Here is a 213577-nt window from a genome sequence, read left to right on the forward strand (position 1 = left end):
TGTTAAATAAAGTGTTCATGCATTCATTCATTCATTCATTCATTCATTCATTCATTCATTCATTCATTCATTCATTCATTCATTCATTCATTCATTCATGCATTCATTCATTCATTCATTCATTCATTCATTCATTATGGTCACTCTTGAGTCTCTCTCCCAGCCAGCATGACTGCGTCGCGTCAGACTTTCTGTGTGGGCCGCCTGGACATTTTTCTTACGTTACACAATGTCCCATTTCTTCTCCTACCCACACCTCTCTGGGGAATTAAAGAATCCCATGACAAACAGGAAGCAGTTGACCTACTCCATGACCTTTGGACCTCGATTTAATTCTATAAAAAGAAAACGGAGCAAGTAACCAGACGCCTCATTGTGTTATTTTTAAACCAAACAGTGGGATGATGGTGAGGTGGTCTCTTCCATTGCCTCAAGAAGCCCACTGAATATTTAGGCTAATTGAATCAAGCTGCCACTAGAGCACATAGGGATGATCGGAGGTGGGATAGAGATCACGTGGACCATAGGGATCTCCATCTGGTATGGTGACTGCAATGCCTCAGACTGGAATCCCCAACATTGCTAGGGACCCCACCCATCCCTATCATGGACTGTTTGACCTTCTTCCCTCAAGCAAGAGGCACCATAGCATACGGTACAGAACTGCCAGGTTCTGCAAACATCTCTTCCCCCAGTTCATCAGACTCCTTAACTGCCGGAACACACACACACACACGCACGCACGCACGCACGCACGCACGCACGCACGCACGCACGCACGCACGCACGCACGCACGCACGCACGCACGCACGCACGCACGCACGCACGCACGCACGCACGCACGCACGCACGCACGCACGCACGCACGCACGCACGCACGCACGCACACACACACACACACACACACACACACACACACACACACACACACACACACACACACACACACACACACACACACACACACACACACACACACACACACACACACACACACACACACACACACACACACACACACACACACACACACACACACACACACACACACACACACACACACACACACACACACACACACACACACACACACACACACACATTTTTATCTTGAATCTTGCATTAAAGCTGGTTGCATAATGATCAGCATTCTGCTCTTTACTCACCGTGAGGTACAGTCAGAATTTCTCAGGCGCTAATGTTATTAGCAGTGCTTTGGAAAGGTCAGCAGCAACCGCAGTCATAGTTGAACTAAATTGAACAACAACAATTGAGTGGTGCACAGTGCCAAGTGTAGCACTCCCATGGAGTTGGGCACAGTGGCTTTCTCCATGGAAAGAAATTGGCCCAGCCAGTGCAGAGCTATTCTACCAGTGATCACCTGCATTAAAGGGGACATATCTGAGTCATTTTCAACAAGTTAATATTGGTTTTTGAGGTCCCCTAAACTTTTCCCCTTGTAGTGAACAGTGTTTTTGGTGGTGTAGCAACACACAAATGATTTCCCTGCATACCACATGTCCAACAGTGAAAACGTTACGTAGGCAGTATTCCTGGCTCTGAAAAGCACAGCTAATTGATTAGTGATAGTTCATTCATTGTTTGTGATATCACAGATGGCAATAATTCTGAACAGCTTATTTAGGCTTATTAATTAATTATTAATTAATTAATTATTAATTAATTAATACTTGAAGCCCAGACCATATGGCCAGGAGTATAATTGCTGCTGGAAGTGTTTTATATGCGCATGTGTGAGTCGAGGAGAAATGTAGACATGCATGCAGTACATTCAGTATGACCTCATTCTCTACATGCTCAATTTAAGGTCATTGCATTCCTGCAGTGTTTGTGGCATGGACGTCACTGCTGTGGACGTCCTTCAGCGATCATGTAATGTCTGCAGTATCTTTGGAGAACTCTGCAAAGGTTCAATTTGGGGCTGGTACACAAACATGGGAGGGGACCCCTCACAGATAACTGTGCAGTGTGTGCACGACAGGCGTACCTTAATGAACTCATCCTTGCTGGCCTCGGCTGTCTGTAGCTCTGTCTTGATCACCTGAATGAACTCTCCTGTCCTGAAAGCAGCCTGCTCAATGAATTGCAGAGAGAAAGAGATAGAGAGAGGTAGATAACCAGAGGGTAACATGCAGAGAGGAAGGAACAAAAATCACACATTACACAGTTGTGGAATAATAATTGTGGAATAAGACAACAGCCTAAATCTCACTCCTTTGGGAGTGCCTACAGCCCCCACCCCTCCTCAAGAGTCACAAAAGGTCCAGACGACCATCTCTCCTTCAGTGTAATCTCTGTGGCCAGACACCACACTCTTCTTAGTCAAGCTCATTGACCTCTATTACTTGTATTTTGATCCATGTGTTTTACTAATACATTTATGTTGATCATGAACCGGTTCCACCACACAGTACACACAACCAATAACAGAATGTATGAAGGGCCTGAAGAAGAGTTGGAGAGTAGTGTCATCTACTGAAGGTCAGTGGTACTACACAAGTGTACGATTCTGCTTTTAAAGGACCATGCCAGTCTAATATTGACTTATCACCAGATATTGCCCCATCTTTAACGAATGTTGTGTTCTTGGTGTATACAGTGCGTTTTAGCTGATCTCAGCTTACCTTACTAAATGCCAGTCACACTGGAACATACTCAGTAATTAACCCCTGTGAAAACCACTGACTAGTTTATTTTAGCAAATGTTACTGTATTACTCTACTCTAAGCTGAGATCAGATAAAACACAAAAAAACCTATGAACACACAAATTTGATTGGTATGGTCCTTTGAATAAATATACTATTATAGCAAGGGAATTCCGGGGCTTCTCTTGGAATACGTCAATGTTGTGTATTATCCATTTGACTGAGGTCATTACCTTGTCATACTGTGATGGTGTGTAGAGGATGCATTGATTGATTGATTGATTGATTGATTGATTGATTGATTGATTGATTGATTGATTGATTGCTTGATTGATTGATTGATTGATTGATTGATTGATTGATTGATTGATTGATTGATTGATTGATTGATTGAACTGAACATTTTATTAACAGATTGCAGAATGGGTACAATACAGTACGGCTCAATACACACAATTGTTAAGGGGATGCAGACCAGAGAAAGACTTTCGTCTTGTTTACATCAGGGTCCCCCATTTTCAATTCATCATGACATTTATGACATACAAGATATACAAATATACAGTACTGTTTCAGAGAAAGAGATCATAAAAAATATATATATATATATAAAATAAAAATAAATATATATATACATTGGAGGGGGAAGCAACTGTAGGCTACATTGGAGGGGGTTGGTGGGGGGGGGTTTGGACATTTACCGGGGCCAGTTTCGAATTGCTCTATTAGGCCTTTCAGACCGGCCGGGCTCCGTGCCGGAGCCGGTTCCCGAACGTAATCTCGAACCGGCCGGCGCGTTCACACCGGGAATAATTGGTTCGGAACATGAAAAATCTGTGCTCAGCGTTTTCTTAGAGGGCCGAACTAAAGCCTCTGTCATGTTCCGAACCAATTATTCCCGGTGTGAAACACAACCTCACCCTATATGCTGCCTGCCCACCCCCTCTAGGCTTGCCTAGTCTTGTTGTGTCTTTAGTTTCCTCCAGCACAAGGGCAAAGACCTAACTTTCCATGACCTAATTTTGTGATGGAGGAGCGTACCATTTCTGATAAAGTATCCAGAATTTCATTCTGAATTTGGTGGCTTGTGTATTTTGTATTGTGAGTCCCTGTCAATTTATTTCAATTGGGTCATCGTTACCAATCACATCCAATATAGAGGTTTCCCCTGTTGTCTCTTGTCTCCCTAAGACCCCTCTGGGATATATTTAGGGTTGCAGTTATATACAGGTAAAATCTTCCTGTATCTGCTTACTGTGTTCTTTAGTTCATTACCGTTTTCTCCTCTCTCAAATTCCTCTCTATGGGATCTCTCTATGCCTCTCCCTTTACATGTACAGCAAACCCTCCATCTCTGAATGTTTTCCACTTCTTATATATGTAAATGGCTGCATTTATATAGCACTTTTATCCAAAGCGCTTTACAATTTGTTCCTCACATTTTACCCATTCACTCACACATTCACACACCAATGGCGGAGGCAGCCAAGCTGCTCATCAGGAGCAATTAGGGGCTAAGAGTCTTGTTCAAGGACACTTCGACACGCTACCCGGGAGGAGCGAGAATCGAACCGGGAACCTTCGGATTACCAGACGACGGCTCTGCCTACTGAGCCACTGTCACCCCCAATGCTGAAGTAAACACTGACCTTGTGTTTTGGGAGGCCAAAGTGCCTGCATGTGTAACAGTCAGGGGTGTAAAAAGTACCCAGAAATTATACTTAAGTGAAAGTATGGGTACCGTCTCAAAATCTGACTCAAGTAAAAGTCAAAGTATCTGGCTAAAAACACACTTGAGTAAAAGTCAAAAAGTCCTACTTTTAAATGTACTTAAGTACTAAAAAGTAAAAGTAAATTTTTTTTTGAAAGGGATAGACCAGGGGTCTCAAATTCATTCCATCGTGGGCCAAGTTTTCATTTTAACTATACATTGCACCAGGTGAGTTAGTTGAAGAGGTGAGCCAATTAGTGAAATCATCAGCTGGTGTTTAGGCAAGGCTGGAATGAAACCAAGCATACACTCTGCCCACAATGGAATGTGTTCTGCGATAGACAATGCTGAAGACAGACAGAAGACAGAATACTGGAGTACCCTGAATAATATCACAATATTAACCACAGCATAATGCGGATCTGACTGTCTATTCTTCTGATAGCAGGTGTTTAATCAAAGATCCCTGCTTTCTAGTGTTGCACAAGGACCAATCAGCATGGGTATGGGCGGGTTCATTTTCCATTGATGGGGATTTGATTGGCTGTTTACCTGCGGTCGCAGGATTAATAACGTTAACGTTAGTTCGGCCAGATAAACAATTAAAATATACTAATTAAATGGTTGGACCTGTGAGATTTGTACTTTGTACTTTGTAGGTCTGCATTTTAAATGTAAGGAGTAAAAAGTATGTATTTTTTCTCTGAAATGTAATGGAGTAAAAGTACAAAGTATACAAACCTAATAATACTCGAGTAAAGTACAAATCCCCCAAAACAGTACTTAAGTATTGTAACGAAGTACAATTACTCAAGTACTTTACACCCCTGGTAACAGTACACAGAGTCCTGGCTCTGTGAGTATTCTAGTCAGTGTACAGTATACCATGAGGCTTGAAGGTTTCTTTGCCTGTTGACCTGGAGTGTCCTGGGAAAGAGTTTCAGGTGCGGCTGAACTGGTCCATCAGCTCTTGATTTGGACATTTCTGTTAAAAAGAAAAAAAATAGGGAGAAAAATAAGCAACTTCAATTATGCAACATAACCTAGATGAATAACAATCACGATCAGCCATTAGGTTGAATGGATGATCCAGGCCCTTCAATCTGCTTAGAAAATACTTACTCTACTCTGATAGAGGTGTGCTATCAGAGTGGTGTGAATCAGTCCTATACATGAATTATTAGGCTACATGTAAACATTACTGTATCAAAGTGGCAAAACTGAAGTACATGAATGTGTGAAAGAGTTGGTATACTGTACCTGGAGGCCTCTGGCTAGTGATCAGTAGGAGCTCTTGTGAAAGAGTTGGTATACTGTACCTGGAGGCCTCGGGCTAGTGATCAGTAGGAGCTCTTGTGAAAGAGTTGGTATACTGTACCTGGAGGCCTCAGGCTAGTGATCAGTAGGAGCTCTTGTGAAAGAGTTGGTATACTGTACCTGGAGGCCTCGGGCTAGTGATCAGTTGCTTGTAACAACAGGGGGCAGACTGGATTATGACGTTTATACTGTTGTACTCCTGATCTCAAGTTCACGGAATCAACAATAATGTGCCAACAGCATGTGCTTTTCTCCCGGTCTTACTGTATAATTACCCAGTAAAAACAAATGATCATAGTAAACACTGTCAAACATTACAGGACCTATGCCCATCTGATATTACAATGAGGGACCCAAGACTAGCTGTTTGGTTAGTGTTATATACCTCAGGCTACCTTCAACAACTTTGAAGTCTATTCAGTATAATTCCTCCATACCCTGCTGCTCTGTGCTCTCAGGTGAAACCATGCGTAGGGCAGAGGAGACAGACAACAAACTTCAATCAAATTCCTTTCAGTGACAAGGTACTTTGTTTTGTCTGCAAAGGTTTTCCAACGAACACCTACAGTAAGTATCAGTGAGTAATATCTTGACAGGCCCCCGCCCCCCCTCAGGGTTCCTCAGGGAGAAAGGACAGATGAGTGTGTGAGTCATAGGAGATGGTGGTGAAAGGCAGCCAGCATCAAACGCCCCCACTCCCTCCACTGCAGCATGTTAGAGCGTGCTGGACATGCCGCACATTACCTGCATGTTTTTGTCCGGCGTTCATTTTACTACACTCAGTGCACCTCATGAGAGGGGTTTACCTGAATTTCCCCAAGGAAATCAATAAAGGAATATCTTATCTTATGTTATCTTATCTAATATAAGGACTTGTGAGTCTTGACAGCATCACCAATTTACTGGGCCAAACTGCCGGTAGATGGAATTGGAAATGTAGTTTTATCAAAGATTAAGAACGTTGGCTAAAGGGAGCCAACTTCGCTCCACCCACCTGGTGCACCAGGTTAATCAAAACTGAACACAATTTATTTTCGTAACTCAGTCACTCTTGAGTCTCTCTCCCAGCCAGCATGACTGTCAGACTTTCTGTGTGGGCCGCCTGGACATTTTTCTTATGTTACACAATGTCCCATCCTTCTCATACCCACACCTCTCTGGGGAATTAAAGAATCCCACGACAATCAGGAGGCAGTTGACCTACTCCATGACCTTTGAGGCTTTGAACCTAATTCTATGAACAGCCTGGAGCAAGTAACCAGACCCCTCATTCTGTTATGTAAAAAGTACGTAATGCAGAGTGTGGGATATGTGATTTCAGGGTTATTTAATTGGAAAATGAGAAACAGGGATGATGGTGAGGTGGTCTCTTCTATTGCCTCAAGAAGCCCACTGGATATTTAGGCTAATCTAATCAAGCTGTACAGCCACTAGAAAACATAGGGATGATAGAGGTGGGATAGGGATCATAGGGACAATAGGGGTACAGACTTCTCAGATGTACTAGATATGAATCAAAGAACTGTGCTGCACTTCACAATTTTGAGCTTTTAGATATAAACTGACAGCAGACAGGAGGATGATCGGTTTGTGGAATGACGTTATGAAGGCTGGTTTGGCATGTGTACGACAGGGCATCTTCAATGTATATTCGGCTGATCCGCCCTGCAGGTGGCACCGGCCCAAAGCCACCGGGCCTGTGTTGGCTGGCGCACCCTGAGGGTGGTGCCAGTGTGATGCCCACTAGAAGTGGTATCACGTTAATATCATTAGATTATGTGTCAAAACGGTGTGAACATACTGGTACAGGATTACCTCCATCAGAAACCAGGTAGAACAGTCATGTCATACTTAATGGACAACATTAATATAATTTGGTCAATAGGTGGCAGTATAGGACTTGTGTTCAGTAACTTCGCCTTCCAGGGAGCCTATAACTGTTCCGCAACTGTAAGTTACTTCCGGGGTAGGCCTGATTGGCCCCGACAGGCACGTGACGCGCAACTTTCTCTGCCGCGCGGCACGCTCCGCGGAGCGGAGCGGCAGAGCTTGCGGAATTATGTAACCGTCCTAATCCGCCATGATTTTCATTCGGCGCTTCTGCTCACCTGGCAGAGCAACGGTCCTGCGATCCTGCGGTCCGTTGTTGACGAGTTCAAATCCCATAAATTTTTTTTTTTTTAACGTGATTTTTTTTTTAACATGTATTCTTTCGCCGGTTAAGGTTAGGCATGGTTAAGGTTAAGGTTAAGGTTAGGCATTGTTTCGGAGTTGGTTAAGGTTAGAGCGGTTAAGTTTAGGCGCTGTTAAGGAGCTGGTTAAGGTTAGAGTTTGTCTTAGAGAATGGCAATATTCTTTCTATGGTTAAGGTTAGGCATGGTTAAGGTTAAGGTTAAGGTTAGGCATTGTTTCGGAGTTGGTTAAGGTTAGAGCGGTTAAGTTTAGGCGCTGTTAAGGAGCTGGTTAAGGTTAGAGTTTGTGTTAGAGAATGGCAATAGACAGCCTATTTCCGCGCGACAGCTCTCAGCAGCCTCGTTGCGCGTCCTGAGTTTGCCGCGTCACGTGCCTGTCGGGGCCAATCAGGCCTACCCCGGAAGTAACTTACAGTTGCGGAACAGTAACACGCTTCCAGGGAACCCTACTTTGCTATCTACAGGCGCACGAGGCGAGCTGATCCTCACAACTGAGAGGATTCAGAACCAGTAACATCATGTCGGCGCCTCCTTTTGTCCATGACTAACTACAACCTGTTTCATAGGTGGGTAATACATTACAAAACACACATAAAGGTGAACAATGATACATGCAATGTCGAGAGCCCAATGAGGTGATGTTTGAGTCAAGTTTAAGAAGTTTAAGACGACAAGTAAAGTGATTTAGAAGTTGACCGTCCGTTGATGGTGCCGTGTCTCGTGGTACATTAAAATAGTGTTGAAATACAATTCCCCATTAATCATTAAAGTGTCCGAGCTAAGTATCTCCAAGGGGATTATAAAGGTTATGTTTGGGAAATATGTACTGTTTGAGTTGAAATGTTGTTTGGTAAATGAATATTGACATATTTGGTACAAGTGTTAAAAGGTGGTTTAGAGGACTAGAATTAGGCCACACTAGCTAGAAGTTAGCTAGGCACTGGAGCTGTCCCACATGCTCTCTCTCTCTCTCTCTCTCTCTCTCTCTCTCTCTCTCTCTCTCTCTCTCTCTCTCTCTCTCTCTCTCTCTCTCTCTCTCTTCTATCCCGCTCTCCATTAAATGTAAATATAAATCTATTCCTTTGGGTTTCACCATGGCCACGGTTTAGCAAATTCCTAGTAAGGCTGAGATCGGCCATATATATATATATATAAATGCACTTTCGATGCACATTTGATTAAAGGTTCAAACGAACTTGAGCTGGAACACAAATATGATGAGTGACACAGAGGTGTTGAGGTATTCCATGTGCAGTATAGAATAGTGGATATGACTGATGATAAACGAATGATGATAAAGGTAACAGCTATTGATGATGTAAGGAATTGTTTGACAGACAATTAAAATGACAGTGTTATTAAAAGAAGACAGATACGATGTTCTCTTCCAATATGCCTAGACAGAGGTTAACAGGAGAATGCTCCCTTTTCACGTGCTTATATTTAAGACACCAAATATGCATAAAGACATAATTAATTACAATGTACAGTATATAATGCTGGATAACTACATTTGAAAGGAAAATGCTATTGAAGTGAACCAGGGTATCCTAAAAGGGTAGAATGTATACTGTAATGATGAATATGCTTTTGAATTGATGACAAGAACGGAACTATAATGGAATGTATTAAAAGTAATGTAAAATAATTGAACTAAGTGATGGTATAATGTTATAATGATTGATTGAAGATTCTCATGAATAAATGAGTGCTGTTGTAATAAACAACTGAGAGGATTCAGAACCAGTAACATCATGTCCGCGCCTCCTTTTGTCCATGACTAACTACAACCTGTTTCATAGGTTGAACATATTTCTGCTATCAGGTGCCATATCCTGGTACCTGTAACACCAGCCTGAGGTTGTTAGCCAAGGTGCTTGTGGAGACCTGTGGCCGTGGATCTGGACGAGTGACACACCCGGAGGGTGGTATCAACCCTAGGTTGAGCTGAAACCCCCTTCCAATTCTAATTAGTAAATTACTCCCTAGATGTATGGCGGAGATTTGGACATTTACCGGTGCCAGTTTCTAATTGCATCCACCCGTAGGTGCTCTTTGAGAGTGGTTTTGAAGGAGGGTAGGGATTCACATTATTTTACGGCTGTGGTTGGGCGTTCCACATTATTGTGGCATAATTGCTAAACGTGTTAGTCCCTTGTTTGAGCCGAATCTGGGTTGAACATGATTTGTGGAACTCCCTCTGGTGTTGTGGTCGTGGACTTCACTGACCTTTAAGTATTTCGACATGTACATCTTAGTGATGTAGTGTATCTTGTAGACCAGGCCCATTGCAAGTTGCTGTACTCTGTTGTCTACTCTAAGCCATCCTAGGTTGTCAAATGGGTAGGGGTAAGGTGGGTTTTAGGAGTAAGGCCAAGCAGTAGTGTGACCAGTTTGTTGTGTGATGTTTGTAGCCTTGTTTTTAGGGCCTTTGAGGTGCGTTGGTACTATGAGGTGCAAGCATAGTCGTAGTACCCTTGAATGAGTGCTCCTGTTAGAGTATTCAAGGTATTCTTGTTTACCAGAGAGGAGATCCGGTACAGGAATCTTGTTCATTGGTTGACTTTTTTTTATTACATTGGTTGCCATTTTGTCACAGGAAATATTTGCCTCTAGGATGGAACCCAGGTATCAATGGTAGTTTGTGTTGAATCACACAACCTTGTGGGTTGGGTGATTAGCTGGCTGACACTGTGCAGATCACAAAACCTACTGAAGGATTTGAAGATGGCCCGGTGCTTCTTTCCGTTGCATACTGTGTTCCAGTCCCCAATAAGATTCTTTTCTACATATCCTCCCCCCCCCAGCTAAGCAACCATTAAGTGTATCATAAAAGCCACTCTGCTCTGGAGGTCTGTAGATGGTGCCGACTAGTACAGCTTTAGCCCTTTCGAACATAATTTCGATTGGTTGTTTAGACATGAATGGAGGCAGGCTGCTGGGCTCAACCTGCAGAGGGGTGTGTGTTTAACTGTTCATTTGAATACGACAGCTCTTCCCCCTCAATGTGCGAGAGTCAGTGCCAAACAAGGATCATAACCGAGTCAGTACCAAACAAGGATCATAACAGCTCTTCCCCCTCAATGTGCCAGAGTCAGTACCAAACAAGGATCATAACTCAATGTGCCAGATTCAGTACCAAACAAGGATCATAACCAGTGGTGCAGTCGCGGTCACACCCGGTTACACGCCGTGTTACCAGATCACTGAGGCAGAAGTACGCGCGATCGCGCACGGATGTGTACTCGCGTGTACGCGCACACAAAAATGCGCTGTATCCATTCGTTGTGACTAGTACCCGGCCACCGTTTTACATAACAAAAAGCGCAGGTAGACTAAGTGTCTGGGTGTTGGCTATCTGAATGCATCTCCCCCTTCATTCTGTGTGACACAGGCAGTGGAGGTGAATACTAATGTGGCTCGGAATTCGTGATGGGGGTCTACCTGCTTATGATATTGAATCAAGCGTCTGTGCTGCGCGCCAGCTTTCCACGCGCACATTCACACAAATAGAGAGCAAGAAGAGCTTGTATGATAGAAAGATTGCACTTGCGTATATGCGCTTGTGTGTGCGTGTGCGTGCGTGTGTGTGTGTATAAATCAGTTATGTGCGCATGTACGTACCCGCGCGTGCGCGTGCACGTGGCGTGGCGTGTTACCAGTTCCCATATTAGGACTGCACCACTGATCATAACTCAATGTGCCAGAGTCAGTAGTCTCAGTACCAAACAAGGATCATAACTCAATGTGCCAGAGTCAGTACCAAACAAGGATCATAACTCAATGTGCCAGAGTCAGTACCAAACAAGGATCATAACAGAGTCAGTACCAAACAAGGATCATAACAGAGTCAGTACCAAACAAGGATCATAACAGAGTCAGTACCAAACAAGGATCATAACTCAATGTGCCACAGTCAGTACCAAACAAGGATCATAAATCAAATCAAATCAAATTTATTTATAAGGCCCGACAACACACGTTAATGTCCCCATGGGCCGTACAGGTCTTCTTTAAACAAGTCAAGAAGAAAACATAACAATAAGTCAAGAACAGAACAAGAACACCATAAGGTCCAAACATTTTTAGATGAATGCAAAAAATTTAAATAAAAAATTAAAGAATGCAAGCACTCCCAGACATACCCCACGCGAAGGTAAGGAAAAACTCACTAAAACCTAACAATAGGGAAAAAAGCTCCACAGGCAGTGTGGAGGAGAGAAACCTTAGAAGGGCCATTCAAGGGGGGATCTCCCTTCTTAGATGTTGGTGATAGTAGTGTTGCAGACGGCCAGTTGGTAAGCATGCACTCATGTGTGTAGTGAAACACAGATGAGTGCATGCAATAGCAACTGAACATTTTGAAAGATTAAAGATAAAGCAAATAGCGATAGCAACTGAACATTTTGAAAGATAGAGCTGATAGCGGATCTATTTGAGGCACAGGGGCGGCGCAAAGAGGGTCACGTCCTCCCCGTCTTAGTCACGGGACATTCAACACTCCGGTCATTGCTCAGGGACAGCCGGAGACAGGGAGATAGGGGGCGGCGCAGAGAGGGTCGCGAACTCCCCGACATCATCGCGGGACGTCCGGCACTCCGGTCACCACTACGAGACCTCCGGAGACAGGGGGGCACGCAGAGGGGGTCGCAACTTCCCGGCCTTCATCACGGGATGTCCGACACTCCGGTCAGCACTCCAGGTCAGCAAGTCATAGGGGGACAGGGAGACGGGACAGGCGTTAGACAGCTCATGTGATTGTAGTGGGCGGACATAGCAATAGATACAAGTGGTAAGCATATATGTGAATGGAGTAGATATATGAAGTGAGCATATTATGTGAATAGAATAGAAGTACTTAACCCAGCAATGAAACCGCGTTGACTGTTAATCTGTTAACAGTCTGTTAATGCTGTTAATCAGTTGACAGGACCACGGACAGACGACGGTAAATAACTGATCCAAGGCCTCGGAGGTGCATGTAGAGCAGTCACTACGATCTTGGCCAAGACCCCGAGGCATCCATCACCTTAGTCAGCGCCAGGAGACGGGCACTCAGAGAGATGGGGGAGGGAGGGGGGGAGGGAAGGGGGGAGGGAGTGGGGGGGGGGGGGAAGAGTTAGAGAGTTCCCATGTTTGTGGTGCTGCAATAGAGCAGACATGTAGTACCCTGTAGTGCCATGTAGTACCCCGTAGTGCCATGTAATACCCTGTAGTGCCCTGTAGTACCCTGTAGTGCCATGTAGTACCCCGTAGTGCCCTGTAGTACCATGTAGTACCATGTAGTACCCCGTAGTGCCATGTAGTGCCATGTAGTGCCACGCAGTACCATGTAGAGCCATGTAGTACCCCGTAGTGCCATGTAGTACCATGCAGTACCCCGTAGTACCATGCAGCACCCTGTACCCTAACTAAACTACCCTGTAGTAAACTACCCAGTAGTACCATGTAGTACCCTGTACCCTAACTAAACTAGACAGATTAATCTAAAGGTCAGTCCCCGACCAGGTGAGATCAGGGTAGGTTGAAGGAGAGAGAGAAAAGATGAGTCTTAAGCAGGGATTTAAAAGCTTCGACAGAGCAGGCGCACCTGATGACGGCAGGTAATTTGTTCCACAGGTAGGGAGCGCGGTAGACAAAGGCTCTGTGGCCTGCAGATTTCTTTTTAACCCTAGGGATCGATAGAAGCCCCGCATTTTGTGAGCGCAGGGCACGAGCGGGCGAGTATCGGGAGATGAGATCAGATAGATAGAGCGGTGCAAGCCCATTTAAAATTTTGTAGGTGAGGAGTAGCACTTTAAAGTCAGATCGGGCTTGGATAGGAAGCCAGTGTAGGGCGGACAAAACTGGTGTGATGTGATCACATTTTCTAGTTCTAGTTAGTATCCGTGCAGCCGCATTTTGCACAAGTTGAAGATTTTTGATGCTTGAATTAGGTAGGCCTGAAAAAAGTGCATTACAGTAATCCAGACGTGATGAGACAAAAGCATGAATCAGGGTTTCAGCATCAGCCAGAGTTAAAATGGGGCGAATTTTTGCGATATTACGAAGATGGAAGAATGCAATTTTGGTGACATTTTTTATATGTGCATTAAATGAGAGGGAGGAATCAAAAATGACTCAGAGGTTTTTTATGGTGGAGCTCTGGGATACATGACAGGTATCAAAGTTGAGGGAGATGTCCTGAAACAGGCCTCTGTGGTTTGGGGGGCCAACAATTAACATCTCAGTTTTATCTGCATTAAGGAGTAGAAAGTTTTGCGACATCCATTTTTTGACGGCAAGCAAGCAGGCCTCAAGGTTTTGTAGTTGGGAGGAATCATTTGGCTTAATAGGTATATATAATTGGGTGTCATCAGCGTAAAAATGAAAGTTTATGCCAAATTTGCGTATGATATCGCCGAGGGGTAGCATGTAAATCGAAAATAGCAAAGGGCCCAGGACAGAGCCTTGTGGGACACCACATTGCACTGGGAGGGTCTCAGATGTTAAATCATTATAGACCACGCAGTGTGTTCTATCAGTTAAATAGGATTTAAACCAAGCTAGTGCGAGACCCCGAATGCCAACATGATTCTCAAGCCGACCTAGAAGAATCGAGTGATCGATAGTGTCAAAGGCTGCACTGAGATCAAGCAATAAGAGCACAGAAGTGAGGTTTGAGTCAAGAGAGAGCAGTAAGTCATTTGTGACTTTGGTAACCGCCGTTTCGGTGGAGTGTAAGGCTCTAAAGCCAGATTGAAATGATTCATTAAGATTATTGTTTGATAAATGGTCAGTAAGTTGCGTTGCGACGATCCGTTCTAACACTTTGGATAGGAATGGAAGATTGGAGATAGGTCTCTAATTTTTCAAGATTAGAGGGTCGAGGTTCGGTTTTTTAAGTAGTGGTTTAATGACGGCTGATTTAAAGGCCAGGGGCACCACGCCAGTAGACAAGGAGGTGTTGAAGATATTGAGTAGGGCAGGGCCTAGAGTTGGGAAGAGTTTTTTGATGAGAGTTGCTGGGAGAGGGTCAAACAGACAGGTTGAGGGTTTAGCCGCGCCAACCAGTTTAGAGAGGGCACTAAGTGAGACGTTTTCAAGGCAGCATAGCGTATGGCTGGAATCAAAGTCAGGGGGAATGCCCGTCAGAGGTTGGGAGGGACTCTGATTGTTGAGTAAAGCAACAATTTCATCTCTAATGAGGTAAATTTTCTTGGTAAAAAATGTCATGAATTCGTTAGCCGAGAACGCATGGTTTAGGGCACTTGGTTGTTTCTGCGTAAGTTTTGCAACTGTGTCAAACAGAAACTTTGAGTTGTTTTTGTTTTCATTTATGAGCCTGGAAAAATATGAGGTTTTGGCAAGTGAGAGTGCCTTTTTGTAGTTACGTAAACTATCATTCCAGGCGAGGCGGAATACTTCGAGTTTGGTCGAACGTCATTTATGTTCAAGTTTGCGACAAGCCTTTTTAAAGGAGCGCGTTTCCTCTGTAAACCAGGGAGTTAGTTTTTGCGGAGCACGTTTAATTTTAGGTTTAAGGGGAGCGACAATGTCGAGCGTGCTACGAAGAGCGGCATTAAGTTTGTCTGTAAAGAGATCAAGGGGGCCAGAGTAAGAGAGGACGGGAGAGAGGGTGTCTGGTAGGCAGTTAACGGTAGGTTATGTAGATAACCTAGTTATATTAGTATTGGCTGAGCGTTCCGCTCTGAGCCTTATGAGATATACTATCTCCTATGATACCTAATGTATCTCCCACGAACAAAAAATACATGCACCACACCTGTATGGGGCTCTGCCCCCATGGTGGCACCGCCCATATAGCAGTGACTCTGGTCACCACACATCCTTCCTCGCCAAAAAAACCCGTCCCAGGAAAAGATTCCTCAAGAGGGAACTCAGGGCCGCGCAGAGCGGAACGCTCAGCCAATACTAATATAACTAGGTTATCTACATAACCTACCGTTATATGCCGTATTTGCTATCGCGTTCCGCTCTGAGCCTTATGAGATATGGGGAAGAGCGGACGCGAAGCCCGACAAATGTACCCCCTGAGGACCCGTAAGCCCACATCAAGGGGTGCGGGGAGCCCTGTCACCCCATCCTCCCTAATGAAGGGGGGGCGCATTCAACTCCACCTGAATGCGAACAAGAGGGAAACTAGAACCCCTTGAACACACCGTACAGGCGGAACCACGTGTGACTCAACACACTGTGGCCCATACCCATACACTCCTGCTACCCAACCAAAGGACGGGAAGCAGGAAAGGCCACAGACCCCAGAACCGCCTGGGAGACAGAACCCCCGGTCATGTCCATGAGGAAAAACCTTACAAAGGAGCCCGGGGAGGACCATGAAGCTGCAGCACAGATGGCCTCCACCGAGGCCCCACCCAGGAGAGCGGCAGAGGCAGCCACCCCACGAGTGGAGTGCGCCCTGACGCCCCCAGGGGGATCCTGCCCAGCCAACGTGTAGCAGAGGGTAACACCCTCGCACAACCAATGGGACAGGCGCTGCTCCGACAGTGCCTTACCAGTACGAGCCCCACCGTAACAGACAAAAAGCTGGTCGGTAACCCTGAAATCCTGAGTACGGCTGAGGTAAATCCCCAAGCACGGACTGGACATGACAGGTGAAGGCCCGCATCTAACTCACTAGTGTGAGGAGGAGGACGAAACGCCTGAACCACAATATCCCGGGAGCGGAAGGAACTCCGGATATTCTTAGGCACGAAAGCAGGATTAGGTCGCAGAGTGACACCGCAATCGGTCCGAAAAGACAGGCACTCTGGACGTACCGAGAGAGCACAGAGCTCACCTACGCGTTTAGCGGAAGTGACAGCCAGAAAGAACGTGGTCTTGAAGGACAGCTGTCCCAACGGCGCCTGCTCGAGCGGCTCAAACGGGGCCAAGGACAACCGACCGAGGACCAATTGAAGATCCCAAGTCGGAGCCAAGGAGCGTTGCACCGGCTTAACGCGTCGAGCGCCAAGCAGGAAACGCTTCACAAGAGGGTGGCTGAACAAGACATCCCCTCAAACCCCTCATGATAGGAGGATATAGCTGCTGCATATACCCTCACCGTCGAAGCCGACAGTCTATCAAGGAGAGACTGGAGGTAACTAAGGACAGCATCCAGGGGGCAGGAGACTGAGTCCCGGCCCCCCGCCTTACACCACACTTGGAACATACGTCATCTGCCCGCGTAAGCGCGACAGTGGAGGGAGCATGCGCATTCCAGATGGTAACACCATCAGGATCAAGAACCTGCGCCCCTCAACGTACCCGTCCCAACAACTGACCTAACAGATGTATGGGGAAGAATCCCTGGCGGCACGGCATCGGTCCCAGACCTGCCTGGCCATGTCCAGATGTAACCCTCACCCGTCAGGATGAGGGCCGCCCCGCGACAGTACACCTGCACCCACATTCTCCCTGCCGGGGATGTGGGGAGCCCTCAGGCCGCGCAGATGGAGGACGCCCATAGCCAGCCGCCCGCTGCCTGGTGCAGACAGGGGGAGCGTACTCCTCCCTGTCTGTCGATACACGACACGTCCTGATCAACACCATTTGTGGACCAGAAGGACCGCCTTCAACACCAACACATTGAACGTAGCGCAGACCGGGCAGCATGGTTTGCCAGCTGCCCCCTACTGCGTTGGCCCGACGCGTCACCAGCGAGGGAGGCGTCGGTGAAAACGTGACGTGAGACAGCGCCGTAACCGTCCTAGGACGGAACCTCCCGAGCGTGTTGACAGATGGATGCCCATAGCCCTCCAACCGTTGACTGGGAAGAGGAATACTCTACATCCAGTCTACAGCAACCCCAGGCTGGTAGAGACCTGCCTGGTACGAGACCTGACGATCCACCTTGACCGCGAAGGACCAGAACGTCATCAGGGCAGAACACTCCGTAACCCCGGACGACGCAGAGGCCCCAGTGCGGCCTCCACGCACTTGGTGAAGATGCGGGGAGCCAGAGAAAACCAAACGGCAGCCTCTGGTACTCATACGCTAACCCTGCAAAGGAAGCGTAGGTAAGCCCTAGGATGGAAGATCGGGGATGCACATACGCATCCTACAGGTCTATGGAGGAGAACCAGACCCCCACCTGACAGTGTTCAACAGGCAGGAGACGATCCAAAAAATGCTGAACCTTCCCATGGGACAGGTCCAGCCTGGGTCTTACACCCCTCCCTCCCGACTTCTCGGGCAGAGAAAACCGGGAGGAGAACGCCACGACGATGGCTTGCTTCGTCCACAGAGATTGGATCTCGTTGACCAGAGCTGTCACAGCTGGAGACCCCGACAATAGGGTCTGTACCAAACCTGAAAACGGGTGGGGTTGTGTAAACACAAGTCCCCGCCTCAGCGTTCTCTCCATCCACCTCGACATATGGTACTGCCGTAGTCATATGTGACGACACTCCCAACGCACCCGCCGTCACGTGGCGCAGGTCCGCTAGGAACTGTAGATAGTTGGCCCGGTCCCCCCGCTGTGCGTAGCCAAACCTGGAACCGTGCGAGGAGCGCGTTCCGTGTCGGCACACCTGACCCTGACACCACCCACGAGGCAATCGCACCCAAGGGGGAACCCCGACAGAAAGGGCCGGTCTGATACGGGGGGCTTCCGATGAAAAAAGCCCCCCCACTGAACACCCCTCCAGAACATGCTGAAGGAGTTGTTCTGCAGCCGGACATGCAAGGTGTAAGGCCGCCCGCGCATCAACGAAGGCACGCGGCCCGCAGCCAAAGGAAACAATCAGAGCCCACTTCTTCCGCTGGTGTTGGGGAAGGGAGCGATCGGAGAGCGGGCTGCTCGCGGCAGGACGGTGACGGCTTGTTTGTTCAAGCCGAACCCATCCTACATGGCCGATCCCTCGGCCGCCAAGGCTGTCGGCCTTGTGGACACCTGTCGAATCGACGCCCAGGATACCTCTGGCAGGGGAAAAACATGGCCGCCTGTCGAGGGCCCCGTCATCGCCGCTGACGAGGCCGTGCTCTCTCTTCTTCTGGCTGCGCGGTGTGAGGCGGTGTAGGGCCTAGGACAATACCGCCCGCGCTCCAGCAGAAGACCAAAAATCCCCTGCGGAGAGGGGAACCCTGAGTGGTTATAGCTTGCGGCTGGGTCAAAGCTAATAACGTCAACAACCTCGCGCGATGTGTCGACGTCGGCTGGCCCTCAAGGCCCCTCCACCAGACACCATTTTTTATAGAAAAAAAAACAGCAATTCGAACACAGTTCTAATCGTTGCCAATTCCATACCGTGGCGGTACAAGCCTTAACAGCCCACCAGCCACTCGCCAGGCCGACCCACCCATGGAGTCGGCCGGGCGGGGCATTGTTTCAATATATCAAAAACAAAGGACTGATGTTAACACGGAGCACCAGTGGTGATTGCAAACAGCACCCTCCACTGTGGTGTGCACCATGCAAGGGTTAAATGAATAAAAGAGCTAAACCACAAAATACTGTAGAATGAGCAAACCCATACACACAAAGTTAAGGGGAGACGGACCAGTCCCGCCTTCATTCAAAATATTCACAACAGGACACCAGCCCTAGTTTAGCCCATTTACCAAAAAAGGTAAACAAAGCCCCCCCCCGCACTACTCCCCCAGTATACCGATTGACCGTCAGTATGAATGGTTGAGAGGAGAGAAAACTGTAGCAAGACAGACCTTCTCATAGCAGAGTGACAAAACGAAACAATAGCCCCCTACACAGGGCCGCCTCAGGGGGTGGGGGGCCTCGCGTCTAAAAATGCACAGGGCCTCACATTTCTCCCAGGCGGCCCTGCCCTTATACTACTGCAGCTTAGCGCGAGGCGATGTGGGACCCAAAACAACAATTGCCTGCGCACAGACACACAACATGTTTACCATGTCGGCTGGACCCATAGCCCCACTACCCGACGCCAACCCAGATGGGAACACCGTTCAACAAACCCCGCCGGAACACAAGGTAAAATACCTGGCTAGGCAACCTAGCCACGGCCTACCCTGTTGTCAACCCATTTACCCGAAAAAGGTAAATAGGACTCAGCAAAAAAAACCACAACAGCTACCGACTGACCTTCATTGATGAACCGGGCAAGAGGAGGGGGAGTGACAACATCTCACGGCGGAGACATTAAAACAGCATAGCAATTAGCAGTAGTAATAGCATGCGGCATTAGCGATAGCATGTAGCATAGCATTAGATGTTTTAGCAGCACGCCCAAGACAGCTTGGAAACCGTTCCCTGCAGAGAACGTTCACCAAACCATCCTGCCCCCGGCGCCAACACACAACATTGTTGTGTTAACAAAACAAACCAGCATTACTAACACTAATACCCATGCCTGAAGACACAGGGCCTACCTGAGTACAAGCTGGCCCGACAGCCAGTCTTGTACAGCTGAACCTCGATGTGCTGTCATCAAACGAGGAACATCAACACAGGCCCGTCGTGTCGCCGAAAACATGCGTCGAAGATGCCAGGGGCCAGCAACCTCCGGCAAGCTTTCAAACATTATGACTCTGATCTTTTCATCCTACTAGTTATCGTACGGTGCACGCATCCAAGTACGCTGGGACGAAAATAGAGGAAGGATGTGTGGTGACCAGAGTCACTGCTATATGGGCGGTGCCACCATGGGGGCGGAGCCCCATACAGGTGTGGTGCATGTATTTTTTGTTCGTGGGAGATACATTAGGTATCATAGGAGATAGTATATCTCATAAGGCTCAGAGCGGAACGCAATAGCAAATACGGAATATAACTAGAATTGGGACAGTTGAGGCGTTAATACGACGGCTCATGTAGGATTCTACACTGTCTGGGCGAGAAACCGTCAGATCAATTTGAAATTTGATGAGGTAGTGGTCTGAGAGAGCAGGAACATAGGGGGAGACGGTCAAATTTGACACAGTGAGACCGCGGGCTAGGACTAGGTCAAGGGTGTTCCCACCACTGTGAGTGGATTGGTCAACGATTTGAATGAGACCGACAGAGTCAATGATGTCGGTAAAAGCCTTATTTAGGGGATCTAGAGTTTTGTTGGAATGAATGTTAAAATCACCAACAATTAAAATGTTATCTGAGCGCATAACAAGCTCAGAGATGAAAGTTGAAAATTCATCTAGGAAGAGGGTGTAAGGGCCTGGGGGGCGGTATAGGACAGCCATTACAAAGGATGCAGTGGAGGTAGGAATCAGACCGCCACACTTTCTGTTGGGTGGAGAGGGATGCAACAGGAGCACCTCAAACGAGGAAAACTTACAGTTTGCGTCGGATGTAAAGTTATGCTTAGAGTCGTAAATTAGAGCAACTCCGCCTTCTTTTTTGGAGGTGCGTGCGATGTGGGAGCTACTAAAATTAGGGGGTGAGGCCTCGTTTAGGGGCAGAAAGTCATTAGGTTTAAGCCATGTCTCAGTGAGGCCCAATAGGTCGAGACTATGGTCTGTTATCAGTTCATTTACCAAAAGAGCTTTGGTTGGCAGAGAGCGGATGTTGATAAGGCCAACCTTCACACACTCTGTATACTTAGCAGCGCGGTTTTCAGCCATGCGGGTCGGTTTAATCGCAATTAAGTTGGCATGGTTTATCGCACAAGGACGAGCTGGGTAAAGCGGAGCGTAACGGGATATTCTAGTTTTAATTGGGTATACCGGTTTAAGGGTAGAGATAGAAAGAGAGGAGTGGGGAGCCTGGTGGAGGAGGGACCGAGCAAGAAAGGTAGGATTGGCAGGCTCCATCGGTTTAGCATGACTAGCAGGCTCGCTAAGAGCCTGCACCCTGGCATGCTTGTATAACAGAGTCAGTACCAAACAAGGATCATAACAGAGTCAGTACCAAACAAGGATCATAACTCAATGTGCCAGAGTCAGTACCAAACAAGGATCATAACAGAGTCAGTACCAAACAAGGATCATAACAGAGTCAGTACCAAACAAGGATCATAACTCAATCTGCCACAGTCAGTACCAAACAAGGATCATGAATGAATGAATGAATGAATGAATGAATGAATGAATGAATGAATGAATGAATGAATGAATGAATGAATGAATGAATGAATGAATGAATGAAAACTTTATTTAACAGATTGCAGAATGGGTACAATACAGTACGGCTCAATACATACAATTGTTAAGGGGATGCAGACCTGAGAAAGACGTTTGTCTTGTTTCCATCAGGGTCCCCCATTTTCAATTCATATAGATTTCATATAGATTCATAACAGAGTCAGTACCAAACAAGGATCATAACAGAGTCAGTACCAAACAAGGATCATAACAGAGTCAGTACCAAACAAGGATCATAACAGAGTCAGTACCAAACAAGGATCATAACAGAGTCAGTGCCAAACAAGGATCATAACAGAGTCAGTACCAAACAAGGATCATAACAGCGATCTTCTCTGGTGGGGTTCCTGGGATACAATCCTATCAAAATGTTATTCCATGGGGGGTTATTGACATGAAAACATTTGAAGATCCCTGGAGTATCCTACAGCTACAACCAATTATTTGCAGAAGTGGAAAGAGTATTGGAATTCAACTCAAGTAAGTAGCCCAAAATGTCTAAAATATGTTCATAGGTCATGGGGATATACTAACTTTTTGGGGGATGATCTCCTTTTATCACATTAACATAATTGATCAAGTCCGGAATGACTGTTTTTACTCTAAAAGCACACCCCTAATAACAAAATGGTAGCCCACCACCAAAGCAAAAACAGGATTGGAGACATAATTTATCATTCCAAAATTGATTGACAGGTATCTTAATCTGAGGACTAACACTAGGAAAAATCTATATCTTATGATTGGTTGAGAAACATACATACTTATTTTTCATCTCGAACCTCAAATTTACAGTATTTGGTCAGATTTACAGTATTTGGTCAAGAAGATTACAGCGTGGGCTTTAAAATGTCACATCTAATGTACTACTCTTACAGTGTGACCAAAAATTAAAGTTACTGAAGTAAAGGTATGTCTGTAAATATATACAAATTAGCTGAAGTGAAAGTAAACAAAAAAAAGTGTTTCCTAAAATAATGTAAATGTACTTGCTTTTGTAAGTAATGTTAATTCTCAGAGCAACATAACTTTGGTGGGTTCGCAATTCCCCCACCAGTACATAATAGTTGGCTATATAATGATCAGCCAGATGATGGTGCTAGAACTAACACTTGTTTTGGTAAATAACTCCTACATGGCCTAGAATCTAATTTTTTTTAATTCAGAATCCTTACGTCAAGCTGAATCTATCACAATTTAATTTATATTTATATTAAGATATATGAAGATAGTTATAATTATAAGCTTTTATGAAAAAAAAGGGTTTTGCCTCTTCACCTACATAGTTAATCCGATCCCTTTGGCAGTGATTCATGAATGGATTTGCTGGCAAATATGCACAAACAGAGTGAGACATAATTTCTAATGGTTATTGGTAAATCAACCAAACTCCACAGACGTGTTTGGGAGGGTTCTGGGATTGTATGTGTGGATTTTGGTCATACTCCATAGCATTGATTGATTGATTGATTGATTGATTGATTGATTGAAAACTTTATTAACAGATTGCAGAATGGGTACAGTACAGTACAGCTCAATACATACAATTGTTAAGGGGATGCAGACCAGAGAAAGACTTTCGTCTTGTTTACATCAGGGTCCCCCATTTTCAATTCATCGTAACATATATGACATACATGACATACAGATAGACAGTACTGCTACATCTATACATTTATGACATACCAGATTTGCAAATACAGTACTGTTTGTGATACAAAAAGAGTCCAGAAAAAAAAAGTATATACATTTGACGTAGAAACTGTACATTGGAGGAGGTTGGGGGGGGGGGGGGGGGAGTAATGTCACGATCAGGCCTAACTTGCGAACTTGCATCTTGGGTTTAAGGATTTCTTTCATATTGTTGTGGAATAATGATCCCCTCTCCCCTCAAACAATCTCCCAGTAATGTTCCAAACCCCCTCCCATTCTTGTTATTCCCCCCCTCACCTCTCCAATCTGTCTACCCTCCCCCATGTATCCACCTTTTGTCTCTCACCTGATACCACCCCACCCCACACCCCCAATTCTAACTCACCCCTCCCCCCTCCTGACCCCCCTCCAACCCAATACCTGGCCCCATACCTGGCCCCTTCTCTCTACTATAAAGACCAGGGTTTACTGGATTCTGGAGTTCTTTGTTAGGCCTTATCTGGAGAAAATAGTCTACGAACAGGTCGAAAAGTACCTGGCGGAAAAAAATCTAATCTACGAATTCCAATCTGGCTTCAGAACGTCCCACTCCACTGACACATGCCTCCTCTATTTGAACGACCACATCAAACAAGAGGTGGATTGATTGATTGATTGATTGATTGAAAAGTTTATTAACAGATTGCAGAATGGGTACAGTACAGTACATCTCAATACATACAATTGTTGGATGCAGACCAGAGAAAGACTTTCGTCTTGTTTCCACCAGGGTCCCCCATTTTCAATTCATCATAACATATATGACATACATGACATACAGATAGACAGTACTGCTACATCTATACATTTATGACATATCAGATTTGCAAATACAGTACTGTTTGTGATACAAAAGTGTCCAGAAAAGGAGTGTATATACATTTGGCGTAGAAACTGTACATTGGAGGAGGTTGGTGGGGTGGGGTTGGGTGGGTTGGGTGAGGGCTGTACATTGGAGGTGGGGGGGGGGGGGGGGGGGGGTTGGGTAGGGGACACACACACAATTTACACTGTACATTGGAATGTTGACAAAGCCTTACTTGGTCATTTACTGTACAACTAGGTTAGGACATTTGTAGGGGCCAGTTTCGAATTGCAGTCTCACGTAGGTGTTTTTTGAGAGTGTTTTTGAAGGTGGGTAGTGATTCACATTCCTTTACAGCTTTAGGCAGGGCGTTCCACATTGATGTGGCATAATTGCGAAACGTGTTTAGTCCCTTGTTTGAGCCGAATCTGGGTTTTACATGATTTGTGGAGCTCCCTCTGGTGTTGTGATCGTGGTATTCACTGACCTTTGGGAAGTATTTTGACATGTACATGGGTACCTTGGTCGCGTAGTGTATCTTGTAGACCAGGCCCATTGCAAGTTGCTGTACTCTGTCGTCTACTCTAAGCCATCCTAGGTTGTCAAAGTGGGCAGGGGTGAGGTGGGTTCTAGGAGTCAGGTCAAGTAGTAGTCTGACTAGCTTGTTTTGAGATGTTTGTAATTTGTTTTTTAGTGCCTTTGAGGTGCTTTGGTACCATGAGGTGGACGCGGGCAAATACTGCGGCATGGTCATGCTGGACCTACAAAAGGCCTTCGACACTGTCAATCACTCCATTCTAATGGACAAGCTAAAGGCAATTGGTTTTGATAGCTTATCAGTGAGCTGGATGCAATCCTACCTGGAGGGGAGAGAACAGATGGTAGAGGTAAACGGTACTCTATCCCCCCCCCCTCACAGTGAGCTGTGGTGTTCCACAAGGAAGCATACTAGGACCGCTACTCTTCCTAATTTATGCAAATGACATGTCGTCAGCCTGTGACTGCAACTTGTTCCTGTTTGCGGACGACTCAGCCCTGCTGGTCTCTGACAAGAACAAATTGCAGGTTGAAAAAACCCTCAGCACGGAACTAGGCAAAATCTGCATATGGCTCGCTGATAACAAACTATCATTACACATGGGCAAAACAGAGTCCATTCTCTTCGGTTCAAATAACAAACTCAGCAAGACCGACGGCTTCTCAGTTACAGTGGGTGACAATATTGTCACAAGGAAAGACGAAATTACCTACCTGGGTTCCATCCTAGAGGCAAATCTTTCCTGTGACAAAATGGCATCCAATGTAATAAAAAAAAGTCAACCAACAAACTAGATTCTTGTACCGGATCTCCTCTCTGGTAAACAAGAATACCCTGAAGACTCTGGCAGGAGCACTCATTCAAGGGTACTATGACTATGCGTGCACCTCATGGTACCAAAGCACCTCAAAGTTGCTTAAAACAAAATTACAAACATCACAAAACAAACTGGTCAGACTACTACTTGACCTGAACCCCAGAACCCACCTCACCCCTGCCCACTTTGACAACCTAGGATGGCTTAGAGTAGACGACAGAGTACAGCAACTTGCAATGGGCCTGGTCTTCAAGTTACACTATACGACCGGGGTGCCCATGTACATGTCAAAATACTTCCCAAAGGTCAGTGAATACCACAACCACTACACCAGAGGAAGCTCAACAAATCATGTTAAACCCAGATTCGGCTCAAACAAGGGACTAAACACGTTTCGCAATTATGCCACAACAATGTGGAACGCCCTACCCAAAGCTGTAAAGCAGGGCTATTCAACTGGCGGCCCGCGGGCCAGATCCGGCCCGCGGGATAATTCTGACCGGCCCGCCAAAGATTACATGATAATAAAAAAAAAAAAAATAAATAAAAAAAACTGTCTGAACTGGAAACGCTTTACTCAACGTTATTTAATTCTTTAAAATACAACAACTCAAGTAGACTAGAAAATCAAGTTAACGTTCTAAAAACAGAGATCAATGCAATATACAGACAAAAATCGGAAATGCAAATACGCAGCACAAGACAACAGCAGTATTTCCAAGGTTCTAAACCTAGTCACCTATTAGCCATGCGATTAAGAATTAATGCAAAATTTGCAGATATAACTGCCATTAGAAAACAACAAGTACTTGTAACAGACCCCAAAATAATAAACGATACATTCAAAGAATTCTACTCCGACTTATATAATTCAGAAACGACCTTTGATCAAAACAAATTGGACACATATCTTAATCAAATTATTCTCCCTAAACTTTCGGAGGACGACGCTAAACAGTTAGAAGCACCGATCACAGGCGGTTAGGTGGCCGAGCGGAGATTGCGTTCGTCACCAGCCCCGGAGCTGAGCTGGATTTGCCTGTTCGAATCCAGCTCACAGCTCCGGGGTTGTCACCAGCTTGGCTGGCCGTCTGCACTGATACAATTGGCTGTATCAGAGGGTGGGAGAAGCTGGCGGGGTGGGTCCGGGTCGTTGTAAACAGCGACTCCTACAGTTCGGTCGGGGCGCCTGCTAAGCGCGGATTGGACGTGAGGGGGATAGTGTGGTCCTCCCACACGCTACGCCCTCTCAATGAGAATCCGCGCTGCCGGGTGAAAAGAAGCGGTGATTGGCTGGACGTGTGTCGGAGGAAGCACGTGGTAGCCTCCACTCTCCCAGATGATCTGACTGTAGGGGGTAAGTGCGCAGCGACCAGGAAGGGACTGGGAATTGGCATACGACTAACATTGGGATGGGAGAAAATCGGAGGAAAATGGAGGGGGAAAAAGACCAAAAAAAAAAAATAAAAATAAGCACCGATCACATTAGAGGAACTCAAGAAGGCCATATCCGAAATGAAAAATGGTAAGGCTCCTGGAAGAGACGGTATCCCATCAGAAATGTACCTTTCTTGTTGGGACATATTTGGACCCTTATTACTAAATGTGATCTTATACTCAGTCAAGGAGGGGAGCTTCCATAAACACCACAATATCGCACTCATTTCAGTCCTTCTCAAAAAAGACAAAGACCCCACCGAGTGCGGTAGTTACAGACCTTTAAGCCTCCTCGGAACCGATGTCAAACTGTACTCTAAGGTATTAGCCATCAGATTGCAAAAGCATATGACGTCTTTAGTTCATCCGGACCAAACTGGCTTCATAAGAGGTCGCCTGATCAATGATAACATAAGACGAATACTGCACGTACTACATGCAGACAAAGAGGACACCACACCTAAGGCGATGCTATCCCTGGATGCTATGAAAGCATTTGACAGGCTGGAATGGTCGTTTCTATGGGCAGTATTAGAAAGGATGGGGTTAGGAAAAGGATTCATTGATATGATTAAAGTATTATACAAGGACCCATCGGCCATGATTACAACAGGCACATTCATCTCCGAAATCTTTCCGGTATCACGCTCAGCCAGACAGGGTTGCCCTCTTAGTCCCGGACTATTCGATCTATCATTAGAGCCTTTAGCACAATATATAAGACAATCCCAATACATAGAACCAATCGTAATCAAGGGCACACAACATAAAATTAGTCTATATGCGGACGACGTAATATTGTTCATGCAAAGCCCCAACACCACATTGCCTCATCTACTCAAGTTGATAGAGAACTTTGGTGATTTATCGGGATTTAAAATAAATTGGCCGAAGTTGGCTTTCCTCCCACTTAACATCCATGCAAAAAAAGACACAACCCTCCCAGGTGAGATACCCATGGTAAAACATTTTAGATGCTTGGGTGTGGAAATATTTCCCACCATAAGACAAACGGTGAAGCACAATTACACAAAAATACAGAACAAAATCAAAGACGACCTGGACAGGTGGGCAAAACTTAAAAACTCAGTACAGGCAAGGGTATCAATAGTTAAGATGGATGTATTACCAAGAATCAACTTCATCAGCTCAATGCTACCGTTACCCCCTCCAGAGGGCTACTGGAAAAGATTACACTCCTCCACATACAAATTTATTTGGAATAACAAACCACCTCGCATAAAAAGATCCACCGCACAGAGAAATAAAGCAGACAGTGGCATGGCAGTTCCAGATTTTTTACAATATTTTAAGGCTTTCACATTAAGACCATTGACAATATGGTTTGATCCCCAGGCTTTGGTATCTTGGAGAGAATTGGAAGAAAACATAGTAGCCCCACAGAGACTGAAGGACATAGCACACACTAAACTTCCAATCAAGCACTGTGAGCGGAAATTTGGCCCCATAATTACCCATGCAATCCGAACATGGCGGGAAACACAAAAAAAATATCCTAACTCTCAAAAATGGCATAATCACACTCCCATATTCAATAACAATGCACTCTTAATGGGAAAACGTCCTATAAGATTCCCTATATGGGAAGAGCAAGGCATACACTCATTAGGGGATATTTTTAATAACCAGGGCTTCTGTAGTTATGGAGAAATATGCACAAAGTTTAACCTCACCGAGTCCACATGGCTTTTTTACATACAGTTACGCCTATGTTTGAAGTCTCACGGTGTTCCATTACACATACCAGTTGAACACCACAGATACCACAAATTTTTCTATGAAAGAGAAACATTGGGAGGTTTTGTATCAGGTTTTTATTATCAATTACTAACGTCCTCGTATGAAACCCTTCAACTAGACACTGTCTGGAGGAGGGATATTCCAGACCTGGAAAGTGACTTTGATTGGCAAGAAGCATGGGCAAATGTCCGTCTTACATCAAGGAACCCGGACCATCAACAAATCAATCTTAACTATATTCACAGGACATACTTGACTCCTATAAGACTGAACAGAATGGGCCTGAAACAGGACTCAAAATGCTCCCAATGTACAAATGGAGACGAAGGGACATTTATGCACTTGTATTGGGACTGCCCACCAGTTAAGGCATTCTGGAAAGATGTGACCCATCAATTATCAAAACTCGTATCTTGGAATATACCAGTACACCCCTCTGTATTGCTTTTGAATGATGTTTTTGAGTTTGCAGTAAATCCACAGCTAAAGAGATTGGTCTTATCGGGTATCACAGTAGCTAAAAAACTGATCGCATCACGCTGGTTTCAACCGGAAAAAATGTGCCGGAAAGTTTGGTCTCTTACATATCTCGATGTGATATATCAAGAAATATCTACAGCAAGAATTCTGGGTCTCAACGAATCCAAAATGTCAATGTGGGTAGAAGTGGTGCAGAGAATAAAAGCTAGCTTATAATGGTGGTGTCTGGTTAGGAGTGAGGGATAATGGAGGTACTATCCAAGGAGGGGTCCGGGAGGGGGGGGTTCGAGCTGGAGCATATGTGTGTAGGGTTTTAGAAAATAGGTATTAGGGGTATGTCCTATATAAGCATTTGTATAATTGTTAATTTCGCTGGATATACACTGTATACGGTTAAAATATTATTATAGACTTTTTTTTGTCTTGTTTCTGTACTTGCATGTAATTTTAACCACCTTGACTGTTAGTTTCATTATGCATTATGTGTTGAGTACTGACTTTTAATAATTTCTGTTTTGCAATAATAATTTTTTTTTTCATGTCAACGTTAACACGCACAATTGAGCCAAAAGTCACGCAATTAATGACAGATTTCATTGATAAATTGAGGGAAAACTTTGCAAGTCGATTTGATGAATTTGACATGTCCAGAGAATTGATGCATTTTGTGAGCAACCCATTTGCCAATGTAGCTGCTATTTCCACAAAAGGACAAGAGTTCCTTGCATCACTTCACATTGATGAAGGTCTCCTGCAACTTGAAATAATTGACATGCAAGCATCATCTGCTCTGAAGCAGGCACTTGAGAATGAATCCACCACAACATTTTGGATAAAGTGTATTCATGTCAAGACATTCCCCAAAATAAAAACGCTGGCAATATCTGTGCTAACAATGTTTGGCTCAACATACACTTGTGAATCCAGTTTCTCTCACATGAATGCCATTAAAACAAGCAACGTGCCTCCTTGACAAATGAGCATTTGCATCACTGTTTGCGGGTAGCCCTCACTTCCTATGAACCCTCTTTCTCTGCCATTGCCCAGTCAAAGAAGTGCAATTGCTCTCATTAGATGTGTGTATGTAGGCTAGGCCTGTCTGCCCCCCACCCCCCTGATGTTTGAGAGTTAAGAGTGGACAATAAGTGCTAATAAGATGCTGTGATTTGCTGTTGTTGCACAGACATGAAGCACTTTTTCATAAGCTCAGCTGCACTATAAATGTGTTTTTTTGTTCAAGTGTTGATGTTAGAATGTTCAGATGCACATCATGCACTTGTTTGTTTTTTATTTTATTTTTATATTGAAATGTTGAAGAGGAGATGTTGCAGTTGTTGCACAGTCATAAATGAAGCACTTTCTGCAGGAGATGTTGCAGATGTGGCACATAAATTAAGCACTTTTTTTGAAAAGTATACTACTTTTGCAATGTAGTTAAATAAAAGTTGTGAAAATGTGGTTGCGTGTTGTGTCAAGTGTACATATATTCATAGCACGGGGAGGCGCCGTGGCAGTCCGGCCCCTGGCCCCTTGGGTTTCTGACAATGTGGCCCCCTGAACAATTTAGTTGAATAGCCCTGCTGTAAAGGAATGTGAATCCCTGCCCACATTCAAAACAGCTCTTAAAGAGCACCTACGGGAGGCTGCAATTCTAAACTGGCCACCGTAAATGCCCAAAACCCCCACCACCTCCTAATAGACAGTCTCCCCCCCACCGCATGTATATATTCCCTCCCCGCCGTATGTATATTTCCCTCCCACCCACCCACCCCCTCCTAATGTACAGTCCCCTCCCCATCATATGTATATACTCTGTCAGGATCTAGGGGTAACAGTACTGTATATTTGAATACCGCTTATGTCACAAATGTATCAGTACTAAATACCTATATGTCCCTATGCCATAAATGTCATGTATGTTGTGTATGTCATAAATGTCTATATGAAATGAAAATGGGGGACCCTGATGGAAACAAGACAAACGTCTTTCTCAGGTCTGCATCCCCTTAACAATTGTATGTATTGAGCCGTACTGTATTGTACCCATTCTGCAATCTGTTAAATAAAGTTTTCATTCATTCATTCATTCATCTCTCCTGGAGTCATCCAGCAATAACTCTTGATCTATTTGTACTTGATACTCCGTTTGGGCTAAATAAACCAAGTCTATATTTGAGTACATCTTTGATCCGGGTAAATTCTCAGACATTGTCAACATAGCCCTACAAAAAGACCAAATGCTACAATGCATTTCTTACTTACAAGTACGGTTCATCCAGCCAACACCAGATTATAACTCATATCCAGAAGTCATAGAACTCCATTGTTAAAACCGTTAAAACAAGTCACAGAGAAGCCTCAAGACCCCTCCGATCTACATCTTCTGGCTGCCTCAGACCCACTCCTATCCGAGCTCCAGGAGGGACATCAAAGAGAAGCTGGTTATTCTCGATCCTTGTTCCACAATAGTGGAACGAACTTCCCACCACAGTTATGACAGCCAAAACCCGACCAATCTTTCGCCGTCGACTAAGAACACACTTCTTCAATCAATATCTGAAATGAAGGATACAAAAATAATAATAACCTTCGTACTGTCTTCTACTATCATGCACTTTTCCACAAAATAATCTTCCTTGCCTATATTACTACCTACTATACTACTCTACTACTATGCACTCAACACTGCAGCATTGTTACTCGGCTGAAAGAGTTATACCCTTCCTGCTGACTTGTCATACAGAACTTGTAAGTAACATTGGATAGAAGCGTCAGCTAAATGACTAAATGTAAATGCAGTACGGTTTGTTCAGTATAATTCAACATTGCAGATGAACATAGGCATTGTACTTTTTCCGACGATTGCTTTGGAAGTAGTTCCAGTTATATTTCATATGGCTTTACGCTCTGCTCTATTGGAACTGTCCCTTTAATCATATGCTATCATGAAAACGTTCAACCACATGCACGCTCCTACACCTGCCTGGCCACGCCCACATCCGCTCACATATAAGCGGGGCCATGGCCATACTACCAGCTCCTTCCCTACTTTCACCACCTGGAAGTACGTGCAGGGCACCTCTTCAAGTTCAGTGCTGAAGTAGTTAGTTAGTTATAGGAGCTGTGTTGGCATTGTCTTTTGTTTTTCCCTCTCTCACTAATTTACGGGGGAGAAAGAAAGGATAATGTCGTCACCACCGGAGACTAGAGTCTAGATTCTGACCTCCACCGGCGCTTCACATTCGGGCTTCCTCGGGCGTAGTGGGGTTTTCCTGCTCCACGTTTGTGGCAGGCAGGTGAGCCTCAGCGGCGCCCGGAGGGGAGTGCGCGTCGCTGGGCAGTTCCCCCGCCAGCGTTGCTCTCCGGCTGTGCAGCTGGATACTATTGCCGCGGGAGGCAGTCGGCTGGTCCGACGGTCTCTCTGGTGGGTGGTGTCTTGCGGCGCGGGCTCTCCACCTCTGCTCGCTCACGTCAATTGGCGGTGCGCGACAGGTGCGGACGGTCTAAACGGATATGTCAGTTGTGCGGGGTCGGCTGCTCAGGCATACGGCCCTGCAGAACAGCCGGCTCCAGGCGAGGATTCCTCCGTTACCTCTCCATCGCGTCCGATACAGCTACAGTAGCTAGCCGCTAGCTTGTAGCTAGCCGTTAGCCTGTAGCGTCCGATGGACAATTAGGATTACATGGAGGGGGCGGGGAGTTCTTGTTTGACGCCCCACGAAGACAGAGCTCTCTCCCCTCGGGCAGCATGTGCTTTGTTTTCCTGGGAGCCCCGTATTCTGAGTCTGGGTTCAAGTCCCACCTCCGAGACGGGATGCCCTACTGCCATCCGCACTGGACGTTAGCTCCCGCCTATCAGAAAGAGAAAGTGAGTTGAGCCTCCCGCTGCGAGGGATGCTGCGAGGGAGTTGCGTGTTTTTTGTCCCCGAGCTTAGGGAGGCAGCGGCCCGTACAAATGGGGCTTCGCTGCCGATGCCTCTGTATCTCTGGCAATGCCGTCCTGTGAGGGAGGCGAGCGTTATCTGCCCTTTTCTTTGGGCTAGGCAGTTGGCTATCTGGAGTGACCAGGCCTGCACTCCACCTTGCGCAGCTTCAGTAGCTATCCGTTAGCATGTAGCTAGCTGTTAGCTTGTAGCTAGCCGTTAGCTTGTGGCTGGCAGTTAGCCTGTAGCTGCCAGTTAGCCTGTAGCTAACCATTAGCGATAGCCGCGGGGAGATAGCGGGCCCTGGACACTCTGATTCGGCGTCATGGCCGGCCGCAGGATATGGGCGAAACGCCAGAGCAGGACTCCAGCCGTCGCCACTACTGGCCCCGCCAGCAAGATACCTCATCAACGGGGAGACCAGTCGTCTGCCAGTCGTCCTGCGACCCGGGGGTACAGGTAGGACACATTACCCCTTCTGCCCCCCCCCCCCCAAATGATTTTGGTTAACACTTTGACTGCCATGAAACGTGTTTTGACGTCATTGCTGGCCATGCTCAAGTTGCCGGGGGACGCTGTACAGCGTCCTTATATCAATATTTCAAAAATCTGCGATCGGATTCATATGTCCCCTCCACTGGCCTGAGATCCACCAGCAGGACCCACTGAGCTCTCTGGCGGTTCAGGAGCGCCATCTGGTGGCCGATCGGCGCAATCGCTTTAACAGGAAGTGGCATAGAGGTTGTGCTACGTCCGTAGTACTTCCGGGTGCTCGCTATAGGTCCCGCGTCTCTGGCTCGTCACGCTACACAGTGATCGATTGCCAATAACTCGATAAACAACATGATTTGGACGTATATACCATTATACAAGCTGGAGATGGACCGGGTAAATTTACATCCCATAATGATAAGATTTCAACTCTACGATGATCGCCCAACGGCGCGCGGAGACTGGGGTGAGTTTCAGCGTGTAACGTTACCGTCTTCGATACTAACTGCTATTATCAACATTTGACCCACATTAGATGATTGGTATAACGCTGCCCACGGAATTATAAACGGCCCCTAGCCCATCCGGTCAACATCAGATGACGTGTAGTAACTTCTAGAAGTACGTCTAGTTGTAATTTTTTATATCGCGCTGATTGCCATAAAACTGTATTGCATCATCAATATAATGTATTTGGGGCTATAGATCACGTTCTGGAGAAAGCTGCAGAAAGAGATGAAAACATACTTATACATTAGACCATACTTTACTATGAATATGTGAATGAAAAAGTTTAACGTTGCTACACAATGAACAATACATATAGGACTTTGAATGGGCCCTAATAATGGCAATGTAGCAATAGAATTTAAAAAGTTATAGCCCTGCAAAGAAGGGGACTTTCTCCATAGACAAATAGCGCTGGCAATCTATGGTATATCATGAATTTAACCTTAGGCAACCAAAGTGTTAATAACATAAAGGGTCCCTCCTAAAGGGGGACTGTTTTTTGTTTAACAAAACGTGTGTTTAATTCCCTGTATTTTGGGGGATACGGCATGTGCAATATAAACCCACAGCAAAAAATGCTAGGGTCGCATTCTTGCTTGGGAGTTTGTGCTTGCTTTGGTTGCTGTTTTGTATAACTTGCAAGGCCTGTATTTCTAGCACTTATGTCCTTTCTCTCTACCTAAGCCAGTGTTCTTTCTGGTAAAAGTGAACTTGACGGCTTCATTGTACGATGAGGGTTGTGTGTTTCATGTAAATACGTTTTAGGATAAAACGTAGCATTGAGTCCGCAACTGGTGTGCTATTGTTAGCTTACAGAGTTGTACATATGTAGCATGTAAACCAAGGACTTTTTGAGTCCCTCTCTTCAGTCTGATATTTTTTCTTTGCTTGGGGGTAAAGATAAAAAAATAGCGGGTGGCAAGTTTTTCACACGTAAGCCAGAGCCGTGGATAAAACCAGTTTTTTACACAAATCAGCTGTGGTTGGCGTGCAGGATGTAAAGCTATTACACTACAGGTGTATGTGCTTTCATTTAGCGCACTATACAACTGGTGTCACAGGCGCGTTTTCTTATTGGCCAAGAGACATGTCCGTGAGTTACAGGGCCTGTGCTACAGACCACTGTCATTGTAAAGGATAGATGATGCGATGCAGTCGAGACTGTTGGTCCTTCTGCTCTGCTCTCTAACAGTAGTGTATATTGGGCCATTTTGTCTACTTAGTCCAATCTGTTACATGAACCTTTTTCAATTGTTTCACTCACGTTGAGGTCTCTCTGGGAAAACTGCTGTCTTCCCCTCTTACATAAAGAGCAGAATCTACGCTGTTTTTATTCCCAGACTCGTCGTATAAGAGCCCGTGTCTGTGTCTCTAGTACAGGCTTCCTGCTGCTCGTACCAGACAGCGGGGGGGAACATTGTGGGGCTCTTTCTTGTTAGAAATTCACTGTCACTGTTCTCGGGTTCTTTACGAGCATACACGCTGTTTCATAAATCAGCGTTTGGTCTTACGAGACCGATCAGCGCTGGCCCAGGGTGTTTTTCAATGATTGAATTCGGAATTGGGACTGGCGCGCCTTGGTTGCCCAACATCATAAAAACAGCGTTTTTTATGCGGTCGGCTGGGAAGGAGATTTTCATCTCTACCGAGCGCCAGTGCACTAGGTTAGACTCGAGGACTCGCGTACATCTCCGGGGGAGATGATGGAGTAGATCAAACATTGGCAGGGGGGTTTCACGGCCGTTAGGTGGGGCACCGGGAGTGGTGCGTTCGCGTACTGACTGTCTTGGTGGCGCCCCCTGTGATGTTTTGGATCGACACGCATACCTACCCCACTCTTAGGACTGGGGGCGGCGGCGTGACAAGGGCACAGGACTTGTCCTGGTCACGCCGGACCGGATCAGTTTAACCCGTTGTCCGCCGGACCCTGAGCTTTTCCGGGGGGGGGAAATGCCAGGGCGGGCCGGATGTCACAGGGGTTGATGTCATGAATGTGTGTGTCATATAGATGCCACTACGAGTTGCCCTTAACAGTGGTGTGCATTGGTCCATACTATGTTGTACCTTTTTTGCACAATGTTAGGTGGGTTGGTCCTTCTCCATTCGTTTCACCCCTCCCTCCCTGCTAAACCGGGGATGGGAGGGGGCTGTTGGGGAGGCTGCTTCTGTCAACTCCTCTATGCATCCCTGTGTAGGTCCCGGTCCTCCAGGCCCAGGTCGGGCCTTGCCCTCGTTGACTTGTTGGCCTGGGTTAACCCTTTTTAAACCTGAAATGCCTTGAACTGCATTGTAAAGCCTGTGTATACACGCAGTTATGTTTCCGGGGTTTCTTAATTGGTTAAGGGAGCAACCATTTTCTGTTAATAAACATAGGGGGGTGGTTGTCTCCCCGGTGTGTTGGTAGCAGAGTTGACTCTCCGGTTGAGCCCGAGTCTGACCCCGGCTGCCCGTGAGTATGCCCCCGCATGTTTCATGACGTCTGCCAATTGTGTCAAACTATTTCTCTGAACCTCGACCCTGCGGGATTAATAAATTGGCAGGGTCAGGGTTCGTGGTGGAATCTGTTCGCTGGCGGAGTTGGCTAACTCCGACTCCGCGAGGTTCGTGACCCCATGAGATTGTGACATGGTGCACAGCATACAGAACACCCTTTCCGCCGGGATACTGTTCTTACAGTTATCCCCTTAGGCGCCTGTCTAGTCCGCAGTGCTCCGGGCGCAGGTCGAGTTCTGCTCTTGTTAAGACCTGTCGGCCTGGATTGAGGGATCAACCTCCTTGGAGGGTTGTCTCCCCGGTGCGCCAGCTGGCCCCACGACATTGTGAGGGGCAGGATTTTTGAACCCGACCCCGCGATGTGGGGGCTGTGACGTGGGTTTTTTGCTTCACGTCCGTTCCCTGGTGGCGTGCGGGATGCGTGACCGAGTAGTCGCGGGCCCTTCTAAACAAAGGTAAGTCCCACGGTCTGCTCACCCTGTGCGTTTGAACCACTGTTCCCTCTTCGCACAGTCGGGTCCGGTCTCCCTCCTGTCCCTCATTAGGGGGGGCGGCGGGCCCGGACCCTCCCCGGATTCTGATGGTTGTAGGTGACCTCAGCGGGTACATCTGTCGGGCTCTCCGCTCTGCTCCACTCTTGTGTTCCAATAGAGCAGAGCGTAAAGCCATATGAAATATAACGAAGGTTATCCTATAACCCTAGTTATATGAATATGGCGAGCGCTCTGCTCTGATTCACTGAGGACCCCATGTGTCTTCCGTTTCGGCGGTGAAAGACTGGGGAAGGAGCTGGTAGTATGGCCATGGCCCCGCTTATATGTGAGCGGATGTGGGCGTGGCCAGGCAGGTGTAGGAGCATGCATGTGGTTGAAAGTTTTCATGATAGCATATGATTAAAGGGACAGTTCCAATAGAGCAGAACGCTCACCATATTCATATGACTATGGTTATAGGATAACCTTTGTTCAGGCAGACTCGAAGCAATCGCTGTCACTTTATAAAGTAGTTGCAGGAAAAAGTACAACGCCCAATGATGAATTATACTGACTAAAGCAAACAGTACAGCTTTGTGGCTTGTTTTTTGTGACAATGAAGCTCTAAGACAACAATGGAGCTATATGACAACAATGGAGCTCTATGACAACAATGGAGCTCTATGACAACAATGGAGTTCTATGACTTCTGGATATGAGCTATAATCTGGTGTTGGCTGAATGGACCATACTTGTAAGTAGAAGAATTGCATTGCAGATTTTGGTGTTTTTGTAGGCTATGTTGACAATACAAAAGAAAATGAAATTACACTAGCCTTATCCTTTCATTTGAATTGACTCAATCTTCAAATGTTTACACACAGTGCCTTCAACTGCCTACATCATGGCTAATACATTATTTTGAGAGATAAAAAAAAACAGCCTTTAAATGCTCATCTCCTGTGAGTTTTGACAGCGGAATGGAGACAAGTTCTCAATGAGAATTTGCAAGTTAGGCTATTTGTTTTATTATTGTTGTTATTGACTCTGAACAACTATCTTCAGAGAGTGGGAAAGGACTGTAAAATGGTTAAAAACAAAAGCTCATAAGGGTTCCAAGGTCAAGGTCAGCAGTAGGTGCCACATACAAGTGGCATACACCATGTAATACACTATATGTCAATGTTTTATGGATATTAATATGCAATAAACATGTTTTGAATCTCACCTATTCAAATTGTTAGAATTCTGAGTGTATAGAGGCTTGGTACATTATATCTATGCCTAATGGTAGACATTGCCATGCTCAATTGTGTCTCATAAGTTGTTGCATCAATTGCTGGGTTGAGACTATTGTTGTTATTATTATTCAGATTTGATGCAAAATGTAACCGATTTTTGACCACACAGGAAAATCCTTCCAAAATATCCAATTAAGATACCAAGACCTTAGCATAATTAATGCTGTGATTTTGTATCAAAAACCTTTTACATCTGGAGATTTCTTCAATACATTTAAAAAAAAAATTTCTTTACATTGAAATGGCTACAATGGGGACTAACATCATCAGACATGAATATAGTTGGACTCATTGGACCCACAAGAGTCTCAGTCAAGTCCAAAATACTTTTACTGGCCAGGTGTGACTACACTTTTTGATCAATAAAGGCTGGTCTCAATTAGAAGCTGGTCTACATTTTTTTATTTTTTTACTTTAATTTAATAAGTATCAGTCATATTTACAGATCAACAGGGTGGCACAGAGAAAAAGGTATGACCTGAAATTCTAAGCGCTGTTCAGTGCTGAAGGTCTGACTCTCTATACAGTGATGTGCTGAGTGCATGTGAGATGGGCACGCTGTCTAGTGCTGACAAATAAACTCAGAGCATGTGTCACAGGTTGACCTTAATCAACCTTGAGTTAAAAAATATAGGATAGTAGGTTCCTAAACAGCAACACAGACACAGCAGATGAAGAAATAACAAGAACACTTTATTTACAAATGTTATCTTACAAGGCAGAAAAGAGTTTGTGGAAGAATGCTTGTAATCCAGCATCTCTGACGGATATATAGACACAAAAAGATTTCTTCAGGAGAGACAAAGTCACTGAGGACACCAGAGAGGCTGTCCAGATGTCCTCTGGGCAGATTTGACTGATTAATGCGACTGTAAGTGTAAGGACCCACATCGTAGCAGCCACTTGGTGTAAACTCACTCCTAAATCGAATAACCCCGCTTCACCACCTGACTTGGATCCTTTTCAAGTGGCGGGTTAAGATCTCCGTCTTAACTATTGGGGTCACATGGTAAATGGAGTCTAGGCTGGCCAGAGGTGCCAAGTACAAAGTACCTGACAGGAGCTCAGGACCACCTGTTATACGTAGTTTAGCCACTTTTATGTCTGTGTTGGATTATGGTGATGTTATATACATGTTTGCATCTTTGCAATGTGCTGGATACTGTTTATCATGGAGCAGAGTTTTGTGGTGCACAATTTAAAGCCCTACTCACCATTGCTCTTTGTTTGCTCGGGATGGATGGTCTGCCTTGTCAAATCTACGTCGTGCAACCCCGTCCCATGAGCAACGCACCCAACCTACCCAACCTCCTCCAATGTACAGTTTCTTCCCCCTCAAATATACTCTCTTTTTAGACAATTTTTGTACTCATAAACAGTACTGTATGTAGATCTGGTATGTCATAAATGTCTAGATGTAACAGTACTGTCTATCTGTATGTCATGTATGTTATGATGAATTGAAAATGGGGGACCCTGATGTAAACAAGACGAAAGTCTTTCTCTGGTCTACATCCCCTTAACAATTGTGTGTATTGAGCTGTACTGCATTGTACCCATTCTGCAATCTGTTAACACTTTTCAATCAATCAATCAGGTCCACATAGTCCTGAATGACTCCAACTGCAGCGTTTGTGCCCCACTTAGTGGTGAATGCGTACTATTGCACGTATACACTAAGCACTGACGGGGTAGTAGTGTACAAGAATGTTCCTAAAATTGAGAACATGTTATTTGCAAACCCCATTGTACATAAACTCTGTTCAATCTGTCAGACTTTCCATCCTCAAATCAGAATCAGAATCACATTTTCAGCCTAATTGCACTGCATTTAACACCTGGGTACATGTACCATGTTCACACAGGAAACACACACAACATATATAATAATACAAACTTTTTAAATTATAGTTTAGATTTTAAATATTAAATATCAATAGTTACCAATGATAGCACTGACTATCAGAGAAAAATGTATTCACAACCATTACACCTGATATCACAATCTGGAGTGAGGTACACTTTGAATAGCTTAACCTGAAATAGTTGACCTGCATGTGACCCTATGATGTGCACACCAGATCATCCTGCCCCCTTCTAAATCCTATGGCCATTACATAAGGACCACTAAACTCCCTACTCACATCACACCTGCTCCATTGTAGCCTGCCCTATAGTATGGCATTTGGGCTATTTTTAAAACTAGCCTAACGATCTTTACATAAAGCACAGCGTAGTCTAACCTACATATGTTTACAAGCGCACATACTCGGCTGCAGGCGAGGCTTCGACGACTCGACAGGACACGGAATTGTCAAGTTGTGCAGGCAGGGTCCTCATTGCTAAAGACGGTGACCCACAGTAGGACACGAGAGAAAGAATGCAGAGAATGAGCGATATTCTTATCGGTTCTTCATGCGAAAAGTTGATGCTTGATCGTGATTGAACAATGTTTACAACCGGTTACAACGCCCAGTAGGGTTTGCTACCGCAGCTCCTACTACTAGACAACCTGTCAATTTATCTGATTGATTGATTGATTGATTGAAAACTTTATTAACAGATTGCAGAATGGGTACAGTGCAGTACAGCTCAATACATGTCTTGTTTACATCAGGGTCCCCCATTTTCAATTCATCATAACATATGACATGTACACGACATACAGATAGATAGAGTAGAGTACTGTAGTGAACTGTGCTACATACATCTATACATTTATGACATACCAGATTAGCAAATACAGTACTGTTTGAAACAACGATCACTTAGTGATTTTCCTTTTTTAGTATTATCGTATTAGTATTAGTATATCGAGAGATTGGCAGAGAGTTCAGGAGGAGGTGGGGAAACACTCGAGTGTCTTCGTCAATAAAGCCGACGCTGCACGAAGCGGAGCGCCGTCCCACAGCCGGGTTCAGCGCGGCCATTGGCGGCGTCGCTCTGCCGGGGGAGGGAGGGAGGGAGGGAGCCGGGGGTAAGCTGTTGAATGAAGGCCATGTTCAGGTTGACTGTGACACACTGTGTTTGGACGAGACAACCCCGGAGACCCACATAGGCCCGAGACTGTTTCATGTTTACCCCGTATAAACATTTTGACAAATGAAAGAGGAGGAGCCGGCGATCATTGCATTACAGACCAGGGGATCGTGTGGACCGCGCGTCGGGACTGTGTGCGCAAACGACATGATCGGAGCGGACGCTTCCACAGGATGAACCATATTTGGCACAGGGCGGGGAAACAAAAGTGAATATATATTTTTTTGCCCTGTATACATTGTGTGTCCAGAAATACAATTTAGCTGTATGATGAGAAATAGATGTTACATTCTGCTAGATCCAGATTCCAGACCGCTCTCCACCAGAATGAGATTTGCACACCGGGGTCTTGTCTGATGATGAAGTTGAAGCAGACTTGGGCTACAATTATTTCTGCTTTGTAAATAGTGGCTAAAGAACGAGAGGGGGGGACATCCGGACAGCCTACCCCAATTTTGACCAACCTTACCAATCAGCACCAATTTGACAAAAGTGACTATTTCTGATGCATGTGTGCCTAGAGTCCACAATAATAACCTTTCCACCGGAGCATGGGGATAAACGGGATAGACAATCAAACCGATACGTCCAACGGGGAGCCTCGGATCGAACAGGCTGCAGATTCAGAGATGGAGCAGAAATGCGCTCCCGATCGGGATTCAGAGATGATGAACCCGCCGGTCGAGAAGGCGGACCAGTCGGCAGACGCTGAATGTAAAATCGCACACGAGGACAGCACGGCGCAGCTGATCGAAGCGGGGGGCAAGGCGCCCTCATCTCCGGGCGCCGAGTCCCAGCTCAGGGCCCCGGCGGTGGGGGAACCTGCTGGAGGGGGGTTCGTCCCGCCCGACGGAGGGTTCGGTTGGATGGTTGTTTTGGCCGCGACGTGGTGCAACGGGTCGATCTTCGGCATCCAGAACTCTTTCGGCATCCTGCATATCATGCTGGTGAAGGACCACTATGATCCCGATGACCGGACATCACAGTTCAAAGTGGGTGAGTATTACCAGGCTCTGCACTTGTTCTATTGACTGGATGATAGTCAGTTAATTACTGTGTTACAAACGCAATAGCATTTCCCCCCACGTAGGCTTTGATAGCATACTAGTCTAGTAGATGAACGAGTCAAATGTGTTGTCATGGATTTATTTCACTATTTAGATATTGCAAATGTACATACAATACATTTCATTTACAGCATATTTTGATTTTATGTTAATTGTGTGCCTACAATATATATATTTTTTTGAACTTAAATGTTGTGGAAGTTACATTTTTGGACTGCTGTGCGCCTGGAGAGAAAAAGCCACACAATTAGTTGTTTTTCCTCAATATCTCTGCAACACCTGGCTGCGAGTTACGACACATCTCCGGTTCTCTGTAACTGGACGGGCCTCTCCTACATTACTGGCACCGGCCACAGAGAAAACTAACCCAGAATGAGGAATGCTACATGCTCGGTTCGTCAGGTTGAACACTCTCTCCGTATCTGACCGCCAAAATACTTAAAACTAAATATAAATATTTTCTTGATTTGGAGCAGTGGGAATAGTTGTGGAATGGTGTGAGCGGTTCCTTAAAGGGAAACTGAAACCTAAGTCCTTTACGCTCACTCTCTTCTACCCCTCCATTTGGAGTCAGCATCTGAAAACACTCCTTTTGGAGGGCCAGTTGGAGGGCTACATGATCACTACCCCTTGATCCACCAAAAAATCAGTACACTCTACGCTCAGGGCCGGATTAACAACCGGGTCGTTTGGGTCGCGGCCCATGGGCCTCTAGTGACGAGGGGCCTCCAAAAAAAGACAAAAAATTTTAACTTTTTTTTTTATTAATTTTTTTCTTATTTTGGAGATCGATGTCATACTGTGACACTGAAATGAAAAAATATTTCATCAACTAAAATATTTAGTCAACAAAAATATTTCATCAACTAAAATATACAGTACGTCACACCCTGTGCCTCCCCCGTGCCGTCTGCAAGTGGTAAAATATTGAGTTTCCGACCCCCAGTAAGCTAACCATGGATAAATCCAAAAAAAGGAAAGTCTGAGGAAAATAGAGGGTCCGTTTAATTCAGCGTGGACAGATTAATTTGCTTTCACGACTAACAATGCAGGCTTACCTGTAGCCTATGCCTGATATGTGGTGTGAAATTTGCGACCAATCAATCAATCAATCAATCAATCAATCAATCAGATTTATTTATATAGCACATTTAACATGACACGTGTCAACCAAAGTGCTGTACAGAGGGTAGATACACATAGATACATATTGACAACAATCACACTCCGTTTTATGGGAGGGCACACAGGCAAACACATAGGAAAACAGGGCATGAGTCAGTGAACGGGAAAGGCTAGTAGGTAGAAGTGGGTTTTGAGCCTCGATTTGAAGGCATCTATCGAGGGGGCGAGCCTAATGGAGGTGGGGATGCCATTCCACAGTTCAGGGGCTGCGATAGCAAAGCCACGGCCCCCCCTGAGCTTGAGGTTAGACCTCCGGACTGTCAGGAGCCTCTGATCGGCTGACCTGAGGGACCTGGTGTTGGAATAGGGGGATAGGAGGTCTGAGATGTAGGAGGGGGGGTGACCATTAAGGGCTTTAAAAACAAATAGGAGAACCTTAAAATCTATCCTGTAGCATACTGGAAGCTAATGAAGGGAGGCAAGGACAGGGGTGATGTGGTCTCTCTTGCGGGTTCCGGTCAACAGTCTGGCAGCAGCGTTTTGTACCAGTTGTAAGCGGGACAGGGAAGACTGGTTAATGCCTATATAGAGGGAGTTGCAGTAGTCTAATCTAGATGAAATGAAGGCGTGGATGACTCTCTGAAGGTCTGCAGGGGAGAGAAGGGCTTTGAGTTTGGCAATGGTGCGTAGTTGGAAAAAACATGCCTGAGTTCACTTGTCTGTAGAATTTAAATTGTGGATAAAAAATGACACCTAGGTTCTTGACATAAAGCTTGACCAGGGAGGACAGGTTGCCAAGGCTGTTGGTAAGGGTGGTGACAGCGTCTGGGGGACCGAAGAGGATTATTTCGCATTTGTTTTGATTTAGTTGTAGAATGTTTTGTGCCATCCAACATTTAACGTCATCCAGGCAGGACATGAGACTGTTAAGTAGAGACTGGTTGTTAGGTTTCAGGGAAACGTAAAGCTGTGTGTCGTCAGCATAACAGTGAAAAGAGATGTTGTGCTTCTGAATGATTGGACCAAGGGGTAGCATGTAAAGAGAGAACAGGATCGGGCCAAGGATGGACCCTTGCGGGACCCCACAGGAGAGGGAGGTTGAGGGGGAGGAGCAGTTGGCGATGTTGACAGCAAAGCTTCTATTTGTGAGATAGGAGGAGAACCATGCTAGTGCAGTGTCACTGACACCAACCCCATGTTGGAGACGATCTAATAGAATGGTGTGATCAACAGTGTCGAAAGCTGCGCTGAGGTCAAGCAGCATTAAAACAGAGCAGTCACGGTTGTCAGCGGTGAGGAGTAGGTCATTTGACACTTTAAGGAGGGCTGATTCTGTGCTATGGCCAGTCCTGAACCCTGACTGAAATGTCTCCAGAATGCTGTTCTGGTGCAGGTAGGGAGACAATTGGCACAGAACAACCTTTTCGAGTATTTTTGACAGAAAAGGAAGCTTGGAAATGGGCCTGTAATTACTGTGCAGGGTGGGGTCAAGGTTTGGTTTTTTCAATACGGGCTGGACTACTGCATGTTTAAAACAGTAACAATGAAAAATTTACTTTTTATTTGATAGATTTTCCACAAATAAGGGAAGGACTCAAATAGAGCTGCATAGTTCAGGGTTTCATTTCAAAGTAGGTCTACAGATGCCAGTGTTTTTTCTCCTTTTCTGTGTTTTATTTCAAAGTAGGTCTACACATGGTAGTTTTTGTTTTAAGTGGACTACTTTTTATTTTATAAATGTTCCACAAATAAGGGAAGGACTCAAATATACCTGAATAGTTCATGGTTTTAGACGCGTAGTCCGCCGGAAATATACAAGAAGAAGAAGACTAGACGTAGAGTCTGCTGTCACGCCCGCATCTCCACATCCCAGCCCCGACACGAATGAGGCAGATTGGGATCATGACAGACAGCAGAGACCCGCCGGTGCTGATAGCGGATATCCTCGAGCTCCCCCTAGTGACTAGGGGCCTCCACTACACACTAGTAAAAAATAAATAAAAAAAATACGAAAAAAAAAATATATATAATCAGATCCAGCGTTTACTTTCACAGCATCTATAGTGACTACTAGTATCATCTCATCTCTATCTATTTTTATTAAATTTTTTGTATTGTTTGATAATGAGGGGGTGAGAGACGTTGAGTCGACGTGACACTGACGTCCAGGTCCAGGGGTCACTGTCAGGTCAGGTCAGGTGACCACTGACCGCGAGAATTGCACTTGCAAGTTGATCAAGTAGGCTAAAGGCCTCTGCATGCTACAGCAAATTCAAAGCAACTTCGACACAACATCGGCGCGATTTCAGCGCACTTGTTGCAGAGAGTCTTGTAGACTGTGTTGCTTTGGCGTTGCGTACCTGTGTCCAAAATCTAATCTAAAGACCCGTTGCGTTGGTATTGCGTAGCAGTGATTGGTTGGTAGTGAATGGGGGCGGGGCTGTCATAGAATAATATTGGTCAGCGAGGAATACCATCCGCCATTGTTGTAGGCAGCAAGCTATGCTATCAATATTAGCTAAATAATTAGCGTCATAACTGGCCTTTTTCTGAAAACCCAAGCACATATTGTTCCATAGCATACGCCTTCAGTTGATCATGACAAATCCTCTCTTACCTTGACGATTAAAAAGCCTCCATAATTTAGTAAATAAAGCTGTAGCCAGCCAGCTAGCATTGGTGATATTCAAAATGCTATCCACATTAGCTACATAGCTAACCAACTAAATACAATGGTATCCTGAGGTAATGTTAAATACAACGTTTGCTAGTCGAAATGACTGGACACACACAGGGACAAGTTAAACATCAATCAATTAATTTATTCCAACAGGTAGTTTGAGCTGCATGTGAGTCGGTCTTTCTCTCCTCTCCATTGGAAACTAATGAAGTTACGTTAAAGCACAGAACCGGCTGACAAAAGTTAAGCTGCTAGCAACAGGGGATTTCAAAATAAAAGCGACGACTAAAAGCACCGGAAATACGTTTATTTTGTACATTATCTAACGTTAACACGAACCTAAACTAACTTTAGATTAGTTTAGGTTCGTGTAACGTTAGATATTGTTATGGTTTGTAACCGACCCCAATCGCACAACACAAGACAGGTATGATGGTTTGCCAAGAAACAGATATTTATTGAACAACAGGGAAAAACAGGGAAAAGGGCACTGTCCCTTTAAGGGAGAACACAAATACAGGAATATAACAAGAGGGGAAAAACTAGGTGCCTTTAAGAGGCGGGCAGGAAAAGGGTACACTAAGGGAAGGTTAATGAACGCTAGGGGAAACATTAAAGGAACGCTAGGGGAAGGTTAAGGAACAGAGGAACTAGAGACTAGGAGATGTCGGGACAAGGAGAGCTAGGGAAACAGGAGAACTGGGGACTAGGAGAACTAGGGACAAGGAACTAGGTGGAACTAGAAGGGGAGAACTTGGGACCAGGAACTAGGTGGAACTAGAAGGGGAGAACTAGGGACAAAGGGGACTGAGGCCCGCGGAGGCGGGCTGGGGAACAGGGAGGAACTGGGGACAGAGACCCGCGGAGGCGGGCTGGGGACAGGGAGGAACTGGGGGCTGGTGGGAAAACATCTGGGCCGCTCTGCAGAACAGAGGAGAGGGTTAATATTCAAAAGGGAACAAACAGAGCAAATGCAGAACAGTCCAAATAAACAAAGTAACAAAGTAATAATATCTTCGTGTGACTAACACACAGGGGGAGATGTAATGTCCAAAAATACTATCCAAGTGAGAACAAAAACAGAGTGGGAGATGAAATGTCCAAACTACTAACTAAGTGAGAACTAAAGGAGGCAATACGCTGGGTGAGTGACATCACAATCAAAACTCACCCAGGCGTATGCGTAATGGTACAGGAACAGCAGCGGGACGGGGGCAAGAGGCATTACGCTGGGTGAGTGACATCACAATCAAAACTCACCCAGGCGTATGCGTAATGGTACAGGAAACAGCAGCGGGAACGGGGGCAAGAGGCATTACGCTGGGTGAGTGACATCACAATCAAAACTCACCCAGGCGTATGCGTAATGGTACAGGGACAGCAGCGGGGCGAGGGCATCGCCACCGGGTGGCTGGCTGTCCGAGCCGAGGAACAGAGTGCTGGAACAGTGGCGGTGGCGAGGGTGTCGTCCACCGGGTAGCCGACTGTCGGAGCCGAGGAACAGAGTGCTGGAACAGTGGCGGTGGCGAGGGTGTCGTCCACCGGGTAGCCGCTGTCGGAGCCGAGGAACAGAGTGCTGGAACAGTGGCGGTGGCGAGGGTGTCGTCCACCGGGTAGCCGCTGTCGGAGCCGAGGAACAGAGTGCTGGAACAGTGGCGGTGGCGAGGGTGTCGTCCACCGGGTAGCCGCTGTCGGAGCCGAGGAACAGGGTGCTGGAACAACGGCGGTGGCGAGGGTGTCGTCCACCGGGTAGCCGCTGTCGGAGCCGAGGAACAGAGTGGCGCGCCACACCTTGGTGTGCACGTCGGAACCGAGAGACGCCTCGGGGTGCGTCTGCGAGGAGGAGTGTGCCAAGCACGAGGATCCTTGGAAGATGCGCGTTGCGCGCTGGAGACTGGAGAGCGTGCCAAGCCCTTGAAGATGCGCGTTGCGCGCTGGTGACTGGAGAGCGTGCCAAGCCCTTGCAGATGCGCGTTGCGCGCTGGTGACTGGAGAGCGTGCCAAGCACGAGGATCCTTGGAAGATGCGCGTTGCGCGCTGGAGACTGGAGAGCGTGCCAAGCCCTTGAAGATGCGCGTTGCGCGCTGGTGACTGGAGAGCGTGCCAAGCCCTTGCAGATGCGCGTTGCGCGCTGGTGACTGGAGAGCGTGCCAAGCCCGAGGGTCCGGGAGATGCGCGTTGGTCTAGATGTGCGTCAGGACGAACAGCTGCGCTGGGGTCTGCAGTGGAGCGCTGGGGTGCCTCCCGTGGAAGTACAGGGAGCGCAGAACAGTCTCCTCCACAGGCTACGGCGACAGCAGACGAAGGCTGGAGCAAAACATCTCAAGGCTGGAGAAATCCATATACAGCATTGGTAGACCAGAGGATCTCCCGAAAGAGTCTAGATGTTAGAGAATATGACTCAGCATGAATACAACACGACCCCACGCCGAAACGAGGGGAAGCGCCCTGGTATTTAAAGCCCACAGGGGAACTAATTAGCCTGCCACCACAGGTGCGAGAGGTAATTGATAATCGAACAGGTGTGGCCACTGAGAGTAAAGAACGAGAGGGTGGGGGCTAGAGAGAGTGAGTAGGGAATTCCTAACAGTAGGCTTAAAGAAGACAGAGAAAGTTGGTGAGCAGCGGACAAAACCTCACAGTACCCCCCCCTCAACGGGAGCCACCTGGCGACCCAAAACAAATACAGACAGAGTGGCAGGGGGCAAAACAAGACAAAAACAAAAGGTACTGGCCAAGCCAGCAGGGGAAGCCACCACAAGAGTGGGGCTAGCAAAAGAAACAGGGTCGCCGAAGGGTAACTAGGGTAGCAGAGGGGCAACAGGAGGAACTGGCCTAGAGGAAACCGGGCCTAGAGGAACCGGGTCAGGAGGAAACGGGTCCAGAGAACTAGCCTAGAGAACTGGCCAAGAGAACTGGCCTAGAGAACCGGTCTAGAGAACTGGTTTAGAGAACTGGCCTAGAGAACTGGTCTAGAGAACTGGTCTAGAGGAACTGGTCTAGAGGAACTGAGGGGTAAGCAGGGTAGCTAAGGGGTAACCATGGTAGCACCGGGAAAGGGCTAGCAGAGGGAAAGGGTAGCCGCCAGGGCACCGAGCTACAGGGCCTATGCTAGCTGTACTGTTACATCAACATAGAGGCTGCGCAAGCTGCCGGAGCTAGGCTAGCAGAGGGAAAGGGTAGCTGCCAAGGCACTGATAGCTACAGGGCCTATGCTAGCTGTACTGCTACATCAACATAGAGGCTGCGCTAGCTGCCGAGCTAGGCTAGCAGGGGGAAAGGGTAGCTGCCAAGGCACTGATAGCTACAGGGCCTATGCCAGCTGTACTGCTACATTAACATAGAGGCTGCGCTAGCTGCCGGAGCTAGGCTGGCAGACAGGGCTGGACCAGCATGAGAGAACAAGCTAGCTGGAAGGACAGTCCTAGCTGTGTGAGATAAACTGACCTTGCTAGCTGAAAGGGCAGTCCTAGCAGTGGGAATACTGACCTTGCCAGCTGAAAGGGCAGTCCTAGCAGTGGGATAAACTGACCTTGCTAGCTGAAAAGGCAGTCCTAGCAGTGGGAGCAAACTGACCATGCTAGCTGAAGGGGCAGTCCTAGCAGTGGGAGAGAAACTGACCTTGCTAGCTGAAAGGGCAGTCCTAGCAGTGGGAGATAAACTGACCTTGCTAGCTGAAAGGGCAGTCCTAGCAGTGGGGAAACTGACCTTGCTAGCTGAAAGGGCAGTCCTAGCAGTGGGAATACTGACCTTGCTAGCTGAAAGGGCAGTCCTAGCAGTGGGAATACTGACCTTGCTAGCTGAAAGGGCAGTCCTAGCAGTGGGAGATAAACTGACCTTGCTAGCTGAAAGGGCAGTCCTAGCAGTGGGGAAACTACACAAAAAAGTGGAGGCCATGCAGAGGGACCGGGTTAGCTGCTTGGGCCTGGCTAGCTACAGGGCCTATGCCAGCTGCAAGGCTGCAATAACATAGAGGCTGTGCTAACAGCCGGGGCCAAGCTAGCAGACCGGGGCCATGCAGAGGGAATTGGGTTAGCTGCCTGGCATGGCTAGCTACAGGGCCCATGCCAGCAGCAAGGGCTGCATAAAACATAGAGGCTGTGCTAGCAGCCGGGGCTAAGCTAGCAGACTGGGGCTCTGCTGAGGGACTGGGTTAGCTGCCAGGGCATGGCTAGCTGACAGGGCCATGCTGGTAGTAGAGGCCTAACAAGCTGCAGGGGGGTCAAACAGGGCTAAGAGGGGAGCTAAACAGGGAAGCTAAACAGGGCTAACAGGGAAGCAAATGGGGGAGTCAACAGGCTAACAGGGGAGCTAACTGGGGAGACCAACAAGCTAACAGGGGAGCTAACAGGCTAACAAGGAAGCTAGAGGGGAGCTAGAGGGAACAAGAAAAAAAAAGGCAAACTCAACATACACCGTCTGTGCTGGCTGGGGTCGTCGATTTGGGTGGGGTCGTACTGTTATGGTTTGTAACCGACCCCAATCGCACAACACAAGACAGGTATGATGGTTTGCCAAGAAACAGATATTTATTGAACAACAGGGAAAAACAGGGAAAAGGGCACTGTCCCTTTAAGGGAGAACACAAATACAGGAATATAACAAGAGGGGAAAAACTAGGTGCCTTTAAGAGGCGGGCAGGAAAAGGGTACACTAAGGGAAGGTTAATGAACGCTAGGGGAAACATTAAAGGAACGCTAGGGGAAGGTTAAGGAACAGAGGAACTAGAGACTAGGAGATGTCGGGACAAGGAGAGCTAGGGAAACAGGAGAACTGGGGACTAGGAGAACTAGGGACAAGGAACTAGGTGGAACTAGAAGGGGAGAACTTGGGACCAGGAACTAGGTGGAACTAGAAGGGGAGAACTAGGGACAAAGGGGACTGAGGCCCGCGGAGGCGGGCTGGGGAACAGGGAGGAACTGGGGACAGAGACCCGCGGAGGCGGGCTGGGGACAGGGAGGAACTGGGGGCTGGTGGGAAAACATCTGGGCCGCTCTGCAGAACAGAGGAGAGGGTTAATATTCAAAAGGGAACAAACAGAGCAAATGCAGAACAGTCCAAATAAACAAAGTAACAAAGTAATAATATCTTCGTGTGACTAACACACAGGGGGAGATGTAATGTCCAAAAATACTATCCAAGTGAGAACAAAAACAGAGTGGGAGATGAAATGTCCAAACTACTAACTAAGTGAGAACTAAAGGAGGCAATACGCTGGGTGAGTGACATCACAATCAAAACTCACCCAGGCGTATGCGTAATGGTACAGGAACAGCAGCGAGACGGGGGCAAGAGGCATTACGCTGGGTGAGTGACATCACAATCAAAACTCACCCAGGCGTATGCGTAATGGTACAGGAAACAGCAGCGGGAACGGGGGCAAGAGGCATTACGCTGGGTGAGTGACATCACAATCAAAACTCACCCAGGCGTATGCGTAATGGTACAGGGACAGCAGCGGGGCGAGGGCATCGCCACCGGGTGGCTGGCTGTCCGAGCCGAGGAACAGAGTGCTGGAACAGTGGCGGTGGCGAGGGTGTCGTCCACCGGGTAGCCGACTGTCGGAGCCGAGGAACAGAGTGCTGGAACAGTGGCGGTGGCGAGGGTGTCGTCCACCGGGTAGCCGCTGTCGGAGCCGAGGAACAGAGTGCTGGAACAGTGGCGGTGGCGAGGGTGTCGTCCACCGGGTAGCCGCTGTCGGAGCCGAGGAACAGAGTGCTGGAACAGTGGCGGTGGTGAGGGTGTCGTCCACCGGGTAGCCGCTGTCGGAGCCGAGGAACAGAGTGCTGGAACAGTGGCGGTGGCGAGGGTGTCGTCCACCGGGTAGCCGCTGTCGGAGCCGAGGAACAGGGTGCTGGAACAACGGCGGTGGCGAGGGTGTCGTCCACCGGGTAGCCGCTGTCGGAGCCGAGGAACAGAGTGGCGCGCCACACCTTGGTGTGCACGTCGGAACCGAGAGACGCCTCGGGGTGCGTCTGCGAGGAGGAGTGTGCCAAGCACGAGGATCCTTGGAAGATGCGCGTTGCGCGCTGGAGACTGGAGAGCGTGCCAAGCCCTTGAAGATGCGCGTTGCGCGCTGGTGACTGGAGAGCGTGCCAAGCCCTTGCAGATGCGCGTTGCGCGCTGGTGACTGGAGAGCGTGCCAAGCACGAGGATCCTTGGAAGATGCGCGTTGCGCGCTGGAGACTGGAGAGCGTGCCAAGCCCTTGAAGATGCGCGTTGCGCGCTGGTGACTGGAGAGCGTGCCAAGCCCTTGCAGATGCGCGTTGCGCGCTGGTGACTGGAGAGCGTGCCAAGCCCGAGGGTCCGGGAGATGCGCGTTGGTCTAGATGTGCGTCAGGACGAACAGCTGCGCTGGGGTCTGCAGTGGAGCGCTGGGGTGCCTCCCGTGGAAGTACAGGGAGCGCAGAACAGTCTCCTCCACAGGCTACGGCGACAGCAGACGAAGGCTGGAGCAAAACATCTCAAGGCTGGAGAAATCCATATACAGCATTGGTAGACCAGAGGATCTCCCGAAAGAGTCTAGATGTTAGAGAATATGACTCAGCATGAATACAACACGACCCCACGCCGAAACGAGGGGAAGCGCCCTGGTATTTAAAGCCCACAGGGGAACTAATTAGCCTGCCACCACAGGTGCGAGAGGTAATTGATAATCGAACAGGTGTGGCCACTGAGAGTAAAGAACGAGAGGGTGGGGGCTAGAGAGAGTGAGTAGGGAATTCCTAACAGTAGGCTTAAAGAAGACAGAGAAAGTTGGTGAGCAGCGGACAAAACCTCACAGTACCCCCCCCTCAACGGGAGCCACCTGGCGACCCAAAACAAATACAGACAGAGTGGCAGGGGGCAAAACAAGACAAAAACAAAAGGTACTGGCCAAGCCAGCAGGGGAAGCCACCACAAGAGTGGGGCTAGCAAAAGAAACAGGGTCGCCGAAGGGTAACTAGGGTAGCAGAGGGGCAACAGGAGGAACTGGCCTAGAGGAAACCGGGCCTAGAGGAACCGGGTCAGGAGGAAACGGGTCCAGAGAACTAGCCTAGAGAACTGGCCAAGAGAACTGGCCTAGAGAACCGGTCTAGAGAACTGGTTTAGAGAACTGGCCTAGAGAACTGGTCTAGAGAACTGGTCTAGAGGAACTGGTCTAGAGGAACTGAGGGGTAAGCAGGGTAGCTAAGGGGTAACCATGGTAGCACCGGGAAAGGGCTAGCAGAGGGAAAGGGTAGCCGCCAGGGCACCGAGCTACAGGGCCTATGCTAGCTGTACTGTTACATCAACATAGAGGCTGCGCAAGCTGCCGGAGCTAGGCTAGCAGAGGGAAAGGGTAGCTGCCAAGGCACTGATAGCTACAGGGCCTATGCTAGCTGTACTGCTACATCAACATAGAGGCTGCGCTAGCTGCCGAGCTAGGCTAGCAGGGGGAAAGGGTAGCTGCCAAGGCACTGATAGCTACAGGGCCTATGCCAGCTGTACTGCTACATTAACATAGAGGCTGCGCTAGCTGCCGGAGCTAGGCTGGCAGACAGGGCTGGACCAGCATGAGAGAACAAGCTAGCTGGAAGGACAGTCCTAGCTGTGTGAGATAAACTGACCTTGCTAGCTGAAAGGGCAGTCCTAGCAGTGGGAATACTGACCTTGCCAGCTGAAAGGGCAGTCCTAGCAGTGGGATAAACTGACCTTGCTAGCTGAAAAGGCAGTCCTAGCAGTGGGAGCAAACTGACCATGCTAGCTGAAGGGGCAGTCCTAGCAGTGGGAGAGAAACTGACCTTGCTAGCTGAAAGGGCAGTCCTAGCAGTGGGAGATAAACTGACCTTGCTAGCTGAAAGGGCAGTCCTAGCAGTGGGGAAACTGACCTTGCTAGCTGAAAGGGCAGTCCTAGCAGTGGGAATACTGACCTTGCTAGCTGAAAGGGCAGTCCTAGCAGTGGGAATACTGACCTTGCTAGCTGAAAGGGCAGTCCTAGCAGTGGGAGATAAACTGACCTTGCTAGCTGAAAGGGCAGTCCTAGCAGTGGGGAAACTACACAAAAAAGTGGAGGCCATGCAGAGGGACCGGGTTAGCTGCTTGGGCCTGGCTAGCTACAGGGCCTATGCCAGCTGCAAGGCTGCAATAACATAGAGGCTGTGCTAACAGCCGGGGCCAAGCTAGCAGACCGGGGCCATGCAGAGGGAATTGGGTTAGCTGCCTGGCATGGCTAGCTACAGGGCCCATGCCAGCAGCAAGGGCTGCATAAAACATAGAGGCTGTGCTAGCAGCCGGGGCTAAGCTAGCAGACTGGGGCTCTGCTGAGGGACTGGGTTAGCTGCCAGGGCATGGCTAGCTGACAGGGCCATGCTGGTAGTAGAGGCCTAACAAGCTGCAGGGGGGTCAAACAGGGCTAAGAGGGGAGCTAAACAGGGAAGCTAAACAGGGCTAACAGGGAAGCAAATGGGGGAGTCAACAGGCTAACAGGGGAGCTAACTGGGGAGACCAACAAGCTAACAGGGGAGCTAACAGGCTAACAAGGAAGCTAGAGGGGAGCTAGAGGGAACAAGAAAAAAAAAGGCAAACTCAACATACACCGTCTGTGCTGGCTGGGGTCGTCGATTTGGGTGGGGTCGTACTGTTATGGTTTGTAACCGACCCCAATCGCACAACACAAGACAGGTATGATGGTTTGCCAAGAAACAGATATTTATTGAACAACAGGGAAAAACAGGGAAAAGGGCACTGTCCCTTTAAGGGAGAACACAAATACAGGAATATAACAAGAGGGGAAAAACTAGGTGCCTTTAAGAGGCGGGCAGGAAAAGGGTACACTAAGGGAAGGTTAATGAACGCTAGGGGAAACATTAAAGGAACGCTAGGGGAAGGTTAAGGAACAGAGGAACTAGAGACTAGGAGATGTCGGGACAAGGAGAGCTAGGGAAACAGGAGAACTGGGGACTAGGAGAACTAGGGACAAGGAACTAGGTGGAACTAGAAGGGGAGAACTTGGGACCAGGAACTAGGTGGAACTAGAAGGGGAGAACTAGGGACAAAGGGGACTGAGGCCCGCGGAGGCGGGCTGGGGAACAGGGAGGAACTGGGGACAGAGACCCGCGGAGGCGGGCTGGGGACAGGGAGGAACTGGGGGCTGGTGGGAAAACATCTGGGCCGCTCTGCAGAACAGAGGAGAGGGTTAATATTCAAAAGGGAACAAACAGAGCAAATGCAGAACAGTCCAAATAAACAAAGTAACAAAGTAATAATATCTTCGTGTGACTAACACACAGGGGGAGATGTAATGTCCAAAAATACTATCCAAGTGAGAACAAAAACAGAGTGGGAGATGAAATGTCCAAACTACTAACTAAGTGAGAACTAAAGGAGGCAATACGCTGGGTGAGTGACATCACAATCAAAACTCACCCAGGCGTATGCGTAATGGTACAGGAACAGCAGCGAGACGGGGGCAAGAGGCATTACGCTGGGTGAGTGACATCACAATCAAAACTCACCCAGGCGTATGCGTAATGGTACAGGAAACAGCAGCGGGAACGGGGGCAAGAGGCATTACGCTGGGTGAGTGACATCACAATCAAAACTCACCCAGGCGTATGCGTAATGGTACAGGGACAGCAGCGGGGCGAGGGCATCGCCACCGGGTGGCTGGCTGTCCGAGCCGAGGAACAGAGTGCTGGAACAGTGGCGGTGGCGAGGGTGTCGTCCACCGGGTAGCCGACTGTCGGAGCCGAGGAACAGAGTGCTGGAACAGTGGCGGTGGCGAGGGTGTCGTCCACCGGGTAGCCGCTGTCGGAGCCGAGGAACAGAGTGCTGGAACAGTGGCGGTGGCGAGGGTGTCGTCCACCGGGTAGCCGCTGTCGGAGCCGAGGAACAGAGTGCTGGAACAGTGGCGGTGGCGAGGGTGTCGTCCACCGGGTAGCCGCTGTCGGAGCCGAGGAACAGAGTGCTGGAACAGTGGCGGTGGCGAGGGTGTCGTCCACCGGGTAGCCGCTGTCGGAGCCGAGGAACAGGGTGCTGGAACAACGGCGGTGGCGAGGGTGTCGTCCACCGGGTAGCCGCTGTCGGAGCCGAGGAACAGAGTGGCGCGCCACACCTTGGTGTGCACGTCGGAACCGAGAGACGCCTCGGGGTGCGTCTGCGAGGAGGAGTGTGCCAAGCACGAGGATCCTTGGAAGATGCGCGTTGCGCGCTGGAGACTGGAGAGCGTGCCAAGCCCTTGAAGATGCGCGTTGCGCGCTGGTGACTGGAGAGCGTGCCAAGCCCTTGCAGATGCGCGTTGCGCGCTGGTGACTGGAGAGCGTGCCAAGCACGAGGATCCTTGGAAGATGCGCGTTGCGCGCTGGAGACTGGAGAGCGTGCCAAGCCCTTGAAGATGCGCGTTGCGCGCTGGTGACTGGAGAGCGTGCCAAGCCCTTGCAGATGCGCGTTGCGCGCTGGTGACTGGAGAGCATGCCAAGCCCGAGGGTCCGGGAGATGCGCGTTGGTCTAGATGTGCGTCAGGACGAACAGCTGCGCTGGGGTCTGCAGTGGAGCGCTGGGGTGCCTCCCGTGGAAGTACAGGGAGCGCAGAACAGTCTCCTCCACAGGCTACGGCGACAGCAGACGAAGGCTGGAGCAAAACATCTCAAGGCTGGAGAAATCCATATACAGCATTGGTAGACCAGAGGATCTCCCGAAAGAGTCTAGATGTTAGAGAATATGACTCAGCATGAATACAACACGACCCCACGCCGAAACGAGGGGAAGCGCCCTGGTATTTAAAGCCCACAGGGGAACTAATTAGCCTGCCACCACAGGTGCGAGAGGTAATTGATAATCGAACAGGTGTGGCCACTGAGAGTAAAGAACGAGAGGGTGGGGGCTAGAGAGAGTGAGTAGGGAATTCCTAACAGTAGGCTTAAAGAAGACAGAGAAAGTTGGTGAGCAGCGGACAAAACCTCACAGATATTGTAAAAAATAAACGTATTTACGGTGCTTTTAGACTCGCTCTTTTATTTTGAAACCCCCCGCCCGGAAGTAAAAATGATGCTTATTCTTCTGCCTGTTATCAATGGGTTGGTTGAGAAGGGAAGCATCATCTATCTAGGAAACCTAGCTACGTACGGGGTACAATGTTACATAGGCTGCGCGTTGATTTTGCAGAAGCATAAAGGTAGAGTGTCTGCAACACCGTTGCTTTGTCGATGTTGTGGTGCAGTTGCTTTGAAGTTTCTGTAGCATGCAGAGGCCTTAAGACTCAAGTAGTACTGTATCATATGAGACTCAAAAAACATGGATAAAAAAGTTAAACGGTGGGAAAGCGGAGCTGCTAAGTTAAAATCTAAACAGGAAAGGGACAGAAAGAGCGCGTTACTTCGGCAAAGCATACTGACTATCTCAACTTTTTTCACCCCGTCAGGTAAGGCTAGCCTGGCTAGCACTAGTAGCAGTAACGTTAAAGAGGCTGAGCCAGGCACCTATACACTTTTTAAACGTATCGCGGACTATACACTTTTTAAACGTATCGCGGACATCGTGATGTTTCTCACAATCCCTCACATCAGTTTATAAGCCGCCGCGGTTGAGATGACTTACTTTGGCGCAGCGCTTGCCTTTACTCTCTCCGTCTCTTGTCTCTCCCTCTCAAAGAAAGAAAATGCACACACTCGCCCCAACTTACACGCACATACATGCACGCGCGCACAGACACACACACACACACATACACCCAGAGACAGAGAGGCGGCGCCACAGGTTTGTTTTGAGGAGACAGCCGGGGATATGAGAGTGTGAGAGAAGTGGAGAGAGCTTCGCGAGTTTAAACGTTAGCCCTACATGTTTTATTCAGAAACGTCAATGGAATACGGAGGCGACGAGGTGGATGAACTGGTAGTAGCCTCGCGTTCTAACGGTTAGCATTGCAGCTAGCGTAATTGAGCTAATAAGGCACTGGATTCATACAGTAGATTGATAGCTAGCGTCAAAATCCTCCGTGTGTCACGTTGAAGATGACGTCACGGCAGCCCCAGCTACACTGACGGGGGGGGGGGGGGGGGGTACCGTCTTTATATCTATCTAATCTATGGGGGGTACTACCGAGCCGAGTAGGTACCGCGCAGACCGTGGAAAAACGGCATAAGGGAATACTTCATAATGTTTCATGTAATCAAAAAGTAAATATATATATATATGATGATGATGCACACACACCTTTACAGTGTTTCGTTTACCAGTAGGATGTTATAACATTGCTGATAATAAAAATCATAAGTCTAAGCTATCAAGTCTCCCGTGATTTTATATGACTACGGTATATATTAAAAGTATAGGCGGACCCAGGGGCGTAACTTGCGGGGGGGTCCCCGGAAAATGTCCCCCGCATGATTTCAGAATGCAGTATTTGTCCCCCCCATGTTTTTACCCCCAAACCGCTGCAACTGCGCGGCCTGGCGGCCAGCACTGTGACTCACTAGTCGCTACTACACAGTGCCGGCACTGCAGATTTACCCTACTCTTGGAATTCATTGCCAGATCCTCAAAGTCATACATAGGGGCGCTGTCTCGATAATACAGTGTTATTAAAGCAGCGTGTAGCCGACGCATGAACCAGTTGGAAGCGTCAACGCGGAACTGGAAATCCGTTGGTAAAGAAATAGTGGCCTGGAATCATTTTTGGGACGCTCTCAATTCGCAGTAAAGGAATATATATCTGCGGTTTCCCTGGCGGATGGCGAACAAGCCAGCCGATTCTACTATGAGTCATGACATTTGACATAGTCTATGACATCATACTTAACTTAAACTTGAACATGGAGGCAGTTACAAGAACTATCCGAGCCCCCGGGAGGGTGGTCGAATACCTTTTGCGATGTATGCAGGGAACGAATTGCAGAGGGAAGTGAGAGCTGCCTGTCGCCCATTCTAACGCAGGAGTCCTGGACCCCCGACAGGTAAGGTAAGCGATTTTAGATGTATCACTTTAAGTGTGCGGCTGTTGTCCGAATACTAGTGAATATTGAAAAATAAAGGCATGACATTTAGAGACGTCCCCGTCGTAGCGTTCTGGTGCGGGGATATGGGTCTCTCTGTGCGGGGGCGCAACAGCAACAGGTGGGGTAGGCTGGGCAGAGATGTATGCATCAAAACGATTACATTGTTTGTCTCGCATACATTCGATTTATAATGCGAGCACCTGCATTACAATCAAATGACTGATCTGTTATGTGTTATGGACCCGAGTCTCGAGAGGCACTTTATAATAGAAAAAAGACAGTGCAAACATGTATATGTCGCTTACAGTTTATTATGCCTATGCAGCTCGTTTATTTTGACAGAGTTAAAAAAAATTCACTAGTATCATTATATTAAATTAGCGGACGTGCAGCTGGACAAGCCCTGGCTCCACGATGACCACTTCTTACAAGAGGCGCCACCGCCTGGGAAAATGCGCCACCGCCTGGGAAAATGCGTATTGCACACCTGGTATTAGAAAAAAAAAATTGACCACGCCCCCTAATATGTCCCCCCCACCGCTAGGAACAAAGTTCCGCGCCTGGGCGGACCATTCCTCGTTTACATGATTATTATTTTCTCCAGTAGTGTGTGTGTATTTTTGGCTAAAGTGGATAGAAAACAGTACTGTGCAAAAGTCTTAGGCACCCAAGAGTGAGTTTTTATATAAATTGTCTTAGATGTTAATACATTTTTTTCTGTATTACTGTGTCAGTAGACTACTCTTTTAGAAACGTTTAATTAAATACATTTTTAAAGCATCTTCATGGTTTAATGCAGACATATGTTACAGGGACTATTTTAATCGTCATGTTGGCGTGACTGTATGCTTCAAATGGTTAAATCAAGCATTTTTAAGGGCTTTAGAGGAAATGTCAAAATATCGTGATGTACATCGTGTATCGTAACATAGCCAAAAAATATCGTGATATCATTTAGAGGCCATATCGCCCAGCCCTACACTACGCAGGCATGTGCTAAACGGAGGGGTATGGCTAAATGGTAGGGCAAGGGGGGATATTAGGATTGACCCTAACAACAGTAGGCCTACCTCCCCGGTGGGCATGTGACCCCCTTTAGGGTTTAAGTTGCATACGGTTAATTTAATATGGTAGCGTAACATTGTCCCATTTGACTGAAAGTCTGCACTTCAGAGAAGCAGTGTACAACAAGAGCTTTTGGCTCGTAAGATATCAGACAGGCTACTACATCTGATGCAGTTGCATGTTGATCAATTGGAATAAATTATGCACCTATAGCAACAGCAACAAGCCCTCATGTTTGAATTTCATTTTGGTAATTGACTTTCCACATGCCCTGTAAGGCCACTGCTGTCACTGACTGGGGACGACATAAACTGTACTGTACCATGAAAAGCCACCCTCTCTGTCTCTCTGCTTTACAGACCCAAGTGCTGCATTATTGTTATTGTGTCCTCAATCTTCTGAGCCAATCTGTTAGGGATTATATCACAAGCTTTTACTAGCAGATGCTCAGTTCAGCTCTTGCTCCCTGTCTTGGGTGCATCGTATGGTGTCGGTGGCCTTATATAAACTAGAAAGGTGCACTCAGAGTAGAGCACACATCTCCACCAGGCAGCAGTCACACATTTCTTCTCTCGCTCTCTCTTTCTCTAACAAACATGTCTACAAGGTTCGCCTGGACATATTGTTATATTTTTGCTAATTCTGAGCTTATTCTTTGAGTCAGTATCAAGTGTTAGTTGTTACCTTTTATGATTCAGGGGAAACTACCCTTTATTTCTGGTTAAGTGCAAAGTCACTAATCATAGATTATTTTTGTGTGAGCATACCATATTTTACATAAAATCAACAGCCAGTAAAAAAAAATTTGTGTTTTGTTGAATAACTACATTGGGTCTCATTCCCGAACGAAGTTACGACAAAAATTTTCGTCTTAGCCAGATTTCGGCCCATTTAAGACATATTAGGGCTGGGAGTGGGAGTCCCCAAATTTTCCTGAGATCAGATTTGATCGTGGCTGAGAGCAGATTTAAGAGTGCTGAGGAGCACTCTTAAATCTGCTCTCAGCCACGATCAAATCTCATGATTGATTGACTAATTTAAAATTTCATTATAACTTGACAGACTGTGTTCTCATAGTGATTCCTTCACGTCAACGCTACAGGCCTCCTTGGAATTAATTACTTAATCATAATTAAAATAAATATGACAATATTTGTACGATAAGAAATTATGCATTTGATGTCGGAAAAATAAATAATATGGATTCATCTGATCACAGGGCAGCTGCTTAACCATATCTGAACCAGCTATTTTGGACAAATGTATAATTACTTTAATTACTCAGATATTCAAACACAATTATGCAATTATTGTGAAATGATTGAAAATAATAATTATTTAATGCCTTCTGTGGAATTTGTATTTCTTATTTGTTACACATCTGTTTTAATGATTAATTATATACATTTGAAAGAATGCAGGTCAACATGCAATGTATCCCATTGATTGGTATACAATGGGACAGACCTTTGTTTGATTGATTGATTGATTGAACACTTTATTAACAGATTGCAGAATGGGTACAGTACAGTACAGCTCAATTACATAAGGCAGTGGTTCCCAACCTTTTTCCCCCCAGGGACCCCCAAACATCTCTGATGAAATTCGCGGACCCCCTCCTAATAAGATACCATAAAATACTTTTTTTTTTCATTTTAATAACAAACTGCTTATACACAGGCATATGCATCACAATTAGACCCACTATGCTTCTTTGACTTGTGCCTTCAATCAACAAATCTCATCTTGCACCATATGCATTTCAAAATGTTTGGCCAATATTCAAATGCTGTATTCATCCTCTCAAATCAGGCCCTAATGGTGAACGGTTTGCATTTATGGAACAAATCAATGCAACAAATTAAACTAAATATGAGACAGGAAATTCCAATCAGTAGCAGAGAGAATCTGTCCTAGCTGGGTTTAATACCTTTTTTTTGTCATTTTAATAACAAACTGCTTATACACAGGCATATGCATCACAATTAGACCCACTATGCTTCTTTAACTTGTGCCTTCAATCAACAAATCTCATCTTGCACCATATGCATTTCAAAATGTTTGGCCAATATTCAAATCCTGTATTCATCCTCTCAAATCAGTCCCTAATGGTGAACGGTTTGCATTTATGGAACAAATCAATGCAACAAATTAAACTAAATATGAGACAGGAAATTCCAATCAGTAGCAGAGAGAATCTGTCCTAGCTGGGTTTAATACCTTTTTTTGTCATTTTAATAACAAACTGCTTATACACAGGCATATGCATCATAATTAGACCCACTATGCTTCTTTGACTTGTGCCTTCAATCAACAAATCTAATCTTGCACCATATGTATTTCAAAATTTTGGCCAATATTCAAATCCTGTATTCATCCTCTCAAATCAGGCCCTAATGGTGAACGGTTTGCATTTATGTTGAATGAAGTAAGAATCCACTGCAGTAAAAATATCCTCACCTCGAGTGGTGGTAGTAAGGTTGACTGACATGAGAATGTCCTGCTTCAGATCCTCATTTTCGATATATTGCACATAAACGATGAGCACAGCCTCGTCTGCGACAGTTGTAGTTTCATCAAGTTGTATGGCAAATGGACCCTTTCTAAGCTTTTCTGACAGCTGCTGCTCGCAATCACTTGACATCTTATCAATTCGGTCTTTCACTACATTGTTCGAGAGTGGTACTGATTTTAGTTTATCCGCCACCTGTGGGCCGCACAGTTTCTAAACCATTTTGATGCAGGCTGGTTTGATGAGCTGCTCGCCAATATTGTGCGGTTTCTTTGCTTTTGCAATTAAAAGCGAACACTCAAAGGAGGCTTCGGTAGCCTTCTGTAAATCACTGCCACCCCTGCTCCACGCTACTCTAACATCAACAGGCTTGTTCGCCTTGAGAGACTGTTCTTTCCTCCGAAAAAAGTCCGGATCCTTCCCAACGGTTTCTGGGTGCTTAGACGCCTGATGTCTCTTCAGCTTGCTGGGTTTCAGGCTCGAGTTTGCCAACTTTTCTCCACAAATCACACACTCAGGTCGTTTGTCTAGTCCCTCAGTGAAGCCCATGGTGATGTAATTTTCGCGATTGCTGTAGGTCCTAACTTTTTTTGCAGATGAGCTGCCGTCATCTCCTTTTCGTTTGTCACACATTTTCGCCTCTGGCGGCTGACTGCAGACGAGCCGAGAAAGTTAACTAGCGTGCTAGGCTAGCTACAGAAAGTGATACAGTCAACTGATTCGCGTTTTAGCGGCTACCCGGTAGCCTACTGTTAACGTTCAAAAATCATGTCTAGATGTTTATTTATTTATCTTTATTTTTTATTGTAGTGGAGAGACTATTCATGTTTCTGATGATAAAAATATGCTAATTAAATATTTATATAAAAAAAAAAAAAATTAAAAAAGTTAAAAAAGTTAAAAAAAAAAAAAAAAAAAAAAAAAACTCAAATCATCTGTGGTCTGGCGGACCCCCTGCGCCCCCTGGCGGACCCCCAGGGGGTCCGCGGACCCCAGGTTGGGAATCACTGACATAAGGGGATGCAGACCAGAGAAAGAATTTCGTCTTGTTTACATCAGGGTCCCCCATTTTCAATTCATCATAACATATATGACACACACGACACAGATAGACAGTACTGCTACATCTATACATTTATGACATACCAGATTTGCAAATACAGTACTGTTTGTGATACAAAAAGAGTCCAGAAAAGAGAGTACATTTGACGTAGAAACTGTTGGAGGAGGTTGGGTATAGGAGGGGTGGGTGGGGGATAGACTTACACTGTACAAGCAAAACTGTACATTGGAATATTGACAAAACCATACTTGGTCATTTACTGTACATTGGAGGGGGTTGATATAGCTATAAACCTGCATTCATTCGAATATATCATTAATCAATTAAACTTATATTGAAATACACTATATAGCCTATACACCAGGGGTCAGCAACCTTTTTGACATGGAGTGCCTGTTTGAAATATAGTTGTAACTAGTGTGCCTCAACAATATTCCATGCATCGTAATTCTTTTTTCTCATAATCAGGTATTTTTAATGATAATTTTTACATTATTACATCATTATTGTTATTGTTATTATTAACAATATTATTATGATGGTTGTATCAACCCTAAATCTGAGTGGGGGGGGGGGGGGGATGCAATGCAGACAAACAGTTGCATACAGTGCGACCATTTCACTCACATTTGCCCATTCATTTTTGGACACATCACACACCATCACCATCGGTGCATGTGCTGTCATAGCTCCACCTACAGGCCTAATGGAGAACACCAGGAGAACACCAGGATGTGAATGGAGGGTGAATGTGAGGTATATTGTGTAAATAAGTTTTGATTGATCGCAAGACTACACTGTAAAAAAAATTATAATAATAAGTTACCAGAACTTACAAATATTGAGTTCAGTTACTGTGCATTAAGGTTTTCAGTTTTCAATCCATAATAAGTTAACAGAAAAATAAGTACACAACCACATTATTTCAACCTAATAAAACTATGTTTATTGTCATTGTTTTAAGAACACAAGTTGACTTGGTAATACTCACATTTTGGGGAAAAAAATGGCTTTTAACTCTTTCCGTGCCACTCACAAGATTTCTCGTGTTTTTTTATAGGTGGTTGAAAGCCACTCACGAGATTTCTCAGAATTATTATTATTATCTTTTTTTAGCGATCTGAAAAATTATTGCATCACCCGAGCCTACCCGAGTATAGCCGAGCGGCGCCGGCGATCACTGTGGAAAAAAGCGCCCCCTGTCGTCTCCCAGATGACATAAGTGATTTTGGAATGGACTCAATGAAAATGAATGGGGAAAAAAATCCGGTACTCCACATTTTCCAGTCCACTGATCCAGCCGGGGTTACCACAGTTCATTCTGGAACCTCAGATCCCCGCTGATCATGGAGTTCTACAGTATCGCGTTGGATCCATACACGTATCGATTTTTTCTAATGGTGATCAGGAATTGGAATATACCAGTTGGATACCATCTGATGTCAGGTAAGGACTCTATGTTATCAGTGTTAGGATAATCAGAGTAAGTTTGATGAAGATATAGGCTGTTTTGTGAAATGTCTTCTTTCGGTTTCACTGTAAAAGTCCGAGAGGAAATCAACGAGGCGATTATCCGTGCGCGGCCGTAATGTGCTTGCGTGCACGTATAATATTGATCATCTAGCGTTTATTTGAAAACGATTCATAAAAAGGCAGACGAATATCAACGTTGTGGAATATTCCACTAAAAGCCGATTTTCATAGAATGCTCCAGAATGGGCTGTTTTTTATATCAAAACGGGGGCTTTTCTAACTGCTCTGAAACGGAAACGACGCGATAAAAAAACAATCTGCCTTGACAGCACTGACTGGAAAATAGTCTTTGATAATGCGATGGGCAGATTAGACACATAGCCATAATTTAAAACATAGATTAGGCGATATTAACGTTAACATTGGCGCCGATGGTGGCATTCAGCCGGTAAAAAGGAAAACCAGGCGTGGCGCTCAAAGTGTTAACATGTGCAATGTTCAATGAAATAGAAAAATAAATAATAAAATGTGTTGGTCACAATGGTGACCGTAATAATGTTTTTTGTTATAAGGCTCTGCAAATGTTACTGAATGATGTAGCAATGTATTTCTAGCTAAATTGAAATAATAAACAAATAAAGGGTCTCAATTAAATATGTGGTAGTAAAAAGAACCTGTGGGAGGATTTCAACAAGATAAATGCGACAACCGTGCAAAATATTTCACTATAATATTTCAAAGCAAAAAAAAAAAATGTATAATTTTTTTTTATTATTTTTTTTACTGCTGCCCCCTGTGCCTGTGCAAATGCCCCGCGTGCCTATGCAGGCACGCGTGCCTAGGGTAAGGGTTGCCTACCCCTGCTATACACCAACACTGAAATGACAGTGGATAAATAAATAAGAACTAAAGCTAATCGGTGGAAATAGACTGCATTAATATTCCATAACAAGTCTTGTGTGCGCCTACGAATGAACAGCCTATAGGCTTAATTATGGAATAATAAGCCATACTGCGTTCATTCATTACGCCCGCCGTAGGCTATATATATTATATTTCATTCATTCATTCATATACAGTACTGCGCGCGCGCGAGTGTGTGTGTGCGCGCGCGCTGCGGCAGGTGTACCGCAAGCTGTATATGATGCCAATACATTAATCTAATCTAGTTTTGATGGCACGCAAGCGTGATTACGAAACCTAGCCGCATTTCTCGGAGACGCTCTCTGATTGGCACTGACTGACGCTAGGTTTTGTAATCACGCGGCTCGCAAGACTCGCAAAGCACTTCCGCCATTCCATTTGCACACAGCTGCGTCACTAGTTGCCTTATAAGGAGCTCTGGAGGCTGTGTTTTGTATGCAAATGACCTGAACGGGAACGCGCTTTCGAGTTTAAGACATAATGCCATTCTCCAAGCAGATATCAGATCATATAATTTGTGCGACCTTTTCAGCCACTTACGACATATTACCAGCACGTTCAGGACTCAGAGTGAACTTGTCATTGATTATGTCTCAGTGGTTCCAAGATAAGTCTTCCAGAATATATCGTTGACAAATTTTCGGGAATGAGACCCATTGTCTACATAGTTTATAAGGGGATTATTGTTTTTCCAACATGTAAAGTTATATTTAGGTGTTTTGAATCTCCATGTGAAGTTTGGTGCAAATACACATTTCCTTAGTCAGACAGTGATTTATTTAATATGAATTATAAAAAAAAATTACCAGACAATGTGAAAAATATATACATTTTGTTGTTGCCTTCATATTTGGACCATTATCTCTTTGCAACAATGCCCCCCCACACACAATGGGTCTTATTCCCCAATATTTTCCAAAGAGTTCTCTTGGAAGACTTATCTTGGAACCGACTGAGACAGAATCAATGACAAGTTCACTCTGAGTCCTCAACACGCTGGTAATATGTCTTAAGTGTCTCAAACGTTCACACCTGAGATATCTGCGTTGGGGCATATGTCTCAAACGCGAACGCGCGTCCCCATTCAGGTAATTTGCATACAAAACAACGCCTCCAGAGCTCCTTATAAGGCAACTAATGATGCAGCCGTGGGAAAATGGATGCGGAAGCGTTTTGCGACCCATCGAAATTAGATTAGATTAATTGTATTGTCATCATATATAGTACAGCTCGGGCACCTGCCGCAGCGCACGCGCACGCATACACACACACACACACACACACACACACACACACACACACACACACACACACACACACACACACACACACACACACACACACACACACACACACACACACACACACACACACACCAGGGTTTCCGTTAGAAAAAATTGTTGCCGGTCTCCGTGACCTGCAATATTTCAATCTACCGGAATGAGATTAATTCCGGTCATAGTTTATTGAGCTTTAAAACAATTGATAGGCAGGCTATATAAAGAATGTCATCCTCAAGGCATGTAGATTTATAATATTATTACTTAAAACTAGGCTACTTTTGCGTATACAGTCATTAATATATTCCAAATAAAATAAGTCCCTCGATACTCCGTGCTGCTGCTGACTTGAAATAAAATAGACAGCGTATGTGGGCAGTCGGTCCGACACTAAACAGCAGTCTGTTATAATCACATTTTTATGAGCTAACGAATTCCGTTATATTGGACATTTGTATTAATTATATCAAGCGAAGAACTGAGAAAGCAGAGAGACGGCAACATTATCGTGGTTTGCGTGACGACTCTCTCCACCTCGCAACGACTTATTTGCAAAGAGTATGGCGCTGCAGAGCAGCTCATTTAGCTGTTATTGGCTCTTTTCTGGGAACCGCACAGCAGCGCCCCCCACCCAACATTGGCTGAAAATGGCTGAATTGGAGTACTGCTGGAATACTGCATTGTGCTGTTGTTGCTCTGGCTCTGCAGCTTCACAAAAGTTCGCACACCCAGCAGTAAGCTCTCGCTGACAACGTCGTTGTCATTATTAGAAGCAACGAGGAAACAAATGTAATGATCGTTTCGTTCATCGCATAGGCTATTTAATTTTAGCCTATTTTAATACAATTCAAATAATCAAATTGTGCTTAGACTCAGGGAATTATTTTCACCGGACATTAAGACCGGAGAGATTACATATGTCGGACTTCAACAGATTTTGCCGGTCAAATACCGGTAATTACCGGCTAACGGAAACGCTGACACACACACACACGTGCGCGTGCGCGCGCAGTACTGTATAGCCTACGCGCGTAATGAATGAACGCAGTATAGGCTTATTATTCCATTAATTACTTGTTTCATTAGGATTTAGTAGATACTATATATATGCTCTGCCCTACGTACAGTATAAGTACAGACAGTACAGACTTATACTGTACGTAGGGCAGAGCATACAGTATCTACTAAATCCTAATGAAACAAGTAATTAGAATAATATAAGCCTATATACTGTTCATTCATTAGACACGTAGGCTATACTGGCGCACACAATACTTATGGAATATTAATGCAGTCTATTTCCACATGATTAGCTTTAGTTCTTATTTATTTATTTATTTATTTATTTATCCACAGTGTTGGTGTATAGGCTATATAGTGTATTTCAATATACGTTTAATTGATTAATGATATATTCGAAGGAATGCAGGTTTATAGCTATATCAAACAAAGGCCTGTCCCATTGTATACCAATCAATGGGATATATTGCATGTTGACCTGCATTCTTTCAAATGTATATAATTAATCATTAAAACAGATATGTAACAAATAAGAAATACAAATTCCACAGAAGGCATTAAATAATTATTATTTTCAATCATTTCACAATACTTGCATAATTGTGTTTGAATATCTGAGTAATTAAAGTAATTATACATTTGTCCAAAATAGCTGGTTCAGATATGGTTAATCCAGCTGCCCTGTGATCAGATTAATCCATATTATTTATTTTTCCGACATCAAATGCGTAATTTCTTATCGTACAAATATTGTCATATTTATTTTAATTATGATTAAGTAATTAATTCCAAGGAGGCCTGTAGCGTTGACATGAAGGAATCACTATGTGAACACAGTCTGTCAAGTTAATACAATTTTCAATTAGTCAATCAATCATAAGTGTGCTCCTCAGCACTCTTAAATCTGCTCTCAGCCACGCTCAAATCTGATCTCAGGAAAATTTGGGGAATTGCGCTACCAGCCCTTAAGCCCTAATATGTCTTAAATGGGCAGAAATCTGCCTAAGAGGAAATTGTTTGTCGTAAATCCGTTCGGGAATGAGACCCAATGCCCCTCCATCATATTTTTATTTGTATTAAATTATAATGTAAAATATTGTAAGGAAGGGGCAGGGCTTGATACGTTTTTTACTCCCCCCTGTTCCTTCTCGAACACTTATTGTATGGAAATAGTCTTTGACTATTTACTTTTTAGTTTTTTAAACTTGTTTTATGTCTCTATGTTCGAGACAAATAAAAATCAAATCAAATCAAATAAAAATCTACTTAGCTATCCCCTAAAAAAATGTCCTCTTTGCATCTTACCCAAATAGCATAGTTACACATAGGGCTGAACGATTAATCGATTTTAAATCGAAATCGCGATTTGAAATGATCACAAATCACAAAGCCTGCAATAAAAACATTTTTCTTTTCTTTTTTTAAATTTAACCAGGAAGTCCCATTGAGATACAAGATCTCCTTTGCAAGGGAGACATGGCCAAGATGACAGCAATAACATTTGAAATACATCACACAGCAATAAAATGTGCGATACATCACACAAGAACATAATAAAAGTGCATGTATACAATATACAATACATCACATGTAAAAAAAAAAACACAAAGCAGAATAGTCTACATCAGTGGTTCTCTTTTTACACCAAGTACCACCTGAGAACGTAGCTGGCTCTCCAAGTACCACCATATGACCGGCGTTAAAATTCAGTCTATTCAGCTATGCACAGTTCATGCAGGAGGCAAATGTATTCCTGATCAGGGTTTCCGTTAGAAAAAATTGTTGCCGGTCTCCGTGACCTGCAAGATTTCAACTACCGGACAAATGAGATTAATTCCGGTCATAGTTTATTGAGCTTTAAAACAATTGATAGGCAGGCTCATGTCATCCTCAAGGCATGTAGATTTATAATATTATTACTTAAAACTAGGCTACTTTTGCGTATACAGTCATTAATATATTCCAAATAAAATAAGTCCCTCGATACTCCGTCTCCGTGCTGCTGCTGACTTGAAATAAAATAGACCGCGTATGTGGCAGTCGGTCCGACACTGAACAGCAGTCTGTTATAATCACATTTTTATGAGCTAACGAATTCCGTTATATTGGACATTTGTATTAATTATATCAAGCGAAGAACTGAGAAAGCAGAGAGACTGCAACATTATCGTGGTTTGCGTGACTACTCTCTCCACCTCAATGTCACGCGGTCGAAAAGGGCGCTTGTCTATTGGACAGTGGAAATGTGTGTGTGGCTGCGATCCTGTGTGTGCGCGCGCGCGTGTGTGTGTGTCTGTGTGTGTACTGCGGAGCCCAGATCAGCGGAGCCGAGTTTTGACATGGCATTGATCCATTGTTCTATTGAAGCACATTACCTACCACCATCCTCTCGCTAAACAACTTGTAGACCACGGTGTTTTTATGAGTGCCCACAAGTAGCCGTTTTAATAATATAATAAGCCGCGCGCCTCGGTAATAATAATAAGCCGCGTTTTTTCTTCCTTCTTCCCAAGATGCACAGACATAGAGAGAGAGAGAGAGATAGATAGATAGATAGATAGATAGATAGATAGAGAGATTAGATGCAGTGTGCTTGTTTTGCAGTGAGTGCTGCGAGCAGTGGTAATAATAATCACTTCCTATATTTGGTTCGCGTTTGGTCCGATGAAGCGAACCGAGACCTACGTTTTTAAAGCTCTCGCTGACAACGTCGTTGTCATTATTAGAAGCAACGAGGAAACAAATGTAATGATCGTTTCGTTCATCGCATAGGCTATTTAATTTTAGCCTATTTTAATACAATTCAAATAATCAAATTGTGCTTAGACTCAGGGAATTATTTTCACCGGACATTAAGACCGGAGAAATTAAATATGTCGGACTTCAGGAGATTTTGCCGGACAAATACCGGTAATTACCGGCTAACGGAAACGCTGTTCCTGATACCATTATTTATTGTTAACTTTTGTCAGACACAGCCACAATGTACAAAGAGATAGCACTAGAACTACGCTTCCACACAACTCATCCAATGCAAGGGGCATTGAGAACATAATAACTAACATTCTCACATAGCAAGTGAGAAAATTAAGAACAACTGTATTTCAGCAAATGTACTTAATTCTCTCTATCTCTCTCTCTCTCTCTCTCTCTCTCTCTCTCTCTCTCTCTCTCACTCTCTCTCTCTCTCTCTCTCTCTCTCTCACACAGCAAGCAATTGTCCGTCATTCTCTCTCTCTCACACACACACACACACACACACACACACACACACACACACACACACACACACACACACACACACACACACACACACACACACACACTTATTTTGTTACAAAAACTTAATTTCCTGCATTCTGGTGCAGGCATTTTTACCCTTTAAATGCCAGTGTTTGTGATGGGCATCACAAATTATTGTAAAAAAGAAGAAAACACATATTCAATACATTTTTGAATGTTTACCCTTTAAATGCCAGTTTGTGTGATGGCATCACAAATTATTGTTAAAAAAAACACACAAAAAGTAAAATATTTTCAATATATCAAATGCAAAGTACATTTTTCTGGGGGAGATTATTACAGGCTAGGCATGTGTCAATGATTAGCAGCAACACATATTTTGATGGATTTTTTGTAATGTCAGATTTAACACCAACTCTTTTCAGAAAAGTGGGAGTATTTCATTTAAAAAAATAAATGGTTATGATCAGGGCTGAAGTTTAATTAAAGATTTATGACTGTTTAGACTGCATTACTCTCTGTCACAGTGATCTCCTGGTTGTTCCCCACTTAGATTATCCAACTATCGCGCCGCCGCAACCAGAAACACTGGCCTGGCCTGCTTCTAAGTTCAGTGGCCTGACTTTTTTTTTTTTTTTTTTTATTTTTTTTTGGAAATGTTTTCAAGTACCACCAGCAGTACCACCAAGTACCACTAGTGGTACGCGTACCACAGTTTGAGAACCACTGGTCTACATGATAGTAAAAGTGTATGACAGTATAATACAGGGTAATACAGTAATTTAGCAGTTTTGCAGTTGTGACCCGACTACAGAAAGCAGCGACATTCTTCTTGTAGGAAGTTATATAATACAGATTTAAATTCACCAAGAGCGACCAGGGTGTCTGAGGATATGGTCCTGTAGCCCATTCCATGCCCAAGGTGCGAAGCTTGAGAAAGCTGTTCCTAGCTAACCCTGCTCAAGACAGAGAAAACATCTGAGCTGAGTAAGGAAAGGGGGGGTGGAGCACAGGGCAGGGGGGGGGCCGTATCTCTCTCTCTACTGGTTCAATTAGGCCATGGTTACACCCAGTGGTGCGTTATTGAAATCATCTGGGGTGACACGCACCACGTGCACGCGCGCTCCTGGCGCGTGCGCGCGCTCCCGCGAATGCGCATTTAATGTCCCCTCGCTTGGGCACAGACTAAAGACAGTGCCTAATTGCCTCTACGAATGGAATGTAACACGTCTTCACAACAAGTTAGGTGTGAATGTGTCTGAGAACGTATTTAACACACCTGACGACCGGCGCTATTGATATGCAAATAGCGAGTGAGCTTGCACACCGTGCTACCCCGTCCCATGAACAACGCATGCCTGGTTACACCATTGAATACAGGAACGTTTTTGTTGCTGAATGATTACGTTTGTTGTCCTAGTTAAAAATAAACGCCGTTTTGGCAGGATAACACGTTGCCAGTAGGGCAATGCTGAAATTGTGTTTCCGTTTTGGATACTCGCCAAAACTCGCAGACAATGCTGCCATGTAATCTGCGCGAGCCGGATACGGAGCCGTTGTTGCTCAACGCCCATGCGCAGTAGAGACCTGCACGGTTATTTCCAGTGTTTACAGCAGAGCTGTCCCAAATAGCTGCAGCTACCATGTGTTGTCAAGTTATTGTTATAAGGAGCCCAGTCCAAGCTACAACAGTCTGCATTCCCTTAACAATAGTTTGTATTGAGCCGTATTGTATTGTACCCATTCTGCAATCTGTTAAATAAAGTTTACATCCATTCATTCTGCTAGCATTAACGATTGCATGAGCAGCTGGCTAACATGAGCTAACGTTAGCTACCTACCGTAGCTACCTAGCTACCAGACCCTGTTAGCTCAGAGCTCCTCTTTCAACATAACAAGCATTAAACAAAATGGCCCAGTCATCTATTCACCTTTGTTTAATACATGAGGCGTTGTCTCTAATGTTATCTAGCTACTGATAGCTCCTTATATCATCAGTTTTGTGCTGGCTGGCTAACGTGAGCTAACGTTAGCTACCTACCGTAGCTACCTAGCTACCAGACCCTGTTAGCTCAGAGCTCCTCTTTCAACATAACAAGCATTAAACAAAATGGCCCAGTCATCTATTCACTTTTGTTTAATACATGAGGCGTTGTCTCTAATGTTATCTAGCTAGCTCCTTATATCATGAGTTTTGTGCTGGCTGGCTAACGTGAGCTAACGTTAGCTACCTACTAACGTTGAGACTAAAACTCCGCTCTTGGTGGTCAATTGTGTTGATGTTAGTTTTGTTTCATCAACAAATGAGGCAGAACACACAGTGAATGTATCCGTTTTGTTTATTGCACTTTTATTGCACTTTCTTTGCTGAAAAATAAATGCTACGTTGGCTAAATGGCTCACGCGAGGCATTTAAAGATAGTGGACTTGTTGATTTTTTGCAGAAAGTGTAGTGAGCGTTCAACCTTTTCTGATTGGTTGAAAATTGTCTTCATGTTCGCCACCTACTGCCACCTACTGCTTTGGCATTGTACTACATGTATACACATCACTGTGCTCAGGAGGCAAACACACAATGTCTAACTTGCCTGCCATTACGTTGCGTTCTGAAAAGCGAAACTGACCCTGATAACGAAACGAAAATGGCCCTGTGTGTAACCGCAGCCTTAATGTTTAAGTAGCAAAACGTTGCACTATAAAAACTAACTGGATAGTTGATGATAATAAACATTTAACTTCATTAGCTGAAGTATTCTAAAATCATTTAAGCCATTCTTCTTTTCTGTGTGTGTGTGTGTTAAGGCTGTCCCCGAACCCTGTTTTTAGGGTTCGAACGTTCGCCAGGGTTTATCGAACGAACGTTCGAACGTTCGTTTTTTTGAAATTTTTTAATTACATTTTTTTTAATATTTTTTTTTTCTTTTGTATAATTTTTTTTTGTATTATTATAGATCCTACGGAGGGCGGCATTGCATAGTCTATTGGTGAAAAACATGTTGTTTACAGTGGTGGCTGTGTAAACATGTAATTAAACAAAGCACTCAGAAGAAAATATACAAGCTACTGCATCAAAGTTACTACTTATGATAAACAATAGCCCTTGCACACCGCAGTCACGTAAGGGGCTAGATAAACAAAGGCATTCGTTTTGTGGCATTAACGTTATATAGTTAGTGTTACACGTTCAATAACATCAGCATATTATTTACCCAAACATAGCAAGTAGCAAGCACTCGTCCTCAGAGTCTGGCTATTCCCATCATGTCACTGCCATTGGCTCCGCGCCGCGCTCTCACCGGCCGTCTTACCCCACGGATGCGCGCCCGTCCTGGGCATCGGTCAACCATGGTGCTCCCACCTAAGCCGTCCCCTTGGGCTTCCGTTGCTCATAAGAGCCCTGAGTTGTACCCATTCTGCAGTCTGTTAATAAAGTTTTCAATCAGACACATGTATAGAAAGGCTTTGTTTTATTATAACATTCGTTGCAGTAAAATCATTATGACTCGTTTGGTCATCCTCATCTACGTTCTCTGCGGGGAGCTAATGTATTAGCTACGGTAAGTCTGTTGTGCTTCTCGCAAGCAGATCAATGGCGGCATTGCCGGAAGTAAAAAACTAATAAACGCTTGCCGATTGGTGGTAACAGCAGAGGCGGGTGCAAGCGGTGTGACGTAATTGGCAGAATCGCCTGTCAATCAAAATTGTTCTATTGCATTGGTTGAGAGCTCTGGTTGAGACAATTTATCCAGCTACAGTCCGGCAGACCATACTGGTTGAGCCGAGCGCCGCCTCTTCACATCGCTTCAACCCCGTACGCCTCCTTTATTTTTTTTTCACCGAACGTTCGAACCCATTCATTAAAGTCCGAATGTCAGCGTAACGAATGAACGTTCGAACGTTCGGGCTCAGCCTTAGTGTGTGTGTGTGTGTGTGTGTGTGTGTGTGTGTGTGTGTGTGTGTGTGTGTGTGTGTGCACGCACGCGTCTCATATCTGATCTGACATCAGAGGAGTTTGATAGTATTTACTGAGGATTGCCAGATAATGTTGATATTTAAACATAAACAAATTATAATACAAAATAAATTAAATATACATGATCATGCAACATAAAAAAAATTGTTGTAGGAACGGTTTGGGAGAGGGAGGTAAGGGGTTTTAGATTGTGTGTTGTGAAGTTTAGACTTCAGAGAGGGAGAGTAAAGTACAGATTTTTTTTTATCGCAATCGCAATATCTGTCAGAAAAATCGTAATTACATTATTTCCCAAAATCGTGCAGCCCTACACACATAGATCATCAACAGGTGATTTTCATTCAAGCTGCACAATAAATAACACAATAGCAGGCTACTTCAAACGAGCTGTGGATCACCTATAGACAGTCACTATGATTGTCTCATCATCACTGTCCCAGCTATCTCGCTCAGATGAGTCCTTTTTATTTATATTATCTGGATCGTCCTCAACATCCAGAAGTTTCAATGCTTGTTGAAGATACATCTTTTCATGCCATTTTATTATAAAACCAGGCATAAGCTCCTCTATCCTCAGCGCGTGACTGAATGTGTGGAGATTCAGCCACAGCGCACTGGAACATGGAGAAAGCATAAAAATGTTCCATTGGTCCTCCCAGCCCACGTGACCATTTCTAGCATTTCCATTGGCTATGATTTGATTTGATTTTTATTTAGTACATACAATTTATACAATAGTATAAAAACAAGGGGTACAAGGATAACATGTGAAAGTCTGTCGACTTGTTTCCAACATGGCTAATAGGCTATAGCTTTGCAAAACATGTCTAGTGGCATGTGGGCAGTGGGCACGCCCCTCTGTTTTAGAGGGTTAACAAATGCAGATACAATCAAATTCCATTAATTATAATTATAGGTATCCATCCAAGCACACTCACACCACACACGCACATAACTTTTTCACAATGAACCAAACAAAAACGGCATAATACCGGCACAGCGCATGCTTTTAGATAGCATGCCAGTGTTCTGGAATAGGAGGCGTGCCTCTATGGCCGTGACGTGCAACACAACATCGTCGGATGGTGGTTGGGTAGTGGTTGGGTGGTGGTTGGGTAGTGGTTGGATGGTGGTCGGGTAGTGGTCGGGTGGTGGTTGGATGACTATTTCCATGTACTGTCATACAACACTAAGAACAAGGAATACTGAGTTCAGTTAACATTTGTAATAGGGCTGTCTTAAATACTTCGAAGCTTCGTTCGATGGGCATGGGATTCGAATATGAAAATTAAATTTGATTATAAAAAAATAAAATATATATATATATGATTTTTTGATTTTTTTGTGTTCAAAATCAACTCTGCCTCTCTTTGTTAACTACAACAAGCAATGCTGTTTGTTATTTAAGATGAGGTCGGACTCGGCACTGACCGATTTGTGTTCATTGTGCTGCTTTTATAAAGCCTCAAATGACGGCTTACAATATTTCATGAAAGCAAAGTGTTTTGTTTGTCTAAGATTTAAAAAGGTTTAAACTTTACAGCACTGACAAAGTTGAACAAATTGCTGTACAAGTCCCACAACATAATTTTTATGAATTTTTCTATCTCGAAGCTTCGAATTAAAATCGAATCTCGGCCCCGAAGCTTCGAATTCCAAAAAAAAATTCGAAGGTCAGCCCTAATTTGTAATTCATGCCCCGGGCTGTCCCTTGTGTCCTTGTGTCCTTGTGTCCTTGTGTCCCTTGTGTCTGATGAGGACAAAAGTGTCCTTTGAGATTCTTATTTTTTTGATAACTTTGTAGCGGTTATGTTTGTATCCAATATATGTGGCAACGGTGTGTATCTTTGAATGATCTTGGAATTTTAGAAAAAAAATGTTTACTCTACTTTCATTCACCCTAAGGGACAAAATTGTCCTCTTGAAAAACGCAATAAAAATATTATATGTTGAAATAATTTTTCACTTTTTTCATAAATCTTTTATTCAACTTCAGCCCTGATCAAAATCTGTATTCATTTGAAAAAATCTACCCTTTAAATGCCAGTGTGTGTGATGGCATCACAAATTATTGTAAAAAAAGAAAATAAACACACAAATATTAATATTTTCAATATATCAAATGCTAAATTTATTTTTCTGGGGGGGATTATTACAGGCTAGCATATGTCAATGATTAGCAACAACACTGATTTGTATGGATTTAAATTTTTTTTGTAATGTCAGATTGAAAAAAAACTCACTCTTACCATTAAGGGACAAAGTGGTCCTCTTCAAAAACGTCATAAAAGTATTATATGTTGCAATAATTTTCCACTTTTATTCAACTACAGCCCTGATTATAACCACCAAATATTAAATACATTTTATAATTTTAATGCCAGTGTGTGTGATGGCATCACACATTATTGGTTATTGTAGGTACTGTATAGTTCAAGTCTCCTTGATAAGTGGTAAAAAATCGGTGCTCAGTGTTTTCTTAGAAGGCCGAACTAAAGCCTCCGTCATGTTCCGAACCAATTATTCCCGGTGTGAACGCGTCGGCCGGTTCGAGATTATGTTCGGGAACCGGCTCCGGCACGGAGCCCAGACGGTGTGAAAGGCCTGGCTATCACTCACTCACTCACTCACTCACTCACTCACTCACTCACTCACTCACTCACTCACTCACTCACTCACTCACTCACTCACTCACTCACTCACTCACTCACTCACTCACTCACTCACTCACTCATTATGTTGTGTGCATTAGAGATAGTTGCCGTCTTATGTTTTGATGATTTAAGGTCCAGCAATCATTGGATCCAAGCCTTAGAAAACCCCATTCACTGTTCTTATTATGTGAAGGGATAAAAGAGGTTGTTCTGACCTAATCCTTCTCAGGAATAGAACAGAACAGACGGATAAAGCGTACAGCTACAGCAGTTAGCCATAATGGCCTTCTCTCTGTCTCTGCCAATTATCCAGCTTGAAAGGGTACATTTGAGCAGTAAAAGTACACACATCCACAGATTGGGGCCAATTTCAAGAACAGGGGGAACCGCAAGTCAACACCCAAGGGGATCAATAAATGGATATTTAATCTTATCTTAAAAAAAAGTCAAGTGACAAAATCTCCCCATGGTTAAATAATAGCAGTGTTGGTCAGACACAGAGAATCTGTAGAGCTGCTGAACGAAAATGGAGGAAAACCAAGCTCACAGTCCACTGCGATATATATAAGGAAGCCATGACTGCCTATAACAAAGAAATACGAGTGGCAAGAAAGGACTATTATTCTAAGATTATCACAGAGAATGCTGGAAACTCTAGAATATTATTCTCAGCCATCGACCAGCTACTCAACACTGCCCCCACCCACCCCTCCACAGTCATCTGCATCAAAATGTTAAAAACTAGCATTATTCTTCAATAACAAAATAACTTAAATTAGAGCCAGCATTAGTCCTGATACAAACATGGACATCAGGCACCCAAAGCAGGAAATAAAGCCGTGTTGACCAGTTTATTAAAATGATTTAAAATGTTTATTAGCAATGGCGAGCTTTCAAACCCTAACGTTTGTCTAATTGATTTTATTAAGGCTGTCAAAGTTAACGCGTTATCGCCCGATTCTATTAACGCCACACGATTAACTTCAACAATTTTCTTTTACTAGACTTTACTTAGGTGTATTATTGATGCTCTCATTGATACTATGTTTGTTTCTGAAGTGTGTGTGTGTGTGTGTGTGTGTGTGTGTGTGTGTGTGTGTGTGTGTGTGTGTGTGTGTGTGTGTGTGTGTGTGTGTGTGTGTGTGTGTGTGTGTGAGATATAGAGAGAGAGGGGGGTGAGAGAGATGAGGAAGGGGCAAGAGAGAAAGAGAGCTGGGAGAGTGTGTGAGAGAGAGAGGGGGGGTGTGTGATTAATCAGCCCTTGTGTATGTGAATGTAACAAGTTCCTAATGTTTTCTTTCCCCTATTATTTCATGCACACTTTATTCATTGTTTTAAATAAAATAAATATTATTTTCTTTTAAGTTATTTTGTGCATCACTCTGTTTTGAATTTGATGCAAATTTGCAATGCATGAGGGTCATCCTTTTGTGTTAAATGGCTGCATAAAGCAAGCATTTGTTGACTCGCATAGAGTATTAAAACTTGGAACTTGAAAAAGATCCATTTAAGGTAGAAAAAATGTAATTAAAATGCGATTAATTTGCGATTAATCGCGAGTTAACTATGGACAATCATGCGATTAACCGAGTTAAATATATATATATTTTTTTATTGATCTTTTCCCCCCTCCTTTTTCCTCCGATTTTCTCCCATCCCAATGTTAGTCGTTATGCCAATTCCCAATCCCCTTCCTGGTCGCTGCGCACTTACCCCCCCACAGTCGGTCTGGGAGAGTGGAGGCTATCACGTGCTTCCTCCGACACACGTCTAGCCAATCAACCGCTTCTTTTCACCTGGCAGCGCGGACTCTCACTGAGAGCGTGTAACGTGTGGAAGGATCACACTACCGCCCTTAGATCCTATCCGCGCTTAGCAGGCGCCCCGACCGAACTGTAGGAGTCGCTGTATACAACGACCCGGACCCACCCCGCCAGCTTCTCCCACCCTCTAATACTGCCAATTGTATTAGTGTGAACGGCCAGCCAAGCTAGTGACAACCCCGGAGCTGTGAGCTGGATTCGAACAGGCGAATCCAGCGTCTCCGGGGTTGGTGACGAACGCAATCTCCGCTCCCCCCCCCCCCCCCCAGTTAAATATTTTAATCGATTGACAGCACTAGATTTTATATGTCTGCACTTTATGTTTATCTTTATCTTACTGTCTATTCTATCTTACTCTTTTTATTATTGTCTATTTAAAACTGAATCAAACCCTAAACAAGGTGGCCTGTTGGGATGTTAGATCCTAATGTGAAAATCTTATATTTTATAGACATAGATTGTATGTCTGCACTTTATGTGCTCATTTTATGTCTTTTTTCTGTTGTGAAGCACTTTGAGCTGCAGTTTCTGTATGAAAGGTGCTATACAAATAAAGTTGATTATTATCAGTACTCCTGAGGACTCAACCCGCTCAACTCCAAACTAGCATTCTTGGAAACAATCATTATTATTCTTACAAGGATGGATTGTGATGAACATAAACCTTGTTAACATTTAGCCTACAGTCAGATCCTGCACAAATGCCTTATGCCTATGAGGTTGGGGGAAACAGACAAATTCAGTAAAATTATATTCAGTAAAATATAATGTTGTTATCCTACCAGGAGCGTTCATAACGGGGTAACCTGTGTAGATGTGTGGAAGTGTGATTGGCGTTGATGTCTAGCTATAGATGGGGCAGAGTGAATGACTTACAATGTGGACTCGATGCTGTCACGGTCCCAGACTGAGCCCTGTCTGGGGCAGTGGGGACAAGATGAACAGTGGCCTCCTGCCGCCCTCTAGCGGGCACCATCAGATGGTGCAGGCTATTATTATATCTGTGTTGTTAAGTATGATTAATGTGATATCATTATGCTTGTTGTCGTTGGCGTTCCCTTCCCTTGTGTGATGTACAACTGGTTGTTGTATTTGGTTATGGTTTTTGTGTCTAGTTTGGTGTTTATCTGATTCTGTGTTTTGACCTGGCTTTTGCCAGGTGTTGTTCATTATAATCAGTCTGTGTATTTAAGTTTGGTCTGTCCTCCCTTCCTTGTGGCGTCATTACCTCCGTTACCCCGGTATCCTGTCGTGTCTCTGTCTACGTCGTCCTTGCCCTTTTGTTGTTTTGAGTCAAAGTAAGTACACACACACACACGCACACACACACACACACACACATACACAGTCCTATATGTCATCAATATGAATACCTCAGATGATGAACCATATAATAAATATTTTGGTTTTTAGAGTAACAATTCTTATTTAAACTTTATTATCAAACTTTATTATCTAAAGATTATGTTGTGCACATCTATAGTTAAACGGTTCAGTGCTTTCAGATGATGTATCACATCCACACCCCAAGTATTCTGAATTGACTGATACAACTGCAAATACATGAGCCGTCCAAAGAAAACGTAATTATACAATTTAGTTGACGTTGATTTTTGCGAAGGGTGTCATGTAGTGGTGTAGTGGGTCAGCCATAGCATCAGCCCTAGAGGATAGCGAGGGCGGTAGCCAAGACACCAGGCATATGGTCTAACAACCACGTTGTGGCTGGCTCGCTCTCAGTGCATACTGTTCTATTGATACCAGGCTTCAAATTGGCCTCTCTCCCATCAAGGCTATTCTACGGATAAAATGGTGGTATAGGGGAATGAAAAGGAATGTTATAAAACAAAGCACCTAGCTGTTGAGTCTCTCGCTCTCTCTCTCTCTCTCTCTCTCTCTCTCTCTCTCTCTCTCTCTCTCTCTCTCTCTCTCTCTCTCTCTCTCTCTCTCTCTCTTCTCTCTCTCTCTCTGAGACCACTGCTGCTCTCTCAGACAATAGCACAAGCTACAGTATGTCTTAACCCACGACATCCATGGTGATGTTTTCTTCCCAAGGAACATTGGGGGGGAAAGATTGGGGCACAGGCAAAGGAATGTTGGAGCGTGATCTGAGAAAAATTCAAGCCTTTCAATCTCGAGTTTCACACAGTGCTCCTGTGTTTTCCGAGTCGCATGGATTTATTCGTAGGCGCATAATGCCACTACATTGGTACACTGTATACTAGGGTTGCACGGTATACCGGTATTGGTATAGTACCGCGGTACTAGAGTGTTTGAAATGATACTATACTGCGTTTGGGGAAAAACTGTACTTTTTTTTTTATTTATTTTTTATTCATTTATGCGCGCAAATGCCTTCCTATTGGAAATTAGGCCACTTTACTCGCCAAATGCGAGTATTTCTTATGTTTGGCGAGTGATTCACGAAGACCACTCGCCAGTCTGGCAACTAGTAAACAAAACAAAACAAAATAAAATTATTCTGCATCTGCTGATTCGCTCACTGGCACAAGCCGAACTCTGACTCCCCCCTTATGATTCCTCCCATTTGCGCCTCATAATAATCCATAACCAATGAACATCATCGTTGTACAGATGCGCTCTAAGCTCCTCCAATGAACACTCGTTTTCTAGAAGATGTCGCGCATCTAGGGGAAGTGGATAGACCACTGCGTGCAGACCTACAGACTCCTGTCACCGGCTTGACAACGTAGAGACAAACTTAGACAAAAACACATCGTGGATGAAAATAATTGCATGTAGAGTCGTCACTTTCGGATATCACTGCGGTCTGTCTGACATGGGGGCGAACAACGGCACTCGACACGTCTCCTTCGAGTTGGATGAGAATGACAAGTGGGCGTGAGGCTAACCCAGCATTATCCGGCTAGCTACCTAGCATGTAACAAGCTACGATAACTTGCATTGAACATAGTGGATGACTATACTGAGCGGCTTTGCTTAAATGCAGCCGAGTGACATTTTATTATTACCGAATTATTACAGGGTTTCCCCCCATATCACCACTCGCCCATATGCCCTTCACAACGGCGATGTTGTCATACACTTGTCATTCAGAATACACCTACTGAACCCCTAGCATTGACAGGAGATTCGATTCCAATGTATTGTCATCATACAGCACAAGTACAGTACAGCCAGAATATGTTTGGCATCCAACCAGAGTGCAAATGTAACAAGTCAAGTTCAAGTTTTTTTTATTTAGCTATTACATTACAGTGAAATGCTTGGTTCTTTCACTGCCCAGCCCAGTCCAGCCCAACCCAGTCCAACCTAGACCAGCCCAACTTTCCCTGCCCAACCCAGTCCAGCCCAGCATCTTTCACTGCCCAGTTCAGCCCAACCCAGTCCAGCATCTTTCACTGCCCAGTTCAGCCCAACCCAGTCCAGCATCTTTCACTGCCCAGTTCAGACTAACCCAGTCCAGCCCAGCATCTTTCACTGCCCAGTTCAGCCCAACCCAGTCCAGCATCTTTCACTGCCCAGTTCAGCCCAACCCAGTCCAGCCCAGCATCTTTCACTGCCCAGTTCAGCCCAACCCAGTCCAGCATCTTTCACTGCCCAGTTCAGCCCAACCCAGTCCAGCATCTTTCACTGCCCAGTTCAGCCCAACCCAGTCCAGCATCTTTCACTGCCCAGTTCAGCCCAACCCAGTCCAGAATAGTTCCCTCTTTCATGTTAATATGTGATATCCTAATATTTTGAAGAGTAGAGACGGTGTGATTAATACATGTTTTATGCTAATATTGTGAAGCGTAGAGACACTTATTAATGTTTTATGCTAATAAATATTTTAAAGAGTAGAGACACGGTGTGATTATTACTATGATTGAAAATCAATTTAGACGAAGACATACAAAGAAGTAATTATCACAATTAGCGATTTATTTTTGGCTGGTAAAAAATCTGTTTGGCTGGTAAAAAAATGTATTTACTCGCCAGTTGGCTGGTAAGCCAAAAAGTTTCCTCCCCTGGCTATATCTAATCAGTCTCACTCATCAAAAAAAAAATCTATGAATGAATGAATGAAAACTTTATTTAACGGATTGCAGAATAGATACAATACAGTACGGCTCAATACACACAATTGTTAAGGGGATGCAGACCAGAGAAAGACTGTCTTGTGTACATCGATCAGGGTCCCCCATTTTCAATTCATGACATTTATGACATACACAACATACATGACATTTATGGCATAGGGACATACATGACATACAGGTATATAGTACTGTTACATTTGTGACATATACGATATGCAAATATACAGTACTGTTACCCATAGATCCTAACAGAGAATATATACATATGATGGGGAGGAGACTACATTAGGAGGGGGTAGGTTATGGTATCTCAAACTAATTAGGCCTCTGCTATGACAAATGTAAAATAATAATAATACTAATAATAAAACCATACTTTTTCTACCCCTTGAATTTTTTCGGAAAAGTATTGAAAGTATTGAAAAGTATCAGAATTAATATTGGTATAGTATCGAAACTAAAATGTTGGTATCGTGACAACCCTACTGTATACAATCTTTCATATTCTAGATTGCATGTTCAATGTGAAGCCTTGAGATGAAGAAACATAAAATAGAGGTTGGATAGCATGGGGTAAGACCGACGTGCTTTGCTTAGTTCCCGGTGAAAGCATTGAAACGTGGAGATAGGATATTCATAGGTCGGAGAACTGATTTGGAAGAATAGATGCCTAGAAACCGATGGGGAAGGAAGGAGGATGAAGAACCGCCGTGCTCCGTTGTTGAATACAATTGGAGAATGGATAAAATGGATTTTGTTGTTGGAGAATGGATACAATGGATGTTGTTGTTGGATAATGGATAAAATGGATGTTGTTGTGGAATAATGGATAAAATGGATGTTGTTGTTGAAGAATGGATAAAATGGATGGCGAGGTAAATGGGTTGGTGAGGAGAATGGATGAAGCCGAGGAAAGGGTTGAGGGAGGTGAGGCGAGGGAACAAAAGGGGCAACAAGCGGATTTAGGAAATGCTGAATATAATGGAGAGACTGGAACAGAGGCAAACTGATTGGGAGGGTCCAGATGAGCGAATGTGAGGAGTGAGAGAAGGCAAGGAAATAGAAGGAGGGTTGATGATTGATTTTTGTGGAGAAACCTTTGAGAGAGGGCCTGGGTATCCTGAATGAGACACAGCTGGGCAGTGCTCATTGGGTCTTAACCAAAAGCAGATCGTCCACCCAGATCAGCTGCCCTGTCAAGGCAGACCGCAGTAACTCAAAAAAAGTCAAAATTGAGTTATGAGTGAAATTGAACTTGTCAATAAATGTTTTATCTTGTGACTAAGTTTCAGATGTTAATGTCGCTCAGTTTTGGAGATATGGGGTTTTAAAAACTGCAGTAACTACAAAATCACACTCAAAAACCAGGCAGACCGCAGTAACTTCCAAACAGTAAAAAATGGCTTTAAAGTGGTTTGACTTGCCATCCAAAATGTGTTATAGGTAGATAGATGATAGTACCCAGATTTAACATGTATTAATGAAGTAATCTTTAGGCATACAAAAATATGACATAATTATTTTAATTAACCCCCAAAAAGCAGATACTGCACTCTGCTGCACAGTTCCCTTAAATAATTATTCAATTATTCAATCAATTCAATTCAAATAAAACAACCAACGAACATTTGGAGTGGTAAGCACACAACCTCTAAATACTGTACCTATAAATGGAACAAACTGCTCGTGTACCATCTAGCAGTGGTGCACGAGCCTGTACTGTGAAACAAGATTCAGATCAAATTTTTAGACTAGACATTAAAGATCAAATATGACTCAAGATCCAGCAATAGCATAGCAATCTTAATGTTAAAAATGATCAAAAACATATTTTAGGTTAAAAACCTCTTAACACTTTGAATGCCAGCCACGCTTTTTGTCGTTAGTTCATGCCGACCTTTGAGTGCCCGCCAACGCTATATAGCGTTTGTTTGTCATATTTTCATACGACATGTCATACGACATGTCATATTTCATCAATCGAGCCTCACGCTAGTGTTGCAGACTCTCTCTGAGCTCAATTGGGAAAATGCCGCCCCCTATCGTCTCTCCCTGTGTAACTGCACCCCATTACTTTAGTTTAGACTGACGAAGGGGGGGGGGGGCCAGTTTCCTCATTTTACTTTTCCGTCAAGCCAACTGAAGAGACCAAGTGATCGCCGGCCATCAGAACAGCGTGGATTATGTATTTACAGTACCCAACACTGTAATCAATAAGCGTGATCGATATTTGGAATGGCGATCAGGAATTGGAATAATCTTTTTGGATTTTTGGTAAGGAATTTATTTTTCCAGTCTTGGGGTAATCGGATCTGTTTTGACCTATATATCAGCGTGTGCCCCATGTGTGTGTGTGTGTGTGTGTGGCTGTGCGAGCGATCAGGAAATGTGGGCCCTTTTGAGGACGATTTGCCCACCGGCACTTTGGCGACCTCTAGTGGCTCGGGTGTGCATATTTTCGAATACAATATATCGAATTAAAGCTCCATTTGTTGCCTGTCGATAGCCCTTTCAAGTGACAAAATCAGTTCAGCAGTTCTCGAGTTACATGCCGATATTTGAGGCTTGCGCAAAGTACACGGTATTGTGCAAATACTACTCCCGACTCTTGGGGCTCTAGTTCCGTCAATCATTTGGCGATCTCGAAAATGATTGGACAGGGTTGTAGCCAATGAGTGTGGCTTTCCAATGATATCCCACCTGGGGATGTACGAATCAGGGTTCTAGGTGAAAATTAACGAGCGAAAACAGGAAGAGAAAAAACGCAGAATGAATTGAAGTCTATGAGAAAACTGAGTTTTTCTTTTGTACACAGTTTACCAAAATCACTCCTAATCACTAATTTCTGAACGGATCTGGACATAAGATACATAAGACTTCAGGCTATGGATGTTTTTTTTAAGCCATACAAATTTCTGGGGAAATACTACTTCTGGACTACTAACTACTACAGAAAAACTTGAGTAACAAGTTTTTCTACAACTCAAGTTCAGACCTATGTTACTCTATTTCATTAGCACTAAAAGTGATCTTTCTTTATTGTATCATAAACTTCAGAATGTTATCTTTCAAAAGAGACCAGGCTTGTGCATGTGCTATAAGTATAAAGTATAGTATTCTGGTTTGCAAAAAAGGTATGCAGTCCTCAAAAACGAAAACAAAAATGGCCACTTTTCTGCCCGCATGTTAACACTTTCCGTGCCACTCACGAGATTTCTCAGGTTTTTTTATTGCCACTCACGAGATTTCTCGGATTTTTTTTTTTTTTTTTTTTTTGCGATCTGAAAAAATATTGCATCACCCGAGCCTACCCGAGTATAGCCGAGCTGCGCCGGTGATCACTGTGGAAAAAAGCGCCCCCTGTCGTCTCCCAGATGACATAAGTGATTTTGGAATGGACTCAATGAAAATGAATGGGGAAAAAAATCCGGTACTCCACATTTTCCAGTTCACTGATCCAGCCGGGGTTACCACAGTTCATTCTGGAGCCTCAGATCCCCGCGGATCATGGAGATCTACAGTCTCGCGTTGGATCCATACACTTATCGATTTTTTCGAATTGTGATCAGGAATTGGAATATACCAGTTGGATACCATCTGATGTCAGGTAAGGACTCTATGTTATCAGTGGTAGGATAATCAGAGTAAGTTTGATGAAGTTATAAGCTGTTTTGTGAAATGTCTTCTTTCGGTTTCACTGTAAAAGTCTGTGAGGAAATCAACGGAGCGATTATCAGTGCCCGGCCGTAATGTGCTTGCGTGCACGTATAATATTGATCATCTAGCGTTTATTTGAAAACGATTCATAAAAAGGCAGACGAATATCAACGTTGTGGAATATTCCACTAAAAGACGATTTTCATAGAATGCTCCAGAATGAGCTGTTTTTTATATCAAAACGGGGGCTTTTCTAACTGCTCTGAAATGGAAACGACGCGATAAAAAAACAATCTGCCTTCACAGCACTGACTGGAAAATAGTCTTTGATAATGCGATGGGCAGATTAGACACATAGCCATAATTTAAAACATATATTAGGCGATATTAACGTTAACATTTGGCGCCGATGGTGGCATTCAAGCGGTAAAACGGAAAACCAGGCGTGGCGCTCAAAGTGTTAAGAGGAAAAGAGAGGATTTACGAGTGAGTCACCATCTTTTTCACATCTTATCAAGATCTCTTCACATGCACGCACACGTATACAAGGTCTTGTCTGCAATTCTGAATGGCATCATTTCAAGAGGGGGGGTTCTTGTCACAGCTTAAATATTTTCTCAGTTTTGGGACAACCCCCCATTATGTAAATACAATTCAAAACACAGGAAAAGGCATTCTTCACAATATAGGTCCTCTTTAAAGTTCAGCAACCCACAGTGCCCACAGTTAGCTTAGTTGTTCAGTCTCCCTCTATTCTATTCAATCTACCACTCAGTCTTGAAATCCTAGTCATTTTCTATCTTTCTGATATAATGAGTGAAATGGACCTGGACAGGTTTTTACTTACCCTGTCAGTGGAACTGCATTGCTAGAGAACAGCTTGGCCTGGACCCAAGTTTATTGCAGTGTTATAATAGCTTACAGGCGATCAGATGTAGTCCATTTAGAATATTTATGTTGTCAAGTTGAAACCGTCTATAGAGAACTATGACTCCAGCCAGAATGGACTCACAATCGGTCTGGCAGCGGCACAGGTTTTAAGAGGCTTAAAATTCCTTTTAAAATCGAACACGTGTTGTTCCAGAGCCAACATACTTAATTCCTGGATATATATATATACAGTGTTCTTATAGGCCCTTATGCGTTCTTACCCGGATGTAATAGGCTTGCAAGGTGTCGACGAGGGCTGTGCTTCTACACACACAAGAATCATGCATGGTAGCTAATGATAGCTACAGGACCTTACTGTAAGTTGTGTGACTTTGACGGATGGCAGTCACACTGAGCACACTGATAATCACAATGGCAAGGGATTGGCATCTAATGTCGGAACAGTCACTGAGTGACCTCATAAGGCCTACTACTATGCATACCATCACATTGATATTGGCAGAGAGATATATAGAGAGCATACGAAAAAGGTGGTTGTATTCTAGAGGTACTACAGTGCTGGGTAAACACCATAGAAAGCCCGGCAACAGCTGCAATTCACTGAATGTGTATCCGTTAATTTGTACAGGCTATGCCCTTGCTAAAAACTCTTTCAACAAGTGAGTCGTGGGAATTTCATATTGCAGGTGTCATCTTTCAGGGGGTGAATTGTGTAAAGTATAATATACTGTGTGTGTGTGTGTGTGTGTGTTTTGTGTTTTGTTTTTTAAAGTCAAACCTGAGTGCAGCCCTGCTTCCTCAAAATCTCAGCAGAATCTCCAACTATAAATGTGAGGTTGGCACTTTGGCTCTCAGGGAGTATTGTAGCATGTTGTACGGCATTCCTGGGGGCAGGAAAAAGGGGTTCGATCTTTTTGTGCACCAAGATGAGTCTCGCCCTAAGCTTGCATGCAAAACTTGCACCGAACATGCACTAATACCCACATGTGCATGCATGCACATGCACACACGCGCGCACACACACACACACACACACACACACACACACACACACACACACGCACACCTAAAGTAATTAAGCATAAAAAACACCAAAATGAAAATGACTATCCTTGATTAATAGTTTTAGGGCTTTGAGTGCACTTTCACTTTTACTTTACTGTTTTTACTTTACTTTACAGTTTTACTGTACTGCTTTACTGTTGTTCTACCTTCAAACACCAACGTAAAGTATGACAACTACTCAATGAAACCAAGCAGGAGGAACAGTGTCAATAACGATAGTTTTTTGTGTTGTAAATTATATATAGATTTTTGACATATTTAAAATATTCCTGTTTTCATTATTCACATTTTGTTAGGCAAATGAATGCTTAAACTGACCTTTTATTGTATTCTTTATTTGCAAAATGAAAACATTATGAATGTCGGCTTATGCATAGAGGGGTATCTCTTAGTGCCATGTGCAGAAAATATAGTTGAAACAGTTTTTTTGTGCGTTATATATCTAGTGAGATTGCAGATTTGCTTTCGTAGGAATACAAAGTCTATTTGGGTCTCATTGGCTAAATCTGTATCCAGTAAGTCTGATATTGTTATCAGTGGGGGAAGAACAATAGATGGTTGTAGGATCAAAGACCAAAGCTGACTTTTCTTTTGCTTTGGTTTTTGCTCAGAGCATAGGCCTCAGCACTTCTTAACAATTCTTAACACATTTCAGTAAAATAATGGTCTACCTTACATATAAAAAAAAAAAAACAGCAATTGCCTTTTTGGTGATTAATCAGGGAGCTACGCGTGTGGGGCCGGGCTACTCATAATTTTTCTGTTTGGTTTCGTCGGCCGGCATTGCATTAGCACAGTTCTACATTTCACTTCCTTTGAACTGCCTCAGCTCTGGAACAAGGCAACGTCAGATGTGAACACTTGAAGCTGCTATGCTGCTAACTCCACAGCAGACCCATCTATGCTTACCCCCCTCTCCTGTAGTCCACGAGCAGCTCCTTGGTCTTGTCGACCTCGTTTTGTTGTTGGGGTTGGTGATTAAATGGTAAATGGCAGCATTTATATAGCACTTTTATCCAAAGCGCTTTACAATTTGTTCCTCACATTTTACCCATTCACTCACACATTCACACACCGACGGTGGAGGCAACCATGCAAGGTGCCAACCTGCTCATCAGGAGCAATTAGGGTTTAAGTGTCTTGCCTAAGTTGTTAAGTTGTATTTCAGTTGTTGTTGTTGTTGTTGTTGTTGTTGTTGTTGTTGTTGTTGTTGTTTTTGGTCATTGTTGTTGGTTGTGTCCTTTAGTGTTGTACCCCCACCCCCCTTCCCCAATACTTAGAATACCGCTTCATTATCTGCCGATCTATATCAGTGTCGGCTAGGGGTGTAACGATGCGACCTCACAACGATTAAATTCGATTACGATTCTTCAGGCAACGATTCAATGTATCATGAAATCTCTTCATTTGACAACGATTCGATTCGATTAGAAAAATCTGTTAATTCCCCCAAAAAAAAAATGTATACACAAATGTGGCTGGGAGAACTGATTCACTCAGCCTGAATGGACTATAGGTCAATAAAAACAATAATAATAAAAAAAAAACATTAAAAAAAAAACATCTTTTTTATTTTATTATTATTATTTTGATTATAATCGATTATAACGTTTTCAAATCGATGCAGTTGAATTGTCACATTAGGATCGATGCATTTCGATTAATCGATGCATCGTTATACCCCTAGTGTCGGCCGATGTGGTTATGGAAGAATCTGATGTTGGTATTGGCCTCAAGAAACCATGTGTGCATCGCTATAGCACAGATAAGTCATGGCCATATATTTCCAACTGTTGCAGTGTTTGCTGTTCCACATGTCTCTCTGGCTAACTGTGTGTGTGTGTCTGTGTGTGTGCTCCCTGTCAGGTCTGTATGTTCTAATATAGGCATCATTGTGTGGTGAGAAGTCCCGAGAGAGACCATAGTGGTAGCTCATAGTGGAGGCAGAGGCGGGTTTATCTGTCCAACATCCAATCAGACAGTTTTCTTCTTCTACTTTATGTTGATGAAGTGCATACGAATGGAAATCTAGGAAGACAATTTACACGTAATTTACATGCATGGATATGTGGACAGAACACACACACACGCACGCACGCACGCACGCACGCACGCACACACACACACACACACACACACACACACACATAGACGCCTGCGCATAAGAGCACGCGATGCAGCTGCTCTATGACTATTGAACATGGGGGGGCAAACATCTGATTTTGCTCCCCCACTTTTTGATCATATGAAAAATATGATATACCCCCCCCTCCCATATATAAATCGAACCATAACTACGTAATTTCAATCAAATTAATAATACGCAATGACACTTAATAGCAAGTTTTTAAGTTTCCAAAGATTGTGTGACCCCCCACTTTAATGGTTTGATCCAGTGCCCACGGGCCACGGTTCGTCGGCATGACGTATACGACATGTTGGGGGAGGCGGCTTTTTCGAAAGCCCTTGAAAAATTCAGGCTGGATATTGGATAGGGGTGGGAATCATCAGTTTCATCACGATACGATACGATATCGATTCTTTGGACAACGATACGATATTTGCCGATATCACAAAGTCTGCCACGATACGATACGATACGATTCAATTCAGGTGCCTGCGATCGATATGAGGCGATATTATGTGCCCATTTAACACAATCAGTCACATTTAGATCAACTAAAAAAAGGCTACGGAAATATCAATTGATGTATTTATTTTTGAGCTCTTCCAGACATTTAAATGAAAAACAATCTATTGTTTTTAATACAAATAGACCTCCTGTTCACTTTTGTTTTTATATATTGAGCTTTAACACACACACAGACACACACAGACACACACAGACACACACACACACACACACACACACACACACAGTCCCCCACAGCCCCCACCCCTCCTCCTTCCAAGTCCCCTCTTCACTCTCCTGTTCTCTCTCACGGTTAGCTGCTTAGCTTTTAAGCAGCCAACGCGACGTTCATTTAGATATTTAACGCGACGTTGGCATAAAGGAATGGCGACGATGCAACGCCTGTTATATGCATTTGACCCGTTGCGGGGAAAAAACTGCACAGACTTATATCGGCTCGCAAAATAGACGCTCTGTAGTGCTTTACAGCAGACGCAAACACTGCTACACGGAGTTTCACAATACTGGGCGCCGGCGGATATGACTCGCGGGGATTTTCAAAATAAGAGTATCGCAATATGAATCGATCTTTTTACGTTGCGTCGATCCTATTTGATTATTGATAATAGATCGATATATCGATCTGGATCGATGTATTGTCCCACCCCTAATATTGGATAACATTGTGACTCGTGAGGATTATTCTTCGGCGTTTACATCAAAATGGAGCAAATCATCACGTAAGTCGAACACTGTGACTGTATACTAAATGCGCAAACAGATTGAAACTGAATATTTCTCGTATGGTGAGCCTCGGCGCTGCACCGAGTGAATCCAGAGATACAGGATGGTGCGCAGGCGCTGTGATCACCCAACGGCGGAAATAATGCCGCTTTGAGCAGTTTATAAAAAAATATTAAAAATATTTATTAGCAACGCCGAGCTTTCAAACCATCCCGTATCTCTGTGCGAACCCCTCGTGCAACTGTGAGCACCTTTGTAATGTCTCTGTGATACTTGTATAACGAACGGTTCGGCCAGAACCAGTCCTTCATGGTAAATCTAGGTTGGTTTCCCATTGAGGAGCAAGTGACTGTGGATTCACTCGGTGCAGCACAGTCACGAAAGGGGACCCTGATGTAAACAAGACAAACGTCTTTATCTGGTCTGCATCCCCTTAACAATTGTGTGTATTGAGCCGTACTGTATTGTACCCATTCTGCAATCTGTTAAATAAAGTTTTCATTCATTCAGCCGCCGCGCTCACTGGGGCTATTGATAGCGTCAATTAGTTGTTGTTGTTGTTGTTGTTGGTGCTGCGGATGTGAACGGGGCTGGAGGGGCTTTGGGAGGATGGGAAAGTTATTATTATTATTATTATAATAGTAATTGGCTATCATACGTGCCTAGCTAGCGTTAGCTAAAAGAGCCCTCGCAGTGAAGTTATTATTATTATAGCTATCATACTGCAATATAAACTGAGTTTTATAGTGAAAAGAGCAGCTTTATTTTGGTCAAGATTGAAGGCTCTATATTGCAGGAAATTGCACATACAGGTGTTCATTAAATGTAAAAAAAACTGCCGTGGAGGGGGTCGTGCCGGACCCCGTCCAAACCACCCCTTGCAAAAAAAAAAAAAAAAAAAATTTAAAAGAAAAAAAAAAAAAAAAAAAAAAAACTTGCACCCCCACTTTCAACTATAACTAGGCGGCCATGCACACACACACACACACACACACACACACACACACACACACACACACACACACACACACACACACACACACACACACACACACACACACACACACACACACACATACACACATACACACATACACACACACACACATTTGAGTCCGCTGACCAATTCACATATATAGGACTAGCTGTTTGTCCCTATTCCTTGATAGGCCTACTAATGGCAACATTCCAGAGGTGTCATCTGCACTTGGTAATCAAAGCATACATATGTAACCATTAACCACCCACATGTCCCCTGCCCCCCCTCTCTCTATTTCTGTCTGTCTGTCTGTCTGTCTGTCTGTCTGTCTGTCTGTCTGTCTGTCTGTCTGTCTGTCTGTCTGTCTGTCTGTCTGTCTGTCTGTCTGTCTGTCTGTCTGTCTGTCTGTCTGTCTGTCTGTCTGTCTGTCTGTCTGTCTGTTTCTCTCTCTCTCTCTCTCTCTCTCTCTCTCTCTCTCTCTCTCTCTCTCTCTCTCTGTCCTGTCTCATTTTCTTTCTTTCTTTCTTTCTTTCTTTCTTTCTTTCTTTCTTTCTTTCTTTCTTTCTTTCTTTCTTTCTTTCTTTCTTTCTTTCTTTCTTTCTTTCTTTCTTTCTTTCTCTTTCTCTCCATTTCTCTCTTGCTCCCTCGCTCTATCTTGTTTGCTGTCAGATTGCATTGTGTCACTATCTCCACATCCCTGAAAGAGAGAACAGCTTAGTGACCACCTTCTTCTCTCCCTCTGCTTTGCTCCATGCAAGTTGACACTCTTTTGTTTTGAAATGTTCAGACCTAATTCTCTGTAATGAGTTACACTACATTTCACACTGACTCCATGAAAACCCTCTGCTTGTTCTGTAGAACTGGAGGATTAGGAGGGGGGTGGGCGGGGGATCATCATCAATTATTACCCATCATATACTTTTTTCTTTTTGAATGAGCTGAAGATATTATATATAATGAGCCTATTTAATAGCATTTAATTGATCGACCACAACGTAATAGAACGTAATGCGTTCTGTTAATCAAAATGGACACATATCTGGCGGAGAGATGGACACAGCGGCAACCCTGTCCAACAAACGGACTCCTCATTGAAAAGGAATTCAAAACCGACGTTCTGTAGACAGACACAACGGATCAATGTAACGTGATCTGATCTGCAGCCGAATCTGTATTTATTTTCATAGTTTGTTCACTTAGAGTGCAAGAAATGTACTCTCATGCTGTTGTTTCGTGCAGTCGTTTCTATTGGAGTTGGCGAGCCTTATTGACTTTAATGAGGGGTCCAAATTAGAGGAGGGAGTGTGTGTGGATAGTAGGGTTTAGGGCAGGGGTCAGCAACCTTTTTGACATGAAGTGCCAGTTTGAAATATAGTTGTAACTAGTGTGCCTGTGCCATATCAACAATATTCCATGCATCGTAAATTTATTTTCTCATAATCAGGTATTTTTAATGATAATTTTTACATTATTACATCATTATTGTTATTGTTATAATTAACAATATTATTATGATGGTTGTATCAACCCTAAATCTGAGTTGGGGCGGGGGTGCAATGCAGACAAACAGTTTTGCTTTACTGAGCTCCGTTATCTGGGGGCTGTAGTTGGTCACTTTAAGCTGCACACCGGAGCATCTTTTAATCCAGCTGTTTGCTGTTCTCTGATATTTTCCGACATTTCGTTGATGCGTCGCTCGACACTTCAAGCTGACATGGGGATATCTTTTATCCTTGATTTGATTATCTCTTTGTTTGGCAAGCCTTCAAACAAAACATCTGAGCTACAGAGAAAAGCCTCCTTGATATATTCGCCATCAGTGAATGGCTTTCCACATTTCGCAATGCAATGAGCAATGCGATAGTTTGCTTCAGTTGCGTGTTTTTTAGCAGTCGTGAACACTTTGAGGGTGCTGGCTTGCTTTCCATACCTGGCCACGGCACGTTTAATCGATTCTGCCTTAACTTTTTTGATGCTTCGTCTCAAAATGGCGTTTCACACCTGACGTTCTGCAAACTACATTTTCTAAACATAAAGTACACACAGCACGGTCCTTCTGACACACAAACCCGTAGTCGTCTGTCCACGAGGGCTGGAATGCCCGAATTTCCTTTGCTTTAACTTTCTTAGCGGGGGTTGCCATCATGAAAGACGGCACATACAGAATGCAACCGCAGCACTGTGTGATTACCTGGGAACTGCGCGCGGGCGCGGGAGGCCAGCTGACAGCTGAGCACCATGTCATAGGGGTGTGAAAAACAGTCGACTTACAAAAAAGAACCTGTGGGAGGATTTCAACAAGATAAATGCGACAACAGTGCAAAATATTTCACTATAATATTTCAAAGCGAAGTAAAAAAAATTATTAAAAAAAAAGTATAATTTTTTATTTTTTATTTATTTTTTATGCTGCCCCCTGTGCCAATGAAAATGCCCCCGCGTGCCTAGGGTTGCCTACCCCTGGTTTAGGGTAAACAATGTTAATGCCTGGTGAATTTAAAGCCTAAATGTAGCCTGTAGTATTGATTGATTTTATTTTGACAATATATAAATAACATATTCAAGCAATTCTGGAATACTGCCAAGGATAGACACAAAAAAGCTCAGAGCTTATTTCCATTGTGGTCCTTGTAGGGGAACGAAGTGTTCAGACATGCATCATACAGACATCGTAAAGACACATGGCATCACAACACATCACATAGACATAACATAGACAAATAAAAACATGCAAAAGTGGTGCGACATCACCATGTTAACCTATACAGTTGCACAGGTAAGATGAGACATTACTTTAACCTATATAGTTGTACAGGTAAGATGTGACATTACTTTAACCTATATAGTTGTACAGACAGATGTGACATTACTTTAACCTATACAGTTGCACAGGTAAGATGTGACATCACTTTAACCTATACAGCTGCACAGTTAAGATGTGACATTACTTTAACCTATATAGGTGTACAGGTAAGATGCAGACAGGAGAACAGGTGTTTTCAGTCTCGACACCAAGAGGAAGAGGAAGAGAGAGGAAGGTGATCACAAATGGCTAATTCAATGCTACTTCAGCCATGACCCCCCCCCCCTCCAAAAAAACAAACAAAAAGAAAAGTTATAACTTATATATAATAGCTTACATGTTACTGTCTGTTTAAAATGTCCTTAATACAAACATTAGAATGGCTTGTTTGGCCCCCAGTGCAGGCCGACCTTCAACCCCAGGCCTCGGCTGGGGAGGAACACCATGCTGGCCGACATGGTGGAGAAATTCAAAAGCACAGCACATCATCATCAAAGGGCTGGTGGAGGCTAGCTGCTGCAGGGCTGGTAGAGGCTAGCTACTAGGGGTGGGAATCACCAGAGGCCTCATGATACAATATTATCACGATACTTAAGTCACGATACGATAGTATTGCGATAAAAATATATTGCGAAGTATCGCGATACTATACTGTATCGATATTTCCCAGCACCACTACTAGCTACTGTAGGGCTGGTGGAGGTTAGCTGCTGCAGGGCTGGTAGAGGCTAGCTGCTGCAGGGCTGGTGGAGGCTAGCTGCTGCAGGGCTGGTGGAGGATAGCTGCTGCAGGGCTGGTAGAGGTTAGCTGCTGCAGGGCTGGTGGAGGCTAGCTGCTGCAGGGCTGGTGGAGGCTAGCTGCTGCAGGGCTGGTGGAGGCTAGCTGCTGCAGGGCTGGTAGAGGTTAGCTGCTGCAGGGCTGGTGGAGGCTAGCTGCTGCAGGGCTGGTGGAGGCTAGCTGCTGCAGGGCTGGTAGAGGCTAGCTGCTGCAGGGCTGGTGGAGGCTAGCTGCTGCAGGGCTGGTGGAGTCTAGCTGCTGTAGGGCTGGTGGAGGCTAGCTGCTGCAGGGCTGGTGGAGGCTAGCTGCTGCAGGGCTGGTGGAGGCTAGCTGCTGCAGGGCTGGTGGAGGCTAGCTGCTGCAGGGCTGGTGGAGTCTAGCTGCTGTAGGGCTGGTGGAGGCTAGCTGCTGCAGGGCTGGTGGAGGCTAGCTGCTGCAGGGCTGGTAGAGGCTAGCTGCTGCAGGGCTGGTGGAGGCTAGCTGCTGCAGGGCTGGTAGAGGCTAGCTGCTGCAGGGCTAGTGGAGGCTAGCTGCATGAAAGATAGGCTAGAGAAAAAGGCTGATCACATGATAGGATAATAATAGGCCTACATTTATGTGTGATTAAAAGAATGTGCAACTTTTATATAACGAGTAAAAAAATAAATAAAAAATAAAAAGGCTCATGGCACATCACCCGACTGCCTTGGACACACGGAGCAGTGACTTTCTTGCACGCCTTAAGACAGCATCATGCATCATCCCCTTCGGGATAATTCCGTTATTGGGACATGGAAACTTATAGGCCCAGGATAGAAAAGAGTTGTATTGCTCTCAATCTGAGCGGGTTATGATGCCGTCTTCTTTCCTATCCCCTCCTAACTCTCTGTCTTCTAGGGGCTACACACTTGAATGCAGGCATTGTCAGTAGCCAACAAGTAATGTTCAACAGTTAACGGCAGCAGGCTACTGTTATCATAACTGAACAGCACAGCAGCAGGGTTGTGGCGTGCAACCTGATGGTGGCGAAGGTTCAAGAGCTCCAGCTAGCCTGCCTTGACATTTTAAATAGGCTGCATGAATGAGAGACTATTGGAATAATATATAAATCATTCTATTTCTGTGATTGGATTTAAAAAATGAGGTTAAAATAGTGTTGTCTACCCTAGTCTTTAGTCATCATTAGTATTATAATTATAGCTTTTATTTGCTAGGCCTACTCTCTTTCAATTTAGGATATGCACAAATTATTTTTCACATCAATTTCAGGGTTTAAAAAAAAAACTTAGCATCTTATGTGGTGTTTGAGGCATACTTTCAGAATCAGATACACTTGAAGCCAATGGGAATTACCATGGTAATAATAATAATGGTAACATGGTAAATTCACAACTGTAAAAGATCATGTCGAAAAGTACGGTATGGCCCTTTAACCTTCACCCCCATCCCCCAACCCTAAATGATATAATTCCATGATGTGTTATTCTAATTTGGAACATTGCACTGTTGAATGGAGCTGGCAGAAGGACATACAGCGACCAACTACAGCATCTGCTGGGCAAAATGTCAGCTGGCCTGGCACAGAGCAGAGCCTTTTATTACTAATAAAATAACATAAAGGCTCTGCGCACAATGTGTGCGAGAGGCACATGGTTTGGTGTGGTGTCTGTGCACACACGCTAGTTTAGTCACTAGGACTGATTGGACTTGCTATGACACAAACATAAATTATATTTCAACTTATCATTAAAATCCATGACAGTTTTTGGGTTATTATTTCTGTTCCACTGGAAGAGGATCTGTTTGACAGAGCTCTCTTACATCTCTTAGCCAGCCTACTGTACAGAACACGTCTCTCGAGGAAGGTCACTTCTAAACTGTTTTAACCATAAAGCCAGATTGTGGTATGTGTAACCATTTGCTAATCTGGAGGTAAAAGTGCAGAACTCACCGATCTATTATCTGGCCAGACAAATGATACAATCCTGCTACCTAATAATTATGCTTTGATTTGCTGAAATTATAGATTTTTATAGAAGTGATTGTTGTGAAACTTTCTATTTGTGTCGCCAACCATAACGCGGAGCACCCGTTTCCTTTCATAATATCTTGAGAGACAGTGATTCTGGCCCTTTGTAGTTTGTCTGGTTGATGATTCCAACTAGTGACATGCATGTTGAAACTAAATAGAAAGCGTGTACAATGCATTTTTGTTTGGCGGTTTGCTTAGATTGTCTACTGTATTGCGTTAAGCGTTTGTAAATAAGCATCATTGTCAATGTCATTCTGTACAGTAGCCTACTAAGATTATAAAGGATCTCTGCCAAATAGGAGACCGACAATCACAGTATGAGTACGAGTGTGCCTGTAACCTATTCATATTATATTATATTATATACACATTTGTCTGTTAATGACCAAGACAAAGTCTTTGTATGTGCAAGCTTACTTGGCAATATTTAGGCTATTCTTATTAACACTTTGAGTGCCACGCCGGGTTTTCCTTTTTACCCCCTTGATGCCACGGTCCACTTCAATGTTAACGTTAATATCGCCTAATCTATGTTTTAAATTATGGCTATGTGTCTAATCTGCCCGTCGCTTATCAAAGAATACTTTTCCAGTCTGTGCTGTCAAGGCAGATTGGTTTTTTATCGCTTCATTTCCGTTTCAGAGCATTTTGAAAAGCACCCGTTTTGAGGTAAAAAACCTTCCCTTCTGGGGCATTCTATGATAATCGTCTTTTACTGGAATATTCCAGAACGTTGATATTTGTCGGCCTATTTATGAATAGTTTTCAAATAAACGCTAGATGATCAATATTATACATACACGCACGCCCATTCGAGGCGCGCACGGATAATCGGCGTGTTCATTTCCTCATGGATTTTTTTCAGTAAAACCGAAAGAGCCCATTTCACAAAACAGCCTATATCTTCATAAACATTTTTCTGATTATCCTAACACTGATAACATAGATTCCTTACCTGACATCAGATGGTATCCAACTTGTATATTCCAATTCCTGATCACCATTCGAAAAAATCGATAAGTGTATGGATCCAACGTGATACAGTAGTACACATGATTCTGCGGGGCTGAGAGGCTCCAGAATGAACTGTGGTAACCCCGGCTGGATCAGTGGACTGGAAAATGTGGAGTACCGGATTTTTCCCCCCATCCATTTTCATTGAGTCCATTCCAAAATCCCTTATGTCATCTGGGAGACGATAGGGGGCGCTTTTTTCCACATATGATCGCCGGCGGCGCTCGGGTATACTCGGGTAGGCTCGCGTGATGCAATATGATTTCAGATCGCTAAAAAAATAAATAAAAAATCGAGAAATCTCGTGAATGGCTTTCAACATAACTATCGGAAACCCGAGATATCTCGTGTGTGGCAGTGAAAGTGTTAAGAGACTATTTATTACTAATATTTCTTTATTGTTTACTTTTCATGCACAAAACACTAAAAGAGCAAAAGTATTCCACAAACTCCCCCCAGCCAGGACCCCCCCCCCCCCTTGACTAACTACTGTAACTTCCTGTGGGAAGCCCTTCTCTCTATTCATCTCTGGTCAAAGCAGAGGCAGTTCAGAAAGAAGGAGATGGGTGACATGACACTTAACCAGGCTTGACATGTTTTGATGGCCCCCCACCACGCACACACACACACACGCATGCACGCGCGCACACACACACACACACACACACACACACACACACACACACACACACACACACACACACACACACACACACACACACACACACACACACACACACACACACACACATGCACACACACACTCTTTCTGATCATGCCTTTTAGTTCTCAAAGTGGTTTGCTTGAGACAGAGAACAGAGGCTCTTTGTAGTGTCGTGCCGTCGGGGGCGATTTGCCTCCATGTTCCGAAGCATTATGCCTATGAGCGTGATAGTAAGATGCCTAAATGGTCTAAATGCATCTCACACATGTAATCTATCATAAAAGGTCTAAATGCATCGCAGATCAAATCTATCATAAATGGTCTAAATATATCCCATAATACTGTGCCATGCATAGACCCACAGTTTTCGAGCTTAAAGGGACACAGCAACATTATGGGGAAATGCACTCACAGTGTCCTCCGGAGTGAGACTAGAAGATAGATACCAATTTCCTCTCTGTGCGTTCAGTAGAAAGCTATCCGGCTGCAAGCTAGCCTAGCTCAGCACAAATGAATGGAAGCGGATACAGATCAGCTAGCCTAGCTTAATACACCGGGAGAGGTGTTTTTGTCCAACAGCTAGGCTAGCTGATATGTATCCGCTTTTATTCATTTCTGGATATCACACGCAGCTGGATATCACGCGCATTTCCCATAATGTCGGCATGTTCCTTTAATGTGAACAAACATTTTATTTAGTAATTAGCTACAAAAGAGTTTCGAGGACCCTCTCAAGGGTTACGCCGTCTTTCAAAGAAAAGAAAAGGCCCGGGTTTCCCCAAATAATCTTGGCGCCAAGTTAAATCTTAATCGCACAGGACCTTATTAGGCCCATGATTCTAGTGCGGAAATGGCTGGGAAATAAGTAATTTGTCTCTGTGAGTGAAGTAAGGGAATTGTGATGAAGTCACACAACCTCCGTTGTTCCTCTGTAGAGGAGACTAGAGCTTTAGCAGCCAGCTGCACATTTTCATATGTAGATTTGCACACCTGCTCTTACTGCATAACATGCTCTTTGTTGTATGTACATTCCTACAGATAATTGGGTACATATGCTCTTTGCACTTAACCACGGGAATATCAGCAGATTGATCAGCAGACTGTCATGATCTGTGTGTAGGCCTAGTGGCTATATATATATAAATATAAATCACTGGATTGGATAACGGAGAAAGAACAAATCTGATACTATCCATTAGCCTAAACTATCATGTAAATGCTTGTAAAAGAGAGAGATGAGCAGCTAGGGCTGGGCGATTAATCGATTTGATCGATTAATTCGAATTCATTTTGTCACCTTTTATTTTACAAAAAGTGATGTTTGGTGAAAGTTAGATTTGCACTTTATTAAATTTGTTATTGTTTGATGATCAAGAGGTACCTTTTATTTGTTTTAAGTGAAGTTTGGTGAAAAAGCAAGTTATTGCACTATTAATCCCAATAGGGACATTCATCTTTGTTTGATCAAGAGTAACCTTTTATATATATATATTCTTATTATATTTTTTTAAGTGAAGATTGGTGAAAGTTAAGTTTGCACTTCAATCCCAATAGGGAAATTCATCTTGGTTTGATCATTCTTTTGTGTCAAATAAAAACAAAGCTTATTTGAATGATTTCCTTGGCGTTTCTAGTTTTTAAGAGAAAGAAATCGATTAAAATCGTAAATCGGATGTGGTGTGAAAAAATCGGATGTGGTGTGAGATAAAATGTTTAGGCCATATCGCCCAGTCCTATGAGCAGCACATATATAATGGTAGCTAGAACAACGCTGTCGTCATGTCAGCTGTGTGGCGTTATTTCAAGCTCAAGGATGTAAAAAAGCTAAATAACCGCGTGCAAGTGTTTCAACACCACATACTTGATTAATCACTTAATCATGCAGCATTTATACTGGCAACAAGCGCCAAGAAGAAAAGTGTGCCACAACAACAAACATCTGCTAACTAAGTAATTTCGATATGCTTGGTGGAAAATGTCGCCGTCGTTAGTTTCACAGCTGACATCTGGAGCTCAGACGTGTGTCCAATGTCTGAGAGCACAGTGAGTGGAGAGACTCAAGTTTGACTTTTCAAAAAGCAGCGCTGCAGGCCAAGCAGTTTGGTGTCTCTCACACACAGGTGAGTCCATCGCTACGGCAATGGGGAAGATATTAAATGCATGGAAAATTGAGATGAGGAAAGTCCCTGTCATATTAAGAGACAATGCCAGTAACTTAATACAAGCAATTGATCGCCTTGGAGTTGCCAGTTTGGGATGCTCACCACAGACCCTGCAGCCTGTAGAGCGATTGTGGGCTCACTTCGAGCATTTGCCACTTGTGTATTCACACTTGGAGCTGAATATGCTGCACAACAAGATGTGCAAACGAGGTGGAATGGTAACGTTACATAGTATGCGGTCGAGAACCTTGTTGTGTGGAAACGGGCCCTGTGTGCGTATACAGCAGAGGACAGCCACATTGACTGCAAAGCACTACTGTAAGTATGTAATGGTGTACCTTTTTAAGTAGTACAGTATGAAGCAACCATGGTTCTGAACCGTAAGCCTTTCCCTGTAATACCGTGCCCATGGTATCAGTTTATGTCGCGCAATGCGGCGCCGCACGCCAACTGTCCTTCTTGGGTAACGACCTGAACAAATAAGTTCATGATGAACCTGTGTAAACATTCTCATAGTAGGCTATAAGGAGGATATATTTTTATATATTATATCATATTTGTATGTAAATGTTACAATGCTAACGGATGAGAGTTTCAGTTAATTTCACAAAGACATGCATTTCATTTCAATAAAGCAACTTCAAAGCAAAATACTTGTTTGTTCGTTTTTTTAAATATGCCATTTAAATGGTTTAAATACCGTGGTATTTTTACCGTACCGTGCTGTGAAATCTCATACCGTTACATCCCTACAAACCAGTGGGGGGTTGGGGGGCTACTGGAAAAGACTGTCACAGTTCCAGTCCCTACTGAGAACGAGGTATAAAGCTCTTCATCTGTATCTGATGTCATCCCCATTGTCAGTGTCCTCAGATGCGTTCTCACTTGAGAAAACGAGGCCGACGAGGGAATTAAGATCATGAAAGGCACCGACCTCGAGGCTGTGAACAGACGCTTCAGAGACATGGAATCTGAGCCATTATAGGCCTACACACACAGCTGCAACGCTACTGGTGCAAGCTATAAAGACAGGTATGTCGGGTCTCTTTACTTTATTTTAATGTGATTATCTTGTGTGTGTGTGTGTGTGTGTGTGTGTGTGAGAGAGAGAGAGAGAGAGAGAGAGAGAGAGAGAGAGAGAGAGAGAGAGAGAGAGAGAGAGAGAGAGATAGAGATTTACATACACATACAAATTAAGGCTGTCAAAGTTAACGCGTTGCCGTTAACGCAAAATTCTGTTAACGCCACTATTTTTTTATCAAGAGATTAAACTAAAATTATAATAAAAACCTTTTATATATATATATATATTTTTCTTTTTACTAGGCTTCACTGAGGTGTATTATTGATAGTCTCATTGATACTATGTTTGTTTCTGACTCAATGTGTGTGTGTGTGTGTGTGTGTGTGTGTGTGTGTGTGTGTGTGTGTGTGTGTGTGTGTGTGTGTGTGTGTGTGTGTGTGTGTGTGTGTGTGTGTGTGTGTGTGTGTGTGTGTGTGTGTGTGAGAGAGAGAGAGAGAGGGGGGGGTGAGAGAGACGAGGAAGGGGCAAAAGAGAAAGATCTGGGAGAGTGTGTGTGAGAGAGAGAAAAGGGATGGGTATCGTTAGGATTTTATCGATACTACTACTCTTATCGATACTGCTTAATGGTTCGGTACTTTATCGATACTCTTATCGGTTCTTTTTGATTATTTTGCACAAATAAAAATGTATTAAGAACATAATCGACATTGCTTTATTATTCTTTTATATAACTATATTAGATATTACTGCACATGGCTACTTTTTGATCAATTAATACAAGCAGTCAGATAAATTAACTATTTTGGGACTTTCTATTTTATTTAGAAAGTACTTAAATCAGAATGTCCCACCCAATACCCAGCTGTTAAAAATGGTTCAATACTCCATTTTATTAGTAGAGGCTGTGACACTCGTTCACCCTATCCTCTGTCATCCTTTCTCTAGCTGTGTTTTTTCTAATTTAGTACCGGTTCCCATTTAGAACCGGGGTCCGGGGGGCATCCCTAGGTGAATGTAACAAGTTCCTAACTTTTTCTTACCCCTATTATTTCATGCACACTTTATTCCTTGTTTTAAATTATTATTTTCTTATAAGTTATTTAGTTTGTTTTGAATTTTATTCAAATTTCCAATGCATGAGGGTCATCCTTTTGTGTTAAATGGCTGCTTAAACAAAAAAATGGGGATGAATAGTTCAAGTGTAAAGTTCAACACAATACTGTGTTAGTAATCATTTGTTGGCCATTTTCTTTTTGTTTTTTTTACAATGCATTTTGCACATCTTAGTTACTTGTCTTGAAGATTCCGGACAGTATTTCTCATTGCGGCAATAAATAAATGTACATTTTTTGCATAAAGCAAGCATTTGTTGACTCTCATGTTGATAAGAGTATTCAAACTGGAAAAATATCAGTTTAAGGTAGATTTAGAACAGATACAAAATATGCGATTAATTTGCGATTAATCGCGAGTTAACTATGGACAATCATGCGATTAATCAGATTAAATATTTTAATCGATTGACAGCCTTAATACAAATACAACACCTATCAGTGTGACATCTAATTACAGTATTTCACATCATGCGTCAGCCTTCATAATGGGATATTAAGGCAAATTTCAAATGTTACATATGTTTTTTTTTTATCATTCCAGGTACTTCACAAATGCTTAAACCTCAAGACTATGGAAAGGATGCATTAATGTCAGAGGTAAGGAAGATGGAAGAAGTGTTGAGGAGGACCACATCAGAAGCCTCAGAGCCAGCAGAGGTCAGGAAGATGGAGGAAGTGTTGAGCAGGACCACACGAGAAGCCTCAGAGCCAGCAGAGGTCAGGAAGATGGAAGAAGTGTTGAGAAGGACCACCTCAGAAGCATCAGTTTGAGCAAAGACTCCACGGGTGGAGGCTGCAAGCAAGAACAGACTTGGATTTAGATGAAACCCTGGAGGAAAGCACGGTAGAACCTGGTCCTGAGTCAACAAGTGCACGCACTGAAGCGCCGACCTACCTCAGCGAGCCACATATTCAGTGTTCGGACAGTCAATTGCTGTACTGGAAAGCCAACCAACCCAGACTGCCTGCCTTGGCGGTCACAGCAACTACATTTATCTGTGCATCTTCAACACGTTTGGAGAGCAAGAGGCTCTTCAGCACAGCCTCCATTATTATTGATGAAAGGAGGAGAAGGCTAACAGATCAAATCAAATCAAATAAAATTTATTTGTAAGGCCCAGGAACACACGTAATGTCCCTATGGGCCGGACACGTCTTATTTAAACAAGTCAAGAAGAAACATCACAATAAATCAAGAACAAAACAAAAACACCATGAAGTCCAAAACATTTTAAATTAATGAATAAATGCAACACTCCCAGACATACCCCACTTGAAGGTAAGGAAAAACCTAGCAATAGGAAAAAAAAAGCACCACAGGCAATGTGGAGGGGAGAAACCTTAGAACGGACGGTGATAGTAGTGTTGCTATAAAACAGACGAAACAGTTGGTAAGCATGTATATACGTGTAATGAAACACAAATAAGTACATGCAATAGCAACTGGGGTACATAAGAACATTTTGAAAGATTGAAAATAGAGCTGATGACGGATTCATTTGAGGTATATGTCTCATTCTGGTCAAGGTGTGTCAGTGCTGAGTGGAGGGTTGTGGCTATAGCGTCCTCTGTGGACCTGTTTGCCTTATAGGTGTACTGATGTTGACCAGATTAGGGGGGAGGGCGGATTTGGATTTTGATGTGCTTCATTACCAGTCTCTCAAAACACTTAGCAATGATAGGGGTGCGTTCCACAGGTCTATAGTTATTTAGAGTGCTGATGTTGCTTTGTTTGGGCACAGGGATGATTGTGGCTGATTTGAGACAGGTCGGCACCATAGCCTGGGACAGAGACATATAAAAAATATCTGTGAAGACATCTGCAAGCTGGTGGGCACAGTCTCTAATCACTCTCACTGGAATCCCATCTGGCCCTTCTTGTGACTGTACAGTCAGTATGTGGTCAGAGGCCGGTGGAGGGGGTGCAGCTCCATTATCAAGTCCAGGAGTTTCAAAACGCAAATAAATTATTAAGCTCCTCTGCCAATTGTCTGTGGGTGGTTCTTGGTTATTTCTGTATTTTGTGATCTGCTGAATGCCTTGCCACATCTTTTCATACTGGATTTGTATTCATTCTAATGTTTAGTTTTATACAGGTGAAAGAAACAGTTTCTACCCTTACTACTACCCCTTACTACTAACTTAATATCAGGTGAATTAACCTAGAGTTTCAGTTGTTAGTGCCTTAAGATGCCATGTCTACCATACAGTGTTCTACTGTACATTTTATACTGGAGATGCTATTGTTTTTAAGTTATGGTCTACATTGCACCTTGTCATTGAGGTATTAGGCAGGGGTTAGACTAGTGTTTTTGTGGCTCGTTTTTGAATACGTTTCATGTCCCTATTACACAGAAATGCGTTTTTTGGCGTTTTTTTGTGGATACGGCTGAAACACTAAATTGTGTTTGCGTTTTGGAGAACCCCTAAAAAACGCGCCGACAACAGCCGTGTAGTCTGCACGGAGCCGGTTGCGAAAACGCCCATGCGCAGTAGATACCATCTGCGTGCCCTTCCGGTGACAACAGAGTGTGTGTGTGTGTGTGTGTTTGGGACAGAGGCAGAGCTGTCCCAAATAGCTGCAGCTACCATGTGTTGTCAAGTTATTGTTATAAGGATCCCAGTCCAAGCTACAACAGTCTGCATTCCCTTAACAATTGTTTGTATTGAGCCGTATTGTATTGTACCCATATGCAATATGTTAAATAAAGTTTACATCCATTCATTCTGCTAGCATTGAATGAATGAATGAATGAATGAATGAATGAATGAATGAATGAATGAATGAATGAAAACTTTATTTAACAGATTGCAGAATGGGTACAATACAGTACGGCTCAATACATACAATTGTTAAGGGGATGCAGACCTGAGAAAGACGTTTGTCTTGTTTCCATCAGGGTCCCCCATTTTCAATTCATATAGACATATATGACATACATGACATACAGATAGTCAGTACTGCTACATCTATACATTTATGACATACCAGATTTGCAAATACAGTACTGTTTGTGATACAGAAGGAGTCAAGAAAAGGGAGTATATACATTTGACGTAGAAACTGTACATTGGAGGTTGGGTGGGGGGGGTTGGGTACATTGGGATATTGACAACCATACTGGGTAATTTACATTGGAGGTGGTTGGGGGGGGGGGGGGGGGGGCGGGGGGCACACTGTATAAACAAGTAACACTGTACATTGAGGGGGGGGGGGAGGAGACACTGTACAAACAAACACAATTGTACATTGAACTATTGACAAAACCATACTAGGTAAATGACTGTACATTGGAGGGGGTTGGAATGATTGGGTTAGGATATTTACAGGGGCCAGTGTTGAATTGCAGTCTCCCGTAGGTGTCCCTTGAGAGAGGTTTTGAAAGTGGGTAGTGATCCACATTCCTTTACAGCTTTGGGTAGGGCGTTCCACATTGATGTGGCATAATTGCGAAACGTGTTTAGTCCCTTATTTGAGCCGAATCTGGGTTTGACATGATTTGTGGAGCTCCCTCTGGTGTTGTGATCGTGGTATTCACTGACCTTTGGGAAGTATTTTGACATGTACATGGGTACCTTGGTCGTGTAGTGTATCTTGTAGACCAGGCCCATTGCAAGTTGTTGTACTCTGTCGTCTACTCTAAGCCATCCTAGGTTGTCGAAGTGGGCAGGGGTGAGGTGGGTTCTAGGAGTAAGGTCAAGCAGTAGTCTGACCAGTTTGTTTTGAGATGTTTGTAATTTTGTTTTTAGCGCCTTTGAGGTGCTTTGGTACCATGAGGTGCAAGCATAGTCGTAGTACCCCTGAATGAGTGCTCCTGCCAGAGTCTTCAGGGTGTTCTTGTTTACCAGAGAGGAGATCCGGTACAAGAATCGAGTTCGTTGGTTGACTTTTTTTATTACATTGGATGCCATTTTGTCACAGGAGAGATTAGCCTCTAGGATGGACCCCAGGTAGGTAATTTCATCTTTCCTTGTGACAATATTGTCACCCACTGTAACTGAGAAGCCGTCGGTCTTGCTGAGTTTGTTATTTGAACCGAAGAGAATGGACTCTGTTTTGCCCATGTGTAATGATAGTTTGTTATCAGCGAGCCATATGCAGATTCTGCCTAGTTCCGAGCTGAGGGTTTACCGATTGCATGAGCAGCTGGCTAACGTGAGCTATCAGATCCTGTTAGCTCAAAGCTCCTCTTTCAACTTAACAAGCATTAAACAAAATGGCCCAGTCATCTATTCACCTTTGTTTAATACACACAGCGTTGTCTCTAATGTTATCTAACTACTGATAGCTCTCGATATCATCAGTTTGGTGCTGGCTAAATAGCGTGAGCTAACGTTAGCTTCTAGCCACAATGCTATACTGTTATAATGGCATACTCCATTGACGTTAGCATGCAGCTAACAATGCTACCGATCTTTTTTTAGACTAAACTATCCGCTCTTGGTGGTCACTTGTGTTGATGTTAGTTTTGTTTCATCAACAAATGACAGGCAGAACACACAGTGAATGTATCCGTTTTGTTTATTGCACTTTTATTAGGCTTTGCTGAAAAAGAATTGCTGCATTGAGTAAATAGGCAAGATGGTGGCGCCCATAGGCGCCTGCCTTGTTGACATTTTCTTTGCTGGAGCTTCCAGGAAGTGTATTGGCACATTCAAGTTCTGATTGGTTGAAATTGCCTTCATGTTCGCCACCTACTGCCACCTACTGCTTTGGCAGTGTACTACATCAGTGTGCTCAGGTGACAAAAACGAAAGTGTGACTCGAGGCTGCGACGTCGCGGCGAAACTCATATCACCCCTTCTTGACAGGGAGCGACGCGAGCAAGCGTGATTGTGAAAATGATTAAAATGTATTAGTTTCAATCAGACTATCCTGACCTGCCACGAGCGACAGCGAACTGAGCAGCGATGTCGTCCAACCCTCAGATATTCGCTCGCTGTGTCTCTAGTTGAGCGATTACGCGGCCGAGTCCCGCCCCTAAACACTTTTTATTGGTCAAGAATCGCAGCCCCCCCCCATGTGTGCTTCCAGGTAACACACACACAGACACACTCGGACACGCGCCGCCTCATATCAGGACAGTGTCGCGCGCGATTTCGTCTCTAGTTCGCTCGCTCGCTCCCTGTCAGGAACCGGTGTATGACAATGAAACGAAAATGAAACGAAAGGTGTAACCGCAGCTTTAGTCTACATTGAGTGTTGAGTTATATCCAATAGTTTACACTGAAATTATAATTCCTTTGTTATTCTAAATACTCAGATTTAAACGCTTTAAACTTTAAAATACAAATGTTTATGTTTGAATGGTGCTGAACAATCAAAAGTTCTGTTAAACATGTGAAAAGGTTTAAATAAAAAGTATTGCACAACTGAGTCATGTTGCCTTGTCATGTATTTCTTCCCTTCCCACAGTAGAATATGTGTCTCACAGTTTTGAGCATGATGTGTTTTAAGATGAGATAAGATAAACCTTTGTTAATCCCTGTAGGATTCAGTTGCCAAGCTAGGATAACAAGAATACAAATAAAATAAAATAAAGATGAAGTAAACAAGCTAGGATGATACAAATAAAACTAGAAATATACAAAAATAAAGATAAAGTAAACATGGGGCTGCTTGCCCTTGAAATCCGCACTGGATCCCTGAGTGAGTGAATAAGTGAAACATACATACTCTTATCAATAATATAAATATTATATAATAATATTAACATAATATAAATATATGTGTATGTACAGCCCACCCTAGTATAAACACAGACATACCTCTATCCAAAGTCTACCCTGGTATGAATATACATAACTCTAGAGTCTAGACTATGTCTGCGCTGGTATAATACAGAACATAACTGTTCTCAATCTATCCTAGTCCATATTGTACATATTGATGAACATTTTCATGTAAATATGCCAGATTATATCTAGATATTTGTTGTCCGCAGAACATAACTATTACGTTTTTAGATGGCTAGTGCATCCATACAAAGCAAAGTGTGTATCCATACAAAGCAAAGTATGCATCCATACAAAGCAAAGTGTGCGTCCATACAAAGCAAAGTGTGCATCCATACAAAGCAAAGTGTGCATCCATACAAAGCAAAGTGCATCCATATAAAGCAACGTGTGCATCCAAATAAATGTATTATTAACAGCTTAGTTGTTTAAGAGAGGGAAACTACGTATTGTATTGGTATCAGCAGACTCAAGGTTGCGGTATCGGTATCGGATATGAAAACTTTTTTTATTGAGCCATCCCTATTCTGTACCCTTCCTCCAAATACTGGTAGATAATATATTGTGTCATATATGTCTCTTCATATCGGTGCTCATATCAGCACGTCCACAGAATAAAGTACTTCATATCTGAACAATCGTCTTACTGTATCTCAACCTCCGCCCTCTTTTCTTCATCCTCCGATCACCGTTACTTCCTTCTGACAAATTTGGTTTGGAGGATCAAAAAAAGAGTCAGACTTGAGATAAAGGAACGCCCTACCCAAAGCTGTAAAGGAATGTGAATCCCTACCCACATTCAAAACTGCTCTAAAAGAGCACCTACGGGAGGCTGCAATTCGAAACTGGCCACCGTAAATGTCCAAACCCCCCCACCCCCACCCCCTCCTAATAGACAGTCTCCTCCCCACCGTATGTATATATTCTCTCCCCACCGTATGTATATTTCTCTCCCACCCACCCACCCCCTCCTAATGTACAGTCTCCTCCCGAGTCCCCACCGTATGTATATATTCTCTCCCCACCGTATGTATATTTCTCTCCCACCCACCCACCCCCTCCTAATGTACAGTCTCCTCCCCATCATATGTATATACTCTCTGTCAGGATCTATGGGTAACAGTACTGTATATTTGCATATCATATATGTCACAAATGTAACAGTACTATATACCTGTATGTCATGTATGTCCCTATGCCATAAATGTCATGATGTCATAATGTTGTGTATGTCATAAATGTCACTATGAATTGAAAATGGGGGACCCTGATGCAAACAAGACAAACATCTTTCTCTGGTCTGCATCCCCTTAACAATTGTGTGTATTGAGCCGTACTGTATTGTACCCATTCTGCAATCTGTTAAATAAAGTTTTCATTCATTCATTCAGATAGGTCGATTGGTGTTGATGTGCCTGTATATTTGTGCTCAAGCTGAAGCTACTCAATACAACAAGTCTTTGACCAAATGGTAAATGGCTGCTTTTTTATATAGCTCTTTTATCCAAAGCGCTTTACAATTTGTTACTTAATTTTTTTTACCCATTCACTCACATTCACTCACACATTCACACACTGACGGCGGAGGCAACCATGCAAGGTGCCAACCTGCCTATCGGGAGCAATTAGGGGTTAAGTGTCTTGCTCAGGGACACATCGACACGATGCCCGGGAGGAGGGGGAATCGAACCGGGAACCTCCGGATTGCCAGACGACTGCTCTACCTCCCTCTAACAATAGAACAATCTACAGACACTGTAAACACAATGTTCACTTCAGGTCCATCTCAGGCCTTCACTTGAACCCCTGCTCTCCCCATGCTGAGATTTAGCCCTTTGTACTGGTAAAATCTCACAAGACATAACATTGAAACAGCATGGTGCAAATGCTCCCATTTGGATAAATAAACCATAGACTGACCATGGTTCAGTCCCAGCCCAGTGCCCTATCGAAACAGTCTTTATAGTGAGTGCTAATTCAGCTAGGGAGGCTGTACATTATGTACCGGGGAGATTTATAGACACAGTACAACCTGCCTCACCCAACTTCCGTGACACAGCATGTTGCACATGTTTGCACACTGGGCGGGGGGGGGGGGGGGGGGGGGGGATTTACACATTGCCAAGTGCTATCTAACATAGACCCTGATAGATCTATAAACCCTATCTATCTATCTATCTATCTATCTATCTATCTATCTATCTATCTATCTATCTATCTATCTATCTATCTATCTATCTATCTATCTATCTATCTATCTATCTATCTATCTATCTATCTATCTATCTATCTATCTATCTATCTATCTATCTATCTATCTATCTATCTCTCTCTCTCTCTCTCTCTCTCTCTCTCTCTCTCTCTCTCTCTCTCTCTCTCTCTCTCTCTCTCTCTCTCTCTCTCTCTCTCTCTCTCTCTCTCTCCATCCATCCATCTAAGTGTTTGTAAGTGTGCATGTGTGTCTGTATATGTTTTTGTGCATTTGCCTGGCCTTCTGTCTGGCAAATATCTAAATAACTGGGTGGCTGCAGTCTCTGCCTCATTGACCCGTGGGGCTGGTATGATCCAGAGTTCAGACGCTGTTGCAGACATCACTCCACCTTTGCTCCCCCCTGGAGACTGAACTCAGACAGGTGTTTGTTTACACACCAGGGTCCAGGCTGGCTGTGTAGGATTGGGGTTGAGAGGGTTCCTTTCTTAAAACAATGGAATCTAATACAGATGACTCATTATCTACCAAAAACTGTAATCAGTAACATCTTCTATGGACTACACTAACTTGTGCTGTAATCAGTAACGTCTTCTATGGACTACATACACATATACATATATTATACATTATACATATATAATGTATGTATATACAATATACATATATAATACCTGAAATGAACCTAACCTAACCTACATTGTAGCACTCAGCACTTTGATGAACATTGTTACTCAGCTGATAGAGTTGTACCCTTCCTGCTGACTTGTCGTACAAAACTTGTAAGTCGCTTTGGATAAAAGCGTCAGCTGCTAAATGACTAAATGTAAATGTACACTAACTTGTGCTGTAATCAGCAACATCTTCTATGGACTACACTAACTTGTGCTGTAATCAGCAACATATTCTATGGACTACACTAACTTGCACTGTAATCAGCAACATCTTCTATGGACTACACTAACTTGCACTGTAATCAGCAACATATTCTATGGACTACACTAACTTGCACTGTAATCAGTAACATCTTCTATGGACTACACTAACTTGTGCTGTAATCAGCAACATATTCTATGGACTACACTAACTTGTGCTGTAATCAGCAACATATTCTATGGACTACACTAACTTGCACTGTAATCAGCAACATCTTCTATGGACTACACTAACTTGCACTGTAATCAGTAAGGTCTTCTATGGACTACACTAACTTGCACTGTAATCAGTAAGGTCTTCTATGGACTACACTAACTTGCACTGTAATCAGTAAGGTCTTCTATGGACTACACTAACTTGCACTGTAATCAGTAACATCTTCTATGGACTACACTAACTTGCACTGTAATCAGTAAGGTCTTCTATGGACTACACTAACTTGCACTGTAATCAGTAACATCTTCTATGGACTACACTAACTTGTACTGTAATCAGCAACATCTTCTATGGACTACACTAACAGTAGGTTATGAATATAACCGTGTTCTATGAGTATAGTGACGCTCAGCGTCTACTGCACATATCTCGCTCCAGTGTATATGCACTGAATAAAAACTTCACAATGTACCTTTACATACCAACATCCGTCTGGCCACACCCCCATCTGCTACCTATATAAGCAGGGGTGTGGCCACACACTCATCTCCTTCTCCTTCTCCTTCTCCTTCTCAAATGGGGGACCCTGATGGAAACAAGACAAACGTCTTTCTCAGGTCTGCATCCCCTTAACAATTGTATGTATTGAGCCGTACTGTATTGTACCCATTCTGCAATCTGTTAAATAAAGTTTTCATTCATTCATTCAATCATTTCACCACAAGGTAAGATCAAGGGCCGCAGTGGCGTCTAGACGCTGAGCGTCACTATACTCATAGAACACGGTTATATTCATAACCTACTGTTCTATGTCGTATAAGCTTCCGCTCAGCGTCTACTGCACAACGGGAGCTGAGCAGGAGCTGATGCTCGACAAATGTACCCCACTGAGGCCCCCCACAACCATCAGAACCGGGGAGGACCGAGCCCCCGACCCTCCCTAATGGAGGGATACCCTCCCTATTGGAGGACGGGAGGGAGACGGATCCGACCGTGCGAAGAGGAACTCGAGCAACTCAACGCACAGGGTGAGCAGACCGTGGCTTGACCCCACGACTATGCACACGCACAACCCGCATGCCACCAGGGAACGAACAGAAGGAACAAACCTCGTTACCGCCCCCAAAATCACGGGGTCAAGAGCAAAGCTCAACCCCGTGGCAAGGCCGTAGCAGCGGAGCGCGAAGGAAGACCCAGACCCAGAAGGGACTGGATCCCCCCGGAAAAAGGGGGCCCGGAGAGGCCAATGACGCCACAGCATCAAGACCTCACCAGGCGGTCACTAGTGACACCGCCCCCCACATCGCCAGCGTATTTGGATAGGGCCCATCCAAGAGCAGGCCCTTCCCCCCACTAGCACGCCGCCTGGCTCACTGACCCTAGCATACTCAGGCAGTCAGCATGGCTGTAACTCGAAGCACTCAAGAGGCTACACTACAGCGGGAGCAGGCAGCGCACCGGGGAGACTACCTCCAGAAGAGGCCGATCCCTCAAACCAGGCAGCAGGCACTTGACCCGAGCCTGGAGCACTGCGGACGAGACAGGAGCCAAAGGGGTCAACTGAAACAGCACCCCGGCGAAAGGGGCGTATGCTGGCATTGTTGAGCACCATGTCAAAGCCTCCACCAAAAAATCCCAGACGCTCTAGAGGGGCAGAGGCAGAGAAGGCTGACACGATTGGCAGACGTCATGAACGTGCAGGGGCACACTCAACCGGGCAACCCGGGAGTTGACTCCGCTCCAACACACCAGGGAATCAACCACCCTCTTGGTTCAACATGAGGTGGTTGTTCCTATAACCCCTCAGGAAAAAACTCCAAAACACACCTGCGGGTATACACTGGCTATACCGCAGTACAAGTGTTTTAGTTTTCAAAAAGGGGTTATCCCAGGCCTACGGGTCGACGAAAACGACTTCGGACCGGGCCCGGCGGACCGGGACGTACACAGGGATGCCAGAGGAGTACTATAAAAACCACCTCAACAGCCCCCTCTCAGCCATGCATAAGCGGGAGAAGAGAGGGGCGAAAAGAATGGAGAACGAACATCTCCATAATATCAAACCCTTTGACACCCGGGCCGACCCGGCATTTTCCCCCTGAAAAAAGCACAAGTCCCTCAGGGTACCAGAACAGCAGATCTGCGTCCCCGGCGGACAACGGGTTAACTGACCTGGACCAGCGCGACCAGAACCAGTCCCGTGCCCTAATCACGCCGACATCCCCAACTCTAGGAGGGGGGGTAGGTACGCGTGTCGATCTAAAACATTATAGAGGGCGCAACCCAGACGGTCCCGTTCGTACCGCGCTCAGTGGCCCACCCCAAGGGCGTGAGACCCCTCTACCTATGCTTTGATCTATTCAGTTAACATCCCCCAGATATGAACGAGAATTCGTCGAGACAAACCTAGTAAACTGATGCTCGGAAGAGACAAACTCCCTCCCAGTGGCCCCATAAAAACGCTGTTTTAATGATGAGCAACCAAGGCGCACAAGCCTCATGCGTGATTCCTATCAGAAACACCCAGGGCCAGCACTATGTACACGTCGAGACCCAAAACACATCAATGGATAGTCTAACAAGACACCAGATACCGTTCCTCCAAGCCGCCTGGGAGAACGACAAGAAGCCGCTTTTTTTATTTACATTTTTTTCAGAAAAAATAAAAAATAATACGGTTCCCATGCGACGCGGCTGAGGGAAAACACCACCCCGTCAACCACACTTCATAAGAGGGGACGGTGAGCAACGTACCCCTATGACGGGGGAAACCCATGACTCAACAGACCTGTAAGGCGAGGAGTCAGGAAAACCCTAAACAATACCCCGTCCACCTACTCCAAAAAGGAGAGGACGGGGAACCCCCAGAGAGACTTCCCACGTGAGCTGTATAGATTGAAAATACATATTGCAGCATTGAGCTATGTAACAATTGGGTTAGGACTCTCCAAGGAGGAGCCCTGAACTCCCAGAGGAGAAAACTCCGACACCAGAGGAGGAGGCTCTGACCCAATACACACACTACCAGTAGGGAGCAGCGCAGAAGAACCACGTCTCTACTGCGTTGCATCACCCACCAAGCTCAATAATCGAATTGAATGCACATACAACAGAGCAGAACTCCTTTTCGAAGTTCTACTCACCTTGACAATCTGAGGAGGAGGCTCTGAAACTCTGAGGAGGCTCCCTCACTGGGAGGGAGGGTCCGAACTCACAGAAGGCTCTTCTCCCTGAAGAAGAGCTCTGTGAGGAGGAGGCTCTGAAAACTCCCTGAAACAGAACCATAACATGGAACCTGACCAACTCACGGAAGTCTTACCAATAGAAACGCACCCAGTGACGGGGGAATTTCCGCTGTGCACACGGCCAATCCTTCAGGGCGTGGGACCAGGAAACCCCCCCCCCCCCTACCCTGTAACGTGCCGAACCAGCAACGTGACAGGAAGGACAGGGGGTTTTAACCCCTGCCCAAACAGAAAAAGGGGGAGGGAGGGTTTACCAGTTCACCCCTTTACGACCCCTCACCCCTGATACGATGTAATGACAAAGTAGAGCCATGACACCAGTCATAGCATGCTACATGAAGTGTTTAACAGCTTCACATAGCTCGTGTGCGAACCTGCTATCTGATTTTTACTAAGGAGAACTATTTTACTATTTATTTCACTATTTGGGCACTTTTACACAATTCCTGTGAGTTTATGGAACACCTCTGTAATTTTGTATTTTTTTTTATTCATTGTTTTGTATTTCTAATCAAGTCCTCAAAAACAGCATTTTTCTACCTCAAGATCTTAAGCCGTTTTGAGCCTGGGCTCCAACCACGGTGGGAACTGTGTGGAGTGTGTGTGAGTCTCAGCAGAGTCTCATGCAGCTGAGTCTCTCTGACATCACAAATCAGCACATTTTCAGATGACTCAGTTGTAGGTTTTGGGCTTTCTGTATTCTCTCCTCTCTCTCTCATTCGTTTTTTGACAGCAACCAGAGAGGTCGCCATTTCGCAGCAGCAACAGGTTCCCAGCACTTTTGCAAACATTTGCTTGTTTCTATCGCAAAAAAACATTTTGAGAGAAATCAAACGTCTTACTATCAGACTGGATTTGTCAGTGGATGAAACCATCGACGATTTAGAAGCGTTTATTGACGTGTTTTATGATAATATGTCGGCTAAAAAGGCCGCTGGACGGGAAAGAAAACGCAGCAGGAATCAGATGGGCTCTAGCGATACAGAGTATCCACTTCTTCTTGCAGAATTAAAAGTAATGCGTGAGTCTATGTCAACTATGCAAAAACAGCTGGAGAAGTTGGATCTTTTAAAAAAGCTAAGTGACGACGTGGAGGAGTTAAAGGAATCGGTGGAATTCAATAACTCCCTAATTGAAGTCCTAAAGAAGGACAACGCTTCTCTCAGGGCTGACGTTATTAGACTACAGAAAGTCACAATCGAGCTCCAAGAAGACAACTATAAAACAGCGAATGATGTCCTGGATCTTCAGAACCGAAGCATGAGAGACAATATAATTATACATGGGCTTCCTGAACAAAGTGGTGAAGAAAGGGGAGGTAAGGGAGCTTACATAAAGTCGGAGCAGATCGTTCGGTCTTTCTTGGTGGACAGTCTCAAGATGACAAAGCCAGACGCAGACGCAATCTGCTTCTGCAGAGTGCACCGTCTTGGGCAATCCAAGCCTGGGGTCCAGAAGTCTCGTCCCATAGTGGCGATGGTAACTGAGTCCAGAATGAAGCACGCCATCATGGAGAGAGGCAGAGAGTTGAAAGGCTCTACCTTCTCGATCACTGATCAATATCCATCGGAGATCATGAGGAGACGACGTTTACTACATCCAATCATGACGGACGCCAGAAACAGCAATAAAAAGACCTGTCTGTTCATCGATAAACTCTTCATCGATGGACAGATGTATCGCAACTCCGACATCACATATTGGCTGACGGGCGGTGATGAAAAAGCACAGGCTGGACGCTAACGTGTTTCACTGCAGTAAACAATGGCGCAGGATTGTGACGATACACACACGCGACTATGGTTGCTAAGGTAACAGTGTCACACTCTGTTAATCTGCCAAAAAAGGGTATGTTACTTGCTCATTTGAATGTGTGTAGTCTGAGGAACAAGATGCATGAATTATGCCACTTGGTAGAATCAAATAATATACACATACTTGCTATCACAGAAACACACCTGGGCCCTCATTCATCAACGTGACTTACGCACAGATATGTGCTTAACCTGTGCGTACGACCATTTCTAAGCAAAGTGTGGGATTCATCAATTTCAACTTGAACTTGACTTTGTGCTTATGTGTACGCACAGCTCTGAGCATGCTTAGCTGACGCCCAGTGGTAGAATATCGTTACTACGGCATATGCGCTGCTCAGTTCATGCATTAGTTTCAACGCGGAAATAATCTTCCGTGCATTAGTTTCAACACTGGCGTGTTCTGTATGATCCGTAATTCATTATAGTTCATTGTAAAATAGCGACAGTAGTGTAATTATAACGGGCTCACACGCGAACAAGAGGTTGGCCTGCTTGTTTGGCACGGGGGGGCAGACGCAGAACACCAACCTCCAAACGCGATTAAATATTGTTTCAAATAAAAAGCGAATTATTTTGTGTGTCATGTTTCCAAATAAGATTGGTCACGAAATGCTTTCTACTTCAATTTGTTGGTTAGAATAGATGACCTCAGTTGAAACTTCACTGAGACTAACAGTCTATTTGTGAGCTCCCGCACAGATGTGATAATAATAATAATAATAATAATAATAATGATAATAGCTTCATTTTATATAGCGCCTTTCAAGAGACCCAAGGTCGCTTTACATAGATAGGGGGGGGGGGGATAACAAAGTAACAAACATAGTGGACAGACACAACATATAAATATGATGATGGAATTCATTCAAGTCCTCTCCACCCTCGGGTCTTTGCCACCGGCACGGTCCATCGTGATATTGGAGATGGATCGAGCAATAGACTGTTACTGTAGCTGTCAAAGCTCCATCACAAATGCAGTTATGTGAATAGAAAGGGATTCCACTCAGTCAATGTTGCGATGCGCATTTGCCTGATACATGTTGTTGCTGCATGCCGGGAGGAAAGGCATGCTGCATGTTTTCAATTCATTAAATAAAACTGATACTTTTTGCAAGGGTTTACTGACTGTCATACAAATAATCAACCAACTACATACTGTAACTTTTCAGTGCACGTTCTTATTTACATTGTGACAACAGCCTTGTGAGTTCCCGCAGTGACCCGCACACAGACATGATGGAATTCAAGTTCAAGTTTGTATTGATCACATATAGGCAGGCTACACATGGCGTATCTGCTACATCATACATGGCAGTGAGATTCATTGTTCTTGTATATGCTCTCGTATTATTGTTTATATAGGCTACCCAATACTGACATCAAAATAGATTGTATGCCTCTAGAAATCATATGCAGCAGGTAGAAGATTGACGGAAAATCCGTCGCGATTTGGAATAAAATTGAGGAGAACTTTAATCCCTGGGTATTAATCAAACAAAACGGAAAAAGGCAGTCATATTCCAGCACGGTCTTTATTAGTGTTTGCGCTGCCCAGGCAGCAATGGTTAATAGATATCATATCCGACATCACCGTACGTGTACACGTCTGTCAGCCTGTCTCATAACACGCTTCCCTCGGTTTAGTCCATTCTTCCACATTTCATGGGGGTGTCCATTACCGTATATGGTTAATCGGGGCGGTTTTGGTATGCAAATACGTGAAAGTGTGCACGAGCCTCGGCGCAGGGCCAAGGTGATATTTATCATGACAGGTGTGCGTAGAACCTGCGTACGCACGTGTGGTAAATCCCGTTTCTTTTGTGCGTTCACTCATTCTAAATTCTGTGCTTACGTGTGGAAATAGAACATTTTCTACGTCACGTTGATGAATGAGGGCCCTGGACTCATCTTTCGGTGATTCAGAGGTTGCAATGCATGGTTACAATCTGTTCAGAAAGGATAGAGATAAGAATGGTGGCGGAGTTCTGATTTATGTACAGAATCATATTCCAGCTAAAGTACGATACGACTTAATGAAAAATGAAATAGAAGCCTTATGGTTACAAATACAATTGCCAAATTTAAAACCCATATTAATTGGATGCTGTTACAGGCCACCAAGTGCCAATTCAAATTATCTACATGGTATATGTGAAATGTTAGACAACACAGCTGATTGTAATAGTGAAATATATTTCATGGGAGACCTGAATATCAATGCCTTCAATGAGAAATGCCCCATGTGGAACAAGATTGCATTAGCTGCCAAAATGTGTAATATGACTCAGGTAATGACATCACCAACTAGAATGGCCACAAATAAACATGGGGCCATTACAACAACCTGCATTGATCATATATATACTAACAGGCCAGAGCTCTGCACTAAAGTGTTGGTTTTAGTGATCATAACCTAGTAGCCATTGTACGGAAGACTAAAATACCTAAAGCTGGCTCCAAGATAAATGATAGAAGGTCTTATAAGGGGTTTAATCCAGCACAATTTGTGGAGGAGGTAAAGAATAAGCAATGGTTTGATGTTTGCCATGAAGAAAACCCAGAAAAAGCACTGGGAGAATTTATGAAGTATTTCATGGGGATAGCCGATCAGCATGCTCCAATGAGAAAATGGTCGGCACGGTCAAATTGTGCACCGTGGTTGAATAATGAGATGAGAAGTCTGATGGTCCAACGAGATGATGCAAAAAAAACGCAAATAGAACAGGCAATCCATGTGACAAACAACATTACTGTAAACTAAGAAACGCGGTAACAAAATTGAATAAATGTAGAAAGAAGGAATACTACATGCAGAAAATCAGTGATTCTAAAAATGATGGAAAAAAATTATGGAGAACGTTAAATAACATAATGGGGAGGAACTCAAACATGCATCCTTCCTTTATAGAAACAGAGGGTAAATTCCTTACCAAGCCAGCAGATATTACAAATAATTTTAATGATTACTTTACAAATAAAGTAGACAAGCTGAGAAACGCCATGGGTGCAGTCGATGACACAGTGTCACATAACATCATTAAAGATTGTATCATGAAGGAGAGGCAGTGCATGTTTGAGTTCCACCATGTTACAGAGGAAAATGTTGAAAATATGCTTTTACACCTGTCTGATGATAAATCTCCTGGTATTGACAACTTGGATGGTAAACTGCTCAAAATGACTGCCAAATACATATCTAAGCCATTAAGTCACATCTTCAATAAATGTCTAGAGCAAGGTGTGTGCCCTGAGATCTGGAAGGAAGCCAAGGTTATCCCATTACCTAAGGACAAAAGAAAAACCTTCGCTGGTTCCAATAGTCGACCCATAAGTCTCCTCCCAGTGTTAAGTAAAATAATAGAAAAAATTGTATACACCCAAATTCAAAACTACTTTTTAAGTAATAGTCTGATAACGAATTACCAACATGCATATAGAGATGGTCACTCTACAAGCACAGCACTTGCCCAAATGGCCGATGAATGGTTTAAGAGCATGGATGATAGGAGGCTTGTTGGAGCTGTGATGTTAGACTTTAGCGCAGCTTTCGATGTGATCGATCATAGTCTGCTGCTGAACAAACTCAAATGCTATGGCTTTGGCTCTGTTGCTATGTGTTGGATGGAGACCTACCTGACTAGGAGAAGCCAGAAAGTATTTTTCAATGGGAGCTTTTCTGAAAGTAAGGTGTTGCAGTGTGGGGTCCCACAGGGAAGTTCGCTTGGGCCTTTGCTATACTCAATATTCACAAACGACCTCCCTTATGTATTAAATAAATCTAGGGTAATCATGTATGCTGACGATTCGACAATGTACAGTACAGCATCAACATGTAGTGAGTTAAACAATATACTTGGAATAGAGCTTAAAGCCATAACAGACTGGGTCAACAATAACAAACTGGTACTCAACATTGCAAAAACAAAAGCAATGGTATTCGGATCCAGGCACATATTAAGCAGCGATCCACAATTAAGCCTGACTCTGGCTGGTCAGCCAGTGGAACAGGTAAAAGAGGCTAAGTTGCTTGGCATGGTTCTTGACTCAGGTTTAAAGTGGACAAAGCAAATTGACAGTATAATAACAAAAATAGGAAGGAGCATAGCTGTGACAAGAAAATGCACAAAGTATTTAACACCAACCACTTTGAAAGAAGTCATCCAGGCTCTGGTTTTGTCACATCTTGAGTACTGTCCCGTCATATGGTCATCAGCAGCAAAAACACAAATACAGAAACTACAAATAGCTCAAAATAAGGCTGCAAGGCTAGCCCTCCACTGTTCAAAGCGCACTAACATTGGAGCTATACATATACAATTATCATGGCTTACGGTTGAGAAACGTCTGCAATCCCGTCTCATTACTTTTCTCAGAAATGTTCAAGTTGTCAAAAAACCACAGTATTTCTATGATCATATAGTTTACATAAGAGAAGAACATGACCATATGACTAGACAAGCTACGTCAGGCCATCTCATGGCACCTAAACCGAGAACAAATCTACTAAAATCTTCTGTGACTTACAGAGCTATAATGGAATGGAACTCATTGCCAAGCTACTTAGCTGAAATAGAATCCAAGGCTACCTTTAAGAGGAAGTTAAAGTGCCATCTGCTGATGAGCATGCACTGAGCCATTATGGCAAAGAGGTGAAAACCAATTGACTGTTGGTTGTGTTTAAGTTGATGGCGGTGAGTGCTGCTCAGGAAGCACTATTTGTTTGATTTGAGTTATTTTAGTTATTTTCACGTTGGTTGTGTTTAAGTTGATGGCGGTGAGTGCTGCTCAGGAAGCACTATTTGTTTGATTTTAGTTATTTTAGTTATTTTATTTGAATGCTTTTTGCTGGTGGATATCTTGTACAATATCATTCTAACTGATGTTGATAGTGATGTACTGTAATTGATGATGTGACTGATGTTGATATTGATGTAATGTATTGATGTTGATGATGATGTAATGTATGTATTGATGTAATGTAATGTGTTACAAAGGATCAGATTAAACCGAATATATATATTTATTTATTGATATATATTGCATAGTATTTGTATATCGTTTGATATCCCTTGTATATTCCTTGTACATATACACGGAATATCCCTTTAGTCCAGCCCATAATAGTTCATTCTCCTATTGGACAGTGGTCCACCGGCGCCAGGGACCGGCCCCCGGAGCCAAGTTCAAAGTCACCGACACGACATGTCTGTACTTGCCCCGGCCCTGCCCAGGGATACGGCGACAGAAATGAGAGTGGCACTATTTGTTCACCGTGCGTATAAATACGGCGCAGGTGAATGTAGAAGCCCCTTAGCCCCTTACCTCCGTACCCTTCGTGCCTTTAGTATGTTACCGATAAGTTGAAGCCTCACCCACGATACAACGTGCGGTGAAGTATGGCCTGTTTGGCCTCAGAATAGAGCATCGAGACCGCGTGCGAATTAGTAACTGAATTGTCAGAGTTTGGCGCTATACCGTCGAGTGCGACATATTTCTATTGAGTCTTTAATAGTCTATTTGTGTATAGTGTATCGTGCGGTTAGAATTCTATAGTGACCAGCATCTCCAACGCTTTCTCGTATTAGCTAGAGTTCTTATCCAGGCTGGGCCGACCGCATGGCGCTTTCACCCGAGGAGACCTAGGCGAGAACCGTGTGGACATGTACACTGGATTAATCTACCCGACGACTACATAGCCTTTGCGGCTGGAATATATTTGCTTTGGTCCTATGATTTATGGAGCGGATAATCGCCGACGCCTGCACATGTTGGATTTACCCCGAGAGGAGTCAAGTCGAGTCGGCGCTCAGAGAGCCTGAGGCCGCCTAGCTTTCTTCACTGTAGAGCTACAGTCTACAAGAGAACCAAGCTGTATTCGTCTGTGGATCAAGAGACTACTGCACCGGCTTCTGTACCTGAAGTCTCCCTAGTCATCGTTGACCAGACGTCCTACTACCGACAGATCTTCTACCCCCTTGCTGGCTTACAACCAGTGGGAACCCCTTCCAGTATCTCCCGCTATTACTAGTGTACCATAGATATAATTCCCTAAGATTCAGGTTGTATAATTACCTCCTGCGTAACCAGAGAATGGACATTCGTTATTGATTTGCCTACGCATACTCCTTTGCCTTACAAGTGCATTCAAAGAATAATGTAAAGTATCCTATGTACCTTTTGCTCCATTAAATACTTGATTAATACCTTTGACTGGAACCGATTTCATTGTGGGAAGTGTTCATCATATTCATATATCGTGTACTGTATGGCCAGTAATTAAAGTACATAAAGCGGTAGTGGTTTAATGATACCATACTTATCAATACAGTCAGGGAATTGTACCCCTCAGTTACATAATGTATTGAATACTGTTGTACATTTGTGCGTGCCGGACCCCAGGAAGAATAGCTTTTGCCTAGTGCAAAAGCTAATGGGGATCCTAAATAAACATAAACAGTTCAGTGAGGGTGAATACTGTGAGAGGAGAATTGGAAGAATGCGCCAATATGAGAATTAGAGACATAGATCATATTAATATAAGTCCACATAGCTGGGAAACAATGCTAAACACTGAAAAAGGCCATTTATAAGATAGTTCCCCTTTAAGAGCCCCAGTACCAGACTTACACATGTGCTTCTGTGGGCCAAAACCTAACCCAGTTGTGGATCTCAATGACACACACAACCCTTCATCACAACAAAAAAGGGCAAAAGTACACTCTTACTACAGAGGAACGCCGTTTTTCATAACGAGAGAGACATAAGTCCTCGATTAAGTATTGGCCACAGGCCTTGATAAGCACATATGATAGTGACCAAACAACCTTTTCCCTAGGAAAAAAATCGTTTTCAAGCGTTGTTGAAAGCCTTGGCATGCAGGCAGGTGACTGACTTGTTGCCTTTCACTTTCATTTGATGGTTCCCTTGGTGTCCGAGAGGCATGCTATTGCTTGCCCATATGACTTATGTGGATTGTTCATCTACGGTTATGCGTTGCCTCACAAATGTATACATTGCAGTGTTTCCCCTAGGATCTTTTTCAGGGGGGGGTGGTAGGCCCCCAAAACGACTAGTGTTTTTGCGGGGCGCGCGTGTCATGGATACGTAGTGTGTCAACAGTGTCGTCATAGACGCACGCAGTAAGGCGGTTGTTAGTATCGGTGCATTTCTCTACACTGAGCTGAAATGAAACGATTGCACATAAATTAGGTAAATATGAACTATAACAACAAAAGTTGTTAGGAAATTCTGAGGGCTCAGAGTGCACACTGGATGCTCTGACCAAAGAGTCAGTTTATCAGAGCGGAGCAGATTTTGTGAATTTATTAACTCACCTTAACTAGGGCCCTATGAAATCCGTTTTTATCTTTTCCTGTTTTCGGATATGAATTTTCCTGTTTTCGGATTTCTCTGTTTTTTATTTTCCCGTTTTCGGATTTCTCTGATTTTATATTTTTTCCTTTGGATTTAACCAAAAGAAAACGACACAAAATTATGTTTTGTATACATACAATAACAGTACATCTGCAAACAGTGCCAGTGCAGTTCAATGTTCAGTGCCAGTTCAGTTATGAGGTTTATTTTTTCCAATTCAGTTCAGTTAAATGCAGTTCAACTGCCAGTGCAGTGCAATAACTAAATAATAATTAAATAGTTAAATAATACAAAATAATAATTTGTTTAAAAGAAATCAGAAAAAAACTGTAAAATGTAATTTATTTCAAAGAGATGTCTTTTAAAGGTTCATGCTTCTCCCCATCTCTGGCTGACATCACATGATGGTTAGGCCTTTGTGTTTTCCTCAGTGAGGGATTCTCTTTCGTCGGCCAGCAGCATTTTGTACTTGCTGAAGCTTCTCTCTGTATAATAATTTTAAATATTTAAAAGTTTAAATATCAACATTATCTGGCCATCCTCAGTAATTAGTAAATACTATCAAACTTGCCAAAGACCAGAGTTGGGACGGGCATGCGCGCGCACACACACACACACAGAAATGGAGAATGGCTTATATGAACTATCCAGTTCATATATCAGCTTATATCAACTATCCAGTTCGTTTTTATAGTGTAACGTTTGGTTACTTGAAGGAGAGAGAGAGAGAGAGAGAGAGAGAGAGAGAGAGAGAGAGAGAGAGAGACTGAGACTTGTTACGCGAGACTAGTCAGTCTCGGAGTTGTCTTGGAATGGATTTGGTAGCTTTTTCCTGCGTCTCCGTAGACCGTGCCACACCACCGTTTTAAAGTCTTAGTGAAGATTGATTTATATGAAAACCGATGTATGTATAATTTAGCTAGCTCGCCAACGTTACTGTGATTAAAGCAAACTTTAATAATAAAAACAAATGATATATAAATAAAATTATAATAAATGGTAGGGGAAACACTGCATTGTCAGCTGACGTGCAGGGCGCTCCTCTCTGTAAATTACATTATTCTCTGTAGCCATGGTTCCTTGGGGGAAAAAGGGTGCTTATACAGCAGCTGTCAACATCCCCACTCTTAATTCCGCAGAGCCGATATATAGAAGGACAACGAATGCTTTCAGTTCTTCCACAGAACAAGCATTTTATATGCGGAATATGGGCCTCATCCCTGTTGTGTGTCAACAACATTTCCACGTTGCATGAGAACAATAAGACTATCCTCTCTGCTGGCAATATTTGTGAGTAGGAACTGTTGTCTGTGAGAATATTATAGGCAGTCTAGTCTAAGGTTTGCACATCACAGTTGAACATCCAGTTTAGCACCAAGGACAGCTCATCATCAACTATTGAATCAACATTATTTAGATTGGGCTATGATAAAGATCATATGAGGAGAGAGAGAAAGACCAATTTGTAACCCAGAAAGAGACACACACACAGAAAGCGAGAGAGAGAGAGAAATAAACAGAGGAGAGAGAGACACTCAATGAGAGAGAGAGCTGTTGCATATGATAGTCAGTGAAAAAACAAAGCTGCAAAAATCATTATATGATGGATAATTCCCATATATCTGTGTGACCCTGGTATAAAAGCTCAGAAATACTCTATATGTAGTTAGTTTGTTTTACAACATATGGACAGACAGACAGACAGACCCGACAGACAGTTGGGAGTGATTGCAATACCATCTCTCAGCGCTCCACGGGTAAAAGGGTAAGGGATATGCAGTTATACAATAATGTAAATATAACCATGAACCCCTTGACAGGTGGTATGGAATGTAACAGTATGCATATAGGAAGCCCTGCGAAGCAGATAGACGATGGCATAACAGAGGGGTTTCCTGAGCTGGTTGAGCTGATACAAAGGCCGGGGCGTTGTTTACATCTGGGCCTGAACCTGAAACAACAGCCCTGACAGCTGATCTGTATCCGCTTCCATTAAATTGTGCTAAGCTAGGCTAGCTTGCAGCCGGATAGCTTTCTACTGAATGCACAGAGGGGATATTGATATCTATCTTATTGTCCGACTCTTATTTCCTGTGATGTTGGTGTGTTCCTTTAAGAGGCTTTCTCAGAGTACCCAGAGCTGGTTTGGCAACTTGGCCTGGCCCTTCACCGTGGCAATAAATCATGTTGTGCATCTATCTACCCTAAGCATCTCGTAGAACTAGAGTATTGTGTATAATACATGAGGAGTGCCACATGCATGTGAGAGAGAGTGTGTTGGTATGTATGGCTTTTAATTAGATTAAATAATTCTTTAATGACCACCCAGCCAGGCTGGTGGAATTTGTTTTCAGTGCAGTTACAGCATTGTTCCAACATAGAACATATAACATCACTTACAATACATACATACTACATGCAGTTAAATACATAAATACATAATTACAAAGACCACAATATCACAGTTTATGTCCATGTCCATAGCAACAAAGGGGGTTGCTACAGGGAGTTCAGTGTCGTATGGCAGTGGGGAAGAAGCTGTTTTTAAAGCGGGATGTTTTGGTGGTCAGGGATCTGTAGCGCCTCCCGGAGGGCAGCAGCTGGAATATATGGTGTGCTGGGTGAGTGGGGTCAGAGATAATCTTTCTTGCTCTTCTTATTGTTCTTTGGCGGTGGAGTGATTCGAGTGATGGGAGGGGGGTGCGGATTATTTTGGAGGATTTATTGATTATTCTTTGCAGTTCGTTTTTGGAGTGAATGTCCAGATTGCTGTACCAAACTGTTATGGAGAAGGTGAGGATGCTTTGAATGATGGCCTGGTAAAAACGGAGCAGGAGATGTTTTCTGATTCTGTATTTTTTGAGCTGGCGGAGGAAGAAGAGTCTTTGATTGGCTTTTTTGTGGATGTGGTCTGTGTTGGTTTTCCATTTGAGGTTGTTGCTTATGTGGGTGCCAAGACATTTTAAGGAGTCTGGTGATTATGGGTTTGTCGGAGATGGATATGGGGGTTTTGGGGTTTGGCTGGCGTCTGAAGTCGATGATGAGTTCTTGGGTTTTTGATGAGGTGAGGAGGAGGTTATTGTCTGTGCACCAAGTGACTGTATGGTTGATCTGTGTACGGTATTCTGTTTCATTGTTGTCTGTGATGAGGCCTATAATGGTTGTGTCGTCTGCATATTTGTAGATTTTGACGGAGTTGTGGAGGGATATGAGCAGGTTGGTGTATAAGGAGAAAAGCCAGGGTGAAAGGACGCAGCCTTGGGGGGCTCCTGTGCTGAGATATAGAGGGTGTGATGTTGTTTATTTTGACCTTCTGTTGTCTGTTAGAGAGGAAGCTGTGGATCCAGTGACAGATGCAGTGGTCAATGGAGATATCAGATTTTTTTTTTTTTTTTTTGCAAACATCAGGTTGGTAAAAAGTCTTTATTGTGCACTTGCACAAAAAGTAGCTTACAATCAATACAGGATCATAAAGGGGCACTTATTTTGCACATAATCTCACACACATCCAACAACTCTAGACAGAGTTTGGGTTGTTTGACAATTATTGAGAGTAAATGAGTTGGGATATGGCCACCAGTGATCAGGGACATTGAATCCTTGTGTTGTGTTAATTACTGGCCCCCCAGAAGTTTAGGAGGAGTCTACCTCACTCAAAGAATTATGGACTTCAATAGAACTCTCGATTCCAATACCTACAGTAGTCTGAACGACTGTGTGTTTGTTCACTAAAGGACAACAGAGTCCATTGACTTCAGCTGCAGTCGTGCCGTGAGCCTCATCGCATGGCTTCCACCCTGGCCAAGAAACTACGTCGGTCTAAGCTTAGAGAGATGGACAGCCGGACCGTGGTCTTATTGCTGTGTATTCAAATCTGTGATTGCTGCTGTGGTGCTGACAACCTGGCTACACTCACTGCAGTGACCCGGACTGCACAGAACTTAACTGTTGCCTGTGTGAACCAGAGAGAACTAGCTCCATACGACAACCTCCACACGATACCTGGTAGGGATGCACCGATCCGACTTTTTCAGTCCCGATACCAATACCTGGGCTTTGGGTATCAGCCGATACCGAGTACCGATCCGATACCCATTGTTCAATTAATAAACTGTATGCCTCACTGTGTGGAAGAGACTGGGATCATTCTTTTGTGCAAGGCAACATCAGGCTTGACTTAAAACATTACTTTCCTAACTTAGTGAAACAAAATGTAACAAATTAACACGTAGATATAAATGTACTGAATTGTTATTTCTTATTTTATTTATTATAATATTCTATTATTATAAAAACAATTTAATAAAAAATTTAAATCCGATATTATTATAATATTTTTTTTCGATACCCGATCCAGCTATTTCAGTCATATCGGGGCCGATATCAATATCGGATCGGTGCATCCCTAATACCTGGTTGAGAAGTTAGGGCTGCAACTAACGATTATTTTGGTAGTCGACTAATCTGTCGATAATTTTTTCGATTCGTCGACTAATCTAACGATTATTTCTGTCACACCCTCCATCTCTGCTTCCTGTGGGTGCGGCTCCTTTTCCGGGCTCTTAGCAGACTTCTTAGCTTAACATAACAGACCGACAGTAAGTTTGGGGGAACTAATGGGATAACTGGGGTTGCAACAAAAGTGCAACTAGGGCTAAAAACACAATGAAATCAAATAATAATAATAATAATAATAATAATAATAATAATAATAATAATAATAATAATAATAATAATAATAATAATAATAATAATAATAATAATAATAATAATAATAAATAATATATCCTTCTTAGCAGACGTCTTAGCTTAACATCACAGGGAACTAATGGGATAACTGGGGATGTTGTTTGCTCCTGACAAGAGTCTCAAAGTCTGGGGTGATGGTAGACAAAGCAACTCTGAGGTCATGCTCAATGTCCAATCTGTTCCTCTGCTTTGTCTTCAGCTGGACCAGAGCTGAGAAGCCACTTTTAAAAAAAAATAAAAAAAATGTATACAACGCATCGACGCAAAAATTCGGCGTTGCCGAGTTTTTATGATCGACGTCGTCGATTATGTCGACTAATCGTTGCAGCCCTATTGAGAACCAAACACTCTTTTCAAAGACACTGAACTGTTTTAACCCTTTTCGAACTAGACCATCCCGGTCACCTGAGAGACAGACCAAAACCAAGAAAAGGGACGTGTTGTCCTCCTTGCTGCCCTTATAGACCCTGTTTAGGCAGCACCTAATAGATGCAAATGATCATCTATTAGGCTAAGATTAGCAATTCTCCGACTCAGCTTCTTCCCTCAGGCCATCAGAACACTGAACACTGATCTCTCCACACACAAGCACACACACACACACACACACACACACACACACACACACACACACACACACACACACACACACACACACACACACACACACACACACACACACACACACACACGCGCACACACACACATTCTGAGTACTGAAGGTCAGATCTTACTTGTACAAGCAGTTGGTGAATAGCAAACAGTTTGCAGGGCAATGGGTGCATGCTTATTTTGAGATCAGATTGGGTGGCTTTCCCGGTAAATGCGGTACACTATGTAACAGATAGGCCTATAATCTACAAAAGCGGCTTTTCATGCAAACCTTGATGGTGAAACATTTTGAGAGCAGTGGGTTTACATGGGAGTTACAAACACTGCGTTTGCAGGTCGCACAGAAGGCCTCGACATGGCTTAATCAGTGTCCGTCGTCCTCTCGCCCACGTAGAAGATGGTTTCAACGCCATGCTATGATGATGCAACCTATTAATAATGCATCCCTGTATCCTTGTACTCTTTGTTTTTGTATGTATGGCTGCCTTGCTTTGATTTACCATACAACTGTCCTGCTGTATGGTAGGCCACGCAGTGCATGTGTTTACATGTCTATAAATCCTTAATCTTAATGGTGGTAGGGTTCACTGAAACCGGTTTAATCACTTTGACATGCCCACCAATTAAAAAATTCATATTTAAATTGTTTGAGACTCTCGTGGTAAGGTCACGTGATCACTACAGCAGAACAATATGCTGTACGTTAACAAGGGGGGACTTTTCTCCCCTTCAGGGTTGAGTAGGGTGAGACATGAGAATACGGAGCGATCACTAAGGTACCCATGTACATGTCAAAATACTTCCCAAAGGTCAGTGAATACCACGACCACAACACCAGAGGGAGCTCCACAAATCATGTTAAACCCAGATTCGGCTCAAACAAGGGACTGAACACGTTTCGCAATTATGCCACATCAATGTGGAACGCCCTACCCACAGCTGTAAAGGAATGTGAATCACTTTCAAAACCACTCTCAAAGAGCACCTACGGGAGGCTGCAATTCGAAACTGGCCCCTGGAAATGTCTAAACCCAACCCCCTCCAATGTACAGTCCCCCCCCCCCCACCCCGCCTACCCAACCTCACCCCCTCCCCCCCACCGAACCACCTCCAATGTACAGTTTCTTCCCCCTCAAATGTATACTCTCTTTTTTAGACTCTTTTTTTGTATCACAAACAGTACTGTATTTGTCATGTATGCCATATATGTTACGATGAATTGAAAATGGGGGACCCTGATGTAAACAAGACGAAAGTCTATCTCTGGTCTGCATCCCCTTAACAATTGTGTGTATTGAGCCGTACTGTATTGTACCCATTCTGCAATCTGTTAATACAATTTTCAATCAATCAATCAATCAATCAATCAATCAATCAATCAATCAATCTATCAATCAATCTATCAATCTATCAATCACTGACAGATCTTAAATACAGATCTGTTGAGTGAGAAGGGAATGCTTAAATGCAAGGACTAAGTGACATTCTAGATACGGTATTCAAGTATGTAAGATAGGGACCTTGGAGACCTTCTATACCAATTCACAACAAATTAAACAAATAACAATTACATGTTCAGATCATCTTGTACCAATTACTTCAACTCGTAGCCTTATGCCAAATGGATCAGGGGTAAATATCTCCAGCTGGAATACAAGGATGTTGAACAAATAGTAGTATATTGATGATGATAGTATATTGCTATCAGATCATGCCCCAACCTCATTAATAATGCAAATACCCAATGACATTTCCTTTCAATATCGCTTTCAATCTAAATGGCTCCAATCCCCTGGAATGAGGGCATTTTTGTTTAGATGTCTATTTTCTTGATTTAAATATTTTAGTTTATGTTTTGTTAATATATTATATAATATAATATAATAATAATATATATAATAATACAAATATTATTGAGAAAAAAAGGATTGAAACAAATCATAATAGCAAGCCGTTAGTTTTCACTTTGAAGGATATTTCTCTAACAAAGCTTATTAATTTAATTCCTTGTCAGTTCACAGAATTGTTTCATGACAAGCACATATCTAGTAGTAGTAGTAGTAGTAGTAGTAGTAGTAGTAGTAGTAGTAGTAGTAGTAGTAGTAGTAGTAGTAGTAGTAGTAGTAGTAGTAGTAGTAGTAGTAGTTTATTCAGTCATCATCTCACACAATACAATATACACCATCATTTAACAATATTTGATTTTCAGTGACTGAAAAGGTACAGACTGAAGCATAATGCTTATATATGCCTGTCCTATATTCTTAACAATAATGAAGACTCCAAAACAGTATTCTAAAAGAAAATAGCAAAAAAACAGTATTATTCACCCTTGTAGTTTTCAAAAATAGCTTTACAAACCATTTTCTTAAAAACCAAAAGCAAATTACTCATTCTTAACTGTATATCAGCATTGTTCCACAAGTTAACCCCAATAATAGAAATACACCTCCTTTTAATCCCTTTCTTAGCTTTTTGAACAGTACATTTACAAATATCTCTCAAATCATATTTTCTTTCATGTATTGAAAAAAACCTTTGCACCCCGTCTGGGAGTAACTTTGCTTTAGCTCTGTACATTATTTGCATAGTTTTATAATAAACCAAATACCAAATCATAAAATTTCATAATATGAGACTTTATAAACAATGGATTTGTGTGTTCATAGTAACCAGTCTTGAAAAGGTTCCGAATGGTCCGCTTTTGCAGTAAGACTATTGGATTTACTGTCTTTTTAAATGTCGACCCCCATACTTCCACACAGTAAGATATGTAAGGAAGTATAAGTGAGCAGTAAATGATGTGCAAGGCTTTGTAGTTTAATATATCCTTACATTTATACAATATTGCTACTGACTTAGATATTTTTCCTTGAATATAGTTAACATGTTGTTTCCATGTTAATTTCTGGTCAATAACTACCCCTAGACATTTTATCTCGGAAACGTTCTATTTTTACATCACATATTTTTTACTTTATCTCATTTAAATAGATTTATTTCTTTGCATAAGCAAAAGGCCTCTTCTGCAACAAGATATCACGTTTCATGTCTGGTTTCAGTATAATGCCACTGGGACAGCAACACAGCAGTGCTGAGGCTCTGCGCTGTCCTTGGTGCTGAACTGGACAGCAGAGAGGCAACTGAAAGGTCTAATTTCTCTCTCTCTCTTATTAACTTAAAAATACTGAAACGGATATATATCTTTGGAGGGTCTCTTCATTTATTTAACCCGACTCGACACAGGCAACAGTCGGAGGCTTCCGTCAACAACATTATGGCCTGTCTGCAGTGTACTACAGAGTAGCTAACCACACTGTCAGTGATCATTTCTTTTAATTTTATTCAATTCAATCTTTTAAAACATTAAATTGGAACATTGTGCCATGTGATTCGATAGCACACTTTAAGCAGACTTGATTGGACAAAACAAATATGATCTCAATTATGATGATTCTGAACTCAAACACTGTTTCACATTAGCAACAGTTAACCCTGAATAAAAATCATGGACAACCCACTGGAATTGGCCAGCATATGTGAAATGTTGATAACCCTGGGTTAACAACCACGTTAACTACTATACTACATGTTACATGCTAGGAATCTGTGTGTCCTTTGTAGTCCTGTACTCCACACACTCAACAGTCTCTTCCTTGGCCTCACAACATTGTATTTGACTAAATGTGGTTCTGGTTTAAAATGTACTGGTTGTGAGGTTATACTGACTTCACTCACACTACCCATTGTCTCTGTATTTCAACAAAGATACGTATGCCCTGGACATACCCTTTGGCTTTCCAGAGGAAAAGTTGTTTGTCTCAGCTATAGCACAACAGGACATTGAAGATAAGGCACTTCTGTAAACATGGTTTCTTTTTCACAAATGCAAACAATCTGATATGCATATTGTCCAGCTGTTATTTGCTTTTTGACCACAGATATTGTTATTTTACTAAGGTGTACAGTATATGTGCTAAGGTAGGGCTCCATTTGATAGTTCTAGCCTTCCCAGTGTATTGTTTCATTATATTAACTTGACTTCTTTGTATTGTTTTTTCTCCTTCTCCCCTATGGCATCCTCCCCTCCCATTCTCTTCTCTTCTCTTCTCTTCTCTTCTCTTCTCTTCTCTTCTCTTCTCTTCTCTTCTCTTCTCTTCTCTTCTCTTCTCTTCTCTTCTCTTCTCTTCTCCCCTTATTTTCCTCTCCTCTAACCTCCCCCTCCTTTCACCTCCTCTCCTATCCCCTCCTCTCCTCTCCTCTTTAGCCTGGGTGGGGGCCCTGGCCATGGGCATGATTTTCTTCTGCTCTCCAGTGGTCAGCATGTTCACAGACCATTTTGGCTGCAGGAAGACAGCAGTCGGCGGGGCCACACTGGCATTCATAGGACTGCTCAGCTCTGCCTTTGCAACGTAAGACATATTCTAGCATGTATAAGTTCATCACTAGTTTAAGTTAATTGATTTTCACTCTGTTGTTTTGTTGTAACCTGTATAATACATTATATGTAAAAGCTCCGCCCCCCTGGACATATGAACCTGTATGATGCATACATGTATAAGCTCCGCCCCCCTGGACATATGAACCTGTATGATGCATACATGTATAAGCTCCGCCCCCTGGACATATGAACCTGTATGATGCATACATGTATAAGCTCCGCCCCCCTGGACAGACAATCGAGTGATACAGTAAAAAAAATTATATAACTCCCCTATATAAAAATCAATAGTCATACATTGTTTTTCCAAAAAAAGATAAAAACAATGGACCTCATTCTCGAACATGTTCGTAAGTATCTTCGTAACTATCTTCGTAAAAAGTTTGTACTAACAAATTTATGAAAATCCTCCTTCGGATTCCTGAACGCGTGAACTGGAAGTGCTGGAAGTGCATTCTCGTACACCTTCATTTGCATACAGAAACGGCCCGCCAGCTCCTTATAAGGAGAGGCTATCCATTGCATCTGGTTTATGTTGACCCTTATGGGGGAAATATTCAACAGATGGCACAAAAGCAATTTGTGACTGATCAAAACTTGATTAGATTAGATTCAAATAGATTTGTCATTATACAGCACAAGTACAATACAACAAAAATAAGTTTGGCATCCAACCAGAGTTCAAATGTAACAGTAAACTGCAATAGTAACATACAATGCACAGGTGATGAAACTGGTAAAAGGCTTAATTTGGGATACATAGTTGGTGATTGCATTCACGTCGATTCTACAGACATCCTCGTAATTAAATAATTATAATAATAATAAATACGACAATATTTGTATCATTAACACATTCGGGGCCATTGGGATTAGACGGGGCCCCACTCGATGAGGCCAGCTTTTCATTACAAGTTTTCACTGTGCGTGAGGTTGTTTGTAGAGCTAAATCTATATTTTATATTATTGCTATGTGTCCATTGTCATTATCAATTGACAGTATAAAACTTCCCTTCAATATGCCATAAAGAAAAAAAAAATCATCAATACGTTCCCGTTATATAGCGTCGTGAATATGAACTATATACCGGAATGGTCTGGGGTAATTCCTGCAAAGCTAGTTATAGGGCGCTAAGGTAATAACGTTAAATGATTGGCGTTACGGCCCTACACAAGCTAGAGTTAAAAATCAAAATGCATATGATCGGTATCATGTTCCACCATGAATGCATGAAAGGGGGGAGGGGCGGGGGAAGTCGTTTCTGATGATTGATTACCAATAACGGCATTCGTTATTGCAACATCATACGCTGACCGGGTGGATGGCTATGAGAATCAGGCTGAAATTGACGTCAAATCGCTCTTACCTGTGGCCGGTTGGATTCCAAAAAGAATTTCCCAGTTATTTGATCGCCATCTGGTAGATTGATATGTCCATTGGCTCATGCTATATTCCTTTACTGCATACTGAATTCGGCATCGCAAAAAGTATTCCAGGCGATCTGGTGAAGCCATAGCTTTAGGCTAACAGAAAAGCTAACCTGGAGCGAAAGAAAGTGACACCCGGTCTGCAACAGGGGAAACTGCATTCTCGAGACAGCGCCAATACCAGGATCGGGCCGGTACTGCACTTTCGGAGTCCCAATATGCCTTTTCCAGCCAAAATACAGCTCCGTGACAACATCCGGGATATTAAAATGGAATAAAAACAAAATCAAGCTTAACACGTATACATGGTTGGCCGTTAAGCGCTGGCTCCCAATCACGTATATATACATGGTTGGCCCCGAATCGTTAACAATTACGTTTTACATTTATAGTCATGACTCAATGAGGCATCGTGAGCATTACACACACACTGCAAATGACTAAATAAATAAGAACTAAACCCAATCGCGAGGATATAGTGGAATAGACTAACGAATAGATTAACGAATTCCATATGAATCTATAACTTACGCATACACACACACACACGCACACACCTACTGTATACCTGTAACAGTAAGCCTACTGTTGCTGGAACGATTCATTACGCACATATACAGTACGTGTGTGTGTGTGTGTATGTGTGTGTGTGCTCTGAGCGCAGTTGCCTCACTAAGCCGTTTCTCCACTGGCTCTTATGATGTGCTCACTAAGCAATGTAATAAATAAATAAAACCAACAATAAATAATATCATAGAGAACAAGACGGTATATGGAATATTAATACAGTCTATTCCACTATACAGTAGTTATATCCACACGATTGGGTTTAGTTCTTATTTATTTATTTTCGGACATGGTTCGTTGAGTCATGACTATAAATGCAAAACATGATGATCCAAATATTGTTGTATTTATTATACGACATTATACGATTATTATATATTATATTATTATATTATACGATTTATTATACATTATAATTATTTAATGCCGATGATGTCTGTAGAATCGAAGTGAACACAATCCCCAAGGATTTCTCCCAGTCTGTCCGACTTACGACTGCCTTTTCAAGTTCTTATATCCTGTTCATAGCTACGAAAGAATTTACGAAAAGAAGCCGTTCGAGAATGCGAAAAAATAAATGTGTTAATAATAATAATTTATTTGTATAGCACCTTTCATACAGGGGATTGCAATTCAAATTGCTTTACATCAGTAAGACATAAGACATGCAATCTGTGTAAAACAAGCAGCAAGAGCAAAGCATAAAGTGGGATAAAATAATGCAGATATATTAATCAAATCATATCAGAACCTCACGTTCCAATATGCTTCTTGAATTTCTGTAATCTGTTACAAAACATGATAACGGTCATAGTATGCACCCAGCGGATAGTGGGGGTGTAGAAATAAAGGTAAAAATAAGTGTTGGTAACTTTCTCCGTTTGAGAATGAGGTCCAATGATTGCATACAAATCAAAGATCAAGAAGTAAGAAAACATTCATAGAAATTTACAATTTACATAGACGTTTGTGTTTACAAGTTGTGATGCATTACAATGAAATTCATATAAAGTGTTATAAATCCTCACTAATTAGAGTCCTTTTCAGATATTGTTTGAATAATGTTGTACTGATGGAAGTAGATCAATTATATTGATGAGATGGTCCTGTATTTCAACATATACTGATTAAGGGAATTCAGAAAATACGGAAGATGAAAGTCTTGTGAATGTCTGAGAAAAACGTAAAAGAACTTATGGAAAGCACTAAGCAAGTCATGACATGTACATATTTATACATGAATAATACACAAGTCTGGTATATATGTTCACATAAAAAATGTATAGAAGTTTTCTGAAGAGAGGAGTTTAATCTTTTTGTAAAGCTAATCATTCCCAAAGATGTCTCTCATCCTCATATGTTATTTTTCTTGAATGTACTAGTTTCTAGTACTAGAACTTTCAGGGGGGGGGGAAATCCTCCTTCTTCCTTTTCTTCCCTCATCTTACTGATCTTCATACCATCTCCCATTTCCCCCTTATTTCCCCACCTCCTCCTCATCTTTGCTCTCTCAGATCCCTGAGCCTACGCTATTTCACCTACGGCATATTGTTTGGTTGTGGCTCCTCCTTCGCCTTTCAGCCCACGTTGGTCATCCTGGGCCACTACTTCCGCAAGCGCCTGGGCCTGGCCAACGGGGTGGTGACAGCCGGCGCCAGCCTCTTCTCTATGGGAATCCCGGTCCTCCTTAAGAAGGTGGTGGAGCCTATGGGACTTAGCAGGACCTTCCAGATCCTCAGCCTCTTCATGCTGGTCCAAGCTCTGCTGGCATTGACATTTAAACCCTTATTACCTACTGGAGGAGGGATGGGGCCTCCGGGCATGGGTCCATGTCCCGGCGACCTCCAAGCCCAGCCGGGGGCCAATGGCCAGGGGATGAGCCGCTGGAGCAAGGTCAGGGGTCAGGTCAGGAAGTACTTCAACCTGCGCGTGTTTCACAACGTCACGTACAGGTTGTGGGCGTTCGGAGTGGCCACGGCTGTGTTTGGCTACTTTGTGCCGTACATCCATCTGGTAAGTAACTTGACGGGAATTGGGAATTGTAAAGTTATGTTAGTAAGAACGGACATGTTTGTGCGGACCTGTTCTCCCAAACTTTCTTGACTGTTTTCCTTTTTACGTTATTTTTTCTTTAAAAAAACATTTTATAACCATTGATCTTAACTGATCACTGTGACTTTATTGCTTTTATCGTTATATATGCCTATGTTAGTGTACAGCACTTTGAGTTACATGACATGTATGAAAGGTGCTTTATAAATACTTACTTACTTACTTACTTACTTACTTACTTACTTACTTACTTACTTACTTACTTACTTACTTACTTACTTACTTACTTACTTACTTACTTACTTACTTACTTAGTATTAATGGTGCAATGTGTCATACTGTATGTTGAAGAATTCAGGGCCAGACTTACTAAAAGCGCAGGGCAAACTCTGATGTGGTGAGACAAGGCACGGCGGTTGCGGTGTGTGCAGCCATTACAGCAGACAGAAGAAAGTAGCCAAATATTAAAGGTGGTCATTTCTTCAGCTGGACACTGATCACCAAATTGCTGTCAGAGTTGTCAGGATAAGTTGTTCTGTTATAGGTTAGACGGTTAATGTGGGCTGGTACAGACGCCAGACGCCACTTCTATTCTATTGCATAGAAAAGTGTATACAAATTAAGAAAGGAAAGCTTGGTTGATCTGCCTGTCAACACACACACACACACACACACACACACACACACACACACACACACACACACACACACACACACACACACACACACACACACACACACACACACACACACACACACACACACACACACACACACACACACACACACACACACACACACACACACACACACACACACACACACACACACACACACACACACACACACACAGTCAATGTGGCTCGCCCCAGACATTTTACGTGAGGTATTATTTTCATATTTTAAACATTTGTGAACATGTAATTTTCATACATTATTGTCCACAGGTTGTGCTTTTATAAGCATGACTGGAATGCCTATTTTGACCAATCATATTGTTTGGCCGAAACTACCCATTGTATAAAAGAGAAGAGACACACCAATCTGTGATATTTTTGGAATGCGTCTATAAGACTAAATGAGGACCACTAGCTGTAGTGGTTCAATAAGCCAAGTTATTGTGCTGGTTATTAGTCATTCTGCAGCATATAGTCTCTGATCTACAATGTGTAGCTATTTACGTTAATCATAGCAGGCCTGCTATTTAAAGGGATAGTTCGGATTTTTGGACATCAAGTCGTATGAAATATTTTTCCAGTAGTGTAGTCGAAGCCAAGCTATTAGCTTACTGACAGAGTCCCGAGGTTGGAGACTTGGCTGGGTTCCCAGCAAACTGGGAGGCTTTAGACAGGCACCAAACAGCAGAAACGGTGTCACGAAACCCCCCAAAAAGGTTTAAGCCACACCACAACATGCAGACAAAGGGTTACCCACCTCTAAAAGAAAACCATGGTCCTCCAGCTGAAACAGCTGATAGCCCGCATTACCTGTGAAACGGCTTCAGCGCGTAGATATACACCAGCTTTTTTCAAGGAAAATAGTGATAGTAGTATCCAAAGGACGATGACTTTGTGACAGTTTTGGTTTGTTTTCCAGTTCGCTTGGAAACCGGCCAGAACTCTGACCACGGGACTCTGTAAGCTAATAATAGCTTTGCATCCACTACACTACGGTCAAGTATTTCATATCACTTAATGTCCACAAATCTAAACTATCCCTTTAAAGTGATGTGACACTTCCAGGAAAGATGCAGGAAGTGTGTGTGTGTGTGTGGGGGGGGGGGGTGTATGAGCAAAGACAAGGGGGACAAGCATATGAGCAAAGCAGAGAGAAAGAGACAGAGGAGGCAAAGTAAAGGTACATGTATCCGTACCGAACCGAACCGTTTCAGTGTGTACCGTACCATACTGAAGTTCAAGTTCAAGTTCAAGTTCTTTAATAGTTGTCATACAGAAGTACAGAATACTTTCATACAAAATGCTTCTTACTGTTACGCTCCAGAGACTGTGCTAGACAAGATAGTATCAAATAACATAATAACATAATATAGCATGAATTTAGAAGAAGAAAAATGAGGTCACAGTGTTTGGTATAGACATATGTACAATGTTCTGAGTTACCATATAATATACAATACACAATACTATGCAGTGTACTAATGTACAGTACTATCTAGTGCAAAGCAGAAATGGGATGAGGTACAATTTTAGGTACAATTTTAGGTACAATTTACAGTAAGGTGTACGAGTTGTAGTGCAATCCTTCATCCATAAATATAAAGTGTGGGGAGTGGGTGCTACACCAGTGTGTTTGTTTAAAGTGGGTGTGTGCTATAAAGTGTGTGGAGTGGGTGCTACAGTGTGTTTGTTTAAAGTGAGTGTGTGCGTGTGGATGTGTGTGCTATGTGCGTTTGGTGGTTGTTGTTGTGTAGTGTTCATTCATTGTTCGTTTAGCAGCCTGATGGCCTGGGGATAGAAGCTTCTTCTGAGTCTTTCTGTGCTCGCCTTGAGACTCCGGTATCGCTTGCCTGACCGCAGCAGTTCAAAGAGGCAGTTGTTCGGGTGACTGGAGTCTTTAATGATTCTCTTAGCCTTGCCCTTGCAACGCTTGTAGTAAATGTTCTGGAGGGTGGGGAGCCCCCCTCCAATTGTGCGTTCGGCTGAACGTGTCACTCTTTGTAGTCTGCTTCGGTCTTGTGCAGTGCTATTCCCAAACCAGGAGGTGATGTTGCCGGTCAAGATGCTCTCTATTGTACATGAGTAGAAGTTCTTAAGGATCTTCTGTGAACGGCTGTGTAGTGTACCGAACTAATTCAACGGTATGTTAACCACTAACGACCGCCCACGAGGGGCTGTTTTTTTCACAATCTAATATTTTTTTCAAGTCGATTATTAATTTCAATATAGAATATTCGTTGACAGCCCTACAAGTACAATTAGTTACTGCACACTACATCACCCCTGAGTGGAACATGGAAAGCCAAACTTTCCCCCACTGTACCAAAAACCCGTACCGAACCTTGACTTCAAAAGCGAGGTACGTACCGTACTGTGGTTTTTGTGTACAGTTACACCCCTACAATTAACGCAAGTGACCAAAATTTAGGAACGATTGCACTCTGGAGGTGGGGGAAGATCGCCTTGAGAGAGAGAGAGAGAGAGAGAGAGAGAGAGAGAGAGAGAGAGAGAGAGAGAGAGAGAGAGAGAGAGAGAGAGAGAGAGAGAGAGAGAGAGAGAGAGAGAGAGAGGAAACAGTGGATTAAATGTAGCAAGAAGCTGCAAAGTCAGTCACTCCCTCCACCCAGATGTCGGATATTCCTGGTACGGCCTCCCCCTGTCAGGGCTGTTGTTTCAGGCCCAGGCCCAGATGTAAACAACGCCCCGGCCTTTGTATCAGCTCAACCACCTCAGGAAACCTCTCCGTTATGGCCTCCCTGTGTCCCTAAATATGCCTATCCTATGGCCATTGATGTCAGCCCCTAGCATGTAGCGCCCTTCAAAGCAGAGCAAATAGTTCACACGGACCACCACACTTCTGGTCAGGAAGGACTTCAGAAAGCAGTTTCATATTTTGGATGTGATTCAGGTGATGGGGGGGGGGGGGGGGGGGGGGGGTCGAGGGAAGTGGGAGTGTCTGACCCACAGTATAGCATTATGTCCTGTCCCGCTGTTCCAAAGGGCCATGGAAAGGGCCAGAATGAATGAGATTTGTTATTCCAAGACCTGGGTTTTTTGGAATATGGATGGAGAAGACTTCCCCTCACTTTCCAAACAAACCAAACAAACACACACGGACACAAGTTATATGACATGATGACGTGCTACTCCCTGTGATCACATCCTTCCACAGTGACAGGTTGTGGGTAGTTTTTCCAGGCATAATCACAACACCCCAAAAAACAAGTGTAGCCACTAGCAGCAATAACAGCAGCTGACCGCGGTGACAAAGGATAATTTGATCTCCCCAATAAAGGCTTTTCATGGAATGTTTAGAATGCCCATTTGTCCTCCATGTTGGAAGAAACAACGGTTGCTATGTGGAAACAAGTCACAGTGGAACAGTAACAGTAATATACATTTCCAATGTTTTACCTACTCTACCATTGCATAGAAGGCAGTAGGCATAGGCATTTTCTTTTGTAAGTGGTTACCAGTGGTTACAGACAGCCAGAAGATATATAGCCTACATATATTAACAAATGATAACTATGTCCAGCTAATTTTATGCAGTTTATGAAAATAATGTTTGAAGGTTTTAAAATTACTACTACTACTACTACTACTACTAATAATAATAATAATAATAATAATAATAATAATAATAATAATAATAATAATAATAATAATAATAATAATAATAATAATAATAATAATAATAATAATAATAATAATAATAATAATAATAATAATAATAATAATAATAATAATAATAATAAATAAATAAATAAATAAATAAATAAATAAATAAATAAATAAATAAATAAATAAATAAATAAATAAATAAATAAATAAATAAATAAACAAATAAATAAATAAATAAATAAATAAATACAAATGGTGGGAAAACATATCGGCAAACATTATAGGTATAATTGCTCAAATGTTCTAATCTGTACCAAATCTCACAATCTCTAGGACCAAGTGTGTGATACGGAAGAATAACAATAACAACGAAAAGGAATTCCTAGAACAATAATAACACATCTAACCCCATGGTAACCTAATAAGCAAAGGCTCACTAAGCGCTGGGTTTGTCTGTTTTCCGTTTTGCCTCAGATCAGCTTTGTCAAGGAGCAGTTCAAAGAGACTCAGAAGGAGTGGGTGCTGCTGGTGTGCATCGGGGCCTCCTCCGGCGTGGGGCGACTCACCTTTGGCAAGATTGGGGACCTCATTCCTGGGGTCAACAAGATCTATATGCAGGTGAGCAAAGGGGGGGGGGGGGGTGTACAGCTACAGGCACATCATAAAGGCTATACATTAATATGGTGGTGTTAGACGAAAAGGTCATGGGGTCACCAAAATCAACAGGGTTCCGCCTAGGGGTCATGGATATTCACAGTGGATTTTGTAGCTAGTAGTAGTAGTAGTAGTAGTAGTAGTAGTAGTAGTAGTAGTAGTAGTAGTAGTAGTAGTAGTAGTAGTAGTAGTAGTAGTAGTAGATTTATTCAGTCATCACCAGTGTTGGGACTAACGCGTTACAGAAACGAAGTTACTTTTTGCCGCAACTAGTACTCTAACACATTACTTTTGAAATTCAGTAACGCTACTTACGTTACTGAATGGTTCGTCACTGTGTTATTTGCGTTATATACGGCGTAGATTGATAGCGAGCGGTAGTGATTATTATTATTATTATTATTATTATTATTATTATTATTATTATCCTCATATCCTGTCTGCCTGGCTGCGGGGAACGCTATGCTGGGGGCGTGTTTTGTTTACTATTCCTGAGATTCCTGACTGATAATGGCAGCGCCCAGGCAGAGCACTCGCGTATTTCTCTTTTGTCGAGCGAAAAGAAAATAACGTTTTAGTTATGTCATTTGTGTTTTGGCTCAAAGATACTGGAGTCTAACGTTAACTACGAGGACTGTCACTCATCCAAATCCACTCGCCACCCGCGTAGAATGATACGAGGCGACACACAGCAAATGGGACGGAACACTTTTTTCAACTACTTGGAGAGAGAATATACAGTACAACATGGAAATGAAACAAAGAAAATGTTTAAGGGGCTGCTGGACTAACTTTACATCTCGACAGACACTGGTGAGTGCAGTGATGTGAATGTAAATTAATGGAAACTCAAGTTCATCAACGCATTTTGACTACAAATCTGCCAGGGAATCTCATCAATACTAATCAAACAATATAAATATAGTCCTTTCATGCACAATTGATATCCTAACTATTCTAACGTTGCAATGCACGATTGATATCTTAAACAACGTTGCAAGACTGTTATAATGAAACGCTCCGGCGACAGATATCAAGGCTTTTCCTCAAGCACTTATTTTCAACCTAGAACCTAGACATGCATGCGCTCAACCTAAACGTGCATGCGCGCAACCTCCCCGAGCAGGCACGGTGCATTTCTTATTACGTCGGGACATTTGTGTTTGTGATTTGTGTTTGTATCTAGACGGTGACCACATTGCTTAGCAGAGTTCAGTGATGTGAATGGAAACTGTCAAGTTGATCAACCGATTTTGAGTATCTGTATCTGGCTGCATGGGAGCAATTTTTTTCATCTTCAAGTAACTAAATAGTTACTTTTCACAGTAACGCATTACTTTTGGGTGTAAGTAACTAGTAACGTAACGGAGTTACTTTTGAAATGAGTAACTAGTAAAGTAACTTACTATTTTTCAGTAACTAGCACAACACTGGTCATCACACACAGTACAATATGCATAATCATTCATCATCTTTGATTTGGCAGTGACTTAAAAGGGACAGACTGAAGCATAATGCTTATACATGCCTGTCCTATATTCTTAACTGAATATATGATAAATGATTAGACTCTAAAACAGTATTATAAAAGAAAATAACAAAAAAACAATTATTCACGTTTGTAATCTTCAAAAATAGCTATACAAACCATTTTCTTAAAAACCAAAACCGAATTACTCATTCTTAAATGTATATCAGCATTGTTCCACAAGTTAACCCCAACAATAGAAATACATCTCCTTTTAATCCCTTTCTTAGCTTTTTGAACAGTAAATTTACAAATGTCTCTCAAATCATATTTTCTTTCATGTATTGAACGTTTGGAATGGAACTCCAAACTTTGGCCCGATGGTGGTGCTAGAGGAGAAGGTCATGGGGTAACCAAAAATTTCTTCCACTTGGGGTCATGAATGTGCACAGAAAATGTTAATGGCAATCTGGCCATTACTCCTGTGATGCTTGTATTCAGTTTGGCTACATGATGGCACCTTTTCATTCCTTTATTTGTTTAACCTTCATTTAACCCCAGGTAAAATTCCCTGAGATCAAGGATCTATTTTGTGAAGCAGACTTGGGCCCCGACAACACTAATAATAAAAGAGATGGAGAAGGAAGACAATCCTAAAAACAATATAGATAACTAAGAACAGACATAATTACCAATAGATTCATTCACCATTGAGCTTATAAGTGCTTTAAATTCAGAGAGAGTTACTTTAGTCTCAAGTCTTTCTGCAGGCTGTTCCAAGCGGAGGGAACAGAGAACATGAAATCTTTCTTGCCCATCTCTGTCAGAGCGTTTGAGACAGACAGAGGAAGGAGAAGGAAATGTGTTGTTATCTCGATATCCTGTTTACAGCCTCACTCACTTACCTCCAGACTCACTCACAGACAGGACCTATTACATAACCTCCTCGTGGAGGTAAAAAAAAAATATTTATTCTTTCCTTTTAACAGATTAGGCAGCATAAAAACATTTCTCAGAATTGGCACTTTCCCAGTGAACAAATTAGATTCCTAGCAAGATAATCAAGTCACCCCCTGCCAGAAAGTATTAGCAAAAAGTATTGGCAATGTGTTGCCAAAAAGTAGCATTCTAGATTCTGGTAGGTTTGATTCAGTTTAGAACAGTGTGTACAAGACATTTCCCTTATGGGGTTTCAGATCTGTTTTCACAGGCTGTCATCTGTTTCCAATGTGTTCTGGAGACACTTCACATGTGATGTACATGGTTCCATGTGTGCTTTACATGATTTGACTAAGTGTGATAATTATCTTGCTTTTATTATGATAACATGTGATCACATGTACCTCACCTCTTTTGTAAGCACAATAAGCACACAGAATCATGTGAATCACACGCAATGTGCTCCGAAACATAATGCAAACAAGTTTCTTGCAATTCACATTCATTGCAATTCCTTCCTGCGAAGTGCAATTTTTTTTTTAAATTCATGGCAAAGAGCAGTGTTTCCAATTACTGCCACACTCAATCACTGTGTTATCCATGAAGCGTGCAAATAGAGATAGGGCAAATAGAGGGTCATACGACCCTCCGGAGGCTCAGTAATATGCAACCAAGGAGGGAAACCTAACCAAATGCCTGTAGGTAGTTGAAAACATGAAATATCAGCATGTCAAATGATTATTGTAGCACCCAGAGAGCAAGGTATATATTGACAAACAACATCCTGTCAATATCTCCAGGTTAGACACACAAGAGGAGGGAGGAAAAGTAGTGTTTATGGCAAAAAAAACTTTGACCTAAAATGATGATGGGGCAAGTTAGCTGTTAGCAAGCTAATGTTAGCTAGTGTTGTTTGCAGGCTAGTTAACTAAGAAACTTGCAAACATAATACTAAAGGCTATAGCTTTCTGATGTATCTTTTACCATTACATTATTATTTACCATGACTTGCTGCACACATTGGCCTAGTGGGCCTACAGTAGGTTATTGAGTGTTAGGGTCCCACAGTTTTCCCATTCTTGCTGCTGATGCCTCACATCTTATTGCCTATATCCATTTGTCTCTTCTTAAAGGCTCTTTTTCTTGTGAAGCTTATAAAAACTTAGTTCTGGGTTCTTTACCCTGTTGGTAGTGCATCCCACCACACAGTATACTTTAGGTATAGTTCTGATGTTTGCTAGTTGACCGAAATGACAAGGAGGCACTGTCTGTCACACGATACAAAGTCAATGGAGAGCGATAGAATCTTTTCCCCTCTGTGTGGGGGAAGGACCTCTTTGCTCTCTGTCTCTATGAATAGTAGAAGAGCAATACTGCATTATTGTAGCTTATCTATTGTTCAAAGGTCATACGTTCTGTACATTGTAATTGCAGCACAATCATTGCCTACTCTGTACAAATTATGTAGATTTAGTTTTGTACTACTTCCCACCCTGTATTTGCTTAACCGTTGACATTATGATGTAAAATGTGTCTTGTAATCCTCCTTGTGTTTTATTTATTTATTTATTTATATTTTATTTAACGTTTATTTAACCAGGCAGGTCAATTAAGAACAAATTCTTATTTACAATGACGGCCTGGCGTGAGGACAAAGGGGCCTCTCAAAGGGTAACAGGGAAAAGGGGACAAAATAAATAATAATAGAATAGAAAATAAAATAAATACAACATTTTAAAAAGTAGACCAAAAAGATTGGACACAGACGAGACGATACAACAATATGATCACAGAGGTGAGGGAAATAATGAACATGAGTAGAAGTAGGAAACCAAGGCTTATTGCCTAGTTTCAGTGTTGATTGTAAAAGTGAGTGTTTTCAGTAGCCTTCCCAAACAATTCTCTCCTGTCGTTTCAATGAAGAAATGTACCAGCTGTCTGGAAATATTTATTTGTGGGGATGAAAAGCCTAGTGTGATGAAGACTTTATGACTGATATTCCATCCTTTTCACACCTTAACACTGAGAACCGGCTATTATCCTCATCCTGTAGTAAATGCGCCACACTTTAAAATATAGGCATTTTCACTGTGCGTCGCTGTGTTTGTAGTCTTGTCAAATTGCACCGATATGACAATTTGCCACCGATACCGATTGTTCAACTAACACAATCGGCCGATACCGATACCGATATTTGTGGCAAATTTTTTTTTCTTTCAAATATATATTTTTTTATATTCTTTTTAAAAAAAAATTATGAAACTACTGTATATTTGTATGTCTCTAAATGTTTTGATGAATTGAAAATGGAGGACCTTTATGTAAAAAAGCCTAAAGTCTTTTTCTGGTCTTCATCCTCCAGTCCACTGAGCTGTACTGTATTGTAACCATTCTGCAATATGTTAATAAAGCTTTCAATCAATCAATCAGACAAATGTATAGAAAAGCTTTTATTTTAACCATATAACAAAAAATTATATTATTGTTTATGAAAATGTTTTAGCCCTATGCTTGACTATTATTTTAGGCATGGCAACAAATAAAATAATAATAATAAAATGAATAAATAAAATATTAAATAAATAAATAAATAGGCTACACGTCTCTCTTTTTGTGTTACAAATTGTGCTCACCGATATGAACATAGGCCTCTTTACTTACTTAAAAAAAGGAAACATCAAGAAATATGTTTATGGTATTAATTCCACCATGCCATGTGTATTTTTATTTTATAATGCTCATGAGTAGGGATGCCCCGATCACGTTTTTTGCCACCGATACCGATCACCGATCGTCGTGAGCCATATCGGCCTCCAGCTACGGCCAGGATTCTCCGGAGCTGCAGCTAGACCCTATACTCGAGTAGCCTGCAGCTACGGCCAGGATTCTCCGGAGGTGCAGCTGGACCCTATTGATCAAATTCAACAACATGCCCTCAGCTCGAATACGCATCGAATGAGTGTTATATATTGTTATATATGTTATACATTGATATCAGGAGCTATCTGTGGCTACTGCTGGCCGGCTATATAACGTTGATACAGCGCCTCTGTGAACTATTTAGTTCAGTGGGACATTTCGTTTTGAACAGTGAGCTGGCGTCAGCTAACATGAGCTAGCTGAGGTATCATACACGTCTCTATACTAGACTTGCTGGAGCGTTTGTTGATGTCAGGAGCTATCGGTAGCTGGCTGGCTAGATACCGTTCGGTTAGACAATGCCTCATCATGTATTGGACTGGAAGTGAATGGTTGACTGGGTCATTTTGTAACGATAGCTAACGTTAGCTAAGGGAGATGCCGTCCTCCCGTCACACTAGACTAGACTACTAGACCCGTGTTTACATGCGCGCTGGAGGGAGGAGCAGACACCGCACAGCTCCCGGTGTCTGAGACAGAACTCAGCGAGACGAGCGAGTGAGATCGGTTTTGACGCTCGGCGAAAATAAAGCATTATCACCGATCACCGATCGCATATTTATACTGATTATCGGCCGATAACGATCGGTGGCCGATCGATCGGGGCATCCCTACTCATGAGTCATGATTATTGCTGAAGTCTGAGTCATACAATACTCACTGGCTTTCATAACAGACTAACTTGTCTTGCTCAAGACTTGTTTATTAGTTTTAATAAGAGAGCACTATCTCTCAACCAAAGCAATGCAACAGAACAATTTTGATTGACAGTCAATTCTGCCAATTACGTCACACCGCTTGCACCCGCCTCTGCTGTTCTTACCACCAATCGGCAATCGCTTATTCGTTTTTTACTTCCGGGATGTCCGCCATTGATTTTTACGAGAGCTCAACAACAAAGCTAATAATGTTAGCTCCCCGCCGGCCACGAGTGGACTACCAGCGCTCCACAGGAGTACTAAACGAGGCATATTGATTTTACTGCAACGAATGTTATAATAAAAGCTTTTCTATACATTTGTCTGATTGAAAACTTTATTAACAGATTGCAGAATGGGTACAATTCAGTACGGGCTCTCTGAGCAAAGGAAGGAACTGAGATATGAATGAGTAATGCTTGCTATGTTCGGGTAAATACGCTGATGTTATTGAACGTGTAACTATATAACGTTAATGCCACAAAACGAATGCCTTTGTTAATCATAAGTAGTAACTTTGATGCAGTAGCGTGTGTGTGTGCGGGCGGCGTTGTGCAGGTCGCTTGACTGAAACTTTTTCAAAGTTTGAATGTGTGGACCAGATTGACGCGACACAAATTGATGGATATTTATCGGCTACTGCCATCGGCACATTTGAGCTTATCTGCCGACAGGCCGATGGCAGTCAACAAGGCACTTATTGGCCGATACCGATACCCGACCGATATATCGGTGCACCCCTAGAATAAACTTACGATCAGAATTTACAAAGGGGAATTCTGCTAACGGCAGGCATAGCGAGAGGGTACACGACAGGATAACGGGGAGCACGACAGAATAGCGAGGAACAGGGTAGGGGGAGCTTAACGCAGACAAGGTAGGCAGTACACAGGGTAAACAGAACAATGACGACACGGGCAGGCAGGCATAAATACGGAGGTTGATTACAAACAAGCAACAGCTGGGGAGACACGGACAGACTAGAATACATGACTGGACCGAATACAGATACACACACCGAGACAACACTAGACTAGATCACAATACAACCATACTGGGGAGAACACAGGACTAGATAATGCGACACAGCACAGATAGCAGATACACAGGGAGCAGATCAATGAGCATGACAGAGAACAGATTAATAAACACAGACAGGCACAAACACATGCAGGGCAGAACCAACTGCAGTAGTGACGGCAGGCCACAGGATGGCAGCAGAGTACTGTCTATGAACTGGACACGATTGTTCATAAGGTTCATGAGTCCAGGCTGATTGTAACATTATGTTTCATCATGAATGCATCAAATAGAATAGAATAAAATAGAATAGAAATACTTTTATTATCCCGTGGGAATTTTGACACTGCAAATCGCTCAACATTTAAACATTTAGACAGAACAGGTCATGAATAAGAATAATAACACAAATCAAATCAAGTTGCCCAAGATAAGAGTAGAGTAAAATAGAATAAAAATGCAATAAAATATACAGTAAATAAATACAGTAAAAATATACTGAGGTCTACAGTAGGTGTAATATTGCACAGTGCTGTTTCAAACTAAGTCCAGGAAGATGGTAACTGCCACTCTGTGCTCAGTGATGCAGTGAGGCACAGTGATGCATTGTATAGTCTGATGGCTGTTGGAATGAAGGACTTCCTGTGCCGTTAAGTGCTGTATTTAGGTAGTGTGAGCCTGGCACTGAACCTGCTCCTCCTGTCCGCCAAGTCTGTGTATAGTGGGTGGGAGGGGTTTTCCCTGATGGCCTGGAGCTTAGCAAGGCTCCTCCTCTCCGCCACCCTCGCTAGGGAGTCCAGCTCCACCCCAACCACACTACTGGCCTTCCTGACCAGCTTATCCAGCCTGTTTGTGTCCCCTGCTCTCAGTCCACTGCCCCAGCAGGTCACAGCGTACAAGAAGGCGCCCGCCACCACCGACTCATAGAACATCCTCAACATCCTTGTACAGACATTGAAGGATCTCAGCCTTCTGAGGAAGTAGAGTTGGCGTTGTCGTTTTTTGATGCTCTGATCGCCAGCAACGGCATTCGTTTTGAATACTACATAATGGCTGGATCGATATGAAATCATTGTAGGATCAAGGTGGAATTGACGTCAGATAGTCCTTACCTTTCATTAGGGTTATTCCAAAAAGAATATTCCAATTGTCTGATCACGATTTCCAGTATTGATGTCCATCGGGTCCCTGACATGAAGTGGCACAAGATATGCCTCAAGTGTGCTGAACGTGTTTCAAAGTGCTTGCATCAAGCGATTCACTTGGCTTGGTCTAAATTCTTCGCCCGGACGACATTAGATGTGACACACAGTCTGGAACAGGGTTTCAAATGGTAGGCGATACTGCCACCTAGCAGGATCTGGCCGGTATTGCATTCTTGGGGTCTCGGTATGGCTTTCAACAGTAACATAGTGTTAATAATAGCACTTTTTTAAAGAATCTACCCTGGGTAAATAAAGAAATAAACAAACAAATCAAAACATTTCCAAAGTAGTTTGCTGCTCCTGCAATCTGGGATTAGGGGGTTAGAGGATTGAAGGCAGATTTAAGGCAGCACCTATTTGCTCATTGTTCCAGCCAACCCATTCTCATGCCCCCTGCGACACATTAGTCACACTGGTCCTCTGTGTGTATTTGTCACACTCAGACACCCTTAGTGTCTCGGTATACTTGCTTTTAACCATGCGTATGAGTAGACAAGCGGCTGTGTTGTTAGCGGCATTGTTCACATACTTGCCTGCATATTTTGCGCTTACCTGGAGGGTTGAAAAGTCTATCCACTAGGGCGCAGATCAGGGCAGAATCCTCTCTGGCAGACACAATTATATAGAAAAGAATATCTTCCTTGTGAACTATATCGACTATCCAGATTTGCAACGTAAACATGAAACTTGGTGGCACTTGAAGAGGTTATGTTGAGATCACAGCAGAAAAAGATCTCAGACCTGTTTTTATATATTTATTTTATTTTAGCGTTCCTGGGTCTAGGAGTGGTCATGCACCTTAACCGCACCTTCATACCTGCATGTTTTTCTCACGCACCCTAACCACAGAAAAAAAATATTCGTACAGAAATCTCCAAATGTCTAAAGTGTTTGATACCAAATCGCAGCATGGCTTTTCCTCAAGGGCTTGGTGTGTTAATGTGGTATTTTGGAGGGATTGTTTATCATAGAAGTGATTGAAAAAGACAAAATGGCTATATAACAGAAAGAACGCCTTTAGGGCCTGCAGGACCCCTATACGGTACTGATGTGTGAAGAGGTATTACATATATGGAAAGAGTTATGAGATCAGATGTGTGTGTGTCCGTGTGTGTGGGTGTGTGTAAAAGGGATATACAGGACGATGAGGGGCCTTGTGTAAGTATGTGTGACGTATGTGTATGTGTGTGGGAGACACATAATGTGAATCTGATGTATGTAGAGGAGAGGTATGTCAGAGAGAGAGAGAGAGAGAGACAGAGAGAGAGAGAGGGAGAGGAAAAGAGATAGAGATAAAGTGTGTCTTATATAAAAGTGCTAAGTTACATACTAGTTACTAAGTTACATACCGCTACTAATTGTGTAACTAAACAATAGGTTGATTACATTTCATATGCATAAACCATACAGTAAATGGACCCTCTTAACTGGATTGCCATGATATTTCCTGTGCATATTCTTGATCCTAATAGGAGGAAACCTATTAACTTCTGTGACCCCATGACCTTTTCTCTAGCACCATAGGGTTTCTAAGTCCACATGAACCAATTCTTGGACAATATGGGCTGACAAGGCACATTAACTGTACCCAACATTTGTATTATCCACCTTTGACTGATTCAAAGTTTGCAAATGTCATTCTTCATTGTTAGGAAAAGAAAACCATGATAGCTGCTCTGGTGTTGATGGATGAAAAGATGGGGTTGCTTTAAAAAGCACTGGTCGTGGTGAACAACAGACCTCATGTTGCCATAATAAAGTGAAGGCCTATATCTTCTGAGTAACCTGGCGCACTTCTCTCTCTTCCCCTCTTTACATACAAACAGACTTGTGAGTCGCAAAAACACTAGGCCTGTCCCCGACTAAGGTTATAGATCGTATAGCTTACGCTCTGCTCTTAGTGGAACTATCCCTTTATCCAATCTAATATTGAAAATAACTTTCACATGTACACACCTATATTCACCTCTGCCTGGCCACACCCACATCCGCTCCTAGATAAGCGGGGTCGTGGCCACACAATCAGCTCCTTCCCTACTTTCACCACCGGAAAGTGTCTGTATACACCACTTTAGTTTAGTGATCAAAGTAGTTTGTTGAAGAGAAAAGGAGCTGCGTTGACATCGCTGAGCAATCCCCGCCGGCATTGTCTCCGGCTCTGCAGCTGGATACTATGCTTCGGGAGGCGGTCGGCTGTGTGAGGGCTGACGGCCTCTCTGGGCGGGTGATGTTTTTGCGACGCAAGCTTCAGGTGTATCAGTTGTGGGGGGACAACTGTACAGCTTGCGTAAAGTCGGCTCCAGGCTAGAATCCCTTGTTGCCCTCATAGCGGCGTGGAGGGGGTTCTAGTCTGATGCCCCACGATAACATAGACTCCTCCTCGGTGAAGTTGTAGCTTTGTTTTCCTGGGGCCGTGATTTCGAGTCTGCGGTTCAATTCCCGGGTCTCTGAAAAACGGATACCCTCTGCCACCAGGCTGGCCCCGTTTTTCAAAACGAAAACACCCGGCACGAAGGATGCGGCCTTGGTGTTTCATTATGAGAATATCTCCGAGCTCAGGATGGCTACAAACCCGGGTAAGCAACGGGGCTTGCTGCCGATGCCGTTGCTGGTAAACACCGTTCTGTGAGAGGGACGTGTGTTGCCTTTTTTCCCCTTTTGTCTGTAGTGTTGGCCTGTATCGCTATTCTCGTTAGCTGGCGGCTACGCTCGGCTAGAAACGTTAGCTCGATGCTATCAGTTAGCCTGGAGTTAGCTGTTAGCTTATGCTACAAGCCTACAACCATTGGCGCTAGCCGTGAGGATAGCGGGCCCTGGCACTCTGACTACGACGTCATCTCTGGCCGAAGATGTCGTCGGGCCTGCACCATGACCGGCTGCAGGAGGGGGGCGTCACGCCGGAGCGAGGCTCCAGCCATCGCCTCTTCTGGCCTTGCCAGCGAGAGGCCTCGTCAACGTGGTAGACCAACCTGTGTTGCGGCCTTTCGTCCTGCGTACGTAGGTGCAGGTAAGATGTCCGTAGGACATTGCTCCACTCTTCCTTCCTCCCCCTCCCGAATGTTTTTGGTTAATAAAGATGTCTTTGTTTAACAAAACATATGTTACTTCACTACATTTGGAGATACGACGTGTGGTGTGAAAATTGTCTTGGTCGCTTTTGTATAGCTTAGGTTAGCATTGGCCAAGGCTTATGTCTTTCTCTCTACCTAAAAACAGCGTTGTTTTTTACGTGAGTAAAAACTTACTGTTTTTTTTGTTGTATGATGAGAAGTTGTGTGTGTGTTCATGTAACGTTTAAACAACGTGGCTGAGTCCACAACTGGCTGGGTGTTACCCTACAACGCTGTACATAGTGGCATATGATCGAGGGCCTGAGTCCCTCTCTTAGCTTGTTATTCTTTACTTAAGGGTAATGATAAAAATAACGAGTGGCAAGTTTTCACACATAAGCAGAGCTGTGGAAAACCTGTTTTCCGGCTGTGGCTGGCGTGCATGATGTAAAGCTTTTACTCTACAGGTAGAAGTATGTGCTTCATCTGGCGCGCCATGCGCCTGGTATCACGGCTCTGTTTTTTTCTTTTGGCGTCGTATCAGGGGTGAGGTGGTGAGGGGGTGTGGGTAAAATTATCCCCTGGGTTGCCCCTGTCCCCCCCCTCCCCTCCCCCTCAAATATGATTTTGTTTACAAAATGTGTGTTGATTCACTATATTTTTGGGGATACGGTGTAATCCCTCAGCTACTGCTGGGGTTGTGCTCTTGCAGTTTTCTCTGAAAATTGTTGGTCGCTATTATGTAGGCTTAGCAAGGCCTGTAACCAGCACTTGATCGAGGACTTATGTCTTCTCTCATCATATAAAACGGCATTCCTCTTGCAGTAGTGAGTGAACTTTTTGCCCTTTTTTATCGTGATAGAGGGTTGTGTGTATCGTGTTTTCACGTTTAAGTAAACGTGGCATTGAGTCCACAACTGGGTTAGGTGTTGGCCTACAGAAGTTACATGTGTAGCTCTTGTACCAAGGCCTTTGGCCCCTCTCTTTGGTCTGTGTTTTCTCTTACTTTAGGGTAAATGTGTAAAAATTCAGGTGGCAAGTTCGCACATGAGCCTGAAGCCGTGTGTAAAGCCAGTTTTTGCACAAACGAGGTTATCATCTGTGGCTGGCGTGCAGAATGTGAAGCTGTTACCCTAACAGGTATAATGCGCTTTCATGTAGCACGCTACGACTGGTGTCATGGCTCTGCTTTGTTGTTGCATCGTATCAGGGGTGAGGGGTCATAAGGGGTGGACTAATAAATCCCTCCCCCCCTTTACTGATTGGCCTGGAGGTGGGACCTCCTGCCTGTCAGTCTCCCTGTCGGCTGAGGGGTCAGCGCATCACAGGGAGGGGGAAGGGGGGTTCCCTGGTTCCACTCCATGTTAGGATGGGTGGGTCACAGGATTTCCTCCCGGCCATGGAATACGTCACTGGGCGCGTTTTCCTGTTGGCCATGAGACATCCGTGAGTTTACAGGCTCTGTGCTGCAGACCGCTGTCATTGTCAAAGTTGGATGATGCGATGCATTCGAAAACTGTTCGTTTTCCGCTCTGCTCTCTATTACAGTGTGTATTGGGCCGTTGGTCACTTGGCCCAATTATTATTACATGTATCTTTTTCAATTGTTACTCACGTAGAGGTCTCTCTGGGGGAACTTCTGGCGGCGTCACTAGGACGCGGGATTGGTTCTGGTCGCGCCGGACCAGGTCAGTTAACCCGTTGTCCGCCGGGGAGCAGATCTGCTGTTCTGGTACCCCGAAGGACTTTGTGCTTTTCCGGGGGGGAAATGTCGGGTAGGACCGGGCTTCGCGGGGATTGATGTCGTGGATGTGTGTGTCATATGTATGCCACTACGAGTTGCCCATAACAGTGACGTGCTTGGTCCATACTGTGTTGTACCTTGTGCTGTGTTAGGGGACCTGGTCCTTCTCCATTGTTTCACCCCTCCCTCCCCCTGCTGGGCGGGGATGGGAGGGGGCTGTCGGGGTGGTTGCTGTCAGCCCCTCTAGGCATCCCTGTGTAGGTCCCGGTCCGCCAGGTCCGGACTCGTTCTCGTCGACCTGTTGGCCTGGGTTAACCCTTTGAAAAATGAAACACTTGTACTGCTTGTATAGCCTGTGTATACGCGCAGTTATGTTTCTAAGTTTTCTCGGTGGGTTAAGGGAACAACCGCCTCCTGTTAAACTAAACATAGGGAGGTGGTTGGTTCTCCGGTGTGTTGGTGTGAGAGTCGACTCTCGGGTTGAGGCCGGGCTTGACACTGTCTGCCCGAGAGTATGCTTCTGCATCTTTCATGACGTCTGCCAATTGTGTCAGCCTCTCCTTTGAACCTCGACCCCGCTGGATGGGGGGTCGGGTTTGTGGAGGTCATGACATGGTGCACAACATACCGAACACCCCTTCCGCCGGGTACTGTTCTCACAGTAGACCCCTTAGGCGCCTGTCTAGTTCGCAGTGCTCCAGGCACAGGTCGAGTTCTGGCCTGTTGCCTGGATTGAGGGATCAACCCCCTTGGGGGTTGTCTCCCCGGCGTGCCATCTGGCCCCACAGTATTGTGGGGGGGTAGCCTCTTGGGGCTTACAGCCATGCCAACCTGGACATGCCCGATCTCGTCAGATCTCGGAAACTAAGCAGGTTCGGCCCTGGTTAGTTCTTGGATGGGAGACCTCCTGGGAATACCAGGTGCGGTAAGCTGGAGTGCTTCAGAGCGGCGTGCCAGGGGGGAAGGGTCTGCTCTTGTTTGGGCCCTGTCCGATACGCTGGCAATGTGGGGGGTATTGTCACCAGTGACCGTCTGGTGGGGCCCCAATGCTGCGGCCTCGTTGGCCTCACCAGGCCCCTTTTTTCGGGGGGTCCTGGCCCTCAGGTTGTCCTAGGGCTGGGACCTCCTCCGCTGCTACGGCCTTGCCACAGGGTTGGGTTCTTGACCTTCGACCCCGTGATGTTGGGGGCTGTGACAGAGGTGTTTTTGCTTCCTGTCCGTTCCCTGGTGGCATGTGGGATGCGCGCCTGTGTGGTCGCGGGTCCTTCTGACTGAAGGTAAGTCCCACGGTCTGCTCACCCTCCCGTCCTCCACTAGGGGGGTCCAGGAGGCTCGGGTCCTCCCCGGTTCTGATGGTTGTGGGGGGCCTCAGCGGGTACATCTGTCAAGCTTCCACTCTGCTCAGCTCCTGTGTTCCACTAAGAGCAGAGCGTAAGCTGTACCATCTATATAACGTAAGGTTATTCTATAACCCTAGTTATATGAGTATAGCGTGCGCTCTGCTCTGACTCACTGAGGACCCCATGGTCTTCTCCTTTGGTGGTGAAAGTCTTGGGAAGGAGCTGATTGTGTGGCCACGACCCTGCTTATGTAGGAGCGGATGTGGGTGTGGCCAGGCGGAGGTGAATAGGGGTGTGTACATGTGAAAGTTATTTTCAATATTAGATTGGATAAAGGGATAGTTCCACTAAGAGCAGAGCGCTCGCTATACTCATATAACTAGGGTTATAGAATAACCTTACGATTTGTATAGTCGACTTTGATTGGCCATTTTTTTTTTTTGATAATAATTATAATATAAAAAAAATATGTATTCCATTTGGGCTGTGGGGGTGTCAATGTCTGAAGGAGTCGACTGAAGGCTTGCAATTGGTCCACTGATGGATACATCTTGATATTTGTCTAGTGTGTTCTAGGGGTGTAACGGTACGTGTATCGGCCATCAAGGTGTGGTACGCGCGCCATACGGCGAATACGCCTCAGCGCAAACACACCAGTCGCACATGCGAGAACAGGGTGCGGCACACCGTCACAGTCGGGATGCGTGTAGCATAATGCCAGCGGAAGAGTGCAAGAGTGCTTCCGCATTATTCGCCGCGCATGCGCATGAGGTCCTCGCTTAGTTCAGACGCCCCATTCAACACGGTGAATCCCAAACTCGAAACTCCGTTAAGCTCCAGAGAGAGAGGCTGAAAACCGCCAGTTCTTGCCCGACGGATGGGAGCCGAATCGCGGATCCGAGTTTTCTGATGAATAGCCCCAAAACATGGAGGTCGCGAACGGCGCCGGCTTCGCTGACCAGAGCTCTCTCAGATTCAAAATTTTAATCGCAGCCTGGAACATACATGTTTCGGAACCAATGTGTAACTAGACAGTTACAATATAACATTTATATTAATTAACCCAGTTAATGCCTTAAAGGATAACTCCACTATTTTGGGAAATTAGCTTATTTAACATCTTCCCTGGAGTTAGACAAGAAGATACATACCTTTTTTGTCTCTGTGCGTGCATTTTAGCTTTGGGAATAGACGCTCCGTTAGCATAGCTTAGCTTCATCACTGGAAGTGAGGCAGGACAGTAGCCTTACAGTGCCTTACAGTGTATTGCAAGGTCTGACATTGACCAAACTTGATATGCATGACCTTGGTGGGCTCTAGGTCAACTCCTGCAAAGGGGGTCAATGTCAGACTTTGCAATCAAAAGTTAGGGGGCTAATAACCCTTGCCATAATTTCAGTGCGCCCCCTAACTTTTGATTGCAAGGTCTGACATTGACCCCCTTTTCAGGAGTTGACCTAGAGCCCACCAAGGTCATGCATATCAAATTTGGTCAATGTCAGACCTTGCAATACACTGTAAGGCACTGTAAGGCTACTGTCCTGCCTCACTTCCAGTTGGGCTGTGTGTCGATCTAAGAAGTCCGGTCCGGGGTTTCCTTCTCGGGCATGAGTAACGTTTATAACACATGGATTGGGGAGACTCGAGCACCGCCGGTTCATGTGTTTTGGTGGATTATCTTGGCAACACGATCGACATCAATACTTGGAATGGCGATCAGATAATTGGAATATTCTTTTTGCAGTACATCCTAGTCAAGGTAAAGGTATGCTATCAATCTTGCATTGATCCAATAATTCCTTCCCCGCGATCGGAGCGTGTGTCTGTAATGTACTGTGTAACGTATTCCGTTGGTGACGATCGAAGCATAGAACCCACCCCCCCCACACCCTTTCATGCATGCATGATGAAACATAATACCGATAATCTAGAGTTGATTTCAGATTGATTGTTGATCCAAGCGAGGAATGGCACGGTTCCTAGTGAAATGCACTAAAACGCTGTTTAGCGACGTTTCCTGGGATTACACAGAATTACTCTAAAACTATTCACCTCTGTAAGGGTTCGGTGTGGGTAGGTGAGGAGACCCCAAATGCAGAACAAGATCAGAGAGAGTAGAGGCAGAGACGACGGAATGAAATGAAGGGCTTTTACTTTGACAGTTTGCAAGCAACAATGATACACGTTACAAACGGTAGCAAACAAAAACGAACTGTAAAAGCCGGAAAACAAAACTCAGCAGTGCTGGAAAAAGTGGAATAAGGAACGGACTCACTGGGAATTTAGGACAAAGGTGAAACAGAGTATGTGACCGAACACAAGGGTAAACAAAGGCAATGGCGCAACAGGGAATGTGAGAAACGGGCAGGAATAAATACTGCCCATGATTACTAATGAGCGCCAGCTGGATTAAGGCCAGGCATGGCCAAGACTGGTGAACACAAAGCATTAGCAAAAAGAAATCTCACACAAAAAATAAAGGCATGTGTAAAGGGATAACTTACTGATAACATATGTAAAGGAATGAACCCTTAAAGGAAACATATGTAAAGATATTAACACTTACTGAAAACATATGTAAAGAGCAAACCCTTAATGGAAACATATGTACAGAGATAACCATTTAAACACAAGCTAGACCGGGGAAACACAACATGAACAGAGGCAACAAAGCATTAGAAGTATTAATCATAACATTAATAGAATCCGGAGCTGCTGCGTTTGGCCACCAGAGGGCGGCAGAAAAGCACTGTTCACATTGTTCAGGGTGGGTCCCCGGCTGGGACCATGACAACCACGGTATAAAACGGGAATGTATGGATGAAAAAAAATCAGTTTTTTGCATCTTGACCGAAAGAAACTCAATGACAATCGACTAGGGCTGACCCCTATTAGTCGAATAGTCGACTAATCGATCGAAAGGAGCCGTAGTCGACTGCCAACCTCTTAGTCGAATGCAATTTTTTTTAATGGCACGCATACCAGAGGCTAACTGCCTAAGAAAACAGGCACAGAGGCATCTAATGAACACACTAGACTAGACAAATATCAAGATGTATCCATCAGTGGACCAATTGCATGCTTTTGCAGAGGACAAGAAGTCTTCCGTCGACTCCTTCAGACATTAAGCACCCCCCACAGCCCAAATGGAATGATAAAAAAAATAAAAATTAAACAAATATTGTTTAAAAAAATAAAAACATTTCATAGTCGACTAATAGTCGACTATTGGCTAATTTCGGCCAATCAAAGTCGACTATCCAAATCCTTAGTCGGGGACAGCCCTACAATTGACTATATTATTAGATCCATAGCTATAATATTTAATATAGTTTTAGCACTGCAAACACCGGCATGTATCCCCATTCATTACAGCGCTGACACACACGGCCATACGCCCACACCTCTGGCACTGAACTAGTTAATGGAGCAATACGCCTCAGTATTTAGCTCCGCTCCTCTGTCTGCACGCATGTCCAATCAACTTTGGAATCACTATCTGACAGGTGCATACTATAAAACCTTAACTTTTAAAGCAATTCTTTTTTATATTTCTGGGTTTGGATTGTCTCCTTTTCCGGAGACAAAGGCTGATTACCAGAGTCTCCGGGTCAATCCCTAAGCATGCACCTTCACCCAGCCGCCACCCGTACGTCAATGCCTAACCACCTGGGAGTGATCAACCAAGTGCACCCCCTCTGAATATTTATTTTATTTTATTTGGGCGCGCTTCAAATACCACACAAGGCCAGTTTGTGCTGCACGTGGTTTTCACACCATTTTGACTCACATAATATAAGCCAAATGGAGCACACCCATTAGAGATTCTCTTTGAAAGTTGAACTCATGCATTCTTGTTAAAGGTGCACTATATGTCGTTTTGAGAGAGATAATTGTTTGCATTCGCGGTGCTTACTACTATAATGTAATTATTTGAATTATCTAATTAGCAGATACTTATTTGAGTAGTAAATGTGTTTTTAAACGTACTTTCTGGCAATGCAATTGTAAACGGTAAAAGACTTTTCAGTGTCCCAAGTTTTTCCCTGAGCATAGTTTATTGTATGTTTTATATTATATGTATTTTTTCATATATCATAGAATCTTTCCACAACTCTGAGCTGAAAACGTATCCCCCAGAACCACATACTGCAGCTTTAACACCGTCTTTAGAACAGCTGTCACAGCCTCCCTCCTGGACCTTTCCTGAACATATATATATACTGAGAACTCAGAGGAGGACTTATGTGCTGTTAGTGTCAAATCAACTGAGCCTGTGTTTCTTCATAGCCTTCTCTCTGGTTTGTGTCCCTTGAACAAAAGGTTTGCAGATTTTTGTGGATAAAACAATATAAAGTTACTGTGATGCAGGAACGTGTAAATGTATTAGTAGCCTAAACAACTGAAGGAGAGTTTGCTCCACCCCTCCATCTCTCCTGGCTCCCCATCTCTCCTCTGATGCGCCAATTCCAGGAATATGATTTATAGATATCATTTATAGATATAATCTGTTTGTCAGTTGTCATGGTATGACAAATACAAAGTTACTTTGTGTTGCAGAGATATTGAGGAATAACATGAATCGCTTTTTTTTCTTTCATCCTTGTCCAGACACAAATTACAAAAAATACTTCAAAAGAAATGATGACTATAGGTATCTTTTAACTCATTGACTGCCATGCTGGTTTTCCATCTTTACTCCCTCGCGCCGGCGTTATTGACCATTTTCACGATGTTTGCGGACCCATCGTATATTATATATTATAGCTATGGAGACAATAGTATGGCTCATTTAAACCTATATTATTGCCAGGTCAAATGTAAACACGGCCATGTTTCTTCACAAAGCCGACTCTGCGATCATTACAAAAGCATGTTTTATGATGGGGTTCGGTAAAATATACGTAAAATAGAGGTTACCTTTGTCTCTCGTGATTGGCGCTCAATGAGTTAACAATCAGACACAGGGAAAGACTCAACGGACAACGGGTGCTATCCGCTCCTCATTCCTCATTCATGCAAACTACCCCAGGAATTTCATATTTAGGCTATTTATCATTCTTGTGAAATCTTGAACATCGGCCAATTTTAATTTGTAGGAGAGACGGGAGCATGTTTTCAAGATGTTATCTATTTCTCAAAATGAGACGTCCAAACCAAACCCTGGTCCCCGATCTCATGTCAACGCGGCATGCAAGCAGTTTGTCTCCTGGCCAAGACGCAGCAAGAGGATGCTACAGTATGATAACCTAACATGGTGACCATCGTGAAAGACAAGAATATGGTGTAGTCTGATGATCCCGGCATTATTTGGAACAATGTAGATCATAACTAGTTTTTACATAATGTGTCAAATGCGCAAATGCATTTCTGCTCAGAAAATCACACAACTATTATAGGTAGCCTGCATATTATTTGGTTATACAGGCTGCATGAAAAGAACACAGACAAGGAAGGCCAGGGAGGGAAGGCTTTATTCTGTCGGGTCGTTTGACCTCACAGCATTCCAGGGCTGTTCTAGTGTTAAGGGGAACAAGTACATTCCCTGCAGCACTGGCTGACTTCAGAGTTGATTATTGTGAATGAAATGGGTTCTGAGTTAAGGAACAAAGGGTAGTATTTGGAAGCATTAGGGTTGACATGATTAATAAACAAAAGTCTGGTAAGAAGTCTTCATCATGGCTCAAAAGATTATTTATATTTAATACCTTTTTGCCAGAAGTCTTCTTCCAGCAGCCAAAGCCATAATTCTAGTGTTCTAGTTTCTATAATGGGTTTTTACTATACCACAATATATACATATTTTAAAACACATACTGTATATTTTTTGTTAATGAAAAAACAAGTTCCTTGCAGTAGTAATAAAACAAATGATATTGCCCAGCCCCATAATACAGTCAGTGTTTTCATTTAATGTTTTATTTTAAGAGGATCCTCATCGGTTTTGCACCGCCAAATACTGCTAGAAGTCTCATAACTCTCAGGCATACAGGATATGTAACAATTACTGTATGTACTGTAACAACTATGACTAAGCTACCACAACAAAGTAAGCCCTAACTGATTTTATAGTAGTAACATGGGTATTTTGAGTGTACAAAATATACACATTACAACCTATCAAACAGTTTGATTTGTACTTTGTGAGGATGCTTGGTAGGCTAGGAGCTACTGGTTGGAGACCAATATATAATATTTATAATGTCTAAAGTCCCCTGGGTTATTTGAATAGGCTACCCTTGATTTACTAGTAGTATAAGTTAGTATCTATAGATGTCCTGTCTGAAACCCCTATTACGTTAAAGGAAGCTATCATTCAGGACACCTGTTGAACTATGGAAGACCATGTTACCCTTCAAAGGGCAGTACTTAACTTGAAATCACAATCACAATAATTCTATTACGTCTCTATAATGTTGTGTTTAAGAAAAGAAAACCTGCAAACAATCTAACTTCAGGTAATTTGTGCTGTAAATCATTTTGAATTTTTTTCCTTCTGTTTCACACCCTGAGCAGCCTTTTGTGGTTCCTAGACCTCTGTAGGGAGAAATGACAACAGAGGAGGTTATTTATTGCATCTTCCTCCTGTCTCACTAGGTGACGTCCTTCATAGCGCTGGGGCTGATGTCCATGCTGATCCCCCAGTGCACTGCGTTCGCGGGGCTTGTGGTGGTGTGTGTGTTCCTGGGGCTGTGCGATGGCTGCTTCCTCACCATCATGGCTCCCATAGCCTTTGAGTTGGTGGGCCCCATGCAGGCCTCACAGGCCATAGGTTACCTCCTGGGCCTCATGGCCCTCCCCATGACCGCTGGTCCTCCTATCGCTGGTGAGAAGCTTCCCTCTATTCCTCCCCCTTTTCTCTCCCCTGGAGGTATCACAGCACTGATTTAAAAATAAAAAGAGAAAGGAGAATGAGCTGAACCAGCGCTGAAATAGCTATACTAAATGACTAAAAACACTGACTTCAGAAAAACGTGGGACTGTAAAGGGGTTGACGGATATATTATCCATGTAGAATATACCTGCAGAATACAAAGTAAGACAACTTAAGGTGAGATGGAATTACAATGGGATAGAATAGACGTGAAGGGAAGGTAAAAAGGAATGCATGTCCGAATATACAAAGGACGTAACATTTACAGCGAGTAAGTTCTGGGAGCAGGGCCAGGAGGCTGGCTGTTCCTGCTGATTTGTGTTTTGAAGCAGTGACATACATGAGGCAGACTCATGGAGCCGAGTGCAACGACTTATAACAAGAGGATGGACACTATGGCTGCAGTGACGGATCTCCTATTTTATAGTATATACTCTTTACCCTACACCCTCCTCAGTGTTTCCAGTACTATTTCTCCCTGCATATATTTCTATCTAACATCTAACCCCCCCCCAACCACCACCACCTCCTCTCCCTTGTGTCTACCTCTACAAGCAGTTGGGGCCCGAGCCAAAAGTGCCCAGGCAGAACATAAATTTGAGGTGTCTGGCTTCTCTCAGCCCTTCTCTCGAGCCAACCTCTCTTAGCCCTTTTGAAGAACCCAAACTGCACATTCCTTACCTAACACTGTGCCCTCTCTCACATGCGCTACACTCCAAAATATAGCACTCCATTCCATGTGCCCTGATTCATTGACCTTTTTGTCTTGCACTGTTGCTTTGTGGACCCTGTATTTTGCGTTGTATTGAATTGTAAGCTAAGTTCATCGTTAAATAGTTTAATACCTATGAAAACCACTACCCGTATGTCAGTCTCTGTAACCAGAGCCATGTGTTTGGCTTTCTGTCATAGTTGTTTATAGCTGAGCTGAAAACATTAAATAGTATGAATCACCCTGGGCAGTCTGCACCGCCACGGAGGCTTGCATTCAGACATGTATTATATAACCAGATGTTACTTATGGTTTGAGCTCACCTTCCAAGTCACTAGCGACTGTTCTCTCTCTGGCGGTATAAATGTCACAGTTTGATTTGCAGGCACTCCAGCCCTCATATACTGTGTGACTTATTATCTCCACCAGGCGGAAGCCTGGGAGAGATAATGTAATCTGTCCAGTGTGTTCGTGTATCTGTCTGTCTGTCTGTCTGTCCACAGCTAATCTTGCAAACTACAAGGCCGATTTGGATGAAACGTGGCACGTAGGCTGACAGCAGACCCAGGACCTGCATTCTCAAATAATCTTTTCATCGGGTCAATGACAAGTGGTAGTAGAAACAAGTAGAAACCTATGGGAGGTGTCAATGAACTCACTACATACTACTACTTTATTGGTCTAGGTTAACCACATGTTTAAATGTGTGATAGTGTAATACTGTGTAATAGTTTGTAATGGTGTAATAGTATGTAACAGTTTAATAGTATAATATAGCTAAATAGAGTAATAGTGCAATAGTGTAATAGTGTGATAGTGAAATAGTTTGTAATAGTGTAATAGGAATAGTGCAAGGAGATCTGCTTTCATTGGTCTATGTTTGCCCTACCCTTTGCCACACCTAATGCTTCTGCCAGCTGTCCTTGGTAGGCTAGTGACTTGTCAACACAGTTGGGCTTTTGACAGTGGATGATCTCTGTGTACGTTGTGCGAGTGTGTTTGGATACTGGTAATTATAATTAATGGTAATAGATGGTCTCTGCATTTGTTAAATTGTGTAGGCATTTTAGTTTGCTCTGTGAAAGAGAGAGAAAAAATAAATGTGTGGCTGCCGCCTGGTCGAGATTTGTGCTGTATTGAGTGCACCTTTCTAGTCTATCATTGTTTGTTTCTGATTAAGAAAATATACTTTATTGTCATTATACACAAGGCCATTGAAATGTGCCTTGCATATCCCTCCTACACTGTTAACAGAGCTGCGCTTAGAAGACTGTAAAACAACGGTAAATGTCTGGCAGCAACGGTTTCCAAATACTTACTGTCAAATTACAGTAAAATCAAATACATTTACAGATTACAACCTTTATTTAATGGTTAATATTTTGATAAAAGGTAATTTACTGTATTTTTATTGTATTTACACTTAAAGTAGAAAAACAAAGGTAATCTGTAAAATAATACAGTGAATTTCCCATGATTCTTATTTTTTTTACAGTGTAGTTACACATACACACAGTCCCCCGCATATGTGTATTTCTTCAGAGAGTTAATTTGGTAGCCTATACTTTCATAATCGTATGTAGCCTACATTTTAGAGGATGTTATCTTTACTAGAATCTACTTTGTTCCGCGGCCGGATAGCACAGCGGACTAAGCGTCTGTCTACCACCACAGAGCCAGTGGGATCGAATCCGGCTGTGGTGCCTCCGGCTTGGCCGACCGTCCATACTAACACAATTGGCAGTGTTAGCGGGTGGGAAGCTGGCGTGGGTGGGTCCTGGTCGTTGTAAACAGCGACTCCTACAGTTCGGTCGAGGCGCCTGCACAGCAAGGGAAGGATCTGGGAGAGGTAGTGTGACCTTCCACACGTTACACTCTCCCAGTGAGAGTCCGCGCTGCCAGGTGAAAAGAAGCGGTGGGCTGGGTACACATGTGTCGGAGGAAGCATGTGATAGTCTCCGCCCTCCCAGACCGACGGTAGGGGGTAGAGTGCGCAACGACCAGGAAGGGGATTGAGAATTGGCATAACGACTAACATTGGGAAGGGAGAAAAACGGTAAAAAGAAGGAGGAAAAAGATAATTAAAAATAAATAAATAAAATAATCTACTTTGTTCCAGAATGTAACCAAACAATACTTTATAGATAATAAACTATATCACAACTATACTAACTTCACACAAGACCCAAACTAAATTGCTATCATGCACTCCACTCCACTAATTAATCTTCCTTGTCTATATTACTACCTAGTACCTAATATACTATTATGTCTCTACTACTATGCACTCAACACTGCAAGTTTCAACACTGTTTGATGAACATTGCTACTCAGCTGAAAGAGTTGTACCTTTCCTGCTGACTTTGGATAAAAGCGTCAGCTAAATTACTAAATGTAAATGTCTGCAGTATCAAAATAAAGAATGCTGGATCAACCACATTATCACCCTAAAAGACTGTAAACTTAAATTGGACTCGGGACCAAAAGACTTGAGACTTGTAAAAATGACTTGTGAGCATATCTGGGTCAGGGTCTACTGTTTTACCTAAGACACCATTAAGTATCAAATATTACGAGTCAAAACTCAGATAATTGTGGGCATGACCAAAACATGTGCATTATAGTCAGCCGGTGATTGTTCAAATATGTTGCATGTATCAGTTCTTGCAGGGCAGTGGCGGCCGGTGGGTACTTCGCCACTAGGGGCGCTATACCAAACATTTTGCAAAATGCAAACATGTACAGTACAGTACCACGCAACACTCATGGCAAGACGTGAGCGATTCGACTCACGCTCACGGCAATGAATCGGCTCTTATGAACGAGTCGCTCAGCTGTTACTACAACAACACACAACCAGTCAAATAAAGTATAGTCTAGACTCTAATTCACAACTTGAAACACCATATATAAATAGAAAAGTTAGAAACAAAACTCGCCCGTCTACAAACACAGGCAGATCTCTCCCTCTCTCCTTCTCTCTCTCACACACAGCGCGACGTGGAATCGATTCGTTACACAATCAGACCTATTATATACCAAGAATAACTTCAGTATGAGTACAGGGCTGTACACATATTTTGCATATTGTTAAACGAGCCAAGGCTAGCTATTAAACTATCGATATGAATCGAAAATCTGGGACCCTGATGTAAACAAGACAAACGTCTTTCTCTGGTCTGCATCCACTTAACAATTGTGTGTATTGAGCCGTACTGTATTGTACCCATTCTGCAATCTGTTAATAAAGTTCTCATTCATTCATTCATTCAAACATAGACGATATTGAACAAGCCATAATCCACGTATTTTCAATCCGAGAGAGCTGCAGTAGTTAAATCAATGAGCCATCGACATAGTCAGTGTGGTAAGTAACGTTATTATTGCATCCAAGATTGATACACGGCTGGCTAGGCAGTTGGTAGTCATAGTCTTGTGTTATAAAATAAATAAACAATCAGCAATGTCTCGCTTCATGAATGGCCAGCAGTAGTACTGCTCCTAAAAAAAACTATTTACAAACGTTAACGTTAAGCACAGAGAGAGAGAGAGAGAGAGAGAGAGAGAGAGAGAGAGAGAGAGAGAGAGAGAGAGAGAGAGAGAGAGAGAGAGAGAGACTCACTGTTTAGTTGAAACGTCCAGGGCAGGAGAGCTTGATAAACGTGTATAATCCGCCATATAGCTTGTTAGCCAAGTGTTAGCTGAGCTCGTTAGCACAACACTCAACAAGTACATTTTTTTGTCCATTTCCGCTAGAACAGACTGCAAACTACCTGGCGTTCTATCGCCATGCTCTAAGACAAACTCTAACCTTAACCAACTTTGAAAGAGTGCCTAAGCTTAACAGTCTAAAGAACTTGCAGTCACGGCACGCTCGTCTAAGACAAACAGCTGCATGCATCTCACAACAACACAACTATCTCCACCGACCAACCTAGGACCAACCTAGGAACCAAGCTAGAAGCTAGAATTGGAACATTAGAAATTGGATTCGGCCAATCAGAGATCGTCTCTGTGAAATTCTGCCATGGAAAAAAATACTGGCGTCGGCCAATCAGAGAGCGTCTCCGCGAAATGCGGCTATGGAAATTCTTCACGGAAGTTCACGCTGCTGGCTAGACCGCTTCAAATCGCGCTCGGATTCCAACATAATAGTCATATTTCAACGCACAACGCCGTATGCACTGATTGGCTGTGACGGAGACAGCGATCAAACTGTGACGCGCACTCAGAGCGCTATCGCTTCTAGCCCGGGCGAGAAATACGAAAAAATTAAAAAAAACGTCACTTCCTGTTCAAGAAAACGAGTATTTCTTTTTTAATATAATAACGTTATATTGTGCATTGGAAACACAAACATACTTAAAATGAGTAAATATTATTAATTTTAAACATGTTTATATTATTTATAGGGCTTTAAAACTAAAAACTAAAAACTTATTTTTCTTGTTCTCTCATATAACCAGGGTAGGAGCTGAGGGGGGGCGGCGCCCGAGCGCCCCTAGTGGTAGAGCCGCCACTGTTGCAGGGTGTATCATGGCTAATCTTAGTCTTGCGTTGGTGACATGGACTCTGTGTAAGATCTTCCACTGCAGTAAACTGCCTTGCACATAATAGAGGAGGTGTGCTCAAGGTTTAGTATTTGCCCACAATGCTCATCTGACATGCTAATCACGAGGTCCTGGTCCCAGATGGCCCTTAACTCAATCAGCGCCAGACCCGAGGATAGTCGGGTTATCTCGCCAACCGTTCAGCGCCAGACCCGAGTATAGTCGGGTTTTCATCATTATTTCTTTTATTCAATATTTCTATAAATTTCTCTCACACAGACCTCTGGGTTACCATAGGAAATTAGTCTGAGATTGCCAAAGTGCAATACCGGCTGCATCCTGCTGGGTGGCAGTATCGAGCACCCTTTGAAACCTTGTATCTTACCCTGTGTTACGTTTAAATCCCTCCGGGCGCAGTTTTCTGGTGTTGTGGTGGACCATGATTTCACATCGATCGCAACAACCATGTGTAACGTTACTCCACAACGTATGCCGTTGGTGATGATCAAAGCATCAAAAAACGACCCCCTCCGCCCCCTTTCATGCATTCATGATGAAACATAATACCTATAATATACATTTGATTTGGAAATAGTAACGTGTCCAGGCGAGCAACACCAACGCTTTTAGTGAAATTCACGTACAGTATTGCTCCATATCGCCGTTTTCTGGGATTAGCCAGGATCAATCTGAAACTATACTTATATTCACACGCGAACGTATGCATGAAATAATTTATTCTTTTTCACATATTGAATGATAGATAGTTGATGTCAAATGGGACATAGTATTGTATCCATAGCTATAATATAGAATATAAAGATATAGCCCTGCAAACACCGCCACTTATCCCCATCTCTTAGAGCGTTGGCCCAGTAGGAACTAAGATGCTCTAGGCCAGGGGTTCCCAAAGTCGGGGTCGCGACCCACAGGAGGGTCGCGAGCCGTCGCAGGGGGGTCGCCAGATGATTTCCCCCCAAAAAATGTTTTTTATTAAATTTTTTGCAGTCAGGCCACTGAACTTAGAAGCAGGTCAGGACAGTGTTTCTAGTTGCAGCAGCGCAATAGTTAGAGATAACCTAGGTGGGGAACAACCAGGAGATCACTGCAACTCACACAAGTTGGAGAACTATCTCTCTCTCTCTCTCTCTCTCGCTCTCACACACACACACACAAAAGGAGCCGCATGTGATTGGTGACCGTTACAAAAAACTGTTGTTGCTAATCATTGACACATGCTAGCCTGTAATAATCCCCCCCAGAAAAATCTACTTTGCATTTGATATATTGCTAATATATGCCATCACACACACTGGCATTTAAAGAGTTAGAATTATAAAATTAATATGTGGTGTTATGATCAGGGCTGAAGTTGAATAAAATATTGTATTATTTTCAATCTGACATTACAAAAAAACTGAAAATCCATCTAAATCAGTGTTGTTGCTAATCATACATATGCTAGCCTGTTTTTTAACAATAATTTGTGATGCCATCACAAACACTGGCATTTAAAGGGTACAAATAAAAAAAATGCCTTCACCAGAATGCAGGAAATGAAGTCTTTGTAACAAGAAATGTCCTGGTGGGGGACCCCCAGACCCCCTGCTTAAAAAGTGGTCTGACTGGGGCTATATTTTGCACTATATTTCCTGGCGTGAATGATTTCCCCAGTCCGGCCCAGGTTAAAAGCCTCCAATGCTTATTAGTGTGTGTGCGTTTGAACGTGTGCATGTTTCAACCATACATTTCCATTTATAAAAATGTTTTTAAATAAAAAATGAATATTCTTTTTTATTATAGTTTTTTTTTACCTCCTATAATAGTGGGGGTCGCGGCTCTCTGACCCCGTTATTTTTGGGTCGCGGCCTGAAAAGTTTGGGAACCCCTGCTCTAGGCCTCCGGCGCTGAATGAGTTAAGAGCTGGGTTTACCTTGAAAATGTAATCATATTATTATTGAAGTGAGCCCTTTTAGCCTAGTATTAAAGGAACATGCCAGCATTATGGGAAATGCCCTTAGCTTCGTCTCCAGAGTCAGAGACAAGAAGATAGATACCAATTTCCTCTCTGTGCATAAGCTAGCCTAGCTTAGTACAAATAAATGGAAGCAGATACGGACCAGCTAGCCTTGCTGTTGGCCAAACACACCTCTCCTGGAGTGTTAAGCTAGGCTAGTGGTCCGTATCCACTTCCATTCACTTCCCCATGAACTTTTTTTTTTATCCACTTTTTCTCCTCTTTTTTTTATTTAATTTTCTCCCATCCCAATTCCACTGTGCCAATTCTTCCCTCCCCTGTCTTGAACGTTGCTCGCATATGCCCCCCACTGGCCGGTTGTAGGGAGGATAGAAGCCTTGCATCACGTGTCCCCTCCGATACACGAGGAGGCAGCCTGTCACATCTTTTCACCTGCCAGCGCGGACTCTCATTGGCGAGGTGTAATGTGTGGGAGGGTCACACTACCCCCGCCATTTCCTGTCTCTGCTGTGCAGGCATCCCCAACCGACCTGTAGGAGTCGCTGTCCACAACGTCCAGATTACCACCCATCGACTTCCACCCGCTAACTCTGCCAATTGAGTTAGTATGACGGCTGGCCCAAGCCGGAGGCAACACCGACTGCCAGAGTCAAACCTCGTGTCTCTTGAATTGGTGACGAGCGCAATGTCCGCTGCGCCACCCAGCCGCCTACTTCCCCATGAACTTTAAAAACATCCCTCCGGTCTGAAAACTCCTAATGTGAACACAAAGCGAACTGAGCTCATTTCTTTTTGATCCACTTAAAAAGTTTGTTTAAAAAGGACTACAGGTGAAAACACCCTTAGGCTGCGGTTACACTAGGGCCATTTTCGTTTAGTTTCATTCGCTTTTGAGAACGCTGCGTATTGGCAGGCAAGTAAGAGTTAAGTTAGACGTCGTTTTGTCTTGTCTACTATATACATGTAGTACAATGCCAAAGCAGTAGGTGGCGATGTAGTTCATACATGAAGGCCATTTTCAACCAATCAGAAAGGTTGAACGAGACACTCCACATCCTGCTCAAAATCTCAAAAGCCACCATCTTTATACCTCGCATGAGCCATTTAGCCACATAGCATTTATTTTTCAGCAAGAAATAAAGTGCAATAAACAAAAACGGATACATTCACTGTGTGTTCTGCCTCATTTGTTGATGATTTGTTGATGAAACAAAACTAACATCAACACAATTGACCACCAAGAGCGGAGTTTAGTCTCACAAAAATATCGCCGATTTTGTTAGCTTACGTGCTAACGTGATTGGGATATGCCAGTATAACAGTATAGCATTGTGGCTAGCAGCAAAGTTTGTTAGCTTACGTGCTAACGTGATTGGGATATGCCAGTATAACAGTATAGCATTGTGGCTAGCAGCGAAGTAATGTTAATGCTAGCAGAATGAATGGATGTAAACATTATTTAACAGATTGCAGAATGGGTACAATACAATATGGCTCAATACAAACAATTGTTAAGGGAATGCAGACTGTTGTAGCTTGTTATATTAATCAGCGTCCCCAGAGCGATAGTTCAACTTGACTAACAGGGTCTGAAAGTAACGTTAGCTAGGTAGCTAATGTTAGCTCACGAGCGACACTAGCCAGCCAGCACCTGCGAAAACAAAAGCCAAACTGATGATATCAGACGTTGATATCAGGAGCTATCAGTAGCTAGATAACATTAGACAACGCCTCATGTATTAAACAAAAGTGAATAGATGACTGGGCCATTTTGTTTAATGCTTGTTATGTTGAAAGAGGAGCTTTGAGCTACTCATGCAGTCGACTCTTGTGTGGTAAGGGTTTGTTGACATGACATGGGTCTGGGAGGGGGAGAATTTGGCGTCGGTCTCTACTGCGCATGGGCATTGGGCAGAACGGCTCCGTATCCGGCTTGCACAAATTACATGGCACCATTGTCGGCGAGTTTCCAAAACTAAAACACCTTTTCAGCGTTCCCGCTAGGGAAACGCGTTTTCCTGCCAAAACTGTGTTTCTTTTTAACTTGGACATGCAAACGTAATCATTCAGCAACAAAACGTTGCTGTTTTAGCCCAGTGTAACCATGGCCTTAGATTGTTGTGGTACAGTGAACTACATCTGCAGCAGTCGGAGTGAAATTGTACACCCAGCTCGCTCATGTCACCTCCTTGCCCTATAGCACCAAGCAGCAACCCATAAATTAAGCACAAGCTTAAACAGATAGTATACGGTAGCGCGTGTTAAACTGTTTGACATCACGTCACCAGCACAGACCTTGTGGCTATGTTTAATTTTATCTTCTGTGTTGCTCAGTAGTTATGAGCATAACACTGCTACCAGGTTCAATTCCCCCCTCTGGCCACCTGTACTATACACACCCACTTCACCACATGACATATGGTGAACTGCCTCCAATAACAACTATTGTAGCACGGCAAACAGCGATCTTTGCTGGTCATTTCTGTGCAAAGGATCAAATGATATCCGATGTCTTTCTATGGCTGTTTCCTCAATCAATCGCAGGAAACAGGCCTGGTACATTTCCTGACACAATCTCCAGGGACACAGGAATCACGATCCAAGAACTGGGAGCAGCAATGGCCGTGGCATCTGAGATCACGGAGGCGGGATGGCGATGATGATGTTGAAGGCTATTTTGCTATTCTGTTTGAATTAGAGAGTTTATTCAGTTAAAAGTGGCACTCCTTAGATAGCACACCAGTGGCATGAAAATAACTTTGAAATATATATACATATTCTATGCTTATTCTTTTAAATAAAGAGACATTGAATGGATGCTCAAGGAATTCAGTTGTTGTGGACAGTGAGGATGTTCTTGTTTCACTTGAGACTGTTAAGTGTTGGCCATTCTAAATGTGTGCACAAACCAGACCAGCATTTCTATAGAGCAGAGGTGATACAAGGCATCCATTAATCCACCACACACTTAATTTGATTTATATTCTTATGGGTATTCATGGGGAAACTACCCATAGTATAATCAAGACATGGCCAAGAATTGTTGAATGACGGAAGGGATCGTTGAGTCCAAGTCCATGATAAGCCTTTCCAAGAATAGAATAAATCTTTCAGAACTGTTGTTTGATGTACTATCATACACTATAGTGTAATAGCCTGATGGTTAGAGATGCTTGAGATGGTTGCTGGCTTGATACCCAGACCAGCAGGAAACCCCCAACCCCTTAACAACTATACCACCAAAGGGACCTTGAGCAAGGCAGTTAGGATAAAAATAAAAGGATAATAAATACAAACACGGATAACTGTTAATAACTGAAATAACTGAAAATTAACTCTTCAAACCATTCAGGAACAAGCATGGATTACAAAACATGTTCAGCAGGAAGAGAGCGCTGAAAAGCAACATTATCTTTCAAGGATAGACAAAAGAGAGGTTACACTGTGTACAGGGTAGGTTATATACACCAGGGGGAGTGTAACTGGAGACTGAGATGAATACAAATCGCTAGGGGACTGAATAGAATAGTGTGAATCACCTGGGCACTATATGTACTCTGAATGTATACTGTAACCATTTTGTCAGTCAGGTTATACAGTGATACAATTTATTTTATTCCTTCTTACTTTTTCTTATGTATAATTAGCAGCCCATACCCTTCTGTGGCCTGCTGCAAGCCATGCCTCACCTCTCTGCAATGATGCTTATTCTTGTAAATCGTGATCTCTCTTTATAATTTATTGTGCCCATAAATAAGATCTGAATAAGGATAATATGAGTTGCCTTTTTCCACTCCCTCTGCCCCAGGCCTCCTCCGCGATTACTTTGGGAACTACAAGGTGGCCTTTTCCCTGGCCGGGGTACCTCCCATGGTGGGGGGTGTGGTGCTCTTCTTTGTGCCCATGATACACCGCAGGCAACAGCGTGCCCAGGCGGGGGCGCCACCGGAGGACCCGGGCCCCGCCGACCACATGCTGCCCTATTCCCTGCCAGCGGGGGAGCTCAAGAGCCACTCCAACGGAGACATGCTGCCCAGCTACACCGACGTGGAGACGCATATCTAAGTAGCACTGAAAGGTACTCCATTGTGATGCTCTGACATACGATGATGAAAGCTTGATTTGCATGAAGTACATCGTAAAATGTGTGTTATCAAAGTAAATAATCCATCGTTCATGCTGAGTTGGTGGGATGGGATTGGCTAAGCACTTCTCATTGAAGGCATTTCTTGTTGAAGTGCACTTCTTTCCCTCTCTAGAAATGGTGTTATGGTGATATACAGTGTGGACTCTTTATACTGCATACGCATAGTTGCCTGTACATTAACAGTTGGCCAGGTGGTAAGATAAGATAAGATATTCCTTTATTGATCCCCTTGGGGAAATTCAGGCATCATAGCAGCATGGGGGAGGGGGAGGGGAGGTACAGGTAGTAAAAACAAGCAGTGTTTGTTTGGAGAACCATGTAGCTGCCAGGTCACAGGTTTGATCACCCACGAAAGCCAACGGCTTTCATTCATGAAATCAAAGTAGAAATCACAGCACGTTCAAGCATTGAGACGGTCATAAGAAACATGGCACGTCTGGCTTTCTTACAGCTATTATTTAATTAAAAGATCTACACGAATGGCACATTCCTCTCCTGTAGTCTCGCGAGAGGTGCAGAAATGGGATTTGACGTCAGAGGAGACGATCCGGTCAGTGTTTCACTACACAGACTGGAATGTGTTCCGCGACACAGATAACATTAATGTCTACACGGAAACAGTGCTGGACTATGTTTGTACTAGGGTAAAAGAAACAATCCCCACTACCAAAATGAAAGTTTACCCAAATCAAAAACCCTGGGTAGACAAATCCGTCCGTGAAGCTCTGAGAGAGCGCACCAAAGCATACAACGACGGCCTAGTGGCAGGCAACATGAATGACCACAAGGTGGCGCGATACAACGTAAGGAGGACAGTGTCAGAGGCCAAACGGCGCTACAGGGATAAAATTGAACTCCAGTTTGAACAAGCTGACTCTAGAGCTATGTGGCAGGGGCTCAAAACGATGACAGACTACAAAGGCGCCTCCCTCAAACTGAACAGTGACATCTCCTTAGCAAATGACCTCAATACCTTCTATGCGAGGTTTGATGCTGGTAATAACAACACCAGCTCACAAGCCTCGGCAATGGGGGGGGGGGGGGTCGGCTGCTGATGGAGGCGCAGTGTTCAGGGTAACAGAGCATGAGGTGAGGCGGACCTTTAAAAAAGTGAATATCAGGAAGGCAGCAGGTCCGGACGGCATCCCCGGCCGCGTCCTAAAAGTCTGTGCCGACCAACTGGCCCCAGTATTCACTGACATATTTAACCTGTCCTTAGAACAGGCTGTCATCCCCACCTGCCTGAAGAAGTCCACTATTATCCCTGTACCCAAAAAATCCAAGCCTGCTTGCCTCAACGACTACCGCCCTGTAGCTCTCACCTCCATAGCCATGAAGTGCTTTGAGAAGCTAGTAAAGGGCTACATCTGCTCCTCCCTCCCCATCAACATGGACCCCCTGCAATTTGCATACCGCCCCAACAGGTCCACGGAGGATGCCATAGCCCATGTGCTGCACACAGCAGCATCACACCTGGACAAGAGGCAGGGGAACTATGTGAGAATGCTATTCATCGACTACAGCTCGGCATTCAATACCATAGTCCCCTCCATACTCATAGCCAAGCTCAGGGACCTGGGCTTGGGCTATGACCTCTGCCAGTGGGTCTTGGACTTCCTGACTGGCAGACCCCAGGTGGTGAGAGCAGGCAACTGCACCTCCTCATCCATCACCCTCAACATAGGGGCCCCCCAGGGCTGTGTTCTGAGTCCCCTCCTCTACTCCCTGTACACACACGACTGTGTGGCTCAGCGGAGTAGCAATACAATCATCAAATTTGCTGACGACACAGTGGTGGTGGGCCTGATCTCTGCCAACGACGAGAGGGCCTACCTGGAAGAGGTCAAGGTCCTGGCGGGATGGTGCCAGGAAAACAGCCTCTCCCTGAACGTCAGCAAAACAAAGGAGATGATTGTGGACTTCAGGAGGTCGGGGGTCAAGGACTACAGCCCCCTCAGCATCGACGGGGCACCGGTTGAGAGAGTCAACAGCTTTAAGTGCCTCGGAGCCTACATATCCGAGGACTTGACATGGACCACACACATTGACAGTGTTGTGAAGAAGGCACGACAACGCCTCTACTTCCTCAGGCGCCTAAGGAAGTTCCAAGTCAGCCAGAAGATCCTTAAGAACTTCTACTCATGTACAATAGAGAGCATCTTGACCGGCAACATCACCTCCTGGTTTGGGAATAGCACTGCACAAGACCGAAGCAGACTACAAAGAGTGACACGTTCAGCCGAACGCACAATTGGAGGGGGGCTCCCCACCCTCCAGAACATTTACTACAAGCGTTGCAGGGGCAAGGCTAAGAGAATCATTAAAGACTCCAGTCACCCGAACAACTGCCTCTTTGAACTGCTGCGGTCAGGCAAGCGATACCGGAGTCTCAAGGCGAGCACAGAAAGACTCAGAAGAAGCTTCTATCCCCAGGCCATCAGGCTGCTAAACGAACAATGAATGAACACTACACAACAACAACCACCAAACGCACATAGCACACACATCCACACGCACACACTCACTTTAAACAAACACACTGTAGCACCCACTCCACACACTTTATAGCACACACCCACTTTAAACAAACACACTGTAGCACCCACTCCCCACACTTTATATTTATGGATGAAGGATTGCACTACAACTCGTACACCTTACTGTAAATTGTACCTAAAATTGTACCTCATCCCATTTCTGCTTTGCACTAGATAGTACTGTACATTAGTACACTGCATAGTATTGTGTATTGTATATTATATGGTAACTCAGAACATTGTACATATGTCTATACCGAACACTGTGACCTCATTTTTCTTCTTCTAAATTCATGCTATACTATGTTATTATGTTATTTGATACTATTTGTCTAGCACAGTCTCTGGAGCGTAACAGTAAGAAGCATTTTGTATGAAAGTATTCTGTACTTCTGTATGACAACTATTAAAGAACTTGAACTTGAACTTGAACTTCTGGACATTGGAATTGGAACAATGACAAAATTGGGGGATGACGCTGTCATCAAAGACACAGCTCATGGCAGTATGGACCAAGGTCTCTTACAACAAGTTCATAGCCAGCCAGCCTCAATTCGAGGCTCGGCCTCTATACAAATTCTACCCAGTATTGCAAGAGAATCGCCATATGTCCGGATGGATAGACAGAACACTGAGGCTGGGGCATGTGATGCAGTTTGCCTTCCCCCACCCTGCTTTTTCAGGGATGAATCCAAACTGTCTTGCCAAATGAAGTGCCAGTGACAGGCCTCTCGAGTGCGATTCAGTATCTGCTCGCTGAATAGGTCGTTTCCATAGTCCCACCAGTGGACATGATGAAAGGGGTCTACTCCAGGGGGCGAATTCACAAAGAATGGATTGCGCGGTGCTAATAGCACCCTTAACTGCATGCAATGCTCCGTCTTTGCAAGCCATTCACTAAGGACATTGCGCGGATGAGATACTAGCGCAAACACGCCCATAGGTGTGCAATTTTCTCCTGATTTGCTCCAGCACAGTTTGATCGCGGAGCCGTCTGCACCTGCCAGCGCTGTTGGCAGATATTAGGAAGGGGGAAAAATAAACCCGAAATGAGGGAGAGGGAATGAAGCTCTTATTATTCTTGTTATTGCTGTTATTGCTTCCATTGTTATGAATGAGAGAACCCACACAGCAGGAGATTCTTCGACAATCACGCAGCACGTTCACAATGAGGAAATAACTAGGGATGCCCCGATCGATCGGCCACCGATCGTTATCGGCCGATAATCAGTATAAATATGCGATCGGGGAATTCCGATAATGAGTCATATTCGCCGATCGCGGAAACTGATCAAGTGGATATCTCACTCGCTTGTCTCAGACGCACAGGACCTGCAAACTGCTCCTCCTCCCTAGCCCCGCCCGCCCCCGTGTAGAGTTTGTAAACAAAGAGGTGCGGCTCCTCTGCTCGAGTCTGTAGTGCATTCGACCTGCGCTAACGTTAGCTACCTAGCTATCGTTACTGTTTAAACAAAATTACCCAGTCAACTATTCACGTTTAGTAGGCATTGTCTAACGGTATTTAGCCGGCTAGCTACCGATAGCTCCTGATATCAACAAATGATCCAGAAAATCTAGTAGTCCATGTTCATACCTCCGGTAGCTTGCGTTAGCTTGCGTTAGCTGACGTTAGTTTACTGTTCAAAACGAAATGTCCCATTGAACTAAAGTTCTGTCTTAACGTCATCTAGCCGGCTAGCAGTAGCTACAGATAGCTCTTGATATCAATGTCTTATAACATTGATTTAATGCGTATTCGAGCTGAGGGCTTGCTGAATGTGAAATGACCAAAGCATAACGTTACCAATAGGGTCCCGCTGCAGCGCCGGAGAATCCTTTTTGGAGCTGGGCTACTAGAGTACACACAGACAGTGGAGCTGTTTGCAGATAGCGAGCATTTTGACTTGTTGCATGGTGGCGATGTCTCGCAGATAATACAAGTACAAGTCTAATTATATAATATATATATTTTATAAAAAAAAAAAAAAAAAAAAAACTTTTTATATAAAATTATTTTTAATTTCTTTTTAATCAAAACGATCGGTATCGGATCGGTATCGGCCGATATGGCTCACGACGATCGGTGATCGGTATCGGTGGCAAAAAACGTGATCGGGGCATCCCTAGAAATAACATGACTTCTATCATTTGTAATATACATTTATTTATCAATACATTCATTGATCAATAAATTACGTATTTTTACCAGGCTATTTATGTTAGTTATTAATTAACTAAGTTAGTTTGTCATTTATGTGCTGCTTAATATAGGATACATAAACAAATCTTAGCAAGCTATAATCTCCAGGCATGTTTTGGCCATTCGAGACCGTTTTCAAATGTCCAATCTAACGAATTTTGTTGGCTCATAAAATGCTTAAAATGTTAAATAGAATAGAATAGAATATAATAGAAATACTTTTATTATCCTGTGGGAAATTTGACACTGCAAATCGCTCAACATTTAAACATTTAGACAGAACAGATCACAAATTAGAATAATAAAACAAATCACAAATGTGATTATAATAGACGACTGTTAATGTATAGCGACGTGCACAGGGCCGACTGCCTGCAGACAGGCCGTCAGAATGTTAATTTAGGATAAATAAATAATATTTATTTATTTTCGTTGTATTGTGCTTGTGCTGCATGATGACATACATAATCAAATGTCCAATCTAATTGTTCTATTCATGCAAATATTTGAAGCATTTTTAGTAAGGTGACTAACCTCTCAAGCACTCATTGCAGTTTGTGCACTCACTCACTGAAATAACCTCATCTATCAGTAGTGCCGAATTTCTCAATTTACGCTTGAAATAATTAATCAAAATGTCCAATCTAACGAATTTTGTTTGCTCATAATAGCAATGAATTATAAATTATTTTGTGCAGACCGTGCATGGTGCAGAATCACTGCAAATCCTCCCCTCAATTAATATCGGCACATGGGGGCATAATCCCATGGGACAATGCATTGGGACGACATTGAACCCGTGAATATTGTGGCGCGGATCGGAATACGGGCGCACTTGCGTAGCGTCTGGCAGGGTGACTGGTTCACGTGAATAGACCTGAAAGATACCTATTTCCACATCCCCATCTTTTCTCCACATAGGATTGATTGATTGATTGAAAATGTTATTAACAGATTGCAGAATGGGTACAATACAGTACAGCTCAATACACACCAATTGTTAAGGGGATGCAGACCAGAGAAAGACTTTCGTCTTGTTTACATCAGGGTCCCCCATTTTCAATTCATCATAACATATAATATGACATACAGATAGACATAGGGTTGCCACCTTTCACTAATAGGAATAAGGGACACCTGGGCGGTTTTTGGGCGAAAATCGGCGGATTTTGTAACTATTTTCTTTTTTTACTTTATTTCGGTTTTAGGGTTAGGGTTAGGGTTATGTTATTTAATTATTTTGTGGAGCCAGCCCCCCAAACTCCTGAAATGCATAGAAAACAAACAGTCAGCACTGTTGTAGCTGAGGTTGTGTTTAACCGTGTGGTATACCTGTGTCACCTCAGCTGCAGTAACCTAGAGGGGAGGAGTGGGATGATAAAATGTTTATGAAATGAAATTGAACAGTATGACTTTTATATTGTTGTCTGAACACTATTTATTTATGTTTAAGTATTTATTTAAGTATTTTTGCATTTATGTATTTATGAATTATATTATTTATGTATTTATTAACTGTTAATCCATTATGAAGAATTCTGTTTTCCAGATGAGCATAACAACATAAGAGTTTAAATTGGCACACTATTTAATTATATTGATTAATATAAATACATGTTTATTTATTAGACTTTATAAACTCAACATTAATGAACAATCAACTATATTAGTAAACTGAAATAGCCTAGACCAGGGGTGTCAAACTCATTTTTACAGAGGGCCACATCAGCATTATGGTTGCCCTCAAAGGGCCAAAGACCGTATAAATGTTAATGTAATGTAAAATAAATGTAGCTACTCATTTACATATTGTTAAACATGTTGTTTCTGTATTTATTACTTATTCAAGTTATACATATTGCATATGCATTTGCATAGATGTAAAAATATATGTTAGCTTATGTTATTTTAACAAATCATTTTAGTTTATCAGAACCCCATATTACTCCATCAATCAATGATCAAACCATTCAAGTAAATAACAAAGAAGAATATCATCAAATACAAGCTATGACATTAAGTTGGTTCAAAACCTTTTTGTCACAGTCAAGAGGGGCAGAACTAACAACTGTGAGCTGCAAAGAACACATGGGACAGATGTAGCAGATGTTACAAAAACAAATGGCTGCACACAACCTTGCAGAGGCCATACATCCAACTAATGGAAGATAGTTTCATTAACTTTAATTAACAGATTGCAGAATGGGTACAGTACAGCTCAATACACACAATTGTTAAGGGGATGCAGACCAGAGAAAGACTTTCGACTTGTTTACATCAGGGTCCCCCATTTTCAATTCGTAATGAAATTGCTATTACCGTAATTTTCGGACTATAAGCCGCACCTTTTCCCCCCATTTTTCGACCCTGCGGCTTATATAACGGTGCGGCTTATATGTGACTCGACGTGACCAAACCCGAAAATGTCAAAATCGAAATATTGCTTTTTTGACTGCATTGAAATGTTATTTATCTGTTCCCTTATTTTCTAAACTTAATACAACTTGTAAATGAGTTAATTCTTGTTATTTGTCCGACAGTATTGTGTCCCAATGCTAATTACATATGGTAATTAAACATTAAAACACCTGCGGCTTATAGTCCAGTGCGGCGTATATATGTACACATCATTCAATTTAGCTGCTGCGGCTTATATTCAGGTGCGGCTTATAGTGCGAAAAGTACGGTATGTGTCTGCATGTCTCAAAAATAACAAAATAAGGGTTGTCTCAGTTCACAACTATATTGGTCAAATTTTGGGTGGGACTTGTTTGCGTCCCTACAGCTTCTTATTCAATTGAGCGAGATGCTCGGTTATCTCACACAGCCCGTTTGCATCTGACATTTCAGACAATATTTCTTCAACCCTTTGTTACCTATTCCACCTGGATATTTTTTGAATTTTGGGCTGTAAAATTGTCAAAGAATGTCTGAGGAATAAGTGCTTTTGGCTTTTTTCCTTTGTTACTTCATCAATACATGTATGTGTAAGAATGTGTAATAACCAAGGCTGTCAAAGTTAAAGATTTATTAACGTTTGACTATTGTTGTTCCGTGAGCTAACGTTAGCTACCTAGTAGGGATGTCCGATATTATCGGCCTACCGATATTATCGGCCGATATTGGCATTAAAATATGATATTGGAAAATATCGGTATCGGTTAAAAAAAATTTAAATAAGATTTAATTTTTTTTTTTACATTTCTATAACCTTTATTTACCCAGGCAAGCAAGTAAGAACAAATTCTGATTTTATTTATTGTCAAAAGTATGCATAATGTTGTGTTAATTCCACAACAAGAGATAAGTAATGTTAATTACCTGAAATTATTCCGTTTTTTGGGGGGGGAAACCCTGCATATATCGGTATCGGTTGATATCAGTATCGGAAATTAAGAGTTGGACAATATCGGTATATCGGTATCGGTAAAAAAGCCAATATCGAGCATCCCTACTACCTAGCTAACGCTACTTTTTAAACAAAATGACCCAGTCAACTATTCACTTTAGTTTAATACATGAGGCATTGTCTAACATTATCTAGCTGGCTAGCTACTGATAGCTCCTGATATCAACGTCTGATATCATCAGTTTGGCATTCGTTTTTGCAGGTGCTGGCTGGCGTTGGCTAACTAGCTATCGTTCCGTGACCTAACGTTAGTACCTAGCTAACGTTACTGTTTAAACAAAAATGTTAATAAATGGGAGCTTCCTCAAACAGCCATCTCTTTCCTGACAATCCCCTCTGTGCACGAACCCTTACATATGGTAATTGAATGGGTTAGGACATTTACTGTACATTGGAGGGGGTTGGGTTAGGACATTTACCGGGGTCAGTTTCGAATTGCAGTCTCCCGTAGGTGCTCTTTGAGAGTGGTTTTGAAAGTGGGTAGTGATTCACATTCCTTTACAGCTGTGGGTAGGGCGTTCCACATTGATGTGGCATAATTGCGAAACGTGTTTAGTCCCTTGTTTGAGCCGAATCTGGGTTTAACATGATTTGTGGAGCTCCCTCTGGTGTTGTGGTCATGGTATTCACTGACCTTTGGGAAGTAATTTGACATGTACATAGGTACCTTAGTCGTGTAGTGTATCTTGTAGACCAGGCCCATTGCAAGTTGCTGTACTCTGTCGTCTACTCTAAGCTATCCTAGCTTGACAAAGTGGGTAGGTGTGAGGTGGGTTTTAGGAGCAAGGTCAAGCAGTAGACTAACCCGTTTATTTTGTGATGTTTGTAATCTTGTTTTTAGCGCCTTTGAGGTGCATTTCTGCATTTCACCTTTCAAAGGGAAAGCGTACAAATATCAGAGAATACTATTTGGTTATTCTTTAGCCGCCTGCACTTTCACGTTTCAAGTGCTTGGAGATTGGCTCTAGAACCAATGCGTTATCAAGGAATACGGATTTTATTCTTCTCTGGTTCTGGTTGGAGGAAACAGCCATGCTTCATACCAGATGTCTGATTTGGTGAGGCTGAAATTCGCTGTGAACCGGAAACAGAGTGTGCCTCTTCCCAGTCAATGGATGGAATTCCTAGGCAGTATTCTGGATGCAGGCTCTATGAAAGCCCCCCTTTCTCTCCAGCGACAGGAGGATATCCTGTCATCACTCAGAGAGTGCCGGACCAGCACTCTCAGATTCAAAAAAGTTTTAATCGCAGCCTAGCCACTAACACGGATGAAGGAGCTTTTGCTTCGAAGGCTGCGATTAAAACTTTTTTGAATCTGAGAGTGCTGGTCCGGCTTCCTCCTGCTTTTTTCTATTTAATCTTCGGGATTTCAGCACCCAGTGTCAGATACCGAGAGTTCCATCATCGCAGGACAGTTACAGCTCTGTCTCTCAGGATGGCTTCAGCGCACACAGTGCTTCATCTAGGCCTCCTCCACATGCAACAGGAAAATAGACCCTATGTGCGGAAAGAAAAACTGCAGAGGATTCCCTCATCTGTTAAAAGTGACCTAGACCACTCGAGGGAACCCCGAGATCCTATCGATGGGTGTTCCTATGGATGATATACCATTCCATTGGTATATTTCCCTAATAGGATGGGCAAAATGGAGTATTGGTATTCTTGGAAAAACACGTCACTTGCTGAGCACTGAGGTTGCCACAATGTTATATTACTCTATGGTTTACCCATATATACCAATTACTGTAATTTAGTTTGGGGTAGTACTCATCAGACCAAACTTGAGCCCATATACCGTCTGCAGAAACTAGCTCTAAAAATAATCAGCTGTGTTCAACAAAGTCATTCTTCTCAGCCTCTATTCCATAAGTTAGGTATACTCAGTGTTTATCAAGTGAATCACCTTCAGACTGGTTTATTTGTGCATAGTTCTTTAAACAGAGCCCTTCCCCCTTTTTTTCATGACATGTTTGCCGACAATCACCAAATTCATAATTACCCCACACGTAGTTCCTGTTTGCTTAGACCACCCCTTTCCCGCACTTCCCAGTCTCAGTTTTGTTTACTCTAGAGAGGGTCAAAGTTGTGGAACTCTTTGCCTCCACATATTTTGGAATTTTCTTTTCTGAAGTTCAAAAGAACACTGAAATCTCATCTCCTATATCACCAATATTTCCCATATGGGCTCCCTTTACAAACTGTGGTCTGATGGCTTGTTGTATTTTGTTATTGTATTTTCGTTTTATTATATATTATTCCTGTCATTAGTTGTTTTCTCTATACCCGAAATCGTATTGGCATGGGTGCCTGCTTTGGTGTCTATGTAGACCTGCTTGCTGGTGAATGCCACATGCAAGCCCCTAGAGGGTTTTTAGGCAATTCTCCTACACATCCCTTGTGAATTGTATTGTATTATATATGTAATTGTTTTTATATGTGTAAATAAACAAACAAACAAACAAACGTACTAGAGTTGAGTGCAGTACTTCTTGTACTCAAATTAATGAAAAGAGTTCGCTCTCCTTTCTTCCACCCGACATCTATGGCTTTGGGCATCCATCCACCTGTCCTGTGGAATCGGTCCTGATTTTTCTCCAGTCTATATTAGACAAACGGTCAGCCTTGACTGTGAAGGTCTATGCTTCGGCTATTTCTGCCTGCCATCAGGGTGTTATTGAAAAGCCTCTTTCTGCAGGGTGCAGGATTCCTCAAGCTAGTAAAGCATGTGTTGTCTCCACGACGGGACCTCCCACTTGTTCTAATCAGACTTCGGGGAGTTCCTTTTGAACGTTTGAAACAGGCACCCCTGAGTCAGCCGTGCGTAAAAGGCAGCGTTCCTCTTGGCTATCACATCAGCTAAACGCATCAGTGAGCTTTGTGCCTTGTCGGTTCAACCAGAATACCCATCAAGGTAGTTTGGTAACAAAAAAAATAATGTATCCTCTCTCTCTCTCCGATTTTTTCTCTGTTTTCTCCCCGTCCCAATTTAGTCGTTGTGCCAATTCCCCCCCTCCCCTACCTGGTTGTTGTGCGCATGTTCTCCTACTGGTCGGTACAAGGGAACCCTGAAGTCATCCGCACGCTTCCTCCGACACACGCGGCGACAGCCAGTGACTCTTTTTTCACCTGGCAGTGAGGACTCTCATTGGTGAAGTGTAACGCGTGGGAGGTCACGCTGCCTTCATCAAGTCCTGCCTCTGCTGAGCAAGCGCCCAGACTTGACCTGTAGATTGTGGGCACCCGTTTGTCGCTGTCCACAACGCCAGATTCCCACCCATGACTTGCCCTCCCCCTAACCCAGCCAAACGGGTTAGTATAGCGATCAGCCCAAGCCCCAAGCAATGCTTAAGCCATATGTTATACCACCAGTGGTATAACTAATAAGAGTAGGTATGGGATATATATATAGATATAGATGAAATATACACAGTGTATACAGTGCATGTGGGTATGTAAATATATGCAGATGTATTCATATACTTTTATGGATCATGATATGGTATGCAGTAAGTGTTGTCTTTTCCTGGTTTTAAAGGTTGCATTACAGTAAAGTGGTGTACTTTTCTGAACGTACCACTGTTCTAGTTGTTCTATTATTTGCCCTTACCCACTTAGTCATTACATCCACATTACATATTGTGACGAGCCTGGTAGTGTTCAGATTCGCCACGGTTAAAAAACAAACAAATTCGAATACAAGAGCAATATCAATCAATAAGCATATTTTTTATTATGGGCAGAATTCAGTTCGATAGGCAAAGAGAATGGTCGTAATACAGTCCGATGGTCAAAACACAAAACAGGCTCTCATACAAAAAGAAGGGATTGTTCAATACTCAGAGTAGTCGTCCGGTCAAGGGTCAGTACACAAGTTTTTTTTTCAGCCAGTCTAGGGTCCAGTACACAATGAACACCTTCTCGCCTTCACTTCTCCTCTCACTACCTCTCACCTCACAAAACTCTGAATATAACAATCTCTCTCTCAATACAACAACTCCAACCTCACCTCCACTCAACTTACCTCTGACTAACCTAGTGTATTTGTAGTGTGTGTGCCTGGGGTGTGTGCACGTGAGATGTGGGTGCACTAATGATGCACATGCATGTTCTATTAGGTGTGTTCTATCAGTTATCAACCTAACAGAGACCATGGATACCAGCAACTTCCTGGTCTTACGTCCTCTGCAGTCCCTGACCACGATTTTATTGACATCTGAACCCCTGAAGATTCCAATTACATTTAATTTAATTCAATTCAATTCAAAGAGGCTTTATCGGCATGAACATGTGAAAGTACATTAGTATTGCCAAAGCACATTGTACCAGGTAGTACAAACAGGAAAAAGAGACACAAACAGTAAAACATGTTGTTAACATTATGGAACAAAACCATGTCAACAACATTTTGTTATGCAAATAAACATGAATTGTCCTTTCCCTTTGATTTCTTGTAGGGATTCAGCCCACCAGCACCTTCTGCCTGTCCTAGTGTTGCTCTCCTTGCAGACCAGAGCCCTTTATATGGACCACGCTTCTCCACATAATAGGGCTCTGTTCCAGACCCCCCCCCCCATTTTCAACCCTGGACTTCCTGTGGGCTGACCTTTCAACCTCTTACCTACAGACTCTCCTCCTCATCATTGGCCCCTTGTGTTCTCCAGAGGTGGAAAGAAGAGGGAAAGTTCACCGTGGACCATGTGACGGAAAGGACGATACAAAAGGAAAAAAATGGATGGATGGTTTGAGAAACCTACGGCATGAGGTCAAACCTACGGCAAGGATAAGCGTCACACCAGCGTGTTTTTTTTATCATGTTCATCTAAGATGCGTTTATTTGGTTTAAAACCTGAATTGTGCACAGACACACACAGTGTGTTTGATGCATAAGGAAAAATGGAAAAATGAAAAGAAATTCTAAATGACATTGAAGCATCCAGGGTTTTCCCTGGCTTTTTGGAGGGCTTAGGTGCTGTGTCGCTGGTGAATGTTTTTTTAGGGGGCTGTTTGTTTGGGGGTGGCTGTTATGTACTCTCTTCAAACGTGCTGTTATTATTAATGAATTATGTCTTCATCACATGCTATCATTAGGCTCTATTATAGTAATTACTATGCTATTGAGAGACAAAAGCTCAAATTCGACTTCAAGGTTTTTCCTCTTCATTGACATTTAATTGGCTACAAAATGTGCAATAATCAAATTAAATAAATGACAGCCTTAGTCTATAAAAATGAACTGCTCATGGGTATAATGAAAAAGAAATAGCCTGTGTATGCCAAGAAATAGAATACTCTCGTACCAACAGAGCGATGAACGATGTACAGCTTTCCAGATGCGTGACTATTACATGTGGCGTTAATGAGTAGCACGTGCCTGGTAACGAAACGGATACGCTGTAGGAGGCTGCGCATCCACAGACTGACAGGCAAAACATTTTTATTAGGTCGATTTATTGTTGCCTTTTTTCCCCCATATTTCCCGCTCAATCGACTTGAGCACTGTGCAAAAACTCTTAGGCGCTGCGCCTGAGTCTTATAATGGCAGGGAAAACACTGCCATTTATATGAAATATATATATTTTTTATTTGAGTCTGTAAATGATTTAATATGCTTTATTTTTACTTTTCTAAAATGACAAATGATTAGGACAAAGACATAGTCAGTAAGACTTAGAAGGGATTTATTCATGCTCTCTTTAAATGCAGTAGGCTACCCCAAGCATCTCATCGTATCATATTTTACAGTGTTTTATTTGGGTGTAGTTATATAGGACTACATATTTTTATGAATGGTGATGATTATAATCAGTTTTGTTCTGTTCTTCTCAGTGTATTGACTATGACAGATGGGGTTAATGGGGGAAATGGTTCTCCATGGCCAAGTAGATAGGTCCGCCATGAGACACAATCACCTCAACTCAGTCAAATTACCTCAAATACTTTGCTAGTCTAACACCTGCCCAGGTGAGTGCCAGGTGTGTCACAGTCATCGATTCCACTGGAAGCTCAATCAATCACAGCAGAGTATTTGATGATTTAGATGTTTTTTTCTGACCCAGGTCCATTGTGAATACGCACCTTACTGCAGTACTTATGCAAAGTCAATCACACCTGTGCCATGTCAGAGCAGCAAGCATACTGCTTGTACAAAATCAACACTTACAGATGATAATAGGTCTTCTAACTCTAGGCTTTCTATAAAAAATAATGTAAATGTTTGGTGACACTTCTTTAGTCAGTGTTAGAATGACACAACAAGGGTTTGGTTTCCTGGAAAAACTAAATTTTTTCTGCCATGCACATTCATGTGTAGGCTACTAGTTTTTGGCTGAAAGCCGTTATAATGTTACAGCCAACGACAAAATACCAACAGCTAACGTTAGCATCGATTTTTCATATTAAAAAACAACAGGGCATTTCGCAACATTGTTTTGGAACCGTTTCCGTATGTTTTGGACAATAGAAATAGTCAATGTGATGCAAAACAGCAGCATTACAGGCTATATTGAGATACCCGTTACCAAAGGCTTGAATCATCATCATCATCATCATCATCATCAGGTGCTTCTCACTGTTCAACAGTCTTCTCCTAACCTGTGGATGATTCACTGTTTTAAATTTGTTTCTGTTTTGTGGGCATCGCTGCTCTCTGTGCCAGTAGTTGAGTAGTGAAATCCACAAACAAAAAAACACACTGCCTCATTTAGATGTTCCCTCAAGGAGAGAGAGATTGCAGTTACCGTTATGATTCATACAGACCACTTACCTCCTGTGATTACATGTAATGTCAAAATGATGAATAGATGAGCAGAGATGAGCCAGTAGACCTATTTGTTAAAAGTTACAGTTCGATGCACGAATGGCAGATATTTAAGGGACCGTAGCAGGAAACTACTGCACTGTCTCCATGGTTTTGACTAGATTCATTCAGCTGGCTTTTGTGTTATGTTATAGTAATGAAAAGATACACATACTTTGAGTGTAGCTTTTGGGAGTTAATGCTACAGTATAGGACAAAATACGCTTTGTATAGGAGAAGTACACCTATACCTCAGTAATCCAGTTGAACACTTTGGCATTCTTTTGATATCATGTCCTCATTATTTTCCTTTATTAAGTGTAATGGGGTTTGCTGATGCAGTCACAGTAGAGTTTTAGAGCCACAAAGCTGCTGCCAAAAACCTGTTCTCAATCAACCTTGCTTCCTCCAGAACTTCATTAGTGTCTCCTTATGCACCACGTGGAAGAACTTGCACAGCCCATGATAATGGGTTATATCAGAGGGTCAGTGTGCAGTCAGCTTTACGAGATTCACCCCTAATCCTGTTGTTCGCTTTCGTCTCCTTCACATTCCTTTTCATCTTCTCTTTCTGTTGCTTTCTCTTACCTTTCCTGCATTTGAAGCCAGCTTTCAATAATAAAAGTATTTTTTTTCTCCATCCCCCAACCCCCCACCCTGTCGTGGGGTCATTACAATGGTAAAACTGTAGTATTGATTGAAATTGATTGAATTTGATTGATTGATTGAAAATTGTATTAACAGATTGCAGAATGGGTACAATACAGTACAGCTCAATACACACAATTGTTAAGGGGATGCAGACCAGAGAAAGACTTTCGTTTTCTTTACATCAGGGTCCCCCATTTTCAATTCATAATAACTATGAGAGCATTACATAATGTTCTTGATGTTTTCTCATTAAAAGGTAGATTTGGCTGTATGACATTATAGGAGCAATCCCATATCAGAGTAGGAATGTGAATATATATTATAATATATATATATATAGCTGATGAAATGGCATATTTGTATGACAGACTGAATTAATTGAAATTGGTTTATTAATTAATTCATATACATTTAGTTGAATGTGAATGAATTGGGGACAGGGGGATGCCTTGTCTTGTTCCCTTTTTTGTATTTACGACAGTTCGCTTGCTATGTCACATTGCTTGGTCTGCCTTCTCACTTAATTTAATCTCTGGGCTGTCAATCTCACCCAGTCTCTGGCCAGAACCATTTTAACAGTTGTTGTCATTGTTACTGTAAATGCAAATAGATAAAATGGACATGTACTTTGTATACTTCTTACTAACTTACTATACTGCTAACCATGGACTATTTTATTATTATTTTATTTAGTTTTGAAGTTTATGTTCAATTGTGTAAGCTCAAAAGGGTGGACACAATTTGCAGTTATGTAAATGTGTAAAATTAAACAAGAGGTGTCTAAATCTCAAGTTTGTATTTGATCCCCACTGTAGCATGTAGATCTGCAGAGCCTGCAATAGTGTCAAACACACTGACAAAAATAGAGCCCCATGTACAGTATGTCAGTTAAAAACGATCTACAAGTATACTGTATACTACAGTCATATAATAATGTGTAGGGGTTTTGAGATTTTCCTTCATTTTCTAACAATTTAAGAGATTTAGCATTATTGTAATTAGAATTTTAGTTCAATTTCACCAAGCAGTCAACATGGTCAAAATCATAGTGATATGTTTTACTCATTAGTTGGTGTGTGCAGGTCAGAAGGAAGAAGAGAGGATACATTCAGTCAGTGCAAATGTATTTTGCCCAAAATACTTAAAATTAGTTTTCATCTATTTGGAGTATCTGAGGTGGGTGGAGGTGGCAACATACAGTGCCAGTAGGACAATACTACGGAGCCCTGGAGTGGCCATAAAGAGAACAGTTCTTTTTTTGTATCCACTTTTTCTCCTCTTTTTCTATTTTTCTCCCATCCCAATTTTTGTGTGCAGGCGTCCCCCAACCGACCTGTAGGAGTCGCTGTCCACAACGTCCAGATTACCACCCATTGACTTCCACCCGCTAACTCTGCCAATTGAGTTAGTATGACGGCCGGCCCAAGCCGGAGGCAACGCCGACAGCCGGAGTCGAACCCGGTGTCTCTTGCTTTGGTGACGAGCGCAATGTCCGCTTCGCCACCCAGCCGCATTAAAGAGAAGATTTCTTTAATTATATATACCGAATTTTTTGACTATAAGCCGCGCCTTTTCCCCCCATTTTTCGACCCTGCGGCTTATATAACGTGCGGCTTATATGTGACTCGACGTGACCAAACCCGAAAATGTAAAAATCGAAATATTGCTTTTTTGACTGCATTGAAATGTTATTTATCTGTTCCCTTATTTGCTAAACTTAATACAACTTGTAAATGAGTTAATTCTTGTTATTTGTCCGACAGTATTGTGTCCCAATGCTGGTGGGAAGACTGTAATTAAACATTAAAACACCTGCAGCTTATAGTCCAGTGCGGCTTATATATGTACACATCATTCAATTTAGCTGCTGCGGCTTATATTCAGGTGCGGCTTATAGTGCGAAAATTACAGTATATATATTGAGGCCACGTTTTACTACATTGAGCACTCAAAATGCTATTGCGTGCGCACAAGATACAGTTAGTTCCCATGTTTTGATTCATTAGTGCCTATGACATACAATTTGTTCCCACATTTTAGTTAATTTGTTTGCATGAAATAATATTTAAATAAGGCCACATCATTAATTTCAACCACCACCTGCTTAAGGCACTTGTCATTGTAGATATCTATGGATAGACTCTTTGATTACACTTTACTATACATTGGGGATGTGTTATCAAGACAACTCTTGCTTTGCAAGGGATTATTTTTTAGTTGTTCTCTCTCTGGCCACTCCGAGGCTCCGTACAATACCATGTCAATTCAGTATACATCTCTAAGATTGACAACCTGATCGAAATGACACTTTCAATTGTACTGATGCTGTAAATTGCACCCATCTGGTTACTATTAGTTTTCTATCTCCCTCTCTGTCGGGACTGGATCACCTCAGCCTGGAATTATGAACACTTTTGTAAATGGGTCTGGAACATTAAAATGGTCTCTGCCTCCAGGATAGTTATGTTTTTTTTTTTTTTTTACATTTTTAGATGCTTGGAAACAGCACTTTTAGAATCAATGCAGCTCTGTGGGGTCATTTGTTGGTTGGTACTGCAGGAATTAAGTGACTGCTATTTGCCTTTGTATAGGGTGCTAGCATATTTGTTATGTTCTGGCCGATTGCAGGCATTCTTAATTTTGTTAATAATCTTACTCTTCTGAAATACTCATGATATATACTCATCCACACATATTTAAGGTTCCAGGCCAGTGGTGCCAAGAGTTTTACCTATTGAAATAGATATGTTAAGCCTATACAGTGGGTATCTGGTAGCACCATCATACTGTCTGTTTTACCTTCAGAAAGATTCTACAGTAGGCGGCTAAGTGGCGCAGTGGGCAAGGCGCTCGCCACTAACACAGGAGATGCTGGGTTCGAGCCCAGCTCTCGGCGTTGCTACCGGCTTGGCTGGTCGTTCATACTAACACAATTGGCAGTGTTAGGGGTGGTAAAGCTGGTGGGTGGGGATTGGACGTTGTGGACAGCGACTCCTACAGGTCGGTTGGTGCGCCTGTACAGCAGAATCAGGACGTATCGGGGGCAGCGTGAGCCTCCCACGCGTTACTCCTCGCCACTGAGAGATCGCGCTGTACAGGTGAAAAGATGCGACAGGCTGCCTCCTCGTGTAACGGAGGGGACACGTGATGCAAGGCTTGGTCCTCACTGCAGCCGACCAGTGGGAGGCGTAGTCTAGCAACGTTCGAGACGGGAGGGGAGAATTGAAGGGAGAATTGGCGAGGCGGAATTGGGATGGGAGAAAAATAGAAAAATAAGGAGAAAAAGTAGATAAAAAAAAAGAAAATCTACAGTTTTATCACTATTGCCTCTCCTCAAGTCCTACAGTTGTCAACCTCGTCTGTGCTAAGAGCATGTGCAGCTCATAAAACACACGTCTCAGAGCAAGCACATTTGACAGGTGGGTTCCTATGGGTTCCATGTTGGCCAGATGGTGGCTATATAATAACAAATCACACTTAAAATGCCATAACTCCCATACACAGGTCCAACTGTCATGAGACTTAACATTAATATGCATCTGAACATGCTCTAGTCTACAACTCTCTTGCTAGGACCACCCATGTCTGCCATACTTAATTGCTGCCATTTTGCGTTTTATGCACAAACACAAGGAGCTTGAAATACATGAATGGTCATGAAGGAACTTCTTGAACTTCGACAAACATAAAGTTAAAATCTTTGAAAATCCATATAGTACAAATCAATCGTATGTGCTAGAGGTCTGTAATCCTCTGAGGTTGTCCGACAGAATGAGATGAAACTTTCATATGCCGGTACCTATGGTCAATTATGAAGTCCATCAGTCTGTTTTCTTTTCCAAAATGTACAAGATGTGGGGGCTTCCAGAGAGTGGAGATTGTTCTAAGGTTTGGGTGGCATTCTCCTTTAAGAACCACTGATTGAATACACATGTAGTCTGGCCTATGAAGCCTCTGGGCTCTTGTCTCCTATGAACACAGGCAATAGCATAAAAGTGCAGTGCCGCAGCCCCATACGAGGGCCTGTACTGTGCGTTGGTGGCCTGTACTGTGCGTTGGGGGCCTGTACTGTGCCGTGCACTACTGCTGCGCATGCGAGAAACTAAGTAAAGTAATTCTAATCTAGTCTAAGGGTTAAATTTAGGCCCTTATCCAGAAGAGGTTAAGCTTAGAGTAACAGTCAGGGCTGGTAATCCAATTGATATTCAGTTTAAGATAAAAATGCTAGTCTATAGACAATTGGTTGCATTGAATGCTTTATTTGGTTACTCCTAATCCAATTGATATTTAGTTTAAGACAAAAATATTTTGGACATTAGGTCCTATTTTCCGTATGTTACTTTATGTTCCGTATGTTACTTTATGTTTCTAGTGTCCTATATTATATGTTACTTTGTTTCTCACATGCGCAGTAGTGCACAGTACAGGCCCCCAACGCACAGTACAGGCCCCTCCTATGTATGGGGCTGCGGCACTGCAGTTTTACCCTACTCAACACAGGGCCTGTTTATTTTGTTTGTGTTTTCTTTGTTATATATTCATACTGGCCAATCGCGTCTCGCTCTGCCATTATGAGATGTCATCTCCATGCACCTATTGTGCACGTGAAAAAGTTGCACATGCACGTCACTTGCACATGACCACGCCTACTCCCGTGTGTGCCTACAAGACAGGAAGTGGTCACGTCCACGCCCTTCTTCGTCTTTTTCCAGTGTGAGATTGTTCATATGCATTTCAACCAGTGGAAATGATTATGAAGCGAAAGGAGAAATAATATTTTTTTTTACTTTCGCCGGTGGTTCGCCAGCCCCCGGACCCTCTTCGGCGCGTCCAGACGGAACGTCGGCCCTATTCTGGTCTGTCCTCGATTTTTGGCAGTGGACCGACGGACTACGCGCGACGGTCGAGTCACGTCGCGCTCAGGTAGGGCCGACACGGCAGGCTTTGGTACTAGCATGTTCACTACTGCTTGTTGTCCCGTGTGACGACCGGGCAGTGTGATGGCGCGGGGGGCTGTGTATTTGGATGAATGTCACACATTGTTAAATGTTTTTCCATGTATCATGGCGCGCGCAGCTACTACTAATTCTGTTGCTTTTCGGGACGCTGCTCCCTCGTGTTGTCCCGCCGGGGCTGTGTTCAGTTTCCCACCGTTTAACCATTACATTGCTGTAGGTCAAACGGTATCTGAGGCTTGTCTACCCTATGCATTTATGAATATGAATTGAAAATGGGGGACCCTGATGTAAACAAGACAAACGTCTTTCTCTGGTCTGCATCCCCTTAGCAGTTGTGTGTATTGGGCCGTGGTAAGTGTGCCCATTCTGCAATCTGTTAATAAAGTTTTCATTCATTCATTCATTCATCCCTTACACGGGTGGACGGTCTGACGACAGGGCTCAGGACGCGTGAATCCTTTCGGCAACTGGCTTGTCCTTCGGCGTTCCAGTTTGGCGCTCTGATTGGCCAGGTCATGTGACATGAGCGCCAATCGTGGGACGGCAAGTTTTTGCACGGTTAAGCTTAGGCACTCTTTTGAAGTTGGTTAAGGTTAGAGTTTGTCTTAGAGCGTGACGGCAAGTCCTATCGACGGTTAAGCTTAGGCACTTTTTCGAAGTTGGTTACGGTTAGAGTTTGTCTTAGAGCATGGCGATAGAACACCAGGTAGTTTGCAGGCTGTTCGACGCGGAAATGGGCAAACACGCTATTGGGCGCACATGTCACATGACCTGGCCAATCAGAGCGCCAAACGGGAACGCGGAAGGACAAGCCAGTTGCCGAAAGGATACACTCGCTCAGGACAGGTGTACCGCAGTGGAGGTTATTGCATGACTACTAGTGAGGCAGTTTTCTATTACTTCACTAGTAATAGAATTGGTCAGCAGCCGCCACTGGTGTGCCGTGCTTAGAGAAGCGGGTGGCATCGGTCCTTTGTCCTGACATGGTAGAGCGGTATCCCGCCCGGTAGCCGACGCCAAGGGGCGAGTCGGCCCGGCAGGTGGCTGAGTGGGCTGTTGAAGCTTATACCGCCGCAGTACAGAATTGAGCAGCAACTCAATTGGCTGTTTTTCTGTAGAAAATGATGTCGGGTGATGGGGTCTTAGGGCTAGCCGACGTCAAATCCATTGCGCGAGTTTTTGAGGTTATTCAGCTTTTGACCCAGCCACAGGCAATAACCGCAGGGAGGTCTAGGATGCTGTCGACTCTTGTTCACAGACATATTTGGTTGGAGCAATCTCCCCTCCTCAGGGTTCCCCTCTCCGTGGATGGACTTTTTGGTCTGTCCACGGAGGCGCAGGAGGTATTTGACCACACCGTGCAGCCAGAGGTGAGAGCACGGTCATGTGTTCCCCGCCTGGGATAACCTGGACCCAAAGAGAACAGGTTATCACGGTGCCGACAGCCTCGGCGGCAGAGGGATCGGCTGTATTAGATGGGCACGCCCTAAAAAACCGTTGCCATCTAGCTGTGTCTAGCACGCTCTCCGTTCACTCCCCCCCGCTACACTACGGGATTCAGGGCTCTGTTGTGTCCCCTCTGGCTGCGGGCCGCGTTCTTCCAGTGAAGCGCAAGCGGCCCCACATATCACTTCTCATGAAGACAGGGGCTGACACCCAGCTGCTGGCTAGGCCTGGGTCTGTCTATGAGAATGCTGTACTGTCAGGAGGCTCCCACACCACACGTCCTGCATGTGCGTTTGGTGAGCCTGGTGTTGTATCTGACGACGGAGCAGGGTTCCCTGTATCTAAAAAAAATTGTCAGAGGGGGAACCCTAGGCCCAGGAGGTCGCAGCGTGGGTTCCGCCAGCCCTGCCCTCGCCAGGCCGGGTATTACATTAGTGCCTCCCCCGTCCGGACTTCCGATCCCGCGGTGGTCAGTCAGGCACGCGTAATTTGGGTGGTAGTAATATCACTACAGGGTTACGGTGTGTAGGGACTCACCCTGTCGGGCAGTGTGGGGACCACACACCATGCATGTCCAGCCGCAGAGCAGGCTGTCCCCAGCAAGCTAAGCCGGGAAGATGCTCAGCGGGGGAACTACCTCATTCACCGGGGGTGATGAGCGCTCCCCCCATATCAGACCGCCCCTTTTTGTCAGGGTCCCCCTTGGGTGCGATTGCCTCGTTGGTAGAGTCAGGGTGCGATATCCCGACTCCGCGAGACACCTTGCTTGCGCGGTTGGCGAAACCAGGGTTTGCAATGCACAGCGGGAGGGACCGGGCCACCTATCTACGAATCTTAGCGGACCGGTGCCAGTTGGCGGCGGGGGTGCTTTGGGATTTTTACCACGTATGGCTACAGTAGTGCCATATGTCGGTGTGGATGGAGAGAACGCTGAGGGCGGGGCTTGTGTTACAGTTTGCACACCCCCACCCTTCGTTTTTCGGTTTGGTACAGACTCTATTGTCAGAGTCCGCGGCAGTGACAGCCCTGGCCAAAGAGATTCATTCTCTGGTGGCGAAGCAGGCCATCGTCGTGGTCCCATGGGAGGACGCGATGAGTGGCGTTTACTCCCGATATTCTCTGGTGCCCGAGAAATCGGGGGGGGGGGGGGGGGGGGGGGTCAGACCCATACTGGACCTGTCCCATGGAAGGTTGCGTGGAGACCACGCTGGGGCCTCTGCGTCGTCAGGGGATCCGAATTTTATTTGACCCTAGACGACGTTCTGGTCCTCAGCCGGTCAGAGGAGATCGCCAGGTCTCATACCAGGCAGGTGGTGGAATTCCTCACCAGCCTGGGTTTTGCTGTGAACTGGAAGAAGAGTACTCCTCTTCCCAGTCAACAGGTGGAGTACTTGGGCTTAATTCTAAGCTCATGGTCTATGTGGGCATCCCTCTCAGAGCGGCGGCGAGAGGATATTCTCTGCTCGCTCGGGAGGTTCCCTCCTGGCAGGACGGTTACGCCGCTGTCTATGATGCGCCTGCTCGATATGATGGCATATTCTCAAGCTGTGGTCCCTCTTGGCCTCCTCTTCATGAGGAGGATACAGAGGTGGGGTTTTCAGTATGAAAATAGACCCTGTGAGAGTCAAGTGGAAGCAGCTGAAGGTTCCCATGTCAGTACTGGGGGACCTCGCCCACTGGGGGAGGCCTGGGGCCCTCACCAGCGGGGTCCCCATGGGCAGCAGGCTGTCACACGTCACGGTCTTCACCGAGGCCTCCCTCACGGGATGGGGGGGGACGTGTCGGACCGATGCAGTAGGGGGCAGCTGGCAAGGACCATGCTGCCCGGTCTGCACTACATATCAGTGTGTTGGAATTAAAGGCAGTGCTTCTAGTCCTCAGACAGCTCGGCCATCATGTGGTGGGCGAGCATGTTCTGATCAGGACGGACAGCACGACGTCGGCGTCGTATATCAACAGACAGGGAGGAGTACGCTCCCCCCGTCTCCACCGGGCGGCGGCCGATTCGATCCGTGGCCGCTCGGGATTCTGTACGCATACAGATTCTGTACCTGATAGCTCAGCTGTTGGAGCGGGTACGTCAGGAGCGCAGGACTTTGATCCTGGTCGCGCCGGACCGGAGCACAGCTGTGTGGTTCCCGGCCCTGATTCAGCTCTTGGTGGCCCCGCCGTGGCCTGTTCCGTGGTCACCGCGGGCCCTCTCTCAGGCACGCGGAACACTGTTTCTGCCTCCTGTTCTGGGGCAGCCTCTAATGGCTTGGCTGCTGAAAGGGTGAATCTGGAGGGGATGCGTCTTAACTCTACTGTGGTTAACACCATCCAGAACGTGCATGCTCCGTCCACTACCGCGGTTTACGCAGGGAGGTGGTGTATGGGTCGAGAGTGGTGTGAGGTTGGGGGCCTGGACCCGGTGTCATGCCCCCTGGACTCGGTTCTGTCCTTCCTCCAGTCTATCCTGGATAGGCTGTCGGCCTCGACAGTGAAGGTATACGCAGCAGCTATATCTTCTTGTCATGTGGGCTTTAAGGGCAGAACACTGTTCAGCCACCCTTTCATGAGACGTTTCCTGCTTGGCGCACGGCGTCTCAAGCCTGTGGAACGTGCTCTGTCTCCGAGTCGGGACCTCCAACTGTTCCTGGAAAGGCTGTTGGGGGCCCCGTTTGAGCCTCTTGAGCAGGCGCCATTGGATCGTCTGTCTTTAAGACCGCGTTCCTTTTGGCCATCACCTCCGCTAAACGCGTGGGTGAGCTGTGTGCTCTCTCGGTGTGGTTAGAGTGCCTGTCTATTCGGGCCGATAGCAGTGCGACTCTGAGGCCTAATCCGGCCTTCGTGCCAAAGAATATCCAGAGCTCTTATCGCTCCAGGGATATTGTGCTTCAGGCGTTTCACCCTCCTCCTCACACTAGTGAGTTGGAGGCGAGCCTTCGCCTGTTGTGTCCTGTCCGTGCGCTGAAGGTTTACCTTAGTCGCACGCAAGATCTCAGGGCTACGATCAACTGTTTGTTATGGTGGCTCTCACGCAGGTAAGGCGCTGTCCAAGCAACGCCTGTCACATTGGTTGTGCGAGGGCATTGCCCTCTGCTACACTTTGTCTGGACAGGTTCCCCCCGCAGGCGTCAGGGCACACTCCACTCGTGGAGTGGTGGCCTCCGCTGCCCTGTTTGGGGGGGCCTCGGTGGAGGACATCTGCGCTGCGGCCTCCTGGTCCTCCCCGGGCCCTTTTTGTTAGGTTTTACCTCATGGACATGACTGGGGGCTCTGTCTCCCAGGCAGTCCTGAGGTCCGGGACCTCTCCTGCATCCCGCCATCAGGTGGGCTAGCAGGTGGGTGTGGACCGTGGAGTGCTATGTCACACGTGGTCCCGCTTCCACTGTGCGTTCTAGTGTGACTGGTTTCCTTTTTCGCACATTGGTTGTAGTTGACTGCCTCCCCCCCTTTGTTAGGACAGGCAGGTGGACGGGACTCCCCTCCTCCCTGGCAGGGGCTTATGGGCCCTCAAGGGGTGCATTTGACGTGGCCACGCATCCGCTCTGCCCCTTTTGATCTCATAATGGCAGAGCGAGACGTGATTGGCCAGTATGAATATATAACGAAGGTTATCCTATAACCCTAGTTATATGAATACTGGCTGAGCGTCTCGCTCTTCAGCGCCCTGAGGACCCTTGGATGTTTTTCACGCATGGAATTCAGACTTGGAAGGGCGTGGACGTGACTACTTCCTGTGTCTTGTAGGTGACGTGCAAGTGACGTGCATGTGCAACTTTTTCACGTGCACAATAGGTGCATGGAGATGACATCTCATAATGGCAGAGCGAGACACTCAGCCAGTATTCATATAACTAGGGTTATAGGATAATCTTCGTTCTTTTGTCATCACAACACTCTTAATTCATATTATCTACTCATCCAACACCCCAGCATTCACCCTGATTATACTAATTGTCACATCTCGTTCTCTTTATATTTAAGTACATATACTTTAGTTTTGTTCTTTTGATTAACACTTTGGTCGCCAAGGACGCCTTAACTCGTCATTCCCCGCCATGCTAATTCTGCCAATGACGCTGTAACACGTCATTGAGATCAATATTTCAAAAATCTGTGATCGCAATAATATTTCTCCCCCGGAGACTTGAGATCTACTGTTGATCCCCTCTCAACTCTCCAACGGTTCAAGAGCGCCATCTGGTGGCCGATCGGCGGATCGCCCAAACCGGAAACCGGAAACTGGTGCTCATCCAAATTCGGTCCGATCACTCGCTATAGGTCCCGGGACTCGAGCGGGACACAATGGATAGCGATCCGTTACCAATAACTCGATAAACAACATGATTTGGACGTATATACTATTATACAACCTGGAGATGGATCGCATATTTCAACATCCCATAATAGGAATATTTTTGCTCATCGCCCAACGGCCCGAGGAGACTCGGGTAAGTTTCAGCGTTTTTTTTTACCGTGTTCGATACAAACTGCTCTAATGATCATATCACCCACACTACATGAATCATCTAACGTTGGCCACGGAATTATAAACGACCCCCCCCCCATCCGGTCAACATCAGATGATAAGTAGTAACTTCTAGAAGCACGTCCATTTGAAATTTTTTATCTCGCGCCGATCGCTATCAAACTGTATTTGATCATCAATATAATGCATTTAGGGCTATAAATCACGTTCTGCAGAATGCTGCAGTAAACGATTAAAACATATTTATACTTTAGACCGTATTTTAGTATGAATATGTGAATGAAAAAGTATAACGTTGCTACACCCTGAACAATAGATATAGGACGTTGAATGGGCCATAGTAATGTCAATTTAGCAATACAATTTAAAAAGTTATAGCCCTGCAAAGAAGGGGAACTTCTCCATAGACAAATAGAGCTGGCAGAGGATGGTATAATGATGTACATAAGCCTGGCAAAGAAAGTGTTAACCTTATTTTGCCATGTTTTGTAATTTATTTGTCATGGCTGTTACCCAGGTTATGACAAAACGGTTGTTAGGCTACTATCACTTTTGTGATTGTGACTTTTTTGACTTGGGTAACATAGATAGGCTATGAAGGCTATGGGTTTTTCCACGGTAGATTTGCACGTTTACAGTTTGGTAATGGAATCCAAATTTGTAGTTTGTTTTGCATGATGGTGGATTAGTCTTGAGGATAATCAAATCAAATTGGTCATCAAATCCAAATTTGTAGTTTGTTTTGCAGGATGGCGGATTCGTTTTCAGCTATGAGTTGCTCATCTTGTTTGTTTAGAGTGCCACCTAGTGTGCCACCTATTGTTTTCAGTATGTGTCCTTGTACAAAGCCATGTCTAAAGAATGCTTGAGGTTTAGTTATATTTTCCCCAGAAGGTTTTAGTAGCTTGTCGTCTTTTGGAGACTTGTTATTAGGGGTCCAAGTTCCAACAGTGCTGGAAACCTGTTGAATATACCTTTTTCACACCTGCCATTTTGATGTGGGTGAAAGTAGGGCAAACACAGGTGCAACTAATGACATTAATTACAGGGACACTTGATTTAGGCAAGCAGACCCAAAATGTTTGCCCTGCTTTTGACATAACTCATACAAACACTTGTTAGTTCCCTTCTAAAACAGTTCAATTCAAGTTGATATGCAATCAGCATACTATGCTAACTGACTTAATGCATTCTGACTCTCGATAACATTATGCTTACAATAAGAACATATACATTGGGATTAAATGCAAATCCGCTATGCAAATTTGCTACATCTGACATTATGCTGTGCTAATATGCTACATCTGACAACTGATGACGGACAACCATACAAATACAATACCTACCTCACATAGGACATTCTACCTTGGCAAGTTAACATCCATCACTTTTCCACTAGCGCCACCATCAGACCAAACTGAGAACAAGCTATTTCAAAGTAATGGCCGGATTGCCATACAATTTGCTGTGCACATTCATGATATCAAGAAGCGTGACCTTTCCTCTAGCGCCACCATCAGGCCAAGCTTTCAGTTTTCAAATAAGTGTATCTCCTGACCTGTTAGTCGTAGTCACAGAATCTGCTGTGGACATTCATGATCCATAGAGGAACAACCCTATTGATTTAGATAATCTCATGGTATTTTCTTTAGCGCCACCATCAGGCCTAACTAACAATACCGTTCCTCTCGTGGCAGCATAATGCCCAATGACGTAATGCTGAAAGGGGCACTTCACAAAAAATGCAGATTTATTTTGCACATAATCTCACACACATCCAAAACCTGTAAACAGTGCAAAATAAATCAGCATTGTTTATTTGTTGTGCCCCTTTAAAGCAAATGCAAAATGTTCAGTGCATAATGTCCAATGACCATAATGCTTAATGTCATAATTTCCAATGACTATAATGCTTAATGTCATAATTTCCAATGACTATAATGCTTAATGTCATAATGCACAATGACTATAATGCTTAATGTCATAATGCACAATGACTATAATGCTTAATGTCATAATGCACAATGACTATAATTCTTAATGTCATAATGCACAATGACTATAATTCTTAATGTCATCATAATGCACAATGACTATAATTCTTAATGCTATATTGCTTCAGTGCCCCATATGGACTCCTGCACTGCTACTGTATGTTTTTTTGTTTGTTCTTGTTTTTCTTTCCCAGAAATATTCTAACAAGGATAATGACGTACCAAGATTTTAAATTAAGTTCTGCTGCTAGAATATATGTAATTTTGTGTTTTTGGTGAAGTTATCTGGAATCTGTATCAAACAAACAAATTGACAAACACAAGTGTTATTGTTTTCTATTAAAGCAACAATAAAGGTGTAATATAACTATAACTGCCAGTGTTTCATTAACTGCATAACTCACATTCACATGCCTGCTCATTGGGAGCAGTTAGGGGTTAAGTGTCTTGCTCAATGACACTTTGACATGCTGTCAGGAGGAGCTGGAATCCAACCAGGAACGTTCCTATTACGGTGACCAATACCTCCTGATCCACTGTCGCCTCCACATGGAAGGAAAGGAAAGTCTTTTGGGCAAAGGGGGAGACAGTCAATGGCAGGGTAGGGGGGGTTGGGGGCCCTCTGGCAGACAGGCGGCGGTAGAGTGAGACGGCTATAATCCCTGACCTGCCGGACAATATAGCACTCCACTAACTAGATAGTGATTCCGGCTAGTAATGGTGTGACGTTTAGCATCAGCGGAGAAAACACGAGGTAGAGCACTCAATGCATATACTTACTAAATATGTAATATACACAACACGCTAATAAATACACAGTAGGCCACACTTCTACAGCACAATATCGCACCAGGGAAGTTGTGTTACTACTACACACCAAGCCTGGGCTTGCAAACACATTACTTAATCTGCACTCTACAAACAAAGGCATGCAATACAAAAAAAAGGCACTATCTGGGGCTAGGAAGACTACCACTAATGGCCAGAAGGGCTCCCCTAAACTGTCCTGACTAGCGAGGTGCCTTGGGTGTTCCAACTTACGTAACCAAAAGGGGAACAATGGAACACATACAGGGAGAAGGCTAAAATAGGCTGCCTATCGGACATACACTATCAATAAAAACAACAATGGTGATGGGGAAGGGAAGGCACAAACAATGAAAGGGAAACAGAATAACGAGCTCACCTTAGCGTTATCTAAAAGATAAAAACAGCGGTTTGTGCATTTCCAAATTGTGCCGTTATTGATACCGACATGCCGTTCCATGAGCTGAGAGACCTGTTGCAGACAAGAGTGGAGGTAATGCAATTATTACAAGGGTAACTGACTATTTTGACTGTTTTTAATACATATTAAGCATCGGGTATATTGCTGTGCATTGTTTTATATCCAACACCAACATGTGAGCAGAAAATAATGCTACTTGGGAGAGTGTACTAGAGTTGATTCCCAAGCCAAGGCGTCGAGCTGGTTCTGCTCTCTAGTGGTCTGGTTGGAGAAGGCTGGGTTGGGCTGGTGTTGAAGAACTGTCACAGATGATGTGAAGAGAAGAGTCGTCCAGTGTAGCATGATACCTCCTTGTAGGAACCAGTCTGACACTCCATATTTCCTTCCTGGTTTTATCTCCAAACTCAGGCCCATGATATCATCATCTTCCTATGGGAATGCTTAGAGTGATGGCAGGAGGAGGAGAGAGGGGCAGGCACAAAACAGCCAATACCACACAAACAATAACGCCTGTGACCCCTCCCCTGTTAGTCCAGCTGTCTCTTGTGATAGCAAATCAAGGTTCAATGTTACTGGTGGGGCATTCACACGACCTCTGTTCACAAAACAATGAAAACACAGGAAAATATTCTGTCAACCTCTGACACTAACTCACATCAGCTTTTCCTATGAGCTTTGAAATTAATTTACCCCTATTTATTCAGTCGCCCTGCGTCATCATTCTTCCAGGCAGTCTTAGACCAAGGACACACAGGACACTGAAGCGCCATGAAGAGCAGGAGCCTGGCTGTTCACACCAGAAGAGCAGGAGCCTGGCTGTTCACACCAGAAGAGCAGGAGCCTGACTGTGTTCACACCAGAAGAGCAGGAGCCTGGCTGTTCACACCAGAAGAGCAGGAGCCTGGCTGTGAAAGGAAACTGGCGGCTCTTGGTGCCCTGGTGCTCCAGGCGCTTTGGCATCCTGTGTGTCCCCATGTGTTACTAGAGCTTCCTGGAGTGCATATACAGTATGGCAAAACACAGAAGCTGTAAAAAAAAAATTATAATAATTAAAAATAAATTGTTTACTAGCTACACCAGTTGCATGCTGGCCACATTATTGTAGAGCAACAAGGATACACTTCTCAATAGTGATTTCATATTGTCTGACTCTGGAGAAGATGGTACGCGCATTTCCTATAATAATGTTGGCGTGTTCCTCAGCCAGATGGAATGAAGTATAACAGAATGAAGTCCAGCTATGATCCAGATGTTTCGTTTTACACAACATGTGAAAGAAACTTTAGAGCATGCCCTGTTTATACCTGTTTAAAAAAAATACAATGCAGCTAACTTGATATCAGGTGTAATAACCTGAGATAGAGATGCTATTGATTGTTTTGCTATGTCATTAAGGTATTAGGCTACATTGAGTGTTGAGGCAATAGTTTACACTGGAATTCATATCTTCTTTTATGGCTTAGAAAAAGCTTAGCCTAAATCAAATTAAGTAGCAATATTGCATAACTGAGTCATGTTGCCATGTCTATTTCTTCCCTCAGGGGAGTAGAATAATGTGGTTCACAGTTTGAGCATGATGTTTTTTAGAAGGCTAGGTTAAGCAGAGTGCATCCATACAAGTTAATTATTAACAGCTTAGTTGTTTATGAGAGGGAAAAATACAGAAAAGTGGTACAGAGCCATGTCAGCATACCACATTGCAGGCAGAACTGATCTGTCTTTCACAAGACATTATATACTAACACCACATTGCAGTCAGAACATATCTGTCTTTCACAAGACATTATACTAACACCAAATTGCATGGATTAGGGCAGTGGTTCTCAAACTGTGGTACACGTACCACTAGTGGTACTTGGTGGTACTGCTGGTGGTACTTGAAAACATTTACTACAAAAAAAAAAAAGTATAAATTTTTTTCTTTTTTTTTTGCAGTCAGGCCACTGAACTTAGAAGCAGGCCAGGCCAGTGTTTCTGGTTGCGGCGGCGCGATAGTTAGATAACCTAAGTGGGGAACAACCAGGAGATCACTGTGACAGAGAGTAATGCAGTCTAAACAGTCATACATCTTTAATTCAACTTCAGCCCTGATCATAACCATTTATTTTTTTAGATTTTTTGTAATGTCAGATAATAAATGAAATACTCGCACTTTTCTGAAAAGAGTTGGTGTTAAATCTGACATTACAAAAAATCCATTGTTACGACCCTGGCTCAAAGGGACAAACAGACACCAAAACCTGTGTTTAACCCAAAAGACTACTCTAACAATGAAATATTGATACAAACTAAAGAACAAAGAATGGGAGAACGTGACAACTCTCTGTTTCCACACACTCCTCTAGCCACAGTCAGAGTGCATGTGTGGCTCAGGGACTGGTTTTAACCTGCCAGCAGGTATCCAATCAGCAGCAATTAGCTAATTAGCAGCCCTCACCTGCATGCCCAGTGACACAGGAGTGATCAAGCTCATGGTACATAACACCTCCCCCACCAAAATGGTTGCCCAAGAGGCAACCACTACACATCAAACCCATAAACAAAAAATATTGTGACCCATTAGCTGTCAGGGCCACTACCACAACAGCGATAACGGGCCGGCCCCTGTCGAACACGACCACCAACCGTGTCGCATGCTCCCCACTGTGGAACATTCGCCAATGCTGTATAAAACAAAAAACAACCCTGTCCCGACTCTCGGGCAAGCTAGACCTCACAAAAGGTTCCTCCACTGCGGTATATGGCTGGAGTGGGGCAGGCGCCTCCTCCACTGAGGCGTAAGACTTAGGACCCCATCGACAAACCAAGAGCTTATCATATATGAGCTCCATTTCAACAGGCCCCTCCACCGATACCGACCTGTCAAAAATAGACTGCAAACCAAAATCAATTTGAGAGCTAAGCTCACTGCGCTCAACAGGACAGAACACAGAAAAACAAAAACCATAGATCTCTGATACCACCACAGCGCCCATATCCATCCCACCTGGCACTGGCAGTTCAGGATACTGCAAACCGTGATCATCCAGAGTAGGATGCACCGCCTCAGGTACAGCCCCACCGTCACTGGAACATGGCAATACATCAGTCACAAAAGCGTCTGGAACACCATCTAAAATGGCGTCACACAAAATAACATTGTCCTGATCAAAATGGTTGCCACTCATCAGACCAGGTCGCGAAGGCGGCTCCTGCTCCACAGGACACAGGTAACTAGGTTGACTAGCACACCTAGTGCATGGCAGAGAGTCAGTGTGGACACGTGAATCAATGTCAGAATCATCAACTGACATACTGGGACCATCCCTGCCCACAAGTGAAACATCAGGGACAATAGAGCTACTGTGGGAAGGCTGGCAGCCTAAGCCAGGCCTTGTAGCCTCTTCAACTAGAACGGTGTCACATGAATCAACAGCATCTCTCATAGCATCCTTCCCACACTCATCCTCCAATTTGTTCGTGGCCTCAGCCACCGTACAGGCTGGGAAGACCTTGAGACACTGCGCTGCCAGATCATCTCCTGCCACATGCCTATCCGGCACGCATGGTACATCCACAGTGTGCTTTCCAAAATTCTCAACAGGTACACTTTTCAATTCAACAAAGAATGTGTCACTAAGTGTAATGTCACAAGTCGAAGTATCAACAACATCACTTTTGTCCTTTGATATTGCCCGTGTCACAGCACACACAGGGAAAACTCCTGGATGTTTCTGTGACAGCTCATTAGGGACCTCAGAAACCACAGGAATGGGAGTTACAACTGGAGTAGCCAACACTTTGTCACCAGCCAAATCATTCCCTAGATTGAAGGACACCCCTCTTATGGGAATGTGAGAACATACCCCCACAACAACATTGCCTGATACTAAGGGAGAATTGAGTGTGACCTCATGCAAAGGTGCATACACAAATCCACCTCCAAAGCCACGAACAACGACACCGGAATGCAAAGAAGACTTTTCTGAAAACGGCAAAATCCCCTCCAGAATGAGGGACTGAAAAGCTCCGGTATCTCTCCAAATTGTTATAGCCTGTTTGGACTCTAGTGCATTAGTCAGGGAAACAAATCCATCCATCATAAATCTTGAGGACCCCTCGAGCTCTTTGTCCACACGTTTGATACTTTCCCCATCACCCTCTAACTTTGGCATAGGTGTTCTGCATATGGTTTCTACCAGAGCCACCGTTCTGAAATTTTTCTGTTCAAGCACCGGGCACCCAGCAACGATATGACCAGGCTCTTTACAGTAGAAACATATAATCCCTTCTGGGAATGCACTAGCAGAACCACCCCGCCTAGGAGGTGAAGTTAACTCACCAGCAGACACAGGTTTTGGGAAACGGCCCCCCTGAAAAGGACGCCTATCCCTGGACTCAACACGGTAGTCCTCCACAAAAACTGACTTGTGTGTCAACACAAACTCATCAGCGAAGACAGCAGCGTCGCCTATCTTCAATACCCTACGCTCGTTTAGATGAGTGGAAACGGTATCAGGAACACATCTTTTAAATTCCTCTAGGAGAATCAACTGTCTAAGCTGCTCTCTTGACTCTGCTTTCTGAGAGGTGCACCACCTGTCAAACAGGTTCTCCTTCTCTTTTCCAAATTCAACATACGACTGTCCCTCCGACCTGCGATAACCTCTAAAACGCTGACGATAGGCCTCGGGGACTAACTCATAAGCCCTCAATATGGAAGCTTTAACAAGCTCATAGTCAGCACTTTGTTCAAGGGACAGAGCAGTATAGGCTTCTTGCGCCCTACAAACAAGAACACACTGCAGCAGCAGTGTCCAGGCTG

General features: G+C 43.7%; 1 protein-coding gene across 3 annotated transcripts; it reads left to right on the forward strand.

Annotated features, from left to right (window-relative positions):
* The first annotated feature begins 41703 nt into the window (after window positions 1–41703).
* On the forward strand, window positions 41704–195458 carry slc16a2 (solute carrier family 16 member 2). Of its 3 annotated transcripts, none has more exons than XM_084332228.1 (7): window positions 41704–42698; window positions 137261–137405; window positions 140944–141442; window positions 146257–146400; window positions 167417–167645; window positions 178742–179011; window positions 191681–195458. In XM_084332228.1, exons 1-6 carry the CDS (start codon window positions 42254–42256, stop codon window positions 178996–178998), a joined length of 1719 nt encoding a protein of 572 aa, XP_084188354.1. In that variant the 5' UTR covers window positions 41704–42253; the 3' UTR covers window positions 178999–179011; window positions 191681–195458. The 3 variants fall into 3 exon arrangements, with proteins under 3 accessions (XP_084188354.1, XP_084188355.1, XP_084188356.1); XM_084332229.1 differs by having other exon boundaries at window positions 191851–195458; XM_084332230.1 differs by lacking the exon at window positions 146257–146400.
* The last annotated feature ends 18119 nt before the right edge of the window (window positions 195459–213577 follow it).

This window comes from Notolepis coatsorum, assembly GCF_963971535.1.
Source record: "Notolepis coatsorum genome assembly, chromosome: 16".
Taxonomy (NCBI): Eukaryota; Metazoa; Chordata; class Actinopteri; order Aulopiformes; family Paralepididae; genus Notolepis; species Notolepis coatsorum.

What these genes read in the sequence shown, in the direction of transcription:
- slc16a2 (XM_084332228.1), top strand. Translation starts at nt 42,254, where the DNA reads ATGGGGATAAACGGGATAGACAATCAAACCGATACGTCCAACGGGGAG. An exon ending in GACATCACAGTTCAAAGTGG is followed by an intron (nt 42,699 to 137,260) that starts GTGAGTATTACC and finishes TCTCCTCTTTAG; the next exon opens with CCTGGGTGGGGGCCCTGGCC. An exon ending in CTCAGCTCTGCCTTTGCAAC is followed by an intron (nt 137,406 to 140,943) that starts GTAAGACATATT and finishes TTGCTCTCTCAG; the next exon opens with ATCCCTGAGCCTACGCTATT.